This window comes from Schistocerca cancellata, chromosome 4 (genome assembly GCF_023864275.1).
Source record: "Schistocerca cancellata isolate TAMUIC-IGC-003103 chromosome 4, iqSchCanc2.1, whole genome shotgun sequence".
Taxonomy (NCBI): Eukaryota; Metazoa; Arthropoda; class Insecta; order Orthoptera; family Acrididae; genus Schistocerca; species Schistocerca cancellata.
Window position 1 is genome coordinate 660,997,731 of NC_064629.1, and position 288,358 is coordinate 661,286,088.

Sequence of the window (288,358 nt, forward strand, 5' to 3'; positions counted from 1 at the left end):
TTAGCACGACGTATCTAGGATTAGGGGAGCCGCGTCGGCTCCGGGGCGAATCCGCTGGGTGGGTTAACGACAAGGGCCGGTATGCCGACCAGCCTGGAAGTGAATTTTACATGGTTTCTCACATACGAAAAATTCAACAAAACGGGATTTTTACTATATTTTCGCCGTCACCACCGAGCCAAAACCCAGCCGAGGATTCCAAGAGGGCTATGCACGGCAAATAGCTGAAATTTTTAAGATATATTCCTAAGATACCGATTTCGAATAAATGAAACTTTTCTTGATACCTGTATACGTTTCCAAGATACAGAGTTTCGAAGTTACCCTACTTCTACACGTAAACTCCGGTATGAGGTGAAATCTGAATAATAAATAACGACAGCAGATTGCTCAAATCTTAACGGTATATTCTCTAAGCATATTATCTGTAACAGACATCTCCTTGTTTTCAAAAATTTTTATCCTTTATCGAGAAACACGCCCAAAAATTTGTTTTTTGAGTACCAAAATGCCGCCGCGCATTTCGAGGCGACAATGTACATCAAAGGGCTGCAATTTTTACGATTTATTTGTAAGATCCCGACCTAGAAAAACCTTGAAAATTTTCTTCGTATTTTTATCCGTTTCCGAGATACAGAAGTTCAAAGTTACCCTACTTATAAAGTGATGTAGACGGAGAAATATGCTGTAAAGTATCTGTGTTATCATCCAAGAACCCCATGTTGTAGTACTGAAGCATATGCAAAAATTGTTTGCAGGTAACGTCCGGTCCGAGGTGCAAAATTAGTTTTGCGTTATTTTAGTTTCGCATAAGTAAACTGTCTAAATTTTACTGAACAATAAGTTTCTATTCACATGAGTTACACGTCCCGTTGGAGCACGGAAAGGAATTGAACCAGCGGAAAAATTCTCCTATTAGAGCACAAAAAATGCGAATATGTTCCTATTTTTTAAAAGACTCTGCCTGAAAAGTGGGGTACCAACTGCTTAGTTCTACCTTTCCTAGTACCTTTAAAAATTATCCCAAAAATTTTGGCATGCGAACATATTCGCGCTTTTTTATGCTGAGAGAGAAGAAGATAGTGGCAGTGGGAAAGAGATGGAAATGTAATAAATATTGGAAGACAGCAGACAGTGATTGCCTTATAGAAAGAGTGAAGGAGACAATGGCAGTCTGAGACAAATAGGGGGACACAGTGACAGTGGACCATAGTTGACAACCGAGCGAGGTGGCGCAGTGGTTAGACACTGGACTCGCATTCGGGAGGACGACGGTTCAATCCCGCGTCCGGCCATCCTGATTTAGGTTTTCCGTGATTTCTCTAAATCGCTCCAGGCAAATGCCGGGATGGTTCCTTTCAAAGGGTACGGCCGACTTCCTTCCCTAACCCGATGAGACCGATGACCTCGCTGTCTGGTCTCCTTCCCCAAACCAACCAACCAACCATAGGTGACAGTAACAGAACAGTGCTAGGAAAAGAGTGAAGGAAGAGAAAGTGGAAGTGGATGAGAGCCAGTGATAGTGCTAGGAAAAGAGTGAAGGAGGAGAAAGTGGAAGTGGATGAGAGCCAGTGATAATGAGAGAGAATATATGACAATGGCAACGATGGACAAAGAGACAGTCACAGTGATAAGAGGCAGCAGCAGAAGGAAGGAAGGAATGAGATATTAGCAGTAAGAGAGAGCAAGAGGGAGACAATGACAGGGAGAGGAGACTGTGGTAGTAGAGGGGAACGAGGGGGACTATGGCTATGACAGAGGAGACAATGACAGAGAGACACAAGGGGATCATGGCAATGAGTTGGGCTAAATGAGTGAGTGAGAAATGACAAATAGGAGTCGATGGTTATGAGCGACTTATAGCGATGGGCTAATGGGTGTGAGTGAGTAACAGTTAGGGAAACTTTTGGGAGCTTAAGGTGAGTTGCATGCTAAAAAAACCGCTAGTATGTATGCACGACAAACTTTTTGGAAAATTTTTTAAAGGTGCTGACGAAGATACAATGAAGCAGCCGGTACTTCTCTTTTCAGTCAGAATCTTTTAAATAAGCAGGAACATATTCACATCTTTCGTGCTTCGATAGGGGCATTTTTCCGTTGGTATCTCTATTCAATTGTACACTACTGGCCATTAAAATTGCTACACCACGAAGATGACGTGCTACAGGCGCGAAATTTAACCGACAGGAAGAAAATGCTGTGATATGCAAATGATTAGCTTTTAAGAGCATTCACACAAGACTGGCGCCGGTGGCGCCACCTACAACGTGTTGACATAAGGAAAGTTTCCAACCGATTTCTCATATACAAACAGCAATTGATCGGCGTTGCCTGGTGAAACGTTGTGTGTGGCTTCGTGTAAGGAGGAGAAATGCGTACCATTACGTTTCCGACTTTGATAAAGGTCGGATTGTAGCCTATCGCGATTGCGGTTTACCGTATCGCGACATTGCTGCTCGCGTTGGTCGAGATCCAATGACTGTTCGCAGAATATGGAATTGGTGGGTTCAGGAGTGTAATACGGAACGCCGTTCTGGATCCCAACGGCCTCTTAACACTAGCAGTTGAGATGACAAGCATCTTATCCGCATGGCTGTAACGGATCGTGCAACCACGTCTCGATCGCTGAATCAACAGATGGGGACGTTTGCAAGATAACAACCATCTGCACGAACAGTTCGACGACGTTTGCAGCAGCATGGACTATCAGCTCGGAGACCATGGCTGCGGTTACCCTTGACGCTGCATCACAGACAGGAGCGCCTGCGATGGTGTACTCAACGACGAACTTGGGTGCACGATTGGCAAAACGTCATTTTTTCGGATGAATCCAGGTTCTGTTTACAGCATCATGATGGTCGCATCCGTGTTTGGCGACATCGCGGTGGACGCACATTGGAAGCGTGTATTCGTCATCGCCATACTGGTGTATCACCCGGCGTGACGATATGGGGTGCCATTGGTTACACGTCTCGGTCACCTCTTGTTCGCATTGACGGCACTTTGAACAGCGGACGTTACATTTCAGATGTGTCACGACCCGTGGCTCTACCCTTCATTCGATCCCTGCGAAACCCTAAATTTCAGCAGGATAATGCACGACCACATGTTGCAGGTCCTGTTCGGGCCTTTCTGGATACAGAAAATATTCGAATGCTGCCCTAGCCAGCACATTCTCCAGATCACTCACCAATTGAAAACGTCTGGTCAAAGGTGGCCTAGCAACTGGCTCGTCACAATACGCCAATCACTACTCTTGATGAACTGTGGTATCTTGTTGAAGCTTCACGGGCAGCTGTACCTGTACACGCCATCCAAGCTCCGTTTGACTCAATGCCCAGGCGTATCAAGGCCGTTATTACGGCCAGAGGTGGTTGTTCTGGGTACTGATTTCTCAGGATCTATGCACCCAAATTGCGTGAAAATGTAATCACATGTCAGTTCTAGTATAATATATTTGTCCAATGAATACCCGTTTATCATCTGCAATTGTCCTTGGTGTAGCAATTTTAATGGCCAGTAGTGTATATAAAGCGGCATATACGTATTGTTACAGGTAACTGGCCCACAACGGAAACAGGTGGGGCAATTGACTGAGTAGGGACAACATTAACGCTTTAAACATTTGTTTTAAAGTTTCAAGATCACACCAAACTTGGTCACCGAGAAGCCAACAACAGCACTTCATACAATTATCCAGTTCAATGTAAATACTTCCAATGGAATTATTTCCTTAAGGAAACCATTACCTTAAAAATCATATTACAGCCATACCAATATTAATAGTAAAATTTGCAATGTTACATATCAAAATTTAACGTTTTATGCAGTTCTTTTAATTATTATTCTTCCTTATAAATTTAAATTACCTTAATCTTACTTAGATCAGTAATCAACTGCCTCCTTTCCACATTTACTCACGAGGCAGAATAAGCGTAACTATATCAACTACCAATCTTTCAACTTACGAGAATATACAAGCGAATATACAATTTTTTTGTGATTTAGAGGAGGCTCAATGGTAACCGAAACATGTTAATTTTCTCTAATATTAGGTTTGATACAACTGGAAATGGAACAGTGCTTCCCTTTCAGTAACGTCTGGCTATGTCACGACCGCTGCCCCATCACACACCATGTCCAATAATGTACTCCATCCGTCTACTTCAATCCAAGACAATGTCAGCTCTTATACCTGAAACAGTTTAGTATCAGAGACCAGAAGTAATAACAATTTTTAGGAGGCAAATAACTTAAACTGTAGCCACTTGACAGTTCAGTCCCCGTCACTGGCCTTTAGCAGCGTGATCAATAAACAACTAGAAACAAATGAGTATGAACTAATTCTGTAATCAGTAAATACCGACAATTGATGAAGCTCTTAAAAACAGCACACTCAAGGAACTATCTAGTCTCTAAACCAAAGGCTGCATAATCCATAGAAGACAAGGCTTTAACCACAACGATGAGCAGTGTGATACCGACACTGCAAAAGTTAATGTTTGACGAAGATGATGAGCGTATAATGTTGGCGAATGACAATATCTTTCGTATACTTTCAATTAACCCAGCAGCTACAATAATACTTCATATATCGAGCCACTTGAGACACATTACATGGGACACTGTCGCTTACAGTCACCATACCTCTTACTTCCTTTGTGCGCGAAGCTAGCGGTTCTTGCCAACGTAGCTTCCATTAAGTAAGCACTGGCGCATTCGCTTGAAGCCCCGCTTTCCACACCAGCTCAAGTTCCTTCCGTCTCTGTGCGTCTGTCGTCTCTCTCCACAACCACCGATCTTCCTCCTTTCGAAGCCTACCTGTTCCTCAGATAAACCCTTTTCTTCTCAATGGTGTTCCACATGCATTGGCAGGGCAGTCCAGCCAACACAGATTGGATGGTACCAACCTAAATTATTGTGCCACACACAGCATAGTATGTATGTCTACGATCTCCTCCTAAACTCCTCGATGCATTTCAACAAAATTTGGCACACAAACAGAAAACTTTACGAGTATCAGCACTGTGGGGTACATATAACCTCTTAGATCCAATAGGAGCAGACATAAAGGAAAAAATTGCATGGTTTTCGGACCCTGCCCTATAGCCTTCCCAGCAAAACAGGCATATACTTTGGGAGTAGTATCAACCTGCCTTATTGACCTGATTTACAGGGCAACATTCACATCAGAAACAAGAAACAGTTTCCCACGTCCTATGTGTAGGCTGCCCTGTACGACAGACATGTTGTGATGGAGTAGTATTGGCTTACTTTATCAAAATTTTTCGCAGGGACTAGATGTCTAGAGGGGTATGGCCAGGTGAAGGTTGAAATTGATAGAAGAGGGGATGGAGAAAGAGGGGAGCAGGAGTAGATGGAAAGAAAGTGTGAAATTGGATGAAATGATCAGAGAGAGGGGGGCAGACGAGATGGACAGAGAGAGAGATAAGGAGAAAGAGTGAGGGCGAGAAGAAGATGTGTAGAGAGATGGGGTAGGAGGAGATGGTCACAGAGGGGGATGAGGGAAGAAACAAAGAGATGGGGAGAGGAGTTGATGGTCAGGGAGAGGGGAGGAGGTGTGTTGTGTGTGTAGAATCATTGCCTTTCAGGGGCTGCAGGTACAGATGGGCACAGCTGAGCAGAGAGAGGGGGGGGGGGTGGGAGAAAATGGACAGAGGAGGTGGAGGATGATTGTGAAGGAAGATGAGATGGACAGAGAGAGGGGACAGAGGAAATGGACCACTGAGAGGGGATAGAGGTGTAGATGCAGGAGGCAGGTGGAATATATAGAGGGTTAGTGAGCAGGTGGGAAGAAGGAGATTCATAGATAGCAGGAGAGGAGGGCATGGAGAGAGGGAGAGGGAGAGGGAAGAAGATTAGGTCAGAGAGAGGGGACGAAGGAGATGGAAAAAGAGAGGGGAAGGAGGAGATGCAGAGACAGAGAGAGTGGGAAGGATAAGATGAAGAGGTAGAGGTGGGCAACTGATGTGCAAAGAGAGGTGGAGGGAAGAAGAGATCGACAGAGAGAGAGGGAGGAGGAGATTTGTGCAATAAATGTGTCAAATACATACGTGAACACAGCCATGAGGAAAGGGCTAGTATATTACAAAAATTGCTCTATGTATGTACCATGTGGTACAGATAATCACAGAGCAGCGATACAACTGCTACTAGCACAGCCTGTGTTGGCTGTAATTATTGTATGGCAGTGAAACTTGGTAGATGTGCTAATGCTTTAATGCGGAATCGATTTACACTTTTAAAAAGATTGGTTCCATTTCTGACTTCCAGATTCAAATCTGGCACTGGGAATGCAAGGAATACATTTAGAAGTGTCTCTATATGTGCTGCTTTAGGAATAGGACAGTGGCAGAAAATGTTAAACGAGTGAAAAAGGCATAATGTTGACTTTATTATTAAAAGTCACTTACACAATTTGTTCAATATGAGCACCGGAGGCGTCGACGACATGCTGCATCCGTAAACCGACGTGATCAGCAGTAGCTCACAGCAGTTCTGGTGAAATCTGAGCAACGTGTTCCTGTGTACTTGTTTTCAGATGAGGTAGAGGCCAAACGTGTCCCTGGCAAACCCGTCTTTTTAGATATCCCCAGAGCTAAAAGTCATATGGATTCAGATCAGGTGATCTTGCACACCATGCAACTGCGAAACCTCTGGAGATAACACGTTTGTGAAAGATTGCGTTAATCAGATCCTTCACTGGGCGAGCGACATGAAATGCTGCCTCACCTTTCATGAAAATAGCGTTTTCCATCGCTCTTCCGAAACAGGAATCATATACTGTACTTTACAAGGAGGTCTCGATAGCGTGCAGACGTCAGGCTACAACTGACAGGCCCTCTGGGTGTATTCTCTTCAAAGAACATATCAAGTACAGAGGTGTTCGTGAATCCATATACATTATCACATACTGCGAGAGCAATAGCTTTTCATGCACAGCACACGGTTTAAGAGTACCCCAAATTCGGCAGTTCTGTGTATCCACTGCACACTATAGTGTAAAATGTGCCTCGTCACTCCAAAATGTTGCCCAGCCGCATGTCATCAACTTCGATCTGTACCAGAAACCGAAGAGCAAATTCAGAACGTTGCTGTGGATCATACGGTTTCAGTTGTTGTGCCGTCTGGATCTTGTACGGGTACCAGTGTTAAGGAGACCTCAAAACTTTCCGTACTGTTCACCATCATATGGACAATTCTTTTGGCACTGCACGAGAACTAGCACTACCTGCGCACATGCTGCATTGTCAGTTATAGCAACAGCAATCTCTTCAATAACTTCCACCCGCATGGAACACCTTCTTCTTCTTCCAGGTACCACACCAATCTCACCCGTGTTTTCGAATTTCATTATCATCTTCTTTAAATAATTTGATGACATCAGGATTCTCCACAGACCTTTCAGTCGGCGATATTCCCTCAATGCAGCAATTTAATTACTGCCGTTCACATAAAACAGTTTCACTAACAGTGTATGGTCTCTCTTTTCAGTAGTCATACTGTTCACTCACGTTATGGCTTGCCAAATGACTGTGTGGGTATCATATCCTCATACAAACAATGTACAGCGTCAGATATGCACCTGGTGGCCAAAACTGGAACTAATTTTTTTCCAGGGTAAATCGGTTCCACATCAACACATAGCATATCAAGTTTCGCTGCAATACGACAATTATAACGCACGCTGGACCTCCGTGAGTAACTGCACTTTAATTATAACCACCCAATATTGATATCTCCTCCTACATCACTGGATCTATTTCAACCAGACTTGGTAGGTCGGTATTACACTATCATATTTCTTTGTCAAAGCTGATACGTCAAATATTTATGTCAAAAAGATTTGACAGTGTAATAGGGAACTTTGTCAAATCTCGTCTTTTGTCAAAGAAAATGATCAAATCTAGAGCGCCGCAGTAGATTCGATCATAAAAGTCGTTCGTCTTCTGTTCACTGAAATGTGAAATGTAACCGCTTGGAGCGCTAGCATTACTACAGCTATTTGACATCTCTGTAGTGTGTCTGTAAACATGGTTTCAACGTTTGTGTGACTTCGACTCTTTTTAAAAACCAGTTTCTGCTGGGGTGGGGATGAAAAGGGATGGAATAAAAGCAGAACTGTGGGTTTCCTCCGTTCCTTGTGACCAGCAAATCTAGAAAAGGTAGTTTTTTATTCTTTTCTACTTCCATGGAAAATTTTATGTTGGCATGGAAGCAGAAAAGGACAAAAAACTAGATGTGCTGGTGACAAGGGATGGTGAAAATCTGGGATATAACGTGAGAGATACCTGCAGAAACTATCACATCACCACCCGAGCCAGAAAAGAGGCATGATTAATACGCTCCTAACGCGAGCAAGACGAATATGTGAGCCGCAGCTCCTCAGACGCCAAATGAAACACCTGCAAAGTGTTCTGAGGAGCAATGGGTACTCCACAAGTTGTATTAGAAGTATAACAGAGCCAAACACTCAGCGAAGTGACACATCAGCAAAAGAAATGTCGTGTGGTAGCGTTCTCGCTTCCCGCGCCCGGGTTCCCGGGTTAGATTCCCGGCGGGGTCAGGGATTTTCTCTGCCTCGTGATGACTGGGTGTAGTGTGATGTCCTTAGGTTAGTTAGGTTTAAGTAGTTCTAAGTTCTAGGGGACTGATGACCATAGATGTTAAGTCCCATAGTGCTCAGAGCCATTTTTTGAAAAGAAATGTCGAGTACGGCTTTTCTGCCATATATTCCCAGAATGACGGACAGAATCAGCATTATATTGCGGAAATACGGCGGAAAGACTATTTACAAACCGAAAAAGAAGATCAAAAGATCAAAGAATGTCTGAAATTGGCAAAGGGGAAAAGGGACCCACTCGCAATGTCGGCAATATACCGCATACCATCCACATAAGGAAAATTTTATGTTGGAATGACTGGACGATCAATCAAAACCAGGATCACAGAACATAAGCGACATTGCAGGTTGGTGCAGTTGAAGAAATCGGCCGTAGTAGGGCACGCGCCGTGTGAGACTGACCACGTAGTTTTATTTTATTTAATCGTAAGCCAGGTCCGGTCTTTCAATTTGACGCCACTTTGGCGACCTGTAGTCGATGAGGATGATTGGATGATGATCAAGAGAGCACAACATCCAGTCCCTTGGCGGAGAAAATTCCCCGACCCAGCCGGGAATCGAACCCGGGCCCACAGGATTGACAATCCGTCACGCTGACCAACTCTTTTTTCTTTTTTTTTTAAATCTCGTTTTGTTCGATATTATTCACTGCATTTGTTCGGGGCGGACGTCCCATGACACCCGATCAAGCTCACTGTTGATCCTTTCACTCAGTTTTTTATTACAGAGGGCAGGTAACCCTCTGACCGAACACGCTGAGCTACCGTGCCGGCATCATTCAGCTACTGGGGACGGACGACCATGTAGTAAAATTCGCCGACACGTAAGTTCTGGCTGTAGAGAAGAGCTATCACACCCGCTTGTTAAGAAAAGCTACAGAAATGCACAAACACGGGAATAGCTTCAACAAGAAAGAACAAAGCCTCAAGGTAAACGGAACCTGGCTTCCCGTGCTGCAGCGATCGACCGTCGCATGTAGCAAGAGAACCGCACCGGAAATGACTGCGGAGAAGCCCTTGGACGTTAGCGCTCAAGATACATACAGTATAGTTTGCAGCCGCGAGCTCGGCTCCAGTCCACCACCAGCAATGGAGGGTGAAACTTTGACAATGTCAGCAACTCGAGGTGGCGAAACGTCAGAAAAACCGTCAGACGAACGTCGGTTGAGGAACCCGAGACAGAAGGTAACAGGCCGTTTGTCACCACTACCTTCTCTGGTTTCGGTTCTTAAGGAAGAATGGGATGTTATTCCTCCACAGATATTCAGACACTCACTGATATCGTCATGAAAGCGAAGGGCACAGACACCAAACATTAATGTCCAATAATAGGTTTCCGGATAGTTTTGATTAATGTATAATATGACGGGCTTATTCCAGTAGTGATACAGGTCCCTTTTTGTTCATATTGAGGTACAGAGTCCTAAAGTTAAATGAGCGCTGAAAAATCTGCAATTGAGATACCAGAAATATTCAAGCATATGGCTTCTTGCTAGAGATGAACCTTTCTTTCTGTTTGTTTGGTTCATTAATTTCAGAAGCATTATAGACAGAAAAGTGGAGGTAATGGACTTGTACCACTATTGAAATAAGGCCTTCATATAAATGGATTCAAAATTCCCCTGTAGAAACATACTGGATGTAATTCTAAGATCCAAGTCAGTAAAGCATTCAAACTACATAAATGCACTTCAGTTTTTACAGCGGAGACATTGGTAATTTTAGAGGAACTCAAGTTTGTATCTTCAACTCTATTCTTAAAGATCGTGATCATGTCCGACTGCCAGAGTCTCCTTAAAAATATTCAACACTGGAGTTGGAAAAAAACAACCAACCGTTATATACTGGTTGTGGTCAAAAATGGCTCTAAGCACTATAGGACTTAACATCTGAGGTCATCAGTCCCCTAGACGTAGAACTACTTAAACCTAACTAACCTAAGGACATCACACACATCCATTCCCGAGGCAGGATTCGAACCTGCCACCGTAGCAGCAGCGCGGTTCCGGACTGAAGCGCCTAGAACCGCTCGGCCACAGCGGCCGGCAATACTGGTTCTGGTATTGGAATGTGCTTGCAGTAAACTGAGAGGGCAGACAATCCATTTGCTGTGGGCCAGTTCCCAAGCTAGTATACGCTGTAATAAGGAAGTCGACGCTTCAGTCGTGTGACTAGGGCCTCCAGTCGGGTAGACCGTTCGCCAGGTGCAGTCTTTCGATTTGACGCCACTTCGGCGACTTGCGCGTCGATGGGGATGAAATAATGATGATTCGGACAACACAACACCCAGTCCCTAAGCGGAGAAAAATCTCCGACCCAGCCGGGAATCGAACCCGGGCTCTTAGGATTAACATTCTATCGCGCTGACCACTCAGCTACCGGGGGCGGATGACGTTTCAGTGAAGCAAGCTATATTTATAAACATCGTTCTCTATTTGAAATTGTCATGTACAGACTACTTACGCGATCTCAAAATCCAGGGAGAACATGAATAACTAGATATGTAAAACATGTTCTAGCAAAAGAAAGGTTTATAGTATACGACATTAAAACCTTAAATTCCTACGTGGACGTGGCTAACGAGGACGTATTTGGAGCCATCGACTATTTCCACCATCATTCGTTCCCGTCTTACCCCGTCTATTTTCCTTTGCGTCTACAAAAAAATCAACAGTTAAGCTTCACTTGCAAGTGAGTGTTATTCTCAGTTACGGCTTCATCTAAACCACATCTTGTTTTCATATCCAAAATTTGGCTGTGAAAGATTGGAATTTTAGACGACATTGATGAATGTGGGATGCGACCTCCATAAGTCAGATTCTTTTATTTTGTTTAAAAAGGACTTTCGCCTTTGTAAAGTGATTGTTAATTTCCTTAACAGAATGGGGAAAAAGTGTCACAGTTAAGCGCCTGGCAGAGGGTTCATCGAACCATCCTGAAGCTATATCTTCACCGTTCCACTCTCGCAGTGCGCACGGGAAAAATGAACAGCTCAATCTTTCCGTGCGAGCTCTGATTTCTCATATTCATTTCTTCCTATATTTCTCCTAGATGTAGATCGCATGATCTATTTCCCTGACACGACCTCTTAGCAACAAATAATCCTGAGTTAATAACGAGCATCGAAACCGATTCAGGGATTTAGTGAACACAGGGTTGTCGTAGCGAGATTGAATATTGTAATCTCCAAATCCTCGAAAAATAGGCGAAAATATACCAATTCAAAGAAGCAGATAAAAATTCACTTGACGCCTTCCTGAGAGACAATCTCCACTTATTCCAAATTAATAATATACACTCCTGGAAATGGAAAAAAGAACACATTGACACCGGTGTGTCAGACCCACCATACTTGCTCCGGACACTGCGAGAGGGCTGTACAAGCAATGATCACACGCACGGCACAGCGGACACACCAGGAACCGCGGTGTTGGCCGTCGAATGGGGCTAGCTGCGCAGCATTTGTGCACCGCCGCCGTCAGTGTCAGCCAGTTTGCCGTGGCATACGGAGCTCCATCGCAGTCTTTAACACTAGTAGCATGCCGCGACAGCATGGACGTGAACCGTATGTGCAGTTGACGGACTTTGAGCGAGGGCGTATAGTGGGCATGCGGGAGGCCGGGTGGACGTACCGCCGAATTGCTCAACACGTGGGGCGTGAGGTCTCCACAGTACATCGATGTTGTCGCCACGTGCACGTCGACCTGGGACCGGACCGCAGCGACGCACGGATGCACGCCAAGACCGTAGGATCCTACGCAGTGCCGTAGGGGACCGCACCGCCACTTCCCAGCAAATTAGGGACACTGTTGCTCCTGGGGTATCGGCGAGGACCATTCGCAACCGTCTCCATGAAGCTGGGCTACGGTCCCGCACACCGTTAGGCCGTCTTCCGCTCACGCCCCAACATCGTGCAGCCCGCCTCCAGTGGTGTCGCGACAGGCGTGAATGGAGGGACGAATGGAGACGTGTCGTCTTCAGCGATGAGAGTCGCTTCTGCCTTGGTGCCAATGATGGTCGTATGCGTGTTTGGCGCCGTGCAGGTGAGCGCCACAATCAGGACTGCATACGACCGAGGCACACAGGGCCAACACCCGGCATCATGGTGTGGGGAGCGATCTCCTACACTGGCCGTACACCACTGGTGATCGTCGAGGGGACACTGAATAGTGCACGGTACATCCAAACCGTCATCGAACCCATCGTTCTACCATTCCTAGACCGGCAAGGGAACTTGCTGTTCCAACAGGACAATGCACGTCCGCATGTATCCCGTGCCACCCAACGTGCTCTAGAAGGTGTAAGTCAACTACCCTGGCCAGCAAGATCTCCGGATCTGTCCCCCATTGAGCATGTTTGGGACTGGATGAAGCGTCGTCTCACGCGGTCTGCACGTCCAGCACGAACGCTGGTCCAACTGAGGCGCCAGGTGGAAATGGCATGGCAAGCCGTTCCACAGGACTACATCCAGCATCTCTACGATCGTCTCCATGGGAGAATAGCAGCCTGCATTGCTGCGAAAGGTGGATATACACTGTACTAGTGCCGACATTGTGCATGCTCTGTTGCCTGTGTCTATGTGCCTGTGATTCTGTCAGTGTGATCATGTGATGTATCTGACCCCAGGAATGTGTCAATAAAGTTTCCCCTTCCTGGGACAATGAATTCACGGTGTTCTTATTTCAATTTCCAGGAGTGTATGTGTAGACCAGATGTGGCTTAAATTCAAAGAAATAATATCGGCAGCATTTGAGAGATCTATACCAAATAAATTAACAAACGACAGAGCTGATCCTCCTTGGTACACGAAACGGGTTAGAACACAGTTGCAGAGACAACGAAACAGACATGCTAAATTTAAACAGATGCAAAATCCCCAAGATTAGCGATCTTCTACAGAAGCTCGAAATATAGCGCGAACTTCAATGCGAGATGCTTATAACAGTTTCCACAACGAAACATTGTCTGCCAGAAAATCAAAGGAGATTCTGGTCGTATGTGAAGTATGTTAGCGGTAAGAAACAATCAATGCCTTCTCTGCGCGATAGCAATGGAGACACTATCGCAGACAGTGCTGCCAAAGCAGTGTTACTAAACACAGCCTTCTGAGATGCCTTCACAAAAGAAGACGAAGTAAATATTCCAGAATTCGAATAGAGAACAGCTGCCAACATGAGTAACGTAGACGTAAATATCCTCGGAGTAGTGAAACAACTTAAATCACTTAATAAAAGCAAGTCTTCTGGTCCAGACTGTATACCAATTAGGTTCCCTTCGGAGTATGCTGATGCGTTAGCTCCATACTTAATAATCATATACAACCGTTCGCTCGACGAAAGATCCATACCGAAAGACTGGAAAGTTACACAGGTCACACCAATATTCAAGAAAGAAATGTGTGTGTGAAATCTTATGGGATTTAAGGTCATCAGTCCCTAAGCTTACACACTACCTAACCTAAATTATCCTAAAGACAAACACACACACCCATGACCGAGGGAGAACTCGATCCTCCGCATGATCAGCCGCACTGTCCATGACTGCAGCGCCTTAGACCGACCGGCTAATCCCGCATTCAGGAAAGGTAGTAGCAGTAATCCACTAAATTACAGGCCCACATTGTTAACTTCGATATACAGCAGGATTTTGAAACATATATTGTGTTCTAACATTATGAATTACCTCGAAGAAAACGGTCTATTGACACACAGTCAACAAGAGTTTAGAAAACATCGTTCCTGTGAAACACAACTAGCTCTTTATTCACATGAAGTGTTGAGTGCTATTGACAAGGGATTTCAGATCGATTCCGTATTTCTGGATTTCCGGAAGGCTTTTGACACTGTACCACACAAGCGGTTCGTAGTGAAATTGCGTGCTTATGGAAGAATATCGTCTCAGTTATGTGACTGGATTTGTAATTTCCTGTCAGAGAGGTCACAGTTCGTACTAATTGACGGAAAGTCATCGAGTAAAACAGAAGTGATTTCTGGCGTTCCCCAAGGTAGTGTTATAGGCCCTTTGCTGTTCCTTATCTATACAAACGATTTGGGAGACAATCTGAGCAGCTGTCTGTGGTTGTTTGCAGACGACGCTGTCGTTTATCGACTAATAAAGTCATTAGAAGATCAGAACAAACTGCACAATGATTTAGAAAAGATATCTGAATGGTGCGAAAAGTGGCAGTTGACCTGAAATAACGAAAAGTGTGAGATCATCCACACGAGTGCTAAAAGGAACTTGTTAAACTTCGGTTACACGATAAATCAGTCTAATCTAAAAGCCGTAAATTCAACTAAATACGTAGGTATTACAATTACGAATAACTTAAATTTGAAGGAACACGCAGAAAATGTTGTGGGGAAGACTAACCAAAGACTGTGTTTTATTGGCAGGACACTTAGAAAATGTAACAAACCTACTAAGGAGACTGTCTACACTACGCTTGTCCATCCTCTTTTAGAATACTGCTTCACGGTGTGGGATTCTTCCAGATAGGACCGGCGGAGTACATCGAAAAAGTTCAAAGAAAGGCAGCACGTTTTGTATTATCGCGAAATATGGGAGAGAGTGTCACAGAAATGATACAGGATTTGGGCTGGAAGTCATTAAAAGAAAGGAGTTTTTCGTTGCTACGGAATCTTCTCACGAAATTCCAATCGCCAACTTTCTCCTCCGAATGCGAAAATATTTTGTTGACACCGACCTACATAGGGAGGAACGTTCACCACGATAAAATAAGGGAAATCAGAGCTCGTACGGAGAGATATACAGGGTATTACAAAAAGGTACGGCCAAACTTTCAGGAAACATTCCTCACACACAAAGAAAGAAAATATGTTATGTGGACATGTGTCCGGAAACGCTTACTTTCCATGTCAGAGCTCATTTTATTACTTCTCTTCAAATCACATTAATCATGGAATGGAAACGCACAGCAACAAAACGTACCAGCGTGACTTCAAACACTTTGTTACAGGAAATGTTCAAAATGTCTTCCGTTAGCGAGGATACATGCATCCACCCTCCGTAGCATGGAATCCCTGATGCGCTGATGCAGCCCTGGAGAATGGCGTATTCTATCACAGCCGTCCACAATACGACCACGAAGAGTCTCTACATTTGGTACCGGGGTTGCGTAGACAAGAGCTTTCAAATACCCCCATAAATGAAAGTCAAGAGGGTTGAGGTCAGGAGAGCGTGGAGGCCATGGAATTGGTCCACTTCTACCAATCCATCGGTCAGCAAATCTGTTGTTGAGAAGCGTACGAACACTTCGACTGAAATGTGCAGGGGCTCCATCGTGCATGAACCACATGTTGTGTCGTACTTGTAAAGGCACATGTTCTAGCAGCACAGGTAGAGTATCCCGTATGAAATCATGATAACGTGCTCCATTGAGCGTAGGTGGAAGAACATGGGGCCCAATCAAGACATCACCAACAATGCCTGCCCAAACGTTCACAGAAAATCTGTGTCGATGACGTGATTGCACAATTGCGTGCGGATTCTCGTCAGCCCACAAATGTTGATTGTGAAAATTTACGATTTGATCACGTTGGAATGAGGCCTCATCCGTAAAGAGAACATTTGCACTGAAATGAGGATTGACACATTTTTGGATGAACCATTCGCAGAAGTGTACCCGTGGAGGCCAATCAGCTGCTGATAGTGCCTGCAAACGCTGTACATGGTACGGAAACAACTGGTTCTCCCGTAGCACTCTCCATACAGTGACGTGGTCAACGTTACCTTGTACAGCAGCAACTTTTCTGATGCTGACATTAGGGTTATCGTCAGCTGCACGGAGAATTGCCTCGTCCATTGCAGGTGTCCTCGTCGTTCTAGGTCTTCCCCAGTCGCGAGTCATAGGGTGGAATGTTCCGTGCTCCCTAAGACGCCGATCAATTGCTTCGAACGTCTTCCTGTCGGGACACCTTCGTTCTGGAAATCTGTCTCGATACAAACGTACCGCGCCACGGCTATTGCCCCGTGCTAATCCATACATCAAATGGGCATCTGCCAACTCCGCATTTGTAAACACTGCACTGACTGCAAAACCACGTTCGTGATGAACACTAACCTGTTGATGCTACGTACTGATGTGCTTGATGCTAGTACTGTAGAGCAATGAGTCGCATGTCAACACAAGCACCGAAGTCAAAATTACCTTCCTTCAATTGGGCCAACTGGCGGTGAATCGAGGAAGAACAATACATACTGACGAAACTAAAACGAACTCTAACATGGAAATTAAGCGTTTCCGCACACATGTCCATATAACATCTTTTCTTTATTTGTGTGTGAGGAATGTTTCCTGAAAGTTTGGCCGTACCTTTTTGTAACACCCTGTCGATGTTCATTCTTTCCGCGCGCTATACGAGATTGGAATAATAGAGAATTGTGAAGGTGGTTCGATGAACCCTCTGCTAGGCACTTAAATGTGATTTGCAGAGTATCCTTGTAGATGTAGATCTAGCAAGTTGTAGCTTACGTTATTGTAATCATTACGAAGAGAGCATCAACCCTTTGACAAAATGGCGGCGCTGAGCAGGGAGGCGGACAGTGGGGTGCGCTGGGTGAGTGGCGCCGAGATACAAAAGGGGCGGCGGTTGCTGCGTGCGCGCAGTGGTGGCGGTCCGCGCGCTGCTGCCGGGTGAGTCGCACGCCGCAATTGAGCGCTTCCGTTAGCACGCGTCAAATCTGTTTCCCCCACGCTGGCCCGTCAGCGCGAGTGCGCTGCCAGTCGCACGGCGTCGCCCTGCTGCCCGCGGCCAGTAGCGAGTACCCCGCTGGACTCCTCCATGTCCGACGAACGCAGCGCGCCAGCCGAGCCCGGCCCGCGCCCGCCGCGCCACAAGAGCCCGGCGCGCCGGGCCTGCGGCGGAATGCTCTCGCACGCTTCCGGATACCACCAGGTTTGACTCCACTTCCGCGCATTTGCTGCAAACCTTAGGGCGGCCGCCGCGACACCGCCGTTCCTCCACGCGAGTCGTGCGTCAGTATTGCTGTACAGTGAAGATAGTGGCACAGCAATACGAAGAACGCGTTCGTGTGCAAATAACTATGTTATGGGCCGAGTATGCCTGTTTGTCCGTATTTACCGAGGATATCAGCTCCGCGAGAGCTCGTGGCGACGTCTATTGGCCGCTCTGTGGCGCCTACGTGCTAATATGACAGTTAAATTAGCCACACACACGCCAAGAATATTAAGTGACAACGGCAGAGGGAGAAATCCATTTATCACATTCTAGCTTAGACTCCGCTGCTTCGCTCGCGTAGACTGTGTGGTTTGGGCAGATATTTTTCGTTTTTCAATAATCGAATTTTTATGTTGCTCACAAATTGCAACACCTTCTAAAATTTCACTCCAATTAAGGCCGTAGAAGAATAGTCTTTGCCCAATTTACTTCTGACCAAAAAGCGATTATGGTAGCAGGAATTCAAGGTTTTCGTTAATCGTCACTTTTGCCTTCTTATGGCGATATTTCTATAGGAACTTTCATCTCCTAACAGGTATTTCTTTATATCTAACCGAGAACTGAAATACAAATTTTCATAGATTTAGTTCTATTAACTTTTAATGTAACGAAATATTTTCTTAAAAATGTTCACCCCTTATTTCATCTCCTTAGGGGCTGAATTTCCAAAAAACAGTGAGGCACGTATTTCATTTCTATTTATAACAGAGAGACTAACTACAATTTTTCATAGATTTAGGTTTGAAAGTGTTTTCATAATGAAATAATCTCATAAAAATTATCATCCCCTAGTTCACTCTATTAGGGCCTGAGTTTCCAAAAACAATGGAAAAATCATTTTTTATTTCTAACCGAAAAGTCAGATAACAGTTTTTCTAGGTGTAGCTTTAAAATGCTTAGTTGTTCTTTAATTGTGGTTTATTTAAAAAAATTACCCACTATTTTACACACTTAATGATTAAGGTTCCAATAATTCTGAAACACGTATTTCTTTATTTCTGAGCGAGAAATCAAATACCAATTTTCGTAGGTCTAGTTTAAAAATTGCCATAATAGCGACGTTTCTCAAAAAACAGTCATCCCCTATTTCTCCCTCTTAGGGGTGGAATTTCGAAAAATTCCTTCTTAAACGACGCCTTAGAGTACAAGATTAACACCCTCTCCAAATTTTAAGTTTCTGTCCTTAGTGGTTTGGGCTGGTCAGTCATGAGTCAGTCAGTCACGACATTTCCTTTATTATATACAGATTACGGGCGCCACCCTTTAAGGGGTTTTCACCGTACTGCCTAGTTTTCAGGGGGAAAATCAGCTGTTAGCAATTTTGAAATAAAAGTAACAGAACGTGTTAGGACTATGTGCAATATGATTGGGAAGCATTTTTTCTTTTTTCTTCTTTTTTTTTTTTGCACTGGAATGAATAAAGCAGATAAAACTGTGCGTATTGTAAAATGTTTGAAGTATACCTTGGAAGTAATTCTATTTCCTTAAAGCATGTTTTACACATTGCAAATGGGCACAGGAGATTTATTTACATATTTTGTTCTCCTACTGTGTATTACTAGAAACTTTCTCCACAATGCCATACTGCCGGCTAAGATTATTGCCTCTACATTAGTAACAAAGCTCTCTTAAAAACTACGTACACCCCTCAGTAAAACCAGTCGAACAAGCAGGATAACTCCTAAGAAAAATAACCTTCGTCTGAAACAAGTCTGAGTTAAGGCACAGTGTCTCTTTAGAGTACGTTTACCTAACGCGGTTTGCTGTGACGTTTTCATGCATGCTTTAAACTTAGAACACTAAAGGAGGGGAATCTTTACATTGGTACTAAACCAACCGTAAATTTTACTACTCCATATTTTATTGAAAGGGAGTCATAATTTATAGTTTACGCACTTGTTAGTTATAGCTCGAAGGTCTTCAGTGATATGTCACATGTAAAATAAGTACAAAATGTCTTGTTTTACGCCCTATACTGACAATACAAGACTGGCCGGAATTGCGAATTGGTACCATGCGCAATTTTACATTTTAAGAGGGTTTAGTAATCTAATGCTAATCTTGAAACCATTCAAATGCACCAGTGTGCTCAATCTTAGGTTTCCAGCTTCCACTACTAAGCTCAAAACAGGCTAGTCTTTCACAACAGGTGTTTCGCTACGTTTACTTTGTGCCATAATCCTATGGAGTGTATCGTGAAATTTTGTTCTGTTCCGTGTTTCTAAACAGTGCTTTGTTGCCCATATGTATGCAGCTAATAGAGTCAACTTTTAGTGTCTTGAATAGAGTTGTACTCTACCAAAACTACGGCTCCTTAGTTTTGTTGTAGTACACAAATGACGTAGTAAATGGTAGTATTATCGGTAGTAGTGGTAGGGAAAGAAACGTGTCAGAGAAGAAATGGCAACCGAAGGCTTCTCTTTATTTTTGTTTGTTTGTTTTGTACATAATTAGAACCGGACATCGTTCAGTGTCAGTCAATTGTGAATTTTATATCCATACAGAATATAAATAGTATTTTATAAGTAAAAACATTAGCTGTTCCCGTAACTTCTGCTCTTCTATGTAAACAAAACAATTACATTTGACGCAAGTACAGTTTACATGCACAAATACAAAAACAAATCTGTATGATTATTGGTGTTATTTTGTTCCCAATAGATCGTTCTTCAGCATGATCAAAGGCAAGAATTTTCTGTTGTAATTAATAGGTGCAAACGTTGTTTAGAAGTAACAGAAGCATGTTTTATATAAGCTCAACGAAGTATTGAAGCGATGCTTCATATTTTTTCGTTTGCATTTTTTAAAATGTTAACATTTACTGAGGAAATTGCGTTTTCTAGCGCTGTATATAAATCTATAATTATTTTATTTTTATTTTTACTACAATATCCCAATGTTTCACGCTGGGAATCAACAGTTTTCGAATAAAACCTGAATTAAACAACGAAAATTTCAATTTTGCTATAGATACTGTTTATTTATAAGTAACAGAGAGGAAGATAACTATGTAGAATAGAAATGTTTCGTAGGTGACACGATCCTTTATAGAACCACACTCAGTTTCTAGACGGTTCACATCTTCTGGTTTCTAGGGGACTATTGTAAGACACTGAAAGCATATCAAACAATGAAATCGAAATGAGATGAAGCACGATAGGTATGCAACACACTTAATGTACAGGTAACGCGGTTATGATCTTAACCAACCGAAGTTACTAGGAAAGCTACCGCAGTCTACGCCTACTTCCTTTTATAACTCTAATCTTGAGTAGTGTTGACTATGTTGCTCGGATATTGGTTCAAAATTAAGGTGCATAGCATCTATTAGTGCTTAAATTTGTGAAACAGAACTTTACTAGACTCTAGTTTCCACTTATGTGAAAGTAAGACATTATATTAAAAATATGTGATCGTACAATGCTAAATGGTTCAAATGGCTCTGAGCACTATGGGACTCAACTGCTGTGGTCATAAGTCCCCTAGAACTTAGAACTACTTAAACCTAACTAACCTAAGGACAGCACACAACACCCAGCCATCACGAGGCAGAGAAAATCCCTGACCCCGCTGGGAATCGAACCCGGGAACCCGGGCGTGGGAAGCGAGAACGCTACCGCACGACCACGAGATGCGGGCGTACTATGCTATCTAGGTATCACAGAGTTCATCACTGTTAAAGACGCCACCTTTTTTAATACATCTTTATAATCTGACATTCCTCAAGAATGAGCTTCAGTCAGTAAAACTTCGACGTAACTGTCTGATAATTACGCAAAAGACTGTGTTTTTTCCGAATAGAAAAAAGAATAAACAAAGAGAAATATCGCCGAAATGCTCTCAACAACTTCTCTCGTAAGACTTCCAGCTGTTGCTAGATTCTTATGTATTACCAGAATGTGCAATAAATCAACCCACATTATTATAAATATTAGCGTCCAGTATAATCGTTTCCTCTAAGAATATGCTAGATTTGGCGAATAAAATATAGAACTGTAAAGTAAATAATAGTCAGTGTGCTGAGATGGCGGAACAGATTCGTACATCTGTAATAATCCCGTGCACAACAGTTTTCAACGAAGTGTGTGCTACATGTTGCCTCTAAATAAATCTACAGTATGTAGATAGTAGTTAAGTACTGATAATAAATGTGCCCGTTTAGTGTACAACAGAATGTTTCTGATAAGTGGACTTTTTACTTACTTAGTTTCTACCTGTTTTATGCATATAGTCTTCTGTGTCTGTAGCTTCTAGGAGCAACACAGCTTTGAAGGAGTGCTATTCAACACCTTTTCAGTGGACAGAGGTTTCACTGCATTCTTATGTGTGTATACACCTAGGCTGACATCGTCTTGTCACATGTATGCGTGCACATTCGATAAAAACGCACAAAATTAATTTTCAGTTTCGAAAGGCAAGAAAAATCTGGACCATGGAATCAGCTGCCCCCATATACCTACTATAATTTATTGGTAAAGAAATGTTTCCGAAATTCTGGAGTCTGTATTTTAATATCTGTATCATTTACGAGCGAAATATTTGCATTACTGCAGTCCACCATTTAACTGTGAGCCCAATGAATTCTCCAAAACAGGCAAGTTTTCTGCTCCGGATAGTAACCGAAATACAAGAAACAGGACATCGCCAAATAACACCTTCGAATAAAAAGTGCATAACTGGGTTACATGTGGAGTTTTAGGCTTTGTACGGATACAACTGCAGCAGTATATTTCGAAATGGTAATGTTCTTGATGTCTGACTGTAAGAGAAAAAATGGCACCTATAAGCTTAGTTTCGAATTCAACACTTTCAGACGAGGGATGTATATCCTGGTGGTTAGTCGAAGTAGCTATTAGTCGTTCCCGTGTGCATTCTAGAGGTGGACTCGGCCGATAATTTGCACCGTTTTTAAGTAAGACTCTTCATCTTCCACGTATTTCTTGGAGATGGGATTTCAAACAAAGCAACGCAAAAAACGGATATAGGAACAATAAGTCTACACCGTTTTTGCCAATGTGAAAATTCTCTGTAGCTCTTATTCCAAGATCGGAAGAGAAATGAAGAGTTCTGTTGTGAACCACGAGCTACATTCTCCCATCATCACTTCACAATGGATTTCTTTTACATTTTATGGCCTGAGAAAATAAATCTTAGAAAATCTTTTCGTTCTACCAGCTGTTTCATCGTGTACGCATGAGTTCCCTGAAACAGACAGGAAAATCAGCTTCGAGAAAGAGGCTGACATCACTCATTACCCTCACAAGCTAGTCATAGGGAAAAAGTAGGATGATTATGTGCGAGCAGTGTTTAATAACAGTAAAAAGAATAAATTTTGTGAAAACTTGAATCCGTTTTTCCTTTCATATTTGAGTGATGGATAGCCCGCATAATAAATTAAGACTTCCTATTTACAGGTTGTTCCTCAACTTTGTTAAGTACATTAAAAATACTTGTGATTCAGTTATGTGAAATATACGACGAAATTCGGAGACAGTGACTGCGATTGAGTGGTTGGCAAGCAGTTAGAAAACAGTTTCACTTCCTCTCTCATGAGCACATAGTACTTACTTATTAACAAATTTAGAAGTTTACTTACTTCCGTCTAAAAGAGTTGTATTTTTTGCACACTTAATAGTTCTAGCAGCATCGTTTTAGCTTCATTCTAGTAAAAATTAAAGTTGTGAAGCAATTTTCTCCAAGCAGCACTCATGGTCTGTAGTCAATTCTCGGTGTATGAGCTACTCTAGTTATCCTTAGAGGTCGTTTCCTTGGAGTGTTAACCACATATCTTATCACCTGGCTTAACAGTAGAACATTGAAACTCATTCTGTTTTTTATAGGTAGAGTTATAAGATTATTAAACAAGAAAGGAATAAGCGGCTGAAATGAAAGAGTATATCAGGTACATTTAAGTTCTAGAGTCAAGATAGATATTGTTTAGCGATATTAGTATATCTCTAGCGTCAGTGTGCAGCCTAAAAACGAAAATTGTTCTGCATAATCGGAGTAGCGCTTGGGTCCATTTCAAAACCGCAAGCTGTGGTGAACAGGAGCTGAACCGACCTGGACGAATTGAATGTACTATATACGTTTTTAGGCGTTTGTCAGACAGAGCCTTGACTTTTATTCTATAGACTGTGTTTATTATCAGAATACTACAATTATCATCTCAGAAAATAAAATTTTCTCCTATCATTGGTAAATATTACAAAGTATTGTCTCCCTCTGATAGTAGTGAAAGGAAGACAATAGGAAATAAGGAGTGTGGATCAGAGAGATATACTCATAGAAAAACATATATGGTTCACTATTAACCATATAAGGAAGTATACTTTTAGTCCCAGGATAAAGTAAACGCAGTAGGAAATATTTGGTTACGTGTTATGAAAACGCGTTTACTGCAAAATGACTGCTGACAGCTCTTTCAAGATAAAGCTATTGCTCTTCTGATGAGGAGGCACTTCAGACTTCGATATTTCACTCGATGAGAACCTAATTACACATACATGTTTAGTTTTGGGAGCAGGTAAGATATTGAGCAAAGAAATGGTTATTGATGAGTAAAGGTTAAGGTATCTACCTTATTACATGGTGCATGAACTCCAGTTAATAACTGAGACCGATCTTTCTTACTTAAATTACTGAATTATTTACTAGTACAAAAAACAAGTAACGAGTTTCTTTGATACCTACAGCTGTTGTGGTATTCGGAATATGTTTCTCTGTATTAAGATTCTCAAAAATTTACAGTGCATTTCTGAAGACTATCGTGAAGCGAATTTTCTTTAAGTTCTTCTCTGACGTTAATAGATACACAAATGAGATGAATCCAACGAAGTAGCATAGAGGAAACTTGAAACTATGCTGGGTTCCTAGCGAGGACACTAAATGTTATTAGTCGGTAAAAACGCAAAAAACTCGTAAGTGACACTATATATTTCTAGTACAAGGAGAATAGAAATCTTAGATATTGTAACTGTGTTGCTTCACAAATACCGAATGACAGTACGGGAATGATTGCATTACACATTACTTTGTGTTAATCTAGTATGAGGTAGTCACGCACGTAAAATTGGGTAAAACAGAATAAAAAGTTTTCTAATAACATTACATGATCGTTAGATTGTTGCAGAAACAATTTCAGTGATTAAAATTACACATTGCTTCGTCCTTTCGTAGCTTCGTGATACTTGATACATAATTCATCCGCGAAGCATTCAATGATGATACTAATATAGCACCCCATTCTTGTATACCAACTTTTATTTATTTATATATTTTTTGTTTTTGGCCTATAGTCACTTTGTTCTGCTACCATTTTATTTATTTATACAGGTTCCCTTACCTCTATTGGTTCATTTAATTAAGATTTTAACTTTTTGTAGTATTTTATCAAATCTTGCTGTATTAAATTTGTCATCTTCAAACATATCCCGATTTTCGCAATTTCTCACCGTTTCAAACTTCCATCTTCCGAGCTTTATACAAACATACCTAAAGAACGAATCGTTCTTTCTTATTTCATTCGTTTTCTTCCTTTTTCTGAGGAACGCCCCAGACACATACACGATTTTTGCCCTCTCATTCCTTGAGAGATGGACTAGTGTAATGACACACGTTATAAATACAAAATTGGCGAGGGAAAACTTTTTCATGAAACATACATGAGTGTAGATTTCCAACATGCTGAAATTTGGGCACTAAGTTACTGTAGTAATAAAATAGATATTTTAACGTAGTACAAAAAGTACCACGTAAAATGTTATAAGTAGATTGAAGTGGGAAACCACAGAATAAAGAGAATCTCAACACACGAACGAATAGATTCTTGGTGAAGTGCGTATTAACTCGTTTATAATCACCCAATTTCAATAACAAAGGTTGCGTACAGGGCTGAAAGATAATACCAAATCTACGTATGCAGTGATAGAGGGAATGGCAAATATATGAATAAATTGATACACATAAAGACAAAGGCGAAGATAAGGACTTTAAACAATATTTCTTTCAGCTTTCCGAAGACTACTACTCGTACTTAAGTAGTTATTATCTAGTCCTTCAGGAGGTGTCAATGTACTCCGAGGCATCGACACCAAATAAACTTTCGCAGTTAATCTATCAGTACTTTATGCGATTCGTGTATACCGGATCAATCAACTCATCACAAATGGGATAACCTGAAAACAAACGTAACATAGGAATTACGACACTTTCAATAGTTTTTGGATAATATCAACTTATTACGGTGGCTTTTTGAATCAGTAAGATATTTAGCTTGTTCATGGCGTTCTTCCGTGCCTACACTCCGATTCTGTTACCAAATATATTTACTTCTGCTCCCATATCACTCTCATAATGTCAAAGTAAAGTGAGATAGTGTTTTCTCCACCAGGTTGTTCTTAAATGAGACACATAATGTGTACTGAAAAATAGTTCCAGGGACTTTTATAAACAGTAATACTATATATTTAGCGGCGAGACTTTCGTAAGAATAGTATCGCCTTAATTCCGACGTTACTCGTTTATGATCACTGAATCTTTGTTACAGTCTCAGAATGAATGAATAGACAACTGAAAATCCTCAAGCGTATTCGCAAGTCAAATTGATTTTCTCTTTCGACCCGACCTGGTATGATTCACATGTAATCAAAAATAGGCAAAGCAATATATTCTATATAGTAGATATACCAGCGTCATTCACGTTGTCTTGGATGGAAAACCATCCACAAAAAGGATCTCTACCAGGATCCGAGCTAGGGGTGAGAGGAGAGGTAATTTATATTAGTTTCGCGATAAATGGAGAAACAGTTTTTGATTTCGTGACAAAATATTCTGTTTATACTTGCTCCTAGTCAGTATTCATTACATATTCCACCTTTCTTCAAACTGATACAGAACTGATACGTCTCTCTGTTAGGCTAGTGAGTATTATACGTGTAAATTTGTTGAATGAACATTATATTTCTTCACTGTGGCTGTATCTTTGGTAAGACCTCTTCTTATTTATTGAACTAGTTTCAGCTTAAAAATTCAAGTTTGTGTATTTACCCAGTGCATGATAATGGCAACAATGATTCACAAATTATACTTTTCACGAATTTTTGACAGATAGTTGGTGCTTTTTAATCCGAAACTAGTTGTGTAGCTAAGAAGTGATCTTAACAAATATACAGTCTGATTGAAAAAAAAGCGCTATTATTCAAATAAAATTTAGGTTCAAACAAACAATAAGAAAGGAAACACTTATCGACGTTATTAAGTAAATGTTATAAGAGATGTGTTTTTCACATTTGCAAGTTGTGGTATTTTCGCACTCTGATAACAAATAAATTGAAATAACATTTCAGTCAATGCTTTTTTGGCGGAGTCTTTCTCAGTTATAAGCAATCGCAGAAGAGGAAAAAGGTAGATATTCAGAATTTGTCTCGATAAAATAATAAAAGTGAACAAAACTTTTGGAGACTATAAACAATGTTTAACGGTATTTTTTAGAATAATAAAAAAAGTTGCGACCAAAGGCCGTTTTACATTGTACAAGTTTATACATGAGGTCAGTTTGTCCTACACTGTGATTATGTCAAATTTCATTAAATACACATCTGGTGTTTAAAGTAAATATGATGAACGGAATTAAGTTTAGTATGATGATTTATTTCTCTGTCAGGCATATTTCCTTTAAAAACCTAATCATATGCACAGACAGTTTGTTCAAACCTCTGCCACTTTATTTCCCATAGTCTTTCGGACAATGCTAGTTACTGGGGTACAAAAATCAAACAATATAGGAATCATATGTTCTCAAATGAAAAGATATCAAGTAACGATACCACGATACACACACACACACACACACACACACACACACACACACACAATCTTTGTTACTTAGTTTTGATAATTTTGCTCTCCAATACAGTTGAATTGATATTTACTTTTCTGCCACACATGAAGTTCCAGGTTGGGGCTGAAATTTGTGATCTTCGAGCAGATAGGTTCTCAGATTTGTTTCTTGTACGTCACAAAATAATGAAGAAAAATGTCTTTTACTTGCTGAATGTAAACACACCAACAGAAACAGATTCTTAACATCACACTGTACGAAAGATGCGATTGGTTGACACTGCAAGTATCTCAAAAAATTGGGAATATCACAAAAGCGAATTTTAAATCGGATCAGACAGTTTCTGCTAGATTACTGACGACTCACCGATCCACACGATTTTGTAAAATATGGTTAAATATTCGACATTTTTCACTAATTACCCGAAATTTCACTCTTTATGAGTAGTAAATAGATACTTTAGAAGGACAGTGGAGAGTAATATTTCCTTTCTTTTAACACAAAGGGGCTGTGTTATATTTATTACTTCTTAATATTAAATTGAACATAGCTTGGCGTGAGGTCTACTCTAACTCAAGTTGCATAAAACCTCGACGTTTCACAGATTTTCGAGATGTGAGGTATACTTGTCATAATTTATTCAGTAATTGTCTTAACGTTCTTCACGTTTACATTACTTTTTTCAGCTTTGCTAATTTTCTAGAGATTGCTGTGTAGGGAGATTGTTGTTTCTGGAGGATAATGTACCTAGGAACACATGGTGTTTCGTGGTCAGTGATTAAATTTAGTGTTCATTTTTATAATCACATGAAGGGGTGTGCACTACAGACCGACATAAGCAGTTTCTGGCGTTTTCTGCTGTTTTTCTTCTTGTGAGACATGAGTTTGTGTTTTGTGCAGATTTTATAACATATAAAGAGTTCTGTATATTTAAGCACTGTACAATATATATATCTGTTTTGAGGATATTGTTAATTCTTCAGTTACATACCTTTATTGTGAGTAAAATTCTGTATATTTTTAAAAAGTGTGGACAGTTACGCTACACTTCCTCAATCTTGAAATGGTAGAAGGTCTTCTATCACGGAACTCGTGATATCTGCAAATGAACTGAGTTTCTTTAATGTCGTAACAGATTTCCCTGTCTTGAAAATGAAAAATTGTGTTAGCTGCCAGTAGCTTTTATCTCAATTTTTTTTAACTTGTTACTAGTTTTTGATAATACTCCTTAATTAAATTTCACTTACTAATTACTGGTGTATAGTAGAGAAATAATTTGTAAAGGCTCCAGAAGTTCCCAAACATGGATCACATCAGAGATCAGAGTACCATGTAAAAGAAAACAAGAAGTTTTGAGCTATCAAAAACAGGTAGCAGCCATGAATTTAATCACTACCTCAAAAAATACAAGTTAATTCTGAGTCATGTCATAAAGGAAGAAAAATTAAGAGAAAGCGACAAATTTATTATGGAGTCAACAAACAAAACTAGGACTATGTGGAATGCGGTACAGAGACTTACGGGGAAGGTGACAACACACAAAAATATTGCACTGACACAGGCTGGCAACGAGATCACTGATTCAAAATTAGTTGCTAACCACTACAATACTTGCTATATCATAATTGCTAGTGAGTTAGTGAAGGTACAAATGGGAAAAACATTAAACAAAATATTGGTGGAAATTTCTGAAATAGGTGTAAACAACACATCCATATTCCTTCGACAAGTCAGCGGGGAAGAACTGTTAGGCACCATTAAGTTATTAAAAAATAAATATTCATCCGAAGCTGATGATGTGCCAGACTATATTATAAAGATATCGGAGGAACAGATACTTACACCCTTGCTTGATATCTGTAATTCTTCACTGTCAAGTGGTATCTTCCCACATCTGCTAAAAACTACAAAAGTTATATCCATTTCCAAAAAGTGTGATCGGTGGCAGATGGTCAACTGTAGGTGTGTATCACTCCGGTCAGATTTTTCAAAAATCATTGAAAAATTAGTTCCGTCACAAGTAACCGACTTATCAACAAAAATAATAGTATCTCAGGATGTCAGCATGGCTTCAGGCCACAACGCAGTATGTAAACAGCCACTTTCGCCCTCATAAATCGTATTGTAAATGCCGTGCATAATCGCAGAAATGTTTGAGAGACTTTCCTAGATTTAACCAAAGCCTTTGATTTAGTAGCTCATGAAATTCTTCTAAGAAAGTCAGAGTGATATGGTGTAAAAGGGCTGCCGAGCGAATGGCTGAAATCCTGCTTAGAAAATCACTCTCAGATAACAGAGATCAAATATATGGAAGAAAATGAACTTCACGCCTATCACTCAAAACCTTCCATTAACCCATGGTGTACCACAAGGCTCAATTTGAGGTCTCTTTCTCTTCTTATTTCACATTATTTTCCACAGAAAACCAAAAAATTAATATTTTCACTGAAACAAAGTTTCTTGACATTTACTTACAAGACAATCGTAAATGGAATTCCTACATTACATCCTTAAATTCTAAGCTATCCAAAATGACCTATGCAATGAGAATTATATGGAACAACACAAGTGATGAAACTGTTAGTGTAGTGTATTATGCGCGCATACGTTCCCTGTTGAGATATGGCATCCTATTCCGGGGAAATTCCCCTTGCAGCATAACAACTGTCTGAAAACAAAAAAAGACTGTGAGGATAATGAAAAACGCAAACAGCGGAAAATCATGTAAACCATCCTTTATAGAACTTAAGATCCTATCTATACAATCGAGGGTGTCATGTATGTAAAAAGATGCATGATAAAAAAGGAAAACATGTTTATTGAAAATAAAACTGTACATGAATACCATACAAGATCAAGTAGCGATATACACAGAAATCATTGTTATACCACGCTGTGCAAGAAAGGTGTATATCACTCAGGATCACAATTGTTTAATAGTCTGCCAAGTCACTTAAAGGCAGTTAACAAAATACGTATCTTTAAATGTGTGTAAGTTTGTATCTTCTGGAAAACTGTTTTTATTCAGTATAACAGTATCTTTAAAACTGAATTTGTAAATACACTGCACATCTGACACCAAGAATCTTTCGCCTGGAAAATATGTACATACATGTAGTGTAAAATGAGAGTGTAAAAGTGCCAAATTGCATTAAGAGTATTGTATTGCAATGTATTATGCTGAACATATCGTACTTAACAAAAGAAAAATATGTGAAATGCTCATGTTAAGAATTTCTGTTATGAAATTTGTAACTCAATATCATCTAGTAAACTGTTTTTACTCAGTATCACAGTATCATGCAAACTAAATTTTGCAAATATACTGTACCTCTGACGCCAGGAAGCTCTCTTCTAGAAAATATGTATATACAAGTATTGTAAGAATAAGAGTGCAAAAGTGTCAAATTGCAGTAAGTGTTTTGTACCGTATTGCATTGTATTATATGTTAAACATATCCCACTTAACAAAAGGAAATTAAGTAAAATGCCCTTTAAAGAATTTTCTCTGTTGTCAAGTATGCTTGAGCAAACATTATAAAAATGACCCTAGCAAATAATATTCGACGTAATAATGTTTAAATTAATGAAAGTTTGTCCAAAATCTAGGACGTAAATAAAGTAAAAAATTAATAATATAAAACAGAGTATTAAAAACGGTATTGACAAGATTTTCTCGACTGCAGATCTTCCAAATTTGAATAGAATATCTATTCCTAGATACGAGCACTTGATCATGTTGTACCTTGGTAAAGAATTTCACATTTGGGCAAACCTAGCTTTTTTGTAGTAACTTCTGCAATTTAAAAAGGATTGCATCACACGTAAAGTCAATATAATCATTTAAAAATGGAATAAGAAAATATGTGAAACTTCTATTATATGGCTGGCTAGAGACGAAAATCTGAAGGGTGTTTCAAGGTAAAAAACTCGCCCCAATTAATTACCCCATCGCAAATATAATTTTCAGTGGTGTGGGATTCATATGATACGGAAGTTGGTGTAATAACCTTGTCATAAATTGTCGTGATCTGAGGAAAAGAATATCTGAATAACATATGCTATCAAATTCAGTTTGCATGGATGAGATAAAGTTAGCGTGAACAACAACACGTCCTTTGTACAGATACAATTACTAGTTTCATATTCTGTTTCTTGATATTTACAATTACTAACACTTCGTTAGTAAACAGTTATATTTGGAGACTCATCATCAATGAAGTTCGAGGTGGATGCAATGGGCCGTATGAATAAAGTGAAGCAAACGCTTTTCCTTCTAATTTCGAAGCATAAGCTTCTGAATTTATGAATAAAATGTGAAGCAAGAGCTCATGGGGACCAAACGGGGGAAGATTTTCCTTTGCCTTGAGCTCTGGTTTCGACATTAGATAAACTGAATGAATAAAGAAAGGCTCGGACTTGATTTGGATGCAATAGCATCATTCTAAAATTGAAGGCTACTCAGTACTTGACTGACGTTTGCAGAATGCAGATATGGCGCAACTGTTAGTAAGGGTACAGACCACGTCTATATTCACTAGGAGAGTATTATAAAACTCCATATCGTTTCAACGAAGGAAATGTCAAATAGATTGCGAATCATTTTCTGCCAGACACGGAAAGAAGAGGTGGAGCACTGTCGTCATAGCTGTGGATGAATATCTTCGTCCTTTATTGCAACTGGTCAAGGATTCCAGTCCGCCACAGCAAAAGAAATGGGGATTCATCAAACTACAGTGAGTAAAACACAGAGAATAGCTTCTAAGAGGATAAAGGAAAAACTGACTTGTGGATAAAATTTCTGTGATCAGCACATAGGGTGATTGTGGCAAAAAACGAGGTACTAGAAAAATTTGGAATTCCAAGTGATATAGGCATACTTGATTACGCCCGTGTGAATTCCGAAATCTATGCAGTATGGCGATGAATATATGAATGGCAATGTTTATGCTAGTACAAATGTGCAGGCTGCGTGCACTTAATGGGACAACTCACTGTCATTGAGGCTAGCTAGCCCCCGTCAGCACATGACATAGAATATGGAGAAGTTCAAGTGTAGGGAAGTGCTAATTGAATGTAAAAACACTGTTGTTTTGGGTGATGAAGGCTGATGATCGCCCTATCGCAGTCCCACAGAGGAGAGTCACAAATCATTCAACAAGCTTTTAAAAAATGATAAAGTCGAGACAGAGCGTTGTAAAAACAGCTGAAGAGGCGGTTTCCTATTTTGCAGTTTGTGTCTAGAGTTTCATTGTGAAATGTTCCAGTAATTATAATTTGCTGCTTTATACTGCATAACGATGCAAAATATCTACAGGATAAAGATTTTGAAGATACTGCAAAGGATTTTCACGACAATGGCGATAATGAAGAGGAGCCTGTAACTGAGAGGGATATTTTTATGATAGGACATGAAAAAAGACTAAAGACTGCAGCACTAATACCATGGTAATGCCGGATTTGGAATTATTTTATTTACGAAAACATACAAAACTGCTCATCCTCTACAACAAGCTATTTTTAACACAATGCTATTCTCATTTTCCTCCTCTTCAGCAATGTTTTCATAATTCATCTTTGCATTAAGGACATTCATTACCATAGCTTCTTTTGCTACTTGCATCCTTGTCAATTTCAGTTGCTCCAGTAGCACCAGCCTGTGCAATTCGGTCGTACCTTCGTCTCACCTGTTTCTGGCAGACACTTTACTTTCTTCAAGGATGGTGGCCTGTGATATGAACTTGCTGTAGACAAGGAAGTGATTCCTGTTTCCTTGTTTTTGCACCTGGAAGTTGTGACTTCTCTAATAATTCAGGACTCGATTCTGAAGCCGTGCTTAAAATCACTACTATACTTTCTGCACATACCGTTCTTTCATCTTTAACTGACGAGTCACATGTGCTCGCTTAGAACAAATAAAATGAAAGGACGTCTTACGGCCAACGAAACAGCGAAATCAGATTCGCACTCTTACTCAACAAAGGTTGCTGACAATGCAGACGAAGTAGATCGCCAGACGCTTATACTTTTGTGTTAGTAGTAAAAGGTAGGAGTAAAAAGGAAAGGTTATTCATACAGTCTGAAGCAAAAGCCTGGCTGGCTTCTGCTTGCAAGTAAATATTACCTTCATCTTCCAAGCTTGTACACCAGTTTCATTCATACAACCCAATGTTTCGAGCATTGCAGGTAGATCCCTGTCCAGACGGATATCCAGCAGCTTCCCGCCTACAAATTTCTCCACATCAAACCATTAACACATCTTGATTTACAGCTTCTAACAAGCAATTACAAAAAAAAGATTGTTTCAAATTTCATTTGACGTTCATGAGGCATCTTGGTGTCCTCGAATGCTAAACTGATTAGAAGATATTTTATGTATTAACAAAAATGTGTACTATTGTAAAATATAATGCATATTTTATGAATATAGTAGGAGATGTGATAAATAAGAGTGAGTTGACTAGAATGCAGAATGCAGTCTTACAAGTGTACTGCTCCTACTGTCTCATCGTAATATGGAATGTGATGCGTGTTACACAGGCAACAATAAGTGCTAATTACTTGATACAGAAGAGTTTGCAGTAGCAGTGTAGTCACATTTCATTAGGTAGCACACAGATGTGTAATATTTCCAAATAGGAGAGTTCATGTAGTTGTCTACACTTGCAACTGTTTGAAATGGCAATCGCCCATAGAATTCATTGAGAGTGAAACACAGGATTCATACAGAACAAATAATCAAAATAGTCTTTTGATGCAACTTCCATTATGTTATTGAGGTAAAAACTATTTACGATAATGTAATCTTTGTAATCCTCAAACCGCATTTCAGTGACATTTCCTTATGAGTCTAGCACATTGTATAAGGGATTAAACCACTTGGTCTATTCTACTAAAGAAAAATCTATGTCACGTGGTAGGAACGTATGTCCAGACGCAAGAAGCTTTATGTTGAGTTTCCTCAAACACGCAATCAGTCATATACGGCCACAGCACACGTCCCGTCAAATTTTTAAATTGCCCAATATGGAATCAATTAAACTACTACTTTCTTTTAAAGTCCTTTCAAGAATCAATTATATCGCTTTCAATACACAAGTGGTTATTTCGTCGATTCCTCTTGAAGTAACAGGCCGACCATTCGCAGATTATTGCACAGTTATTTGTTTGAATAGATATGCCATACTTTTTGGTCCATATTTGGCACTGTTAGAAAACAAAAAGGTTGCCAAGTGAGATACTGGTATTGCTGAAAATCCGTTGTTAGAACCAATGTGTCAAAAAGCCGATTCTTCGCTCAGTGAGTAGTTTTGCGCGGTGACTCATTGACATACTCGAAAGTGGCCCCCGTTTTGTTATTTTTGGTTCAGTATGTCGTGCTTAATCACACACTTTACGTGTTTCTATTGGCAGCAACTTGAATCGAACGTTAACCTCTCTACTTAAAATATCGTGAAAAATATATTCCTTCACAGTATTCTCAATTCTTGTCATGTGCATCTGTTCACATAATTCATACGTCTCCGCTGCCTAATGAACACTGGGTTCCTACGATATGTTTAGATTAAATCCCCTGTTGTAATGAGGCGTACGTCTAGAAAACTGTTCCATAATTTTGCCTCACAATTTTTTTTTGTATTGCTTTTCGGGTGTTGCTTGAGATCTATTTTCGCGCACGTCACGCGTACGTGTAGTTGGCAGTAAGATACTAAATCTGACGTAGACTTCTTCTTACATTTGTCCCTTAAAATGAGAAGAATTGTATAAAATGTCGGTAACAGTTAATTTTGGATGTTATAAAGATCTTAAAATTTAATCCTATGTGAGTTCTCTACGTTTGCTAGTGCTGCAGAAAATACACTCCCGTATAAAAGAAATTTGCAGCAGCTTTCCGGGCCCTTACGGAAGTAAGTAATAGTTTTTTTATTTTTGTATCTTTAGGCTGTACTCTATATTTCACGCAGGGTTTTTTACACTTACGGCTCCCAACAACGACATGTATGTACGAATTTTGAACGTGAAAGTTAGTTTCCTTTGTTTCTTTTGACAATATTTGATGAACACAGTTGTAGGCCTTGCGACATTCTTCCTTATGACTCAATTTCTCTATAGGTATCATTTTTCCGTACATGACGGTCATAAAAATTTTATTCCTTTCGTTTTATAAATTAAAAAGCTTGTTTCTTGTTTCTGTTAACACTGCCTTACAAAAAACGTGAAGTATCGAGAAGATATCGTCAGATGTCATCGTGACTGTGTACGCGAGCATGCCATCAGCGGGTATGTTAATGATAAGAGTTGCAATTTTCTGTGACTAGTAGAACAGCCACCAGAGTACATTTGTGGTGTTCGCGTTAGGTAATGGTAGCAGGCCTGGTGGCATGAACAGCATCAGATGTTGAGTAGTCCTGTGAAGGACACGGTGAAGCAACGTAGTCGTGTGAATTATCAGCACCTGACAGGGTTTGAAGGGAGCCTCGCTGTGGATCTGCATTTGGACAGCTGCTAGAATCGTGCAGTAACATGATTTATGGAGTATTTGGATGTAACACTGAACCAATGCTGGACCGCGTGGGAACGTGACGGCAGACATACTCGTCACCAAGTTTTGGTAAACCATGTGTGTCCACCACAAGCTACGATCGCCGTATTGTGCCTAAGCACATCGCAGCCTCTTCACGCTGCTCCTGCAATCCGAAAACAAGTAGTGGGCTCTCTGTAACAATCATCCCACATAAATGGTCGGAGGCTAGCAGCAGCCAGATTAGGGAACTGCCGTCCGACGCGTAGGCTGCCGTCAACACAACAGAACCGGCTGCGTTTGGAGTATAGCGGTTCTGCTATACCATGGATGGTCATCGTCGGCGAGTGAGCCGGCGACGTGGAGAGAGGTAACAATTTTCCAATATTTTGGAGGGGCACAACGGTTTTACTCCCAGTGCCATGGTGTGGAAAGCCATTGGTATGAATTCTTGTCATGGCTGGTAATGACAGAGAACTCTGGCTGCTCAGCGGTACGTCAAGGACCTCCTGCACCCTCTTGTGTTACCTCCCATGAACTGTACCGTGGTGCCATTTTGCTGCACGCCAGCAATCGGACATATATGAAACGAGTCTCTATGGACTATCTGCACGATGTTGCGGTACTCCTGTGACCAATGACAACCCCATATCTGTCTCCAATAGAACATGTGTGGAACCAGATCGGACGTAAGGTCCGTCCCAGGGACAGTATCCATGCTGTCAAGGACTAGTTACAACAATTGTGGGCCAGCTTGCCTCAGGAGACCGTTCAACGGCTTTACGTCACCATTCCCAACCTAATTAGTGCATGCATCAAGGCCAAAGGGGACAATTACAGGCAATGTATATTCCTTGCTGCTGGTCAGCAAAATTTTATTCCTTTCCGGTTTTATAAATCGAATCGCGTTTTTACTGTATCAGTCTTCATTTATTTATATTACAGACGCGTTTTGTCTTTTATATTAAGGCATCTTCAGTGGTTTTAATGTGAAATGATACAGTTTTATTTTCATATGCGATTTAGCCACGGAAAATGGCGACACCAACAAACTTGTTCTATTCTCCTGTTTGTTCTAGCCATAAAAATTCCATTTTCTCTTCATGTCCTTATTTGCATTACTCATTTCGTTACCACGAACCAAAGAAAATCTGTCACACTCCTGCCATTGCTGAAACAACAAACACTGGCTCTTCCCGTCGCAACAGTGCAAATACATTTTCTCGGTTTCGTCCCTTCTCCCAATTATGACCAGAATCAACCGAATCGCGCGCTTCAAAAAGAACATCGTCGGCACCTGTTGGAGACTGATTTATGCATGACATTCTGGAAACCGACCTCATATAATGTGAAGATCGGCTGAATGTTAACGTACTTTACTTATTTTCGATCATCGGCTCATATGTGACTTTTTTACACTGATACCCTCAGTTTCACGTACGAGTCCGCCGCTCGTGGTCTCGCGGTAGCGTTCTCGCTTCCCGAGCAGGGGGTCCCGGGTTCGATTCCCGGCGGGGTCAGGGATTTTCACCTGCCTCGAGATGACTGGGTGTTTGTGTTGTCCTCATCATTTCATCATCATCCAGGAAAGTGGCGAAATTGGACTGAGCAAAGATTGGGTAATTGTACGGGCGCTGATAACCACGCCGTTGAGCGCCCCACAAACCGAACATCACTCCCCTCTTTCACGTACGAAAGTGAAATTACTCAGGTTTGTGTCATGGTTGGTTATTCAGCCCATGTAACAAGCATGAGTCTGGCTTCGTAAACACCGTAGCACAAACAGTGCACTAATTAAAGGAGTTGATGACCTAAAATATGCCATGGATTATCGTGAGGTCACAATAATGATACTACTAGTCTTCAGAAACGCTTTTTATACCATCAGCTTTGACTTGCTGCTCAGAAAAAAGACAGCTTAATTTCTCAGATAGTATGCTGAGGTGGTTTGAAAGCTACTTAAAAACAGTCATCAATGTTTCGTCTGTAGGAATGAATACTCCTCTCTCAGGAATGCCACAAGGGTCACTTTTAGGACCACTTTTGTTTTTCTAGTATTTCAATGAAATTTCGTTGGTTTTGTTCCTCTTTAAATATGATTTCTATGCACAAAACCAAAACAAGGATAATGGAATGTAGTCGAAATAAGTCGGGTGATGGCAAGGGAATTAGATTAGGAAATGAGACACTTAAAGTAGTAAAGGAGTTTTGCTATTTGGGGAGCAAAATAACTGATGATGGTCGAAGTAGAGAGGATATAAAATGTAGACTGGCAATGGCAAGGAAAGCGTTTCTGAAGAAGAGAAATTTGTTAACATCGAGTACTGATTTAAGTGTCAGGAAGTCATTTCTGAAAGTATTTGTATGTTGTGTAGCCATGTATGGAAGTGAAACATGGACGGTAAACAGTTTGGACAAGAAGAGAATAGAAGCTTTCGAAATGTGGTGCTACAGAAGAATGCTGAAGATTAGATGGGTAGATCACATAACTAATGAGGAGGTATTGAATAGAATTGGGGAGAAGAGAAGTCTATGGCACAACTTGACTAGAAGAAGGGATCGGTTGGTGGGACATGTTCTGAGGCATCGAGGGATCACCAATTTAGTACTGGAGGGCAGCATGGAGGGTAAAAATCGTAGAGGGAGACCAAGAGATGAATACACTAAGCAGATTCAGAAGGATGTGGGCTGCAGCAGGTACTGGGAGATGAAGAGGCTTGCACAGGATAGGGTAGCATGTAGAGCTGCATCAAACCAGTCTCAGGACTGAAGACCACAACAACAACATGCCGACGTCCTCCAATTTTATCTGAATGCCAGACCTGCAGATATAAACACTGAAATTGTCCAGATGAATGATGATCTTCATTGGTAAAATGGACGAAAAACCTGGGATTTAACCAAATGCAAAAAAGTCTCAAGTAATCTTAGTATCCGATCAAAAATTAATAAAGTCAGATTTTTACGCACAGCTGTCTCCTATTCGACTTGACTGTATTCTCAGAAAACATTTAAGAACTTACGCGGGACTTGGGATGAGCATCTAAATTGGGAAGATAATACTATCGCCATGTGTCGGAAGACTTCCGCTTGCCTCTATGCTCTTAATACTTCCACGGGATATGAAATGCGAAGTCGTAATAGTAATAGTAGTAGTAGTAGTAGTAGTAGTAGTAGCAACAGTGAAAATCATAGTAGCTTTATTCTTGGTATTAAAATTTAGAACAACAAAAACAATGTACTTCATATATGCAGGCGTTTATATACTTACAGATCTAGTTCGTCAAGAATGGGACAGGTAGCTGGCCGTTGGCTTATAGTCGAAACCATCCCGTCTTTTACCTGAAGTATTTTAGGGAAAAAGCGGAGAACCTGAATCAGGATTGCTGGATGCAGATTGGTGCCTCCACCCTCCCGAATACAAGGCTGTTCTGTTGAAAACAGTGCTACCTTATTTGTTTCACCCATAGTGTACAATACTGTTCTACAAAGTTATTTAATAATGTAAAAGGCTAGTGCTACACTGTTCATTCATTTCTCACTCCCAGCCGCTGCACACATCACACACACTACACTCATTGTTTCACAACGTAACACTACACACACTATCTGTTGATGTCAAGACCATAACAACGATGCCTGGTTTCCATTTTGTGTACCGAAATTTTCCATTTGCTTGCTTGTAAATGTGAGTGAGCGACACTCTATAACAAGTGATATGTTGAGCTCAGAAAGAGGATGAGTTGTTAGCATTATACATCGCATAGCTTTGGAAGTAAGTTGTTCCAGAAAAGACGAGAAAACAGTGTGATGTACAATAATAAGCTTCATTATCGTTGTTAATTTTGTTGTGTGTGTTACATTTTTCACCAAGTCCCTACTGTGTGTTATCTAAGTAACCCTGCAGCGCATATTTAACTGCCTTTTTGAATACGTTTGATTTAAAAATCTTTTTAATCTTCTTGGTTAATTTATTATAAAGTTTTATTCTTGGCAGAAAATGCTGTGTGGGTTTTATGTTTATTCTTTCCTGGCAAATGTAAGTTAAGACTTCCTCTTGTTCCAAGCTCATGGACAGAGCTTTTGTGCAGTAATTATCAATTCTATCTTTGAGGAGTACAACTCACTGGTAAATGTACTCACATAGTGTCGTTAAAAATCTTTAATGTGTTAAACAGATCGTTACAATGACCTCAACTACTACTTTTAGTTATTAATCTTATTTTGTAGTTTGGAAACTGTGTTCATATTTTGTTCATTCGTTCCTTAGAAAAAAACTTCACAGGTAAGAACTGAATGTACTTATGAATAGTGTGTAAATAAAAGACTCTGGCTGTTACACACTGATGACAGGACTCTAAGGACACACAGGCTTATAATGTTCTGTTTGCAAGTATTTGTGCATTCACACCACTTCAACTGAGAATTAGTTCTGATTCCTAGAAATTTTGTGTTTGTTATGAATTTTATAGAGGTCTCATCTACTTTTAATTTAACAGTGTTAGTATCCTCCTTCAAAATCAAATTAATGATATTTGTTTTCCTTGTGTTCAGTGTCAGTTTATTGCATACTGAACAATTATAAACTTCTTTGGGGCATTCATTTGCTTTGCCTGCAAGGAGTTCTCATGTTTTCTCAATGACTATGACACTGCAGTCATCAGCGTAGAGAAATTTTTCTCTATGGCTAAAATGCTGGTAAAGTCATTGATGTATATCAGGAAAAGCATTTGTTCTAATATTCTGTCAAGAGGAACTCTTATATTAATGTATTTTTTCTTTTAAGTGGTTCACTAAATATTAAGCCTTATTAGAAATTTGTGTAACCTCAAGCCTTTGTTGCTTGTCTGCTAGATAAGGTCAGTATGAGCCATTAGTTATGCCTCTTATTGCTAATGATTCTGAATTACTTAGTAGAGTTTCATGGCTAACATTATCAAAAGCCTTAGAAAGATCTCAAAATATGCCTGTAGCACACTCATCTTTGCCAGGAGCATCAAGTACAACTTTTATGAATTCTACTATGGCTGATTCTATGTATCTACCACTTCAGAAATCACCCTGCAATTTATTTAATATATTGTATTTATTCAAGTAATTCATTAATCAGCAGAGAAATGGGCTGGTAATTTTCTTCGTCTTTTGCATTACCTTTCTTTAGCAGAGGTTTACCTGTTTTAAACACTCTGGAAATTTCCATGACGTGAATGAATAATTTATTATGTTTGTTAAGGAACCTTGTATTCTCTGTATGCACTGATTCAGCACACACATTGGTACTTCATCTCACTCTACTTACGTTTTATTATTTAGGTTTGGTACAGTTTTACTGAATTCACGTTCTGTGGTTGGTAATACTGGTAACATCATTGTTCTTAGTGCATAATTGTTTACTGATGCTATACTGGTTTTTCAGTTTTTTTTTTTTTTTTTGTAATTTACCTGCGATAATTGGAAAATCCTCATTCCAAAGTTTGCTAGGTGGTGTGGATAATGTATTACTTTATTCCCTTCCCTTTCGAGTATGTTATTATGTTTTGTTTGTCTCTCCCTGTTTCCCTTTTAATGATTTCCCACACTGCTTTGCTTTTATTCTCTGTACTGTATATGATTTTGTCATTAAATTACTTTTTTGCAGCAATCAGCATTTTCCTATTAAACTCTTTGTACCTATGATAGAAATTTTGAGAACTGTGGCTCATTGTGACTCTTCTTCTTGAAACTGAGACACTTAAGATTTTGGGAGGACTTAATGTCTGCTGCTACCCATTTGTTTCTGTAAGATATTGATATTGATGTGGCTACTTTTCGAAAATGTCTTTTCAAAGTTAAATTTAAATAACACTGAAAATTTAGAGACTTTCGAATTTACGTTAGTTTCTCTATATACTTCTTACCGGCTTTAGTTAGGTAGTTCTCTTGAAAAAATCTTGTATTTTGATTTCTGATAAATATATTTTGTAGGCCTGCAGTTTATGGATTTTTTCCACACCTGATTTTGCTGTTATTATTGGGCAGAAATGATCTGATAGTTCACGATCTTTTACAGCTACTTCACACTTTTCTCTGTCCATATACGTGGCCAGATGATCAGTTACTTATAACTGTCATTGTAGCAACCCTTGTTGCACTGTTGACCATTAGGGCATGCCAAAACTCTGAAGGACGTTTATGAGGTTGCTACCAGTTTCATTAGTGATATTTGTGTTTATGTTTACATCTCCATTTGAGATTTTACCTACAGTTTCTGATAATTTATTGAAAAAAGTGCCCACATTAACACTGGATTATCGATACACACACAAAATGATTAATTTCTTGGTGATCTGAAGCTCTGTTGATTCAACAGCTCATAGTTCAAAGAGTTTGTTTTCACTTACTGTACTAAGTTTATGTCTTGATTTACACTTTGTTCTTTCTTTGATATAGATGCATGGTCCTCCACGCTTAGGAAATGTCCCATATTAAGCGACTGCCAGTCCATATAATGATAACACCACATGTTGTATTTATATGTCTCTAGACCAGTGATCAGTGACACAAACTACTGCATTCCAAAGACTGGAGCTCAGCTTCAAATTGCTGCATAGTTTTAATAAAGGATTTTTAAATCTATGAAATGTTCCATGTTACTTTTTCGAGTAGTTTCTTTTTCCTTATAACTTGTAGTGTGTGTGTCAGTTGGTGCGTCAGAAACTTTGTTGTGAGTGATCCTTTCAGAATTTTTTAGAGCGGAACATGTCTGAATTTATCCTGAAAAAGAGCGACTTCTCTTACCCATGACAACAGATGTTTGACCATGCGTGCCTGAGACCTACCCCGTATACTTTTATGAATCACTTGTTTCGATCTTATCTTTCCAGCACTGTTATTTGAATGCCATGCCTACTGAAACCCCATCTATTGATATTCCCGACTGGAATCAGAGAATCAATCAATCTACCGAACCTCCACTACTGTGGTATGATTCAAGACGGCACGAGTAGTGAAAACACAAGACAGAAAGAGCTTACCATGAAAACTTGTGTACGTTACACCAGCAACATTCGTCGATATGGCCATTGTCAGTGCTTCCTATGCCCAGTTTGGGTGGTTGCGGTAAGACTGAGTTATGTGACTACCACATGCTATGTTTACTTCACCGGCTTCTCAGTGCACAAGCGCCCTAGTACCTCGCATCAGAGATTAAACACCTTTCGCGCCATCACAATCGAAACACGAGGTCTCACTTATCTAATACCCTAGGTGTGGCTAATCATAAACCAAACAATTTGTATACTACTTCGCTGTCGCTGCTGTCCTCCTCTGGAACAAGCTGCTCTGCACTATTCGCAGAATTCAATGTCCCGCTGCTTCTGAGAAGTTAAAGCGTTCATTTCTGTCACCCTAATAGCGCCCAGCGTTTCCCTAAAAATTAATGTATCTGTCCAACTTCCCCTCTGTCAAATACTAAAGCCAATGCTCGTATCTTCTCCCAGGTATGCTTCTTTCTCTTTTCATTTCTCTGTGAGTCACGCCACCTCCTCTTCCCTTTTATTGATGAACAGTGTGTTATGACATTGCTCTTTCCCTCCCGCCTCCAACCCTTTCTCCATGCCCTCTGCCGGTAATACTCCTAATTAAAAATCTGCCTTACCGTAATCTTTAATTATTGTTGTATTTATCATGTACGAATATATACTGTGTGTGTGTGTTTTATCCGTATTATTGTAATTTTTATTTTCTAAATGTAGTCTTACATGTTTACCATAAAATATGTACTATGGCTGATAATATGTAAGAGAGGGCCTGACGGTCCTAATCTTGCCAGGATAATAAATAAATAATTTCAAAGTGTTTTCCAGTACTTTTGTAGAGTGCGTACACAGGTATGAGAGAATGTTGCTGCCCTGCGGTCCACAGTCTGGATTCATGATCTGTAGCCAAAGACAGCTTGGCGTCTGTTGTAGTACACACAAGTATGCCGACGTGTGTGAGTTATGGTTCAACTGGTAACGTAATTCACTGTGAGAGCAAGCATCGGACACACTCATCTGGCTACCAATGAGCAAACATTGTTGTCATATGACGTGAAACGATTTAAGTATTACATATACTGGCAAAGGTTCTCACTCATTAATTGTCTGCGTGAAGCAGCAGCAATGTCAACAATAAAAAAAACAACCGATGGTGCTACCTCAGGCTTAATGAGTGTTTTTTTCGCTTATGAACGCTAGTGGACTATGCTTATAACCATTTATCTTTTGGCAAAATGATTGAAACTGCTTTTTAATCCATAACCTTGAAGACTCTCACATACAAACATCAAAAAAGTTTTGCATCACCTCGATTCCGAGAGTTCCTGAACCTGCACAGAAAATTGGAATAGAGACCAACATGAACATCATTTCCGCCCGTTTTATTGCTCATGAAAACCACACATTGCATTTTGTACCACCATACATGGAGACTCCCCCCCATGAACCATGGACCTTGCCGTTGGTGGGGAGGCTTGCGTGCCTCAGCGATACAGATAGCCGTACCGTAGGTACAACCACAACGGAGGGGTATCTGTTGAGAGGCCAGACAAACGTGTGGTTCCCGAAGAGGGGCAGCAGCCTTTTCAGTAGTTGCAAGGGCAACAGTCTGGATGATTGACTGATCTAGCCTTGTAACAATAACCAAAACGGCCTTGCTGTGCTGGTACTGCTAACGGCTGAAAGCAAGGGGAAACTACGGCCGTAATTTTTCCCGAGGGCATGCAGCTTTACTGTATGATTAAATGATGATGGCGTCCTCTTGGGTAAAATATTCCGGAGGTAAAATAGTCCCCCATTCGGATCTCCGGGCGGGGACTACTCAAGAGGATGTCATTATCAGGAGAAAGGAAACTGGCGTTCTACGGATCGGAGCGTGGAATGTCAGATCCCTTAATCGGGCAGGTAGGTTAGAAAATGTAAAAAGGGAAATGGATAGGTTAAAGTTAGATATAGTGGGAATTAGTGAAGTTCGGTGGCAGGAGGAACAAGACTTCTGGTCGGGTGACTACAGGGTTATAAACACAAAGTCAAATAGGGGTAATGCAGGAGTAGGTTTAATAATGAATAGGAAAATAGGAGTGCGGGTAAGCTTCTACAAACAGCATAGTGAACGCATTATTGTGGCCAAGATAGATACGAAGCCCACACCTACTACAGTAGTACAAGTTTATATGCCAACTAGCTCTGCAGATGACGAAGAAATTGAAGAAATGTATGATGAAATAAAAGAAATTATTCAGATAGTGAAGGGAGACGAAAATTTAATAGTCATGGGTGACTGGAATTCGAGTGTAGGAAAAGGGAGAGAAGGAAACGTAGTAGGTGAATATGGATTGGGGCTAAGAAATGAAAGAGGGAGCCGCCTGGTAGAATTTTGCACAGAGCACAACTTAATCATAGCTAACACTTGGTTTAAGAATCATGATAGAAGGTTGTATACATGGAAGAACCCTGGAGATGCTAAAAGGTATCAGATAGATTATATAATGGTAAGACAGAGATTTAGGAACAAGGTTTTAAATTGTAAGACATTTCCAGGGGCAGATGTGGACTCTGACCACAATCTATTGGTTATGACCTGTAGATTAAAACTGAAGAAACTGCAAAAAGGTGGGAATTTAAGGAGATGGGACCTGGATAAACTGAAAGAACCAGAGGTTGTACAGAGTTTCAGGGAGAGCATAAGGGAACAATTGACAGGAATGGGGGAAAGAAATACAGTAGAAGAAGAATGGGTAGCTTTGAGGGATGAAGTAGTGAAGGCAGCAGAGGATCAAGTAGGTAAAAAGACGAGGGCTAGTAGAAATCCTTGGGTAACAGAAGAAATATTGAATTTAATTGATGAAAGGAGAAAATATAAAAATGCAGTAAGTGAAGCAGGCAAAAAGGAATACAAACGTCTCAAAAATGAGATCGACAGGAAGTGCAAAATGGCTAAGCAGGGATGGCTAGAGGACAAATGTAAGGATGTAGAGGCTTATCTCACTAGGGGTAAGATAGATACTGCCTACAGGAAAATTAAAGAGACCTTTGGAGATAAGAGAACCACTTGTATGAACATCAAGAGCTCAGATGGAAACCCAGTTCTAAGCAAAGAAGGGAAAGCAGAAAGGTGGAAGGAGTATATAGAGGGTCTATACAAGGCCGATGAACTTGAGGACAATATTATGGAAATGGAAGAGGATGTAGATGAAGATGAAATGGGAGATACGATACTGCGTGAAGAGTTTGACAGAGCACTGAAAGACCTGAGTCGAAACAAGGCCCCCGGAGTAGACAACATTCCATTGGAACTACTGACGGTCTTGGGAGAGCCAGTCCTGACAAAACTCTACCATCTGGTGAGCAAGATGTATGAAACAGGCGAATACCGTCAGACTTCAAGAAGAATATAATAATTCCAATCCCAAAGAAAGCAGGTGTTGACAGATGTGAAAATTACCGAACAATCAGTTTAATAAGCCACAGCTGCAAAATACTAACACGAATTCTTTACAGACGAATGGAAAAACTGGTAGAAGCCGACCTCGGGGAAGATCAGTTTGGATTCCGTAGAAATACTGGAACACGTGAGGCAATACTGACCTTACGACTTATCTTAGGAGAAAGCTTAAGGAAAGGCAAACCTACGTTTCTAGCATTTGTAGACTTAGAGAAAGCTTTTGACAATGTTGACTGGAATACTCTCTTTCAAATTCTAAAGGTGGCAGGAGTAAAATACAGGGAGCGAAAGGTTATTTACAATTTGTACAGAAACCAGATGGCAGTAATAAGAGTCGAGGGACATGAAAGGGAAGCAGTGGTTAAGAAGGGAGTAAGACAGGGCTGTAGCCTCTCCCCGATGTTATTCAATCTGTATATTGAGCAAGCAGTAAAGGAAACAAAAGAAAACTTCGGAGTAGGTATTAAAATCCATGGAGAAGAAATAAAAACGTTGAGGTTCGCCGATGACATTGTAATTCTGTCAGAGACAGCAAAGGACTTGGAAGAGCAGTTGAACGGAATGGATGGTGTCTTGAAGGGAGGATATAAGATGAACATCAACAAAAGCAAAACGAGGATAATGGAATGTAGTCGAATTAAGTCGGGTGATGTTGAGGGTATTAGATTAGGAAATGAGACACTTAAAATAGTAAAGGAGTTTTGCTATTTGGGGAGCAAAATAACTGATGATGGTCGAAGTAGAGAGGATATAAAATGTAGACTGGCAATGGCAAGGAAAGCGTTCCTGAAGAAGAGAAATTTGTTAACATCGAGTATAGATTTAAGTATCAGGAAGTCATTTCTGAAAGTATTTGTATGGAGTGTAGCCATGTATGGAAGTGAAACATGGACGGTAAATAGTTTGGACAAGAAGAGAATAGAAGCTTTCGAAATGTGGTGCTACAGAAGAATGCTGAAGATTAGATGGGTAGATCACATAACTAATGAGGAAGTATTGAATAGGATTGGGGAGAAGAGAAGTTTGTGGCACAACTTGACCAGAAGAAGGGATCGGTTGGTAGGACATGTTCTGAGGCATCAAGGGATCACCAATTTAGTATTGGAGGGCAGCGTGGAGGGTAAAAATCGTAGGGGGAGACCAAGAGATGAATACACTAAGCAGATTCAGAAGGATGTAGGTTGCAGTAGGTACTGGGAGATGAAGAAGCTTGCACAGGATAGAGTAACATGGAGAGCTGCATCAAACCAGTCTCAGGACTGAAGACCATAACAACAACAACATGGAGACTTTCACAGGCGGTGGTCCAGATTGCTGTACACACTGGTACCTCTAATACCCAGTAGAGCGTCCTCTTACAGTGATACATGCCTGTATTCGTCTTAGCATACTATTCATAAGTTCATCAAGGCATTGTTGGTCCAGACTGCCCTCTCCTCAACGGTGATTTGGCGTAGATCCCTTAGAGTGGTTGGTGGGACACGTCGTCTATAAACAGCCCTTTTCAGTCTATCCCAGGAATGTTCGATAGGGCTTATGTCTGGAGAACATGCTGGCCACTCTAATCGCGCGATGTCGTTATCCTGAAGGAAGTCATTCACAAGATGTGCACGACGGGGACGCGAATTGTCGTCCATATAGGCGAATGCTTCGCCAATATGCTGCTGATATGGTTGCACTGTCGGTCGCAGGATGGCATTCACGTATCGTACAGCGGTTACGCGCCTTCCATGACCACCAGCGGCGTACGTCGACCCCACATAATGCCACCTCAAAACAGCAGGGAACCTCCACCTTGCTGCACTCGCTGGACAGTGTCTCTAAGGCGTTCAGCCTGACTGGGTTGCCTCCAAACACGTCTCCGACGATGGTCTGATTGAATTCATATGCGACACTCATCGGTGAAGAGAACATGATGCTAATCCTGAGCGGTCCATTCGGCATGTTGCTGGGCCCATCTGTACCGCGCTGTATGGTGTCGTGGTTGCGAAGGTGGACCTCGCCATGTACGTCGGGAGTGAAGTTGCGCATCATGCAGCCTATTGCACACAGTTTGAGTCGTAACACAACGTCCTGTGGCTGCACGAAAAGCATTATTCAACATGGTGGTGTTGCTGTCAGGGTTCCTCCGAACCATAATCCGTAGTTAGCGGTCATCCACTGCAGTAGTAGCCCTTGGGCGGCCTGAGTGAGGTATATCATCGACGACAGTTCCTGTCTCTCTGTATCTCCTTCATGTCCGAACAACATCGCTTGGTTCACTCCGAGACGCCTGGACACTTCCCTTGTTGAGAGCCCTTCCTGGTACAAAGTAACAATGCGGATGCGATCGAACCGCGATATTGACCGTCTAGGCATGGGTGAACTACAGACAACACGAGCCGTCTACTTTCTTCCTGGTGGAATGACTGGAACTGATCGGCTGTCGGACCCTCTCCATCTAATAGGCGCTGCTCATGCATGGTTGTTTACATTCTTGGGCGGTTTTAGTGACATCTCTGAACAGTCAAAGGGACTGTGTCTGTGATACAATATCCACGGTAAACGTCTATCTTCAGGAGTTCTGGGAACCAGGGTGATGCAAAACTTCTTTTGATGTGTGTAGTAAGCACAGCAGAAAATAGTTGGTCACCATCTGTAGACACCACGCTAATACCGTGTGACATCGCCTTAGACCTACAATTTTAAAAATGGTTGATAGCAGCAACCGTAAATAAACTGTCAATAAATGATGTACACATCTTTTAGGATTTATAATGGCCTCGATTGGGCAAGGAAGAGAGTACACAAGTTTCTTAAGTTATGCCAGATACACGTGAAGCCGTTCACTGATAATTAGATCCCGTAGAGCAACCAAATTATGGGGCCACTGATTGCTACGTTTCACCCGGTTCTTCAAATAGCCGCTGTCATTTTCTGTGGGGTCATGATTGTGTGATTTACCGGGCTAATCTAGGTGCGATAGGGTGCCTAAGTGTTCGACAGACCAGAAACATATGCATGCTGCCCCGTGACCACAACTGTTGTAATTTTGGCAGATGTGGATGTCCCCTGCATTCTCACCATGAAGACGTAAAAGAAAGTGCAATACTAGGTTCTCTGAGAATGTTAAGATAAACATCCAGGTTTATGGTAACTTGAATGGGTGGACATATGTCATGTCAAGAATAACATCCCAAAAATATCACAGAATCACGTCCAGCCAGCACAACGACGACACACCGACGGTTAAAAATCTCTTGGGCCATCGGTACACTCGTTGCCTTGCGTCATTTGAAAAGAGGAACAACTGCGACTCTCGGACTACATTACTAACCTCCAGCCACGTACTGTAAAGTTTTTGTCCCTTTTGGCCCCTTACGTGTCGCTGTGAGCAGCGGCCATTTGCAAAGTACCTGAATCCATTCGTCCATTAGATGCAGTTCCATTCGCAGTATTTGCTAGCAAATTCGTTCAGATGGTCCTGCATTCACCGAGACAGACTGTTCTTGACAAGGCGTGACAGTTGTCTCCAGTCCCTCTCAGTCAGAATTACTATACAACCGCTGTTCTTAGGCTGTGTCAAATGATTCAAATGGCTCTGAGCACTATGGGACTTAACTTCTGATGTCATCAGTCCCCTAGAACTTCGAACTACTTAAACCTAACCATAGTTTAAAAAGTAACCATTAAAACGTCTGAGACTCATAGTGCTACCGTTCTGTTAAAAGAAATAGTGTCATCTTCTATGGCTGCTCTGTAGTGTTCTGCATTGTTTCGATCTGGGTAGTGCCTGAGATATGGTCCTACGTGGTTCGCGACGTACGTCCCTAAGTTTCGACGTATACCCAGATGGGCCAGCGGTCGCCTTCGTGGGTTTCCGTCATTATTACTTGAACCCCTGGGCATATCTGTAGCTCGCAGTTAACTTTTTAAGACCAGTTCTGAACTGAGAGAGACAATGTTGATGTCTGAGATCGAAGCATTTAAAGGAAGTAAGAATTCTATCGTGGAAAATGTACACTGTCTCACTTGGTACCCTGTGGCTCCCCACACCAATGAGTCCGCAGCTCGTGGTCTTGCGGTAGCGTTCTCGCTTCCCGAGCCCGGGTTCCCGTGTTCCATTCCCGGCGGGGTCAGGGATTTTCTCTGCCTCATGATGACTGGGTGTTGTGTGATGTCCTTAGGTTCGTTAGGTTTAAGTAGTTGTAAGTTCAAGGGGACTGATGACCATAGATGTTACGTCCCATAGTGCTCAGTGCCATTTGAACCATTTGAACCCACACCAATGATGCGAGGAGTAACACTGCTAACCTCTCCAACACACTGGTAGAATGAGAAACGATGGTCGGTCATTCAAGGTAGCGCAGAACCGCAATTAGTTATTGAACGCAGTGTGACGCCATTCATCAGCAGTCTGTGATTTGATCATAAAATGTAGGCTTTCACGGCCGGTACTGTCTTCACTTAAAACTTTCTAGCTGATAGGCTGTGGTCGATGCGTAAAACTCTTTTACCTCGGAGAATGACTCACGCAATCGGAGACAAAACGTTACGGAAGAGTCTTATACATCAACTACGGCCTATCAGCCTGGAATTTTTAAGTGAAGTCTGTGCTTTGCTGTCACGGCACCACCCTAAACGCAGCCGTTTGCGTTGCGGTGTGAACAGCAGCCTACGCAGGGAAATGCAATTCCCAAGTCTGGCTACTTCTAGTCTCCGACTAATGATGCGGGATGACACATGACATCGCAGCGAGTCAATTACTTGTTCTCAATGTCAGGCGCAGATGTCAAGCGGTTGTAGTGTGCCTGGTGCCCGACACGACGATCTTCCCTTTTCGTGATCAGACTTGGTCGACCTGAACCTTGACGACGAATATCCCTACCCTTGTGTTCCTATGCTGTCCAACAATGGGCCACTGTCACATATGAATGCCTCACAAACATAGATATTGCACGGTCCGACCAGCCGGACAAATTGCATCGCACAATGAGGCTCTTTTCAGACTCTATCAAGTACTGATAACGCTGCTTCATACGAGTACGCGGCGTCTCCGCGTCCTTCACAGTGATCACTCAACAACTGATGCTGTTCACGTCCCTTATATACCCTACCAGGCCTGGTAACAACGCTAAGCACGAACAACACTACTAAACTCTTGTGGTAGTCCTACCTGCTACAAAGAATTGCAACAGCATTATTTACAGAACCACCGATGGTTTGTACGTGTACGAAGTTTCATTGACATCCAACCATGTCTTCTGATTACATTACGATTTTGTCAGGCACTGTATTTATGACATTCCTAGAATCAAACTGACTTCCTTTCAGTAAGCCGTCAAGTATTTTCTCTATTGTACTGAACACTGTTCTAGTCAGCAACTTAGAAACATAAGATCTCATACTGGTCGTCCGAGAGTACTGGCATACTCCGAGAAGCCAAAACATTATGACCACTGCCCACAGTGAGACTGAAATCATGCTGGTTAGGTTGCGGGCTCGTGGCACCGCAAGTGCAATACGTGGAAAAAGCGGACACCTATATCTTTCCGTACGATCTCTTATTTCCCTTATTTGATCATGGTGATCGTTTCTCCCTATGCTGGTCGGCGTCAACAAAATATTTTCGCATTCGGAGGAGAAAGTTCGTGATTAGAATTTCGTGAGAAGATTCCACCACAACGAAAAAGTCTTTGTTTTAATTATGTCCATTTCACATCCTGTACCATTTCAGTGACACTCTCTCCCCTATTTCGCGATAATAGAAAACGTGCTGCCATTCTTTGATCTTTTTCGATGTACTCCGTCAATCCTATCTGTTAAGAATCCCACACCACGCAGCAGTATTCTAAAAGACGACGGACAAGCATAGTCTAGGCAACTGCCTCAGATCTGTTATATTTTCTAAGTGTCCTGCCAATAAAACGCAGTCTTTGGTTAGACTTCCCCACAACATTTTCTATGAGTTCCTTCCAATTTAAGTTGTTCGTAATTGTAATTCCTATGTATTTAGTTTAATTTATGGCCTTTAGATTTGACTGATTTATCATGTGACCGAAGTTTAACGAATTCCTTTTAGCACTCATGTGGATGACCTCATTCGTTATTTAGGGTCACTTGTCAGTTTTCGCACACTACAGATATCTTTTCTAAATAGTTTTGCAGCTCGTTTTGATCTTTTGATGACTTTATTAATCGATAAACGTCAGCGTCACCTGCAAACAACCTAAGACGGCTGCTCAGATTGTCTCTCAAATCGTTTATATAGATAAGGAACAAAAAAGGGCCTATAACACTACCTTGGGGGATGCCAGAAATCACTTCTGTTTTACTCGATGATTTTCCGTCAGTTACTACGAACTGTGACCTCTCTGACAGGAAATCACAAATGCAGTCACATAACTGACACGATATTCCATAGCACGCAATTTCACTACAAGCCGCATTTGTGGTACAGTGTCAAAAGCCTTCCGGAAATCCAGAAATATGGAATCAATTTCAAATCCCTAGTCAATAGCACTCAACACTTCATGCGAGTGAAGAGCTAGTTGTGCTTCACAAGAACGATGTTTTCTAAATCCGCGTTGACTGTATGTCAATAAACCGTTTTCTTAGAGGTAATTCATAATGTTCGAACACGATACATGTTCCAAAATCCTGCTGCAAATCAACGTTAATTATATGGCCTGTAATTTATTGGATTACTCCTACTACCTTTCTTGGATATTGGTGTGACCTGTACAACTTTCCAGTATTTGGGTACGGATCTTTCGTCGAGCGAACGGTTGTATATGATTGTTAAGTATGGAGTTATTGCATGAGCATACTCTGAAAGAAACGTAATTGGTATACAGTCTGGACCAGAAGACTTACTTTTATTTAGTGGTTTAAGTTGCTTCACTACTCCGAGGATGTCTGCTTCTACGTTACTCATGTTGGCAGGTGTTCTTGATTCGAATTCTGGAATATTTACTTCGTCTTCTTTTGTGAAGGCGTTGAGGAAGACTGTGTTTAGTAACTCTACTTTGGCATCACTGTCTTCTGTGGTATCTCCATTGCTATCGCGTAGAGAAGGCAATGATTGTGTCTTGCCGCTAGCATACTTCACATATGAACAGAATGGCTTTTGATTTTCTGCAAGGTTTCGAGACGAAGTTTCGTTGTGGAAACTATTAGAAGCATCTCGCATTGAATGCCACGCTAAATTTCGAGCTACTGTAAAAGATCGCCAGTCTTGGAGATTAAGCTTCTTTTTAAGTTTGGCATGTATTTTTCCTAGTTTCTGCAATAGTGTTCTGACCAGTTTTCTGTACCAAGGAGCATCAGCTCCGTCTTTTGTTAATTTATTTGGTATAAATCTCTCAATTTCTGCCGATACTATTTCTCTGAATTCAAGTCACATCTGGTCTACACTTATATTGTTAATTTGGAAAGAGTGGAGATTGTCTCTCAGGAAGGCAAATGAATTTTTATTTGCTTTTTTGAATAGGTATATTTTTCGTTTATTTTTGAAGGGTTTGTGGGGTTCAAGTATTCAATCTCGCTACGACAACCCTGTGTTCACTAATCCCTGTATCGTTTTGATGCTCGTTATTAACTCAGGATAATTTGTTGCTAAGAGGTCAAGTTTGTTTTCACAACCGTGTACTATTCGCGTTGGCTCATGAACTAACTGCTCGAAATAATTCTCAGAGAATGCGTTTAGCAATATTTCGGATGATGATTTATGCGTACCTCTGGAATCAAACATGTATTTTCACCAACATATCGAGGGTAAATTAAAGTCGCCACCAATTATAACTGTATGAGTCGGATACGTGTTTGAAATCAAACTCAAGTTTTCTTTGAACCTTTGAGCAATTATATCATCTGAATTGGGAGGTCGGTAAAAGGATCCGATTATTACTTTATTCCGGTTGCCAACAATGACCTCTGCCCATACTAACTCACAGGAACTATCTATTTCAGTTTCGAAACAAGATAAAGTACTTTTAACAGCAACAAACATGTCATCGCCAACTGTGCTTAGCCTATCCTTTTGGAACACCGTTAGGTTCTTCGCAAAATTTCGGCTGAACTTATCTCCGGCTTTAGCCAACTTTCTCTGCCTGTAACGATTTGATCATCAGTGCTTTCTGTTAGCGCTAGGAGCTCTGGTACTTTCCCAACATAGCTACGACAATTTACAACTGTCGTACCGATGATTCCTGTATCTACATTCTTCCTGTGTTCTGCTTGCATCATTAGTGACTGAAGCCCTTTTTGTGTTTTCCCGAGAACTTCCAACCTAAAAAACCGCCCTGTCCACGCCACACAGCCCCTGCTAACCGTGTAGCCGCCTCCAGCGTGTAGTGGACTCCTGAGCTATTCAGCGGAAACCGAAATCCAACCACCCTATGGCGCAAGTCGAGGAATCTGCAGCTTACATGGTCGCAGAACCGTCTGAACCTTTGATTCAGACCCTCCATTCGGCTCGGTACCAGAAGTCCGCAATCGGTCCTGTCGACTATGCTGCAAATGGTCAGCTCTACTTTCATCTCGCAAGCAAGACTGGTATCCTTTACCACTTCTGTTAGCCGCTCAAAACCAGAGAGAATCTCTTCCGATGCAAAGTGACACACATCATTGGTACCAACGTGAGCCACAACCTGCAGCTGGCTGCACGCTATGCTCTTCATGGCATCCGGAAGGACATGTTCCACGTCTGGAATGACTCCACCCGGTATGCACGTGGAATACACATTGGCTCTCTTCCACTTCTTAGCAGCCATGTCCCTAAGGTTGGAGCTCCCAACTATCAATAATCCCACCCTCTGTGGTTGCCTGTATCTTGCGGGCTGAGAGGTTTCCTCTGAAACAGGGCAGGCGATGGCATCTGGATGAGCGACAGTGTCAGCCACAGACAGCACCTGGAACCTGTTCGTCAGACTAACCAGGGAGGCCTTACGTGCAACCCTGGGAAGTCTTTCGCCTCCTGCTACGCCCCAGGGTGACCTCCCACTCGACGCCAGGTGAGGGGGTCAACCTCAGTGCGAGCAGTAACTGACCTATCGGAGTACCCCCCCCCCCCCCCCTCATTCCCACCGTGTCTCCTCTATAGTGCTGTTTTAAGTGCGTGTTCAGTGTTGTGGGTCCCCTGTCAGTGCTGCAAAGGGACACCATTCGGTCGCTGGGTGTGTTTTTAAACTGTTGCGAACAGACACCAGACTGTCCTCGTGTTTTTTTAATTGTGCCTGTTTACTTACTATGTGTTTTAATCAGAATCACTGACCCTTTGTTTTTATATTCTCTTCGCAATTTTTCGCCTTATTCCAGTTTTAATCAGTCACCGTTTTATCGCCTGTTTTTATTTTTATGATATCTCCTAATTTTGTTTTTAGCTTTTCTGTAGGCTGCAGAGCGGCATATTACGCTGCTGCTAGCCCCCTCACCACCCTCTGCGAGAGGGGCGGGGGGGAGAAATCGAAATCCAATAAAGGAAAAAAAAGAGTCAGATATTGAATTATCACTGTGAAGGATACGGAGATGCCGCGTACTTCTGTGAGACAGCGTTAGTAGCACCTGAAAGATTTTGAAAACTGCCTCACTGAGAACCACCATTTGGCCAGCCGGCCGAATTGTACAATATCCAGATTTTTCTGGCATTTGGGTGTGACAGTGGCCCGATGTAGGACTGCATGGGAGCATGACGGCTGGAATACTCGTCGTCATGGTTCAGGTCGCCCACGTCTGGTCGCCTAAAGGGTGGATAGCCGCTGTTAATACCACAACACAGACGGCCGCGTTTGGAGTGGTATTGCGACTGGGAAGCACGGACTGCTGGTCAATGGCGTCGCATTGTGTTCAATGATGAATCGCGATTCTGCACTAGCCTTCATTGTCGGCAAGTATGGTGGCGACCTGTGGAGAGGTTACATTCTTACAACATTTTGGAGAGGCACAGCGCTGTTACTCCTGGCGTCATGGTGCAGGGAGCCATCTTGTATGGCTTCAGGTTGTGGCTGGTAGTGATTGAGGAAGTGTGAGCGTATTACCGCACGACGCAAACATCCTGCTTCGTTATGTGTTACCCCTCATGCTATAGTATTGCAGTGCCATTTTTCAACAGGACAATGCTCATCCTCGTCTGACATATTACTATATGAACAGCCTGCCTGAGGCACTCCTGTAGCCAACAATATCCCCATATCTGTCCCGGGCAGAAAGTGTGGAACGAGCTCGGAAGACAACAACGTCCCAGTGCCGGTACCCAGGATCACGGACCATTTCTGCTTACTGTATTCATCTCTTGGTCTCCCTCTACGATTTTTACTCTCCACGATTCCCTCCAGTACTAAACTTGTGATCTCTTAATGTCTCAGAATGTGTCCTACCATCCGATCCCTTCTTCTAGTTATTTATTTTCTCCTCAATTCTTTAAGTCCCTCCTCATCAGTTACGTGATCTATCCATCTAATCTTCAGCATTCTTCTATAGTACCACATTTCAATTCTCTTCTTGTCTAAAGTGTTTGTAGTCCACGTTTCACTTCCATACACAGCTACACTCCATAGAAATACTTTCAGAAAAGACTTCCTGACACTTAAATTTATATTCGATGCCAACAAACTACTCTTCTTCAGAAACGCTTTTCTTGTCATCGCCAGTGTATATTTTATATCCTCTCTACTTCGACCATCATCAGTTATTTTGCTACCTAAATCGCAAAACTAATCTACTAATTTAAGTGTCTCGTTTTCTAATCTAATTACCTCAGCATCACCAGATTTAATTCGGCTGCATTCCATTATCGCCGGCCGCGGTGGTCTCGCGGTTCTAGGCGCGCAGACCGGAACCGCGCGACTGCTACGGTCGCAGGTTCGAATCCTGCCTCGGGCATGGATGTGTGTGATGTCCTTAGGTTAGTTAGGTTTAAGTAGTTCTAAGTTCTAGGGGACTGATGACCACAGCTGTTAAGTCCCATAGTGCTCAGAGCCATTTGAACCATTCCAGCCGGCCGAAGTGGCCGTGCGGTTAAAGGCGCTGCAGTCTGGAACCGCAAGACCGCTACGGTCGCAGGTTCGAATCCTGCCTCGGGCATGGATGTTTGTGAAGTCCTTAGGTTAGTTAGGTTTAACTAGTTCTAAGTTCTAGGGGACTAATGACCTCAGCAGTTGAGTCCCATAGTACTCAGAGACATTTGAACCATTCCATTATCCTCGTTTTGCTTTTGTTGATGTTTATCTTATATCCTCCTTTCAAGACACTATCCGTTCCGTTCAACTGCTCTTCCAAGTCCTTTGCTGTCTCCGATAGTCATCGGCGAACCTCAAAGTTTTTATTTCTTCTCCCTGGACTTAAATTCCCACTTCAAATTTTTGTTTTATTTCCTTTACTGCTTGCTCAATATACAGGTTGAATAACATCGGGGACAAGCTAGAACCCTGTCTCACTCCTTTCTCAACCATTGCTTCCCTTTCGTGCCGCTTGACTCTTATAACTGCCCTCTAACTTCTGTACTTCTGTACAAATTGTAAATAGCCTTTCGCTCCCTGTATTGTACCACTGTCACATTTAGAATTTGAAAGAGAGTATTCCAGTCAACATCATCAAAAGCTTTCTCTATGTCTACAAATGCTATAAACGTAGGTTTGCCTTTTCTTAACCTGTCTTCTATGAGAAGTCTTGTATCAGTACTGCCTTGCGTGTTCCTACATTTCTCCGGAATCCAAACTGATCTTCCCCGAGGTCAGCTTCCATCAGTTTTTCCATTCGTCTGTAAAGAATTCATGTTGGTATTTTGCTACCATGACTTATTAAACTGATAGTTCGGCAATTTTCACACCTATCAGCACCTGCTCTTTTTTGAATTGGTATTTTTATATTCTTGAAGTCTGAGGGTATTTCACCTTTCTCATACATCTTGCTCACCAGATGGTAGAGTTTTGTCATGGCTGGCTCTCCCAAGGCCATTAGAAGTTCTAACGGAATGTTGTCTATTCTCGGAGCCTTGTTTCGACTTAGGTCTTTCAGTTCTCTGTCAAGTTCTTCACGCAGTATCATATCTCCCATCTCATCTTCATCGACGTTCTCTTCCATTTCCATAATATTGCCCTCAAGTACATCTCCCTTGTATAGACCCTCTGTATACTCCTTCCATCTTTCTGCTTTCCCTTCTTTGCTTATTTTAAATGTCCCCTTTTTCAATGAAAATGAAATGGTCACCCTATGCTAAGGTCATCAGTCCCTAAGCTTACACACTACTTAACCTAAATTGTCCTAAGGACAAGCACACACACCCATGCCCGAGGGAGGACTCGAACCTCCGCCGGGACCAGCCGCACAGTCCACGACTCCAGCTCTTAAGACCGCTCGGCTAATCCCGCGCGGCCATCTTTAGCATTACGACCCTAGTAAAAGCGCACAATATGTTTCAAATCCCATTTGTAATGGGAAAGTCTGTACACAGAGAGGCGACTTGTCTACAGGAACCATACGGATATGATATAAGTGTAAAATCCAGGTATACAAATGATTTTTAAGGCGAATATCGCTACTAATTAGTGAAAGAAAAAGCGCTTCTGATTAAAAGTAATGAAGATTTAGAAGAAATTTTAAACCCAATGAACAGGCTGCTTACAACATACGTTAGATCTAAGGTAGACAAACCAAAGATGACAGTGATTAACGGAAATGTTTAAATATCATCATTACGGAAGAAAAAGTGCAAGAAGTAAAAGAATTATATGTATGAAGGAAAATGGCACATAAGGGCTGAAGCAAGGAGATATCACAAGCAAACTGCCACAGGTGAAGGAAGCTTTATTGATCAATTGTTTTTTATTAGTATCATACATTGACACATATCAGAAAAAGGAGTTCTCGAAGGTTCACGTCTGGAGCGTAGCACTGTATGGAGAGGAAACATGACCCGAGGGAAAACTTGCGACCAGGAAACTCAAAACATGTACAATGCGTTACCACAAAAATATGTCCAGACTTCGATGAATAAGTACATTGCGGAGTAAAGGGATAATGAAACGCACGTGTTTGCTTCCATCGATGTGAACCTTCAGTAGGAAGCATACACGTTGTGAATAAATATTGCTCGAATAAAGGCGTGCCGGTTTCACGCAACTCAACGCTGGTGACAGTGGCAAACGCAACTACAGCTTACTGCTAAGTTGGAGGATACAGCGTTATGCGGCGTGAGAGTGGGCGGCAGCTGGCCGGAAGCGGGTGTTGTGTCTGCAGCACTCGCCCAATGCTCTTCACCATCCTGGCACTCGCTCCACAAACTCCTCGTTAGCACAGGAGCACTTGATCGTGCTGCCGTCGTTGTTGTTCTCGCCGCTTCAGTAACTATTTGTTTGCTCGCTTCGCCTGTATAGACGTAGAGCGCTTCGAGAAACTCCCTGCTGTGTTATTTTGTGGAATATTAAACTCAAATTTAACATGTAACATGTTTCCAGTGAGAAATATTTTCAGCGGCACCACTGCAACTGCGATGAAGCAGATAGAAACTCAGCCAGCAAGTGGATTTGCGCTTGAGAATGCATCACGTTTTAATTGGGCCAAATAGCATGGCAAAGATGAAATAATGTTGCAGTGTCTCAATTAGATTTATAAAGTAAAACTTACATAGGTATATAGTGGGTAGTCAAAGTACTCATTTCAACGAGAGAAGGAAATCATTTAAAATTACACGAACTCTTTTCGATCGCTGGTGAATTCTAGTGATGAGAACAACCTAGTGAAAACAATCGATTCAGTCAAATGTTGTAAAAAAAGCGAATCAGTCGGATGTGGTTTTATGTATCGGTTGAGTTATTCATTCATTTTTTGAATGAATCCAGTCTATGAGAGTAACCGGATGAAAACAGGCGATTCAATCGGTTGTAATTAGGATTATTATTCATTCATTTCTTCCTAGTGAGAGCAATTTGTGGGTCCAACCTAATGAAGATGATCGACGCGGTCTGGTGCCTTTCGCTCTGAGTGGAAACATTAAATCACTTTTCCATTGTTAAATCATTATTGTTGTCAGCAATCAGTTATCGCCTGTCGTTAGTAGTTACTGTCTTTTCCGTTGCGACATTAACTTTTTATTGAGTGCCAATAAGAAGCTTTTAGTTCGTTTTTAGGTGTTTCCTTAATAGTGAACTTAGTGTTTGGATCAGAATGACTAAACCTCAGTGGCGCGGGAATTGAAGAAATCAAATGGCTAGGTAAAAAGTGAACCTCAAGATAAGTTCAATGTGATATACAGTATCTGCAAGGATGACTCATATTATGAAACTACATTAATTAAAGAAACTCAAAATAAATTAATGAATGATGACAAATACACTCCTGGAAATGGAAAAAAGAACACATTGACACCGGTGTGTCAGACCCACCATACTTGCTCCGGACACTGCGAGAGGGCTGTACAAGCAATGATCACACGCACGGCACAGCGGACACACCAGGAACCGCGGTGTTGGCCGTCGAATGGCGCTAGCTGCGCAGCATTTGTGCACCGCCGCCGTCAGTGTCAGCCAGTTTGCCGTGGCATACGGAGCTCCATCGCAGTCTTTAACACTGGTAGCATGCCGCGACAGCGTGGACGTGAACCGTATGTGCAGTTGACGGACTTTGAGCGAGGGTGTATAGTGGGCATGCGGGAGGCCGGGTGGACGTACCGCCGAATTGCTCAACACGTGGGGCGTGAGGTCTCCACAGTACATCGATGTTGTCGCCAGTGGTCGGCGGAAGGTGCACGTGCCCGTCGACCTGGGACCGGACCGCAGCGACGCACGGATGCACGCCAAGACCGTAGGATCCTACGTAGTGCCGTAGGGGACCGCACCGCCACTTCCCAGCAAATTAGGGACACTGTTGCTCCTGGGGTATCGGCGAGGACCATTCGCAACCGTCTCCATGAAGCTGGGCTACGGTCCCGCACACCGTTAGGCCGTCTTCCGCTCACGCCCCAACATCGTGCAGCCCGCCTCCAGTGGTGTCGCGACAGGCGTGAATGGAGGGACGAATGGAGACGTGTCGTCTTCAGCGATGAGAGTCGCTTCTGCTTTGGTACCAATGATGGTCGTATGCGTGTTTGGCGCCGTGCAGGTGAGCGCCACAATCAGGACTGCATACGACCGAGGCACACAGGGCCAACACCCGGCATCATGGTGTGGGGAGCGATCTCCTACACTGGCCGTACACCACTGGTGATCGTCGAGGGGACACTGAATAGTGCACGGTACATCCAAACCATCATCGAACCCATCGTTCTACCATTCCTAGACCGGCAAGGGAACTTGCTGTTCCAATAGGACAATGCACGTCCGCATGTATCCCGTGCCACCCAACGTGCTCTTGAAGGTGTAAGTCAACTACCCTGGCCAGCAAGATCTCCGGATCTGTCCCCCATTGAACATGTTTGGGACTGGATGAAGCGTCGTCTCACGCGGTCTGCACGTCCAGCACGAACGCTGGTCCAACTGAGGCGCCAGGTGGAAATGGCATGGCAAGCCGTTCCACAGGACTACATCCAGCATCTCTACGATCGTCTCCATGGGAGAATAGCAGCCTGCATTGCTGCGAAAGGTGGATATATACTGTACTAGTGCCGACATTGTGCATGCTCTGTTGCCTGTGTCTATGTGCCTGTGGTTCTGTCAGTGTGATCATGTGATGTATCTGACCCCAGGAATGTGTCAATAAAGTTTCCCCTTCCTGGGACAATGAATTCACGGTGTTCTTATTTCAATTTCCAGGAGTGTATTTCTCGTGAAGAATCCTTCCCACGAATGACAGTGTAGTATCATCCAAAGATGGTGGCATCACACCAAAGTCGGTAATACACATCAATACCACAGACATTAGCGTTGTATCGCTGCAGTCTGCAAGGAAGAATGGAAAAGGCTAAAGTAAACACGCCCTCTTTTTCGGCACAGCATCCCCCTTGCACGGTGTTCAATATAGAGCGCTATGCTCTAGTTCGTGACCTTAGCTGAAGCAATAAAAATCGAGTAGGACTAAAGAGTTGTTCAAGTCTGAGATCGAAAAGTACTTTTGTAAATGTTGAAGGTGTACTTCAAGAGAAGAGTTTGCTAATCAATGCATCGAGTGATGCTTTAATAGTGATAGCTGTAATTTATCAAGTAATCTTGCGGTGAAGGATTGTATCAAGTTAAGTAAATCTTTTTATCATTCATGTACTAAAGTGAACTAATATTTCATATGTTGTAGTTCCAGTGAGGCATATCCCAGAAGAATGAATGTTCATACAGTTATGGCAGGACAATTATAGTTTCGTATAGTCATAACAGACAGTATGTGCTTAAAAAGTAAGTCAATAAGCCACCAAAAAATTAAAAAAATCTTATAGGCTTTCTATTCATTTCATCTCAGTATTTACCGAAATAGAATTACCTGCGATGAGTGCAAACCTACGGGAAAAGAGAGACAGAGCTCCAATAATTTTTTTTAAAAAGGTAAGTACCTCTTTTATTTAAACATAAATTTAAAATCTAGCAACAGTTATTAAACTTTCAAAACAAACCAAAAGCACATATTTAATGCGAAAAATTAGTATTTAAATAAATAAATACATAAAATTTAGAAAATATTTCATTTTTAGAAATATCCTTTTTATTCAACTCTCCTTGATATGAGATAAATTATTTGTCTCTAAAAATAGTTGGTAGCCAAAGTTATGATTCATGAATAAGCAAAAAAAGCAGAAAATGTATGTAAATGAAATCACTCAAATCGAGAAACTAAGTAAAACATTTATATAACTAACGTAACTGTGAGAGACTTGTATCAGTCGGTTGTCTCACATTAAGTGAAACCACACGAATCCAGAGAGAGTGAAAACATTCATACTTCGAGATGACAAAAAAAAGGCTCTTAGCACTATGGGACTTAACATCTGAGGTCATCAGTCCCCTAGAACTTAGAACAACTTAAATCTAACTAATCTAAGGACATCACACACATCCATACCCGAGGCAGGATTCGAACCTGCGACCGTAGCGGTCGCGCGGTTCCAGACAAGCGCCTAGAACCGCACGGCCACACGGGCCGGCTTCGAGGTGGCAAAATCATGGCATACCGATATGCACATAGATGGTGGTAGTACCGCATACACAAGCTATAAAAGGGCAGCTCGTTGTCGATTAATGTGAAAAGGTTTACGACTTGGTTATGGCAGCACGACAGGGATTAACAGACATGGAGCGCGGAATGGTAATTGGAGCTAGACACGTGGGACATTCTTTTTCGTAAATCTTTAGGCACTTCAATATTCTGCGATCAACAGCGTCAAGTGTGTGCCGAGAATACCAAATTTGAGGCATTAGCTCTCATCACGGACGAAGCAGTGGCCAACGAATACACAGAAAAAAGGATCCTTTATTGTATGATTATATGATAGCGGAACAAACACTGGTAGCAATTACTTCTGTAAAATATCTGGGAGTATGCGAACGGAACGATTTGAAGTGGAATGATCATACAAAATTAATTGTTGGTAAGGCGGGTGCCAGGTTAAGATTCATTGGGAGAGTCCATAGAAAATGTAGTGCATCAACAAAGTAGGTGGCTTACAAAACACCCGTTCGACATATACTTGAGTATTGCTCAACAGTGTGGGATCCGTACCAGGTCGGGTTGACAGAGGAGATAGAGGATCCAAAGAAGAGCGGCGCGTTTCGTCACAGGGTTATTTGGTAAGCGTGATGGCGTTACGGAGATGTTTAACAAACTCAAGTGGCAGACTCTGCAAGAGAGGCACTCTGCATCGCGGTGTAGCTTGCTGTCCAGGTTTCGAGAGGGTGCGTTTCTGGATGAGATATTGAATATATTACTTCCCCCTACTTATACATCCCGAGATCACGAATGTAAAATTAGAGAGATTGGAGCGCGCACGGAGGCTTTCCGGCAGTCGTTCTTCCAGCGGACCGTAAGCGACTGGAACAGGTAAGGGAGGTAATGACAGTGGCACGTAAAGTGCCTTCCCCACACACCGTTGGGTGGCTTGCGGAGTATAAATGTAGATGTAGTAGATGTAGACTTAACGACCGAGAGCAGCAAAGTTTTCTTAGAGTTGTCAATGATAACAGACTTGCAACACCACGTGAAATAACCGCAGATCTTAATGTTGGACGTACGATGAATGTATCCGTTAGGATAGTGCGGTGAAATTTGGCGTTAATGGGCTATGCGGCAGTCGACCGACCGAGTGCCTTTGCTAACAGCACGACATCGACTGCAGCGCCTCTTCTGGACTCGTAAACATCTCAGTTGGACCCTAGACGACTGGCAAAACGCGGTCTGGTCAGATGAGACCCGATTTCAGCCGATAAGAGCTAATGGTAGGGTTCGAATGCGGCGCAGATCCCACAAAACCATGGACCCAAGTTGTCAACAAGGCACTGTGCAAGCTGGTGGTGGCTCCACGAGAGTAGGGTCTGCGTTTATATGGAATGGACTGGATCCTGGTTATATTCGGCTACTTGGAGACCATTTGCGGTCATTCATGGACTTCATGTTCCCAAACAACAGTGGAATTTCTATGAATGACAATGCGCCATCTCACCGGGCCACAACTGTTCTCAATTGGCTTGAAGAACATTCTGGACAGTTCGATAGAATGATTTGGCCACCCAGATTGCCCGATACGAATCCCAGCGAACATTTATGGACATAATCGAGACGTCAGTTCGTGCACAAACTCCTGCACCGGCAACACATTCGTAGTTATGGACGGCTATAGAGACAGCATGGCCAATATTTCTGCAGGGGACTTCCAATGACTTATTGAGTCCATGCCACGAAGAGTTGATGTACTAAGGCGGGCAAAAACAGATCCGACACGACGTTGGGAGGTATCCCATGTGTTTTGTTACCTCGGCGTATAGATTACATGTCCGCATAGATTGGTTTCATTCGGAGGTTTCGTTCTTCTGAAAAAAACCGACTGAAAGAAAAAACAATCGACTCTCCATTCCGGTCGTCCCATCATTACCATCACTAGCGAATTCATTATTCAGCATTTTTTTTTTTAAATTACATCAGCCATGTTAAGTTAGTCACCTCCCATACTCGTGAAAGAGCAGTGGGTGAAATTTGGCAATTTCTTATCGTTGTTCTGCACAAGGTCCCATAGAAAATATTTGGTTTTGTCTTCCTCCGACCCATTATGGAAGTATACCTGTGTTATATCAATGTTGATGATGAGTGTCTGCAGCGTCCAAATGTAGCCTACATTTCTCATATGACCAAGGGGGTCGCTGAGCCTATGGTTCTCTAAGACCGATGGACTACCATCGACACGGTCCTATTGCCTCACGCCCTGGGATTCTGAATAGGGATTTGGCGTTTCATCTAGGACGATGGTGCAGTATGGTGGTAAAAGAATGTAAGTCGACAACTGTCTTCTCTTCTTGGCCACTTACTTTTAGTGAAAATTCCTTCCGCCACCAGGCTACCTTTGTGTGGAACACCACAGCAATAATATGCGCCAGTGACACCGCCTACCGCCTACGTAGACGAATAGTCCGTCCGCTACCCCAAAAACCATTTTACATTAATGTTTCCAATATCATGAAGTCTTAACAATAGTTATCGGGCCAGTTCCTTCTTTGCAGTTCACCATTTCGTTTAATTGCCTTATGAAGCAATGTTAATTATTAAAGAATGTTTGTCGAAACACTCGAAGATAGTGAAGACCTTTTGATAGAATTACTCTATCGTCTTCAATGGGACGATCAAGGTGCGTGACATACAATGGAGATATGTCATAATAGCATCACACAGACATGAGTCAATGCGTGATCTCATTACCTATGGCCCATTTTGGCGAATGTGTTATTGTAGAGAGTAGCGGAATTGCTCCTAGAATGAATGTAAGTAGAAGTCGTACGGCACTGATGGCTAGAAAGATGTCCAATGGTTTAGCTGCATAAAAGGAAAGATTTCAGTTCGTTTACAGCATTTGGAATCTTTCGTTCACAGAGGAAGAGAGTTATGTATTAAGTATATCTGGTGTCCCTCCTAAGAGTTTCTCTGACGTTAGGGTAGATATATGTGATCTCGATTTTGCAACGTGTAGCTGGAGCCACCCCAAACAAATACTACTTTTATATGCACATTCAATAGAGTGGTCCGAAATCAGTCTTGTGCGATACTCGTTTAATCGATATGCATTAACAGGAACAGAAAAACACGAATAATAACTACTACTCCAGCAGCAACTGAGCGTCGCTGTTGCAGGGCGGTGTAGGAAACCCAATGGCATCCAAAACAACTTCCGGTTGTCTCTGAATAGATAAATAAGGGTTCTGTATGGTTTTAAAGGGAATATTAACCCATTCCTCCTGCAAAATAGAGGCAAGTTCGGGTAACGATTATGGAGATGGATAGCAACACGCACCCTTCTCTCCAAAGTAGACCACAAAGGCTCAACACTATTGAGATCTGGTGCCTCTGGTGGCCAGGGGAGGTGCAACAATTCGTCCTTGCGCTCACGAAATCAGTCGTGGACGATGTGAGCTGTGTGAACAGGGGTCCTGTCGTCTTGGAACACAGCATTCCCATTGGGAAAAAACATTGTACCATGTAATAGACCTGATCAGTCAGTACAGTCACTTAATACTTGGAAGTAACGCTACCTTACGGAGAAATCAAGGGGTCCATGGAATGCCACGATATGGCTGCCCCAACCATCACCTAAACTCGGCAGGACGTTGGATACAGTTTAAAACAAGCCTCATCCGACCAAATGACATTCTTCCATTGCTCCACTGCAAATGTTTTATGGCTTCGGCACCACGTTTCCCTGTTACGGACATTTGCATAATTGATTAGTACTGTTGGAAGTCCAGCTCGCCCTGCTATTCTCTGCGTTACGAGCTCCCTTCGTGTACGTTTAATGCTGACAGGGTTCGCGAGAGCGACATTCAGTTCTACAGTGACTTATGCGGGGGCGACCTCTTATTTTTCGTCACAATTCTCTTCAATGACAGTCCTTCACCATCACTCAACACACACCTTCGTCCGCGTTGTGACTTAGTGGATGATGTTTTTTCACTTTCCCTATATGCGATACATATCTGGATATGGTGCCCCTTGAAACAACAAACACTGTGGTTACCTTGTTTACAGAGGCACCCACAATACGAGCATCAACACACCTAAGTTCGAATTCAGTTAGCTACGACATAATGCATTCGCAACTACACAGAACACTGTTCTGGCCAGGTCTGACACTTGAAACGTATTGAGAACATAGCACAGGTGTCGTTCGTGGTCAGACGAACCGCGCAACCTGCAGGCTTGGCTAGACTCTGTATTTTTGTTCAAGCATGCATTTATCGCGGTGTTTCCATATCTTTGTCGGACCCCTGTCTGTTCCAATGGATGGCTGTGTTGAATATGTATACAATGCAGTGCTTGAGCTGTTTATGAAGATCAAAGGAGAGAGACAATGAAACCTAGTGCTTGCGCAAAGCATGTTTATCTCGAATAGAACCAAGGTAACCACACAGCGTACATCCTCATCAGATAGACGGATATGCATCAATAGTTCTAGAGATAGCATGTCCATAACACTTTGCGGAGAACTTTGTGGTCTTAACCATATCAACGGAATGCCGACTCATGATCATAAATTGTTCACCACTACCCATACATCCATTCTCTGCCTAATCATGAAAATTTCTTCTACCACAAGTTAATGAACCTGTTATCGTCTAGTCGGCCAAGTGTTACACGAAAGAAAGTGGGACATTATGCGGCAAAAATTTATTTAATAGAATATTGTTTTCAAGTATTAGAACTATATATACTACCCACGGTTGTCTTTTACTCTTATACTCGGACTATGTTAAGTTGATACAGTGTGTATCTTAATTAAGACCTAAAACTGGCGTGGGTAAAAGTATACGATAGTAGAAGCAAAAATGTGCCAATGAACGAAGGCACTAAGCTAGGCGTTTGCGAGATAATTGCTAATGTGTGGTTCACCCATGGCCTTCCTTAACAACAAATGCAACACTTCACTTTGCAATTTATTGTACTTCCGTACCCATAAAGGACGTGTTCCACTTTTCGTCCTCGCATTTGGATGCAATACTTATTTTATCTCTGCAGGGAGTTACGAGTTATCTCGTAAAGCGTGACAATACTGTACAGTTCGCCGCTCCAGTTCTTATTCCCTATTGACGCAAGCGCTGTACATTTCACTCTTGAGATGACAACAGACGGAAAAATTATGAACTTTGGAGTCAGGTGATCTTGGATGCCAAGGTACAGGTCGTCGACCCATTCTTTTGGATGACATTAGCGCGTTAGACATAGTCGTGCATAAGCTGCAAAACGTGTCTTAGAGCCCGACATGCATCTACCACATACCGCACGCGCACGGAATGGATACAAACTGACCGCAGTCCGGTGAGGAATTAATAGAAAAGTTTACATTTCAAATATATTTAGAACTATGTAGGCCAGTCTTTCATACTGAAGTCAGTAGCGGCTCGCAATCCAATGTTCGCAATTATCTGACGTTGCGAACTCATGTCTATAGGAACGATTACGTTTCTACTATCGTATACTGCCATCCACTCCAGTTTTGATAGGAATGGAAATGAGCGTATGGCATCGTTGGACTGGAGGCTCCATCAGGGGAAGTTCGGCCACCAAGTGCCAGTCTTATTTCAGTCGACCCACATTGGGCGACTTGAGCTCCGGTGATGAGGATGAAATGATGATGAGGACAACTCAACCCCCAGTCCCCGAGCGAAGGAAATATCCAACCCCGCCGGGAACCGAACGCGGTCCCGCTTGTATGGGAGGCGAGCACGTTACCACCCAGCTAAGCAGGCGGAGTCAAATTTGGTAAATTCCAGGAATGACTGCAGACTCTATGTTGATCACACGACTCTGGTGGCGCCAGTTATGTATACTGTTTACAGCGCTCGTTAGAGTAACGACAAAAGACGAACATCTATTAAGCTACAGTTAATTACAAATGCAAGTAACTTCACTTATTTTACTCGTCATCCACGTCTTCTTCGTGTTGTATAAGCCGCCGGCAGCAATCACTTTTTCCCATAACTCTGGTACACTCTTGCTATGTCAGTCAGAAATATTGGGAGAGTATCAGGAGGGCCAATTTTCCCACGCACCCTCAAGTTGTGGAAATATAGGTATTGGAAGACGTAGAGTTCGCCACTATTTGCTGGAGGCCCCTCTATTTTTATTGATGATTTGAAAGATTTCCACAAGCGTTCTATGTTCTGTGTGTGGACAGATGGATCGCCCGATGACACAAATTCCGCAGAATGATGCACAAATTAAAGTTGAAATCGTTTTTTCTTTAAGGTGTTATATGACATAAAGCCATCTGTTATCACTTACGTGTCTGACATTATAAAGTGCTTTATCAGAGAGACTAAAGTTTTCTTCCCCTTGAATTTCTCGAACTATAAAGCACTTGTGGGATTCTCTTTCACATGTTCAATTTCATTTATTTTTCAATGGCCGTCCTCTCTGTATTTCCTAGTACCAAACGCGATTCGTCTTTTTCGACAACCTTTTTTTGTCCACTAGTTGTAACACCCTCGTTCATGATTATGACGTAACAGACTTCTCGGCAGAAACGTCGTAATCGCACACGGTGTTCATGGAAAATTGTGTTTCAGGAGCTGTCGCTTGTAGCGTATAGCCTCTTATCTAACAAGAAACTAAAATGACGATCTTCTCGATGGATAATTTGGAACTGGCAAACCATATATTCTTTCTTATAGATGTTCTCTTGTGACATGGTGAAGTATAATTGCAAATGAAAATAAGCACCCGCACCTTTGTTACCATGTATCACGGAGTTTAGTCCATGAAATTCTACACATTTCCTGCTATACTCGTTTTGAACCAGTCCTAGATCCCTTCAGTATTTCAAACAACTTTCCACACTACATAATGTAGGAATCTTATTTCGACATGTGAGATTTTCGGCACCCGAAAGTGAAACGCTTTCACTCATTGCTATTCGCAATCGAAAACGATACATTGTGTTCGTGTGGTCGATATACACTCCTGGAAATGGAAAAAAGAACACATTGACACCGGTGTGTCAGACCCACCATACTTGCTCCGGACACTGCGAGAGGGCTGTACAAGCAATGATCACACGCACGGCACAGCGGACACACCAGGAACCGCGGTGTTGGCCGTCGAATGGCGCTAGCTGCGCAGCATTTGTGCACCGCCGCCGTCAGTGTCAGCCAGTTTGCCGTGGCATACGGAGCTCCATCGCAGTCTTTAACACTGGTAGCATGCCGCGACAGCGTGGACGTGAACCGTATGTGCAGCTGACGGACTTTGAGCGAGGGCGTATAGTGGGCATGCGGGAGGCCGGGTGGACGTACCGCCGAATTGCTCAACACGTGGGGCGTGAGGTCTCCACAGTACATCGATGTTGTCGCCAGTGGTCGGCGGAAGGTGCACGTACCCGTCGACCTGGGACCGGACCGCAGCGACGCACGGATGCACGCCAAGACCGTAGGATCCTACGCAGTGCCGTAGGGGACCGCACCGCCACTTCCCAGCAAATTAGGGACACTGTTGCTCCTGGGGTATCGGCGAGGACCATTCGCAACCGTCTCCATGAAGCTGGGCTACGGTCCCGCTCACCGTTACGCCGTCTTCCGCTCGCGCCCCAACATCTTGCAGCCCGCCTCCAGTGGTGTCGCGACAGGCGTGAATGGAGGGACGAATGGAGACGTGTCGTCTTCAGCGATGAGAGTCGCTTCTGCCTTGGTGCCAATGATGGTCGTATGCGTGTTTGGCGCCGTGCAGGTGAGCGCCACAATCAGGACTGCATACGACCGAGGCACACAGGGCCAACACCCGACATCATGGTGTGGGGAGCGATCTCCTACACTTGTCGTACACCACTGGTGATCGTCGAGGGGACACTGAATAGTGCACGGTACATCCAAACCGTCATCGAACCCATCGTTCTACCATTCCTAGACCGGCAAGGGAACTTGCTGTTCCAACAGGACAATGCACGTCCGCATGTATCCCGTGCCACCCAACGTGCTCTAGAAGGTGTAAGTCAACTACCCTGGTCAGCAAGATCTCCGGATCTGTCCCCCATTGAGCATGTTTGGGACTGGATGAAGCGTCGTCTCACGCGGTCTGCACGTCCAGCACGAACGCTGGTCCAACTGAGGCGCCAGGTGGAAATGGCATGGCAAGCCGTTCCACAGGACTACATCCAGCATCTCTAGGATCGTCTCCATGGGAGAATAGCAGCCTGCATTGCTGCGAAAGGTGGATATACACTGTACTAGTGCCGACATTGTGCATGCTCTGTTGCCTGTGTCTATGTGCCTGTGGTTCTGTCAGTGTGATCATGTGATGTATCTGACCCCAGGAATGTGTCAATAAAGTTTCCCCTTCCTGGGACAATGAATTCACGGTGTTCTTATTTCAATTTCCAGGAGTGTATGTTGTTAGGAGCCCGCGTGGTCGATTGGCAATCATTCCTCGAAATTACCTTATTTTTCGATATGTATTATGTAGAAACTTTCTTGTCATTATAAATTAAAAATTCTTGTTAAGAGATGTTCACTTGGTATATGAAAAATTTGATATCTTGCTTTCTTCCAATAAAAATTAAATGTTTTTAAAATCTCAATCGTGCATGATAATTATTTATGAAATGAAATCTGCATGCATTAATCTTCGCACTCATAGACTAAATCACACATTTGACCACCTAAATGAAACGTATAATCAAAATAAAATAACACTCCAAAGAAATCGCCGCACGCGAAATGATCTCAGAGTAAAATTTTTGTATATAATGTTATTATGTTTCGTACAGAACGGAAAGAAAAATTATTCAAAATTCTGTTACAGTAGGCTGAGGAGATCAGTAGTAAACAATGACGTTAAATGGTTGCAGTAACAATTTATTCCGCCTCTCCTAGACAGGAATGTTACTGTATCTGACAACGCTCTATGTTAAACACTTCGGGAAAACACATCTCTTCTGCTCCAGGCACTTTACTATTACGAACGACCTACAGAAAGAGGACATATTGCTCTGCTATTGTGAATGGATATAACATGCATTAAACAACTCTTTATGTCGTTACCATAAACCATATTCACAGTTCTGGTTAAGTGAAGCAACGATGCTGGTAAGTGCAACGATGAAAGAATGTAAAAGTATTTCTCAAACATACCAAATAAACTGGTTCCATTAGAACTAATGGTGCGCTGCACTTACCTAGAACTGTGTATACGGTTTGCGATAACATTACTAACATATGTTTACTCAAACTGTATCCATGGACAATAATAGAGGAATGTGTCCTCATTTGTTTATTGCATTCTGTACGTCTTTCTAATAGCAGAAGGATGTCAGCGGAAGAGATGTGTGTCACAGTAGCGAAGATGAAAAAATGCTCACAGCTCTTAACGTATGCACCATGTTTACTGGTCATTTTTTTTTGTTTTGATCCATAATACCACTCTCAAAAACTGGAAAACTTTTTTAACTCTTTGTATATTGTTGTGGTTGAGAGTTCCCACCCCACTAATAGTAAGGAAGTTCTTCCAATACGGCAATAGAGTATACTGGTACAAACTGTCAAAACCACATTTTAGAGACTTAAGAACTCTGGCAAACATATTCATCAAACACATAGGAAACACAATCTTTGATACAGTCATCACAAAGAAAGGATACAAAATTGTTTACTGGTACAGATATGTGGACGACACAATCTTTATGGTAGATGAACCAACAAAGAAAATTGATAAACTCCATACAGAGATAAAAACATACATAAAAATATACATGACAATAAAGAGAGACAACAATAAACTCACATTTGACATCTTTAGCAAGCCAACAGCCACAGACATAATTATAAATGCTTCATCCAACAACTCGCAAAATCAAAAATTAGCAGCCCTACGAGACATGTTACACAGACTAAATAACATTCCACTCAACAAAGGAAACCGTGAAAAAGAATTACAAATAGTACAACTCATAGCCACAAACAATGGTTACAAAACCCATATAGTGCAAAAACTCAACCAAACAATTAAAACACAACTACAGAAAAATCAAAACAAGCAGAGAACACTAACACCAAAGTACCCCACAGGCACTACAGCACACATGGAAACACAAAACAATAACACTCATGAGACGAATAACAGAAAAAAATGGTACAGTCTTACATACAAACACAAAGCAACACACAAGATAGCAAATATACTAAAGAAACAGGAATTACACATAGCTTACAGAAAAAGAAACGGACTCCAATCACATTTACAAACAACAGACAAACCAGATAAATACCAAAGAGCAGGTATGTACCGCATAGAGTGCCAAGAATGTAAATCAGTATATCTGGAGATGAAATCAAAAACTTCAAAACTAGATATAAAGAATATATAAGAAGTTGGAAATATGAAAATAGCCATTCTATCTACTCCGAACACCCGATAAAACATGGACATGAACCGTCCAGCATGGAATGTGACATGACAGTTATCAGAGTGAATAATAACAACAAAAAGCTCCTAACATTGCAAGAAAACTTTCACGTACAAAGAGCCATTGCAGTGGAAAAGAAGGTACTCAACGACGAAATCCATATAAGCAATAACGCTCTGATCATGCTAGCCACCAAAACAATAACAAACCGAAATGTAACCAGGATAAATAATTAATGAATCTCCTTCCCCCTTTGCCTCTCTCTCTCTCTCCCATGTCCGCAGCTTGTAGTATAGTGGCTGGCGTTGCTGCCTCTGTACTCTGGATCACGGGGGCTCGGGTTCGATTCCTGGTCGGGTTGGGGATTTTCTCTGCCCGCGGATTGGGTGTTTGCGTTGCCCTAATCATTTCATTATCATCACCATGATCATTCGTGACAGTGACTGGATTGGACTGTGTAAAAAAAACGGACTGTGAAAAAATTGGGAATTTGAATAACCACTGATGACCACACAGTTGAGCGCCCCTCAAACCAAGCTTCATCATCATCATCACTCCCCCCCCCCTCACACACCCACATAAACACACCCACACACACCCACACACACACACACGTGTGTGTATTTCTTGTGTGATATATATATATATATATATATATATATATATATATATATATATATATATATGTATGTGTGTGTGTGTGTGTGTGTGTGTGTGTGTAAAGAATTACACACAAGAAATACACACACGCACGCACACACACACAACAAATGAAAAATATCAAACCACAACACAACACAAAGACAGACAAACACACAACAGTTGGCAACACTACACACATATGTTGATCACAAAAATGGAAAGTGCAAATGATATTTGCGATGTAACAAATATGGGCGAAAGAATGCCCTAAATCGGCCACCAGAAGTGTGGAAAGTAACGAATACATCTGCAGGGCCACACACATGAGTCAACAGCGCTGGAAATCGTAAGTAACACCGAACGAGAGGCTCACATCACGAACTTTGCGCTACAGAAGTTGATTTTAACCTAAAAGCAAGAGAAAGACACTACAAAATGTAATATAGCAGCATATCATATCTATCACATAATACGTTTATTATATGTATAAAAGGAAACATGTATTGCAGGTCATTGATGATGCTTCCAAAATAATAGAAGCGAAACGCGTATAGCAACTAAAGAAATTGTCTTCAGTTAGTTGCATAGACGGTACATACCTCCACGGACTTAAGAATTACTACGCAGTTTACGACTACGTACATTATTTTTGTTCTTACTACTTACGAACGTGTGGTTTGTACGCTTGCACTTATCTAGCGTCAATAATGTTTTGGAATGGAGAGCACCTGCAGCTCCTGTCCATCAGGACCGACGCCATTTCTGTCAACAAACAAACCAAGCTCCCTGCCCCAAACCAATGTTTGTTCAATGAGCAATACATATGAGGTGGCGTCCCAAGGTTCGTTGGTTGAAAGAAAATCCGGTGATCAGCATAGTCTGTGTATCTACAGCTGACAATCCAACCTCAATGGGCACAGTTCTCATATTTCTATCCGGAATAGATAATGTTAAACAATCCCACTAACAGAATGAAGACAATATCGCACAAGAATCATTTGGGGTGTGGGGTAAATCACATGACGAGTTTGTACCGAAAAAAATGGACATCGGATATTGTTAGTTAAGTCAGCACTCTGCACAAACTGAAGGCGTGAAACCATTAAAACACACGAATTGAGCTCACTATTTCTCTCATTCTCTGAGAGAGGGCCGTATAAAATAGGTCAGATCCTGAGCAAACAGAGTATTAGGCCAGTTATTCAATCGCTCTTGCCTGATGTGTTCCCACGTGCGCTTTCAATCATTGGAAAATGGTTCAAATGGCTCTGACAAAGGAACCTCCCCATCGCACCCCCCTCAGATTTAGTTATAAGTTGGCACAGTGGATAGGCCTTGAAAAACTGAACACAGATCAATCGAGAAAACAGGAAGAAGTTGTGTGGAAATAGGAAAAAAATAAGCAAAATATACAAACTGAGTAGTCCATGCGCAACATAGGCAACATCAAAGAAAATGTGAGCTCAGGAGCGCCGTGGTCACCTGGTTAGCGCGAACAGCTGGAGAACGAGAGGTTCGTGGTTCAAGTCTTCCCTTGAGTGAAAAGTTTAATTTTTTATATAATCTACTTCGCTTTCCAAAATTCCAGGACATACGCAGGATTTGACGGTCTATACACCGAAAAATTTGAAAACGTTAAAAACATTTGTTTTGACAGAGCACAGGGAAAACTGTGCGACTGTAAAACTGTTGCATTCATTTCTTGCAAAAAAATGGTTCCAATGGCTCTGAGCACTATGAGGTCATCAGTCCCCTAGAACTTAGAACTACTTAAACTTAAATAACCTAAGGACATCACACACATCCATGCCCGATGCAGGATTCGAACCTGAGACCGGAGCGGTCGCACGGTTCCAGACTGTAGCGCCTCGAACCGCTCGGCCACTCTGTCCAGCGATTTGTTGCAGTTTATGTGACAAACTCTTATGTTTTCATCACTTTTTTGGGAGTGATTATCACATCCACAAGAAAACCTAACTCGAGCAAGGTAGAAGAATCTTTTTACCCATTCGCCAAGTGTACAAGTTAGGTGGGTCGACAACATATTCCTGTCATGTGACGCACATGCCGTCACCAGTGTCGTAAGAATATATCAGACGTGTTTTCCTGTGGAGGAATCGGTTGACCTATGAACTTTCGATCAAATGTTTTCGGTTCCCATTGGAGAGGCACGTCTTTTTGTCTACTAATCGCACGGTTTTGCGGTGCGGTCGCAAAACACAGACACTAAACTCATTACAGTGAAAAGAGACGACAATGAACGAACGGAGAGATCATAACTTTATGAAAATAAAGAAAATAAACTTTCCACTTGAGGGAAGACTTGAACCAACGCCCTCTCGTTCCACAGCTGCTCACGCTAACCACGGGACCACGGCGCTCCTGAGCTCAGATTATCCTTGATGTTGCCTATGTTGCGCATGGACTACTCAGTTTGTATATTTTGCTTATTTTTTTCCTAGTTCCACACAACTTCTTCCTGTTTTCTCGATTGATCTGTGTTCAGTTTTTCAAGGCCTATCCACTGTGCCAACTTATAACTAAATCTGAGAGGGGTGCGATGGGGAGGTTCCCTTGTGAGTACTATGCGCCTTAACTTCTGAGGTCATCAGTCGCATAGAGCTTAGAACTAATTAAGCCTAACTAACCTAAGGATATCACACACATCCATGCCCGAGGCAGGATTCGAACCTGCGACCGTAGCGGTCGCTCGGTTCCAGACTGTAGCGCCTAGAACCGCACGGCCACTCCGGCCGGCTCAATCATTGGAACCTACACTGTCAAAACCTTATTTCCATCTTCAAGTGGGTGTACCTACCTAGGAACGCATTTCCGGCCGTATCTCCATATGTCCATTTTTGCTCCTTATCTAGTCAAGGATCGTTTCCTGCAGTTAGTCCCCATTTAGCAAAATCACCCTGTATAAGCGGATCACTTAATCTCTCTTTTACTATAGGTTGCCCCAAACATTTAGTGTCATTACTATACAGATGGTAAAAAACAATAAAATAAATATTTTGGATTCAGGGAACTATGATCGGAAATTAACATTTCAGGTATTACTGCCTCCTGAATAAGCAATGTGTGTGAGGCATGTGTTTGAAAACTGCTTATGGTTCATAAAAAACACCTGCCAGCCTCGTCGACGTTAGTGGTGCTATTTTCAAAAACAACACACAATCGTCGTCTTTTATGAGTCGATTGTGGAGTTTACCACTGCTTACACTTCATGACTGTCTGACGGAGACTGACTGGAGCATAACTCGTTACAGGAACTTGCAGACGTCCATTTAGTGTATGCTGCAACAGAATTTTAATACCTGTAAAGCCGAAAAAATGTACAGTGAACGCTTCGCAACAAGCATCATCCATGTCGCCAGGGATAGAAGATCACGAGACGCTCAGAGCTGACCAGTATTACCACTGAGGAATTGTTCACAAAGTAGAATTCGAGGAGATGTTGTTTGATCGTGAGGGAGAAGGTACGTCAATAAAAACCCGTTAACCTGGCTGTCAAACACACACTTCGAAGAATATAATGAAGCGACCTCTGGTGGCACAGTAGTTATGCCCTATCATATACAACACGTTCAAGCAATGGACTCAAATGGTTCTGAACCCACAGTTCAGATCTATCATTGATTATCTAGCACACTGCCGTAGTAGTCATGTGGAGTGATGAAAATCCATATGTTATATTAGGCTCATATCATCATTAACGTTTCTCTGTCAATTTGGTCAAGAGTAACTAACAGGACCTTATTTGCTGCAAACGACTTCGAATGGTACACGTTACCTGGTGTTCGTTTAAGGCGGGCTGCCGTAGTTTTTGGAGACTGAATCTCACTCTTTCTGATGTCCTGCTTGTAATGTCCAGAGAAACTGAGTAACGCCTTTAATACCTGGCAGTCTAGCTGATATATTAATTTTCGATTTCTTCCTTTGCTCTAATGATTCGTATTAAACCTAGGACCCTTCTTATCCTCCAACCACCCCCTCCCCCTTCCCGACCCATCCTTCATTTTTCTATCCGTACCATTTTTGGTTGGGACCATTGCGCTGCCCGACACTTTTGTAACACTTGGAAAAAAATAAAAAACGCTGTCGGTAAATGGACCAACAATTTAAATGTCTTGAAGAGCGATGTGAATCATTAGTTAAAACAGTGGACTTATATTCAGGAGGAGCGGGCTCCAGAACCCAATCTCTCGTCTCAGATGTGTTTTTTCCGCGTTATCACTAACTCACTTGAATCGTGTGTCGGTGACGTTTCTTCAGGATGTCTAAGGCTGATTACCTTCCAAATCCTTGTCAAATAGGAACTGTACCGTCTTTAATGACCTGGATGTCGACGGGGCGTTGAACTCAAACTTTCATTTCTTTAGTCCGCTCGTTTTTCTCTGTCTATTGCGACATATTTTCTACCTTAATTAATTTTAATGTATGAAAATTAAAATAAAATGGGCTAGGTTCGAATAGGATTCGCGCTCTGAGGGTGCCGTACAAACTTAATTATGTATACAGACATTTCATCCATCCCGGGAATCGAAAATCTCGACGATTTTTGCCTGTTATCGACACTGATACTGGTAAGATATCTGTCAGGGGAATCCCACAACTTTCGAGAATGTTTCAGTTTAAGTTTGAAGTCGGATAACAAATGACGAAAGTAACATTTTTTCGTGTGATATAATTATGAATTAGCAATTCTATGATTTTTTCCCTTTTCTTGTACTGTGAACCTTTCTTATTGCCAAATGTCAATATCATGATTCTAAGCCACGAGAAGCACCCTTTAGGTTTCGATGAGTCAGTTAGCGAATATCAAATTATGTGACATAAATGGCCGTACCTTTTGATTGCACTGATTTAGAAGCTTACATTTATTACACCGCTAAGCAAATATAGCCCTTAGTGCGTGCCCTAAATTTGAACCTGATATGTCTACTCGTTCTTGAGAAAAAGTGGTCTTAACAGACGGACAAACATACAGTCGGACGAAAATGACCAACAAGAATATTTTTTTCGTGTGATGTAGTTACAAATTATCACTTTCCGGATTTTTTTCCTTTACTTGCACTGAGAAATCTTACTTATTCCCAAATTTCATGATTCTAGGTCAACGAGAAGCACCCTATGTGCTTTGATGACTGAGTTAGAGAGTGTCAAAATATGTGTCATAAATGGGCGTACCTTTTGGTTGTGTTGACTTAGAAACTTGAATTTTTTTACACGGCCATGGGAATGTAAACCTTATCACTAAGGTGTATGTGGCACAATGGTCTGATGCAACGCTTTCGATTGACGCCACTTCAGCAACTTGCGTGCCCCTAATCTACCCCAGTTACCCAACCGGGAAAATGGGACACACACCGTTTAACATGGAATCCAAACCACGTGTCGTTCCCCCACACCGTTGCGAGGTGAATACTACATTAAAGGAAGATTTCCATGGTCCGACCGGGACTCGATACTACAACCTCTCACTTTCCAAGCATGCGTTTTACCGTTTTTTTCCAATTCAGGCTCTCTGTAGGTTCGAACACAGCACCTCTGCCGCCGGAAAACAGCATTTAACCGACTTTTTTCTTCTTTCTTTCAATCTGTATCGTCGCCGATTCTTCGTTAGTTGTTCTGTGCGAATGTCGAAAAGAGTGTTTCACATTCAATAGATGAAAACTTCACTCAATTTTTTTTTATTAAGAGAGTGCCCAGAAGTCCGCTGACCGAACACGCTGAGCTACCCTGCCGGCAATACGAGACCCCCAGGTCGGAAGCAGCTATGGTTATCATATAATACTGCACGTTTTAATTTTGGTCTGTGTGAATATTCCGAGTGACAAGAAAAATAATACAATCGTATGCAAAACTTTTCCAGGCGTCTTGTCACATGATTGCAGTTTATGACAGCATAACGCACAAGTCCAGGAACATGCTTCAAGTATGAATAGAAACTCGGAAGTCGACCAGTGTGTAAGTCCCGAACACAAGCACTGGAACAAATTAGAAAACGCGATCTTTATGGCAATCTTTGTGAAACGGTGGTCGATTCAAGTCCAAAAAAACGTGTGCGTCAATTTGCTTTAAGTATCTCACGCTACACTACAAATGTAGCTCCATACGCTTATGCATGTGTCTAACACTGTGTATTTGATTATATGAATAAGATTAACTGAACAGCTTACCTTCGCTTTAACTTTATGTTTCTGAACGTAGCTGCATTTGTGTGATTTAAAATATCTTGCGCAAACTGTATACTAACTTAAATTAGGCACTTTGTTTATGTATGTTAACGTATGTCAGACATAATAAACGTACGTATATTACGTTTCATACATATGTTTAAGAAGTTTTCATAGTTTGAGGCGTAGCACCATATACCGATCCTGCCTTGGAGGCGGTTAAGTGGGAGATGTGTCTCAGAGCTGCATAGTGACAGATGATGACGCGAGACTGGACGCGCACGTAAATAGAGGACAATATTGGATAGGGGAACTGTGATTTAGTTTCGAGAGTGCACTAGAGTGCACTAAAGTAATAGAATGTTTTTCATAAACTGTTCTAGTATTTTCATAAAGTGTTATTATTTCTTTTGTGTATGTAAAATGTTATAAATGTGTTTTAGCAGTATGAATGATGCGTGAGTGTGGTTTAAGGTTAATATGAAGATAATTGTTTAACGAGTTATGTAGTAGGATTTAGTGTGGGAACATTTGGAAGAAGTATGGATATGGACAAAGGGGATTTTTGTAGAATAGATTTGTAAAGTAAGTTTATGGTAAAGGGAAAGTTAATTCAGGTATAAATAACAATAGTAAATAACTTTATGCATAAGCAAAACTTCAGCATATTAGATAATTGCGTCGGTAGAAAGTGCACTCGTTAGGTTTACTATTTTGCGATTGGTCATTGATGAAAAGCGCGGGTTGATGCGGGAGAATGTTGTTTTGCTATTGGCTGTTGAGTAAACTGACCAATGGTAAAGCAATATTCTTCGCGCGCCTTTCTCTGCTGGTAATGAAGACTTGGAGTATTCTAGAGAAGAGTCGAAGCCTAGCCATGAAACAGTTCGGACGTGTGTAGTAGTAGTTCCGATGGAAACGATAAGTTGCCGGATCTAGCAGTGTTTCATACATCAAAAGTGTGGTAAAGTGACGGCATAATTATTCCGATGGGTGTGTAGAAATTTCGGAATTTTTAAGTGAATTTTGTGACGAGAAAAGACATATATTCCGCGTGGCGTATTGAGCAGGTCGGTGGCTAAAAACTGTGACTGCATGTGGTACCGACAGACTTAATATTTGGCGAGCATTATCAATCAAAAACAATCAGTATTTTTGTACCTATTACGTTTTCGGGAAATGCAACACCATAAACTTGCTAACGTGAGTGAAAGGGATTGTGAGTGAGTGTGTTAAGACTAGCACGGGATTGGCAGTGATACTTGTTCACCTAAGTTTCAGAATATATGAATTGAGCACAAAATTTCCAACCTTTCATTTATGTGAAAACTTTCTCCCGAAACGTAGATTAGTGACTTAAATTGCAGCCTGGTTCACGTCAAAGTACAGTAGGTTTCACTCGGCTTTCCTACTGATGATCTGCTGAGACAATGTTCACAGGCAGGTGCAGGTACGTCGTAAAGGGACGAAAAGAACCGCGCCGCCGCAAGTTCTGAAATGCTGTTTACCTTTTTTATAAGAATAAATGTTACTCTTCTTTAACAACCAAATTGCCGGCCGGAGTGGCCGAGCGGTTAAAGGCGCTACAGTCTGGAACCGCACGACCGCTACGGTCGCAGGTTCGAATCCTGCCTCGGGCATGGATGTGTGTGATGTCCTTAGGTTAGTTAGGTTTAAGTAGTTCTAAGTTCTAGGGGACTTATGACCACAGCAGTTGAGTCCCATAGTGCTCAGAGCCATTTGAACCATTTGAACAACCAAATTTTTATTATTTTTTTAACCAAACATGTGTCATCTAATTATTTTAGGCTCCTTAAATGACCTACAAGGAAATAAAAGAGATAATTACTTCCTTAACTATATATATTTTGAATTGAAATGTGCAGCGTTTCATAGCAGCACTGTCAGGTCACATTAATCTCTTCGTCTCTTTTTTTCTTTATTGTTATTGCATCCCCTCGCCCCGTATGGGCGTAGGGGTGGTGGCTGTCAGCGATACAATATGCCGCTCTTCATCCAAGAGCAGTTCAAAAATATAACAAGAACTAGAAAAAATTGTTTTTCTGTTTTAAATTAAAAATCAAACACTGACAATTACTTTGTTATTTTGTTTCATCCTTTGAATAAGACTCTTTTGTAACGTGTTTTATAAGATTTTAATTTTTGTTCTTCTTTTTTAAGATGAAACTTATAAAAATAGCGGTGAATTGGCTGGCTAGAAACCGAATGGTTGTAGGATCAAATCGCGTCTGTGTCAGTTTCCTCCACTCTGTCTTTTAACCTAGAATTCACCTTTCAATCATGTAGAGATTCGCCAGTAAAGAAACATGGCTCCGATTCCAAGTTGCACTGTAGCTCCGCTATTCCCTGTTGGATAACTGATTATGGATATGGAAGTCGCCTAAGGGACATCCAATTGATTGCAATTGTTTCGAAACAACTGTCAAGCGAGAAAACATGCGTTTCCATAACCTGTGCTTTTCAATTATACAAAGAAACTTTGGAAGCAGCGCAGCAAATGACTCAACTTTAGGGTTCCTGCTTTCCTTCAGTAAAACATACAGGAGAACATGGTTCTTTGCGTCGTGGGGGCGAAAGATATTATGTTAACAGAATCTTCCGTCGGTTCTTGATAGAACCACATTATAATAAATGAAAAGCACCAGTTTGATTTCGTTCTACAATATTACTTTTACTGTTAACCGAAAACCGGTTAACAATAAAAGTAATATTGTAGAACAAAAGCAAACTGGTGCTTTTAATTTATTATTGTGAAAGATATTGTTTGTTTGGGCACTTTCAAATTATGCAGAAGACTGATAAACGAATCTCCACTGGCGACGCATTTTGAAATGTGCCAACATTTTCAGACAGCCAGTTTCGCTTCCCTCACATTAGCAATCGCAAATCACACTCTTAATTCACTCAACTTTCAGGTGCTGTTATTCTAATAAATGTGAACAATAAAGAAAAGAGAACCATTTCATCATGTGATGTAAGAGTCACAATTTGAAATAATGAAATATTTTTAACCATTGGATTCCCTGCAATAGTTTGAGAGCAGTTCCATAACGAAGAAGCGTGCGAATACGGAATATGTGGTATTTAATTTTTTATGCGTCAAGTGAAACGTTTAACGAAAAACTGGTTCAGCAATGTTTCTTCGTTTATATGCAGTACGTTCTTTCAACGACGCAGGACATGGCTAAACTTTCAGCTTGCTGCTCTCCTTGAATCAAACGTAGATGTGGATACGATTCTTTGAGTAACACAGCGAAGAAGTCTGCCATAAAAAGTCCACAACAAAGAAATCCGAACAATGCGGCACAGTGTGCACTAAGATTCACAATACGTATGCTGTAACCCGACCTAAACATGTCCATCACGCGTGTTTTTTATTTTCTTTATTTGTGCACCTCAGCCGGCTTCCCGTACATACTGAATCACTCATACATTCATACACTCATGATTCGTATGCAATATTTACAAAGGTCGTAAATATATTACTTACATGACGATGTGCTCCCATCTTTGCCATGAGATGTCACTCCAAACGCCAATTCTACATTGAACACATAACATTAACGCCTGCAGACAACGTACCTGCCGTGTGCTGCTTACATCGCGGAAGTTATATAAAAGTGATGATATTCACTTACTTAACGTTGTTCTCTGAACAATTTTATTCGTGGCCCGCAAACAAAATGCGCTACGCCAGCCAAGTCTTCTTGTCGTAGACTCATAATGCTACCCGAATCCTGGTCGGGTCGCTAGTAATGTATACAGGGTGAACGTCAATAAAAGTGACAAACACCAGGGACGGATTCCTGACTGGAAATGGAGAAGAAAAGGTCCTATGAGCATATGTCCGGAAATGCATCGTTGGCACGGTAGACGGCGCTGACGAATGAAAGTTCCTCTGACCACGTGACTTGTGTTTCTACTGTGTTGCAGGCTGTGTGAATGACGCAGTGTACTGTAAGCAGCAGAATTGTCCGGCATTCATGTTAGGAACAAGCAGAGATAGTGTTTATGTACTGCCGCCGGCCGGTGTGGCCGTGCGGTTCTAGACGCTACAGTCTGGAACCGCGTGACCGCTACGGTCGCAGGTTCGAATCCTGCCTCGGACATGGATGTGTGTGATGTTCTTAGGTTAGTTAGGTTTAAGTAGTTCTAAGTTCTAGGGGACTGATGACCACATATGTTAAGTCCCATAGTGCTCAGAGCCATTTGAACCATTTATGTACTGCCAAGCAGATGGAAACAGTAATGAGGCATCACGGAAACAAGTACGCTCATCACAGACACCAACCATATAACACAACGTTTCAAGCCCATTTTAGGCGTATATCTCAAAGGACCCATGATCACGCGAACGCCCAAAAAGAACTTGAAATGTTGTGTGATGTGGTTGGTGTCCGTGAGGGTATTTGGTTTGGTATAGCCGTGCTGCCTCTTCACCGTTCACTTCTGCTTGGCCGTACACAAACACCATCTCGCCTTGTTCCGATATGAATACCGGATTATTCTGCTGCTTACAGTATGGTGCGTGGACCACACAGCCTGCAACACGCAAGGAAGACACGGTACGTGATAAGAGGGACTTTCATTCGTCAGCACCATATACCGTGGCAGCGATGCATTTCGGGACACATGTTCGTAGGATCTTTCTTTTTTTCATTTCCAGTCAGGAATCCGTCACTGGAGTTTGCGATTTTATAAATGTTCACCCTGTATATTATGGTAACCTAAAGGTGCTGCTACGAAACACCTCTTACCTCAAAATAAAACCTTCACAACTGAGGTTGAGTAGTCCTAACTGTCAACCGTGTAGTTCCGAAATGTTTGCAGTCTTATTAAGTGGAACCATTTACCACTTTAACGGCTGCTGATATGTATCGGGTTTCTAATCCAGCAGTGTCGTGCTATATGACACTTTGATTACGACTAGGTAACTCAAGCTGCAATAGAATACTGGTGCAGATTTGGTTGCATACCTTCTGAGCGTGGTGCTTGTGTTGCGTAGGCTGGTGTTCGTACGGCAAATAGGTCGCGGGGAGAGCGTGGCCGCGGCGGCGTGTTCCGACAATCTGGTGTCCAGAGGCAGTAATGCGCCGCTTCCTTCCCCAGCCGGGACCCACGCTGCCGCTCATTACAGACACATCCCTTGCCTGGTGCCCACGTCTGCTCCGGCCTGGCGAATCACCGACGTTTCTAACACAGTGATCCACCAGGTGATTTCAATTCTTAGTACACTGTCTCACAGAGAGAAAGGCAAACCCCACTGGTATTTACTACTTGAATTAATTCTCACTGTTTGTTGGACAGAAAACACATGTTGTTTTAATAGAACGGTATAATATAATTTACTGAAACTAGTGTCCTACGGCAGTTACAACCTTTCCCACTTTTTGGGTTACAAATTGATTCGGTAATTTAAAAAAAATCAGCTACCTTTGAGACGATCCACTCATGAAACCATTTTTCGAGATCGTTAAAAGATGTGAAAGGGCATGCGGTATGGACCACAACGAATGGTAATCGGAAGGAGCGATGTCTGTTAAATATGGCGGGTGAGGTAAGACATCCCATCGAAGTCCGTTCAAGCTTTCCTTCACTCGGTTCCACATTTGGTTTGGCACTGTCATGAAGCAGAATGCCTTTGTTCTGTCTCTCAGTATATTGCGAGTGTTTGTCTTTATGTGCACGATTCGGGTTGAGTACCTGTGATTTGTAGCGTTCAGCATTCGCCGTTTGACCCGGTTGCAGGAGCTCATGGTACACCACACCGTCTAGGATACATTTTGTCATTCACACAATCTTTGAATCGTCATAAACCAACATTTGCGCGTTGTTTCCGACAGAGAACGTTTTTCAAACGCTTCCACTACCAAACGATGACCTTCCGCAGCAGAATTCTTGATATTCAGACAGAAGATTAACACTTTCCTCAGCTGCTTTTTTGAAGGTACAAAACCAGATATGTTCAAGGCTTTAAATAGGTATGATCTTTTCATTCCACTCATAAGTCACACACACATTTGGAAGCCTAATGTTTCTGTTGTTAAACAGGTCCCGTGTCGCTTATCGCTATGCTGCACTAGCAAACATACTGCCCTCACTTACCTATCCTGCTCGTTGAGCTACTGATATATGACGTTAGTTTTAACCCATGATGTTGTGGTATGACGTCATAGTGCACAATTGGAGGTAGATCAGAACACTGGCAATATTTGTTTTGCGTCTGTGTTATATTTTGGAATTTGAGTTGTGGTGATAGACTGATCTTCAGCGGAGCCGGGAGTCTAGGTTATGTTGGAAGGAACAGTGTGCCTGTGAGTTGGCGAGGCCAACGAATATTATCTCATGAGCGTAACTGTAATTATTGTTATGGAGCGTATTTAACTCGTATTGGATTTCGATCAATGGTTAATGTTTGCATTTTGATTACGTCGTGGGCCGAAGCAAACGTAAATGGATAGGTTCAATATTCCACCTGTCCTGTACACGAGAGGTTATTTACACCTCTCAAAATATATAAGATATATAATACACTGAAGCTCCAAAGAAACTGGTATAGGCATGCATCTTCAAATACAGAGATGTGTAAACAGAATACAGCGCTGAGGCCGGCAAAGCCTGTATAAGACAAAAAGCGTCTGGCGAAGTTGTAAGATCGATTACTGCTGCTACAACGGCAGGTTATCTAGATTTAGGTGATTTTGAACTTGGTGCTATGGTCGGCGCACGAGCGATGGGACACAGCGATGAAATGGGGAGTTTCCTGTACGACCATTTCACGAATGTACTGTGAATATCAGGAATCCGGCAAAACATCAAATCTCCGAAATCGCTGCGGCCGGAGAAAGATCTTGCAAGAACGGGACCAACGATGACTGAAGAAAACCTTTCAGCGTGACAGAAGCGCAACCCTTCCCCAAACTGCTGCAGATTTCAATGCTGGATCATTAACAAGGGTCACCATGCGAACCATTCAACGAAACATCATCGATATGGGCTTTCGGAGCCGAAGGCCCACTCGTTTACCCTTGATGACTGCACAAAGCTTTTCGCCTCGCCTGGGCCGGTCAACACAGACATTGGACCGTTGGTGACTGGAAACATGTTGCCTGGTTGGATGAGTCTCGTTTCAAATTGTATCGACGGGATGGACGTGCAGGGGAATGGAGACAACCTCATGAATCCATAGACCCTGCATGTCAGCAGGGCACTATTCAAGCTGGTGGAGGCTCTGTAGTGATGTGGGGCGTGTGCAGACCCCTGATACGTCTAGATACGACTCTGACAGGTGACACGTACGTAAGCTCCTGTCTGATCACTTTCATCCATTCATGTCCATTGTGCATTCCGACGGAGTTGGGCAATTCCTGCAGGACAGTGCGACACCCCAAACGTCCAGAATTGCTGCAGAGTGGCTCCAGCAACACTCTTCTGAGTTTCAACACTTCCACTGGCTACCAAACTCCCCAGACATGAACATTATTGAGCATATCTGAGATCCTTTGCAACGTGCTGCTCAGAAGAGATTTCCTCCCTCTCGTACTCTTACGGATTTATGGACAGCCCTGCAGATTCATGGTGTCAGTTCCTTCCAGCACTACTTCAGACATTAGTCAAGTCAGTTCCACGCTGTGTTGCGGCACTTATGCGTGCTCCCGGGAGCCCTTCGGTGTATATATTTCCATTGATTTAGGAACCGGGAGATGAAATTGAAACAATAACTATTCGATCTGAAGTAGTGTGCAAGTATGTGTTCGACTGAAGTTTATCGAGAAGTGGAGGCTTCCAACGGATGCTGAAGATCAATCGTCGATGTATGGCGTAACTTGACATATAGTTAACAATAACATCAGACTAACTTGTCAAGGGCTAATAAGCAATAAGCGGGAAATCTCGGTTCGAGTTCTGGTCCAGCATAAATTTTCGTACGTCAAAATTGGGTAGAAGGTCTATACCTTAATACAGCTGATGTCAAGGAATCTGCGTCCAGCGAATTAATTTCAAAATATTTCGTACAACTGTAGATTGTGAACAATGTCTGTTCTTTCAGACATGCAAGTAACTAATTCTTGTGATGATGAAATTACAGACGTGTCGTAACTAAATAATTTTACAAACACTGTTTACTGCAACCTTAGTTCATTCTCAATTACATGTCAAATTTCTTAGTGGTCCTATTGAAACATCCCCTTGGAAAAATTATGAATGACTGTGGTGGTAAACTACGTTATTTGATTTTCAAACAGCTGAGCAAAACTGAACGTACTCAGACAGTTCTCTGTTTACTTATTCTGATCATCACTAAACTGACACACAATATTTTTTTAGTGCAACGCAATCTGACTTTCAATAATCCCTGCAAAAGAATGGCCCCGATTAACAATAGCCTATACCTTTCATGAATCACTTACCTCACAGAAATCTTCGTTACTCGAACTACTGCAATACAGCGAGCGCGAATACTGCCAGCTAAATAAAAGATTCTAACTACTGAAGGCACTAACTACTGATAGGCATAGTTAGCAAATGAAAGATTTTGATAGAGAACAAACAATGTATTTACCTTAATAATGTTCAAAAGTCATCACATATATATCTATAAATTCATGACATCCATCTTTACAAATTTCCTTTTTCTGGCGGACACACGCCCAGATCGTCCGCTTATAGTAACCTCTCAAGACACTGGCATCTCTCTCTCCACATCCACCACTGCTGGCGGCTCACCTCCAACTGCCCAACGCTACGGGCTGTTCACATCAAACTGCCCAACACTACTGGCAAATATTCCAACAATGAGTCCAACCAGCCACAGACTGTACGCATCACAGTGATTTTCATACAGAGCGCTACGTGGCGTTACCAATATAAAAACCTGAACAGCGTACTTACAATATATGTGCACCAACACTACTGTAAACAGTATAGGTTGGTGAATATCATTGCTGAATGTTATTATCTACTTGCATTCACCATTGCCAGTTCAAAATTAGCTATTGGGTTAAATGACAGTACTGAAAAACGTTTAAGTAGTTTCTCCTCATGGACGTCAGACGCTAGAAAAGCAAAGTCACAAACAGATCAGAGCACTAAAACACAGACACATATACAAAGAAAAATGCGCCTCATATTGTAAAGAAATAATACAGGTTTTGATGAACACATGTACTGGTTTTGTTATCCTTCGAAATGTATCACTGTTCACCGTTGCTTAAAAAGTCAGTTCACATAGGTACAGTATCCAATCAAAAGTATCGAGGCACTTATAAGAGGACATCAATATGGGGTGAGCCCACCGTTCGCCTTTACGACGGCCTGAGCTCTGCTAGGGACATTTTCAATGCGGTATCTGAGTCACTGTGGAGGTGTGGAAAGCCGTTCTTCCTCAAGAGCCGAAGTCAGAAAAGGTAGTGATGTGGACGGTGGGGTCTGGAACGAAGTCGACGTTCTGGTTCATCCCAATGGTGTTCCACTGAGTTGGGGTTCGAGACTCTGGGCAGAACGGTCCATTTCAGGAATGTTATTGTCATCAAACCATTACCTCATAGAATCTGCTTTATGACAGGTCGTATCGCCATCCTAATACAAAAAACCATCGTCTCCGAACTGCTCCTCTACTGCGCGCAGTACACAGTACGGTAAAATGTCTTCATATTCTTCCGCATTTAGCGTTTTCTGACGCGCAGTAAGGAAATTACACTCTAACTACAAAAGATACCCCCACACGACTTCCTCCATACTTGACTGTTGGTATTACACACGATGGCTGGTAACGTTCTCCTGATGTTCTGCAAGCCTAAACCCTTCCATCGGTTTGCCACAGGGTACTGAGTGATTCATCACTCCAAATCACTCCTTCTAGTAATCTGCTGTCCAGTGACGCTCTTTACTCCACCTCAAGCTCCCTTTAACACTGACTAAAAAAATGTGTGTCTTATCAGGAACTGCTAGACCATTGTATCCCCTTATTTTAAACTCCATCGCATAGTCATTTGGATAATTGGGCTGTTGGTAGCACTTTGGAACTCGCGAGTGATTCCTTCCGCTCGTTTCATGGGACTGTTTAAATGGTTCAAATGGCTCTGAGCACTATGGGACTTAACTTCCAAGGTCATCAGTCCCCTAGAACTTAGAACTACTTAAACCTAACTAACCTAAGGACATCACACACATCCATGCCCGAGTCAGGATTCTAACCTGCGACCGTAGCGGTCGGGCGGTTCCAGACTGTAGCGCCTAGAACCGCTCGGCCACCTCGACTGTTTAAAACCGCCATCCGGAATGATCGACGGTTGATGCCCGTCAGTACATGAGTCTGCCTGGTCTTGATTTAGCTCTGGTTATTCCTTCAGCCGAGCGGTCTCAGGCGCTGCAGTCGTGGACTGTGCGGCTGGTCCCGGCGGAGGTTCGAGTCCTCCCTCGGGCATGGGTGTGTGTGTTTGTCCTTAGAATAATTTAAGTAGTGTGTAAGCTTAGGGACTGATGACCTGGGCACGTGGCGACACCTACAACGTACTGACATGAGGAAAGTTTCCAACCGGTTTCTCATACACAAACAGCAGTTGACGGGCGTTGCCTGGTGAAACGTTGTTGTGATGCCTCGTGTAAGGAGGAGAAATGCGTACCAAAAATGTTCAAATGTGTGTGAAATCTTATGAGACTTAACTGCTAAGGTCATCAGTCCCTAAGCTTACACACTACTTAATGTAAATTATCCTAAGGACAAACACACACAGTCCCATAAGATTTCACACACATTTTGTATTCCTTCAGGCTTCCACTTGACAATCAAATCAACTGGGGCAGCGTAGGAAGGGCTGAAATGTCCCTGACTGATTTGTTATTCTAGCGACATCCAGTGACTAGTCCACGTTCAAAGTTATTGAGCTCTCTTGGCTGACCAATTCTGCTGTTACTACTCGGTTACTGACAACACAAAACTCTCCGCCTCCTTCTAAACTGACAGCTCAGGCCTCTCGTGATATCTTGTGGTCAATTCCTCATTGCATAGATGTATCCGTTTTCCTTTGATCAGATAGTGTGTATAACAGTTTCTCTCCTATACAAGCTGAAAATGCGATTTAGAGATTTGTTTACTGTCTAGCTGGCGTATTCTTTTATTTATTTTTATATACATTTGCATTCTGTTATAACTGGGCACGTGAATAAAAAATTAAATGTTCTTAAGTTTACTTCACACCCTTCTTAAATACCATGTTATTATAACACGATGTGCTAAGTTGAAGTTAATATTTGTTTTGGTATGTGTTCCACAAATATTCAGAGTATTTTTCTGAAAGTTTTATTGCTGCAGTGTTGTATTACGGTTGTGTATGTATGAAATTTCTCCCATATGTTACTCCGAGAGTAATGATTCCCGAAAATATTCATGTCTTTAATATTGGAGGCACTGCATTCTATGCTAGCTACACTACTGGCCATTAAAATTGCTACACCACGAAGATGACGTGCTACAGGCGCGAAATTTCCCCGACAGGAAGAAGATGCTGTGATATGCAAATGATTAGCTTTTCAGAGCATTTACACAAGGTTGGCGCCGGTGGCGACACCTACAACGTACTGACATGAGGAAAGTTTCCAACCGGTTTCTCATACACAAACAGCAGTTGACGAGCGTTGCCTGGTGAAACGTTGTGATGCCTGGTGTAAGGAGGAGAAATGCGTACCAAAAATGTTCAAATGTGTGTGAAATCTTATGAGACTTAACTGCTAAGGTCATCAGTCCCTAAGCTTACACACTACTTAACCTAAATTATCCTAAGGACAAACACACACACACATGAGCGGGGGAGGACTCGAACCTCCGCCGGGACCAGCCGCACAGTCCACGACTGCAGCGCCTGAGACCGCTCGGCTGAAGGAATAACCAGAGCTAAATCAAGACCAGGCAGACTCATGTACTGACGAGCATCAACCGTCGATCATTCCGGAGGGCGGTTTTAAGCAGTTGCCGGCCGAGTTGGCCGTGCTTACACAATACTTAATGTAAATTATCCTAAGGACAAACACACACACACACACACACACACACACACACACACATGCCCGAGGGAGGACTCGAACCTCCGCCGGGACCAGCCGCACAGTCCATGACTGCAGAGAAATGTGTACCATCACGTTTCCGACTTTGATAAAGGTCGGATTGTAGCCTATCGCGATTGCGGTTTATCGTATCGCGACATTGCTGCTCGCGTTGGTCGAGATCCAATGACTGTTACCAGAATATGGAATCGGTGAGTTCAGGAGGGTAATATGGAACGCCGTGCTGGATCCCAACGGCCTCGTATCACTAGCAGTCGAGATGACAGACATCTTATCCGCATGACTGTAACGGATCGTGCAGCCACGTCTCGATCCCCGAGTCAATAGATGGGGACGTTTGCAAGACAACAACCATCTGCACGAACAGTTCGACTACGTTTGCAGCAGCATGGACTATCAGCTCGGAGACCATGGCTGCGGTTACCCTTTACTCTGCAACACAGCCAGGAGCGCCTGCGATGGTGTACTCAACGACGAACCTGGGTGCACGAATGGATAAAACGTCATTTTTTCGGATGAATCCAGGTTCTGTTTACAGCATCATGATGGTCGCATCCGTGGTTGGTGACATCGCGGTGAACGCACATTGGAAGCGTGTATTCGTCATCGCCATACTGGCGTATCAACCGGCGTGATGGTATGGGATGCCATTGGTTACACGTCTCGGTCACCTCTTGTTCACATTGACGGCACTTTGAACAGTGGACGTTACATTTCAGATGTGTTACGACCCGTGGCTCTACCCTTCCTTCGATCCCTGCGAAACCCTACATTTCAGCAGGATAATGCACGACCGCATGCTGCAGGTCCTGTATTGGCCTTTCTGGATACAGAAAATGTTCGACTGCTGCCCTGGCCAGCACATTCTCCAGATCTCTCACCAACTGAAAACGTCTGGTCAATGGAGGCCGAGCAACTGGCTCGTCACAATACGCCAGTCACTACTCTTGATGAACTGTGGTATCGTGTTGAAGCTGCATGGGTAGCTGTACCTGTACACGCCATCCAAGCACTGTTTGACTCAATGCCCAGGCGTATCAAGGCCGTTATTACGGCCAGAGGTGGTTGTTCTGGTTACTGATTTCTCAGGAACTACGCACCCAAATTGCGTGAAAATGTAATCCCATGTCAGTTCTAGTATAATATATTTGTCCAATGAATACCCGTTTATCATCTGCATTTCTTCTTGGTGTAGCAATTTTAATGGCCAGTAGTGTATATCTGTCTTTGATGTAATTTGTTGGAGGAGGTGGGCTGGAACTAAGTCGTAGGCTTCCACTCATAAATATTTACAAACTTATTTACATAGTATCTGCAGAGTGGAGCAGTTTCCTAAAAATTTAAAAGTGCTATAATTTAGACTTACTTGTTTTGAATGAAAGAGAGGTCTGACGTAATTTAAGAAATAATACAATTTGGCTCAGTTTTTCAGATTTAGTGACAGTAATCATATTTAAATCGACAGGGAAATGAGCTACCATACTCAGGAGAGTCATATAATAACCTTCACAATTTTTTGTATTTCTGTCTTGAAGGGGTGAGCTCGTTTCTCTCTGAACGTGTCAACTGAAACGTGGTTCCTTTAAAATAATATATGTGGCTGTTTCAAATTATATTTTTTGATAAAATAAATTGATTGTTTTATTTCATAAGAAGGGAGACAGATAAGACAAAAAGAATTGTACCTGTCAGTTTTATCTCCGTAAGGCACAAGATTCTCTCTAATACGTTTCCTAACAACAGAGATTAAGCATTTGATTTTACTCAGGCAAAGATAAACGCCCTGAGAGTTGAATATACTGTAGCAGAAATCTATAATAAATTGAACAATAAGACAGAACTTCTCACAAGTAGCAAAACAAATTTAAAATCTAGACTAAAATCATTTCTACTCAGCAAAGCCTTCCATTCCATGTACGAATTTTTAATTAAAAATTGATAGTATGTGTGGCTAAAATGAAAAAGGAACAAACTAAATTTAAGTGTATCGCTTGGTACATAAGTCTATTTACATACTAATGTGTTCAATCTTATTAAACTAAAGACAGTATGCTATATAGTATTCTGTAGCTGACAGCACAAATAATGTAGGTGTAGCCTGAAAACTGTCGATAAAAATCGTGTAAATGATCTGTGGCACATGTAAGAAAAAGTATAGTAGAATTAATCATTTGCAAATCGTGAATGCTCCTCAGAACACCATCTTGAACGTTTCATGCAGTCACACCGAATGAGAACAAATGAAATGTGTTGCTGGTTTTGTCCACTTCTATGCTGAGCGATTCACAGATTTCGCAACTAATTCTCTTTACTCGTGTAGTCGACTTCACTAGGGAATTTATTTTCATACATGGAAATTAACATATTGAGATGAAAAATAGTTTCATTCTAGTAAAGAAAAGTAATTTCCAATGGTAATCTTGGCTAGGAGACCAGAAGGGATGATTCTAACGTGCTAATAAGAAATGAGTTCCTATTAGAGCGCAGTCTAGAGATTAGCAAGGAAATGTAATTGATTCAGGAAGATGGTGGCTTACGAATCTTTTTTTTTTTTTTGTCTAATGAGTATCACCCATCATTGTGGGATCCTTACTAGCTACTATTAATACAAAAGTTATTAAAAAAAGCAGAGTAGTTCGCCATGGGTTTGTTTACTAAATGGTAGAATGTTACACAGAAGATTCCAAGCCGATCTTCACATAATACAAGAGAAATGTTGTACGTAACCAACAACTTTACGTTTAAAATTCCGAGAGTGTGAAAAAAGAGTCAACCAACATGTTATTTCCTCCCAATAATTTCTCGTGAAGAGAACATGACGGTAAAATCAGAAAAATTGGAGCTCTTTGGGAGGCTTGTAGTCAGTCGCACCATTCTTGAAAGGACTAGGAGATGGGGAAAATGACAGAACTCTTTTTCTTCACTTTGCGTTATAGGCAAAATGCCCGTTTCGGTTTCATCCAGAGTAGCCCCCAGTAGCCCCCTTTTTTCCGAGATCTGTACCTTTGTATTAGCTAATATAGTCGTTTCTCCGGCTCCCAGTTACTATGATCTTTCCATATCTTCCTGTTCGCTTCTATTTTTGTTTCAATTTAAATAACATTTGGTTCTGTTCGTGTATCAGGATTACTGATCCTATTCAACCTACAGTATCCTTTTACTTTTCGTAGAAATCTAACTTTCACTATCTGAACAATGTTCATCTCCACCGTAAGTGGTCTCATGCCTTATTGCTATGTCACAATTGATACCGTCGTTATTCACACATTTTTCTCTCATATCTCTGCACGTTTCGTTATTCAGAGTTCTGCTGGTGGTCCCAATATACGTTCGAAGCGTTGTACCCTTATTTCTATACATCTGTGCTTGTCGTAACCTCAGAAGGAGTGTCCTAGATAACTGTCTTTGTTTTGCTGGGAGATTTACCGTGGCAGTAACGTCACTTTGGATTTTGCAACCGAAATTTCTGGGTCGTGTTCTTTTGTAAGCCCTCCTAATTAGTACACAACTGTTAAGGGTCGTCTTCTGTTTTTTGTATGCACTAGTGTGCGAAACGTAAGAACAAAAGTAACTTTCGTATCATGTATCATTGCCAAGTAGCATACGTCAATGAAACTTGGATCATACACAGAAAGATGTGCTACAGTATAGTACAGAAAGCACCTAAAAGAAATACTCAGAGAGACGAACAGAAATGACTCTTTTATCCAAAGACAATAATTACAATGAGGTCATCTCTGTTTATGATGGTCCCCTGAAAATTACAAAAGGCAGAACATCCACCTGTATTGCAACCGGTCGTCGGCCTCTTACCAGAGCGACGCTCAGTTATTCAGCTGGATTCGAACTTCTTCATCATTCTCCGCACAGCAGGTGGAGAAAGAGGACCCTTCCATTATCCTTTCAGCCGGCGATATTCTCGAAGTGCAGCTGCAGCGTTACTGTTGTTTTGATAACAGAGCTTCATCAAAACACCCTGCTCCTTTTGTCCAAGCTCAGGTTGACACGTCAACAAGGGTACTGCGACTGTTCAGGTGTGTGAGACTATGAATCACGATGACTAATCACAGCACCTGGTGGCCATAGTTGAAACTGGACGGTGGCGCTGTGACGCATGGGAATCATGCACCCCATACTCTGGACAATAATGCTACCAAGTTTAGTAATCGTACGGTAATCAGTTTCCGTGTTATAACATGTTAAATAGGGAAAGTTTAATTACACCCACCCGGTATATGATATTCACTCTGTATGTGCCTTTCTTTGATATTATGGTGCTTTAATTTTGACTCAATATGTATTTTATAAATTATCTGTACATATTGTAAGTACGCTGTTACAATCAGTGGCGTTAAAGCACTAATTGTGGTTCTAAATAAGAGGTACACGTCAATGGACATACCTGAGTTATATGATGAATATGCTGTAACAGTCGAGATAGGAGCATTTGGTAGAAAAATGGTGATATGTAGCATATACATGCAATATAAATAGGAGAACTAACCGTAATTAGGCAAAGAAAGGGCAGCGGTAGTACATGAAAATCCCACAACTCAGTTACGAGCGCAGAACGTAAACGATAAATTCATCTTATGGCTTAGAATGTGGTGTCCGTAATTCGATCCTCCAAGAATTTATGTAGGAATTACACATGATAGAGGAGAACAAAGTTGCTCAACTGAGTATCTATTCAAATTGTGCAGGCGGAGAGACCCATATAGACATCTCACTGGATCACAGAAACGCAGCTGCTAAGGAAAGAGGAAGAGTCTGTGAACTTCAGCAGTAAGCAGCTACCATTGTACCATGGGGCACAATGTAGTCTTCTGCATCTACGACAGATCTCGCGCCTTATATGCCGAAGAGAGTATCTGCACTGTGAAAATACTAGATATGAAAAAAGCTAACTGGGAGAAGCTGTTGTCCGGAATAGCTCCTGACAGCTTTGACGAGGCGAAAAAAGTGTTCATTTTAGGGCTTATTTCCTTACGGTATTATTTCAGATAGCAAAGAGAAAACATACACCGACTAGGAAAATTCAGAGTCTTCCGAAAACGCCCTGGAATCGAAAGCTTTCCCACTTGAGAGCTAATGAAAGTGCACCACGATATCTGTGGTCCATTCTGTAGTCCTCTGAAGGAGGAATTCAAGGTATCGACGGTTCTGTCTACTCTCCGACAAGAAGATGGGGCAATGACCAAAGACCGGAGAGACTAGATGGAGTATCTTCTCAGAAAGTTTCTTTCTGATGGCACCACGAAAGAGGACACGGAAGAACATGTGCGACTCAGACGGGATATGTGAGAAGAACGCAGGGAAAATTCTATCTATTTCCACAGGAGAATTTCATGTTTCATACCAGTGCGTTTAAAAAACCCAGATGGTATTCGTCTGGAGATTTTACAAATGATAGAGCCGGTAATTAAGCCCTTTTAAACACCCCTAACTAACGAGTCACTACAACTAGGATGGGTACCAGATATCTTGAGAAAACCTAGTGAACTTATCATTTAAGGCGTGTATGAACATCCAAGAGAACAGAAATGTACAGACCAATTTATTCGATGAATGCCATGGCTAAGGTCCAGGAGAGGCTACTGTGTACCCAGTTACTAACATACAAAGAGTGACTTAGTGTCAACACGGATTTCGAAAAGTTTAATTAATTGATGTGGCTATCAACTAGCCTTTAGAAACTGTAGATCAGACAACTCGGAAGTACGCAATGGCTATTAAGACAAACAGCGCAGGTGCCTTCAATAAACTATGGTGGACTGCTATGTGCGCGAGTCTCAAGGGCTTCCGGTCTCTATCTCACTCAACGATAGCTTGGAAGATTGTTGTAGAACTCTAATACCTGAAAAGCTTCCTGGACGGCATCAGGTAATAAAAAAATCTATAGTTGATGTCCTCAGAGAGTCAATATGCCAACTCGTAGGCTGTGACCTAGGGATAGAGCCTCTCTTGGAATTATTAGATGAAACGAATACAGCGGACGGAGCTGTTATTTATGTTGATGACACCCTCAATGTGGTATCCGTGGCCTCTAGAGCGAAGCTAGAGGAGAGAACGAATGAGCCAATCGTTCTCAGGCACCAATGGTGTCTGCCTGTATCTAGTTGTGCGTCTTGATGAGAAAAGAAATATTTCGACGCACATAGCTACAGTTTCGCAGAAGGTAGCGGTAGGTATGCACATGATAACCTGTACTGCAGATTACATAATATCCATGAACGCTGTGCTTATGTATGGTAAATCTATCATCAGTGCAGTAGTCCGTTTTGGAAAGAATATATGAGCACACTGAGTGGGACTAAAAAGCTAAGAGACATGCTGTGGCGAGTGCTACGGCGTTTACTCCTACAGCCCTCCAGAGTTCTCAGGACAACACTAGCTGAAGCCCAGTTTTTGATTCTTGGAGTATGTCGAGTCGATATAACAATGACATATGTGCCTACGTCGTACTGATTACAGCGACGAGACATATGCAGGGCCTATGAAGTTACAGGGTTTGGAATGACAGAAAAAGACAACCTAAAAATCTGGAAAATAAACGAGCGACAACATGAGGTCAACGTACTAAAGCGAGAAAAGTGTATAGTGTGTTTCTAGACACTACAACCCAAGTCAAGGTTTTATTTACGTCATCAGTGGACATGGTCCTTACCACCAATAGTTGTTAAAATTGTGAAATATTTGGTTGTAGACCGGTCGGAACTACCGAACATATTGTGTTAGTTTGTCCAATTATAGTAGAGTTTAGGCATCAAGTCCCTTCAGAAGATCTGTATAACTTTCTTTGTGAGCCGCAACATGTTGAAGCAACTGCACGCAAAGTTTCGAAAATAGAGCTCTGTAAGGTACTAGCGCTATCTCTTGCCGGAAATATATGGTAATTTATATTTAAATGTTATAAGTTTTTTTCACAGTACAAGTAGTGTGTAAATTTAGTATTCGTCTAGATCTATATCATACCCCGCAAGCCACCTTATGGTGGGTGGCGGTGAGTACTCTTGGTACCACTAACTGACTCAGAAGAGCCATTGTGTAGCTATTCTGGACGTGTGAGGTGTCGCTGCTGGAATTTCCCAAGTTCGTCGGAATGCACAATGGACATCAATGGATGAAGGTGATCAGACAGGATGCTTATGTACGTGTCACCTGTCAGAGGCGTACCTAGATGTATCAGGGGCCCCATATCACTCCAACTGCACATGCCTCCACCAGCTTGAACAGTCCCCTCCTGACATGCACGGTCCGTGGATTAGTGAGGATGTCTCCACATCCATACACGTACATCCACTCGATACAATTTGAAACGAGACTCGTCCGACCAGGCAACATGTTTCCAGTCATCAACAGTCCAACGTCCGTATTGACGGGCACAGGTGAGGCGTAAAGCTTTGTGTCGTGCAGTCATCAAGAGTACACGAGTAGGCTTTTTGCTCCGAAAGACCATATCGATGATGTATCGTTGAATAGTTCGCACACTGAAATTTTTTGATGGCCCAGAATTCAAATCTGCAGCAATTTGCGGAAGGGTTGCACTTCTGACACGTTAAACGATTCTCTTCAGTCGTCGTTGATCCTGTGCTTGCAGGATCCTTTTCCGGCCGCAACGATGTCGGAGATTTGAGGTTTTACTGGATTCTTGATATACACAGTACATTCGTAAAATGGTCGTATGGGAAAACTCCACTTCGTCGCTACCTCGGAGATGCTGTGTCCCTTGGCTCGCGTGCCTACTATTACACGACGTTCAAACTCACTTAAATCTTGATAATCTGCCGTTGTAGCAGCCGTAACCGACCTAACAACTGCTCCAGACAATTCTTGTGCAATATAGGCGTTGCCGACCGCAGCACCGTATTCTGCGTGTTTACATGTCCCTATATTTGAGCACCCATGCCTCTAACAGTTTTTTGGCGCTTCACTGTATACTGTATATGAAAAGGACAACGATGACGACGAAGAGGAAGAAGAAGAAGAAGAAGAAGAAAGTTCAAATTTTAAAGATCAGTTCGATGTTATAAAATAAGATTTTTTTAAATTCTGGCTTTGCAGTCTAATGATAAAAATGGTAAAAATATTTGTTTAAAAAATTGCTTAAAAATTAACGGCGTCTTATAGTCCGTAGCGTCTTATAGTCGGTAAAATACGATATGTGGGAGGAAGTAATACATTGGCCGCCTCTTCACAGAAAGTACTCTCCCGAAATTTCAACAGCAAATCTCGACCTGATAAACAACGGCTCTCTTGTAACGTCTGGTAATGGAGCTTGTTAAACACCTCCGAAACGCTCTCGCCCCGACTAAACGATCCCGTGACAGGAAGCGCCGCTCTTCGTTGGATCTTCTCTGTCCCTTCTATCAGTTCTAGCAGGTAAGGATCCCATAATGATGAATAATACTCAAGAATCGGTCGAACAAGTGCCTGATAATCCACTTCCTTCGGGGGTGAGTTACATTTCCTTAAGATTCTTCCTATGAATCTGAGTCTGTTCAACTGTTCAACTGTCTGTGAAATCTTATGGGACTTAACTGCTAAGGTCATCAGTACCTAAGCTTACACACTACTTAACCTAAATTATCCTAAGGACAAACACACACACACACCCATGCCCGAGGGAGGACTCGAACCTCCGCCGGAACCAGCCGCACAGTCCATGACTGCTGCGCCCCAGACCGCTCGGCTAATCCCGCGCGGCAATCTGAGTCTATCATCTGCTTTTCGTAGTATTTGTTTTATGTGGTCATTCAACATAAGGTCGTTCTGGATACTTACTCCTGGGTATTTTACGGTAGATACTGTTTCCAGCAGTTTCTCACCAAGTGTGTAGTTGTAAATTAGTGCTTTTCTTTTTCTATGTATGCGCAATATATTACATTTATTTACGTTCATGGTCTATTGCTCGAACCTGCATCTTTCATCAATCCTCTGCAGGTCATTCTGCAAATCGATACTGAATGGTTGCGTTGCTACTTTGTTATAGGCAAACGCATCACCTGTGAGCAGTCTTAGAGGATCCGACGCTTTCTATTAGACCATTTATATACACTGTAACAGTAACAGTCCTACCTCACTTCCCTTGGATACTCCGGAAATTGTCTTCACTTCTGTCGATTTTTTTCCGTTAAGAGCGAGGTATTTCATTCTATCTGCAAGGAAGTCTTGAATCCAGTCGCAAATCTGATCCGGTAACTGATATGCTCGTATTCTTCATTAACCATCAGTGCGGGACAGTGTTAAATGCCTTCCTGAAGTCAAGGAACGTGACATTAACCTGAGCGCCGTTGTCTACAGCGGTCTGTATCTCATGAAGGAACGGCCAGGCTCCAGCTCTCGGCTGATATACGAGTACAATTGCGGAGCGGCAAGTTACGTGTTTACTTTTTTCTGTGTTTTTTTGTATTGTATTTATAAATTTCGTGAGTGTTTTTTTCTCTCTAAGATGTTTAATCCCGCGTTTTTGTAAGTGATGATGATGATGTTTGGTTTGTGGGGCGCTCAACTGCGTGGTTATCAGCGCCCGTACAATTATCCAATCTTTGCTCAGTCCAATTTCGCCACTTTCCTGGATGATGATGAAATGATGAGGACAACACAAACACCCAGTCATCTCGAGGCAGGTGAAAATCCCTGACCCCGCCGGGAATCGAACCCGGGACCCCGTGCTCGGGAAACGAGAACGCTACCGCGAGACCACGAGCGGCGGACGTTTTTGTAAGTGTAAATTCATTCAGTCTGTAGCGCAGAAGTTGCTCACTGAACAGCCAACAACATAGCTCATTAACGCGTTAGCGTCCATTTGTGACAAATCAGGAGGGTAGCAAGTTGCATACCTAGAATTCTGTCTGTTTTTATAGTTATTTCTTCAGTTAGCCTTGCTAGGATGGCTAGGATGTGTGCGTGCTGTGTGCGGACGCAGGAGGAGCTGGGCGCAGTCCGCGAACAGCTGAATGCGCTTTTGGCTACGGTCAGTCACCTTCAGGCTGCTGCCTCGGGGTGTAGCGGTGGTGGAGAATCTGTCACGTCGCTTGGGACACCTCAATTGGCGCTTGTTTTGCCCACGGGCTCTAATTCTGAGACACCTGCTAGGGCAGCCGACGCGGTGGATCTGCCCTCACAGAAGCGAGAGTGGCATGTGGTAACGCGTTCGCGTCGCTCGAGGCGAAGGACCAGTGTGGGGACTGGCCGCCTGGCTTCGACCAAGGACCCTGTTAGTAGACAGGTGACCGCTCCTTCAGCAGGGTCCGAGCAGGCACGCGGGCGGAGAGATTTACTAGTTATTGGGAGCTCCAATATTAGGCCCGCTACAGAGCCCCTTAGGCAGGTAGCGTTCAGGGCTGGAAAGAAAGCCAATGTGCACTCGATATGTCTGCTGGGGGGCCTCATCCGAGATGTGGAGGCGGCCTTGCCTGTGGCTATCGAGCGCGCAGGGTGCAGTCCTCTGCAAGTTGTGGCTCATGTCGCCATCAACGACGCCTGTCGCATGGGTTCTGAGGCGATCCTCAGTTCGTACAGGCGGCTGGCGGAGGTGGAGAAGACTGCTGGTCTCGCGCGCGGGTTGCAAGCAGAGCTTGCAATTTGCTGAATCGTTCTCAGAGTTGATCTGGCTCCTCTGGAATGGAGCCGAGTGCAGGGTCTCGACCAAAGGCTCCGTCGGCTCTGTGACGGTCTTGGCTTCAGATTTCTACACTTTCATTATCGTGTGGGGATTTGTAGGACTTCCCTTGATAGGTCAGGGGTGCACTACACAAAGGAAGCAGCTACTCGAGTAGCAGAGTATTTGTGGACTGCGCAATAGGGTTTTTTAGGCTAGGCAGTTCTTTGAGGTTCTCCGATGAATACTTGCCAGTCGATATGCAGCTAGGGAAGTCAAAAAACGTTCAAAATAAAGACACTTCGATTGTCATAATTTTATCAGTGAACTGTCGAAGTATTCGTAATAAAGTTCCAGGATTTAGTGCCCTCCAGGGAAGTCCTCGTGTTCAAATTATTCTTGGGACTGAGGGGTGGTTGAAACCCGGAGTGGAAAGCTCTAAGATATTTTGCGAGACGTGGAACGTATGTCGGAAAGACAGATTAGAAGGCATAGGAGGGGGAGTGTTCATTGCAGTTAACAAAAATATTGTCTCTAGTGAGGTAGAAGTTGAGTGCGACAGTGAAGTCACACTAAGTGAAACCAAGTTCATTGTTGGATGTTTTTACCGGCCACCGGATTCTGCTGTGACGGTCCTAGAGTCAATCAAACAAAGTCTACGGTCAATAGCGCGTAAATACCCAGATAATGCAATACTAATTGGAGGCGACTTCAACTTACCGAGTTGGATGTCTATGAATTCATTGCGGGGGGTACATACAAGAAGTCATGCGAAATACTTTTGAACACGTTTCCTGAAAACCGTTTTGAGCAGCTAACTCGGAAAGCCACGCGCAATAGAAGTATCTTAAACTCCGTAGCTACAAATAGGCAGGACCTTATCGACAATGTCAGTATAGAAAAGGGGATTATCGATCATGATGTCACTATAACAACTATGATCACGAAAGTTAATAAATCACTCAAGAAGGCTAGAAGAGTGTTTCTTTTAGATAGGGCAGATAAACAGCTATTAGCATCTCACTTAGGCAGCGAATTGGCATCACCTGGTTCCAGTACGATTGATGTTGAAGAATTCATGGCAATGTTTAAGCAGATTATAAATCGTGGTCTGGAGAATTATGTGCCTATTAAGTGGATAAAGGATGGAAAAGACAGAACTTGCTTTAATAACGAAATCCGTAAGATGCTGAGGAAGCAAAGGCTGCTGCACTCTCGGTTCAAAAGGGAGCGCACAAATGACGACAAGCGAAGGTTAGTTGAGATTCGTATGTCTGTGAAAAGATCTATGCACGAAGCATACAACAACCACCATCGTCATACCTTAGCAAAAGATCTGGCAGAGAACCCGGTGACATTCTGGTCTAGCGTAAAACCGCTAAGCTGGTCTAAGGCAGCCATTCAGTCCCTTGCTGACGAGTTGAAGATAACGAAATAAAAGCCGAAATTTTGAATTTCACGTTCAAGAAATCATTCACGCAGGGGAATCGAACAAGCATACGGTCATTTGACCATCGAACAGACGCCCGTATGGACGACGTAGTAATAAGCATCCCTGGTGTAGAGAAACATTTGAAAGATTTGAAAGCAAATATATCAACAGGTCCGGATGGAATCCCAATTCGATTTTACAAAGAGTACTCTATGGCGTTGGACCCGTACCTGACTTGCGTTTATTGCGAATCTCCCGCTCAACGCAAAGTCTCAAGCGACTCGAAAAAGGCGCAGGTGTCTGCAATATATAAGAAGGGTAAAAGAACAGACCTACAAAATTACATTTCAGTATACCTAACTTCTGTTTGCTGCAGAATCCTTGTACATATTCTCCGTTCGAATATAATAAACTTTCTTGAGACTGAGAAGCTTGTATCCACGAATCAGTATGGTTATAGAAACCATCGCTCCTGCGAAACTCAGCTTTCCAATTTCTCACATGATGTACTGGGAATTATGGGTGAATGGTAACAGGCAAATTCCATATTTCTAGATTGCCGGAAAGCATTTGACACGGTGCCCCATTGCAGGCTGTTAACGAAGGTACGAGCATATGAAATAAGTTCACAAATACCTTCTTAAATAATAGAACCTAATATGCTGTCCTCGACGGCGAGTGTTCATCGGAGACAAGGGTATCGACAGGAGTGCCCCTGAGAAATGTGACAGGATCACTGTTGTTCTCTTTATACATAACTGATTTAGCGACAGTGTGGGCAGCAATCTTTGGTTGTTTGCTTATGATACCGTGGTGTACGGTGAGGTGCCGAAGTTGAGTGACTGTAGGAAGATACAAGACGACTTAGACATAATTTTCAGTCAGTGCGATGAATGGCAGCTAGCTCTAAATGTGAGAAATGTATGTTCATGCGTATGATTAGAAAGAACAAACCCGTAATATTTGGATACAGTGTTACTAGTGTCCTACTTGACACAATCAAGTCTTTTAAATATCTGGGCGTGACGTTGCAAAGTGACATGAGATAAAACGAGATTGTGAGAACTGTGGTAGGGATGGCGAATGGTCGACTTCAGTTTATTGGGAGAATTTTAGGAAAGAGTAAAGGAGACCGCATATAGGACGCGGTGTGATCTATTCTTCAGTACTGCTCGTATGTTTGGGATCTGTTCCAAGTCTGATTGAAGGAAGAAATCGAAGCAATTCAGAGGCGTGCTGCTAGCTTTGTTACCGGTAGGTTTGAACAATAAGTAAGTATTACGGATATGCTTGGGGAATTCGATTGGGAATCCCTAGATGGAAGGCGATGTTCTATTCAAGAAACACTATTGACAAAATTTAGAGAACCGGCATTTGAAGCTGCACATAACGATTCTGCTGCCGTCAACATACACTGCGTGAAAGGACCACAAAAATAAGAAACGGAAAATTACGGCTCATACGCAGGCATATATACTACTGACCATTAAAATTACTACACCAAAAAGAAATGCAGATGATAAACGGGTATTCACTGGACAAATATATTACACTAGAACTGACATGTGATAACATTTTCACGCTATTTGGGTTCATAGACCCTGAGAAAACAGTACCCAGAACAACCACCTCTGACCGTAATAACGGCCTTGATACGCATGGGCATTGAGTCAAACAGACCTTGGATGGTATGTACATGTACAGCTGCCCATGCAGCTTCAACACGATACCACAGTTCATCAAGAGTAGTGACTGGCGTATTGAGACAAGCCAGTTGCTCGGCCACCATTGACCATACGTTTTCAATTGGTGAGAGACCTGGAGAATGTGCTGGCCAGGGCAGCAGTCGAACATTTTTTGTATCCAGAAAGGCCAGTACAGGACCTGCAACATGCGGTCGTGCATTATCCTGCTGAAATGTTGGGTTTCACAGGGATCGAATGAAGGGTAGAGTAACGGGTCGTAACACATCTGAAATGTAACGTCCACTGTTCAAAGTGCCGTCAATGCGAACAAGAGGTGACCGAGACGTGTAACCAATGGTACCCCATACCATCACGCCAGGTGATATGCCAGTATGGCGATGACGAATACACGCTTCCAATGTGCGTTCACCGCGATGTCGCCAAACACGGATGCGACCATCATGATGCTGTAAACAGAACGTGGATTCATCCAAAAAAATGACGTTTTGTCATTCGTGCACACAGGTTCGTCGTTGAGTACACCATCGCAGGCGCTCCTGTCTGTTATGCAGCGTCGAGGGTAACTGCAGCCATGGTCTCCGAGCTGATAGTCCATGCTGCTGCAAACGTCGTCGAACTGTTCGTGCAGATGGCTGTTGTCTTGCAAACGTCCCCATCTGTTGACTCAGGGATCGAGACGTGGCTGCACGATCCGTTACAGCGATGCGGATAAGATGCCTGTCATCTCGACTGCTATTGATACGAGGCCGTTGGCATCCAGCACGGCGTTCCGTATTACCCTCCTGAACCCACCTATTCCATATTCTGCTAACAGTCGTTGGATCTCGACCAACGCGAGCAGCAATGTCGCGATACGATAAACCGCGATCGCGATAGGCTGCAATCCGACCTTTATCAAAGTCGGACACGTGATGGTACGCATTTCTCTTCCTTAGACGAGGCATCACAACAACGATTCACCAGGCAACGCCGGTCAACTGCTGTTTGTGTATGAGAAATCGGTTGGAAACTTTCCTCATGTCAGCACGTTGTAGGAGTCGCCACCGGCGCCAACCTTGTGTGAATGCTCTGAAAAGCTAAGCATTTGCATTTCACAGCATCTTCTTCCTGTCGGTTAAATTTCGCGTCTGTATTACGTCATCTTCGTGTTGTAGCAATTTTAATGGCCAGTAGTGTAGACAGTTATTATTCCTTCGCTCTATATGCGAGTGGAAGTGGAAAGCTAATGACTAGTAGTGATACTGCGTACCCTCCGCCACCGTACGGTGTCTTCCGGAGTATCTATGTAGATGTAGATGCAGATGTAGAGCGAGCTAGGTTTCGCAAGAACTCTGTTTACTGAGTCCACAATGATTTTCATGTAAGAGATTTTCGTTCTCCAAAAACGTATTAAAATTAGAGTAGCGTCATACTTAGATTGATTCTACTAATAACGAGCTACTAATCACGACAAGGGCACTGGCGTGACTTGCAGGACTGCCATGAAACTTTGAACATGTGTAGAACAGAAATGAAAGTGTACTACACGGATGAGGTTTAGATTCCTTTCTTTAAATGGTGGTTGATTTATACCAGTTAAATTTATCGTGCACATTATGTTACGTTAAATACGTTCCGTAGCTTCAAGTAATTTTATGACAGTAAACTGAACGATAACCGAATTTTATAAGGTGTCACTTGCGCTCTAAGCCATTTGCAATAGAGTGTCAAGATAACATATATTGATGAAGCAGCAATAAATAAATAAAAAAATTAAAATACAATATTTATTCGCTTTTTAATCGTGACATTATAATGAAAACATCACTAGTGTTAATTTTTTCTATTTCGTCTGTATGTAGGGTCACTGATAATTGCCATCGGCGCTGAAATCAGCTTGTCGTAGTAGATGTAGAGACTTTTATCTAGTAAACAGCCCCTAACTGAAACGAAAATGACGTTTCTTAATAATCGGACACTGCAGTCTCTGATGACTTGAGGGACAGTTTCAAGCTTTCTGTTGATTTACCTGAAAAAACAGTGACCAGCCACTTTTTTGTATAGCTTTATTTTATCCAAGGAAGCGTTTCGGTCTTTCATCCATCTTCAACTTGCGTAAAAAAAATTAGATCTTCATTAGTATAACGTTTTCTTGACTGCGCTTTCAATAATTCGGTTCGCTTCTGTTCTGTAATTTGTGGCTCCTGTCCCACCTTTATGCCTAAACACAAACACTTTATGTCTACAAATGCAGTGATTCATTTTCATAGTCGATTACATGGCGAATGCTGCGCTTCATCAGTGAATTTTTGCAATGGATGTAAAGGTAAAAAAGGAAACACAAATTAAAGAACAAAAGGCAGCCGCAGCATTCGAAGTGCAGTCAAAGAAACGTTGTACTGATGAAAACATAAATTTTATTATGCAAGTTGCGTATGGGTGAAAGCCAAAATCGCGTCCTTACCTTAAATACAGTTGTACAAGACTGTGACTGGTTGCTGTATTTCTTAAAATAATTCAGTCCACAGCCACGGAACTTAACAGCCATTAATATGTAAGAATTAATATTTTCTTCTGCTTATTTTCCTGTACTCTAAGAACAAATTAGGATCAAACGCACCCTGCTCATGAGATGATGTATTCTGTCAATGGCGTCCTCTTCCGAGACGATAATTTTGCTATTCACGCTGCCACGTATATTCAGGAACTGTCTGTAAACATGTCGATCTTCCAAGACAATGATTTCGCTAGTCACACTCCCATGTATATTCAGAAACAGTCTGGAAAACGTATAGCTGAACTGCATAAGTAGGCGTCGCGAGCGTCTTAGCATCCTTCGAGGCCCCCGCTGTGCAGGCAACCTGCGCAACACACCTGTTGCAGTTCGTCAACGTTGATCTCCAGCGGCAGAATTCTTCAGAACTCTTGGTGTTCGAAGTTCATATTCTGCGGCTTTTCCTTCGTGTCATAATCTATTATTTTTTACTTTCTTATGTCTAATATGTGGGTTCGCTGCACTTGGATACCTCTAAAACTTCGCTCCCAGCTTCAGGCAGTGTTGGCTTCGGTCACACAGTCTGAGGCTGTTGCCAATGGGCATCACTGTGGGGGTCCGGATGGGGGTTTGTCGGGGACGGCCAGCTCGTCCCACGCATCTCCCGATCGGACTACGACTGTGGCTGCCCGGGATACTGCCCACATTGAGGCTGATCCCTCACCTGTGGTAGAGTGGGAGGTCGTCTCGAGGTGTGGCAGGGGGCGAAAGACATTCCGGAGGGCTGAACGGAAGGCCTCTCCAGTTTGTCTGACGAACCGGTTTCAGGCTCTGTCTCCGGCTGATGATGATCTTCGGCCGGACATGGCTGCTTGTCCTGTTCCAGAGGTTGCCCCTCAGTCTGCAAGATCCGGGCGGTCGCAGAGGGTGGGCTTACTGGTAGTTGGGAGCTCCAACGTCAGGCGCGTAATGGGGCACCTCAGGGATATGGCAGCAAGAGAGGGGAAGAAAACCAATGTGCACTCCTTGTGCATACCGGGGGGAGTCATTCCAGATGTGGAAAGGGTGCTTCCGGATGCCATGAAGGGTACAGGATGCACCCAGCTGCAGGTGGTCGCTCATGTCGGCACCAATGATGTGTGTTGCTATGGATCGGAGGAAATCCTCTTTGGCTTCCGGCGGCTATCTGATTTGGTGAAGACTGCCAGTCTCGCTAGCGGGATGAAAGCAGAGCTCACCATCTGCAGCATCGTCGACAGGACTGACTGCGGACCTTTGGTACAGAGCCGAGTGGAGGGTCTGAATCAGAGGCTGAGACGGTTCTGCGACCGTGTGGGCTGCAGATTCCTCGACTTGCGCCATCGGGTGGTGGAGTTTCGGGTTCCGCTGGATGGGTCAGGAGTCCACTACACGCAGCAAGCGGCTACACGGGTAGCAGGGGTTGTGTGGCGTGGACTAGGCGGTTTTTTAGGTTAGATGGCTTCGGGCAAGTACAGAAACGGCAGCAGCCTCAAATGGTACGGGGCAAAGTCAGGACATGCGGGGGCCAAGCACCAATCGGTATTGTAATTGTAAACTGTCGAAGCTGCATTGGTAAAGTGCCGGAACTTCAAGCGCTGATAGAAAGCACCGAAGCTGAAATCGTTATAGGTACAGAAAGCTGGCTGAAACCAGAGATAAATTCTGCCGAAATTTTTACAAAGGCACAGACGGTGTTTAGAAAGGATAGATTGCATGCAACCGGTGGTGGCGTGTTTGTCGCTGTTAGTAGTAGTTTATCCTGTAGTGAAGTAGAAGTGGATAGTTCCTGTGAATTATTATGGGTGGAGGTTACACTCAACAACCGAGCTAGGTTAATAGTTGGCTCCTTTCACCGACCTCCCGACTCAGCAGCATTAGTGGCAGAACAACTGAGAGAAAATTTGGAATACATTTCACATAAATTTTCTCAGCATGTTATAGTATTAGGTGGAGATTTCAATTTACCAGATATAGACTGGGACACTCAGATGTTTAGGACGGGTGGTAGGGACAGAGCATCGAGTGACATATTACTGAGTGCACTATCCGAAAATTACCTCGAGCAATTAAACAGAGAACCGACTCGTGGAGATAACATCTTGGACCTACTGATAACAAACAGACCCGAACTTTTCGACTCTGTAAGTGCAGAACAGGGAATCAGTGATCATAAGGCGGTTGCAGCATCCCTGAATATGGAAGTTAATAGGAGTATAAAAAAAGGGAGGAAAGTTTATCTGTTTAGCAAGAGTAATAGAAGGCAGATTTCAGACTACCTAACAGATCAAAACGAAAATTTCTGTTCCGACACTGACAATGTTGAGTGTTTATGGAAAAAGTTCAAGGCAATCGTAAAATGCGTTTTAGACAGGTACGTACCGAGTAAAACTGTGAGGGACGGGAAAAACCCACCTTAGTTCAACAACAAAGTTAGGAAACTACTGCGAAAGCAAAGAGAGCTTCACTCCAAGTGTAAACGCAGCCAAAACCTCTCAAACAGAAGCTAAACGATGTCAAAGTCAGCGTAAGGAGGGCTATGCGTGAAGCGTTCAGTGAATTCGAAATTAAAATTCTATGTACCGACTTGACAGAAAATCCTAGGAAGTTCTGGTCTTACGTTAAGCCAGTAAGTGGCTCGAAACAGCATATCCAGACACTCCGAGATGATGATGGCATTGAAACAGAGAATGACACGCGTAAAGCTGAAATACTAAACACCTTTTTCCAAAGCTGTTTCACAGAGGAAGACCGCACTGCAGTTCCTTCTCTAAATCCTGACCTAGTAGATAGTGTCGGAAGTTCCATGCGGCTTTTCGCGGATGATACTGTAGTATACAGAGAAGTTGCAGCATTAGAAAATTGTAGCGAAATGCAGGAAGATCTGCAGCGGATAGGCACTTGGTGCAGGGAGTGGCAACTGACCCTTAACATAGACAAATGTAATGTATTGCGAATACATAGAAAGAAGGATCCTTTATTGTATGATTATATGATAGCGGAGCAAACACTGGTAGCAGTTACTTCTGTAAAATATCTGGGAGTATGCGTGCGGAACGATTTGAAGTGGAATGATCATATTAAATTAATTGCTGGTAAGGCGGGTGCCAGGTTGAGATTCATTGGGAGAGTCCTTAGAAAATGTAGTCCATCAACAAAGGAGGTGGCTTACAAAACACTCGTTCGACCTATACTTGAGTATTGCTCATCATTGTGGGATCCGTACCAGATCGGGTAGACGGAGGAGATAGAGAAGATCCAAAGAAGAGCGGCGCGTTTCGTCACAGGGTTATTTGGTAACCGTGGTAGCGTTACGGAGATGTTTAGCAAACTCAAGTGGCAGACTCTGCAAGAGAGCCGCTCTGTATCGCGGTGTAGCTTGCTCGCCAGGCTTCAAGAGGGTGTGTTTCTGGATGAGGTATCGAATATATTGCTTCCCCCTACTTATACCTCCCGAGGAGATCACGAATGTAAAATTAGAGAGATTCGAGCGCGCACGGATGCTTTCAGACAGTCGTTCTTCTCGCGAACCATACGCGACTGGAATAGAAAAGGGAGGTAATGACAGTGGCACGTAAAGTGCCCTCCGCCACACACCGTTGGGTGGCTTACGGAGTATAAATGTAGATGTAGATATAGACAACTGACTTGGCGCGTTAAATGGCTCAATTATTTAGCAGACCTATGCAAGCTCAGTCTAGAATTTTTCTGCCAAGTGGCCGGATCATTGTGTTTTTCGAACTCTCCTATAGATCCGTGAAGTCTCTTGCAAGACCGCTCGAAGGTATATGTCGACGATATGTTACACCCTAATCTTTCTTCGTTCGGCGGTGTTCGTGACGCTCATCGATATTGAAAGTCTGCTCTACCAGTCTATGAGCTGCTCTGTCCAGTGTCCGCGATGAATCTTGAACTACTCTTTAAGGATATTTGCTTCAGCCTTAATGTACTGCAGAAACCTGCTCGAGTAAATCTTCCTTAATACATTTGAGAGGCCCGATAGCATGCCGATGGGCCAGTAGCTACCTGCCAAGCAACGACTTTTACCGCCCTAGCGAATGGCCAATATCCCAACTTATTTCCATACCACTGACTAGTGAGTAGAATCGTAGACCTTGCGGAAATCGTTTGTAACTAGCTGCTTTAGAAGATGGTTCATGATACCACCTGTCTGCTAGTTATTTTGTAACAAAGACGATCGTGAATTATTCTGCTGTGACAGATTTCATCTTGGTCTCAGAACTATCTCGTCAGTCGGTTGATATTGTAATTAAGAAGCGGCATGTAGTATGAAGATGTAAGCGAGACCTTCTGCTATGTACAATACAACCGCGTTGACGTGGCAGTCATGTTTTCTGTTGCTGAATAAGTACATGTTTCCTTGATGATTATTCACCTCTGCAACCTGTGCGATGGTGATTCATTGGGATGTAGCTGTGTCGAATCATTCAATACCAAGCCCCTCTGCAGTGCCTCATGGACTGGGAGCATTTTACACTGTTGATGGTAATTCGTCCGCCGGATGGGGAGGCTGAGCTCGGCTGCCTCCAATTACCTCTATATTACGTACATTGCCACGCATCTGCTGGGTGAATAGTATTTGACTACGCAAGGGACTAGTCTGCTCCATTGTAAGGCTACAGTTGGCACCATTTTAGTATTCACGTCTATATGAACAGAACTGCATCTCTCTAACTAGCAAAGAACGTGCCACTTACTGCATAGAGTTCAGCGTTGACTGACATTCAGCAGAGACTTTTCTGCTCTATAATTTCACTCAGTTTTCGAAGGAACAGTATTATCCTGGACGTGTAAAGTGAGAATAATTCTTATTCCATTTATACTGGAGGCGTCGTAGTTCTGAGTCCATGCTAAATTATGTCTAAATTAGTTCAAATATAGGAGGAAGGCAATAAGACGCCACCTCAATTAAGGACTCTGCCTAGTGAAACACTGCGGTATTCAAATAGCTCTTTGGGATGAGGAGAGACTTACTTTAGTCTACAATGACACAACGTGGATATTAAATTGACACAGTAAATATCACTGAACGAATACGGTAACTGAAATGGATGATGATGTGGAAACGCTCATCTAGTTATTCTGATTTAAGTTTTCGGTAATTTTTCTAAGTCACTTCGGCCAATCACCGTCATGTTTCTTCAACAAAGTTAAAAACTATTTCTTCTCCCTCTTTATTGCATGTGATGTAGTGCACTGTGGCGTACGTCCAAAATGTTAAACGTTGTTGTTGTTGCTGTTGTTGTTGTTGTGTTATTCAGTCCGAAGTCTGAAAACTAGTTTGATGCAACTCTACACGCTAGTTTATCCTGCGGAATCTTCTTCATTTTTGCATAACTTATACAATCTACACATAATTAACCCTCCTTATTACAGTCAAGCTTTCCCTATACAACTTTTACCTCATACACTTCCCTCCATTACGAAACCGACAATTCCTTGTTGCCTCAGGATGCGTCCTATTAAGTGATACCTTCTTCTAGTCAAGTTGTGCCACACCTTTCTTTTCTTCCCATATAGATTCAATGTCTCTTCGTTAATTATCCACTCTACCCATCTAATCTTCATTATCCTTCTGTCGCACCTCTTTCAAAAACTTCTATTCTATTCTTATCCGAACTGTCTATATTTCTCGTTTCACATCCAGAAAAGGCTCCACTCCATTCTTAAAACTTAGATCTATGTTTGATGATAAATAGTTTATCTTCTTTGGAAACGCTTTTCCTGTTGTTACCAGTCTGTATTTCATACGACGAGAAGGAAAAATAACAGGAAAACGTGGGCAGAGGATACAGAATGGAAGGGGATGCCGCCTGGTTACGTTTTGAACAGAGCACAATTTAATCATTCCTAAGACATGGGTTGGAAACCGTGAAAGAAGGCTGTATACAAGGAAGAGACCTGGAGACATCAGAAGGCTTCAGATGGATTACAATCCTTTCCTCTGCAGCTTCCCCTGACTACATGTATGTCACATATAGCGTGCACATCTCTTGGTCCATCTCCTCTTTTTCCATCTCTACTGATCATCTCTTCACCTTCCCATCTGGCCATCCCCGCCACCTCCCTCTCAGTCCATCTTCTCTTCCCTTCTCTCTTTCTGCCCATCTCCTCCACTCCTTCTCTCCCTGCACATCTCCTCCTCCCCCTCTTCTCTGTACATACACTCCTACAGCCTCTCTCCATACACACCTATCTCCCTGTCCATCCTCTTCTCTCTCATTTCTCTCTCCATCTCCTACTCTATCCATCTCAGTCTTCCCACAGGCATGCCCATCCCCATGTGTAGCCCCTGAAAAGAGGTTGATAAGAAAGGCTGGTACTACTCCCATAACATGCCTCTTGTGCAGCACTTGAAACCCTTTTTTTCATGATGTGTGGGTTGCCAAGCAAAGTAGGCTGATAAAGGAAGTTGATACTACTCCATCATAACATGCCTGTTGCGCTAGGCAGCCTACATGTTAGGGTTTGGAAAACGTTTCTTACACCTGACATGTAGACTGTCCTGAAAAGCAAGTCAACAAAGCAAGTCGCAAGTCGATACTATTACCAAACAACATACCTGTTGTGCAGGGTAGTCTACACAGCAGGGGTTAAGAAACATACAAACACACATGTCTGTATCTCCGTAAATATTAGAGTTAGAGTATTACAACTCCCAATGTGTATGTTGGTCCTCTTCGGGCAAGGAGATTGTGTGGCAGATTTGGCCCACTCTACTTCAGGGACCTGGGCGTAGTTCTTTTGAAACAAGATTTTAAACTGCAAAACAGTTCCATGTGCAGATGTGGACTCTAACTATAATTTATTGGTTTCGAAATGCAGATCTAAACTAAAGAAATTGTAAAAAGGTAGGAAATTAAGGAGATGAGCCTTGACCGATTGAAATAACCACTGACTGTAGAGAGCCTCAAAGGGAGAATCATGCAATTATTGGCTCAAAGAGGGGAAAGGAATACAATAGATGACGATCAAGTACCTTTAAGAGATGAAATAATGAAGGAAACTGAGAATCAAATAGGAGTAAAATGAGGTTCAGTAAAAATACTTGGGTAACACACGAGATATTTAATGTAATTGATGTACAACGAAAGTGTAAAAATGGAACAATGAAGCAGTCAAAAAAGAATACAGACATATAAAACATGAAACTGACAGAAATTTCAAAATTCCAATGCAGGGATGGCTGGAGGAGAAATGCAATGCTCGAGAGGAATGCATGACTAGGAGGAGGTCGATGTCAGCTTTAAGAAAATTAAAGAAGCCTTTGGAGGAAGGAGAAATACCGTTATAAATATAAAGAGCTTAGACTGCAAGCCTGTACTAAGCAAAGAAGGGAGACTGAGAGATGGAAAGAATATATAGAAGGGCAATACAAGGGAAACAGACTTGAAGACAATATTATAGAAAGGGAACAAAAAGTACTTAAACATGGCACTGTAATTCTGTCAGAGACCAGAAAATGATTTGAAAAAGAACTCAATGAAAAAAGATATTATACATGAACATCAGCAAAAGCAAAACAAGGGTAATGCATTGCAGTCTAACGAAATCAGGAGATGCTGGGGTAATTAGATTAGGAAATTAGACACTAGAAGTAGTAGTATATGGGTACCGTTATTTCGGCAGTAAAATACGCGGACTTTGCTGAAGCAGAAAGGATAAAATATGCAAACTGGCAAAACAAAGTAAAGTATTTCTGAAAGAAAGAAAATTGTTAACATCGAATATACACTACTGGCCACTAAAATTGCTACACCACGAAGAACACGTGCTACAGACGCAAAATTTAACCGACATGAAGCAGATGCTGTGATATGCAAATGATTAGCTTTCCAGAGCATTCACACAAGGCTGGCGCCGGTGGCGACACCTAGAACGTACTGACATGAGGAAAGTTTCCAGCCGGTTTCTCACACACAAACAGCAGTTGACCGGCGTTGCCAGGTGAAAAGTTGTTGTGGTGCCACGTCTAAGGAGGAGAAATGCGTACCATCACGTTTCCGACTTTGATAAAGGTCAGATTGTAGCCTATCGCGATTGCGGTTTATCGTATCGCGACTTTGCTGCTCGCGTTGGTCGAGATCCAACGACTGTTACCAGGTTTCAGGAGCGTAATACGGAACGCCGTGCTGGATCCCAACGGCCTCGTACCAATAGCAGTCGACATGACAGGCATCTTATCCGCATCGCTGTAACGGATCGTGCAGCCATGTCTGGATCCCTGAGTCAACGGATGGGGACGTTTGCACGAACAGTTCGACGACGTTTGCAGCAGCATGGACTATCAGCTCAGAGTCCATGACTGCGGCTACCCTTGACGCTGCATCACAGACAGGAGCGCTTGCGATGGTGTACTCAACGACGAACCTAAGTACACGAATGGCAAAACGTCATTTTTTCTGATGAATCCAGGTTCTGTTTACAGCATCATGATGGTCGCATCCGTGTTTGGCGACATCGCGGTGAACGCACATTGGAAACATGTATTCGTCATCGCCACACTGGCGTATCACCTGGCGTGTGGGGTGCCATTGGTTACACGTCTCGGTCACCTCTTGTTAGCACTGACCGCACTTTGAACAGTGGACGTTACATTTCAGATGTGTTAAGACCCGTGGCTCTACCCCTCATTCCATCCCTGCGAAACCCTAAATTTCAGCAGGATAATGCACGACCGCATGTTGCAGGTCCTGTACGGGTCTGTCTGGATACAGAAAATGTTCGACTCCTGCCCTGGCCAGCACATTCACCAGATCTCTCACCAATTGAAAACGTCTGGTCAATGGTGGCCGAGCAACTGGCTCGCCACAATACGCCAGTCACCACTCTTGATGAACTGTGGTATCGTGTTGAAGCTGCATGGGCAGCTCTACCTGTACACGCCATCCAAGGTCTGTTTGACTCAATGCCCAGGCGTACCAAGGCCGTTATTACGGCCAGAGGTGGTTGTTTTGGGTACTGATTTCTCAGGATCTATGCACCCAAATAGCGGGAAAATGTAATCACATGTCAGTTCTAGTATAATATATTTGTCCAATGAATACCCGTTTATCATCTGCATTTCTTCTTGGTGAATTAATTTGAATGGCCAGTAGTGTAAATTTAAATGTTAGGAAGTGTTTTCTGTAGGTCGACAATAAGCAGTTAAGACCAGAACTGAAGCTTTTAAAATGTGGTACTACAGGAGAATACTAAAAATTAGACGAGCAGATCGGATAACAAATGATGAGGAACTGAATCACTTTAGGGAAAAAAGAAACATATGACCCAACTTGACTAACAGAAGGTTCAGATGGTTCAAATGACTCTAAGCACTATGGGACTTAACATCTGAGGTCATCAGTCCCCTAGACTTAGAACTACTTAAACCTAACTAACCTAAGGACATCACACACATCCATGGCCGAGGCAGGATTCGAACCTGCGACCTTAGTGGTCGCGCGGTTCCAGACTGTAGCGCCTAGAACCGCTCGGCCACCCCGGCCGGCGTCTAACCTATGGACATCACACACATCCATGCCCGAGGCAGGATTCGAACCGGCAACCGTAGCAGCAGCGCGGCTCCGGACTGAAGCGCCTAGAACCGCTCGGTCACAACGGCCGGCTAATAGAAGGGATCGATTGATAAGAGACACCCTAAAACATCAAGGAATCGTTAATTTGGTACTGGAGGGAAAAGTGTGAGGAGGGTGGAGGTAAGGGCGCTTAAAATTGTGGAGGGAAACCAAGACATGACTAGCGACTACAGCAGGCATGTTCAAATTGAAGTTGACTACAGTAGTTTTTCAGAAATGAACAGACTGTCATAGGATAGACCATCGTGGAGAGCTGAATCAAACCATATGAAACGTAAGTTCCGCCCAGCGTATAAATGTTCAACCAACGTAGGGGAGCACAACCAGGTGACGTCCTCGACAACCATCGATATTACGACAGATCTTTTTCAAGGCAGAAATCCAATCGCAACCGAGGGTTTAAACTTCCCTGTAAAGTGCTACGTCGTGTTCACCTGTCGAAATATTGACAGTTATCGAAGACGTCACCCGTCTGCATTCCCTTAAGTTGTTTGTGCATCAAACGAGTTTCCGTCCTGACGAACCATCAACCAAATCTAGAGTAGTCATTCTGGTATTCGTCTGAATATATAATTCTAGGTAATACTACATTTCGATCTGCAAACCCTCGCTTTAATTTGCCTGCCCTCAGAGTCAGAGGCATTTAATTATGATGATTAATGATATAATAGTAAACTTATTATTAAACTGAATGTAGTAACTGTATTTTGTGGACCGTACCAGATGTACTCATGGCGTCTCTGCTACGCGAGAGATTTTACAGGGCCCTGCCATTGTGTGACAACGCAGCCTCAATGCTATGTAACCTGGACCTATATTATATGCAACGTCTGTTATATAGACTGTTGTTGTTGTTGTGGTCTTCAGTCCTGAGACTGGTTTGATGCAGCTCTCCATGCTACTCTATCCTGTGCAATCTTCTTCATCTCCCAGTACCTACTGCAACCTACATCCTTCTGAATCTGCTTAGTGTATTCATCTCTTGGTCTCCCCCTACGATTTTTACCCTCCACGCTGCCCTCCAATACTAAATTGGTGATCCCTTGATGCCTCAGAACATGTCCTACCAACCGATCCCTTCTTCTGGTCAAGTTGTGCCACAAACTTCTCTTCTCCCCAATCCTATTCAGTACTTCCTCATTAGTTATGTGATCTACCCATCTAATCTTCAGCATTCTTCTGTAGCACCACATTTCGAAAGCTTCTATTCTCTTCTTGTCCAAACTATTTACCGTCCATGTTTCACTTCGTACAAGGCTACACTCCATACAAATACTTTCAGAAATGACTTCCTGACACTTAAATCTATACTCGATGTTAACAAATTTCTCTTCTTCAGAAACGCTTTCCTTGCCATTGCCGGTCTACATTTTGTATCCTCTCTACTTCGACCATCATCAGTTATTTTGCTCCACAAATAGCAAAACTCCTTTACTACTTTAAGTGTCTCATTTCCTAATCTAATACCCTCAACATCACCCGACTTAATTCGACTACATTCCATTATCCTCGTTTTGCTTTTGTTGATGTTCATCTTATATCCTCCCTTCAAGACACCATCCATTCCATTCAACTGCTCTTCCAAGTCCTTTGCTGTCTCTGACAGAATTACAATGTCATCGGCGAACCTCAAAGTTTTTATTTCTTCTCCATGGATTTTAATTCCTACTCCGAATTTTTCTTTTGTTTCCTTTACTGCTTGCTTAATATACAGATTGAATAACATCGGGGAGAGGCTACAACCCTGTCTTACTCCCTTCCCAACCACTGCTTCCCTTTCATGTCCCTCGACTCTTATAACTGCCATCTGGTTTCTGTACAAATTGTAAATAGTCTTTCGCTCCCTGTATTTTACCCCTGCCACCTTCAGAATTTGAAAGAGAGTATTCCAGTCAACATCGTCAAATGCTTTCTCTAAGTCTACAAATGCCAGAAACGTAGGTTTGCCTTTCCTTAATCTAGCTTCTAAGATAAGTCGTAAGGTCAGTATTGCCTCAACGTGTTCCAATATTTCTACGGAATCCAAACTGATCTTCCCCGAGGTCGGCTTCTACTAGTTTTTCCATGCGTCTGTAAAGAATTCGTGTTAGTATTTTGCAGCTGTGGCTTATTAAACTGATTGTTCGGTAATTTTCACATCTGTCAACACCTGCTTTCTTTGGGATTGGAATTATTATATTCTTCTTGAAGTCTGAGGGTATTTCGCCTGTTTCATACATCTTGCTCACCAGATGGTAGAGTTTTGTCAGGACTGGCTCTCCCAAGGCCGTCAGTAGTTCCAAGACTGTTATGTATACTGCCCGCATCTCGTGGTCGTGCGGTAGCGTTCTCGCTTCCCACGCCCGGGTTCCCGGGTTCGATTCCCGGCGGGGTCAGGGATTTTCTCTGCCTCGTGATGGCTGGGTGTTGTGTGCTGTCCTTAGGTTAGTTAGGTTTAAGTAGTTCTAAGTTCTAGGGGACTGATGACCGTAGCAGTTAAGTCCCATAGTGCTCAGAGCCATTTTTTTTTGTTATGTATACTAATCAGCGAGAACGTTATGACCACCGACATACTATCGATATAAGCCCATCCAGGCGATAGCAGCGTCATCTGGCGAGGAATGACTGCTAGTTAGACACACACACGATGCATGCAGTACCAGTGAGCGTGCTATCCGTGTGTAGAATGGGGATGGCACGCGATCTATCTGAGTTTGACCGTGGCAGATTGTGATGGTACGGAGGCTCGGCACGAGCATTTCGGAACCTGCACGACTTGTCGGGTGTTCAATGAGTGCTCTGGTGAGTGTTTCCAACACGTGGCGAAACCAAGATGAAACCACATTCAGACGTCGTGGGTTTGGGCGCCTACCCCTCATTAGAGATATCGGACGTCGTAGTCTGGGCAGACTGGTAAAACAGGACAATTGGCCTCCGCAGCCGACGACCAATACACATACCTACGTTAAAACCACGACATCGGTAACTTCAACTGAAGTAGGTACGTGACCATCGGCACTGGACGTTAGCGCAAGGGCAGAGCAGTGCATGGTCTGATGAATATTAACAACTTCTTCATCATGGCGATGGGAGGGCGCGAATCCGTATACTTCCGGGGGAACAGCTCGTTGACACCTGTACAGCGGGACGAAGACAAGTTGGTGGCGGCTCCATTATGCTCTGGGGAGCATTCACGTGGGCGTCCGTGCGTCCAGCGGAGCTCGTGCAAGGCAACATGACGGCAAAGGAGTATCACACACTTGTTGCAGACCACGTACACCCCTTCGTGACGATCGCGTTTCCCAACTGTAGTGGCATTCTTCAAAAATACAATGCGCCGTGACGCAAGACCAGGAGTGTGATGGAGTGGTTCGAGGAACACAGTGACGAGTTCGAATTGATGTGCTGGCCCCCCAACTCACCAGATGTGAACCTGATCGAACATATCTGAGATGTGATTGGACATTTTGTCAGAGATCATGGGCCCCTCCCCGGAATTTACGGAAATCACATGACTTGTGTATGCAGATGTGGTGCTAACTCCCTCCGGCGACCTCCCAAGGTGTCATTGCTTCCAGGCCACAACGCTTCGCCGCTGTTATCCGCGCCAAAGGTGAACATACCGGCTATTAGGTAGGTGGTCATAATGTTCTGTCTGATCAGTGTATTATTAATCAAATGTCTTCGTTGGTACCGGAGGAATTTATAACTCAATTACATGAAATATCCCATTAGTGATGTCAGTGCTTGGATCGCTGTGAGAGCACAGCTGCTGCAGTTCATTTAAGTTCCCTTTGGTTAATTCTAAACAGTTCACAAAATTTATAACAGGGAGAAGTTCCCTGACTCTAGGCAGTCACTTTGTCGCGCGATGGCTGTTTAAAAAACCTATCATCTGAAGACGCATCTCTATTGATGCAAAACCGGTAGTGACTTTTCAGTAACAGTATTTTAACGATCACTGCGGAAGAATTTACTTGTCATGTGCAACAGTAAGTGATTAAGACTGCTGAATGCTGGCGTACACATAGTAGAGCTGATCCCTCTCTCGAGTGAACTTATAGAGCAAAATGGTGTGGTGTTAAAGCACTGGATTCCCATTCTGTAGAACAGTGGTCAAATCCCAGTCAGACCTTCCGAATTCAGGTTTTCGATGATCACCCTAAACGACTAGAGGCAAATGCCAGTGTGCTCCTTAGAAAGATCACGCTCGACTACATTCGCCATCCGTAACCAATCCGATCTATACTGAAGTGACAAAAATCATTGGATATCTCGTTTTATCTTGTCTTACTTCCTTTTTCCCGGCGTAGAGAAGTTGTTCGACGTGGTGTAGTCTCAAAAAGTCGTTGGAAGTCCTCTGCAGAAATATTGAGCCATGCTATCTCTACAGCCATGCATATTTGTAAAAGTTTTGTCCGTGTAGGACGTTGTGCACGTACTGAGCTCTCGATTATGTCCCACAAATGTTCTATTGGATTCATGTTGGGCAATCTGGGTGGACAAATCATTCTCTCGAATTGTCCATAATGTTCTGCCATGGCGCATTATCACCCATAAAAATTCCGTCGTTATTTGGGAGCATGAAGTACTTGAATAGCGGCAAATGGTCTCTAGGTAGCCGAACATAACGATTTACAGAAAATGATCGGTTCAGTTAAACTAGAGGACTGAGTCCATCCCATGTAAACACAGCCCACACCATTATCGAGCCACCACCAGCTTGCACAGTGCCTTGTTAACTACTTGGCTCCATGCCTTCGTGGGGTCTGCGCCACATTCAGCCCTGTCATCAGCTCTTACCAACGGAAATCGGGACTCACTTAACCAGGCCACAGTTTTTCAGTTTTCTAGTGTCCAACCGATATGGTTACGTACCCAGCAGAGGCGCTGCAGGCGATGCCGTGTTGTTAGCAAGGGCCCTCGCGTCGGTCCTTAACACGAAATTTCGCAGACTCTCCTAACGAATACGTTCGTCGTACGTTCCACATTGATACCTGCGGTTATTTCACGCACTGACAAATCTATGTAAACGCCGTTGCGCTCGGTCGTTAAGGCCGTCGGCCACTGCGTTGTCCGTGGGGAGAGGTAATGCCTGAAAGTTGGTATTCTCTGCGCACTCTTGGCGCTGAGGACCTCGAGAGACTGAAATCCGTAAAGATTTCCAAAATAGAATATCGTATGCGTGTAGCTCTAACTACCATTGCGCGTTCAAAGTCTGTAAATTCCCGTCGTGCGGCCTTAATCAGCGGGAAATCTTTTCACATTAATCACCTGAGTACAAATGACAGCTTCGCCAATGCACCACCCGTTTATACCTTGTGTGGGCGATGCTTCTGCCATTTGTATATGTGCATATTGCTATTCCATGATTTTTGTAACCTCAGTGTGTGCTCCGCCTCTGACGATTTCATTGTCGACGGAACATTATTGTTTTGCACATTATTCTCCGGTCTGTTACTTAAAAATAAACAGTATTATAGCAAAACTGAAATTATCTATGTTTAAGTGAGATTTTATTCGAAAATTGTTGATATTTAGCGTGAAAAAGAGGGCTGCTGTAGTAAAAATGATAAAACAATACAGATTTACCATATAGCGCTAGAAAACGTAACTGCCGCAAAAAATGGTAAACTTAAAAAAGTACAAATGAAATACCACTTCAATCTTTCGCCGATCTTATATGAAGCATGCTTCTGGTGTTGCTAAACAACTTACGGACTTATCAATAATAAGAGGAAACACTTGCCTTTGATCATGATGATAAACGTTCTGCTGAGTATAAAATGTAAACAATAATTATATTTATATTTATTTTTTATGTTTGTGCTTGTAAACTGTACTTGCATCAGAAGTAATTGTTTTTGTTACATAAGAGATCAGAAGTTACGTGGTCAACTAATTTTTATTTCGTTGTTATTTGACATTGTCAGATGGGAACATATGCGACCTGTTGTGTTAAAATATGTGGATAAAAAATCATAGGCCAAGATCGATAAAAAAAGGAATTGTAGCGATATCGTCCTGAGATTTTTATCCACATATTTTAATTTTTATTACTTATAAAATGCAATTTATATTTTTTAAGGTTATGAAATACACAATGGACTAATGCCGAACGATGTGCGGTTCTATTTATGCGCAAAACAAACAAACAAAGAACAAAGAGAAGTGATTTGCTCCCACTTTCTCTCTCACACATTCATTTATGTTTCTTTCCCTCACAATGCTACCAGTACTGCCGGTAAAGCTACCATTTACTACGTCATTTATGTGCTGTACTGAAACCACAGAACGGTAGTTTTAGTGGAGCGCTACTCTATATGTACCTAATTTATGATATGAAATTCATTGTAGCCACATGTATCCTTCTTGATCCTGCAGTTTTTACAGTTCTATAGCTACAGTGTTACTACAGTTGGTTCAGCATCAAAAGAAACGGAGCAAAGTTCATGCCAGTGTCAAATGCATATTTTTCAGGTTGCTCTTTATTCAATGAGAAGATGACACTGCGTGCTTCTCTACTGTTATGTAGGCACTGGTAGAGTATACCAATAGTATATTACTGAACTTTCGTAGTATTTGTGGTTTTCCTTAGTTCTCTAGAAGATGTAAATGTACCGCGTGTTGTGTGTTACAGCATCAGTCGGACATGGAGACAAAGGTGACACTGTTCAACACCGCAATTACTCACTGATTATCTAAGCATTTCAGATCTCTAGATAGTTGAAGATTCCTTTTTTGTCTCAACCCTAGCCGTTCGGTAGCAGTACTTGATCCTTTTTCTCGACTGTGTGCCACGTTATTCACTTCGCGATATTGTTTATAGATTCATCTGTGGGGTTCCTCCTTAGTGAGCATTCGTACAGCTGAGCACTCGCTTTATTTTGAAGAAATTTAGCGAAACTACTGAGAATTTAACTATTTGCAAGTATGCTGAGGTTCAGGCCATATTCTATTTGACTACTTTTCTATAGCTACAGTGTTACTACAGTTCGTTCAGCATCAAAAGAAACGGAGCAAAGTTCATGCCAGTGTCAAATGCACATTGTTCAGGTTGCTCTTTATTCAGTGAGAAGATGACACTGCGTGCTTCTGTACTGTTATGTAGGCACTGGAAGAGTACACCAATCGTATATTACTGAACTTTCGTAGTATTTGTGGTTTCCCTTAGGTCTCTAGAAGATGTAAATGTACCGGGTTTGTGTGTTACAGCATCAGTCTGGCATGGAGACAAACGTGACACTGTGGCAGTTCCTGCTGGAGTTGCTCATTAGCAACCAGTACACGAGCATCATAGCGTGGACTAATAACGACGGAGAATTCAAGCTGGTCAACGCGGAGGAGGTGGCGAGACTATGGGGACTGCGCAAGAACAAGACCAACATGAACTACGACAAGCTGAGCCGCGCTCTGCGCTACTATTACGACAAGAACATCATCAAGAAGGTGCTCGGCCAGAAGTTCGTCTACAGGTACGCACAGTATTCAGATACCTCAACGAGACAGAACATAGGTCCTCGATATACGACGACACAAACTAGTGAAAAATCTAGTAGATGCTTTGAGGCCAAACTTCTGTTTCTTCTTGGTACAAATATGGTATCTGGATGTACATTGTCCAGTCATATTAATACACAGTCCAGTCACATTAATGTGACCTCTTGTCAGAAGTCTGAATAATCACCATTGGCAGCGCGAGACGTGCAGGAAGTGAGTCAGTGAGGTTCCGGATAGTACTGCCAGGCATGCAGAGCCATAACGACTCCATTTCCCTGGCCAGCTGCGCAATGTTTCTCGGTTGAGGATCAATGGCGCGAACAGAGTGATCGACGTGGTCCCACAGAATCTCGATTGTGTTTAAATCCGAAGAGCTTTGTGGCTGGGGGTGAACGGTAAACTTATTCTAGTGCTCGTCCAACCACGTACATATACTAGCTGTGTAACACGTTGCATTGTCCTGCTGTAGATGCCATTGTGCCAAGGAAAAACAAACTGCATGTAGGGGTGGACAGGGTCCTCAAGGATAGATTCATACTTGTGTTGATTCATTATGCCTTCCATAAGGACGAGATCGCTAAGGGAATGTACGAAAACATTCCCCGGACCGTAACGCTCCCGCTTCTGGCCTCGACGCTTTGAACGATTGTTGCAGGGTGTTAGCTTTCAGACGTTTCACTCCGTATATGCCAACGATCATCTGTCCAATGGAACATAAAACAGGATTCATCTGAAAAGTTGCGGTATTGGCGTGCAAATTTCAACCTTCATCGCTGATGAACTAGTCAGCATGGGTGCATGAACTCACCTGCTGTGAGGGCCATACGTAGCAACGTTCGCTGAACAGTCGTTGAGAAGACACTGTAGTAGCCCCTTAGTTTAACAGTCGGTTGCTCGAAAGTTGTAAGTCTATCAACCCGTGCACATGTCTGCAACCATTGTTCATCTTTGTCATCTACGGCCCGTGCTGCACCATAGTTGCCTCGGCGCCTATTTTGGATGGCTCCATTTTGCTTCGTGCCAACGGCCTTGCCGCAGTGGTAAGACCGGTTCCCCTCATATCACCGAAGTTAAGCGCTGTAGGGATGGGCTAGCACTTGGATGGGTGACCGTCCGGTCTGCCGAGCGCTGTTGGCAAGCGGGCTACACTCAGCCCTTGTGAGGCAACCTGAGGAGGTACTTGAGTAGAAGTAGCGGCTCCGGTCGCGAAAACTGACAACGGCCAGGAGAGCGGTGTGCTGACCACATGCCCCTTCGTATCCGCATCCAGTGAAGCCCCTGGGCTGAGAGAATGACACGGCGGCCGGTCGGTTCCGTTGGGCCTTGCAAGACCTGTTCGGACGGAGTTTAGTTTAGTTTAGTTTAGTTTGCTACGTGCGGTATACTTTAACGACGGAGGCACGCTAACAGTTTACAATTTAGCCGTTTCGGAAATGTTTCCACCCTTGGCTTGAAAGCCAATGGCTATGACTCTTTGGAGGTCAGAAAAATCGATCCATTTCCGCATTGCGACAACGACTGCACTGTTTTCTGCTTCCCCCGACACACTTTACATACTCTCCACTGCTCGTGCTGCCATCTATCTTCGATGAGTTGTTATTGCGTATTGACATCGAACGTAGGTGGTGGTCACGTTAAGGTGACTGGACTGTGTGGCTACTTCTATTTGTAAGAAAAAAAATTAGAAAAAAATTGTTGCTAGCCTCGCTGATACTAATGTTCTGCCTTCCACTTATTGTCAAATCATAGATTCCAGTTTTTTCCCAGTGTAAAGAATAATGACAGTGAAAAAGCAGTTCCAGCTGCCTGAGTGATTTACTTATGTTCCGGTTTCAATTAACATAGAATCATCCTTAAGTGTTCACCGTGGAATATTGTACATACATTAGAAACACTGCGTTGAAATTAGCAATCGTCTTTAACTAAAAATGCAAGTAGGGAAATCAACAACCATTGAGACAAAAGTGTGATACGTACGTAAGTAAAAGTTTTCAACGCAGCTTTTATTTGTAATACTACACTGAAATTAATAAATGTGTTTACGGTACCAGTGACTACTAGTTACGTAGTTAACCAGCAGGTACGAACTGTAATCGATGTTTGCCCTTACAGACATAGATTTGTCACAACATTATGACCACCTGCATAATAGTGCACTGGTCCACTTTTGGAAAGCGTTACAGCAGACAGTCTGTATGGCATGGATTCGAAAACTCGTTGGTGGGTCTCCGGATGTAGGTGGCACCAGATATCTATGCAAAGATCACGCAATTCCCGTGTATTATGTGCCGATGGATTGTGGGCGCGGAGCTGCAGGCGATAGCGTCCCAGGTCCGGTTCAGATCAGGCGGATTTGGTTGCCAAGATATCACTGTGAGTTCACTATTATCCTCCCCAAACGACTGTAGCATGATTCTAGTCTTGTGGTACGGACAGTTGTCCTGATGGAGGATGCCTTCGCTGTCGGGTAGACACTAAGCATGAAGGGATGCAGGTGATCCGCAACAGTGTCCACATAGTTATCAGGTCTCATCGTGCCTTCATTTACTATTATAGGTCCCATGAAAGGCTAAGTTAATGGCACCCATAGCATAACACTAAAGCTACCGGCTTGCGTCCTTGGCGCGGTTCATTTTTCGAGCAGATTTTCGCCTGCATGACGGCAAATCAAGACTCGACCATCGACCTACTGTAACTCGAAATGTGATTCTTCCGACTCGATGACACTTTTCCATTGATTCTCGGTCCAGTTTCGTTGATCCCGTGCCCACTGCAATCGTGATTGACGACATGGTTGGTTCAACATAGAGTCCCATGTTCAACAACTGCGCTGAACTGTGTGCTCTTAAATATTTGTACGTACACCAGCATTTTACTCTGTTAGGAAAACTGCCACAGATTACCACCTATTCTGCTTTAAACTGTGGGCAAGCCTCGGACCTCTACATTCTACTAATCGATGTGGTGTAGTGATTAGCACACTGGAACTGGATTCCCATTCGGGAAGACGACGACATAGACCCGTTTGCCGCCATCCAGATTTAGGTTTTCCGTGATTCCCCTAAATCGCTCAAACGTTGGGATTGTTCTTTCGAAATGGCACGGTCGCTTACGTTCTCCATCATTCCCCAATCCGAGCTTGCGCTCCGTCTCTAATGACCTCGATGTGGACGGGGCGTTAAACAATGATCTCCAACTCCTCCTCCTCTTCCACATTCTGTGATGAGCCGAGAACGTCCAACACCTTGTCGTCTACTCATGGTTTCACCGCCCTTGAACCACTTCCCATAGACGCACACGACAGAAGTACGCAGACAACCGGTCAGTCTCACCGTTTCCGATATGCTCGTTCCTAAGCATCGTTCCATAACAATCTTCACTTTGTCAAACTCGTTTATAATTAGTCGATTTCCCTATTTGCAGCCGATATGGTGGTTACAATGATTCCACATCTTCGCTTATAGGCGGCGTGTCAGAGCTCCACCGCCAACTTTCAAAGGCTATTCAGAGATACCTTCTGAGCATTTTCGTGTGAGGGACGCACGGTCTCTGGCGGCTCGCTACAGAGTTATTGCATTTCGTTTGGTTTCTTTCCCCAGTTAGCTTTGCATCTGTATTGCACTGAAAATAGGGCCAACACTTCAAATATCAAGGATATTATTTCACTTAGACAGTGAACTGCCATCACATAGTTACAGAAAGATGCATGTAGAGGAATTATGGGCGAAGTTCAAGCAGATTGTAAATAGTGGTATGGAGAGTTATGTGCCTAATAGGAGGATAAAGGATGGAAAAGACCCAACATGGTTCAGTAATGAAATCTGGATGATACTGCGGAAGCAGAGGCTGTTGCACTCTCGGTTCAAAAGGGAACACACAAATGACGACAAGCAAAGCTTAGTAGAGATTCGGGCGTCTGTGAAAAGATCTACGCACGAAGCTTACAACAGTTACCACCGTCACACCTTAGCAAAAGATCTGGCAGAGAACCCGAGCCGCGCGGGATTAGCCGAGCGGTCTCGGGCGCTGCAGTCATGGACTGTGGGGCTGGTCCCGGCGGAGGTTCGAGTCCTCCCTCGGGCGTGGTTGTGTGTGTTTGTCCTTATGATAATTTAGGTTAAGTAGTGTGTAAGCTTAGGGACTGATTGTAGTGGACTGACCCGACAGCCAATCCACTATGACTTGTAGCCGAATAGCACGCGTTAAGCTCACGCAGACTGGCGTGAGGTCTGGAACAATTAAAGGAGTTGAGAATAATAAATAAACTACGTAGTTGATGTAATACTTAACTTTAATCCATAATTGGTGTACATCGGTCTGATGGTTCATGCTTCATTAGATACATAGCAAAGGATAAATGGCGCCTTGCTAGGTCGTAGCAAATGACGTAGCTGAAGGCTATGCTAACTATCGTCTCGGCAAATGAGAGCGTATTTGTCAGTGTAGCATCGCTAGGAAAGTCGTCTGTACAACTGGGGCGAGTGCTAGGACGTCTCTCTAGACCTGCCGTGTGGCGGCGCTCGGTCTGCAATCACTGACAGTGGCGACACGCGGGTCCGACGTATACTAGCGGACCGCGGCCGATTTAAAGGCTACCACCTAGCAAGTGTGGTGTCTGGCGGTGACACCACACTGATGACCTTAGCAGTTAAGTCCCATAAGATTTCACACACATTTGAACGTTTTTGAGAGACCCGAGAAAATTCTGGTCTTGTGTAAAATCGCTAACCGGGTCTAAGGCTTCCATTCAGTCCCTTGCTGACGAGTCTTTTATGGCAGTTGAAGGTATCGAAATGAAAGCCGAAATTTTAAATTTCATGCTCAAGAAATCATTTTCACAGGAAAATCGAACAAGCATACGGTCATTTGACTCCAACTCCCGTATGGACGACATAATAAAAAGCATCCCTGGTGTAGAGAAACAACTGAATGATTTGAAAGCAAATAAATCACCAGGTCCGGATGGAATCCCAATTCGATTTTACAAAGAGTACTTTATGGCGTTGGCCCCTTACCTGATTTGCATTTATTGCGAATCTCCCGCTCAACGCAAAGTCTAAAGCGACTTGAAAAAAGCGCAGGTGACTGCAATATATATGAAGGGTAAAAGAACAGACCTGCAAAATTACGTTTCAGTATCCCTAACTTATGTTTGCTGTAGAGTCCTTGAACATATTCTCTGTTCGAATATAATAAACTTTCTTGAGACTGAGAAGCTTGTGTCCACGAATCAGTTTGGTTATAGAAACCATCGTTCCTGCGAAACTCAGATTTCTCTTTTCTCACATGAAGTACTGCGAGCTATGGGTAAAGGGCAACATGAAAATTCCATATTTCTAGATTTCCGTAAAGCATTTGACTCGGTGCCCCATTGCAGGCTGCTAACGAAGGTACGAGCATATGGAATAAGTTCACAGATATGTGAGTGGCTCGAAGACTTCCTAAGTAATAGAACCCAGTACGTTGTCCTCGACGGCAAGTGTTCATCGGAGACAAGGGTATTTTCAGGAGTGCCCCAGGGAAGAGTGGTAGGACCGCTGTTTTTCTATATATACATAAATGATTTGGTGGACAAGGAGAGCAGCAATCTTCGGTTGTTTGCTGATGATGCCGTGGTGTACGGTAAAGTGCCGAAGTTGAGTGACTGTAGGAAGATACAAGACGACTTAGACAAAATTTTCAGTCTATGTGGTGAACGGCAGCTAGCCCTAAATGTGGAGAAATGTGAGTTAATGCGTATGAGTAGGGAGATGAAACCTTTAAGTTCGGATACAGTATTACTAGTGTCCTACTTGACACAGTCAAGTTCTTTACATATCTGGGCGCAACTCTGCAAAGCGATATGAGATGGCACGAGCATGTGAGAACTACGGTAGCAAAGGCGGATAGTCGACTTCGATTTATTGGTAGAATTTTAGGTAAGAGTGGTTCGCCTGTAAAGAAAACCGCATATAGGAAGCTGGTGCGACCTATTCTTGAGTACTGCTCGGATGTTTGGGATCCGTACCAGGTCGGATTAAAGGAAGACATCGAAGCAATTCAGAGGCGGACTGCTAGATTTATTACCGGTAGGTTTGAACTTCATGTAAGTGTTACGGATATGGGAATCCTTGGAGGGAAAGCAATGTTCTTTTCGAGAAACACTGTTGAGAAAATGTAGAGAACCGGCATTTGAAGCTGACTGCCGATCGATTCTACTGCCTCCAACATACATCGCGCGTAAGGACCACAAAGCTAAGATACGAAAAATTAGGGCTCATTCCCTCGGTCCGTTTGCGAGTGGAACAGGAAAGGAAATGACTAATATTGGTACACGGTATGCTTCGCCACGCACCGTACGGTGGCCTTTGGAATGTGTATGTAGATGAAGATGCAGATATGTGCTGTATGTTTTGTTTTCATGTGCTCAAGGTATGTGATGTTGACAACAGTAATGCCGTCTTTAAGTCATTGCACTCAAGTTTGCATTCAGTACTGCTCGGTTCTGTGTAGGGCTTTGTTGTTTTCCGACAGTGTTTATTTCTCGTTAACAATGATACACAGCAGTAGTATGGATATGTTTACTGATGTAGAATTGGTCGATGTGCACCTCGTGTGTAGTCTAACGGAAAGCAAAGGAAAAGCGGAACAACGATGCTGATTTGAGCTGTCCGCGTAGCGACGCCAACCACGTCAGCTGTACATAGTTGCCTGCGTAGAACCAAATCCTGTATTTCGTGTAGTTTGTTTTGGCAATTAAATATTACAGGCTTTTACGCTGTTGCGAAGGTGTTTTCTCAGAATCAAAGATAACAGGGGTAGCGAACTGAATAACTTAATTATTACTCTGTATCGATACCAAAATACTCAGAAGGTACCATGAACAGCCTCTGAAAGTTTTTTGATGGACTTCTGGTTCACAGTCCACATTTGCCTTATCGTGTCACGTGTCCGCAACGCCACCAGGCGGCATTTAATCTCGTGGTGGGCAGTGGTCGTAATGTTTTGGGTATCAGTGTATGTATTACATTACGCTCTTAAGAGATGTTAGCATTCTATTTCTTTCTCTTTCCTTGCATTAATAGTTAACCTAGATTGTAAATTTGACTCTCCCTGTTCCAACATAGCTACAATACTCTTCGTTGAATACGTGAAGATGATTATACCCGGAGTTCAAAAAGTCGGTATAAATTTGAAAACTTAATAAACCACGGAATAATGTAGATAGAGAGGTAAAAATTGACGCACATGCTTGGAATGACACGGGGCTTTATTAGATCCACCCCATATAGCTAGACGCGTGAAAGATCTCTTGCGCGCGTCGTTTGGTGATGATCGTGAGCTCAGCCGCTACTTTCGTCATGCTTGGCCTCCCAGGTCCCCAGACCTCAGTCCATGCGATTATTGGCTTTGGGGTTACCTGAAGTTGCAAGTGTATCGTGATCGACCGACATCTCTAAGGCTGCTGAAAGACAACATCCGACGCCAATGCCACACCATAACTCCGGACATGCTTTACAGTGCTGTTCACAACACTATTCCTCGACTACAGCTATTGTTGAGGAATGATGGAGGACATATTGAGCATTTCCTACATCATCTTTGCTTTGTCTTACTTTGTTATGCTAATTATTGCTATTCTGATCAGATGAAGCGCCATCTGTCGGACATTTTTTGAACTTTTGTATTTTTTTGGTTCTAATAAAACCCCATGTAATTCCAAGCATGTGTGTCAATTTGTACCTCTCTATCTACATTATTCCGTGATTTATTCAGTTTTCAAATTTATACTGACTTTTTGATCACCCGGTATATTATTACTAGCTGGTTATAATTAAGGTGCAGCTACTCACGGAGGTTCAGTGCCGTTTGTAATTATCGTATGGCGGCGAAAATCGGTGAATATGATTATGCGTTAATACGGAACCGATTTACGCTGGAAAAAATTAGTTCCAATTTTGGCAACCAGATGCAAATCTGGTGCTGTACAGCATCTCGTCGACGTCTCCGGTGCTCATATTGAAGAAATTGTTTAAGTGGCGGTTAATAATAAAACAAACAGGATGTTTTTCCCACTTGTTTCACCTTTCCTCGCCATGTCCCAATCCTAATCCATTACATACGGAAACATTTCTATAGGTCTCTCTTGCATTCAAAAAATGGCTCTGAGCACTACGGGACTTAACATCTGAGGTCATCAGTCCCCTAGACGTAGAACTACTTAAACCTAATTAACCTAAGGACATCACACACATCCATGCCCGAGGCAGGATTCGAACCTGCGACCGTAGCAGCAGCGCGTTTCAGGACTGAAGCGCCTAGAACCGCTCGGCCACAACGGCATTCACAGCGCAAAATCTGCACCTGGTAGCCACAATAGGAACTAACTTTTTTCTAGCGTAAATCGGTTGTGCCTTAATGCATTAGAATATCTACCAAGTTTCGGTGCCATACGATAATTACAGTTTACGCTGGACCTCTGTGAGCACCTGCACTTTTATTATAACCATCCGGTAGAAGCCAATGATGATAATAAATTACTTCTGCAACTTGAGCTGCTTGTTCATTACTTTACGTTTCAACAGTTGCGGAAAGCCGAACCGCCACGTTGAAATAATGGGGAAAACAAATAAAGAACAACAACCAACAATTGAGTGCCTTTAATTTCGTAAAATTCATTCGCCTTTTGTGCTCCACGTAAAACTTTTTCGTTCTTGTAAGCCAATAGGACGCGTCATGCGCCGCGCTGTTATAAGGGGCAGCCAAATGAAAACGAGACAGATGCAAAAATGTAAGTAAACTGTTAATTATTTCAAAAGTAATCGCCGTAACTGCTAACTTATTTATCACACTGTGAGACGAGTCTGTCAGTGCCTTCATAGAATAATACTTGCAGTTGCCTACGGAATCGTGATTGTACCCAGACGTGCATCTGTTCGTTTGAAGCAAATCAACGGCCTTGAATGTCTTTCTTCAGGGCTCCAAAAATAAAAATATGGAAACCGCATGGGGAGAGGTAGGGATTATATGGAGGATGGTGGTGGATGATCCATGCTATCAAGGTTGTTTCGTTTACACTGTAGAAGTTTCGCTGGGAGGCCCTTACGCATCCTACATAAATCCCCGCATTCGATTTGCATATTGTTGGAGTCCTGTAGAAAGACATTTGTGATCATCGATTTGCTTCGGACAAAGAGATGCACACCTGGTTACAATCATGGTTCCGTAAGCAGTTGCAAACATTTTTCTAGGAAGGCTTGACCATTTTGTCTGACAGTGGGATAAACTTATTAACAGTTATGACAGTTACAATTTAAATAATAAATAGTTTAGTTCCTTTTTTGCCATCTGTCTCGTTTTCATTTGACTGCCCCTTATATATTCTCCAATGTGACATACTCATACGTCAGCAAAACAAAAGGATGAAACGCATACTATAACATAAATAAAATCAGATAACAGATATGATAGATTCTGCCAAACATGCCCGCCTCTGTACGCGAGATCGGTAACGCACGCTTCTGAAGTGGTGTAATACTCGGAAATATTCACTTCCAGTTTAGAGGGTGGAAGAAAACTTGCCAGTATTTGACCTGCAGAGGGAGGATAAGTGGGGTATATAGCTGCTGATCACCAGGCTGTATCAGTGTCCCAGGTTAAAGACCAAATCGCGTCACATTATCTCACTGGACGAGGATGTGTGAGACAGTCAATGATGATCCCTTCGTCAGATGGGACGTTAAGCCCGGCAACCTACTTAGGCAGCGGTTACAGTGGTACCGAGGTAGGGGGATGCCGCCGCCGACCGACATCGGCTGAAGACAGGCGATATTTACAAATCAGTACACCAGTGCGTGTGCTGGCTCAATGCAACCGATTTTAACCCCCAAACGCACAGACTTCGGACGATGTCGGCGGGATTAAAATCAGCCACCACACGCAAAACATGGATTGTGAGAACAATATAAGTTTAGTACAAGCAAGAAAGAGTTTATCTCGTCTTGAGGACGAGAAATTTATATAACAGAGATATCTCTCGGGATACATGGTGTGAGATCGACGCTTTATTGGAAAAAAATGGTTCAAATGACTCTAAGCACTATGGGACTCAACATCTGAGGTCATCAGTCCCTTGACTTAGAACTACTAAAACCTAACTAACCTAAGGACATCACACACATCCATGCCTGAGGCAGGATTCGAACCTGCGACCGTAGCAGCAGCACGGTTCCGAACTGAAGCGCCACAGTGGCCGGCGCTTTATTGGAAACCACAAGTTTCTAAGAACTTAAAAATTTAATAATAATTAACTGAACGTTACCTTATATAGCATTTCTCATGCTCTGTTACTCTCTACCCAAAAATGGTTCAAATGTTTCTGAGCACTATGCGACTTAACGTCTGAGGTCATCAGTCGCCAAGAACTTAGAACTAATTAAACCTAACTAACCTAAGGACATCACACACATCCATGCCCGAGGCAGGATTCGAACCTGCGACCGTAGCGGCCGCTCGGCTCATGACTGTAGCGCGCCCAGAACCGCACGGTGACTCCGGCCGGCTTACTCTCTACCCGTTTGAGCCTCATATCCATACGTAATGCATCGTGTCATCTGCAGCAAAGGCACAATCTGCATCTGAAATGTTCAGTCCAGTTTATAACGTCAATAAAGGCTATCTTCAAATGGGCAATATGGAGTATGTCAATATTGATGCTTAAATTTACAGCAGTGGATCTTCTTCGGGCTGTGGTAGGTGGGCAGCAAGCTGTCTAAAAATGCTGCTTGCTGGTGTTTCTATACCAGGAACAAGGAAGATTAAAGTTTAACGTCCCGCCGACAAGGAGGAGGAGGAGAGGAGGAGATTAGTGTTTAACGTCCCATCGACAACTAGGTCATTAGAGACGGAGCACAAGCTCGGGTTAGGGTAGGATGGGGAAGGAAATCGGCCGTGCCCTTTCAAAGGAACCATCCCGGCATTTGCCTGAAGTGATATAGGGAAATCACGGAAAACCTAAATCAGGATGGCCGGACGCGGGATTGAACCGTCGTCCTTCCGAATGCGAGTCCAGTGTGCTAACTACTCGCTCGGTTTCTGTGCCAGGAAAGCGTTTGAAAATGTGAAGTTTGTGCTGCTGACACTTTTCTGCGCTGCAGGTGTTCATAGTGTCTTATTCTAAAATTTATACATGTCTGTCACACATATACTCAATGACAGTCAATGTTCGTTATCTGACATATGCATGTTTTGCTGAATTTATTTGGAGCAATGAAGGGTGTTTGCGAACTTGCTTTTCAGTATCACTACGAAACATCTCGGGTACGTAATGGTTGTTCCAGTAACTGAGGAAAGAGTGTATGGAAGACGCCACGTTCTTCTTGAAAAAGATATAGCTTATTCACATGCACTGACCGTCGTTTTAATAGCAAAAGCCGCTGTGCAAGACTCGTCTCTAAGCACAGAAGTGTCGTGACATCCACCCCACCGAAAACTGACGGAGGAGGTCGGACTCACTGTGACCGGCTGATGTGATCGGGCAACTTCTGGCGATGACGTCTGTCGACCATTATCAGTGCCACCGTAACAACATTCTTAGAGTATACTACGTGCCGAATTTAACCGTTTTCGTTCTCTCTGAACGTCTATGACAATGGAAAAAATGACACTAAACTACACAAGCACGCAACAAAGTCAGCTACCCTAGACGTACACACAACGCACACTTCATAAGGGGAACGTGCCACAGTAGCATAAGGAGACAAAGGACAAAGCCATTCCTAATAGGGGACTGCACAACCCCTCTTGGGTCTCCCACTCAGCAATACCATACAAACTTACCTTTTAGGCGAAATATTCTTATTCCGCACAGTAAGAGCGTCGTACACAGAGCACAGTGCCATAAAAGGTTTTCGAGCTTGATATCGATTTCGTACTTCACGCAAATTTCAACAAAACAAGCATCCCTTATATTCTAGTGGCACTGGAAGCGTGAACTTGTTGCACGCCTTGTTATTGGAGTTGCAGTGTAAGAATGTCAAAAGGAGATAGGCTAGCAGATAACCTCATAAATAGGGAAATTAGGTACCAATCTAAGATAGCACAGATCCCAGCCCTCACCAATGTGGGCAGTTGTCGACATTAAAAGAAATGGGCCAATCTGTTCCGAATCTGTTGGCGACTAACATTTGGGGCCGTAGTACTCAGATGGTGCTCCAATATTTAGTATGACTGACTCTGAAATCTGTGCCGCGATAAATCATAGTGGTAAAAACATGTACCTTTGTAATGTTTATTTATTACGTGGATCATAAAAAATTGAAATATATAACGTCCATTGCGTCAGTTAAATACTGTACTTCGGAGTGCGGACTTGTGAACTTGTGAAATTTCCGAGTATTCTGCAGTGAAGACGTAGTATGCGTTTAGAAGTGAAAATCTCGCGAGTATGTTGTCGTTCATAACTAATTACGTGCAGTAAGAATCTATTGTTTCCCTGTTATTCAACTTATATTTTATTTAATTGCTGGACCATCGACACCAATAAGTGTTTTTCAGAAATATACAACATTCTCAAAAGTACTTGTACTATCGTACTCATCATTTAATGTCATTAAGATAGTTCCTGCAGATTTTATTTATTGCAATCTTTTATTTGTAAATTTCTACGTTACACATTCGCGATTGCTGAGTGATAGGAACCTTCGACCATTCGATTCATGTGTATATTCACATTGTATACTGTAGACTCTGCAGTATTTGGCTTGTAATGCGGGAACTACGTATCCCAGCCCTAGACAACGAAACCAGCCAAAACTTTTAATATTTCAACTTTGAGTCTGAGGGTACGTAGATTAGGGCCTTCACACCAACATCATTTCATTCTTTATTGTTTGAAAGCCCGCAGAATTCATCGTTGAAGCAATATCTTGATGGATATGCATCAGCGCCAGTCCGTTTAAACGATCTTGTGCCGACCTGTTGCAAAGATATGTTTTCAGATGGTGAAAGGTCGAGAAAAATCTCTCTGCGGTTGTTACATAAAATGTGCACATCAACTGACACAAGACTCCAATAATTGGCAGCGCCGGTGCTGTTTTGTAGGCTTGTACTGGGAGCTTTTTCATATTTTCATCCACTTGTTGCCAGATTAGTAGCTCTACCTTCAAAGCTACAAAACAAGTGCGATCGTCTTTATAGGGTTCAGCACTTCGCAAAACATGCTCTACATCTTTATCATTAACGTTTTGCGACAGCAATTTTTGTAGATGGCCGATTCTTTGCAGCTGAGTTGTATGGAGTCTTAAGGACATTTAATGTAGCAGATGATGGAGGAAACGTATGAACACTGACGGACGGTAATACTCTTCTACAAACTATGTACGAAAATTTTGTCTGTTGGTCTGTCAAAGCGTAGCTGTACACTGCTAAGTAAATAGAATTCCACCTGTAAGTATTTCCGAAAGTTCTCCATCGATTAGTAATAGTGTCTTTTTATGTATTTATATACACAAAAAGCTTTTACTCGCGACTTCGTGCGCGTATCTGTAGTATTGTTAGAGTGAGTAAGTATCAGAGAAGCAAAGCTCACGATTGAGCTGTCCCCTCTGCTGCCCCATGGTACGAAGTCAGGTATTATACGTTTAACGCCTTGTTATGCCTATGGCATCACAGCTTCGACACGAATGCATCGATTACAATTCAGATCTTTTATTTATTTGAAGGCTAGTTTAATCAGAATTGCCGTGACATATTTCTGATGAAAGTTTGTTCAGTCGTTTAAAGGTAATCTGCTATATAAAATAAAGAGTTTAACAGGAGCAACACGCTGCCTAATCAATATGTCATACTAAAATATAAATCTCAAAAAATCTATAAAAAATTCCGCAAGAACATATGTTTAAGTTTGATGGTTCACCATCGATAATAATTGTTTGTGATGTCCTTCGGATTCGCTGCGCCACGTGCAATCAAAAGACAAAAGTAATGATTATGGGTGAACCGTAAAAGATAAGTATATGCCCTCGTGGACTTTTGTGCTGATCTATTTGAGATCTACAGTTTCGTTCTTTCCAGTTTGACGTAGCTCTTATCACGTGTGCAACGTATTGTAAATGAATGCATTGGCAACAAACGTTTTGCTGCCTTGATTCACTATTGTCGACTACTATCACCTCTCCCTACTGATTTAACTTTTTTAAGTAGCCTATGCTCTTCCTCAGGATTCAAGCTATCTTCATAACAAACATCATCAAATTCGATTCGGTGGCTCTGTAGTGAAACGGTGACAGACAGACAGAGCTACAGTCACATTTGTAATATTTGTACCTTAAGGATTACTCACTGTGCCTTTCAACAAGAAGTGAAGCCGCGAATACAATTTGTATACATAGATAAATAGACACTATTACTAATAGATAGAGAACTTTCGGAAATACTTACAGGTGGCACTCTGTTTACGTAGCAAAGCACAAATATGCTTTCAAGAGACCAAATTTTCAGACAGTTTCTGGAAGAGTATTACCGTCTGTCAGTGTTAATACATTTTCTCGATCATTTGTTACATGAAATGTCATTAAGACTCCATACAATTCAGCTACAAAGAATCGACCATCTACAAAAATTGCTATCATAAAACGTTAATGATAAAGATAATACAGCATGTTTTGCAAAACGCTGAACCAAACAAAGACGATCTCACTTGTTTGTAGCTTTGAAAGGAGAGCTACTTATCTGGCAACAAATGGATGAAAATATGAAAAAATCCACAGGAGAGGCCTGTAAAAGAGCAACGGCGCTGCCAATTATTGGAGTCTTGTGTCAGTTGTTGTGCACATTAGCCAGCAAGAGGCCTTTGGCAAAAAGGTCAAGGCACATAGACCAACAAATGTACCGACTTTAAGAAGCCTGAGGATGATGACAAATCGAAAGGCTTAGCTTAAAATACAGCTATTTATAGTAACTGATGGCAGTACTATTTTTTAGTAACTAGGTAAAGAATGCAGAGAGATCAAGTACTTATCGAAAATACCTGGATGTGTTAGCCAGAACGCAGCCCTAGAAATCTACAATTTTTTTGCAAAGTAAAAGATTTAACTTTACTTACACGGCGAGTAAAACCCACACAATAGCTCACTTATCTGCTATGCAATCACGAAAAGACAAACGACGTAATGTTTTATTGTACTTTTATCGGTTATTCTGACAAAAAAAGAAACAAGAAGCAATAAAATGAAGGCATAACACAACAAGACATTCTTACGTTTAGATAATTACAGGCTTTCTGCGCATTTTAAACTCACGATTTACGTGCTGCTCGTAAGTAAAAATTGTGTTTATACCGAGTTTCTCCTCTCTCTCTATCGCTCTCTCTCTCACCCTCGCCGACTGTCTGGAGGGACGGGGGATCTCTAAGATGTCCAGAATACATGGGCTCTAAAGTGCATACCTTAATAGCTATGAGCACTTGTTCAGTAGACGCTGATGCTGAGAAAAAGTTTAAAGAAACAAAACAGCTAATTTCATCAGTCTGCTATTCACACCCCAGGACAGAAGCAGTGGGCCCAATTCTAAATGTTTTCGTATCGTGTATCTCGGGAGGAACATGGAAACCAGCCCGGTATTCACCTAGAGGGATGTCGGAAACTACCTATAAACCACATCCAGGCTGGTCAGTACACCGACCCTTCGTCGTTTATCCGCCAGGCGGATTTGATCCAGGGCCAGCATACCTCCCCGTCTCGGAAGCGGTCGCGTTAACACGCGTGGTTACCCGGGCGGGTCTATTCAGTAGAAGAGATGTGTTTCACAGTAGCGAAGATGAATACGTGTTCAGCTTCTTACAGTTCCCGAGTTATGCACTCTAGAGCCCATGTTTACTGGACTATTTTTTCTTTTTTTGGTCCATACTATCACCTCTCAAAACGTGGAAAGCAGAGAGCTTGCTGTAGACGAGATTTGTTTCACAGTATCGAAGATGGAGAAGTATTCATATCTATTAGAGCCCGTTTTTATTAAGACTTTCACCTTCTAGCATCTTGTACCTTCAAGTGGATGCTTTTATGATTAATTATGATACACTATGTATTTTAAGAAGTACAACAAATTAAAAAGAATCTACACTGATCAGCCAGAATATTATGACCACCTACCTAATAGCTGGTATGTCCACCTCTGGCAAGGATAACAGCGGCGACGCGTCGTGACATGGAAGAAATCAGGCCTTGGTAGGTCGCTGGAGGGAGCTGGCACACCTGTACACACAAGTCACCTAATTCCCCCTTTACCGAGCGAGGTGGCGCAGTGGTTAGCACACTGGACTCGCATTCGGGAGGACGACGGTTCAATCCCGTCTCCGGCCATCCTGATTTAGGTTTTCCGTGATTTCCCTAAATCGTTTCAGGCAAATGCCGGGATGGATCCTTTGAAAGGGCACGGCCGATTTCCTTCCCAATCCTTCCCTAACCCGAGCTTGCGCTCCGTCTCTAATGACCTCGTTGTCGACGGGACGTTAAACACTAACCACCACCACCTAATTCCCGTAAATTCCGCGGAGGGACCTATGAGCTCTGACGTCACGTTCAGTCACATCCCAGATGTATTCGATCGGGTTCAGATCTGACGAGTTGGGGGGCCAGCACATCAACTGGAATTCACCACTGTGTTCCTCGAACCACTCCATCACAATCCTGGCCTTGTGACATGGAGCATTATCTTGCTGAAAAATGTCACTGCCGTCGGGAAACATGATCGTTATGAACGGGTGTACGCGGCCTGTAACCAGCGTACGATACATCTTGAGTGTCATAGTGCCTTTCACGAGCTCCATTGGACTCATGGATGCGCACGTGAATGCTCCCCAGAGCATAATTGAGCTGGTGCCACCAACTCTCTGTCCCGCAGTACAGGTGTCAAGGAGCTGTTTCCCTGGAAGATGATGGATTCGCGCCCTCCCATCGGCATGATGAAGTTGTCGGGATTCATCAGACCATACAACACTCTGCCACTGCGCCAACGTCCACAGCCGATGGCCATGTGTCCATTTCAGTCGTAGTTGCCGATGTCGTGGTGTTAGCGTTGGACATGCATGTGTCTGCTGCGCAGACCAATCGTTAGGAATGTTCGGTGAACTGTGTGTTCAGACATCATTAAAGTCTGATTAGTTCCGCCACAGTTCACCGCCTGTCCTGTATTACCAGTCTGGCCAATCTACTACGTCCGATATCTGTGATGAAGGGTGGTCGCCCAACCCCATGACGTCTGTACGTGGTTTTATCTTCGTTTCGCCACGTGTTGTAGACACTCACCACAGCACTCCTCGAACACCCGACAAGTCGTGCAGTTTCCGAAATGCTCGTACCGAGCCTCCAGGCCATCACTATTTGCCCTCGGTCAAACTCAGATAGATTGCACGCCTTCCCCATTCTACCCGCGGACAGCACGCTTACATGCACCGTGCGTGTGTTTGACTAGCAGTCATTCCTCGTCAGGTGAGGACGAGTTTATATCGATAGTAGGTCGGTGGTAATAATGTCCTGGCTTATGACGTCTGGGAAAACTATCGCAAATAAAATGCCATCTTAAAATAGTTGCTGAGCCAACAGAAAAGATCTTAAGCGTAATGACCTCCGATTTGAAATGTCTGATACCCATAAATTCTTTCTGGTTCATGCGTTATTTTTCGAAACCCAGTACCCATTACTGCATGGTTACAGTACTTCCATAACATTTTGTATTCTTTTCCAGCTTACGCCACATGTCGTACGCAGTTCTCATTGAAGGCTTGCTTAAGTCTACCGTACAAATAACGACAAGCGCGCTACATAAACAAGAATAAACGTGACTCTTCTAACATAAGAACAGATTTGGTAGCTTCCTCCATCGGCTACATCACGCGTATCATGGCCTGCTGGAAATGAAGAGTTTGTGCTTAGAAACGGTTATATGAGTCCGATATGATATTGCAGTGGCTGTGTTGTTCAGAAGTATGGCGCATCTTACTTGTGAACAACACTGGCACTGTAATATCATATTCACCCGCTGACACCGGGAAAGCGGCTTTTAAGTAAAATGTCTCCCCTGTATGGGAACATATATTATGAATGTACGAGTTCAGGTTGTAGACACATCCACATCTACATCTACATCATACTCCGCAAGACATCTAATGGTGTGTGGCGGAGGGTACTTTCGGTACCAATGTCTGACCCCTCCAACCCTGTTCCACCTGTGAATAGTGCGTGGGAAGAATGATTGTCGGTAAGCCTCTGAATTGGCTCTAATTTCTCGAATTTTCTCCTCGTGGTCAATACGCGAGATGTATGTGGGGGGAAGTAATACACTCCTGGAAATTGAAATAAGAACACCGTGAATTCATTGTCCCAGGAAGGGAAACTTTATTGACACATTCCTGGGGTCAGATACATCACATGATCACACTGACAGAACCACAGGCACATAGACACAGGCAACAGAGCATGCACAATGTCGGCACTAGTACAGTGTATATCCACCTTTCGCAGCAATGCAGGCTGCTATTCTCCCATGGAGACGATCGTAGAGATGCTGGATGTAGTCCTGTGGAACGGCTTGCCATGCCATTTCCACCTGGCGCCTCAGTTGGACCAGCGTTCGTGCTGGACGTGCAGACCGAGTGAGACGACGCTTCATCCAGTCCCAAACATGCTCAATGGGGGACAGATCCGGAGATCTTGCTGGCCAGGGTAGTTGACTTACACCTTCTAGAGCACGTTGGGTGGCACGGGATACATGCGGACGTGCATTGTCCTGTTGGAACATCACGTTCCCTTGCCGGTCTAGGAATGGTAGAACGTGGGTTCGATGACGGTTTGGATGTACCGTGCACTATTCAGTGTCCCCTCGACGATCACCAGTGGTGTACGGCCAGTGTAGGAGATCGCTCCCCACACCATGATGCCGGGTGTTGGCCCTGTGTGCCTCGGTCGTATGCAGTCCTGATTGTGGCGCTCACCTGCACGGCGCCAAACACGCATACGACCATCATTGGCACCAAGACAGAAGCGACTCTCAACGCTGAAGACAACACGTCTCCATTCGTCCCTCCATTCACGCCTGTCGCGACACCACTGGAGGCGGGCTGCACGATGTTGGGGCGTGAGCGGAAGACGGCCTAACGGTGTGCGGGACCGTAGCCCAGCTTCATGGAGACGGTTGCGAATGGTCCTCGCCGATACCCCAGGAGCAACAGTGTTCCTAATTTGCTGGGAAGTGGCGGTGCGGTCCCCTACGGCACTGCGTAGGATCCTACGGTCTTGGCGTGCATCCGTACGTCGCTGCGGTCAGGTCCCAGGTCGACGGGCACGTGCACCTTCCGCCGACCACTGGCGACAACATCGATGTACTGTGGAGACCTCACGCCCCACGTGTTGAGTAATTCGGCGGTACGTCCACCCAGCCTCCCGCATGCCCACTATACGCCCTCGCTCAAAGTCCGTCAACTGCACATACGGTTCACGTCCACGCTGTCGCGGCATGCTACCAGTGTTAAAGACTGCGATGGAGCTCCGTATGCCACGGCAAACTGGCTGACACTGACGGCGGCGGTGCACAAATGCTGCGCAGCTAGCGCCATTCGACGGCCAACATCGCGGTTCCTGGTGTGACCGCTGTGCCGTGCGTGTGATCATTGTTTGTACAGCCCTCTCGCAGTGTCCGGAGCAAGTATGGTGGGTCTGACACACCGGTGTCAATGTGTTCTTTTTTCCATTTCCAGGAGTGTATGTTGTTCGACTCCTGAAAAGTGCTGTTCCGAAATTTCAATAGTAAATCTCTCTGTGACGCACAACGCTTCTCTTGTAACGTCTGCCAGTGGAGTATGTTTAGCATCTCCGTAACGCTCTCTCGCTAGGTAAACGATCCCGTGATGAATTGCGTCGCTCTTCGTTGGATCTTCTCTATGCCATCCATCAGTCCTACCTGATAGGGATCCCACATAGATGAACAATACTCAAGAATCGGGCGAACAAGCGCCTTATAAGCCACTTCTTTCGTGGATGAGTTACATTTCCTTAAGATTCTTCCGATGAATCTGAGTCTGGTATCTGCTTTTCCCACTATCGCTTTTATGTGGTCATTCCACTCAAGGTCGCTCTGGATAGTTACGCCTAGATATTTTACGGCAGACGCTGTTTGTCATCAATAGTGTAGCTGTACAGTAGCGGATTTATTTTACTATGTATGCCCAATATGTTACATTTATTTACGTTCAGGATCAAATGCCAGATCCTGCACCAATCATAAATTCTCTGCAGGTCGTTCTGCAAATTCTCACTTTCTTCTGGTGTTGCTACTTTGGTGTAGACAACCGCATCGTCTGAGAATAGCCATAAAAAGCGTCCGACGCTTTCTACTAGATCATTTATATATTTTGTAAACAGCAACGGTCCTATCACACTTCACTGTGGTACTGCGGACATTACCTTTATATCTGTCGATTTTGTTCTGTTAAGAGCGACGCGTTGAGTTCTGTCTGCAAGAAAGTTTTGAATCCAATTACAAGTCTGCTCCGATACTCTATAAGCTCTTATTTTTTTCATTGAACAGCAATGCGGAAGGGTGTCAAATGCCTCACTGAAATGTAGAAACACGGCATCAACCTGAGCGCCGTTTTCCACTGCGCTGTGGATCTCATGGAGGAACAGAGCGCGCTGTCTTTCGCAGGATCTCTGTTTGCGGAATCCATGTTGATTTTTATAGAGGAGATGTTCATTTTCCAAAAACATCATAATTCTCGAGCATAAAACATGTTCTATAATTCTACAACAGATTGGTGTGTGGGTCTGTCTTACGGCCTTTCTTAAAAACGGGAATGACCTGCGCATTTTTCCAGTCGTTAGCTACCTTTCGTTGCTCAAGCGATCTACGATAAATTACTGCTAGAAGGAGAACAAGTTCTTTCGCATAATCTTTATAGAATCTTATAGGTATGTCATCTGATCCTGACGCATTTCCATTACTAAACGATTGCAGCTGCTTTTCAATTCCGCGATCGGTTATCTCAATACCTGCCGTGTCGACGGTCGCACGACGATTGAAAGAAGGGGCAGTTCTACGATCTTCCGCGGTGAAACAACTTCGAAAGACCGAATTCAGTATTTCGGCACTCTGTTATATTCCGCTTCGGTGCCGGTGGGGTCGCTGAGAGAATGAATAGATGATTTTGACCCAACTACTGATTTTACATATGACCAAAATCTCTTATGGTTTTTACTCAGGTCTGTTTACAACGTCTTACATTCAAAATCATTGAACGCTTCTCTCATTGCTCTCCTTACGCTCATTTTCACTTCGTTCGGCTTTTGTTTCTCAGCTAGGTTTTTACTTCTCTTGAATCTGAGATGAAGTGCTCTTTTTCAACGTAGCGCTTTTCTAACGAGGCTATTAAACCACGGTGGATCGTTTCCATCCCTTAAAACCTTACTCGAAACGTACTTGTCTAGGACATATTGAACGATGCCTTTGAATTTTTTCCATTTGTCCTCCACATCTTCGTCCTCAGCTGACTGCTGAGATATTCTGAAATTTGTATCCTGTCACCCTTGCTGAGCAAATATATCTTCCTACCTTCCTTACCATTCCTTGTAGGTCGTGTCGTCATAGATGCTGTCACTGCCTTATGATTAATGATACCTTCCTTACGTTAACTAATTCGATAAATTCATATCTGTTCGTTGCCAGGAGGTCTGAGACGTTACCATCACGAGTTGGTTATCTAACTATCTGCTCAAGGTAATTTTCGGACAATACATCCAGAACAATGCCACACGAATCCCTGTCTCTGACACTAGTTTTGATGGCATAACACTCCCAATCTATACCTGGTAATTTGAAGTCACCTCCTATTACAACGGCATGATCAGGAAAATTACTAATTATATTCTGCAAGTCCTGTCTGAAGCGCTCTACAACTACAAATCCTGACCCAAGTGGTCTATAAAAGCATCCGATCACCATTTTTGACCGTTCTTTGACACTCAGTTTCTCCCAAATTAATTCACATTCGGAATCCGTGATAACCTCGCTAGATTTTATCGAGTTTTTTACTGCGGTAAGCACGCCGCCACCATTGGCGGCTAACCTATCCTTACGATAAACATTCCAGTCTGAACTTAGGATTTCGTTGTCATTGACGTCTTGTTTCAACCAGCTTTCTGTTTCCAATACTGTCTGTGCATTATAACCTTCAGTAAGCGATACTAACTCTGGAACCTTTCCTTGACTGCTCCTGCAGTTTACTAAAATCATATTAATCTTCATGTTAATCTTTTCTATCTCTGATCTGCGAGAACCAAAATTCTCTGAGGTCACTGTGGCTGATTTAACAGGCAAATCGTCTTTGATCGCAAGGGAGCGTTTCTCTAAGCTAAAAAAAAAAAATAAAATAAAATAAAATCAGGTGCACGTCACAAGTACCTCCAGGCAAACAGACCGATGCACACTGGAATTCTTTCCCGCCTTGCCTGCTATCTCCCTGAGGGGCTCCATCACCCATCTAACATTGGAGCTCCCAATGACAGGCATACCCACCCTCTGTACTTGTCCGGACTGGGCAGGAAAATCGACAGCTGGCCCAAAAGCAGAGGCATCCCGTGCTGGCTCAGACTTACCGTCAACACTGTGTAGCACCTCGTAAGTGTTCGTAAAACGTAGGGAGCCAGCCGAACGGCCTGCTCCCTCTTTCATCTTCCGCCCAGTAACCCGCGAACCCACCACTGTCTGTCACCCACTCTGGATTGAGGACGGACCGGTCAGATGTTGCGTATCAGAAGCCGTAGCGACGTCCTGGTCACCAGGGTTTCCAGCGCACCAAAGGTGTCGCAGGCCTCGTCATTGGTGCCCCGACGTCACCACAACTTTGAGCATTAGCTAGAAGCTTGTCGACGGTAGCCAACGCAGCTTCTAGCTGTTTACGGAATGCAGCTAACTCTCCCATATGGCTGACGACATTCGAAAGTTTGGGTCTGGCCGTGAGCCATGCTCGGATAGCCTAATGGTATGCCGCCAAGGTAGGTGAGCGTGTTTGGTCACAGGGCTGGCTGCCCTCTGTAATAAAAAAAAAGGTGAGTGAAATGTTCAACGATCAACCTAGAACAGGCGTCGTATGACGTTCGCCCGGACCAATAGCAGAGAAAGGTAAGGTGACATCTCGCGATAAGCGGGAAATCCGGGTTCAAGTCCCGGTGTGGAACAACTTTTCATTGTCGTCATTCTTTTATACAGCTGATGGTTGTCCATATTCGCAAACCAGTATTCCGAATACTTTACGTTATATGAGTTTGTCGAGTTACTTAGTTAGCTGAGTAGATACGTGCTGAGTGACCGAACGTTGTGACCTTTTTTCTATGAAAGGAAGGAGCATCGAAGGATATGTGGACACTCGATGCAATACGAATGGTATATAAAACTAGCCAGGACTATAGAGAAATTATTCAGAGCACTTCGTCTACTAAGATGCGTCACAGAAGGCTTTCCATTATGACAGACATTTGCTCAGTTGCGGACAGATCTAGTGATCGTGTTGGGTTACGCACATAGCATGCGCACGGCCATTACCTGGCTGTATAGCACATCTCCCTGGTGTAGGAATGTCGACTACACTGACTTGTTTATATTCTGTATGCATCTCGTATTGTTCAGTAAATGATCACCAAAAATACCAATTACGGTATTTGTACGCTATGGCTCATGATACAACCAGGTCTGTAGTATTTTCTGTTTGTAGTTTGAGTGTATTTACATTTTGCGGCCTGCACTGCGGCTGTAGCGGTTATAAGCTAAGTACTGACAAACGTATTTGTGCTCTGTAATACAGTTAGCCGGCCGCGGTGGCCGTGCGGTTCTGGCGCTGCAGTCCGGAATCGCGGGACTGCTACGGTCGCAGGTTCGAATCCTGCCTCGGGCATGAGTGTGTGTGATGTCCTTAGGTTAGTTAGGTTTAAGTAGTTCTAAGTTCTAGGGGACTTATGACCTAAGATGTTGAGTCCCATAGTGCTCAGAGCCATTTGAACCATTTTTTTGTAATACAGTTATTAAATTTAATAGATTTCAGCGGTGTTGCGTGCCGTTTGTGACGAAATAACGACTTAATAAACTTTTGTAATCGTCCGCTCGCTGTGTTTTATAGAGTTTTCAGTGTGTTGAAGTCGTTTAGTAAATTTCGTGCTTTAGTTTTCAACTGACGTTTATTATTCTTTCTAGTGAAATATTTCAGTAAAATTTTCATTTAGTGTTTTAACTTCGCTTAGTGTTACAGTGATCGTTTTAATTTTTTGGTTTTAGCTAATAATTTTGTGAAGTTTTGCTGGTATTGGTATCGGCTGTGTTGTAGTAGTATTAACACAAGTAGCTGCTTTCTTAGTAGGCAGAGAATTTCGAGACCATTATTGTTAGTTCTTAAATAGTTCTACTGGTGTAACTGAACTTTGGTAATGTAGACGTATAGTTTTTTTTCAGTAACTGTAAAATTTTACCATGAGTGAAAAGTGTGGGCTCTGTCGTAGGTTTGTGAGTAGTGGATTACGGTGTGGGATTTGTTCAAAGTATTTTCATTGGGGGGAATGCAGTGGGGAAGCCAGTGGTCATTTTAGGGAGATCCTCTCCTGGGAATGTAGAATCTGTAGTAGAAACAAGTTAATAGAGGAGCAGGAGCGTAAGATCTGTGCCCTTCAGGTGCACCTACAATGCGCAAAGGAGGAACTAGATAGGTTGAGGAGGGTGAAGGGTGGTGGGGAATGGGAACTGACAGTTGGCAAGAAGGTAGCTAGGAAGAGGAGGTATTCAGACAGTTTTACTTTGCATACATGCAATAGATACGACCAACTGTCAGAGATGAGTGGAGAGGAGCCTCGTGTAGCCGTAGATGTAGGTAACTTGCAGCAGTCCTCAGCAATTAGGAGGCCTAGGTTAGTAGCAAAGTCTAGCAGAACGAAGTTTATGCTGCTAGGTAGTTCCCACGGTAGAGGTGTGGGCCAGCAGTTGCAGGAAGTGTTGGGGAGTGAGTACCAGGTCACCAGCACTGTGAAGGCTAGTGCAGGGTTGGCTCAGGTGACTGAAAGCATAGGGGAGTTATGTAAGAATTTTACGAAAGAGGATCAGGTAGTGATAGTGGGTGAAGCAGGGAACAGTCTCGATAGGGTCGGGGAATATGATGTCAGTGGTGACTTGGTTAAGATAGCTATTCAAACTGGTGGCACTAATGTGCATTTCGTGCAACTGTTTCAGCGTCATGATCGGCCTCACCTTAATGCGGCTGTTAGGCGCGTTAATGTGGGGCTGGGGAGGGCACTGATGGCGGAGGGCATGGATCACATCTCAGTGGTGCCAGCTGGGTCTATCAGTAGATGGTGTTTCACTAGGCGTGGTCTGCACCTCAATAGGTATGGGAAGGGGAGGCTGGCTAAGCTTATAGGTGACAGTGTAGTGGGTGGTGGGTATCACTCATGGAAAAATTCCTGTAGTAGTTGGTGTTAGAGCTGCACCTTTTTTAGACTGAAGTCAGCTGAAAGGTATACCTGCTTAATGGAAGTGCCTCTAACTAAGGGCTCACCTCCAGGGTATGTAATGTTTACAAGTAGAGAAGGAATTAGCATATTTCATCAAAATATAAGAGGTATTAGAGATAAAGTTAGTGAACTGCTAATAGATGTTAACTCTGAAATTATTGGTATATCAGAGCACCACTTAAATAATTTGATAATTCAGAGTCTTCCTTTACCAGGCTACAGGTTAGCTGGCTGTTTCTCAAGGAGTTCCTTGCGGGGTGGGGGAGTGGCTCTGTACGTAAAAAACAGTATTTCATTTGAGTCCATAGACGTATCACGACACTGCACTGAACAGATATTTGAAAGTTGTGCAGCATTAGTTGAATTTAGTGAAACTAAACTTCTAATTGCTGTTGTTTATAGGTCCCCTAACTCCGACTTCAGAGCATTTTTGCTTAAGCTAGAGAGGGTTCTTGACTCACTTTGTAGGAAGTACCAGACAGTAGTTATATGTGGTGACTTCAATATTAATTTTGTACATGATTGTGCAAGAAAAAGGATGTTGGTAGATCTCCTAAAATCATATGATCTGATGCAAACTGTGTTTTTTTTCAACTAGGGTACAGGGGAACAGTAGCACAGTCATAGACAATATTTTTATTCATTCTTCTTTACTAGATGGGCATTCTGTTAGTAAAAGGGTGAATGACCTTTCAGACCATGATGCACAAATTTTAACACGAAAAGGTTTTTGTACTCAGACCAATGTCGTATTTAATTACAAACTACGTAGGCAAGTTAATCCAACAGCAATAGAGAGTTTTTCAAAACTTGCCAAGGAACAAGAGTGGCAAGATGTTTATAGTGCCGATAATATAGATGATAAATACAATGCTTTCCATAACACATTTCTCACGCTCTTTGAGAGTTGCTTTCCATTAGAACATTCTAAACGGGGTACTAGCAGTAATGGACAGCCCGGTTGGCTGACTAGTGGGATAAGGATATCATGTAGAGCAAAGCGGGAATTATATAAAAATGTTAGAAGTAGTCACAATCAAGCTACAGTAGCCCATTACAAACAGTATTGTAAGGTGCTTAAAAATGTTATTAGCAAGGCAAAAAGTATGTTGTATGCAAATAGAATAGCTAATTCATAGGATAAAATTAAGGCCATATGGTCAGTTGTGAAGGAAGTGTCTGGTCAGCAGCACAAGGTTGATGATATAAACTCAGTTCGCAGTAACAATATTTCTGTTACTGATAAATCAGATATATGTACAGTATTTAACAACCATTTTCTGAGGATTGCTGCTGAATTAAATAAAAATTTAGCTTCTACAGGAAATCATATAAATATCTTAGCAAATGCCTTTCCGGATTGACGTCTGAAATACTCCTCTGTGATACAGACAAGAGGGATATTGAGTCACTAATTAAATCACTGAAGACTAAGGACTCTCATGGTTATGATGGAGTGTCTAGAAGAATATTAAAGTACTGTGCTGCACATATTAGCCCTGTATTAGCCATATTTGTAATTTTTCCTTTAGGAATGGTCAGTTTCCTGAGCGATTAAAGTACTCAGTAGTAAAGCCGCTTTATAAAAAGGGAGAAAGGGATAATGTAGATAATTTTAGACCTATTTCTATGCCATCAGTGTTTGCAAAAGTTATCGAAAAAGCTGTGTATGTAAGGTTAATTGATCATTTTATATCACACGATTTGCTATCAAATGTACAGTTCGGCTTTAGAAGTCGTTTGACAACTGAAAATGCTACATTCTCTTTTCTCTGTGAGGTACTGGATGGGCTAAACAAAAAGTTTCGAACGCTTGGCGTATTTTTTGATTTAACAAAGGCATTTGACTGTGTTGATCTCACAATATTGCTCCAGAAGTTGGATCATTCCGGAATAAGGGGAGTAGTTCACAATTGGTTCATCTCTTACTTTAGCAACAGGCAGCAAAAGGTCATTATTCACAATGTTGATAACGGCTGTGATGTGGTATCTGACTGGGGTACTGTCAAGTGGGGGGGTGCCCCGGGGCTCAGTGTTGGGGCCGCTCCTGTTCCTTATTTATATAAATGATATGCCCTATAGTATTATGGGTAACTCTAAAATATTTCTGTTTGCTGATGACACTTAGCTTGGTAGTAAAGGATGTTGTGTGCAACATTGACTCGGTTTCAAGTAGTGCAGTACATGACCTCAGTTCATGGCTTGTAGAAAATAAACTAACGTTAAATCACAGTAAGATTCAGTTTTTACAGTTTCTAACACGCAATTCAACAAAACCTGACGTTTTAATCTCACAGAACGGGCATATGATTAGTGAAACTGAACAGTTCAAATTCCTAGGTGTTCATATAGATAGTAAGCTGTCGTGGAAAGCCCACGTTCAGGATCTTGTTCAAAGACTTAATACTGCCATTTTCACTATTCGAACGGTGTTGAAAGTGAGTGATACTTCGACACGTAAATTAGTCTACTTTGCTTATTTTCATTCACTTATGTCGTATGGTATTATGTTTTGGGGTAACTCTTCCCATTCTAGAAGGATATTTTTGGCTCAGAAACGGGCGGTTCGGGCAATAAGTGGTGTGAGTTCACGAACCTCTTGTCGACCTCTGTTCACGAGTCTGGGTATTTTGACATTGGCCTCTCAATATGTATATTCCTTATTGTCGTTTCTTGTTACCAATATTAGTTTATTTCCAACAATAAGCAGCTTTCACTCGGTTAATACTCGGCAGAAATCAAACGTGCATTTGGATCGGACTTCCTTAACTCTTGTGCAAAAAGGTGTGCAGTATACTGCTGCATCCATTTTCAATAAGCTGCCACTCGAATTCAAAAATCTTAGCAGTAATCCATGTGGTTTCAAATCGAAACTGAAGAGTTTCCCCATGGGTCACTCCTTCTATTCTATCGAGGAGTTCCTTGAAAAATTAAGCTGATTCTCATTGTATTGCTGATTTGCTTGAACATATGGACAGATTTTCTTTCAGGTTCATGAACATTTATTTTTATCTGTTATTACTTTTATGTTGTAAGTTCATGTACTGACACGTTCCATGACCTTGGATATTTGCTCCTCAATTTGGTCCTACGGAACTTGACATGTAAAAAAAAATTTAAAAAAAAACACTGAAAGGTGGCTGCGCTGAGACGAAATCAGAATGGAAACCTGACTAGCGATACCTGTTCTCACAGTGAGCTTCAGGCAAGAAGTTCCTGATAGTCCTACGTAATACTCTGAGATCTACATCAGTCCTTAATTGCCTTGCTAGTAGCATGATGTGACCGAGAGAATCTGTACCCTTGCGCTGTCTGGGATCAGGTCGATGAGTATACATACCTTCCTACAGTGCTGACTGATCCAGCACGACGCTCGAAACAAACAGGCCAATCTTTCGGTAAGTCAAGTACATTTATTTTTTTGCTCATTGCTTTCAAGCATAGTACCTTGTTCTTCTACCGTTCACACCACGGCATTCTGAATCATAGCCTCAGGCGTCCTCGGCCAGTGCCCCACAATATCGTGCTTCTATGTCACATCTCTAGTGGTGTTCATTTCTCATTTTCTGCGAGTGTACGTCACAAGAAGCAGGACAGCGACGTTTTACTGCACACTGTAGAAGCTGGAGGTTAGCCCGCTACATAAAGCAGGACAGGTCACAAGATATGCACAAAATATTAACAGTGTGGTACCACAGCGGGAAGGCGCAATTGTAACCGAGCACGACTACAACGCACATTATTGTAGTTGAGTCGTAGATATTTACTGATTATATACATGTAATTATCTAGGCATATGAACATGGCAATCTTCTTATGAATGTCTTCTGCGTGTGCTAAAAAATTCATATTTGTAATATTTCGCTGTAAATGGTCATATACCCGATATTACTCCGTCAACAAAATAAAACAAAATAAAAATACACTCATTTGGGCATACTGCATCTATGTATGCAGTATATAACAACTACATATTTTCAATACTTGTGAGCCGCAGAGCACTACATGTACAGGACGGGCAAAATAAAACTGGCCCAGAAAATGTTCGTACACTTGAAGATAGGCAACCCAGCTTACGAATATGTGAACACCACATACTGAAACACCGAAATTCGAGTACGGAAAGTGGAAGCACGTGCAATGTTTCATGCGAACCAACATAGATAACTGTTCACTGGCGTCCTGAATCAGTAACACTTGTACAGATTTTTTTATAGAAAATGTTACTGATTCTTCATTGGAAAGAATATATATATACACAAAAGTCAATTCTGTGACAAAAATAAAACCTCAAAAACCGAATAAAATCTTTTACGTGTATGTGTACAAGTGTAAAAATTTGTAACACAGACCTTGGTGTGAAAGTTTTTTGCTCGTTAAAAAAGACATTAGAGAGACATATATTACTCAAACTTCCTTTTGCAGTCGGGGCTAAAATGTATTATCTGTTTCAGATTTGTATCTTTTCCTGAAATTGTGAAGATGGAGAACAAGATACCGTTCCGAGTAAAAATGGAAAGCCTCCAGAAGACACCTCTGTTTACTGGAAGTTTCTACTACGGAGCCGCTGGCTTTAGTGCATTTACAGGCAATCCAGCAGTCGCCAGTAAGTTGAGTACTTACACGTAATGCACGCTGTACTGCAAGTAATTGTAATATCATAGAAAAAAAGTGATCACAAACAGTTAACCGCTCCTCTTTGCAGGCAAAAATAAAATCAATACAAATATAGTAAAGAATATGCTAGACAAGTCAACTCAACGGAAAATATATCAGTGTTTACCAAAATGTACTCATTGCATACAAGAAACTCTTGAAAGAAACACTTCATGGACGAAACCTATCGTTGTCAAATAAGTTTTATACGTATTTTATTCTTATGTCTGCAAAACATGAAAACTAAGGGATGTAGTTATAGTATATCCCGTTCGAGTAAAAGTAGAGAATGTGTGTAAATTGTAGTAAATATTTTAGACTAATTTCTGCAGGCCGGAATGGCCGAGCGGTTCTAGGCGCTACAGTCTGGAACCGCGCGACCGCTACGGTCGCAGGTTCGAATCCTACCTCGGGCATGGATGTGTGTGATGTCCTTAGGTTAGTTAGGTTTAAGTAGTTCTAAGTTCTAGGGGACTGATGACCACAGCAGTTAAGTCCCATAGTGCTCAGAGCCATTTGAACCATTAGACTAATTTCTGGGAGTAGCACTGGACAAAGATGAAAGTTTCCCCGTTCTGCAACATACGTTTTTGTCCCTCTGACACTTTCACGATTATCACTCAGTTTCTAATACGAGTGCTAGCAACAGGATAATGAATACGGTTTTCTTTAGCGGAGGCTATGAATTAAAAGATTTCTATTTCGGTTTATTATGATATTTTAAATATTTTTGCTCCAATACTTTCTACTAGTTGTTTACACAGCGTGACACATGCTATCTTATAGAATGTAAAAGTAAGATCGATATTATTCTTCAGAACAAATGCACGAAGACGCGAAAATTAGAGTGAGCATAAGTAATTATACAAGGCTTCATAATAAGATTCAATAGTCAGTTTTTTTCGCTTTCCCGATTTCAACAAGTTATTTACCACGGTCAGAAGCCTACAAGATTAGGAGTATTATAAATAATCAGACCTTTGCACACATTTATACAGAGCATAAAAAGTGTGTATTGGTTTAGCAGACGTCGATATATCTTCCACAGGAGCATGACGCCATATCATACCCAAAACTGAACATACTGTCTGTGATTATTGTAAACACAGATTGAGAAGCTGGTAATTTGCAGCAAATGAATCACATCAAGCTGTTGTGTAAGCAGCAGGGAACATATATAAAAGCATATAAAAAGTATAGCAGAGGTATACAAGGAAGCTATATATAATAAATTTAGAAAACACGGCACATATCTCTAATATCTAAAAGGAATGGGCTAATTTTTACATTTTAAAAGAGATGCCATGTTTTTCAAATGTATTACACATGACTTCGTTACACACTTTAGTTATACTTTTTATATGGTTTTATATGTGTTCCTCGCTGCCACAACAGCTTGACATGTACACAGACGTGATTCATTTAGTGTAAATTATCAATCTGTCAATCTGTATTTAAAGTAATCAAGTACAATATGTACAGTTTCGGTCACGTCATGGAATTATGCTTCTGGGAAAAAGATATTGACATCTGCTAAACAAATACTAAATAAGTTTCTGCAACATGCTTCTTACACTTTGCACAAATGTATAACCAAGGTCTATTGATTTACAGTATTCCTAATTTTGTAGGATTTTTAAGATGACAAATTAATTTCTTGAAAACTGGAAAGCGAAATATAAATATCTGTGTAACTGACTACTGAATTTTATTCTGAAATATAGGATATACGGAAATTCCCGTTACAAAGTTCTAAGACTTTTAGAGTGGAGTGAGTACGTAATATTTTGAATAGGAATCCACGTCCGGGAAAGTACCGTTTCCATTCTACGGCTGTTTCAGTACAGTTGTTTAACTCATCCACTTCTGCTCGAGGAAATACATTAGGCGTGACGGAGTACAATTATTAAGTAACAATTCGAAAGGATCCATTTATCACTTTAGCATATTTGTTTGTGATAACACTTAAAACATTATGTTTTTACTTCATTCCAGAAAAAAAAAATAATTCAACGTACTATACGTATAGAACAGTACTGATGCATTACAACAGTAGCTCGATGTTGCGACCACCAACGTTTTCAGACATTGTACCTACGAAGCATGTGCTGACACACACTCACTATCCCACCTGTTGTCTCTAGTGCAGCGGCCAGAACTCGTGCCAGCAGATCTTCCTCTGTCTCTAAAGAAGTCTCGTAAATTAAACTTTGCATGCGACATGCGACCCCACAAAAAGTAATCCGGCGATCGCACTACCCTATTGCATACCAGGTCTCTTTCCCGCAACAGTAGTGGGCGCGTTACACAAACTAACTAAGTAACAGGGGTTCCTATTCAAAACACAGGGTGTTTTTTTTTTTAAAAAAAAAGCTTGTTCATACGACCTACATACTTAGTCAGGGTGTCATCTTGAAGGAAAATTGAAGGTTTGACTGTTTGGTAAGACTTCTAGGATATCCGAAATGTCTGCTTTCCATGTAAGTGAATGCGCCGAGATGCGCCAATTGCATGACCCCAACCACCTACCTCTTAACTTTTTCTTTCGAGGAATCGTCAAGAACACCTTGGTTGTTCCACCATTACTAGCTTCTCTGTCAGAGCGCAGTACAAGAATCAACCTCGCAACTAAACAAGTCACGCCTGAGATGCTGCAGTGAGTTTGACAAGAAATCGACTTCAGATGAGATGAGTGTCAATCAATGGAAGTCACTTTCAAACTGTTTAGGTATTTGGTAAAAAAGTTGATGTATTTTGCTATAAAATGACACCAAAACTATGTTTGTAGGTGAAGTGAATACATCACTATGAGTTTTCAGAGTTGTAAAGTCATTTTCGATACACCCTATATTGTGTACTCGCTCCTCTCTAAAAGTTAGCAACGGGAATTTCCGAACACCCTGTATGTACTACAGTTACTCAAAAAATAAGAGCTATGAATAAAATAATAACTATGCAGGCTATTTCAAAAAGATTCATTCGAATTTGCAAGACGATATGTTCTACATGAATGAAGACAGAAATTTTGGGGCGAATTTCAGCTTACGCACAGCAACTAAGAATTTACTTTGGTACCAGTTATAAGTTGCGTGTTCGTGTGGTTGCTGGTATGAGCCTCGGCGTTGTAGTGAGCTCACTCGTTCGCTCGCCCATTCAAAAAAAAAATGGCTCTGAGCACTATGGGGCTTAACATCCATGGTCATCAGTCCCCTAGAACTTAGAACTACTTAAACCTAACTAACCCAAGGACATCACACAACCCCCAGTCATCACGAGGCAGAGAAAATCCCTGACCCCGCCGGGAATCGAACCCGGGAACCCGAGCGCGGGAAGCGAGAATGCTACCGAACGACCACGCGCTGCGGACTCGCGCAGTTATTATCCAATTTACTTCGAGTCGAGATGGTGATAACACTACAACAACAAAAGGTGCTTTGCGTTCTCCGTTTCGACAAATGAAAGTCAGTCACAACTGTGCGACGTAAATACAGTGAAGGGAGGAAGGAAGGGAGGAAGACTATGAACGTCGGCACACGGACCGTGCTGTCGAACGTTAACGTTGAGCGTGCCAAGTTCAACGTGCTGCTGAACGCTCAGGAACGATGCGACTTGTGCGTACGGTACGTGGGGCCCAACGTCGTATACGCGATCGCAACGCACTCCAGCGGCAGTTTGAGGGATGTTTCTAGTTCGTTTACTCAACGGGCGCGCGTAAAACTCCCACGTTAGGTCTATTAAAACGCACATTTCTTCCATCGTCCACGGAAAAGAAAGTATCATGTTCAATCATTAAGGACACAGGCTTACAAAAGTTCCATTACAAACAGTGCGGTACAAATTTGGAATACTTCTCCGCATAAGATAAACATTATTTCATCATTCCCACATTTTGGTAAAACCCCAAGGTCAGTCTTACTTGATCACTGTTCCTACCCAGTAGCAGAATCTTTGCAACATGTGAATTACGAGGCGTAAAAGAAAAACGAGCAAAATGTATTTATACAAGTAGCGCAAGCTGTCCTGTAATTAAGCCAATCGAACAGTGTCACCCCTCAAAAAAAAATGTGAACTTATATTTACATAACATCAAATATTATAGCATATACTTATATTAAACTAACAATAAAGTATCAGAACTAAATAAAAACGCGAATGTTAGGGAAAAAAATTTGGATGGGTAAAGATGCGAACCACCGCTTCAGCATTCACTCATTATCGCGCAGATACGCTACGCATTACGCTAAACCAACAAGAGTCTGCTACTCATAAAAAGTATTGTGTTACCTCTTGCTAAAAACGTTAATCGTAGATAATTATGTTACTAAGGGGAGCCGGAGGTGGTCAAATCCAAAAAATTACGATTTTTTTTTTTTGCTACCGAAAATTAATTGGAACATTCCTCTTTAATGTAAACTTTGAATTATTGTTCTACTCGCCCTAGAAATGGAGTTATTACCATTTTCCCCCACGCCTGCAGAGGAAATGGGCGGCCGCTGAATGCATCTAACACCCTCTCGTGACTTCCTGGCGAACTACTTGGTTTTTTTTTTCTTTATTGTGATTTCATTCCCCTGCCCCATATGGGCAGGGGAGGGCTGTCAGCAGCACAATCCGCCGCTCTTCAGCCGAGTGACACGACGACTAAAACAAGAATAAAATAATACATACATAAGGAGATAAAAAAGGGGAACATAAAACAGAGTAAGGGGAGAAAATCGAGGTAAAAATACACTGACATGTAGACATTCATTGGGGACAGTTAAAAAAGTTCTTAAAACACAGAGAAGACACTGAATGCGCACGCACAGGTTAAAAGTTGGCCACAGTATTAAAAACACTCCGAAACAACACACTTAAAACCCACTTGGAGCACACATGACGAAGAATAAAACTACCAGGTGGGACCTGCCGAGGGAAAGGTCAGAGAGGATGGAAAAGGAGGGGCAGCTGGGGAAGCGGCGGGATGAAGAGAGGAGGGGCAACCATGGGTTCACGAAGAGGCAGGAGACACGTGGGGCGGGAGAGGAAAAGGGAAGACAGGGCAGGAGGGAGCGCAGAGACACTGAAAGAAGGCACAAGAGATGGAGGGGGAGTAGGAGGGGAAATCCGCTCAGAAGGAGGGAGGGGGAGGAGAGGGAGCCCTGAGGAGGAGGCAGGAAGAGGGGGTTAGAGTTGGTAGGAAGGGTAGATGTCAGGGCGAAGCTCATCATCCGGGAGGGGTAGACGGTGGAAGTTGTGTTGGGAAAGGAGATGGAGGGTGTGGAGATGTAGAGAGGGAGGGACACAACGGTAAAGGCGCGGCAACTGGTTGGGAGTGGAGAGGAAGGGAGACACCAGGGGGTGAGGGGGATCAAGGCGGCGGACAATATATAGTGTGCGGATGTGTTCAAGGAAAAGGAGAAGAACTGCTTGGGATTTTCTCGGCCTTTTATGCATACAGCGCCTTATGTTACGCATACAGCGAGTGTGCAAGGGTTGGCTACATTGTTTTCTGTGACAAATGAAGCGCTAAGAGCGCGGAACATCGCCTCTTTGCTGTTTACCGTTTCGGCTTCGAAGGCTCAAACAAACTTTGGGTTCAAGTAAGCTCAATGATGGAAAGACAATAGGAGGGAGAGGCAGGCTTACTGATGAGGTGATTGAACGTCTACAGAGATACTATGGGTATGCTATAAGGCAAAATACTAGTAATGTTAGTGACATGCGAAAAGCAGTGTGGGTATTGTTCCTTCATACTGCCTCTTCCAATGAATACCCTCAACACAGCCTGAGCCCAAAAGATTCCTGGTGCAAATATAATGCAAAAAAGGACTATGATCACAAACATGGTTTGCCAGCAGCTGTGATAAATGCAATAAAACCAATTTTTCATGACTTAGCACAGCCAGAATTGTTACACAAATGTCTGCACGGAAAGACGCAGAATCCTAATGAGAGCGTAAACAATTTGATTTGGAAAGTGATTCCTAAAAGGGTGTATGTAAGCATAAAAACACTGCACTTTGGCATTTATGATGTAATAGCAACCTATAACTAAGGGAACAGTGTGAAGTGTGAAGTTCTGAAGGCATTAGGATTTACAGCTGGGGTGAACACTGTACGAGCTCTAAGTAATATTGACAGAGAAAGAATAAGAGGAGCAGAAAGAAGAGAAAGGCATATGAAGTATGATGGAACAACAGGCCAGAAAAGAAGACAGAAGAGGAAGCTTTTGGAGGATGAAGAAGAAGACCCTGATAATCCATCCTGTAGTGCAGGAATGTATTGAGAAACTTTGATAGCCATTTCCTGTAAATTAGAATTTTTCGAATATAAGGAACATTTTCTCAAAATCCACTCAAGCTAGAGAGATGAAATTTTTATACAGCACTCCTAGTGGTCAAACTTACATTGTAACACAGCCATTTGGCAATATGTTCAGTAGTTTCATTTCAGTTTAATTATAAAGCAATTATTTGTAAAAAAATTTGGGTCATTAATAAAAAAAATAATTGGAAGGAAACTAGAAAAGATACTCCAAAATCCCGCTGTCATAACTGCATTACTAAACCACTCTATATGTAAAAAAAATTCAAATTTTTCTATTTGGTAGTTTATTCATAAATGTTCCTCAAACTTAGTGATTTCAACATGGGCAGCATAGGCACCTCCGGTTCCCCTTAATTGAAATTTAATTATAACAAATTGTACGATGAACAATGCGTTTTGGGTGGATCTTCAGTGCGTCGCTGCCTTCAAATAGCCTACTTTCATAATACGCTCGTTACAATAATTCTTTTGCCATTAATATGATATTTCTCATTATTTTATTGGAACGAATCACACAACTAACAACGGGTTTTGCAGTGATTCTCAATTTGCTGGTGCTCAGAAACGGCATATATACATATAGGCTTGAAATGAATGCCAATATGGCCCCTCACAACTCTGTACTGAAGGGAGACGGCGTGCGTGAGACGTAGTTGGCGATGTGCCATCTCATTGGTCAACGCTCAGACTCATGGTCAGAATATCTGACATGCCAGATATTGCTCTGCACGTTCGGAAAGACTCCCGAGCGTGCTATTCCACGCTATGACGTCAGAAACTCGGCACGCTCAACGCTCAAAGTTCGGATGCACGCTCCGTGTGCCGACGGCTTAAGGCTTTAATGTCCCGTCGACAACGGAATCATTAGAGACGGAGCTCAAGCTCGGTTAGCTTCAACTTTATGGCTTTATCGCTTTAAGGAAATCGGCCGTGTCTTTTCAAAGAAACTATCCCGGGGCTGGTCCTGGCGGAGGTTCGAGTCCTCCCTCGGGCATAGGTGTGTGTGTTGTCCTCAGGGTAATTTAGGTTAAGTAATGTGTAAGCTTAGGGACTGATGACCTTAGTAGTTAAATCCCATAAGATTTCACACATTTGAACAAACTATCCCGGCATTTGCCTCGAGTGATTAAGGGAAATCACGAAAAACCTAAATCAGGACACGGATTTGAACCGTCACCCTCCCGAATGCGAGTCCAGTGCGCTAAGCATTGCACAGCCTCGCTCAGTTGCAGTAACTTCAGGCATGCTCGCGAAAGTATGGAAGAAGTCAGACTATTGTGTTGATGTTTGTCTTGTGCCTTGCGTAGTAAAATATTCAAATGTGTGTGAGTTCGTAAGGGACCAAACTGCTAAGGCCGTCGGTCCCTAGACTTACACACTACTTAAACTAACTTAAACTAACATATACTAAGAACAGCACACACACCCATGCCCGAGGGAGGACTCGAACCTCCGGCGGGAGGGACTTGCGTAGTACATATTGAGCCGATGCGAAAGGTGATTTTGGAACTTTGATTCTAAACGTGATTATAAATACTGCCCCAGGGTTGTAAGTGCATGTGTGTAAGAGACAAACCCTTGTAAAATAGAATGGTTTATTAGAAAATAAAAATTTTGTAGTCCTTTGTGCAAGTTAAAATTTATCCCAAGGTTCTACCTTCATTCATACAGAAGATGTAGTCTTTTGAAATACGATGAACCTCTTTCTGACATCCTTTATTACTTTTGATGTGTGCTAAAGGAGAAAAGTAAGGACTAAGGAAACACTGAAAACGTTAGTTTAGTAAAGCAGTTTGTTCAGAATGGAGCTCCTGGGATTGTTCACTTCTCACAACTGTTGCAAGTTCGGAGACAGTGCAGCAGTATGGCATGAACGTTTTCCAGTCCGAATATCTGTCATTTATGCATGGCTTACCTAACACCATTATTTATCAACATACAACGAGATGACAGAAGTCATGGGGCAGCGATGTGGGCATATGCAGATGGTGGTAGTATCGCGTACACAAGGTATAAAAGAGCAGTGAGTTGGCGGAGCTGCCATCTGCACTCAGGTGAGTCATGTAAAAAGGTGTCCGACGTGATTATGGCTGCGCGACAGGAATTAACAGACTTTGAACGCTGGTAGTTGAAGCTAGACGCATGGGACATTCCATTTCGAAAATCGTTAATGAATTCAATATTCCGAGATCCACAGTGTTAAGGGTGTGCCAAGAAAACCAAATTTCAAGCATTACCACTTACCACGGACAATGCAGTGGCCGACGGTCTTCTCATAGCGACCGAGAGCAGCGGCGTTTCCGTAGAGTTGTCAATGCTGACAGACAAACGAAACTGCACGAAATAACCGCAAACAATAATCCGGAACGTACGACTAACTTATCAGTTAGGGCAGTGAGGCGAGATTTCGCGTTAATGGGTTATGACAGCAGCCGACCGACGTGAGTGCCTTTGCTAACAGCACTATATCACCCGTGGCACCTTCCTGGGCTCGAGATCACATCGGTTGGACCCCTAGACGACTAGGAAACCGTGGCCTGGCCAGATGAGTCCCGATTTCAGTTGGTACGAGCTGATGGTAGGGTTCGAGTCTGTCGCAGACCCCACAAAACCATGGACCCAAGTTGCCAACGGGGCACTGTGCAAGCTGATAGTGGCTCAATAATAATATGGACTGCATTTACATGGTATGGACTGGGTCCTCTGATCCAACTGAACCGATCATTGACCATTCATGGACTTTATGTTCCCAAACAACGATGGAATTTTTATGCGTGGTAATGCGCCATGTCATCATGCCACAATTGTTCGTCATTGATCGAAGAACATTTTGGACTATTCGATAGAATGCTTTGGCCATTCAGATTGCCCGACATGAATCCCACCGAACATTTATGGAACATAATCGAGAGAGCAGTTCGTGCACAAGATCCTATATGGGCAACACTTTCGCATTTATGGACGGCTATAAAGGCAGAATTGCTCAATATTTCTGCAATGGACTTCCGACGACTTGTTGCGTCCATGCCACGTCGAGTTGCTGAATACGCAGGCCAGGAGGAGGTCCTACACGCTGTTAGGAGGTATCTCATGACTTTTGTCACGTCAATTGAAAGCACTTGCCAATACAATGTTCTGCACCCAGAATGCTTCACCTGTGAAGTTCTTAATAAACCTATTTGAGAAGTACTGTTGCGACTTTAGCCTCTAGTTCAAACACTAGAAGACCAATGGACAAGATACGTGAAAATTATGGAATGTATTTTAGAATACAATTTGGAACTTACTTTATGAAATACAACATTGTATTGCCACTATGGCACTGAGACAGCTACAGAACTCTTGCTTTGCTCTGTCTGTATCGCCGGCCGAAGTGGCCAAGCGGCTCTAGGCGGTTCAGTCTGGAACCGCGCGACCGCTAAACTTCATGGAGACCTCCTAGGAACATACCCACGACCTCTTTGATTCCATGCCACGACGTTCAGAGGTTCTAGCTCCAACACATCGGGCTTCACATTACACAGAATTCTCAGAGTCAAAAATCATGTAAAGTTCTGTGATTGGAATCTTTCGTGTAATTCCATTTACCCAGTCTGTGGCGTAAAGCTCGTTTCAGTCAAGTCACATGTGTATTTGTCGGTGCTGCAGAGAAAACATTAGCGAACGTTAGGTGTATTTATACCTATAAAGCTCCGAACATTATTTTACAACCTCAAGTAAAGCAGTAAAAGTGCATTAAAACTCATGAAAGTTCATGTAAGATGCTGAGAGCTCTGTTGCTTCAAAGGCATTTACTGTCTCCAGAAGGCCGCAGAAGACGTAATTGAGTAGGTAAATGTTCGAATGAGTTTCCAAAAACCTATTGTGCATGCGCTTATTTTGGAGCTTTTGGTGAAGAATTCCTCGCTGAGTAACGCTGACATACACTCCTGGAAATTGAAATAAGAACACCGTGAATTCATTGTCCCAGGAAGGGGAAACTTTATTGACACATTCCTGGGGTCAGATACATCACATGATCACACTGACAGAACCACAGGCACATAGACACAGGCAACAGAGCATGCACAATGTCGGCACTAGTACAGTGTATATCCACCTTTCGCAGCAATGCACGCTGCTATTCTCCCATGGAGACGATCGTAGAGATGCTGGATGTAGTCCTGTGGAACGGCTTGCCATGCCATTTCCACCTGGCGCCTCAGTTGGACCAGCGTTCGTGCTGGACGTACAGACCGCGTGAGACGACGCTTCATCCAGTCCCAAACATGCTCAATGGGGGACAGATCCGGAGATCTTGCTGGCCAGGGTAGTTTACTTACACCTTCTAGAGCACGTTGGGTGGCACGGGATACATGCGGACGTGCATTGTCCTGTTGGAACAGCAAGTTCCCTTGCTGGTCTAGGAATGGTAGAACGATGGGTTCGATGACGGTTTGGATGTACCGTGCACTATTCAGTGTCCGCTCGACGATCACCAGTGGTGTACGGCCAGTGTAGGAGATCGCTCCCCACACCATGATGCCGGGTGTTGGCCCTGTGTGCTTCGGTCGTATGCAGTCCTGATTGTGGCGCTCACCTGCACGGCGCCAAACACGCATACGACCATAATTGGCACCAAGGCAGAAGCGACTCTCATCGCTGAAGACGACACGTCTCCATTCGTCCCTCCATTCACGCCTGTCGCGACACCACTGGAGGCGGGCTGCACGATGTTGGGGTGTGAGCGGAAGACGGCCTAACGGTGTGCGGGACCGTAGCCCAGCTTCATGGAGACGGTTGCGAATGGTCCTCGCCGATACCCCAGGAGCAACAGTGTCCCTAATTTGCTGGGAAGTGGCGGTGCTGTCCCCTACGGCACTGCGTAGGATCCTACGGTCTTGGCGTGCATCCGTGCGTCGCTGCGGTCCGGTCCCAGGTCGACGGGCACGTGCACCTTCCGCCGACCACTGGCGACAACATCGATGTACTGTGGAGACCTCACGCACCACGTGTTGAGCAATTCGGCGGTACGTCCACCCGGCCTCCCGCATGCCCACTATACGCCCTCGCTCAAAGTCCGTCAACTGCACATACGGTTCACGTCCACGCTGTCGCGGCATGCTACCAGTGTTAAAGACTGCGATGGAGCTCCGTATGCCACGGCAAACTGGCTGACACTGACGGCGGCGGTGCACAAATGCTGCGCAGCTAGCGCCATTCGACGGCCAACACCGCGGTTCCTGGTGTGTCCGCTGTGCCGTGCGTGTGATCATTGCTTGTACAGCCCTCTCGCAGTGTCCGGAGCAAGTATGGTGGGTCTGACACACCGGTGTCAATGTGTTCTTTTTTCCATTTCCAGGAGTGTAGTTTCCCAAGAAGATATCACCAGGTGAAAACAAAAATATCTTTTATGTGCTGACTCTATAACCCGCACCATTACGTGGATAGCGTTGGCGTATATGTCATGGCTACAGGGAAGATCGACAAGTATGCTTCAGTGTCTGCCATGTAAAGGTGGACGGTAGAAGTGCCATCATTCGCTGTGTTTTATTATTGTTCCATATCAAGTCCACACTGAGGTTGTGAAATACAGAATAGCTGCTCAGATATGATAAGAATTGCAGAACGAATTGGCAGATACTACCACCATTATACATAAGTAGAGTAGTAAAACAACGGAAAATTCAAATTAAAATGTCTGGGCCGAGTTTCAGTAACTGTACGACTCTATATCTATGCGGCTATATTTCCTCGCACGGAAGTAGATTCTGTGTTCTGTGTCTCTATTGAACTATCAGATAGTTGAATTATAAACAGTTCACAAGAGTGTTCAGCATTTCTTTTCTAGCAAATGAAGATGACATCTTGTCTTAGCAAGAACTCATCACGTTTTTTAAGTGATGGACAGCCACAAGGATACGTAGCTGCTCAAAGCCACCCGCAAATCCTTGATATGATTGACGCAGTGGTTTAAATGATTGATGTCGGGTCACACTCGACACGAAATGTTTGTCGAAGCGAACAGGTACAGATCGAGGCCCCCATTTGGTAACTATAGGCGAAGGATTGCTAGGTCCCAACGTCGCCTGTCTGAATGACCACGGCGATATACCACTCATCTTGTTCTTTTATATCACGTATACAGTCCCCAAATTCGGATACTGCCAACAGTTGCATCTGTACACCGTAAATAAGAAAAGTTCATTGCATCATTTTCTTCTCTACGTCTTGAAGCCTGCCATCGACGTACAATGGCACGTACTGTAATTCACCCGCCCAAATGGTTTCGGTTGGAATGTCCAGCGCCTCTATCCTCCCTCCCACACTAATCGCCTTGACGTGTATGTCGAGTAGGACGCATCTTCTCAGGGCCACTGTGACGAGGAGATTCTCGATGCAACGACTGCACACGGTGGACACTTCACACACGAGCTTTTTGGGATCATTTCGTTAAAATCTCGTATGCCTGTTTCACTGTGCGTGACGACCACTTAAAGACTTTATGACGTCATGGTTACTTGCCACAGCGAACTGCTACGTTCGATGAGGCAACGCTGCCAGTTTCCACGTCTGATTCAGTTAACCATCAATATATTCTCTTCTAGTGTATGTCGATGCCTATAATCTCTTTACAGGCTACTTATTCTAATATTGTCGATGGTTTTCATTCATACATGGAACGCCGCCACTGTACCAGAGATTATAGTGGAGCAAGTGTGTGATACAGACAGAATATGGCAACCCAGAGGTCGGCAAACTCTTTAGTCAACAGAGCCAAATATCAAAAGGACAACAATTGAAATTTCCTTTAAGAGTCAAATTTTTGAAACTTAAACTATGTGGATAGGTACCTTGTTGTTAATTTAATTAGGTATTCCTAAGTTGGCCTTTACTGAGAATGTTCTCTGTCTGATTGAGATGCGTTCGTTGACGTCTAGCCCTTCCAACTCTCCCATTCACACTCGCCTTGTATGGTCCACTTATTTCGTCCGTCTCCTTTGTTTCGTCATCTCCTATGTCCAAACCACATCAACATACCTTTCTCAATACTCGACACTACATGTTTTTTTCGCTCCAAAACGCTCACGAAAATTAACTTAATAAACTTCACTTAAAGATCTAAGTCTTGGTTGAAGTAAGGGTATGTTGATTAAAACTGGATATCGTCCTTAATAATGATATTATTTATTGATAAATTAAATTTTAAGGTATCCATAAAATTAAACAATGACGATGTCTGAAACATTTTTGTGAACAATGGCCTTGTATCTCCTGGGAAAGTTATGGTAAGTCAACTTCGTATACTTTTTTTTCTATTTTATTTTAAGTGCGATTCCAGGTTCTCATCAATAAGACGACTTCACATTTTTCTCTTGATAAGATTCATGCTTGAAAACTATTTTTCGCATGAATATGTAGACCCAAATAAGGAAAGAACAGAGAACATCATTTTTCTCAGACGATTATAATATAATGTATGAGGAATACTATCTCAAGTATTAAAAATCGATATATCTTCCTTCTCCAGGTCTTTCAAAGCAGACCACGTACGCTGTGAACTAAGGCCATATTTACTTTACTCTAATATTTCTATATCAGCATTAAGATGTTTAAATTTCGAGCTTCACAATTCTTTGTTTTTTATATCGATCAATTACATTTCAAAGTTGCGGTGTCATTATTAAAGGGAGAAAAATTTAATTCTGTTACAACAGCATTAAGAATTTCTTTTTAACTCGTTGTTTCTGAATTCCTGAAAACTATTGATAAAAGCTTCTCACATAATTAAAAATGTTGTATTGAAACAACAAATATTAATTTTCTTGGCTTTGTTTGAACGGGCTTCGAAAGTTGATCAAAGTTTCTATTTCAAAACCTTGAATAAAAAGAGATAAAATGTTTTCGAATGAAATAACTTTTTCTAACATCGAAAAAAATTGTGTTTGCCTTCCCCAGTAGTTCACGACTGAGCAGATTTTGATGAGACGTAACGTCTTCCATGAAATAAAATGTTTGGATCCAGTGATTGTTCGTTAGTTCTGGATACTGAACATACTTTCATCTTTCTTAACAAGAAAGCTAAACGTTTCATAATGTTTTCTCTAGACAACCAATCTATCTTTTTATGCAGCAGAAGAGCTGTGTATTCATTCGCCATTTCATTTAAAAAAATTTTTAAATTGTTGATGATTAAGAGCTTTAGTTGCAGTCTAATGAAGTTGATAATCTTAATCACCAATTTCATAACTTTGCTAATTTCTTCAGAAATGTCTGTACACAATGCACTTCTTGGTGAATGATTCAATGGTAGGTAACTATCTTGTGATTATTTTTTTCTTTCAATAAGCAACAAATCTTTTTCTTGCGCTGGCCATCCTTTTCACCCCGTCTGTTGAAAATGAGACAATTTTATCGAGTGGAAAATGATGTTTTCCATATACTCCACTACAGCATTTGCTGTATCCTCCCCACGTGTTTGACGTTGAGTGGGTATAATCCCAAACGTTCTTGTTTAGAACCTATCGATTAAATAAATCGTGCAAAAAGTGAAACTTGCGCTGTATCATTTGTACCACAAGACTCGTCAACTGCTATTGATAAAGCTGAAACCAGTTTCAGATCTTCGACTTTCTGATTGGTTATATTCGAAGACATTTTACCTGTTCTAACTTTCTCTGTTTATGCACACAGTGGTAAATCTCTAATGTCTTTGGAAGAGCCACACTCAACAGGCCAAACAGTCGCATGTAGCTCGCGAGCCGCAGTTTGCCGAGCACTGATCTAGCTGTTATAGTATACACCCGAGCCCTGTCAAAACCATTCTAATGGAAACCGAAATTATGCCGAATGATTTTCATATGATTCGACGTAGGTTAGTACTCTACTACAATCAAATTCAAACGTCTGTCTGCATACAGCAACGTCATAAAGTTTCTTAAATGTTAAAAAAACCTCTGCACTTATCATTTCACCCTACAGATCGGCGTGTATTATTTTCTAGAAAATTATATCTGTACTAATACTGAAACTGCCAAAAAGTCGTGCCTGTTTGCCTGTTTGAAATTACTTGACGAATTTTCATGGTGTTTCTTCAAGTAACTTGAGCGTAGCTTGGAGAAACGTATGGGCTTTATTTCATCAAAATCTGATCACAAAAAAATTCTGGTGTCTGTTCTTTTGGATATGTCAGAAAGAACGGATATATTTTGATCCCAAAGCCATTATGAATCAAGACACAAAGAACTGACTGGCATAAGCTGCTAGTGGGCATTGATTTAAATCAATGGAGAAAGTTGAAAACTTGTCCTGGACCAGGACTCGAACCTGGGCCTCCTGCGTGCTAGGTAGATCTGCTGACCACTGCACCATTGATTCAACGTAATGAATACAATGCTTATACAATCCTCATAGTGTTTAATCTATACCTCCATACCAATACACTACTGGCCATTGAAATTGCTACACCAAGAAGAAATGCAGATGATAAACGAGTATTCATTGGACAAATATATTATACTAGAACTGACATGTGATTACATTTTCACGCAATTTGGGCAGGCCGGAGTGGCCGTGCGGTGCTAGGCGCTACAGTCTGGAACTGAGCGACCGCTACGGTCGCAGGTTCGAATCCCGCCTCGGGCATGGATGTGTGTGATGTCCTTAGGTTAGTAAGGTTTAATTAGTTCTAAGTTCTAGGCAACTGATGACGTCAGAAGTTAAGTCGCATAGTGCTCAGAGCCATTTTTGAACCATGCAATTTGGGTGCATACATCCTGAGATATCAGTACCCAGAACAACCACCTCTGGCCGTAACGGCCTTGATACGCCTGGGCATTGAGTCAGACAGAGCTTGGATGGCGTGTACAGGTACAGCTGCCCATGCAGCTTCAACACGATACCACAGTTCATCAAGAGTAGTGACTGGCGTATTGTGACGGGCCAGTTGGTCGGCCACCATTGACCAGACGTTTTCAGTTGGTGAGAGATCTGGAGAATGTGTTGGTCAGGGCAGCAGTCGAACATTTTCTGTATCCAGAAAGGCCCGTACAGGACCTGCAGCATGCGGTCGTGCATTATCCTGCTGAAATGTAGGGTTTCGCAGGGATCGAATGAAGGGTAGAGCCACAGGTCGTAACACATCTGAAATGTAACGTCCACTGTTCAAAGTGCCGTCAATGCGAACAAGAGGTGACCGAGACGTGTAACCAATGGCACTCCATACCATCTCGCCGGTCGATACGCCAGTATGGCGATGACGAATACACGCTTCCAATGTGCGTTCACCGCGATGTCGCCAAACACGGATTGGACGATCATAATGCTGTAAACAGAACCTGGATTCATCCGAAAAATGACGTTTTGCCATTCGTGCACCCAGGTTCGTCTGTGAGTACACCATCACAGGCGCTCCTGTCTGTGACGCAGCGTCAAGGGTAACCGCAGCCATGGTCTCCGAGCTGATAGTGCATGCTGCTGCAAACGTCGTCGAACTGTTCGTGCAGATGGTTGTTGTCTTGCCAACGTCCCAATCTGTTGACTCAGGAATCGAGACGTGGCTGCACGATCCGTTACAGCCATGCGGATAAGATGCCTGTCATCTCGACTGCTAGTAATGCGATGCCGTTGAGATCCAGCACGGCGTTCCGTATTACCCTCCTGAAACCATCGATTCCATATTCTGCTAACAGTCAGCCATTGGATCTCGACCAACGCGAGCTGCAATGTCTCGATACGATAAACCGCAATCGCGATAACCTTTATCAAAGTCTGAAACGTGATGGAACGCATTTCTCCTCCTTAGACGAGGCATCACAACAACGTTTCATCAGTCAATGCCGGTCAACTACTGTTTGTGTATGAGAAATCGGTTGGAAACTTTCCTCATGTCAGCACGTTGTAGGTGTCGCCACCGGCGCCAACGTTGTGTGTATGGTCTGGAAAGCTAATCATTTGCATGTCACAGCATCTTCTTCCTGTCGGTTAAATTTCGCGTCTGTAGCACGTCATCTTCGTGGTGTAGCAATTTTAATGGCCAGTAGTGTATTACTAAATGCAAAGTAATTGGTATACCACATTGTTTTTTCACAACTAAGCTGCTGAACTGATTTCGATGAAATTTGTTACGGAGGCAGTTTGAACCCTGAGGAATAACATAGGGTCCTTAGAAAGTAAAAAAAGAAGAAAAAAACATTCGAACCCTAAGAGTGTGAAGTAGGAGATTGAACATCTTTTTTTATATCACTGAACATCAACTATTTCAAAAAATTATTAAATTTGTTGCATAATGTCCACGTTGTATGATGCATAGTTACTTCAGTAGCGCAATGGACAGATGCGCGCTCCTGCCCACGCCCCTCCGTATGCACCACTCGGCAGTGACGCTACGCATTTCGCCGCATCGTGCATGGCAGCCGTGGAGCGGCATGGCACGGGGATGGGGACACATCGATAGCTTTGCTTAACAAAACAGACAGAAACGAGAGTGTAGCTAACACTATTGCACATACAACAGCTTGCTTACTCACTATCACCCATCATAACAAAAGCACTAATAAATGAGCACAGCTGCAGGTAACAGCTAGTAATAAATATGACCGCCTTTTATCTGCAATTATACATAGGGTCCAAGAGTAATAACACACTAAACTTATAGGTATACACATGCGAAAAATTAAAAACAGACACTCTGAATCCATAACCCCCCTTAAATGAATTTTTTTCACATATCATACAGGCTATAAACGGTATGTTATCATAATCGCTGAGTAATTCACCAATGGACAGATTGTCTTGGACAACAATTTCAAGAGCTTCTATAGTCTCTTCTAGCCATATATACTGATGTATGAAGGCGATCATGTCATCTGGGATTAAAACGTTCCACACTACTTCCAACTTTTGTCGTAACCGGTCACTAACTGTTGCTGGTAAAACAGTTCAGACCACGTGTCGTCCCATTACTTCTCGCCCACAAGTGCTTATTGGGCAACAGATCTGGTGAACGTCACGGCCTAGAAAATTAAGGACAATTTTGGACTGTTTGTTGGATTATTTTCTAAGCAAGAGCACGGCCTTTATCGAGTCGTTGTATAGATGTCAACAAAATGTGTTACATGACATTCTGAATGTGTCTTACAATGTTCGGTGCTGCCACAAGCAATATATCAGAGGTTTACTGTCATTGAGGACCATTATTCACCACAACCGTTTTACTCGTTGTTGGTTCCTTGTGTTGAGCCTAATAGGTGATGTGGCTGCGTGCGATCAGCGATGGCTACTGGTCCGCTAAGGCAGTCAAGGCATTGGTCAGTATACTACTGACGTCCCAAACCAGGTCGACGAGCATACGCAGTTTCTTTCAGAGCAACAGTGGCAGTATTTGTACTCACCGACCATCCACATCGTGTATTGGGCAATTCTTCGGAAGGACTGTCTAGTGCCGCCATCCCCCCCCCCCCCCCCTCCCCTCGCACCCTTGTATCAACAGATCACTCTTACAGAAAGTCAATTACTAAAACTTCCTAGCAGATTAAAACTGTGTGCCCGACCGAGACTCGAACTCGGGACCTTTGCCTTTCGCCGGCAAGTGTTCTACCAACTGAGCAACCCAAGCACGACTCACAACCCGTCCTCACAGCTTCAGTTCTGCCAGTTCTGCAGGGTTCGCGGAAGGGCTTCTGTGAAGTTCGGAAGGTAAGAGGCGAGGTACTGGCAGAACTGAAGCTGTGAGGAGGGGTCGTGAGTCATGCTTGGGTAGCTCAGTTGGTAGAGCACTTGCCGGCGAAAGGCAAAGGTCCCGAGTTCGAGTCTCGGTCCGACACGCAGTTTTAATCTGCCAGGAAGTTTTATATCAGCGCGCACTCCGCTGCAGAGTGAAAATATCACTCTGGAAACATCCCTCAGGCTGTGGCTAAGCCATGTCTCCGCAATATCCTTTCTTCCGGGAGTGCTAGTTCCGCAAGTTTCTCGGAAGAGCTTCTGTGAAGTATGGAAGGTAGGAGGCGAGGTACTGGCAGAACTGAAGCTGTGAGAACGGGTCGTGAGTCGCGCTTGGGTAGCTCAGTTGGCAGCCGGCACGGTAGCTCAGCGTGGTCGGTCAGAGGGTTAGCTGCCCTCTGCAATAAAAAACTGAGTTTATGGATCAACGACGAACTGAAGCGGGTGTCTTGCGACGTCCGCCCCTACCAGATACAACGAACAAAAACGAACAAAATGAGATTAGAAGAAAAAAAAAACAAACAAACAAAGTTGGTAGAGCCCTTGCCGGTGAAACGCAAAGCTCCCGAGTTCGAGTCTCGGTCCGGCACACAGTTTTAATCTGCCAGGAAGTTTCATATCAGCGCACACTCCACCGCTGAGTAAAGATCTCATTCTGAAGTCAATTACTGTTGTTATGAGTCCAGCATTTCCATGTTCAATAAGAGAATCATACTCCGTCGAATGCATGGCGCTATGAATTACTATCTTCACTGACCTTCCCAAATGCTGCATGCAAATTTTATCTTTCTTTGTTGGATCTTTAGAAATGTTAATTTTCACTTTACCGTATATCAAAAAGCAAGATTAGGGTTCAATGTCTCGTCTACGACAGGATTATGAGAGACGGAACGCAAGCTCTGATTGGGGACGATATCGACCGTGTCCTTTTTAAAGGAACTGTTCTGGCATTTGCCTTAAATGGTCTATGGAAGCCACGGAAAACCTAAATACAGATGGCTGACCAGGAATTTGGTGTGAGTCCAGTGTTCTAACAATCGCCACCTCGTTCGGATACAGTATTTGAGTACTTCTTTATAAAAGTTCTGTGGCTTCACAGAAGCCATTTAGTGATACATCGAGAGGATATCTCAACGAAGGATTTTCACGACCCTACTAAAGTTGAACACGTTTGTCGACACTGTTTCCGACGTGCTTTGGGTGTCCCGTTACTGTCTATACGTGCGAAAGTTGTATGAGGCAAATCTTTAGCTCTGCTTCTAACTTAAACAGACACAGAAAAAACCGCAAAAATGTTGATATAAATAAGCTTAAAGTGAAGTTAAAAATTCCAAATCTCCAACACCTTGCATTCTTTAGGTTTACCCAGGGGTCGCTTCCAAGTCGCTACGCAGCCTTCTAATGAAGAGATAGAAGTTGATTATTGCGTGAGTGGTGAGTTTATTTCGTAGCCGCACTCCTCGGTAATAAGGCAGTGGACTCTCAGCTGGCTTGTTACGCTTCGTTTGGGCTGGCGCCATTATGGCGAGCTGTGTGCTAGCTTCCAAGTTAGCTGGCAGCCACGAGTCGTGTCGGGCCTCCTTAATGATGAGGCAGTAATACATCCGGGCCAGGAGAGCTCCTTTACTAGCAACAGCTTTGAAGTGTGTTCCCACAGATATCTACACCTGAAGAATTTTATTTTTACCAACGACAATGAATTCATCATTTTAGGCGCTGGAGCTGTCACTCTGACAGCTTTCTTTTAGCGGTATAAAATGTGCACCTAGCACAGCGTTAAGAACGGAACTCAACTTTACGAGACAGTTAGTTGATCCAGACTGATGACAATCTTTGGTATGGCACACCAGGCAAACTTAACGTGGTTCCTAGATGGTTTACCTCACCCTTTTAGGTGAATACTAGGCTTTCTCCCAGTCGTCATCAGATACGCAACACACAAACATGAAAACTGTTGTCTTTGGTCCAGGCTGTAACATGGGTTTTTCACTGTTCCGCCTGGGATTTTTTCTCCTCTCGTAGCTTCTCTATAACTCTTCAATAAAGCTCAGTTTTATACCATTAAATTTGATGTGGATAGCTAGCAAACTTCAATGCTATTTTTACAGTTGTAAAAGGCAGACTGAAGTGTAACGTCCCGCCGCGTTCACCTCGTTAGAGACGGACTGAAGAAGAATGACAAAAGAATACTGCCTTATCTTTCCCAGAGGAACTACCCCGTCAATCGCCTTCATCGATTTAATCCACCCAAGGAAGATTTATGAGTGGATAATCGGAACACGAATCCATTGATTTAACCATTGGGCTCCTTGTTTGATTCTTAATAGCCAACAGCCATACATTATGACGATTCCAAACTACCAATGTCGCTCACTGTAATTTTATGGTTCAAATGGCTCTGAGCACTATGGGACTTAACTTCTCAGGTCATCAGTCCCCTAGAACTTAGAACTACTTAAACCTAACTAACCTAAGGACGTCACACACATCCATGCCCGAGGCAGGATTCGAACCTGCGACCGTAGCGGTCGCGCGGTTCCAGACTGTAGCGCCTAGAACCGCTCGGCCACCCCGGGCTGCTGTAATTTTATGTTCTGCGGTATGATAATATTTCCTCCAAAGTCTTCTTCGTTTCAAGCATTCTTTGCTCATTAGTCTGTAGCTTTATACTGTTTCTTAACTGAAAACTGATAAATATCTTCGAATGTATGAATATTTGTTGTGATAAGCAAAGCAAAGTTCCATTCATACTAAATACACTGATTTAAACATGTTTGTTACTACAATATACGAACATTTTGCCCTCATGGCACCCAAAATGAGAATATACGTGCAGCTTGCTACCTGCATCCACCACATGGCATCACGTCCGCCTACAACAGAAGGTACATACACTAGCCTCGTACGATTTACAATATGTTTGTGAATTAGTTGGTGGCACATTACTTATTTATATTTAAACAGAGACTGTGGCTCGCATTGTCACAATAGCCCCCAAAACACTTTGATATGTGTCAAATAAGGAACGTTCTTTTTTTTTTTTTTAAAAAAAAAGTGGTGTCTACAAGATGGCTCAAAATGTGAATTAAAAATTTTCTCAACTATACAAGGGATACAAATGGAACCTCATATAATAATTTGACGAAGAAATTTATCTACTAATACAGCAAAGCAAAAAGCTGAGTTAAACGATGTGATTTTAATCTATATCATTTGCAATTCAATAGTTAAAGTTGTCAGCCCGTCTGGTTAACGTCAGTTGGTGAACAACAGTTAAATTTTTTCGACTTTTATTAGTTATGCTATTCAAAAAAGAAAACTGGCACATAAAATCAGTTTATATGAAAAAGTATATATGTTTCTAGAGCATACCACTTTTTTCTCTGCACATTTGCATTTATGTAACTACAGTACTTGCTTGGCGACATTACACACCAGTACCCCATACCAGTAAATCTGACAAAAACATTAGAACCGCATATCTTGAGATGTGATGCAATAGAGCTTTATTTTTTACTAGTGCAAACGTTCTACCACAGTTTTAAAATGCTCAGAAAGCCGTTAAAATAACGTTTTAAGACGTCTAAATTTTTTAAAAAAAAACCTCTCCCATAATGTCACTGTACGGAAACTCTCTTTCTACAGATCAAGTGCTGTATATCTATAACTGTGAGCAGTAATTAACGTGTCGTTGTCTTGCAATAATGCTAACATCGTCTGCAAAAAGGAACACCTGAAGAGGTCAGTGGTAGAAAGTGATAACCCACAAGAGCGCATTTTGGGACAATGTATGTTACATGTTTGTTTAAATTCTAAGATAAAAATATAGAGACAATAAAAGAGTACAGTTCATACAGAATACCGTGCATTCGAACATTAAATATGGAACTACTCGCTAAGCATGTGGTGCATTCGAAAATACACTCAAAAAAAAGAAAACCGCGAAAGAAATATCCGAATGGGACGGAAATCGGTAGATGTTATGTGTATGTACAGACAAACAAATGATTATAGTTTCATAAAACTTGGATATCTCATTCAAGAGAAGGAGCTTCAGAAACTGGGAAAGTTAATAACACGTTGGTCCACCGCTGGCCCTTATGGTAAAAGTTATTAGGCTTGGTATTGATTTACAGAGCTGTTGGATGACGTCCCGAAGGATATCGCGCCAAATCCTGTCCAACTGCCGAATACATCGTCAAAATCCTGATGTGGTTGGAGAGTCCTGCTCATAATGTTCTAAACGTTCTCAATTGGGAAGAGAACCGGCGACTTTGCTAATTAAGATAGGGTTTGACAAGCAGCAAGACAAGGAGTAGAGCCGGCCGAGGTGGTCGAGCGGTTCTAGGCGCTAAAGTCTGGAACCGCGCGACCGCTACGGTCGCAGGTTCGAATCCTGCCTCGGGCATGGGTGTGTGTGATGTCCTTAGGTTAATTAGGTTTAAGTAATTCTAAGTTCTAGGGGACTGATGACCTTAGAAGTTAAGCCCCGTAGTGCTCAGAGCCATTTGAACCATTTGAACAAGGAGTAGAAATCTCGCCGTGTGCAGAAGAGCATTACCTTGCTGAAAGCCCAGGATGGCTTGTTATGAAGGGCAACAAAACGGGCTGTAGAATATCGCCGACGTGCAGCTGTGCTGTAAGAGTGCCGAGGATGATAAACAAAGGGATCCTGCTATGAAAAGAAATGACACGCCAGACCATAACTCCGGGTTAGCGGGCCGTATGGTAAACGACAGTCAGGTTGGAAATCCACCTCTGTGTGGGGCATCTCCAGACACAGAATCCCACTGAGCGGAATAGAATCATTTCCAGTGCTCCCTCATCGAATTAGGTGAGGACGGATCTGGTGGCGCCTCAGAGAGCAGTAGGATACCAACTTGAATGTTGCCCACCATACGGCCCGACAACCTGGAGTGGCAGTCTGGGCTGCCATTTCTTTTCATAGCAGAAACCCTTTGGTTGTCATCCGCGGCATTCTTACAGCACAGCGGTACGTCGACGATATTCTAGCCCCGTTTTGTTGTCCTTCATGGTAAGCCATCCTGGTCTTGTATTTCAACAAGATAATGCCCGTTCGCACATGGCAGGAGTTTCTACTGCTTGTAGGGACCTCGGCCAGGAAGGTGGCTGAATCTCTCCGCAACTGAGAACGTTTGGAGCATTATGGGCAGGAGCCTCAAACCAGCTCGGGATTTTGACGATGGAACGCGCCAATTGGACAGAATTTGGCACGATATCTCTCCGGAGGACATCCTACAACTCTATCAATCAACGCCAAGCCGAAGAATGCTTGGATAAGGACTACAGGTGGACCAACACACTACTGAGTTTCTCAATTTGTGAAGCTCTTTCTCTTGAATAAATCGGCGATTTCTTTTAAATTGTAATTATTTGTTTGCCTGCACATTTACATAACATCTACCGATTTCCGTCCCAATCGTATAATTCCCTCGTGGTGCGTCCCCTTTTTTTCTTAGAGTGTACAACAGGCAATGAGAACACTCTCACACTTAATTTAGAGTTAACACTTCTTCCGCCAACCCCTTCAACTGGGCCCCCTTACACAAATAAAATGAGGTCATTCCGCCGGCCGCTGTATCACAATTTAACATTTTATGCAATTCTTTTAATTATTATTCTTCCTTAGACATTTAAATTACCATAATCTTACTTAAATTAGTAATCAACTGCCTCCTTTCCACATTTACTCACAAGTCAGAATAAGCGTAACTATATCAACTACCAATTTTTCAACTTACGAGAATATACAAGCGAATATACAATTTTTTTGTGACTTAGAGGAGGCTCAATGGTAACCGAAACATCTTAATTTTCCCTAACATTAGTTTTGATACAATTGGAAATGGAACAGTGCTTCCTTTTCAATAACGTATGGCTGTGTCACGACTGCTGCACCATCATACACCGTGTCCAATGATATGCTCCATCCGTCTACTTCAGTCCACATAAATACAAGACAATGTCAGCTCTTACGCCTGAAACAGTTTAGTATCAGAGACAAGAAATAATAACAATTTTTAGGAGGCAAATAGCGTAAACTGCAGCCACTTGACAGCTCAGTCCCCGTCACTGGCCTTTACGAGCGTGATCAATAAACAACTAGACACAAATGAGTATGAACTAATTCTGTAATTAATGAAAACCCACAATTGACGAAGCTCTTCAGAACAACGCACTCAAGCAACTATCTAGTCTCTAAATCAAAGGTTGTACAGTCCATATGGCCGAGCGGTTCTAGGCGCTTCAGTCCGGAACCGCCCTGCTGTACGGTCGCAGGTTCGAATCCTGCCCCGGGCATGGATGCGTGTGATGTCCTTAGGTTAGTTAGGTTTAACTAGTTCTAAGTTCTAGGGGACTGATGACCTCAGATGTTAAGTCCCATAGTGCTTAGAGCCATTTGAACCATTTTTCGAGGTCATTCCGATAGGGTAAGAACAATAATGGGCCCAGATTCGAACGCTGGGGAAAGTCCATTGTGATTTCTCAGTTCGTAATCGACTGGAGTGGTGACACGAAGGTGGTGTGTTGCAGCCATGGCCCCGTTTGCGTTCGCTCCGCCGCTGTTCGAGATGTGGAAGAAGCTGCCGGTGGACGAGCGCGGCAAGCGGCCGCAGCGGTCGCAGCGCGCGGCGCTGGTGGAGCGTCCGCTGGCGACGCCGCTGCTGCCTCTGCGGCTGTGGAGTGGCGTGGGCGTGGGGCTGCCCTACACGCCCCTGCTGCCCTGCCCAGTGCCGCCGCCGCCCTCGCGCTCCACCAAGACCCCGCCGCCCATCTCCGTAATACAGTGACCGTTCCTTCCCTGATCCGACCCCACTCATACTGTCTAGTCCTGTAAACAAGCTCGCTATAAGCGGCCATGTATTTATAGCTCAGATTCGTTGCGATGTTACTACTTAGTTTATATACCTACCGTCGTGTCTGTTGCGTTAGCGTAATGTAGATATGTGTATGTAATTACAGTAAACAACGCGTTGTTATGTATTGTTGCAAAAAATTGTACCTAACTTGAAAATAAAAATATTCGTGTGGTATTTTATGCAGTTGTGTGTTTTACAAAAAATTAGACCCGTTTTTTCCTTTGGTAGAGAGTACTCGACACCCGTGATTAGACATAATATAATTTATCTGATCAAAAGTATCCGATCACTTATTAGTGGCCGGCCGCGGTGGCCAAATGGTTCCAGGCGCTTCAGTCCGGAACCGCGCGACTGCTACGGTCGCAGGTTCGAAAATTGGTTCAAATGGCTCTGAGCACTACGGGACTTAACATCTGAGGTCAACATTCCCCTAGAACTTAGAACTACTTTAACCTAACTAACCTAAGGACATCACACACCCATGTCCGAGGCAGGATTCGAACCTGCGACCGTAGCGGTCGCGCGGTTCCAGACTGTAGCGCCTAGAACCGCTCGGCCACCACGGCCGACTCGCAGGTTCGAATCCTGCCTCGGGCATGGATGTGTGTGATGTCCTTAGGTTAGTTAGATTTAACTAGTTCTAAGTACTAGGGGACTGATGACCTCAGATGTTAAGTCCCACAGTGCTCAGAGTCATTTGAACCCAACTTATTAGTGGTCATTAATATGCGATGTACCTTCACTTCGCCTATATGATAGCTTGAACTCTGTTGGAGACACATTCAGTCTGGTGTCTCAATGTCTGTGAAAGAATGGTAACCCATACCTCACGAGCCGAAGCCAGAAAAGGGAGTCATGTTGCACTAGTGTCTAGAGCGAAGTCAACCTTCTGACTCATCCCAATGGTGTTCCACTGGGTTCAGTCTGGGACTCTGGTCAGGCTAGTCCATTACATCTAGATCTACATCAACATTTATACTCCGCAAGCCACCCAGCGGTGTGTGGCGGAGGGCACTTTACGTGCCACTATCATTACCTCCCTTTCCTGTTCCAGTCCCGTATGTTTCACGGAAAGAACGACTGCCGAAAAGCCTCCGTGCGCGCTCGAATCTCTCTAATTTTACATTCGTGATCTCCTCGGGAGGTATAAGTAGGGGGAAGCAATATATTCGATGCCTCATCCAGAAACGCACCCTCTCGAAACCTGGACAGCAAGCTACACCGCGATGCAGAGCGCCTCTCTTGCAGAGTCTGCCACTTGAGTTTGCTAAACATCTCCGTAACGCTATCACGCTTACCAAATAACCCTGTGACGAAACGCGCCGCTCTTCTTTGGATCTTCTCTATCTCCTCCGTCAACCCGACCTGGTACGGATTCCACACTGATGATGAATACTCAAGCATAGGTCGAACGAGTGTTTTGTAAGCCACCTCCTTTGTTGATGGACTACATTTTCTAAGGACTCTCCCAATGAATCTCAGCCTGGCACCCGCCTTACCAACAGTTAATTTTATATGATCATTCCACTTCAAATCGTTCCGTACGCATACTCCCAGATATTTTGCAGAAGTAACTGCTACCAGTGTTTGTTCCGCTATCATATAATCATACAATAAAGGATCCTTCTTTCTATGTATTCGCAATACGTTACACTTGTCTATGTTAAGGGTCAGTTGCCACTCCCTGCACAAAGTGCCTATCCGCTGCAGATCTTCCTGCATTTCGCTGCAATTTTCTAATGCAGCAACTTCTCTATATACTACAGCATCATCCGCGAAAAGCCGCATGAAACTTCCGACACTATCTACTAGGTCATTTATATATATTGCGAAAATCACTGGTCCCATAACACTCCCCTGTGGCACGCCAGAGGTTACTTTGACGTCTGTAGACGTCTCTCCATTGAGAACAACATGCTGTGTTCTGTTTGCTAAAACAGGAATGTTATTGTCCACAAATCATTGCCTTACAGATGCTCCTTTATGACAGAGTGCATAGTCATACTGATACAATCTATCGTTGTCTCCGAACTGGTCCTCTACTGTACACAACACGTAATGTTGCACAATATGTTCATATTCTTCCTTTTTTTTCTTTATAATACAGTTGGGGGATAACACCCTAACCTCGAAAATCACCTCCATACAGTAACACCACCTCCTCTGTACCGCACTGTTGGCACTAAACATGACATGAGGTAATGTTTGCCATGTATTCGCCAAACCCAAACTCTTCCATAGCACTCCCACAGGGTATAGCGCGATTCGTCGCTCCAAACCACTCTTTTCCAGCCATCCATTACCCAGTGTCATCGCTCTGTACACCATCTCAAACATTATCATTGATTACAAAAATTTTCAGCTTATGAGGAACTGCTCGACCACTGAACCCCATCGTACCTCCCTTCACACACTGCCCGTGCTAGCTGGAACACACGTGTGCTCCCTTTCGCTGATCTCACTCGATAATTTACAACCACACTCCTCAATTCTAGATGGTCCCTGTCCCTCACTGACAACGGCCTTGCCGCAGTGGTTACACCGGTTCCCGTGAGATCACCGAAGTTAAGCGCTGTCGGGCGTGGTCGGCACTTGGATGGGTCACCATCCAGGCCGCCATGCGCTGTTGCCATTTTTTCGGGGTGCACTCAGCTTCGTGATGCTAATTGAGGAGCTACTCGACCGAATAGTAGCGGCTTCTGACCCCACACCCCTCCTACCCGCATCCTCCCCTGAGGATGACACGGCGGTCCGATGGTGCCGGTAGTACACTCGTGGCCTGAAGACGGAGTGCTTTCAGTGCTTTCCCTGTCCCTCAGTAGGCTGCCTGAGGTCTGCCTGGGCTTGGTTTTTCTGCGGTTGTTCCTTCGCGCTCCCACTTCACACTCTCATTGCCAACAGTCAGCTTGGGAAGCCTTAAAAGGATTGAAATGTCCCTGATGGATCCGTTACTCAGGCAATATTCAATAATTAGTCCACATTCGAAATCACTGAGGTCTCTCGAGCGACCCATTCTGCTGTTAGTGTCTCTCTATCCGCAGCACAGTACTCCTCGCCCCCAGTTACACTGGCGGCTCTGCTTCTCGTGACATCTAGTGGTCAATTCCGCATTATATATGGATATCCGGATACTTTTGATCAGATGGTGTTCTACTTTTTCCACAGAGCCTCAAGGATGTAAAATACACTCCTGGAAATGGAAAAAAGAACACATTGACACCGGTGTGTCAGACCCACTATACTTGCTCCGGACACTGCGAGAGGGCTGTACAAGCAATGATCACACGCACGGCACAGCGGACACACCAGGAACCGCGGTGTTGGCCGTCGAATGGCGCTAGCTGCGCAGCATTTGTGCACCGCCGTCGTCAGTGTCAGCCAGTTTGCCGTGGCATACGGAGCTCCATCGCAGTCTTTAACACTGGTAGCATGCCGCGACAGCGTGGACGTGAACCGTATGTGCAGTTGACGGACTTTGAGCGAGGGCGTATAGTGGGCATGCGGGAGGCCGGGTGGACGTACCGCCGAATTGCTCAACACGTGGGGCGTGAGGTCTCCACAATACATCGATGTTGTCGCCAGTGGTCGGCGGAAGGTGCACGTGCCCGTCGACCTGGGACCGGACCGCAGCGACGCACGGATGCACGCCAAGACCGTAGGATCCTACGCAGTGCCGTAGGGGACCGCACCGCCACTTCTCAGCAAATTAGGGACACTGTTGCTCCTGGGGTATCGGCGAGGACCATTCGCAACCGTCTCCATGAAGCTGGGCTACGGTCCCGCACACCGTTAGGCCGTCTTCCGCTCACGCCCCAACATCGTGCAGCCCGCCTCCAGTGGTGTCGCGACAGGCGTGAATGGAGGGACGAATGGAGACGTGTCGTCTTCAGCGATGAGAGTCGCTTCTGTCTTGGTGCCAATGATGGTCGTATGCGTGTTTGGCGCCGTGCAGGTGAGCGCCACAATCAGGACTGCATACGACCGAGGCACACAGGGCCAACACCCGGCATCATGGTGTGGGGAGCGATCTCCTACACTGGCCGTACACCACTGGTGATCGTCGAGGGGACACTGAATAGTGCACGGTACATCCAAACCGTCATCGAACCCATCGTTCTACCATTCCTAGACCGGCAAGGGAACGTGCTGTTCCAACAGGACAATGCACGTCCGCATGTATCCCGTGCCACCCAACGTGCTCTAGAAGGTGTAAGTCAACTACCCTGGCCAGCAAGATCTCCGGATCTGTCCCCCATTGAGCATGTTTGGGACTGGATGAAGCGTCGTCTCACGCGGTCTGCACGTCCAGCACGAACGCTGGTCCAACTGAGGTGCCAGGTGGAAATGGCATGGCAAGCCGTTCCACAGGACTACATCCAGCATCTCTAGGATCGTCTCCATGGGAGAATAGCAGCCTGCATTGCTGCGAAAGGTGGATATACACTGTACTAGTGCCGACATTGTGCATGCTCTGTTGCCTGTGTCTATGTGCCTGTGGTTCTGTCAGTGTGATCATGTGATGTATCTGACCCCAGGAATGTGTCAATAAAGTTTCCCCTTCCTGGGACAATGAATTCACGGTGTTCTTATTTCAATTTCCAGGAGTGTATCTCAAACATCAAGAACACATAACACGTATTTACAGGTACTGAGTGAAATGGTTCACATGGATTGCAATAAGTCGCCAGCATTTTTTTTTACACTTACTAACAAACTTATCTCAAAACTTGTAAATGTACTACACAATGAAATGCGTCCTAATACTTAGGATATGGTAGCCATGCATCATCAAACAGAAAATCAGTTTATAAGACTTATTTATGTTGATCACATACTGCACTGAGTATATGTGGACGTCAATTTTATGTAATTTGATATTATTAATAATAAATACAGCAATCAGATTTGCGAAGAAATTGCTCACTGGAGTAGAAGGAGTTGGTCAACAAAAATCATTTAGGTCCTTCTCAAATTAAACTTTATTAGTGAGGTAACTGTAACCCTTTTGGCTTGTGACTCGATAAGGCCTAATGGCTATTTCTTGGTAACAGCAGGACAGAAAACAAGGGGATTAGTTAATGGTACCCCTGGCTTGCGATGTGTGATGTGGATGTAACTATGACGGGAATCCGATAGATGGCAGCTCCGGGCGCTATGTCAACTACATCTGCATTTCACGCAGTTTGCAGAGAGCAGTCATGTCACAGGTGAGGTTTTGTTGTTTGACATCCAAGCGCTAATATTTCATACAGGTAAGTTTCTTGTTTTACTCATTCATTAAACTTTTTTTCTAGAAACATGATACTATGTCAGTTACTTCATGCAACTGTCCTGTTTTAAATCATGTAATCACTTTTACCACATTTCGTAGCTACGTGTGTGAACTGCTTTCCTTGCATCTCGGATCCGACATGTTCTGGTAGATCATACTGAGTCTACGCATTACTGAAAGGAGATCATTTTGAGCTCACACTTTTCGTTTATGTTCTGTAATTATGACTTTTAACCGCGATAAGGTACGTGGTCAATGAAGCCAGGATGACCTAAAAAAGACATCACTACGAAAGAAATGTCAGACTATAAAGCAGAAAAAGAGTTTGGTATTCCACGAAACACTCTCAATCGGTATGTCACATTCGGATGTAAAATCAAAGCAAAGTTAAATCGAAAATTTACTTGGTCTGAAGAACGACTTGCTGAACTCTGTTCTCGAATAGTATGGTTGATAGAGCCCGCCTGGTTAGCCGTGCGTTCTAGCGCACGTCTTTCCGGATTGGGAAGGAGCGCCTGGTCCCCGGCACGAATCAGCCCGGCGGACTTGTGTGGAGGTCCGGTGAGCCGGCCAGTCTGTGGGTGGTTTTTAGGCGGTTTTCCATCTGCCTCGGCAAATGTCGGCTCGTTCCCCTTATTCCGCCTCAGCTACACTATGCCGGCGATTGCTGCACAAACAAGTTCTCCACGTACGCGTACACCACCATTACTCTACCACACAAACATAGGGGTTACACTCGTCCGGTGTGAGACGTTCCCTGGGAGGGGGGGGGGGGGGGGGGATCCACCGGGGGCCGAACCATACAATAACCCTCAAAGAGTGGTTCGGTGTGGAGCGGCGGAGGGGTGAAGCGGACTGCGGTAGTCGTGATGGGGTTGTGGACCACTGCGGCTGCGGTGGGGACGGAGCCTCTCCGTCGTTTCTAGGCCCCGGTTAACATACAATACAATACAAGGTTGATAGAAGTGGGCTATCCACTAACAACTAAAATTCTAATACTACGTATATGCAGATACTGAATGAAAGGCAACATTACTCACCAATTTCCTGGTACTAAGCATATTGCAAAACGCAAATAGGCAAGCAAAGTTTTAAACGATAGCCCTACAATGTCTCTCAGAAAATCTCAAAATCATAATCCGGCTGGCACACAGAACTTAAAAAAAGTAGTTGTTCAAGGCCATTTTCAAAAAGTTTAAACTCTTTTTTAGGAACTAGACATCTTTTGGAAATCCTGACAGACTTTTCAACATGGATGAGAAAGGTTGCGGCTGAATTTAGATAAAGAACCACGAATACTCGCAAAGAAAGGCACACACAGACACATAACTGGCGATGAATGTGGTAAAAATGTAACAGTTGTCTCTTGTGTGAGCGCAATAGAAGCAGTTGTTCCTCCAATGCTTCAATGATCTTATTCAAACGAAAACGCTTGGAAGCGGAGTTTGATGACGATACTACCTGCAGGCTCTGTTTGCTGCATGACAGAAAAGGGGATCAATGATATAACGAGTTTTATTGAGTGGTTACATCATTTTGGTCATCATAAACATTCTGGTCGATATTTACTGATTACTGATGGAACCAAAAGTCAGGTGATGTAACAGTGGACACTGTAGACCCGTACGCCATAGTTTTATACTGCCCCCTTTCCAATGCTACTCATGAGCTGCAGCCGCTAGATAAGTTAGTATTTCGTTCATTCGAACAGCACTGGGATCAAGAAGTAATGATGTACTGGTGTAATCATCGTGAGAGAACTTTAATTAAGCAAAGCTTTGGAAAAATCTTTCCAAAGTTTGGGTTAAGCTGTATGACGATGTTTAATATCGCATCTGGTTATAAAGATACAGTATTGTATTCGTATGATCCTAATGCGATCGCAACACCAAGAAGTAGTTTAGCGACATAAAGTTGATTGGCATGTTTCTACATCTGAAAGATGTCTACTGAAATTTCGCGAAATCGCGTAAGAGTGGCACTAGTAGCATCACTAAAAGGATGCAAATCATGTTTGCTTTAAATAAACGCTGCAACGGTCGTGAGCGTTAGTTACCTCTGAGACTGGACGTGATGAACTGATGTTAATCAAGAATGCCTTTAAGGCGACAAAGACGCCATTATCAACACCTCACTGAGTATGAACGAGCCGACCGGTGTGGCCGAGCGGTTCTAGGCGCTACAGTCTGGAACCGCGTGACCGCCACGGTCGCAGGTTCGAATCTTGCCTCGGGCATGAATGTGTGTGATGTCCTTAGGTTAGTTAGGTTTAAGTAGTTCTAAGTTCTAGGGAACTGATGACCTCAGAAGTTAAGTCCCATAGTGCTCAGAGCCATTTGAACCAATTTTGAGTATGGACGAGGTCGTGTAATAGGGCTAGGAGAAGCTGGCAGTTCATTCTGCGATATTGCAGAAAGACTTGACAGGAATTCAGCCAATGTACAGCGGTGATCACGGGAATGTACGGTCGCAAGAAGATCGGTCTCCAGACAGCCACGCGGCACTACCGAGAAAGGAAGTCCATAGTGTTCGGCGTATGTCTCTGGCGCATCGTACTGCATCTATAGCAACTATATGAGCAGCAGTTGGCATCACAGTGACATAATGAGCTGTACAAATCGGTTACTTCAAGGACAGCTCCAAGCCAGACGCCCTGCACTGACCTCAAACCACCGCCATTTACGTCTTCATTGGTGACAAGCGAGAGTTCATTGGAGGGCCTGATGAACGCTGATTATGTGTCAGTGATGACTACGTGTTGGTTAGAAGGAGGCCAGTTAAGGACTTGCAGCCATCCTGTCTGCATGCTAGACACACTGGACCTACACCTGACCGAGCGAGGTGGCGCAGTGGTTAGACACTGGACTCGCATTCGGGAGGACGACGGTTCAATCCCGCGTCCGGCCATCCTGATTTAGGTTTTCCGTGATTTCCCTAAATCACTCCAGGCAAATGCCGGGATGGTTCCTCTGAAAGGGCACGGCCGACTTCCTTCCCCATCCTTCCCTAATTCGATGAGACCGATGACCACGCTGTCTGGTCTCCTTCTCAACCAACCAACCAACCTACACCTGAAGGCAGGTGGAATTTCGTACGACAGCAGGAGCACTCTCGTGGTTATCCCACGCACCCTGACTGCAAACTTGAACGTCCGTCTGGTGAGTCGACCTGTTACGCTGTCATATATGAACAGCATTCCATGGGGTGTTTTCCAACAGGATAACGGTCGCCCACATGCTGCTGTTGTAACCCAACATGCTCTATAGAGTGTGGACATGTTGGCTTGGCCTGCTCTATCACCAGATCTGTCTATCGAGCACATATGGGACATCAGCAGATGACAACTCCAGCGTCACCCACAACCAGCATTAACCGTCCCTGTATTGACCGACCAAGTACGACAGGCATGGAGCTCCATCCCACAAACTGACATCTGGCACCTGCACAACACAATGCATGCACGTTTGCATCCTTGTATTCAACAGGTCGGGACTCTGGGCAGGCCAGTCCATTTCAGGAATGTTATTGTACACCAGAGTATTGCCTCGCACATTCTGCCTGATGTCAAGGTGCACTGTCATGCTAATAGAAACAGTCATAATCTCCGAACTGTTCCTCTACTGTACACAGGATACAATGCTGTAATATGTGCCCATCTCCTTCCACACTCAACATTTCTTAAGCACAGTAAGGTGACCACGAAAACACCTCTATAACGTAACACCACCTCCTCCATCCTTCATTGTTGGCACTACCAAAGATAGCAGGTAACATTCTCCAGGCATTCACCAAACCTAAACCCTACCATCGGATTCCCACAGGGTATGGCATGATTCGTCATTCCAAATCACTCTATCCAGTCATCCACTGTCTTGTGGCGTCACTCTGTAGTCTACCTCAAGCATCGCTTAGCATTGATTACAGATATATGCTGCGCTTAGCATTGATTACAGATATATGCTGCTTACGGGAAGCCACTCGACCATTTGTACCCCTTTTTAACTCCCTAGGTACAGTCACTGTGCTAGCTGGTAGCACTTTGTGACTCACGAGTGATTCCTTCGACTGATTTCCTGAGGTTTACAACCACACTCCGCAATGCTCGACGATTCCTATCCGTCAGTACACGAGGACTGCCTGGTCTTGGTTTACCTGTGGTTGTTCCTTCGCTTTTACATTTCACAATAACACCACCAACAATCAGCTTGGTATGCTTTATCAGGGTTGAAATGTCCCTGTTGGTTTTTTTACTCAGGTGACACCCAGTGACTATAGTTGGAGTCATGAACGATGGCGGTCGAGATCAGGCTTTTTCTAAGCATCTACGCCACGTACTCCCCGACAACCAATGGGCGTTCAGTAGTGTTCTCAGCGCAAACAAGCGAGAGACAAAATTTGCTGTAAACACACTTTCGTCAAACGCAACACACGTGTGTGCGCTTACCGCAACCGTCGCTTGGAACCAACGACAATGCAGTCCCCACCAGTGTCTCGAACTGCGCGTACCGCAGTTTATCGTGGATCGGACTATAGTCCCCGTTAGAATTCACTGAGTGCTCCTGGTGGACCATATCTACTGTTACTGCTTCTATACTGACAACGCAATACTTCCCGCCTCCCCTCCTTTTATACTAGTGGGTCTGCCTCTCGTGCAAGTAGTGGTCAGTTCCACATTATATAGGGATGTCCGGATATTTTTGATCAGATAGCGTACGCTACTCCCATTAATGAAGTTGTAATCCCAAGAATTTAACACTTTCAACCTCCTCTATCTGCTTGTCGTCATATTTTGGACATATATTGGAAGGAAAGTTCTTACAAGTTATGAACTGCAAATAGTATTTCTGCCTGACCTTGAATCTCCGTCGTAAAATATTGGCAGGTTTCTTGGGAATGATCTCACCTCCAACAATGGTAAGCAGTTTAGTTTTGATAGCGATACATGGTACACCAGACACTACATCAGTCGCCCGCAGAAAACATCGCGCTAATACCGTATAACATCGCCTTTTGTCTTGATAATGGTCCCAGTTTGGCAAGGAAGGGAATCCGTAAGTTCCTTCATGTTTGTCATATCCATCTGTAGACACTCACTACTGATTAGATCTTGTAGTCCTACCAAATTGGAGGGTATTTATTGCTACGTTTCACCCGCTGTTCCAAATAGTTCCTCTCCATATGATTAATATCAAGTGTTTTAGTGGGCCGGTCGAGATACAATAGGGTGCCTGAGTGTTTGTCAAACTAGGAACATATGCTTGCACCTGTGTGAACGCTGCTGTTGTCATCTTGTTCTAGTCCACAGCATACTCATCATGAAGATGCAGAAGAAAGGAGAACATTCGGTCACGAAAAATGTCGAAGTAAATATCTTGGTTCAAGCTCACGGTAACCCGACTGAGTTGGCGGTACGAAAAAACACCAACGGAACGTCACAGAACCCCCTCTGGCCTTAATTACACCTTTACCACACTGTGGCTTAAACGCCTCATTAATCCGTCAGTGCGTTCGACGTCTCACATCATTTGAAAAGAGGCAAAACCGCGGTTCGTTGGACCACAATACTCGCTTCTAATCAGCTACTGTCAAGTTTCTGTGTTGTTTGGCCCACATAAGATGGGTAGCGGTGAGCAAAGACCTTTTGCGAGTTACTCGACTCCAGGCGTCCATTGCATGCTGTCCCCTGCACAATGATCTGCCGGAAACTGGATGAGATGGACCTGCATTTACTGACAACAGTAATTCCTGTTGACTTTGGAGAAGAAGAACCACTTAGCCGAGATCGCTATAAAATCTTTAGCCAAGATAGCTATAAAGAAACTTTATTGAAGATAACCAGTTTCGATAAAGCTATAATACCATCTTCAGATCTTTATAACGATTATTAAAAAAAATTTGTGCCATCCACTCACAAAATCTTTCCATTGAAGTTCCAGTTACATAAAACACGAAAGGAGTGATGCGTTGGCAAGTCAAAATTAAAATTACTACGTACATCACAATTCTCCAAAACATCGTTTCCATAACACATCATGCCTACCAGGGCGCCACAAGGCTGACTCGGTCTTTGATTTTGACGCGCCAACGCGTTGCTCATTTCATGTTTGATGTACCTGGAAATTCAGTGGAACGATTTTGTGTGTAGAGGGCACAAGATGTTTGCAATAACCTTTATGAAGATCTGAAGATGGTAACTTAGTTTTACGGAAACCGGTTATCTACAAGGTGTACAACTTTGCTTCCGCCGTTTTTCCCCAACATTTGAGGCTTAAATGACACATATATCATTCAAAGTATTTTCCATCGCTGGGCACTACTTTCTCCCATCTTTCGGGCAGTGTACGAATCCCACGTCGAAAAAAATTGTTCATCTTTTGAAGCGATCCACGAATCGATTCAATTTGTGACTTCTTCATGAGATCGGAAGTATTGATCAGCCAGTCCATGTGCAATTGATCTAAACAGGTGATAGTCAGAGGGAGCAATGTCTGGAGAATACGGCGGGTGGGGTAGGAATTCCCATTTTAACGTTTCCAAGTACATTTTGACCTCTTTCGCAACGTGGGGTCGAGCGTTGTCGTGCTGAAAAATCACTTTATCGTGCCTCTCGCTGTACTGCGGCCGTTTGTCTTTTAATGCTCTGCTCAAACGCATTATCTGCGTTCGATAACGAGCACCTGTGGTTGTTTCACTTGGTTTTAACACCTCACAGTACATGACGCCGTGCTGGTCCCACCAAATGCAGCGCATGATCTTGGAGCCATGAATATTCGGTTTGGCCGTCGACGTGGAAGCATGGCCGGGATATTCCCATGATTTTTTGCGTTTAGGGTTATCGTAATGAACCCATTTTTCGTCCTCGGTCACAATGCGATGCAGAAATCCCTTCCGAGAGGCAACTCTGAAGCAACTGTCAACTGTTCACAAACACACAAACGCCGTTCAACGTCTCTTGGTTTCAGCTCAGTCTGGACCCAAGTTCCTTGTTTCTGAATCATTCCCATAGCCTTGAGACGTTTTGAAATGGCTTGCTGTCTCACTCCCACTAATCGTGCCAATTCTTCTTGAGTTTGACGCGTGTCTTCACTCAGCAATACCTCCAATTCTGCATCTTCGAAAACATTCTCTGTTCCATCACTGCGCCGGTCTACGACATTAAAATCACCGTTCTTGAAATGTTGAAACCACTCACAATACGTTCTTTCACTAATAGCGTCCTTACCATACGTACCTGAGAGCATTCGATAAGACTCAGCCACCGTTTTCTTCATATTGAAACAAAACAGTAACACCTCCCGCAAATGACGAGAATTAGGCTCGTAAACTGACATTTTCTATCAAGAACAACTTTATGCTGCAGACACTAATCGACTAATGTTTGAATGAGGTTATGTTGACCGAGGTCCAAGCTAATTGCTTGACGCGTGCGATCTGTTTCTTTCGACCGCAACTTACCGTTGTCGCCACCTATCGGCAAACGGCGGAAGCAAAGTTGTACATCTTTTACAATAAAGTTTTATACAGTGATCTCGGATAAGAAGTTCTTCTTCTCCTAAGTAATCATTACAGAACGCTCCTACGAACTCAGCATGGGTAATTCCTGTCGGGTTTGAATGAGATTGTTATTTACAAGCGCAGCACTCCTCTCCAGTCCCTGTCGGTTAGAATTCCTTTACTCCCACTGCTCTTTCGCCATGTCACATGGCTACGGTTGGTACACCATTCCGTGTAGACACGATGTACTGATTGAGTAGAACCTACTGGCACATCCACGCTACTTCACTGCCATGGCAATACGTCGGCGGTGGAAGGTCACATGACTGCCTGCTACCACTTCTACACCACATGTGTCACGCCAGAGTTAACAGTGCACCCATTTAAGGAGGTAATTAATATTTGTCGAGTGAACTTATGGGCTTGTATGGCATAACACGTGTGGGAGCGAGATACAAGTCAAATCCAGACGCCGGAATACAGAATGCTGGCCTGGTCTACAGGATAATCAGGGTGTAGTTTTCGGGCAGTCTCTCACGTCAGTTTACGGCAATGCGACACATAAATAGTATATACAGGATGTTTCACTATGGCGCAAGCGCGTGACCGCAATTCGCACGGGATGCGCGGCTGCTAGTTCCCTCGGCAGCTGCCGCGTGATGGCTTGCGCGTGTGCCCCGGGTGAGTATAAACGAGGACTCTGTGTGGCTGAATTAAATTTACCTTTATTTACAGTAGGTGCCACAGCAACAACAGCTTGACACATTCTGAACACACTGTCAGTGTCTTGTCGAATTTCGGCTGTGACAGTTCTTTCAGTCACAAGCCGAATACAGTCTTACAGCCCCTAGAGTATGTGGGGACTGTTTTCGTACACCTAATCTTTGAGTATCCACCAAAGATAAAAAACATATTCACTTAGATCTAGGGCACGAGTATGCCAGTCAGTCATCAAAAACACCTCATATTACTGTCATAAACGTCTTTGCACTTCCATTGTTCTACATGAAATAGCTGAAGAACTTTTAGTTAGTACCCAGTTCTGTGAAATATATTTACAATACATCGTTCATATATCTTTCAGGGGTTGTGGCTTGGTGGGAAAGGATAGTTCCAGAAATTCTTTTTTCACTAATTGCACACCACACTTCTCTTTTAACATCATGTGAAGGCTCCTGATATAACTGATGAGGATCTGCAGAAACTTCAACGTCGTCTGTTCTTCGAGTTCATGTACTCCAATTAATGTAGCCATCCTTCATCAGAAAAAAACCGTTTCAGGATCAAGCTCTCCATCGCGCACCGAATGCAACAGCTATTTGCGATACTGCCATTAACCAACTGTATCTTAATTAGCCAGCCGATGCACTACCGCTATTTCGTAAGGTCTCAGTTAGAGTTGAAGCAAATCTCTTTAAACAGATGTTACTGAAACTCCGGTCTGAGTTAATGTTACAGAATATATCGGCTCAACCACTTGTTTATAGTGTAAAACACTAAGATTGACGCGTTTCGGAAGTCAAGCTTCCATCATCAGAATAATAAAAAAAGTAAAAGAACATAGCGATGCTTTCCGGCTTAATAATTTCGAAAAGTCAGCTGTAGCCACGCATATTTGGGAAACGGGACACTCCATGTTGGGAATAGATCAGGATCTCGTTATTTTACATAGACAAAACAAAGGCAAAAAGCTGGATCTACTAGAAGAGCTGGAAATTACGATACATAGCGTGGATAATCAGAACACACTGAATGAACAGCTAACTGGTGATACAAATAACTTTTCAAACATTTCACTGGTTTCTTTTAGTAACAACATTTTTAGCAATTGGCAGGATACCATCATTTCATGAGGTCCTTGGAACATGTATACGTTATCTGTTTATATAGACATCTCTGACTTCCTTGTTTACTTGCGCGTGAGCTCACTAGCGTTTCAGTGTCGTGTTTGGCTACGTGGTGTGTGGTATCAACGAAGACGCACGGGCGGTTTACGACGATAGAGGAGAGAGCCATGTGGTTAGCTGTTGAACACCATAGACGACACCATTTTAGAGTTTCTTATACTTTGACGACTACGTGGAGATGCACCTTGGAAGACACGGCTGCAACAACGGAAGTAGCCACGATGTTTTAATTTTATCATCAATTTTATTGTGCCTGGTGCATGTTCTATTTTAGCGAGTTTTAACACGTTCTTTTACTTTTTTTTATTATTCTGATGATGGAAGCTTGACTTCCGAAACGCGTCAATCTTAGTGTTTTACACTATAAACATGTGGTTGAGCCGATATATTCTTTAACATTGATATTCACAACCACGACCTCTCATCCAGTATGGATAAAATCAAAGTCCGGTCTGAGTCTCTAAATAGTGCAAGAATCTTCTCTGACTTCATCCAAGGTTGCTCGTAACTCCTTTAGTTTATTCCCAGATAAAATATTTTATTTTCTAAAGCTATGCTTTTCAAACACGAACCTAGCTTCTCGAAATCGTCGAATCAATGGGACTACGCGTACAGTTGTTGAACCAGGGTACGGGTGGATGGTCATGACACCCCGAAAAGCAAAAGCATTTTACTAACCATTGACGTAAACGGTTTGTTATGATTATATTAAAATGTTTTATTTATTTCACTGTTATTATTATTAAAATCCTAGGCATATACGGCACATTTAATGTGGAGATGTCGGTGAATTATATTTGTGACGTGGGGAGGGGGGGGAGACAGTGAAAAACCGTGAAAATCACAGAAACGAACTCTGGATCCTCGCCAGCGCATGCAATGAAAAACTTTAGTATGAAAGTAACACAAGGAACACTCGTTAATCCATGGTGTGTACCATACTGAATGGAAACTACAGTCAACAAAAAAGGAAAATAAATGTACACTCGATCACACAGTACATGAGGCCCAGAACACAATTTTAACAAATACACCACCCTGCTACATTGTCCGTTATTGAAGCCTGACTATGGGGATGTTGGTTCCCACGCAATGCAAATTGTGTAACACTATATATGAAAACACACTGAGTTTTGTGCATTAAAGTGACATCGTGACGCCCGCAAGGGCATCCAGCCACAGAAAAATGGCCAAGTTCACAGTGAGCAGAGATTCATTAGATGTGAGCTCTGTGTACAATAACAACTTGCAGTAACCGGACTGCAGTGTGCCCTGACCGCATGGTTTAGTGTCCCGTTGTGAACGGTTGGAGCGTTCTGTTCTCCCACATTATCTTCGTCCAATTTTCGACCAGATTTTCAGAACAGCTTAAACCAAAATATCTACTGATGCAGCTTTCCCAAGTATCAAGGGTACAATAACTTAGAAATAATTTAGATGTTGCTGGGACAATTATTCGCGCTTTAATGTAATACAGTCTTCAGCACGAAGCATGATTTGTTTACCACCTGGTTTATTACGTGTGGTCCTATTGATGGTGAGTGGTATTGTAAATGGTGGAGATTGGCGGATACTTGCAATGTTAATTAAACATATGAAAATGGCCCTGTTTGTCTGACATAATTAAATCGTTATCCTCCAAAATAATGATCAAGGAATTCGTTACCTACGAAAGTTCAACAGAAATTGTTTCATACATTAAAATGCATGATAAATGGTCTGAAAAGCTTTGGCAATGATAAACTAATACCTTGGCAAGTCTGGACTTGGGACCTTGGATACGAGGCCTGTTCAAAAAACTTTATCCACAAATTGTTTCTCGGCTTACCTTTTACAGATTGTGCATGGTCTCCTTCGAAATACTCTCCTACACAATTGATACACCGCTCCCAACGGCGTTTCCACTTCTGGAAGCAGTCGTGGTACACCTCTTGTTGGATCGTGCGAAGCACCGTCTGCGAATTTTCTTTTATCTCATCTATCGATGCAAGTCTTCGTCCTTTCAACGGGGTTTTCACTTTTGGAAATAAAAGAAAGGCCACAGGAGCCATCTCGTTGTCATTTGGGTGATCCAAAAGCTCTTCACAGATTGCGAGGCGAAGATCTTTCTGGTCTTGACTCATGAGCCGTCGGACGAACTTGGCGGCAACACGATGCATTCCAAGATTCTGTGTCAGGATTTCATGACACGATCCAACTGAAATGTTAAACTCTTCTGCGATCTCTCGGACAGTCAGTCTTCGATTTGCGCGCTCAATTTCGTTGACGTTCTGGCATTAGCGTCGTCAGTAGATGGCGAAGGGCGTCCTGAACGAGGCTCATCTTTAACTTCCGTCTGGCCATTTTTAAACCGTATGAACCATTGGTAAGACACAGTACGGCTTAAGCACTCATCGCCGTAGGCTTCCTGCATCATTTGGTCTCTCTTTGTAAAGGTTTTCTTCCACGCGAAGTTTAATGCAGTCGCGTTGCTCCTCTAACTCTGCCATCTCGAAATTCGCGAACTGTGCGACACGACATTGTAATCGATACAGCACTGAAAAATAGCTAACAGATATATAACAATAAAACTCCCAGCAGTTACACATTAAATACAGGTGTGTGTATGGGTGACAATCGCACTTCGCTCCCACACACCATTGGCGAGAAATTACGAATGTTTCGCAATTTTTGAACAGACCTGGTATGATTCTAATGAATGCAAATCAGGATAAAGAATATATATTGGTAGAATCATATCGTGATTGCTGAAGGGTTAACGTTTAGCGCTACAGAAAGGTATGTGTTTACATGTATGTCTGAAGCTGAAAGCATATTGAACCCTTAGCTGCAGGGAAGTCTTCAGAATCAAGCAAATTACTGAATCTCGGTAAAATGAATCGACTTTTCCTACAATTCGTCTCGCTGTTGCAAATAGATCTCACCGTATTAATCTGCAGGTGGAGGCTGAAGTGACTGCAAAATCAGTCACTGGTTTTGTTCCAACAGCTTGTATCTGTGTCTACGTCCAAATCAGCCAAAAAAGTGTCTAAATGGCCTGCTCATCAAATCTGCTTGAGGAGGAGCCTGGCTGGGGAGACGCTTCTTCCAGAGATCGTCCTGTGATTGCTCTTGGTTGCAGAGACACCTGGCTGTAGAGAGAATAGCTTTCTGCCGTCTGCTTTCTACACGAGAGACCCGTGTCGTCATGTAATTTGGTTGGCTGGGCGATAAATATTCTGAGTGACGACCAGTGCAAAGTTGTCTTAAAGTATGCTGGCCTCCTTCTCTAAACCCCATTTCAGGCGGTTAATCAGTTATTAACTTCTTGCCCCTTGGCACTGCAAAACTGTGTGCTACTCCCTTCCTTCTCTGTGACCAATGAGGATGGACCTCTGTAAACACAACTGTGTCTCCTTCTCATACTTCTATATTATTTATGCTACCCAGTCATAGTAGTTTTCATATTGTGTTAAGCACGTTGTCTTACGGCACCAGAAATCGTTGATGTCCCACAAGGCGTCCTAAATTCCCTGTTCCCCACTCCACTGTCAGATGTTACCTATAATGGTCTGTGTGTTTCAATGAAGTCCTGCTTTCTACCATTCTGTCAACAGTGGTGTTGTCCAGGGATGGTGCCATAAACGGCACGCAGCCCCTATCACATATAGCTCATTAAAAACAGGACACTGTTGTCCTGGTACAACTAGAAATACAATCTGTTCTATGATTTTACCATCTGGAAACCAGAGCAGCCCCTCAAAGCAGGGCCAGCCTGATCACCTGAGGAGGACCACTGCCCTTGAGCTTGTGACCTTCCTGTGAACTCCCGTATATATCCACAATCATCAGGTTTTTACTCTACTTTCAGTATTAGTGTGTCTGGGACAGACATGGTGCAGAATAAATCATCTATTTTGAAATGATACATATATTTATTAAATTCTTGGTGTGGGAGAAATTTTTAATAACTCTGGAATCTTCATTCAGTTACACCCTGGATTTTAGACAATGATATTTCATTCTGAGAGCTCTTCTTAAACTTTGATCAAGTTATTCTCACAGTGTCCACTGTCCCAGAAGTGTAAGATCTGTGATGTCAGAGGTAAAATGTTTGTGGAGTCAGAAGTGGGATTCCAGTGGCAGAATGATGCATTGAGAGAATCCGTGAACTGTGTGCAAGATGAGGCTGCTTGAGCAGTTACCTGGGCTGGCCCAGTTTGGCAATCAGTTCGATATTTTGGAAGAAGTTAAAATGCACCGCACTTCTTGCTCAACTTGTTGCTCCCGTCATATTATAGTGAGACCTGAGTAGATCATGAGAGCTCAAGTCATAACTGTGTACATGGTGAACATAGCTACTGGCGTGAGTAGTGCCTTCGGAGTGGCGATTCTGAGGTATTAACCATTTAAGATTCCAGAAAATGCGCCCATATCTTTTGAAACTAATTTTTATTTCTAACACATCACGCATATCACAAGTCAAATATGTCCAAATTGTTCTCAGCTATTTTACCTACGTCCACATTTATACTCTGCAAATGACAGTGAAATATATGGCAGAGGGTGCTTCCCACCGTACCACTTATTGTAGAGTGTGTTTAATCAGTTTTCGAGGCATAGGTATAATAATTAGTCTACTCAAGCGCCTCTGAGTGTGTTGTAATTAATAGAACCTATACTCTTATCTTTGCAGTCCCCACAGGGGCCATACTTAAGGGGGTTGTAGTGTATTCCCAGATTCTTCATTTGAAACTGGTTCTTGAAATTTCCGCAGGATAGCTGGCATCTGTTTTGAAGTTGCTGCCAGCTCAGGATTTTCAGCGTGTTGGTGTCATTCATCCATGGGTCAAACAAACCTGTTGATTGCTTCTGCTGCCCTTCTTTGAATACGTTCAGAATCTCCTGTAACCCTTGTGTGGTATGGCCCATACACTTGAACAGTGTTCTAAGATGGGTTGCAAAAGTTTTTTGTAATCTGTCTCCTTTGTAGATACATCACATTACCCATTATATTACGAATGAACAGAAGTGTACTACCTGTTTTTTTTTTTTTTTTTTTCACACCTACACTGAGCTTTTGTGAACATTCTGTTTAATATCCCTACAAACTGTTACTCAGGTATTTGTGTGATTTGATTGATCCCAGTTATGGCTCACTGATAGTGTAGTCACAGTGTACCATAAAATAGGGTGAAATAATCCGGTTTGCAAATCAAAAACATATTAACACATAATTTTTTTTAAATCTATTTATGCCAAAGGCTGATTGGTTCTGTGTCAGGAGTATCTGTCCATATAATCCTTTTTAATTTACTTATTTTCTCTGCCTTTTTTTTTAACCCTTGTATCATTCACCTCAGATAAGGGGGTGAAGTGATACAACATATGAAATGGCTGCTGTATCATGTTCTAACAGTGTTGGGGAGAACTGACACACACAATGTTTTTAAAAAACTATTTATTCACAAAAAATTAGAAAACAATTTTTGGAAATTGAAGGTGACCATAGCGAAAAGTCACTGGCTTTGGAAGACATGCGATAACTTCATAAGGGTATACAATACTTGACTCCTTGATTTCTGGCCATACAATAGTCTCTCTATGGCATCTGTACTGTTTTATAAAACTTACTTATATAACCCTGTTACTACTGCTGATGGTTTCTGACACACTTGAGACTTTCGAACAATATAACTTGTTATATGGTCTTTTAGTTTTACAAGCAAAAAGTTTCCTACACTGAGGGTCATGTAACAACTCCTGTGGTTGGCTCAGCTACTCCAGTTTCTTTCTCACTTCTTCTGAGGCAGCCATATGGTATTCCATATCTTCGTTATTGCTCTCATGAGACGACACCAACTCTTCTTCTTATTCTGGTTCATCTTCTCCAACGTTCTTGACATTTCATTCTCGTTCAACATGGAGCTTTTCTGTCCACCTGCTTCTTTGTCTTGGCTTTTCTTTTGCATGTTGTAGCTCCTGAAGCAGACCTTTTATAGATTCATCCATGTTTTCTTCAATACCAACAGGATTTGCATCCACTCCTTTGTTATGCAGCAGGTTCAGTATTTCCTGGTGATCTAATTGAACAATGCCCATTTTTCTAAAACCATTCCTAATGTTTTCTTCACAACTTCCACTCACCTCTTCAATGAGTTTCTTCAACATAGGCGGAAAATGTATCTTAGTCGGAGAGCCTTGGTTATCCTGACTTCTCCACATTTCGAGGAGTGACCTCCACTTACTTTTCAAAGGCTTAAAAAGGCCACATCTAGATGCTGGCCAGATGAGTTGAGTCTTTAGGGGGGCATCGTAAATGTGATCCATTATTCCCACAAGATGTCAAAACAGCTTGAGAAAAATGACTTGGCAAATTGTCACAAATGAGAACTCTTGGCTGGGGCTGTTTCTGCAGGTAGGACAAAGCTATTGTGAAATACCAGTCATCAAAATGGTTTTGGTCAAAGCAGTCACTCTTTGTACATTCATAACATGTGCCCGTAGGGCCTCCAATGTGCCATGAGTCATGCAAATTTTCAGATTTGTAAACAACATAAACTGGTAGCAGTTTACCATCACTACTGCAAGCAAACATCAAGCTTATTACTAATTTTGCAAAGTTATATACTTTTCCAGGGTGCTTTTGATCCATTCTACAAATAATTTTTTTGCTTCGCAGGTCATCTGTCACATTTGTCTCATCATAGTTTACAATAATGCAAGACTCTACTCCACTAAGTGTTCCTTCAAGATTGTTAAAATAATCATTTATTGTTTGTGCAGAAATGCCCGTTCTGGCCCTTTTGATTTTTTGGCTCGTTCTTGAGCCAAGCTGCTCTATGTATCTCATCAGAAAGGAAATAACCCAGTCTTCACTTGGTAGATTATTTTTGAACTGCATACAGTCCTGCCTTGCTTGCCCAAATATCCTTTAACAACAACATGCAGATCCATGTATGTTAATGGAAAACCCCATTCTCCAAGAAGAATGACTTTATCTGAAAATGAAAAATGTTTAAATAACATGGTATGTTTGTCTTAATAGATAATTTAATTATAGTATAGTACACATGGCCTAGATGGGTTCTACCTAAACATGGTATCTACAATGCTGATACTGGTGGTGGTGCTGTAATTATCTATGATATCTGTTTAATAACTTAGAATGAAGCCAATACTGTACTGTACTTTGGAGCAGCAAATTAATAGGAACTACCTTCCAAAACACTCTTACACAGAACTCAGTTGTCTGTCCACCGTGAGACTTTGGTGGATATTTTTGCATTTTCAATTTGTCTTCATCTTGTCTATGTGATACTTTTCTGAAGCAGCAAGCAAAGTTAATTTTCTGCTTTTTACTTCATTCACAGCTCTATCTAAATCATCAGCATTGTACTGATCAAAGGTTTTGTGCTGGAGGGGGGGGGGGGGGGGGGCTTGTAAAACCTAGGTATGCTTTTCTAGCAAAAAAATGAAGAAATTGAATTCTGTAGAATTTAGTTACAATGGGGTGAAGTGATACATGTACTGCTTCACCCTGGGTAAGACGATTTTTTTAAAATATTTATTTTTGAAGAAACCCTTTTTAAATGTGTAATAATAATAGCAAGTTATTGATATTAGGTATATTCACTACCTTTTACAGGAAATTCAGCTGTATTCAAATGTAGGATATGTCTTAGTTGAGTAAAGTTTTCAGTACCTTAAAAAAGCACATCACCACCTATCAAAGTAAAAAATACAACTGAGCAGCAAAATTGGCAGGAAAAAACAGTTGACTGTCACAGGCTTTAGAACAGACCAAATGGTCAGAGAAACATCATTTTTGCCAACATTTACTTTGAGTTGCTAATACAGAGACATATTATAACAAACATTGTATTTTGTCTCAGTCCACTCCATTGTGTCACTTCACTCCAGATTAAGGCTGCTTTGTCATATTTCTGAACATTTGAAGATAGATACCAATATTTGCACCACTTTGAAATCATATCAAGAGCTGACTGAATATTTGTACTGAATTTTTCAGGTAGTACTTTATTATCATCAACTGTAAAATGTCTGAGACTACTATTGATATAGACTGAATGTCATCAATTTACAACAAGAACAGCAAGAGACACAAATACTTACCTGGAACTCACCTGTCACTACTTCATTTGTTGATGGTGCACCGTACATGGTAACATGCTGAAGCCTCTCTACCAAGAAATCAGAAATACAGTCACAAATTTGGCTTGATACCCCATGCAATTGTACTTTTGACAGCCAGTGTAAGTGTGGCATCAAGACACCTTTTACCAGATGAACTGCAATACAGAGGCATTGGTGGTGTGCAGCCCTGGCATTAAAGTTCCTTGTGGGACAATATTTTTCACTTGCTCTACACATGTACCCCTAAAATGCTATGTAATATTGATACTGCAAATGATTGTAGTGGTATACGTTTTACATTCATTAGTACTTTTAGTCCTTTCAAGTTCTAACTTGTAGACTAATATTTCATTCAAGTATCACTAGTGTGAGCTGCATTGTGCATATGGTCCAGTATTGATACCACCAAATTAGAAAAATAGAATCATTCCTGCCATGTGTGGAGAGATGCATCTGCTATCCAGGAGAACACATGATATCTTCCAACTCTTGACTGTCTCACAAGGGAACCTCCCCATCGCACCCCCCTCAGATTTAGTTAAAAGTTGGCACAGTGGATAGGCGTTGGAAAAACTGAACACAGATCAATCGAGAAAACAGGAAGAAGTTGTGTGGAACTATGAAAAAAATTAGTAAAATATACAAACTGAGTAGTCCATGCGAAGATAGGCAACATCAAGGACACTCGGAGTCAAGGAGCGCCGTGGTTCCGTGGTTAGCATGAGCAGCTGCGGAATGAGAGGTCCTAGGTTCAAGTCTTCCCTCGAGTGAAAAGTTTAAGTTTCTATTTTCAGTTTATGTGACAAACTCTTATGTTTTCATCACTTTTTTGGGAGTGATTATCACATCCACAAGAAAACCTAAATTGGGCAAGGTAGAAGAATCTTTTTACCCATTCGCTAAGTGTCCAAGTTAGGTGGGTAGACAACATATACCTGTCATGATACGAACATGCCATCACCAGTGTCATATAGAATATATCGTATGTGTTTTCCTGTGGAGGAATCGGTTGACCAATAACCTTGCGATCAAATGTTTTCAGTTCCCATTGGAGAGGCACGTCCTTTCTTCTACTAATCGCGTGGTTTTGCAGTGCGGTCGCAAAACACAGACACTAAACTTATTACAGTGAACAAAGACGTCAATGAACAAACGGACAGATCATAACTTTGCGAAAATAAAGTAAAATTTTCAGTCGAGGGAAGACTTGAACCAAGGACCTCTCCTTCCGCAGCTACTCTCGCTAACCACGGGACCAAAGCGCTCATGAGCTCACAGTTAAGTTGATGTTGCCTATCTTGCACATGGACTACTCAGTTTGTATATTTTACTAATTTTTTTCATAGTTCCACACAACTTCTTCCTGTTTTTTCGATTGATCTGTGTTCAGTTTATCAAGGCCTATCCACTGTGCCAACTTATAACTAAATCTGAGGGGGGTGCAATGGGGAGGTTCCCTTGTCAGTATCAACCCACACTTTTTCTATGGTGCTTCAGGTCAGACACTTTTGACAGCCAATCAAGGATTCCAGCCCCAACCTGCAAAGACATACCTCAGCATGTGTATGGGTAAGCCATCTTGCAGTAATTAGATGACCTACCAGCTGTCATAATCTCACAATGAGTAAGATTACCTGCTTTGTGGCCAAAACATACTAATAAGCATTGAGTGTACTATCAATATGAAGAGCTATATGATCTCCCTTGGATGATAAGACTTTGTACCAGACTAGTAATGAATTTCTCATGAGTAGAGCTTGTCTGAAGTATATTAATGTCAGAAATAAAGTGAAGTCAGTGACAGCCAAATATGTGAAGGCAGTTGTAGCTTAAAAGTGAAATTTGTGTTAATTTCAATAACAAAGTGTATCTCAACTGGCCTGTAAGTAATGACACTAGGTAAAGTGTTGTCAATTGTGCAGTTTAACTTCATTTATAGACATATATAAGATAATATGCTTCATGTTAATGAAGATGTTCGAAAGACACACAGTAATAAATTAGTACATCTATGTTTGAAAAGCAGTCAACATACAGTAGTGAAAGGGAATGGGAATATAAACATTGTACTTTTAATTTTCTGGAGGCCTTTATCTTAACAGATGTAGAGTTCACACCAGTGGAAATGTAAGCCTTTAACAAAATGTTAAAATTTAACTTAGCACCTAACTGTCTGAGCAGCATTGTAAATAAGCTCATAGCTAGTACAAAGACAGCTATAGTCAAACAAAATGGGACAGTGAGCAATATATTGTAACACCAATAATGGTAGATAGGCAGACAGTGTCTGATGAAAATAACAGTATTTTAATCCACTCTTAGAGCACAACCTAAGATACACAAAGAAAATAACTTTCTCTCTCCAAATGTAACCTTCATTGAAGGAATGGCTTACCTGCTGAGGAAGATACTGAATTCTTTAATTAGAGAATTTTGAGAATTATAAAGGAGTCATACAATCAGGAGGCCCTTGGATGTGCTCAATGAAATTAAAGGTATGTGTATCCTGAATGATGGTGAGCTTGTTTCATTTGGCATTGTGAAGTTGCATAATACTGTAATTGCATTTGAAAGAATTAAGATTTAGTAAGATAATTTCTTGAAGTATGATAAAATTTGTGAAACTGAAAGAGATGAAATCATAGAATTACTGCCACTGATATTATATTGTGATTTTCAAAGTGATGTATTCATAGAATTATGGCATTGTGATACATGGTTGTATACATAAATACTGGTGGACATATTGGGAACTACACTGAAAATGACTTTTTTCAGAAGTATTAAAAAACTGTGAATAAAATTCTATGTTATAAATGTAGTAAGTCTGCTCATTCAACTACATAGATTTTATTAAGCACAACTGATTTACTATAATGATGGAAAAAAACTGCAACACCAAGAACGACTTGGGCAACATAAACAAAAGTTGGTAGGCATGTTTCTACATCTGAAAAATGGTCTTTATTAAAATTTTGTGCTATTCGTGTAAGAGAGGTGGTAGTAGAGCAGTTATAAGGATGCAAATCAGGTTTTCTTTAAATACATTCTGTAATGCTCATCAGTGTTAGTTATCTTTGAGATTTGATGTGCTGATTGATGTTAGTCAAGAATGCCTTTAAGGTGACAGACACCATTATCAACACCTCACTGGGTTTGAATGAGGTCGTGTAATAGGGCTAGGAGAAGCTGGAAGTTCATTCTGCAATACTACAGAAAGACTTGCCAGGAAAGTAGCCACTGTACATCATTGCTGGCAGTGGTGCTCATGGGAACATATGGTCACAAGATGATCAGGCTCAGGAAAGCCATAGTTGGCACCACAGTGACACAGTGAACTGTTACAGATTGGTTAAGGACAGCTCCAAGCATGACACCATGTAGTGTGCATTTTAATGACCCCCAAACCACCACCATTTGCCACTTCAGTGGTGTCAGGCATGATCTCGTTAGAGGACAGGATGGACGTCTGTTGTATTTTCTGATAAAAGCTGGTTCTGCACCAGTGGCAGTGATTGCCATGTGTTGGTTAGAAGGAAGCCAGTTGAGAACTGGAACCAGCCTGTCATAGTGCTACACAGACTGGACCTATATCTGGAGTTATGGTCTGGGGTGTGATTTTGAATGACAGCAAATTTGTACGTCAATCTGTTGATTAAATCTGTTGTGCTGCCAGTCATGAACAGTGTTCCAGGGGGTTTTTTCCAATGGGGTAACACTCAGCCACATGTCACTGTTGTAACCCAACAAGCTCTACAGTGTGCTGACATGTGGCCTGGGCCTGCTCTGTCTCCAATGAAGCACATATGGGGCATCACCAGATGACAACTCCAGCATCATCCACAACCAGCATTAAACCATCCCTGTATTGACCAACCAAGTACAACAGGTTTGGAGCTTCATCACTCAAACTAACATATGACACCTGTACAACACAATGCATGCACATTTGCATGCTTGTATTAAACATTTTGGTGGGTATGCTGGTTATTATTGTACAAGCATTTCACACTTGCAGTGGCCTATCTTGTGCTTACATTAACCTGTGACCTTGCAATGTTAATCACTTAAATATGATACCTTAACAAATATATTCCTAAAATTTCATTATTCTACATCATTTATTTATTTATTTGTTTTTCATCAGTGTATCAAATCACAGAAAGTAATCTTCTAGAAATACACTAAACAAATTACTTCTGGAAGTTGTATACTCCATAGGCAATACAGTACTCTGAGCATTTGTTGAGTAACACACACACCCATGTTGAAGAATGTTGTTTGTAGGATTGACTGAGAAAGACTAAGATAGGAACCATGCTCTCAGTGCACCCATATGCAATCAGTTTATTTTCTGAAAACACAATGGTCAGTTGAAAAGTTGTTAGGCAAACAGGCAAATCTATGCACTAGCCAAACATCATTGGTAGGTAACAAAAAAGTCCAAATCACAGTCCAGGGAAAAACCACCTAGTGGAGGGTAGTTGTCAATAGATACACCAGTGTGTGCTGTAAACATTGGCTGGATAAAAAGAAAGTGTATGGTGGTGTACTGTGCCCTTAAACTTTCTGCAGGTTTTTGCTATCTTACCTGGTGCCAACAGACATTTTCTTCAGTACTGCACCTAGAAATGTCACGAGACATATGCACAATTATAGCAAGTCATCCATTGATACAGCCAGTGGGATTACTAGATCACTCCCCCCTTGAATTGATCCATAGGGCCCAAAACCATACTGGGTAGTGTGGGAGCAGACAAGATGGGCATGGCACAGCCCACTACAAAGGCTGCGGTGTTGTTTTGGATACTATTGGTGATAAAGGAGCCACTCCAGGTTTGGCAGCAGAGTGGCAGGATGTAATGGTGGTTGTTTGGACTCATGGTTTGCTGCTGGTCATATAGAAGTCTGTGGGTCTGACATCAGACCCAACACCAACTAGACGGCCTCCTGCATAATTTCCAGTTCCAGATACATGGAAGTTATCAGTAGTAGTTAAAAAAACTTCGATGCAAAGTGCACACCTCCTTCAATGTCATTCTGGAATCGGACCCCACATCTGCTGTTGTTTGTCCTTGTGATGAGAGAGGCAGGCTGCCCCCACCAGTGTGGCAGATGTGGAGGCAGAGGCAAAGCTTGCTCTGGATGGCTGGTTCTGGTGTGGAAAGGATGATTTGAGGTCTGTCGGGCCCAACCGGCACCTCGCTGGGTGGTGATGGAGCCACATATAAAGCCTTGTGTATATACAAACAAACATGCATGCTCAGACAGGCACACCCACAACAGATCTAATGAGAAATAAGAGCATCCATACAAGAGTTCCACCAAGATTTGATCATGGATCCATGTCATCTTATAAAAGGATCAAAAGGAAAGCAGTGCAGAATTGATAGACCTGCATGTTAATACTTTTTCCATCTGCATTTTAAACCTTCGCATTAAATGTTTGGCCAAGCAATTAGAGGCAGCATCAAATGGAGGAACATAACATGGTGCAAAAGCTTTGAAAACCAATGGAAGCAAACTGTGGTCCATTACCAGTGAAATGAAATGAAATGTCGTGTGACGAGGGCCTCCCGTCGGGTAGACCGTTCGCCTGGTGCAAGTCTTTCGATTTGACGCCACTTCGGCAACTTGTGCGTCAATGGGGATGAAATGGTGATTAGGACAACACAACACCCAGTCCCTGAGCGGAGAAAATCTCCGACCCAGCCGGGAATCGAACCCGGGCCCTTTGGATTGACAGTCTGTCGCGCTGACCACTCAGCTACCGGGGGCGGACTCCTTTACCAGTGACCAGAGCTCATTGGGCTCTATCAACAGGGAAAAAAATGGCCATGGCCTTAGTGATATTGTCCATCATGGTCTGTTGCATTTTTATGATGTATGGCATATAACAATATGCTTCCATAAAAAGTCAAACATATGGCCCCATGGAACAGACATACAAAGTCTGTATGAATCCAGTTCCACAATGCTGGACATACTCTCATACAGCACAAGGGCACCCAAATCATAGTTCTTAGAGGGGTTGGAGGGACTGTACCTGCAGGTATGGAGTATTTTTAATATTTTGGAAGATGAAAGGTTATTTGTAAGCAGCTATAAAAAATTCAAGTTCTGATCCAGTTAAAAACCTGCATAATAGTGAATTTTAAATCTTTTTTTTAAAAGAAAACCACCTGGCTACGCTATATTTTTTCACTTTCACTGCCCCTGGGTATGGACACCCTCAATATGGCAAGAGGTGAAAACATGTAATGCATCTAGGAGCACTGCTGAACATGATCATTTTGGTGGTGCAGGTGTTATGTTGGTGGGAGGCATGATGTTGCATGGGCATACTGATTTCAAAATCTTTGAACATTGTACACTTACCAGCCAGCATTATTGTGACACTGTAAATCTCCCTCTAGTGCCTCATTTGGCCATGACTTTATTTTCATGGACAGACAACCATATTGAACAGCGCAGATGGAGGAGTTCTGAGAATGAGTGGGTATTCAATTAATGGACTGGCCTACCCATTCCCGTGGCTTAAATCCCACCAAGCTCATGTATGATGTGTTGGGAAGAAGTACTCCAGCATATTCACATGAACCATTGGCCATCCAGCAGTTCTCAACAGCATTTGAGGAGGAATGGAATGCCCTACCACAAGAACTCCCTACCAACCTTGTGGCCAGCATGGGAACACATTTCAGAGCATGCATTACCATCTGGGGTGATCACATATCTATTATGAACCATCTCTCACCTTTTGAAATGTCCAGGGGACCCATCATAAATTGTGGTGTCTTCAGTTTAATTATTGTCTTTGAATAAAAGTTTCATTTCTGTTTATTTCATTACCTATTTCTATCAGCTATGTTCTTTAAAATGCTATAACAATTTTTCCTTATATATGGTCCAAGTTTTCAGGAGCTAAGCCATTTGGCAGTGACACATAATTCAAAAGTTACTTTTATCCTTAAGTTTTGTACACCAGTGTACCCATAAATAAATTCGTAGTAAGTCTCCAAATCTCTCCTTTAATCAGAGACAAGAGTTCCAGAGTGGATAATACTTAACAAAAATGTAATTTTCAACAATGTTATACTTACAATTGCAAACCTGAAACCAAAAAAGGAATCATTTATACAAATATTTGTCTATCTAATTTCTTAGTAGAAAAAATTGATATTGATCTCAAAATTCAATGTTACACACAATATTTCTCGTATATTATCCCATCTGAACAGTGTTGTTTCATGTGCAATAATTGATACATTTCTTACAAAAAATCATTACCACCACACTCATAACATTCAATGAAACAAGATGCAAAATGACTCAATTAACTATTTACTAATCAAAACTGCATATAAAATACCAAAATATACTTGCCAAATTAATAAAAATATAAAGGATCTAGAATAATATCACATTAATCAACATTTTTCCCTCAAAATATGTTACTGGACAGAAATATTTCACAAAAATATTATTTTTCATTTATATGAAAACAATAAAATGTTTTTACATCTAACAACATCATTCTAAACATGATGCTCTTTGTGGTTGGCCAAAGATTTTAGCAGACTCAGAAGATGATCTCTTATAAAAAATACACAACTTATGACAGTAGCACAGGAATACAACTTGAACATTCCTACAACAAAGACCAAAATTGGAGTGATCCAATCTGGGCCTGTACAATTATCAACAACAGAACAATAGAGCAGGTCAATATACGACACTGCGCTGTGATGTTAGCTATACATCACATAATTATGTCACTATAAAGCTAAAAAAGTTTCAAAGTTTGTGTGGCCCAGTCAACTGGAATTTTCAGGTTAGCAGACAGGAGACACTTGTATTGTTCTACAAAGTAATGGCATTCCCAGTATTGTTTTGTAGAAGTCAATGCTGAATGGACACTAATGCAACTAAACACCAGAAGGATGGAAAGGGCAGAAATGAGATTCCTTACAAACACAATGCGCAGCAAAAGAAGTGAAGACATCAGGAGTGAACTGAAGACATTTAACCTCAATGAGGAAATAATAAAATGTGGAAGGAAATGGAAGGAGCCAGAATACTAAAGATGGTACTCAACTACAAGCTGAAACATCTAAGAAGCATTGTTGAATAACCAAAGAAGAGATGACTAGTCCAATACTTTTGGGGATGGAACAAACCAAGAATATTACCATTCTTGATAATGATGGTGCTTTGTGTCTCTTCTGTCATGTGCAGAGTTCATAGCTGTCAAGCACGACATTCAGTCTAGTTTGAAAATACCACGACATTCCAGACACACATTTTACTTGGTCATGCTGTATGAGAATTAAATCTTTTGCAGAATGTGTCCATCATTATTAATTTGCTTATTGCAAAACTTGCCTTCAAATTCTGTAGTTGAGTGACAGTGATGATAGTAATGCATTAGTTACATTTGACTACAAAATCTGAAAACTGACATGATTACATGAAATGTATTCACAGTTGCAAATAGAAGCAAAAATCAACAGTATAAGGAAATGATGGCAATGTAAATTTGTGACAGACAGACTCAAACCCAGATTTCCTGTTTCACACAAGTGGTCGTCTTAATCATTTTGGCTATCTGTGCATGACTCATGACCAGACCCAAACTTCCATATGTCATCATTCCTGTGTCACAACCTGTAGTTGTGTACACATTATGTAATTCTCATACAGGGAAGGACGTTTAAATTGAAAGTCATTGCCCGGTATCAGCAGATAAATTAATATTGCAGTGCCTATGTTGTTAAGAAGAATTGTGCCATGTGCCTTCAGACATGCACGCAAGTCCAAAGAAACAGGTATTGCAGTGACCACAGCAGTTATGTAATTGACAGTTGCGAATAAGAATAGTCATCAGTGACTTTCAATTAAAATGTTCTCCCCTTGCTGCAGGTATTATGTAATGTGTATGTGTGTACAGGTTGTGACAGAGGAATAATGACATGGAAATTTGGGTCTGGCTGTAAGTCATACAGGGATAGCAAAAGGAGTTAAGGCAACCACTTGCCTAAAGCAGGAAATCTGGGTTCGAAATACTGGTCCAGCACAAATTTTCATTGTAGTCATTCCCTTATACAGCTGATGCTTGTTCTTATTCACAAGTGTGAGTACATTTCATATGTTTCATAACTGCTGTAGTTGCTGTAGTACCTGTTCCCTTTGACACACATGAATGTCCAAAGAAACATTGGGTCATTCTTCTTAACAGCACAGGCACTTCAATATCAGACATGATTATATCAAAATTTATAACTTTAAATGTTACCTGTAAAATGAAAAAGAAGCAATGATGGCTTCCATGCAGCATGCCATGCAATGCTAAGTCTGAAAATGGCACCAGACAGGATTTATTATGAACAAGTCAAAAAAACATTCTGAAATGTGCCTGCATCCCAGAAAATGTGACTGCAGTTCACCAGAAAATGTTTCAGAGGCCTACCAAATCAACCTGATACCTGCTGCAAGAGATTGACACATCATGTATATCATGTGGAGGATTACTCCACCTGGACCTGCACATGCATCCCTACCGAGTGTCTGTTGTTATGTATTAAAACCCGCAGATGCTTCTCAGTGCCTCCAGCTTTGTGAGCGGCTGTTCACTGAGGTAACAGTGAATGGCTTGGACTTGAATCTGTTAACGCCTGATGAAGCCTGGTTTCACCTAAGTGGTTATGTCAACTCACAGAATTGCAGGTTCTGGGCAGCAGAGAATCCACATAACTTCCATGAAACACCATTGCATGATCAGAAGGTTGGCGTTTGTTGTGCAGTGTCTGCACATTGTGTCATTGGTCACATCTCCTATCATCAGATGCCGACTTGAGCATGTTACATTGCCAACATTTTAAAACCATTTGTGGCAGCATCAACAGAGGAGGAAGAGACCTACAATTACTTTCAACAGGATGGAGTAACTGCCCACACAGCTGGCCAAAGGCTGGCCGTTGTGGCCAGGCCGTTCTAGGCGCTTCAGTCTGGAACTGCGCTGCTGCTACGGTCGCAGGTTCGAATCCTGCCTCAGGCATGGATGTGTTAGGTTTAAGTAGTTCTAAGTTCTAGGGGACTGATAATCTCAGATGTTAAGTCTCAGAGTGCTCAGAGCCATTTGAACAGCTGGCCGAAACTTGGAGCACATTTACACAATATTCATGCCTGACAGAGGTATTAGCAGAGGTCAGTTTGGTCGCAGCTCTAGCTACTCATCCAGGTCACCTGATCTGTCAGTGTGTGATAACTTTGTGTGGAGAGCCCTCAAGTATAAGGTTTATCGCAACAGCCCTCATAGTCTTACAGACGCTTGTAGTCTTCAAGAACTGCAGCAGGACATTTAGAGTGAGACTGCACCAATTACACTAGTCCAGCTTTGATCCGCCTACAGCAACTTGTTGACCAGGATCAAAAAGTGCCAAGAGGTGAATGGTGGTCACTTTCAACATCTGCCACAGTCAGGTTAGTACTGTATTTCCTTTCATCTGCTGTGTTTCTTTGTGCCCTGGAACTATGTTCTCTGAGTCACTTTTATTTGCCTCACCCTGACTATTGTGATGAGAACATATGGCTATAGGTACAAGCATATGAATACATGAAGCTACCTTTGATATGCAGTGATGAGTGGCATAGCAAACATAACTGGTACCTGAGCCATGACGCTTTACTGGCACCCCTTGCCCCACCACCGATTAGCAATCGGGGTACAACATGTTATTAGACTCCCTCCTCCTCCTCCTCCTCCTCCTCCTCCTCCTCCTCCTCCTCCTCCTCGACACCTGGGGTATGAAATGCACTTTCTTGGTACCCCCCTCTTTCCAGTACCAGAAACACATATAGTAATATAATATATAGAATTTACTCTAATAATAGCATATTTTCCAGAAAATTTTGTTTGTCTTGGAGATCATATGGCACCCTTCTGCAAGTGGCACCTGGGGCATGATAGAGCACCTTGTCACTCTCCCCCCCCCCCCCCCCTCTCCTACTACACCACTGGGTAACTTGTTTCCTTGTTATTTGAGGTTATTCTCAGTTTGAGTTTTCTTCATCACATTTATTTACTGTTGTGCTTATACGCACTATGTATTATGTGGTTGTTATATTATAGGTTCACTTATTGGTTAACATGCCATAATTGAACTAACAATGAGTATTACTTTTGAAGTGTACTTATTATTAGGATGTGTTCATATGCATTGTAAGTAATCACGTAGATACCTCAATATATTTCTGTGATGATATTTCTTCCAGATCAGTTGTATGGGCTTTCTCTCTTTTGACTTCTGTCACATTTAAAAAGTTGTCATAATGTTATAGATGCCCTTATCAACTTTATTTCAACTGAATAACTTTAATGAAAATGATGCTGCTTTTACTGAATTTATCAAGGCTGTTGCACCTGACAAGATTAAATCAATCCATATAAACTATTACCACACATCACACTAAAATAATACTGTAATCTGTATAGTATGATTCCCATCCAGGAGGTAGGCCTTGGTGATGACGTGGACTGATGTGGATGCAGCATACCTTGTCAGGTGCATTGTAGGGAATCATGAAGCCATTACACTGTGCTGCATTTTTCAGTCAGGATGGTTCTGTGGTCTCGCGGTAGCATTCTCGCTTCCCGAGCACGGGGTCCCGGGTTCGATTCCCGGTGGGGTCAGGGATTTTCACCTACCTCGAGATGACTGGGTGTTTGTGTTGTCCTCATCATTTCATCATCATCCAGGAAAGTGGCGAAATTGGACTGAGCAAAGATTGGATAATTGTACGGGCGCTGATAACCACGCAGTTGAGCGCCCCACAAAACCAAAACATCATAGGATGGTTCTGTAAGCTTCTAAAAAGCTACAGAGGGCATCATGTGCTGTGTTTGCTACCATTTCCATGAAGAGCTGTGTTTTTGATAAACAGATAAAGTGTTCTGCATTATTGTTGGAGGCCAGGTGAAAAGGTGCAGTAAGGAGATTTTGCATCCATTATGGCTGTAAAACAGTTCAGATTCATAGGAGGTAAATATTGTCCCATTATCAGAAACTGAGGTGTGTTGGATGCATTAAATAGCAATTTCTTATTCCATGGCCATGATAGTGGTGGCAGTAGTGCTCTGAGGCTTGTAGAACACAAAAGGTAAATGATAAATCAGTCTTCACCAACCTCATGGAGTCCAAAAATGGGAAAGCAAAATCTAAGTGGATTCTCAGGATTCACTATGGAATGAGGTGACTGACTGACTAACTAACTGAATGAATTAATGATCTCTCTCTCTCTCTCTCTCTCTCTCTCTCTCTCTCTCTCTCTCTCTCTCTCTCTCTCTCTCTCTATCTATCTATCTATCTATCTATCTGCTGGCCACACCATGGAGATGGCATGAAACAAATGTCAAAATGAAGATACTCCATGCTTGAATATGCAGATCATTAGCATTTCAGAAGAATGACCAAAGTAGGTAGGAATAATACCATCCAAATTCTGTACATACCAAAAGATTATGTTGTGGATTTCATTTGTACATTGGTTATTTATAAATAAAAGATCATGATATGTCTCATGTAAGAAGCAGAAATCTACCAGCACATGATAGACTTTAGAATTTGACAGTGGCAGGATAATGGCCTACTCATACTGTAGTTTTTATTCCATGATCTTTCTGCTCAAATTGGCCATGATCACATGAGTGATGCAAATATGGAATTGATGGGTTCAGAAGGACCATACTCAAAGCCATGCAGGGTATCAATGGCCCCACATGACTAACATCAGACAGGACATATATAGTCTTCCTTGGCCATGCAGGATTGTGCAATAATATTATGTACTTTTATTTGGGAAATAGGCTTGTTTGTAGCAAAATAAAGGTCCACATGGACAGTGTGATGGCATCTGGTGCATGACAGACTGTCAGCACAGCAACCATTGTTGTGAGTTTCCTTGATGTGGTAACAGAGAGAAGCATGCAAACATTAGTGCGCCCAGTGACAACACCAACACAGGGTATGGGAGTGGCACTACATTATTTTTTCAGATGAGATCTCATTCTGCTTGTGAACTACCAATGTATCTATGTGTGAAGGCTCCAAGGATAATGAATATTACCACATTGCCACATACATTACCATTATACACTGAGGAGAAAAAAGTCACTGGATATCTCCTAATATCATATAGGACCCCCTTTTACCCAGTTTACTGCAGCAGCTTATTCTGGCTTGGACTCAGCAAGTTGCTGGAAGTCCCCTGCAGAAATATTGAGCCATGCTGGCTCTATAGCTGTCCTTCATTGTGAAAGTGTTGCTGGCGCAGGATTTCATGTGTGAACTGACCTCTTGATTATGTCCTATAAATGTTCGATGGGCTTCATGTTGCATGATCTGAGTGGTCAAATCATTCATTCAAATTGTCCAGGATGCTCTTCAAATCAATTGCAAACAACTGTGGCCCAGTGACATGGCACATTGTCATCCACATTTGTTTTCTTTTTTATACAGCTCACGTCATTATGGAGCCACCACTAGCTTGCACATTGCCTTGCTGACGACTTGGGTCCATGGCTTTGTGGGGTCTGCAGCACACTCAATCCCTACCATCAGCTCTTACCAATTGAAATCAGGAATCATCTGACCAGGGTTTTGCAGTCATCTAGGGTCCAATCAATTGGGTCACGAGCCCAGGAGACGTGCTGTTAACAAAGGCACTCATGTCGGTCAGCTGCTGTTGTAGCCCATTAATGCCAAATTTTGCTGCACTGTCCTAATGGTTATGTTTGTCGTACATCCCACTTTGATTTCTGTTGTTATTTCATGCAGTGTTGCTTGTCTGTTAGCACTGACAACTCTACGTAAATGCTGTTGCTCTTATTAAGTGAAGGCTGTCAGCCAATGCTGAAATTTGGTGTTTTCAGCACATTCTTACCACCATGGATCTCAGATTCCTCAAAGATTTCTGAAATGGGATGTATCATGTGGCTAATTTCAACTACCATTCTGTGTTCAAAATCTGTTAATTCCCATTTTGTGGCTATAATTGCATTGGAAACCTTTTCACATGAATCTCCTGAGTACAAATGACAACTCCACCAATGCAGTGCCATTTTATAGCTTGTGTACAGCTGCATTTTTCCAGGCAATTAGCAATTAGCCATTTTGCTTTTACACAAAGAATACTTCTGCCAACAGATGTGACCAGTGCTGCACAATAACAATACTGCAGCACTACCATAGTTCTTAACAACATAGACACCACAGTACCATATTTATCTGTTTATACCAGGCAGCGACTTTCAATTAAAACTGTAAACTCACCACTCTCTCCTCCCCTCCCCCATATTGGAATTACATGATGTTTAAAAGTACAAATTGTGATGCATGAATGATGACATATGGAACCAAATCAGTTAAGGTGCCACTAACAAAAAGTGGGAAATCTGGGTTCATGTTCCAATCTGGCACAAATTTTCATTGGGGTCATTCCATTATAAGTTGCAAATACATTTTATGTTCTGTACAATAAATTTACTCTCCCACGCATAAAAAATTCCAACAGCAATAACAGTATTAGTGGTAGAGAAGGTAGAAGCTATCATCAGTGGTGACCTAAAAGGCAGAGGAATAAAAAAGCTGTACTTGCAGTTAGGGAAGTCTTAGAAAGCAGAATGCATTACTGTGAAAATGCATGTGTTATTTGTACTGACCTACAAAAAAACCTCTGTACCTAAATCTGTACTCTGCTAGCCACCTTATGGTAAGTATCAGAGAGTATCTCTGGAATCTCACTGATTTTTCACTTCCCTGTTCCATCCATGAGTGGTGTGTGTGTGCATAACATCTGTCAATTAACATCTGTATAATCTCTAATTTCTCTGATTTTCTCATCATGGCTATTTAGGGATATGTTTGTGGCAGAATTTCAACAGTAAATTTCTCTGTGACCCACAGTGATTTCCTTGTATCCTGGCATCTTTTCCTGCAATCATTGTTTTGTGATCATTCCACTTCAGGTCACTGAAGACAGCTGCTCATAGGCATCATATGTTCGTATATGCTTACAGTGATTTATCACCAGTAATGTGATCAAACAGTACAGGATCTCTTTGCCTATTTATGTACAGTACATTACATTTATTTATGTTCATGGTCAACTGAGTCCCCATGCCAATTATTAAACATCCACAAGTCTTCTGGCATTTCTCTACAGCCTTCTTCCATTGCAACATTCATATAGACAACAGCATCGTCTGCAAACGGTCTCCAAGATATAATGACAATATCCACTAGATCATTTTTGTACAATATGAACAGTGTACAGCCTTATAACACTCTTTTGGGGTATTCCTGAAGTTAGCTCTACACCTGTCAATTTTGTCCATGAATAACAATGTTTTACGTTTTACATTCCGTGTGCTAGGAAGCAGTCAGTCCAGTCACAGTTCTTGTTTTATACCTTGTAAGCTCATGTTTTTGTTCTCTAAATGGTAGTGCAGAACTGCATCAATTGTCTTCAGGAAGAAAAGAAACATGGTATGAACTTGGGTGCCTTTGACCACAGCATACTGGATTTCAAGCATGAACAGAGTGTGTTGTGTTTTACAAGATCTCATTTATAATAATAATAATATAATAATAATAATAATAATAATAATAATCCTTACAACATAAACTTGTAAAACAACACGTTCCCACATACAAGTATGCACCACAAAATGTACTGGAGAATGACGAATACAAATTATACTGGAACAGAATCATTATAACAGATAAAACACCACCACATAACAAACCTGACATCATACTCACCAATAAAAAGAAGAAAGTAACACAACTAATCGAAATATCCATACCCAATACAACAAATATACAAAAGAAAACAGGAGAAAAAATTGAAAAATACATACAACTGGCTGAGGAAGTCAAGGACATGTGGCATCAGGATAAAGTTGACATTATACCAATTATACTATCAACTACAGGAGTCATACCTCACAATATCCACCAGTACATCAATGCAATACAACTACATCCAAACATATATATACAACTACAAAAATCTGTAATTATTGATACATGTTCAATGACCCGAAAGTTCCTAAATGCATTATAACATATACCGTACAGTTAAAAGGAAGTCACGCTTGATCAAGGTCCGCGTCACTGTCCATTTTTGACCAGACATAACGTCTAAGAAAAAAGAAGGAAAAAAATATATAATAATAATAATAATAATAATAATAATAATAATAATAATAATAATAATAATAATAAAATAATAATAATAATAATAATAATAATAATAATAATAATAATAATAATAATAATAATAATACTGAAAACAGAATTGACAGCAAGAAACAAGACAAAAGCTATAAATACTTATGGTATACCAGTATTGACCTACTCATTTGGAGTAGTGAAATGGAGTGACACAGACCTAGAAGCACTCAATACACTTACACGATCACAATGCCACAAATATAGAATACATCACATACATTCAGCAACAGAAAGATTCACATTAAGCAGAAAGGAAGGTGGAAGGGGATTTATAGATATAAAAAACCTACATTATGGACAGGTAGACAATTTAAGAAAGTTCTTTCTAGAACGAGCAGAAACTAGCAAAATACACAAAGCAATCACTCATATAAATACATCAGCTACACCATTGCAATTTCATAACCACTTCTACAACCCTTTAGATCACATAACATCAACAGATACAAAGAAAGTAAATTGGAAAAAGAAAACACTACATGGCAAGCACCCGTATCATCTGACACAGCCACACATCGATCAAGACGCATCCAACACATGGCTAAGGAAAGGCAATATATACAGTGAGACGGAAGGATTCATGATCGCAATACAGGATCAAACAATAAACACCAGATATTACAGCAAGCATATTATTAAAGATCCCAATACCACAACAGATAAATGCAGACTTTGCAAACAACAAATAGAAACAGTAGATCACATCACAAGCGGGTGTACAATACTAGCAAATACAGAATACCCCAGAAGACATGACAATGTAGCAAAAATAATACATCAACAACTTGCCATAAAACATAAACTAATAAAACAACACGTTCCCACATACAAGTACACACCACAAAATGTACTGGAGAATGATGAATACAAATTATACTGGAACAGAACGATTATAACAGATAAAACAACACCACATAACAAACCTGACATCATACTCACCAATAAAAAGAAGAAATTAACACAACTAATTGAAATATCCATACCCAACACAACAAATATACAGAAGAAAACAGGGGAAAAAATTGAAAAATACATCCAACTGGCTGAGGAAGTCAAGGACATGTGGCATCAGGATAAAGTCGACATTATCCCAATTATACTATCAACTACAGGAGTCATACCTCACAATATTCACCAGTACATCAATGCAATACAGCTACATCCAAACATATATATACAATTACAAAAATCTGTAATTATTGATACATGTTCAATTACCCGAAAGTTCCTAAATGCAATATAACATATACCATACAGTTACAAGGAAGTCACGCTTGACCGAGGTCCGCGTCACGTTCCATTTTTAACCAGACTTAAGTCTGAGGGAAAAAAAGTCAATAATAATAATAATAATAATAATGGACTCAAACATCCCAGAGCAAACCAACAAAGACCAACACGCATCAATTAAACAGTCAGAGGAAGACGAAATCTTAAGACAGCCACCACAACAAGCACAAATAGAACACGAAGAGACACATGTGTTAGATATAGAGGAGAAATTTCAGCTGACATATATAGAATACAAAGGCACAAATACAGACATTAGACCATTCTTGCATAGACCGCCAAATAACCCACAAGTCGAAAAAACAATAAAAACTATCAACACAATCATACACAACAAAATAAATGAAAACACAACTATGGAAGAGTTACAACTACTGGTTTATATAGGAGCACTCACTACACTAAATATACACACTAGGCAGAGATCAGAACAAGCCAACACACAGAAGAAATGCACAAATCCAGCATGGCAACCCAGGTTACAGATCAGAATAGAAAAACTGAGAAAAGACATCGGACAGCTAACACAATTTATAAGAAATGAAATATCAGACAAAAAACGAAAAAGGTTAGGTAAAATCTCACAACAAGAAGCAATAGAGCAATTAGATGAAAAAAAGCAGAAATTGCAAGCATTGGCCAAACGACTTAGAAGATACAAAAAAAGTGAAAATAGAAGGAAACAAAACCAAACATTCAACACAAACCAAAAGAGATTTTACCAAACAATGGATAACACACACATTAAAATAGACAATCCAACAAACATAACAGACATGGAACACTTCTGGAGCAGCATATGGTCAAACCCGGTACAACATAACAGGCATGCACGGTGGATACAAGCAGAAACAGACACATACAAGATGATACCACAAATGCCTGAAGTGATAATTTTGCAACATGAAGTCACCCGAGCAATTAATTCTACACACAATTGGAAAGCCCCTGGAAATGATAAAATAGCAAATTACTGGCTAAAGAAGTTCACCTCAACACATTCACATCTAACTAAATTATTTAACAGTTACATTGCAGACCCATACACATTCCCTGATACACTTGCACATGGAATAACCTATCTGAAACCTAAAGATCAAGCAGACACAGCAAACCCAGCTAAATATCGCCCCATAACATGCCTACCAACAATATACAAAATATTAACTTCAGTCATCACACAGAAATTAATGACACATACAACACAGAACAAAATTATAAATGAAGAACAAAAAGGCTGCTGCAAAGGAGCACGAGGATGTAAAGAGCAACTGATAATAGATACGGAGGTGACATATCAAGCTAAAACTAAACAAAGGTCCCTACACTACGCCTACATTGATTACCAAAAAGCCTTTGATAGTGTACCCCACTCATGGTTACTGCAGATTTTGGAAATATACAAAGTAGATCCTAAATTGATACAGTTTCTAAACACAGTAATGAAAAACTGGAAAACCACACTTAATATCCAAACAAATTCAGATAACATCACATCACAGCCAATACAGATTAAGCGTGGAATATACCAAGGAGACTCATTAAGTCCTTTCTGGTTCTGTCTTGCTCTGAACCCACTATCCAACATGCTAAATAATACAAATTATGGATACAATATTACTGGAACATACCAACACAAAATCACACATTTTCTATGCATGGATGATCTAAAACTACTGGCAGCAACAAATCAACAACTCAACCAATTACTAAAGATAACAGAAGTATTCAGCAATGATATAAATATGGCTTTAGGAACAGACAAATGTAAGAAAAATAGCATAGTCAAGGGCAAACACACTGAACAAGAAGATTACATATTGGATAACCACAGCGACTGCATAGAAGCGATGGAAAAAACAGATGCCTATAAATACCTAGGATACAGACAAAAAATAGGAATAGATAATACAAATATTAAAGAAGAACTAAAAGAAAAATATAGGCAAAGACTAACAAAAATACTGAAAACTGAATTGACAGCAAGAAACAAGACAAAAGCTATAAATACTTATGGTATACCAGTATTGACCTACTCATTTGGAGTAGTGAAATGGAGTGACACAGACCTAGAAGCACTCAATACACTTACACGATCACAATGCCACAAATATAGAATACATCACATACATTCAGCAACAGAAAGATTCACATTAAGCAGAAAGGAAGGTGGAAGGGGATTTATAGATATAAAAAACCTACATTATGGACAGGTAGACAATTTAAGAAAATTCTTTCTAGAACGAGCAGAAACTAGCAAAATACACAAAGCAATCACTCATATAAATACATCAGCTACACCATTGCAATTTCATAACCACTTCTACAACCCTTTAGATCACATAACATCAACAGATACAAAGAAAGTAAATTGGAAAAAGAAAACACTACATGGCAAGCACCCGTATCATCTAACACAGCCACACATCGATCAAGACGCATCCAACACATGGCTAAGAAAAGGCAATATATACAGTGAGACGGAAGGATTCATGATTGCAATACAGGATCAAACAATAAACACCAGATATTACAGCAAGCATATTATTAAAGATCCCAACACCACAACAGATAAATGCAGACTTTGCAAACAACAAATAGAAACAGTAGATCACATCACAAGCGGATGTACAATACTAGCAAATACAGAATACCTCAGAAGACATGACAATGTAGCAAAAATAATACATCAACAACTTGCCATAAAACATAAACTAATAAAACAACACATTCCCACATACAAGTACACACCACAAAATGTACTGGAGAATGATGAATACAAATTATACTGGAACAGAACAATTATAGCAGATAAATCACCACCACATAACAAACCTGACATCATACTCACCACTAAAAAGAAGGAATTAACACAACTAATTGAAATATCCATACCCAACACAACAAATATACAGAAGAAAACAGGAGAAAAAATTGAAAAATACATCCAACTGGCTGAGGAAGTGAAGGGCATGTGGCATCAGGATAAAGTTGACATTATACTGATTATACCATCAACTACAGGAGTCATACCGCACAATATCCACCAGTACATCAACGCAATACAGCTACATCCAAATGTATATATACAACTACAGAAATCCATAATTATTGATACGTGTTCAATCACCCGAAAGTTCCTAAATGACCGAGGTCCGCGTCACGTTCCATTTTTAACCAGACTGAGAAAAAAAAGTCAAAAGATAATAATAATAATAATAATAATAATAATAATAATAATAATACTCTCACAACAAGAAGTGATAGAGCAATTAGATGAAAAGAAGCAGAAATTACAAGCATTGGCCAAACGACTTAGAAGATACAAAAAAAGTGAAAATAGAAGGAAACAAAACCAAACATTCAACACACACCAAAAGAAATTTTACCAGACAATAGATAACACACACGTTAAAATAGACAATCCACCAAACATAAGACATGGAACACTTCTGGAGCAACATATGGTGAAACCCGGTACAACATAAGACATGCATGGGGGATACAAGCAGAAACAGATACATACAAGATGATACCACAAATGCCTGAAGTGATAATTTTGCAACATGAAGTCACCCGTGCAATTAATTCTACACACAATTGGAAAGCCCCTGGAAAAGATAAAATAGCAAATTTCAGGCTAAAGTAGTTCACCTCAACACATTCACATCTAACTAAATTTTTTAACAGTTACATTGTGGACCCGTACACATTCCCTGATACACTTACACATGGAATAACTTATCTGAAACCTAAAGATCAAGCAGACACAGCAAACCCAGCAAAATATCACCCCATAACATGCCTACCAACAATATACAAAATATTAACTTCAGTCATTACACAGAAATTAATGACACATACAACACAGAACAAAATTATAAATGAAGAACAAAAAGGCTGCTGCAAAGGAGCATGAGGATGTAAAGAGCAACTGATAATAGATGCAGAGGTGACATACCAAGCTAAAACTAAACAAAGGTCACTACACTACGCATACATAGATTACGAAAAAGCTTTTGATAGTGTACCCCACTCATGGTTACTACAAATATTGGAAATATACAAAGTAGATCCTAAATTGATATAGTTCCTAAACATAGTAATGAAAAATTGGAAAACCATACTTAATATCCAAGCAAATTCAAATAATATCACATCACAGCCAGTGCAGATTAAGTGTGGAATATACCAAGGAGACTCATTAAGTCCTTTCTGGTTCTGCCTTGCTCTGAACACACTGTCCAACATGCTAAATAATACAGGGCTATTACAAATGATTGAAGCCATTTCATAAATTCACTGTAGCTCCATTCATTGACATATGGTCATGACACACTACAGATACGTAGAAAAACTCATAAAGTTTTGTTCGGCTGAAGCCGCACTTCAGGTTTCTGCCGCCAAAGCGCTAGAGAGCGCAGTGAGACAAAATGGCGACAGGAGCCGAGAAAGCATATGTCGTGCTTGAAATGCACTCACATAACATCAACAGATACAAAGAAAGTAAATTGGAAAAAGAAAACACTACACAGCAAGCACCCGTATCATCTAACACAGCCACACATAGATCAAGACGCATCCAACACATGGCTAAGAAAAGGCAATATATACAGTGAGATGGAAGGATTCATGATTGCAATACAGGATCAAACAATAAACACCAGATATTACAGCAAGCACATTATTAAAGCTCCCAATACCACAACAGATAAATGCAGACTTTGCAAACAACAAATAGAAACAGTAGATCACATCACAAGCGGATGTACAATACTAGCAAATACAGAATACCCCAGAAGACATGACAATGTAGCAAAAATAATACATCAACAACTTACCATACAACATAAACTAATAAAACAACACATTCCCACATACAAGTATGCACCACAAAATGTACTGGAGAATGATGAATACAAATTATACTGGAACAGAACCATTACAACAGATAAAACACCACCACGTAACAAACCTGACATCATATTCACCAATAAAAAGGAGAAATTAACACAACTAATTGAAATATCCATACCCAATACAACAAATATACAGAAGAAAACAGGAGAAAAAATTGAAAAATACATCCAACTGGCTGAGGAAGTCAAGGACATGTGGCATCAGGATAAAGTTGACATTATACCAATTATGCTATAAACTACAGGAGTCATACCACATAATATCCACCAGTACATCAACGCAATACAGCTACATCCAAACGTATATATACAACTACAGAAATCTGTAATTATTGATACATGTTCAATTACCCGAAAGTTCCTAAATGCAGTGTAACATATACTGTACAGTTAAAAGGAAGTCACGCTTGATCAAGGTCCGCGTCACTTTCCATTTTTAACCAGACATAACATCTGAGAAAGTAAAGAAATAATAATAATAGCTTTATTAAACATCGAATGGTACACTGCACATGTACAAAGAAACAGTAATGATTAAAGTTATTTGTACAATACACAAGACACATTCTTCAGAATATGTCATTAATTTACAACAAAATTACAATAAGATGTTTACTGATTTCTATTCACATAATTTCACAAAGCATTTGTTGTTCTTCATATAAGTATGGTATTCTTCTAACGTGTAGAAAGGGTGTTTTACTAAAAATTTCTTCAGTTTAATTGTAGGAAGAGCCATGACTGCACTAGGCAGTGCATTAGCTAATTTTGTGCCTGTGTACTGAGGCCCCTTTTCGTAAAGTGCTGTTCTGTGGCTGCCAATGTAAAATCTTTCTTTATTTCTAGTGTTGTACTGGTGGAAATCTGAATAAGTGTTTGGGTGCAGTCTTTTCACAAGCAATATAGCTTTTAGAATGTATCTGTTTATAACAGTTAACACCTCTGTTTTTGGAAACAAGTTGCGACAAGATTCCCTATATTTTGCTCCACGGATTATTCTCGCACTCCTTTTTTGAAGACTGAGTAGCTTATCTAGATTAGCTTTGGTTGTTGCCCCCCAAATTTAAATACAGTTGTTCAAGTGAGAGGAGGAAAGAGCATGGTATGCAGTCTTTGAGACTATGGTGTCTCTACAGAACTTGCTGATAGTACTGATTGCAAATATATTTTTTGACAACTTAGTTGCTAGAGAGTCAATATGTGTGTCCCATTTCAGGTTGCTTTGGATTGTTAAGCCAAGGAATTTTACACTAGACTCTTTCTTTACTAATTTGTTGTCCATGTATAATTTAATTTCATTATTCAAACTACTTTTGTTAAACTCCATCAAACATGTTTTATTGATGGTTACATTTAAGTGGATTTCATTAAAAAACTGAACAATTTCTTTTGTCACATTATTACACTCAGCCTCTAGTTCATTACATGATTCCTTTTTACATACAATGGACGTGTCAATGCATACAGAACAAGTTTGGAATTTATAGCATAGTATTTAATATCATTTACATAGATCAAGAACAGAAGGGGGCCCAACACCGAGCCCTGGGGCACGCCATATTTTATGCAAGTGATCTCTGATTTGTAGACACCACTCTCCATTTTAAGTAGAACAAACTGTTTTCTATTGCTCATATAACACTTCATTAGGTCGTAAGCAGCGCCTCTAATGCCCATGTTCCATAGCTTGTCTAATAGGATGTCAACGTTCACACAATCAAAGGCTTTTTCCAGGTCTAGGCATACACCTGCCACATGTTTCTTGCTTTTGATACCCCCTAACACCTCTTCAATTAGTTGAGCAGCTGCAGTGCTAGTTGATTTACCTTTTAGGAATCCATTTTGATTTTCGAACATCAGGTTATGTTTAAGAATGTTTATAATCCTGTTGTATATAACTTTCTCAACTATTTTGTAAAAGACAGGAAGGATTGAGACTGGTCTGTAGTTTTCTATTTTGTTGTCACCTTTCTTAAAAATGGGTGTTACCTGTGCTATTTTTAGTCTGTCTGGAAAGGTGCCTGATTCTATTATATTGTTGACTGCTGCAGACAGAGGTACAGACATTTTGGCCACAGGCTTTTAAAACATTAGTATGTAGGCCATCATGCCCAGCTGAATTGGAGGGTTTTAGAGAGCTAATCATGCTCATTATTTCTGCACAGATTGTGGGGACTAGATATATACTATGGTCACATGTATTACCTTTAAAACTGTAGTGCATGTTTTTATGTTTGTCTTTTATGGCTTCCCCTACAGAAGAAAAATATTCATTAAAAATATTTGCAATTTCCAATTGGTCTTTTATGAGCATGTCATTGTGGTTAATAGTAAAGTCCATACAGGATTTGTCATTGCAGGTTCTAAAACTGTTTGTGACTGCCCAGATGCCAGCAGTTATGTTGTGTGTGTTTTGAAGCTTATTTGCAACATAGTTGCTCCTGGTCTGTGTGAGTAAGTCCTTATAGTGTGCTTGATATATTTTGAAGGCCTCCTTTAGCTCAGGAATCTCTCTATCATTCAGCATTGCACTGTGGAGTAGTTTTAATTTTTCCCTTGCTTCAGTGACATTACTATTTACCCAAATATTTTTGTTTATATTTTTTGTTTGTTTCATTTTTGTGATTACAACTGGGCATGTGGTATCAAAGCAGTAATAGAAGTCGGCAGCAAAGCTATCATATGAAAAGCTATTATTTTCAAACCATTTTATTTGTGCTAGCATGCACTTTGGTCTGTTTATGTTGTCATTATAAATTATTCTTTTCGTCACCCCCCTACGGGTTCGGGGGTTAGAATAGGCCCGCTGTATTCCTGCCTGTCGTAAGAGGCGACTAAAAGGAGTCTCACATGTTTCGGCCTTATGTGATGGTCCCCTCTCGGGTTTGACCTCCATCTTTCTAAATTATTCCGAAGAGCGAGCCAATTGGGGAAGGGCGCCTTACATGGTGCACTGTATCCGTCGTGCAATTAGACCTTTAGCCGTCTTTCTCGTCGTTGCAATGATGTCCCGCTCGTTTTTGATCTCTTGGGCGATTACCACACTGCACTCTGCAGTGTTTCTTTTAACTGCGACGACGACCTTGGCCATTTTTGCACCTAAGATCCAGCACGGTAGCCAGTCCGTTGTGGTGGGGCCGCCATGTACCCTCTTGGTTGTAGCCCCCTGACAACACAGGGATCGCTCTACTGATGCCTGCGCCGTTAACTCCCCACGTATGCCAAGGAGTAGATGACCATCTCCCTGGGGCATCAGGACTCCCGGCAATGGACATCCTGCCAGGTGGCTATTGCTGCGGCTGGGTGGCGCCCGTGGGGAGGGCCCTTGGTCGGAGTAGGTGGCATCAGGGCGGATGACCCGCAATGAAGCGTGGTACATCATCTCTCGCTGGTGGGCCACCACCAGCAGTCTCTAAGCGATCGAGGTCTAACCTCAACGGCAGGAAATACGATCCACGATCATTTCCCTCCCTGGCCACTCCATGGGAGGAACGTATGGCAAAAGAGGGCAGTGGAGACTATTCACCCCGGTTCCTTGTGTGTACGCGAGTTGATGGGGAATCGTTTATGTCAACCAAGCCCCAGTTTTTTGTGGAGCATTTAGAGGACAAGTTCGGGGAGGTGGAGGGCTTGTCCAAGATGCGCTCTGGTTCTGTGCTCATCAAAACGGCATCCTCTGCACAGTCACGGAGGTTGCTCAGTTGTGACAAGTTGGGGGATGTTTCAGTTAACATCACGCCGCATAAGAGTCTCAACATGGTCCAGGGTATTATATTCCACAGGGATCTTCTTCTGCAGTCCGACGATGAATTATGCGCCAACCTCGAACGACGAGGTGTTCACTTCGTCCGGCGCGTCCATCGGGGTCCGAGGGATAATCAGGTAGCCACCGGTGCCTTCATCTTGGCCTTTGAGGGTGATGTCTTACCCGAAAAGGTTAAGGTGATGGTTTACCGTTGTGATGTAAAGCCATATGTCCCTCCTCCGATGCGGTGTTTTAAATGCTGGAAGTTCGGGCACATGTCATCTCGCTGTACTTCCAGCATCACGTGTCGGGATTGTGGACGTCCTTCGCATCCTGATACTCCATGTGCCCCGCCTCCTATCTGTTAACTGCGGAGAACAACATTCCCCCTGCTCGCCGGACTGTAGGATCTTCCAGAAAGAAAGGAAGATAATGGAATATAAGACCCTGGACCGCCTGTCCTACACCGAGGCAAGGCGGAAATTTGAGCGGCTACATCCTGTGCCAATGCCAACTAGTTATGCCGCTGCTGCAACACCAGTTCGATCTCAGCTCGGTCAGCATTCACCGGCCCCCTTGGTTGTGGGGGGCACTTCACTCCCTGTTGCTCCTGCTCCATCTACTTCAGGAGCAACACCACCCCAACCATCGGGGACATCTGTTCCCCCTTCACAGCCGGAGAAGCGTGAGCCTTCTTTGGCTCCTCTCGCCCGGAAGGGGTCCCTTGGGGCCCTCCCATCCCAGGCTTTGCCCAGTGCCAAAGCGGACACCCACAAGTTTGTCAAACAACCACCGGTCGCTGGTCGTAGGGCGTCACGGTCGTCTTCAGTCCCAGAGACTGACCCAGTGAGGCCCTCCCAGCCAGAACCACCTAAGGCTCAGCGCGCAAAGCAGTTGAAGAAAAAGGCTCCCAAGCATCCTGAAATTGCGGTGGCACCTGTCCCACCGCAACCTTCTCCCTCTGCGTCCGAAGATGAGGTGGAGATCCTGGCGTCCGCTGAGGACATGGATCTCGCCAGTCCCTCGGATACAATAGATAGCTGTTGTCCAGGTGGTGACTCAGTAGCAGCAGGGGCCCCGGAGGCATAATCTGCCTCCCCAGTCCCTTCACGCCTTTCCCATCCATGGCTAATACCATCCTCCAGTGGAACTGCAGCGGTTTCTTCCACCATCTAGCTGAGCTCCGCCAACTTCTCAGCCGTAATCCTTTCCTTTGCATTGCTCTGCAGGAAACTTGGTTTCCAGCAATGCGAACCCCCGCCCTCCGTGGCTATCGGGGTTATTTTAAGAACCGGGCAGCTTATTCACGGGTGTCTGGTGGCGTCTGCATATATGTCCTTAACTCTCTTCACAGCGAGTTTGTACCTCTACACACAGCTTTAGAGGCTGTCGCTGTTCGGGTGTGGACGCCACAGGCTATTACCGTCTGCAGTATTTACTTTCCACCTGATGGTGCTGTCGCGCAGCATGTCCTGGCTGCTCTGATAGCCCAACTGCCGCCACCTTTTTTGCTGCTGGGCGATTTCAATGCCCACAACCCTCTATGGGGTGGGACTGTCTCCGATGTTCGCGGTCGGGCCGTGGAGCATGTGTTGGCTCAGCTCGACCTTAGCCTCTTGAACACCGGTGCTCCCACGCATTTCAGTGTGGCCCATGGCTCGTTCTCGGCCATCGATCTCTCTATTTGCAGCCCTGGCCTTGTCCCATCCCTCCACTGGAGAGTGCATCCTGACCTGTGTGGTAGTGACCATTTTCCCATCTATTTGTCACTGCCCCAGTGTCATTCTTCTGGGCGCCTGCCCCGCTGGGCTCTCCACAGGGCTGACTGGCCGGCTTTTACTTCCGCTGCAACCATTGAGTCTCCCCCGCAGGGTGACATTGACGAGGTGGTCCGTGTTTTAACCACGTCCATCATTTCAGCGGCCGAGGCTTCCATCCCCTGTTCTTCTGGCCTCCCTCGGCGGAAGGCTGTCCCCTGGTGGTCGCCGGAGATTGCTGAGGCTATTCGCGACCGTAGGCGGGCTCTCCAGCGTCATAGGCGGCACCCGTCTCTGGAGACCCTCATCGCCTTTAAGAGGCTCCATGCCTTCGCCCGCCGTCTTATTGCACGGCGTAAGCAGGAGTGCTGGGAGCGGTATGTTTCCTCCTTGGGCTCCCGTGTTTCCCCCTCGCTCGTGTGGTCCCGGATACGGCGGATTTATGGACACCAGACCCCTACGGGTGTCCCTGGGATCTCTTTGGACGGCGCTGTGTGCACGGACGCTGCCGCCATTGCTGAACACCTTGCTGCGCACTTAGCTACAAGCTCTGCGACTGCAACTTATCCCCCCGCCTTTCGCTCTCTCAAGGAGCGGGCCGAGCAGACGCCATTATCGTTCCACACGCGTCGTTCTGAAACCTACAATGCTCCTTTCAGCGAGAGGGAATTCCTCGCTGCCCTCGCCGATTGCCCTGATACAGCACCAGGACCGGACTGCATCCACGCACAGATGCTGAAGCATCTCTCCAGGGACTGCCAGAGACACATTCTCGCGATATTTAATCGCATTTGGAGCGAAGGCGTGTTCCCGTCGCAATGGCGAGAGGGTGTTATTGTCCCCATCTTGAAGCTCGGTGCGGACCCACTGGCGGTGGACAGCTATCGTCCCATTACCCTCACCAACGTTTTGTGCAAACTGCTCGAACGCATGGTGGGGCGGCGTTTGTGTTGGGTCCTTGAGTCGCGCGGTCTCCTCGCTCCATCCCAGGGTGGCTTCCGCCGGGGCCGGTCTGCAGTGGACAATTTGGTACGGCTGGAATCTGCTGTCCGTACGGCCTTTGCCCGACGTCAGCATCTCGTTGCCGTGTTTTTCGATCTGCCGAAGGCGTATGACACCACATGGAGGCATCACATCCTCGCCACATTGCATGAGTGGGGTCTTCGTGGTCGGCTCCCGGCTTTTCTTCAAAGCTTTTTATTGCGCCGCTCTTTCCGGGTGCAAGTCGGTGCCACCTCTAGTTCCTCTTACATACAGGAAAATGGGGTCCCGCAGGGCTTGGTGTTGAGTGTCTCCTTATTTTTAGTGGCCATTAATGGTCTGGCTGCAGCAGTGGGGTCGTCGGTGTCTCCTTCTTTGTATGCCGACGACTTCTGCGTCTCATTTAGCTCCACGACTACGGGAGTCGCCGAACGCAGGCTGCAAGTCGCCGTTCGCAAGGCAGCATCATGGGCTCTGACTCACGGTTTTCAGTTCTCTGCACCCAAGACTAGAGTTATGCACTTCTGCAGGCGTCGGACGGTCCACCCTCATCCTGAACTTTACCTCGACGGCCACCTGCTTGAAGTGGTGGACACTTGCCGCTTCTTGGGACTCGTGTTTGATGTCCGACTCACATGGGTTCCTCATGTTACTCAGCTGAAGCAAAAATGCTGGCGGCACCTCAACGCCCTTCGCTGCCTTAGCCACACGTCTTGGGGTGCAGATCGCTGCACGCTGCTGCGGTTGTACAGGGCCCTTGTGCAGTCCCGGCTTGATTATGGGAGCCTGGCCTATGGGTCTGCGTCCCCCTCAGTGTTGAAGTTGTTAGACCCCATACACCACTGTGGGGTTCGGCTTGCAACTGGCGCTTTTCGCACCAGCCCTGTGGATAGTCTACTGTTGGAGGCCGGGGTTCCCCCGCTGCAGATTCACCGCCATCGTCTGCTCGCCGACTATGCTGTCCACGTACATTGCTCGCCAGGCCATCCCAATCGTCGCCTGCTTTTCCCTGCCATGGTCCTCCATCTGCCCGAACGGCGACCTAGGTCTGGGCTTTCCGTCACTGTCCGTGTCCAGTCCCTGCTGTCCGAACTGGGGTCCTTCCCTCTTCTGCCTCCCTTCCGGGTCCGTGCACCTACGCCTCCCTGGTGTTTGTCCCGGCCGTCCGTCCGTCTGGATTTGGCACAGGGACCTAAGGACTCGGTTCCGCCTGTGGCCCTCCGTCGCCGTTTTCTTGTGCTCCTCGAATCATTTCCAGGCTGTGAGCCTGTCTACACTGATGGTTCCCTGGTTGATGGTCGCACTGCCTACGCTTTCGCTCACGCTGCCCATGTTGAGCAATGCTCCTTGCCGGTTGGCTGCAGTATTTTTACTGCAGAGCTGGTGGCCATCTTGCGCGCTCTTGCGCATATGCGTTCCTGCTCAGGTGCGTCCGTCGTCATCTGCAGTGACTCCCTGAGCAGCCTCCAGGCCATCGACCGCTGCTATCCCTCTTCTCCTCTGGTGTCCTCTATTCGGGAGTCTGTTTCCACCATTACCCACTCTGGTCGTTCGGTGGTTTTTGTTTGGACACCAGGTCACGTTGGCATCCCGGGGAACGAACGTGTTGACAGGCTGGCCAAAGGGGCGATAGACGCCCCAGCTTTGGAGATCGGCCTTACGGCTCGCGACCAGCAGCTGGTGTTGCGCCGTAAGGTGCTTGGGATGTGGGCTGCTGAGTGGCTTGGCATGACAGCCCCGAATAAACTGCGGGCTGTCAAGGAGACGACCGCTGTGTGGCGTTCCTCCCTGCGGGCTTCTCGCAGGGACTCGGTGGTCCTGTGTCGGCTGCGCATCGGCCATACGTACCTGACGCATGGCCATCTCTTGCATCAGGGGGATCCCCCCCTGTGTCAGTGTGGGTCCCGGCTGACGGTCGGCCACATTTTGCTGGAGTGTCCTCGACTGCGCACACTCCGGCAATCTTTTAATCTCCCGGGCACTTTGGCTTTGGTTTTATCCGACGATGCCTCCATGGCTGATGACGTTTTAAATTTTATCCGTGGTAGTCCGTTTTATGGTTCGATTTAGGGAGGTCCTGCACCTTTCCCTTTCTGTGTCTTTTGTCCTTGTGTCTGTTGCTGTTCTGGTGTGCCGTGAGATGGTTGACTCTTTCCCTTTTTTGTAGTCGTGGTCAGTTAACCAGTCTCCGGCTGTCTTCCTTTCTTCTGTTTCTTTCTGTCTGGTGTTCCTCTGTCCTGTTCTTGTCTGTAATGTTTGTTGCTCCATTTGTGTTCTTTTAGCGCCTGGGGGGACGTCTCCTCCCCCTTTGGTTTTTTACCTGCTCCGTAGATTTTCGGCTCGCCTGATTTTGGAATGGGGGACTGATGACCTTCGCTGTTTGGTCCCCCTTAAACATCCCAACAACAACCACCACCACCTCTTTTCGTTACAAACTGTTGCTTTGTGGTGACAGTGGGGGCCTCATGGAGTTCCAATTTAAGCTGTACTGCATGGTGATCTGAGATGGCTAGTTTTAAAACCGATGCACTGTGGGATAGGTGGGTCATGTTTGATATTATGTTGTCAAGACATGTTTTACTATTGCCAATTTCTCTAGTGGGTTCCCGAAAGAGTGGGGTCAGGTTAAATTCATCACACAGACGATTTAACTTTTTGGTGCTGACATCATTTGTTAATAAATCTATATTTATATCCCCTGTAACTATAATATTTACATGACCATTTGGCCCAGAAAATGTCTATATATACAAGCAAGTCTGAAAGATTTACAAAAAAGGTATCTGTATTTGCTGCAGGTGGCCTGTAAACACCGATTATTGTTATGTTATCTCTACCCCATTTTAGGTTTATTGCAGCAAATTCTGAGAATCCTTCCAAGCAGAAGGCACTCGCATCAATAACATTAAAATTACTTTCATTTACAGTGAAAATTGCTACAACTCCCCCAGTCTTGTCTTTTCTACTGAAGGCTGTGCAGAATTTCATACACAGTGGTTGACTAATGCTAATCAGAGCTTCATTGTACCAATAGCCTCTATGTTCATTTTAAAAGAGGAGATTTTCAGTTTCCAAATGTCTCATAATGTGTGTGCATAAAATACATTCCACAATTCTACAACAGATTGACATCAGTGATATAGGGTCATAATTATGTGTATCTGTTCAACAATCCTTCTCAAAAATGGGGATGACCTGTGTTTTTCAATTTTTTCATATCCTTCATTACTCCAGTGACTTACAACAAACTTCCACTAGAAGCAGAGTAATTTCTTTTGCATATTCTCTGTATAATCTCATAGGTATCTTATTTGATCTAGATCTTTTTCTGTTGTTGAGTGATTTTAGCTTATTTTATGTTCTGTGATTACTTACCTCAAAATGTGCAGTTTTGATGTTCATATAACAACTCAGAGCAGGAACCATATTGTGATCACCTGCCAGGAAATAATTTCAGTGTTTTGGTCTTCTATCATCTTCTGTTTTGGAGCCAGTGTGGTCACTGATCAAGTGAACAGAAGATTTTGATCTGGTTAATGACTTTATATATGGCTAATACATCTTAGGATTTTTAGTATGATCAACTTGCAAAATTTTGCTTTGAGTTAATTGAACATTTCTCCCATTGCTGTCCCCAGTCATTTTGGCTATTCACCTTTGTTTATCAAACATATTTTAATTTTCCTTGAATCTGTGATGAAGCTCTGTTTGCTTTTGTAGAAACTTTCTAACATGTTTATGAACAATGATGGGTCTTTCCCATCGCCCCCAACCATGCTTGGCACATACTTTTCAAAGATGTATTGTACAATACTTTCGACTTTTATTCATCTGTCCTCCACATGTTTCCCCTTAGAGCTGAATTTTGTATGTTACCTTATCAGACACTCTGCAAATTTGTTTCTTGCTAAGCAAAAATATTTTTCTCCCTTTCTCAATACTTTTTTGTAATGTCACAATAGCCTTACCATCACTGATGCACTCCTCTGCTTTCACAGATTCAAAAAATTTGGGTCTCTAAATTACTAAGAGGTCTAATACATTGTCCTCACAAGTCAGGTATCTAAATATCTGCTTGAAGTTATTTTCAGAAAAGCATCTGGATACCAAGTTTGACCCAATTTTGATGCTTATCTTCACCCAGATTGTTTCACATACAGTCTCTTTGATATCCTCACTAAATATTATGGAGTATTTTTAATGCGATAAATATGCTGCCACCATTTACATTTGGCCCATTTTTGTTGTACTGTGTATATTCTATACTGAATTTAACATTTTGCTGCTGTTCTTTTCTGGCTTTAACCAGCATTCTGTTGACAACATGGGCATCCACAGAAATTTTTCCAGGGATGCAGGCAAAACCCTAAAATTGCCATTTATTAGTTTGGCACATAAGTTCATAGTGTTTTTGTTTTGCAGGTTGGCATTTTCGTTGCTTTGGGTTTATGTATCAATCATCATTTTTTATTGTAGTTCACTGTTTGCTATATGATTTTTAAATAATGTCATGTTGCCATTTGGAGATAGTGAGTGTAGCTATGGATACTAGAAAATGGAGTGTCAAGTGGAGAAATTAGAACATTTCTGACATATTCTTCTGTTTGAGTCCAATATAGGAGTGACAGCAGCAGAGGCAGCCAGAAACATTTTGCCTTGTGTGGGGATAATGGTCAAATGTGATCATTCCCCTATCAAGTGACATTTTCATGCAATAGGGAAGGTTTAAAAATCATGTGTATGGGTACTGCATGCTCTAAGTCAAAATAACAAAAATTAGTGGGCAGTTATACAGGGTGTTACAAAAAGGTACGGCCAAACTTTCAGGAAACATTCCTCACGCACAAATAAAGAAAAGATGTTATTTGGACATGTGTCCGGAAATGCTTAATTTCCATGTTAGAGCTCATTTTAGTTTCGTCAGTATGTACTGTACTTCCTCGATTCACCACCAGATCGCCCAATTGAAGGAAGGTAATGTTGACTTCGGTGCTTGTGTTGACATGGAACTCATTGCTCTACAGTACTAGCATGAAGCACATCAGTACGTAGCATCAAAAGGTTAGTGTTCATCACGAACGTGGTTTTGCAGTCAGTGCAATGTTTACAAATTCGGAGTTGGCAGATGCCCATTTGATGTATGGATTAGCACAGGGAAATAGCCGTGGCGTGGTACATTTGTATTGAGACAGATTTCCAGAACGAAGGTGTCCCGACAGGAAGACGTTCGAAGCAAATGATCAGCGTCTTAGGGAGCACGGAACCTTCCAGCCTATGGCTCGCAACTGGGGAAGACCTAGAATGACAAGGACACCTGCAATGGACGAGGCAATTCTTTGTGTAGTTGATGATAACCCTAATGTCAGCATCAGAGCAGTTGCTGCTGTACAAGGTAAAGTTGACGACGTCACTGTATGGAGAGCGCTACAGGAGAACCAGTTGTTTCCGTAACATGTACAGTGTGTGCAGGCACTGTCAGCAGCTGATTGGACTCCACAGGTACACTTATGCGAATGGTTCATCCACAAATGTGTCAATCCTCATTTCAGTGCACATGTTCTCTTTATAGATGAGGCTTCATTCCAACGTGATCAAATTGTAAATTTTCACAATCAACATGTGTGGGCTGACGAGAATCCGCATGCAATTGTGCAATCACGTCATCAACACAGATTTTCTGTGAACGTTTGGGCAGGTATTGTTGGTGATGTCTTGATTGAGCCCCATGTTCTTCCACCTACGCTCAATGGATCATGTTATGATTTCATACAGGACACTCTACCTGTGCTGCTAGAACATGGTTCATGCATGATGGAGCTCCTGTGCATTTCAGTCAAAGTTTCGTACGCTTCTCAACAACAGATTCGGTGACCGATGGATTGGTAGAGGCGGACCAATTCCATGGCCTCCACGCTCTCCTGACCTCAACCCTCTTGACTTTCATTTATGGGGGCATTTGAAAGCTCTTGTCTATGCAACCCAGGTACCAAATGTAGAGACTCTTCGTGCTCATTGTGGATGGCTGTGATACAATACGCCATTCTCCAGGGCTGCATCAGCGCATCAGGGATTCCATGCGACGGAGGGTGGATGCATGTATCCTCGCTAACGGAGGACATTTTGAACATTTCCTGTAACAGTGTTTGAAGTCATGCTGGTACGTTCTGTTGCTGTGTGTTTCCATTCCATGATTAGTGTGATTTGAAGAGAAGTAATAAAATGAGCTCTAACATGGAAAGTAGACACATGTCCACATAACATATTTTCTTTCTTTGTGTGTGAGGAATGTTTCCTGAAAGTTTGGCCGTACCTTTTTGTAACACTCTGTACATGCACCTCTGCTTACACGTCATCAATTGGTTCACAAATGACACTGACCACTTCTATCCTGTGTTATTTACTGGTGATGAAAAATGGTGTCTTTAGGCTAACACAAGGAAAATAAAGGAATAGATGAGCCCAAAAAAAACAGCAACACCCCACACAAACACCTGTGCACATCCACAAAAGATAATGTTATGCATTTGGTGGAACAGCAATGGTGTTGTGTACTATGAATAGCTTCCCCATGGTGTAACCATCACTGCTGACATTTATTGTCAACTACAGATGCACCCACATTCTGGTAGACTGACAAAGAACACTACACAGGAATTCGGTTGGGAAGCCATTCCACACCCACCTAATTCTCTTGATCTTATGCCCTCAGATTTTCATCTTTTCCAGTCTCTACCAAACAACCTGCAAGGAACTTCCTTCCTGGATGAGAATGTGTTCCAAACATGGTTCAATGAGTTCTTTGCCTCAAAACCATGTGTTGTATATAGTTTCAGAACTGAAAAGTTACCCCAGTGGTGGTAAACTGTTGTAAATAGTGTATGAAAATATATTATTGATGACTAATGTCTCTGTTATGTTCATTATATGTATCTGTTGTGGTTATTAAACTTATCAAACCATGCTACAAACTTATGCACCAACCTAATATTATTGCATCTCAGGGAAGCAACAGTTACTCACTCGATATTTTTTTAGGTAGATTACATTGACACTTGGAAGGTAAGTATGATTTCATGCTTATCTTCATATTAGACATTTTCGTCATCCTAGGCCGAATCAAGGATATTGGAAGTGAATGTTTTTACTAAAGAGAGAGGGCTGCTGCAGAACTCTACAGAGAGAGTAAACCTGACTGGTCTGCCACCTTCTCATGCTAGAAGTATACATCCTTGTCCCTCAAAGTCCAAATTATTTGGAAATGGGTTCAGCTTATGACTTGTAAAAAATGTTTACTATTTAAAACATCAGTTGCTGACTCACACCTGGCCAAGCCAGCTCTGAAAAATGTGAATGATCATTGCTACTGACTTCCTGACTTAAGCCTGCTGATGTCCACAGGATTAGCCTTATTTTTAGTCTGAATGTCCACACCTGGAAATAGTGTTATCTCGTTGTTAAATAAACATAATACACTAAACTAACTCAACAAGCATCCTTATGGTGGTAACACTACCTACCAGCACTAACAAAGGGTAAAATGTACTCTTGAATGTCTTCTCGTGATGGAGATAACAAAGATGCTGTGAAAGCAATCAATAATGCATAGCGCACAGTGCTACATGCGGTGTTCTGTGTAACCAAGCAGTGTTCCAGGAAACACTGTGTTTAGCTATTGTTGATGACCATGACAGGAAATTTGACTCTCCTATGGTTGGAGTATGCTTTGTGGCCAAATTGACAACAATACTTTCAGGAAGTCAATAAAGGAAGATGGCATGGCACACATGAGCACCTCTTTTTGCCCTCCATTTGATCCACAGCACAGCATCATGCTCATTATCATGAAAGATAGTGACTCACAAATAAATGAAGCCCTTGTTTCAAAATCAAGTATCTGGTGTTACACTTGTCTCACTGTGATCAATAACATAATGCTACAATTGAAAAGTGTAGCAGGATCACATGAAATCACTTCTAGAAATGTATGAGAATTCTGTAATGAATAAAAACTCTGTATTCCAGTTGATTATGGGACAGGGGTCTGGCATGTACCCAGTCTTGGCCCCCTTGCCCCCCCCCCCCCCCACCCGCCACCCCTCGCCCCTCTCTCTCTCTCTCTTCATGGAGGCCTATCATTGACATTACCATATTTTAATATAGTTCTGGTATTTTACCATGGACAGCATTTTACAATGTGGCATGGAGCAGCTTATGCATAAGACATTGGACAAATCAGTTCATAAGTATATAGGTGGAAGTGATTTAAGATTACAATAACATATTTCATAAATTAAGTACTTACGTAGCACATGTTATAAATTTAAATATTATTCCATCAAGTAAAAAACAGTGGTGCTGTAGGTATGACATTCTACATCTACATGATTACTCTGCAATTCACATTTAAGTGCTTGGCAGAGGGTTCATCGAACCACAAACATACTCACTCTCTACCATTCCACTCCCGAACAGCGCGCAGGAAAAACGAACACCTAAATCTTTCTGTTCGAGCTCTGATTTCTCTTATTTTATTTTGATGATCATTCCTACCTGTGTAGGTTGGGCTCAACAAAATATTTTCGCATTCTGAAGAGAAAGTTGGTGACTGAAATTTCGTAAATAGATCTCGCTGCGACGAAAAACGTCTTTGCTTTAATGACTTCCAACCCAACTCGCGTATCATATCTGCCACACTCTCTCCCCTATTACATGATAATACAAAATGAGCTGCCCTTTTTTTGCACCCTTTCGATGTCCGCCGTCAATCCCACCTGGTAAGGATCCCACGCGCAGCAATATTCTAACAGAGGACGAACGAGTGTAGTGTAAGCTGTCTCTTTAGTGGACTTGTTGCATCTTCTAAGTGTCCTGCCAATGAAACGCAACCTATGGATCACCTTCCCCACAATATTATCTATGTGGTCTTTCCAACTGAAGTTGTTCGTAATTTTAACACCCAGGTACTTAGTTGAATTGACAGCCTTGAGAATTGTACTATTTATCGAGTAATCAAATTCCAATGGATTTCTTTTGGAAAATGTGGATCACCTCGCACTTTCCATTATTTAGCGTCAACTGCCACCTGCCACACCATGCAGCAATCTTTTCTAAATCGCTTTGCAACTGATACTGGTCTTTGGATGACCTTACTAGACGGTAAATTACAGCATCATCTGCGAACAACCTAAGAGAACTGCTCAGATTGTCACCCAGGTCATTTATATAGATCAGGAACAGCAGAGGTCCCAGGATGCTTCCCTGGGGAACACCTGATATCACTTCAGTTTTACTCGATGATTTGCTGTCTATTACTACGAACTGCGACCTTCCTGACAGGAAATCGTGAATCCAGTCGCACAACTGAGACGATACCCCATAGGCCTGCAGCTTGATTATAAGTCGCTTGTGAGGAATGGTGTCAAAAGCTTTCCAGAAATCTAGAAATATGGAATCAACTTGAGATCCCCTGTCGATAGCGGCCATTACTTCGTGCGAATAAAGAGCTAGCTGCGTTGCACAAGAACGATGTTTTCTGAAACCATGCTGATTACGTATCGATAGATCGTTCCCTTCAAGGTGATTCATAATGATTGAATACAGTATATGCTCCAAAACCCTACTGCAAACAGACATCAATGATATAGGTCTGTAGTTTGATGGATTACTCCTACTACCCTTCTTAAACACTGGTGCGACCTGCGCAATTTTCCAATCTGTAGGTACAGATCTATCGGTGAGCGAGCGGTTGTATATGATTGCTAAGTAGGGAGCTATTGTATCAGCGTAATCTGAAAGGAACCTAATTGGTATACAATCTGGACCTGAAGACTTGACCATATCAAGCGATTTGAGTTGCTTCGCAACCCCTAAGGTATCTACTTCTAAGAAACTCGTGCTAGCAGCTGAGTTTTCAAATGTTTTGACCTCAGTAATTGCTTATATGTTGTCAGGAAGTTCATTATGAAGTTTAAGTCCCACGTAGAAAGCACTATTTTGGCAGAGGGATTTGCTGATTTGTGTCACATGTAAGTTTGTTTTGTCTGCTAAAATTATCATCTATATCACAGTGTTTTTCAGTCTGCAATCCTTAACTATTATAGTTGTCTTAAAGAATATAATGGTTTCCACAATGTAGATACATGGTAAAGGAGAAATACCAGAGATCTTAGAGGTTTACACAAGTCTCTAGATTTACACCCAAACATGATTTAATAGCTCTTTTTTGCAGTTAGAATGTGCTGATAGCTGCTTTAGAGTTTCCAAGAAAGTGAATCCATATTTAAAACAAGAATAAATGTAAGCATCATATTCATTTATTTCTGTTTTCTGACAGCAGCAGGATTTCAGTGAGCGACGGAGGTAGCCTGTCCTCTTGAATTTTGCAACAAGATATTCAATGTGTTTATTCCATATTATATTGCTTTGCAGGCTAAGAGTTTGATTTCTGTATGGTTACCAACTGTTTCATTATTGATAGAGAAAGTTGGGATAGACATATCCTTGTTTTGAGCTTTGAAAAGTTTTGGTGCATTAGTTTTTTACTATTTATTACAAGCTGATTATTCTGTGCCATGCTGCTAAGTTGTTTTGTGACAGTACTTACTGATTGCTGTAATTCTCCCTTACTTTTCCCTTTTAGTAGAATTGAGGTGTCATCTGCATATATGATGGTTTTATGCACATCCACATTTAAGCTTAGATCATTAATGTACAGAGGGAACAGAAGGGGTACCATTACTGATCCTTTGGGTACACAATATTTTATTGGTTTATGGTCTGACAAGTGTTCAGAGATAGTTTTTAGGTTGACAATATTTTTCAATCTTTGACAACAGAATCTTGTGATTCAAGATGTCAAATACTTTCAGTATATCAATAAATACTCCTGTTGAATCCTGTTTCATGTCTGTTAGGCTTAGCATCCTGCTGATGCACTCATAAATGCCAGTTGTTATTTCTGAACCCATGTTGTTGATTTCATAGGATATTGTTTTTATTTACAAATTCCATAAGTTTGTACCACATGATGTATTTGTTACTATATCAGCATTGTTTTATTTTATTTTTGAAATGCAAGAGAACATTGTCATAGGTCTGTAGTTACTTACATTATCTCTCTCACCTTTTTTTATGTTCTGGAATAACCTTAGATGTTTTCAGTACATCGGGGAAAGTCCAGCCTGAAGAGAGCAGTCACCTAAGTATTTCAATTATCTTTGAATCACTCTTCTTTAAAATTATTGCAGGGACATCATCAATACATGCACAGTTGGAGTTTTTAGTCCTCTTTATGCTTTTGCTACTTCGTCTTGTGAGAAGGGCCCTCTACATGCATTTACTTTATATTAATTGGCTAGGGTATCCTTATTTAAGTTTGATTTTGTCATATAATCCATAACACCTGGGAAAAGTTGATAAATGTGTTGGCTTCTTTTAAGGGTTTTGTTACTTTGCTATTTTCTTGTGATAGTGTTACATTTCTGCATGATGCTCTGTTTACACCAGATTCTCTTTTTATAGCACTTCATGTGTCCTTTCTTTTATTAGATGAATTATAAATTATTGATCATTGTGCATTATTTTTGCTGCTCTTGTTACTTTGCTTAGTATTTTGGAGTATCTTTTATATTTCAAAATTTTATTTCTGTGGGTGTTAATTGCCTCTACATGTTTCAAGAAAGCCAACATGGTTCAAGTATGCTGTATTCTTTCCATTATCTGTGCAATTTGCCAATTTTATTACCCACACATTTGGCCAATTTCAACCATGACTCATCTTCAAGCACTTGTAATACACTCAGAAATGGTGACATTGGTTTGTACAGCAATTGTCTATAAGCTCTTACATATACATATCCTTTATAACCCAAGTTACTTACTTACATTAAGCTCCCAGCTTCATTTCACACTGTAATACATGGCTGGTACATGTGGACAGGTTGTTGTTGTTGTTGTTGTTGTTGTTGTTGTTGTTGTCTTCAGTCCAGAGACTGTTTTGATGCAGCTCTCCATGCTACTCTATCATGTGCAAGCTTCATCTCTCAGTACCTACTGCAATCTACATCCTTCTGAATCTGCTTAATGTATTCATCTCTTGGTCTCACTCTATGATTTTTACCCTCCACACTGCCCTCCAATACTAAATTGGTGATCCCTTGATGCCTCAGAACATGTCCTACCAGCCGATCCCTTCTTCTAGTCAAGTTGTGCCACAAATTTCTCTTCTCCCCAATTCTAGTCAATACCTCCTCATTAGTTATTTGATCTACCCATCTAATCTTCAGCATTCTCCTGTAACACCACATTTCAAAAGCTTCTATTCTCTTCTTGTCCAAACTATTTATCGTCCATGTTTCACTCCTATACATGGCTACACACCATACAAATACTTTCAGAAACGACTTCCTAACACTTAAATCTATACTCAATGGTAACAAATTTCTCTTCTTCAGAAACGCTTTCCTTGCCATTGCCAGTCTACATTTTATATCCTCTCTTCTTCAACAATCGTCAGTTATTTTGCTCCCCAAATAGCAAAACTCCTTTACTACTTTAAGTGTCTCATTTCCTAATCTGATTCCCTCAGCATCACCTGATTTAATTTGATTACATTCCATCATCCTCGTTTTGCTTTTGTTGATGTTCATCTTATATCCTCCTTTCAAGACACTGTCCATTCCATTCAACTGCTCTTCCAGGTCCTTTGCTGTCTGACAGAATTACAATGTCATCAGCGAGCCTTAAACTTTTTATTTCTTCTCCATGGATTTTAATACCTACTCCGAAATTTTCTTTTTGTTTCCTTTACTGCTTGCTCAATATACAGATTGAATAACATTGGGGATAGGCTACAACCCTTTCTCACTCCCTTCCCAACCACTGCTTCTCTTTCATGTCCCTCGACTCTTATAACTGCCACCTGGTTTCTGTACAAAATGTTAATAGCCTTTCGCTCCCTGTATTTTACCCCTGCCACCTTCAGAATTTGAAAGAGAGTATTCCAGTTAACATTGTCAAAAGCTTTCTCTAAGTCTACAAATGCTAGAAACGTAGGTTTGCCTTTCCTTAATCTATCTGTAAGATAAGTTGTAGGGTCAGTATTGCCTCACGTGTTCCAATATTTTTACGGAATCCAAACTTATCTTTCCCGAGGTTGGCTTCTGCCAGTTTTTCCATTCATCTGTAAAGCATTCACATTAGTATTTTGCAGCTGTGCCTTATTAAACTGATAGTTTGGTAATTTTCACATCTGTCAACACCTGCTTTCTTTGGGATTGGAATTATTGTATTCTTCTTGAAGTCTGAGGGTATTTCACCTGTTTCATACACCTTGCTCACCAGATGGTAGAGTTTTATCAGCACTGGCTCTCCCAAGGCTGTCAGTAGTTCTAATGGAATGTTGTCTACTCCCGGGGCCTTGTTTCAACTTAGGTCTTTCAGTGCTCTGTCAAACTCTTCACGCAGTATCATATCTCCCATTTCATCTTCATCTACATCCTCTTCAATTTCCATAATATTTACCTCAAGTACATCGCCCTTGTATAGACCCTCTACATACTCCTTCCACCTATCTGCTTTCCCTTCTTTGCTTAGAACTGGGTTTCCATCTGAGCTCTTGATATTCATACAAGTGGTTCTCTTTTCTCCAAAGGTCTCTTTAATTTTCCTGTAGGCAGTATCTATCTTACCCCTAGTGAGATAAGCCTCTACATCCTTACATTTGTCCTCTAGCCATCCCTGCATGGACAGGTATGTATCATATTTCTGCAGGACAAAAGCAATACAATAATGTACATGGTTATTAACATTATATGACACAAACAGAAAGCTGCCATATCACAGTATAGGTACAGGTGTAACAGTACAACTTAAGATGCTTAGAATTCTATATGTGGATGGTCAATAACATTAAGTAACTTACTGGTGCAATGTTCACTGAGACATTATGTTCATTGTTCTGGCATGTTATCTTTTAAAATGTATTGGATTGAAACTCATACATCAGATGTCATGCCACATGTAATTTAAAAAATTAAGCCCACAGTCCAATCTTTGAAAGATTATGTTGGGCCTTTTAGTGAGGTGTATCAGTCAGTCTATAAAATAAAACAATGCTGATATAGTAAAACATACAACATGTGGTACATTAGAACCAATTACAAATTATATACACTGTTCCAGGGTAACAAGTGCTGGCAAGATGATGATGAAGGGAAGAGCAAATAGGGTTGTGAGATGATGTCAGCCAATAGAACGCTGACTAGGATGATGCCACAACTGGAACGGCATCTATACAAAGAGAATATAAGTGCTGTGTCACTTAGCTGTGGCTGCAGTTGAATACAAGTCTTCATACAAACACTGTAACAGTGACTTATGAACTGAACTGTTTTCATTGCATTGAAATTGTATATACTGAAGGACATTGATTATCCGCATGTTACCATTTGCTTGCAACACACCTTTGTGAATACACAAAGTTCAGTATTGTCAATTTAACTTACTGTAATAAATTTAATTAACATGATTTGCTTGAATTGTTGTCTAGCGATTAGAGAAAACAGCTTCCTTCGCACCCTACATTAGACGAGTGGGCAGAATACTAAATTGGCAATGAGTTATAAGAAGAACTCAGTGCCTGGCAGCCATGGAATTTTCTTTTGTGTTTTGCTGGCGCCTTAATTCTCACTTGTCTTTTCTTTGCAGAGGTGTTTACTTGCTTTAACAGTCTCTCATCATGTTTTTGCTAATCAGTGTTTTCAGGTGGGTGTTGCAGAAATTTTCTTTGCTTTTGTACTTATTTCTCTTGCTTGCCTTGTGTGTTTCTTGCATTTGTCTCTTCCAACATGCCCATCCCACCTATCCCACCTGCTGCTCAGACTCCACAGATTCCAGTGTTACATGCAGCACAGATAATGCAGGTGTTTCAGTTTCAGAGCCAGCAAATATCCTCGCTGCTAAACACGGTACAGTAGCTCCTGGCAAAACGAACTACTAATGCAGCACAAATAACACCTACTGCTGCTGCTCCTGGTGCTGCCTTTTTATCAGTTTCACGAACAAGAAGAGGAATGGCTCAAGTGGTTGTAACAGTCTGAAGCCCACATAATCACTCAAAACATACCAGGTACTGTGAAACTACACAATTTTTTGGCTACAGTAGGAAGTGCTGTGTTCCACCTCCTACAGAAGTTATTTCCTAATGCCACTCCAAGTGAACTTCTGTATGATGGTTGTAGATTCACTATCTAACTATTATAACCAACAAGTGAATGTGGTAGCAGCTAGGTATCAATTCTTTAATTGCCAAAAATGGTCAGAACAAACTTATTGCAAGTGGGTAACAGATTTGCAGGGTATGACAAGGAACTGCAAATTCAAATGTGCTTGTGGTGCTTTATATTCAGATGTTATGTTCTGTGATGTGATCGTGTACAATGTAACTGATGTCACTCAGAGAACAGATTTTGAAACAGCCTGATCCATCATTTCAGCAAGTAGTGCTAATACTAGATCAGCATGATTCAGGTGCCCTGCCGGCCAATAAATTTGAGCAGTCAACAATTTGTTGGGTTGACTCCCTTGTTTGTGACCAGCCCATTTGGCAGTGGCAGCTTGCACTCACCATGCTACATAAATATCTGTCTGTGTCGCGTAAGCAGCTCAATAAACAGGCAGCTGCACAGGTGAACAGAATTAAGTCATGCCCTTGGTGTTATTTATGGTGCAAATGCCAAGACTGGCCCCTCCAGACAAGCACAGTGTTATACTTGTGGCAAGAAAGGACATGTACAATCTGTATGTTTGCAATGGATCAAACATATGAATTTGGCCCACTCACAAAAATTTAGTCACAAGGCCCACATCATTAATGCAGTATATTTAAAGCCTGCAACAGGTATTACCAAAACTATCAAGCAAGCAGTTTCTTCAGTGATATGTCAGTCCAACAAACTTTTTGTTCACTTGCTTCTTTGTGTGAAATTTCAGATGGACATGGGAGACTCTGTTACATTGCTGAATCATCACACATACGAAATGCTAGGCTTCCCGTGCTTGTGTAAAGCTATCAGGCATGTGACGGCTTATAATGGACATGACATTCCCATTCTCGGAAAATGTACTTTGCCTGCCATGTATTGCTCGCATACATGAACCTTGTGACTTTTACAGTACTCCAATCATGCAATTGTGAGAACATATTTTGTCTTGATTCATTTGATTTGTTTGGCTTTAACATTCAGGACAATGTGTTGTCTCTGTCTGCATTCCACGCAAAAGACAGTGTAGCTAGCTTGCTGAAAGAATTCCCGGAACTCTCTTCTGAAGGTTTAGGCAAGGCTAACAATATTGTTGCACATATTACTCTGAAAGACAATGCTCAGCCAAAATTTTTCCAGGCCAGAACTGTTCCCATTGCATTATGGGACAAAGTCATTGCTGAATTGCAAGATAGCGGAGCTATTGCACCCATACGAGCTAGTCAGTGGGCAAGTCCACTGGTTTAGCTTCCCAAACCTTCAGGTCACATTAACCTCTGTGTTGACTTTGTCTACGGTCAACCCACAACTCACAAACTGTGATTGATGCTTATCCATTGCCACGCCCAGAGGATCTCATGGAGAGATTAGGCACAGGTTGCTGCTTTTCAAAAATTGATTTGGGCAATGTGTATCTTCAAATACCGCTCAATGAAGAATCTCAAAATGTGTGTAGTGAATACTCATTTGGACTTGTTTAAATATTTGTGTTTGCCTTTTGTCAGTGCTTCCACACCCACCATTTTTCAATGGTATTTGTAACAGCTGACTGCTCAAGTGTCAAACTGTTCAATCTATTTGGACAATATTGTTGTAGCAGGTCATACACCTGAGGATCATACTGCAGATTTGTGTGCTTTATTTCATGCATTATCTGATGCAGGACTGAAGTGTAGAATGGACAAGTGTGATTTTTTAAAACCCGAGTTGCAGTATTTTGGTCATGTCATAAACAGTCAAAGTGTACATCCTCTTCAGTCACATTTGTTAGCCATTCAAGATTTGCCAGTTCCTCACAGTGTCACAGAATTGCAATCAGTCTTAGGGAAAATGAACTATTATATTCGGTTCGTACCAAACACTGCACAAATTGCAGCTCCATTGCATCACTTGTGTCACAAGAATGTCCCCTTTGTTTGGACAGATGAATGCCAAGTAGCTTTTCAAAAACTTAAAGATGCTTTGCTCAACCAATGCTTAGTTCACTTTGATGCCGACAAACCAGTTGCATTGCAACTTGGCACTCCCTCTTACGGAATCGGTGCAGTGCTTTTGCACAGAAATGGTGATCAGGGCAGGCCTATTGCTTTCACATCAAAAGTGTTGTCCAAAGCTCAGTGTAACTATTCACAAACTGAGAAAGAGGCTTTGGCTATTGTGTATGGTGTCACCAAATTCCACCACTTTTTGTGTGGCAGAAAATTCTACTTAGTAACGGGTCACAAGCCATTGCAGTCCTTGTTTCATCTTGCCGGTTTCTGCACAAACTGCCCAAAAATTGCGAAGATGGGCTTTCTTGTTGTCTCCATACAAGTACCAGATTGTGTATTGTCCGACAGCTCAAAATGGTAATGCAGATGCACTTTAACATCTTTGGATTGGTCCTGATATAGACTTTGATGCTTCAGCTGCATCTTGTTGTCACATCAATGCTCAGGATTCTGAACTGCTTCAATCTTTTCTGCTGAACTATAGGAAAATTGCACAGACCATGGAAGCTGATTCAGATTTGAACATCTTGGCATTGTTCCTTGCATGGCATGAAGAACTCTGTAGTGTGCTGATGCTTTGCACTTCCGCATAGCCTTGCTATGTGGAAGTGATTCTTGTTCAGAATGACAGTGAACAGTAATGTGTGTTGATCCCTAAAGCTTTGCACAAAGAAGTATTGCAATTACTTCACCAAGGACACTGGGGGATTGTTCATATGAAGCAGTTAGCATGTCAACACTGTACTTGACAGGATATGGACACCCAAATAGAACAGATGACGTCACAGAGTCATGCATATGCAGAAAATCAGTCCACTCCACCACAAAAATTCTCTGCTTGGCCTAAGTCGCAATGTGTGCACATAGGGTTTGCGAACCTTTTTGGAACACTCGTTGGTTGATTGTGGTTGACTCATATAGCAAGTTTCCTTTTGCTGTGCCAATGAACTCGACAACATCATGTACCACAATTCAAGTGTTGTCCTCTATTTTTTGCCTCGAAGGTTTACCTGAAGTCATAGTGTCAGACAGTGGCCCTAAGTTCACGTCAAAGGAATATTAAACAAAAAAAAAAATCCACCAAGCACCAACACCACATGGCAACACACTGCCATCGGGTTGGTTGCCAGTTCACTCCCTGTGACTACATGACATCCCAGCTCTGTCATCTGCAACCTGCAGAGGGCCTTCATGTACACCAGACAACAGTACAGAGGGTGTGTAAGTCAGCAAGAGAGGTTGCTCATAGCACAAACCATTTTCTGCATCTGCCAATGTCACGGGCAGCCAATCAGGAAGGAGTGTACCTCTGCCATGTGGGTATTTAGCACCACATTTGAAATGTTCATGGCAGTTACAATTGGCCAGTCAAGTGAGCAAGTCTGCTCCAGATCCAGCATCGCTGACTGCTGTTGCTGCCAAGAGGCCTCGGAACTGGCTCACAGGCCTGTTAGTGTACTGTCAGACTCATTTGGCCAGACACTAGAAATTGTGAACTTGTGCAGACTGCAACTTAAGTGTTAATCTGTTCCAATGTGCTCCACTCAAGGAGAGTAAGGACTTAACATTTGATAAGCAAATAGGAGAGAACGAACTCTGACTATGAAAGCCTTCCTTTTGTTGTTCCAAATACTTGCATTTGGTTTGACCTTATTTCCCTGTTAGGAGAGATTTAAAAAGTTGGTTACTTGTTCCATTCGACAGTCAACAAAGACCATTAGTGTTGAATTCATTGTGTTCTTAAATATAGAGGATGAACTACGTGCTCGTGTGCTCTCATAGAAGTGTTCAAAGTTCAGGAGACTTCAGGTGCCTTATGCAAGAAACATTGTCTCTCAAAGGTCTGTGCAAGCACTGAGCTTTACTCATTCCCTTGTGACAATTGTGTACCATGAATACCTCAGCTCAGGAAAAACCACCACTTTCACCAGAGTCAACTTCTGTGAATATCAATGTGCTGATAACAGGGTGCACTGTTGACTGTTGTGGACTATAAGGGTGGACAGAAAACCCACTGCATAGGAGGTCTCTCACCAGTACAATGTGGCTCAACAGAAACAGTTAGTACTTACACAGCCTAGAACTGCTGACATGTTATGGGTTATAGAAGCCACTGACCCACACATGCACATCTGTTTCTCACGTGCCAGAGAGAGAGAGAGAGAGAGAGAGAGAGAGAGAGAGAGAGAGAGAGAGAGAGAGAGAGAGAGAGAGAGAGATAGATATTGGCTTATGTTTAGGAATACTATCACCAAACACTTAAAGTACCAAGGAAGGTCACCTGGACTGATGAGCCATGGCACTCATTGGTGCACACTGATGGCAGGGTATGGGAACATTGTAAAGTGCATGAGGTAAAGTGTCCTGCTTGCCAGCAGAATGCCACACAGTGACATGGTGGAGGTATTCTCATATGAATTTATATGGTGTGAAATGGGAGTACTGACAAATTTACCATCATCCATCACTTTCACATGATACAAGAATCTACTGCCAATAATACACATCTGTCAATTCACTTACAGCAACCTACAGGAAACTGGACACTAAGCTTAATAAGTCTTTACTACATCATTTCAAAATTGCTTCACGTCACCTGAATTCAGTCCCATCAGAGACATCCAGGATGCTATCAAGTGAGATGTGTATACCTTGGACTCATCTATCACCAGTCTTCATTAATTTTGGGCAGTGGATGAGTAATCTGAGATCAGGATGACTCTCCAATACTTTTATCGTTTCATGGAATCCATATCATGACATGTCATCACTGCCATTAGGGTTGCTGGGTAGGAGTCTGTAATTCAGTTGCTCATGAGTGTACATGGATCAACAGTTTGGTGAATGAAATTATTTTATTTTCACCAGAACAACTGTCCCATGCAGTCAACATCACACATGTACCAGTGGGAGTTGTAGCTGGCTTCAATTTCCATCAGTAACTGATGCTGACATCAAAACATGCAGCCAGAACATCATGATTGTAAGTGTAATAGTTCTGCCAGCCACTGCTTCTGCAATACTGTTCCTAACTGTCATATTTAAATATCATTCAGTGATGAGCTAGAAAATGCAGATAATTAAATAAATAAACAAATAAATAAATAAATAAATAAATAAATAAATAAATAAATAAATAAATAAATAAATAAATAAATAAATAAATAAATAAATAAATAAATAAATAAATAAATAAATAAATAAATAAATAAATAAATAAATAAATAAATAAATAAATAAATAAATAAATAAATAAATAAATAAATAAATAAATAAATAAATAAATAAATAAATAAATAAATAAATAAATAAATAAATAAATAAATAAATAAATAAATAAATAAATAAATAAATAAATAAAATAATAAAATAAAATTAAAATTAATAAAAATAACAGGCAGTGGTACAAGATCTGTAGTAATTATGTGCACAGGCACTATTACAGACTCTGTGTTGCTTAGGGAGGAGGAGGAGGAGGAGATTAGTGTTTAACGTCCCGTCGACAACGAGGTCATTAGAGACGGAGCGCAAGCTCGGGTGAGGGAAGGATGGGGAAGGAAATCGGCCGTGCCCTTTCAAAGGAACCATCCCGGCATTTGCCTGAAGCGATTTAGGGAAATCACGGAAAACCTAAATCAGGATGGCCGGAGACGGGATTGAACCGTCGTCCTCCCGAATGCGAGTCCAGTGTGCTAACCACTGCGCCACCTCGCTCGGTGTTGCTTAGGGAGCAACTATCCTGGTAACTATATAAAAAATCAATTGTGCTAAAAACTAGAAGCAAATTGTAATGACTGTTACTGCAAATTGCCAAAAATGTGGCTCATTGCTGGAAAACTCTGAATTATTATCAAGCAAAAATCTTTGTGGAAATTTTTGCACATACAACTCTGGAGATGTGTATGTATGTTGCAATTCCTTGAAAATTGTGTCTGCTGAAGAGGTAGTTCACATTTACACAGTTCTATAGTTGGAATACATCACAAAGTCAGAGCTTGAAACATTAATTCAATAATTTGATAAAATCAGATCTAAAACAGTCATTTTTAATTCAAAAAGATGGTAATGAAATACATTAAATGAGCTGTGTTCATTGAACTGAAAGCTTTATGAACACTGGAGACACAGACACTGTTTCAAAAACGAATTCTCACTGAGGAGTATGTGTTACAATCCAGCTTCAAGAATCAATTAGTTTGTTGCTGTGAAGGACTTAATAATGTCTCATTCAATAAGTACAGGTAAGAATGAAACATAACCAGGGCAAAAACAGCAGTCAGATGTTTTTGTCACCCACCTCTGTCACATATAGCATTGCAAAACTATCACAGGCTACCGTAAACTATCATAAGGAACTGTAGACTTTGGTAGTTTTTCTAGTAGTTTTCGTCAGTTAAGATCATACCCACATTACCTGTACATTAGGTGTGTTGCATATCTGTCAGGCTTTACCTCATATCGACTGCTTTGTTTACATATGCGATCAGTGTCTTACTAGATTCCCCTAGGAATGGGAAGTGGTGAATGGTCTAAAAACTGAGTAAGGATATACAGAGCACTGCATAACCTACAGAACATTTTTGTTATACGCTGTTATCCTCCTGTCTCTTACTTAAGAATAAACAGTGTTTATAGCAAAATTGAAATTGCCAATGTTTAATTCAGGTTTCATTCAAAAATTTTTGACTTGTAATGTGAAACAGAGGAATGTTCTAGTAAAAATAAAAAAAAACAGAAGCAATACAAATTTATCACTTAGCAGTAGAAAATGTAATTTCCTCAAAATATTAACTAAAATAAATTAAGTAAATAAATAAAATTAAAATAAAACAAAAAATAAAAAGCCTCAAAACAAAAATATATCAGACCTCACTTCAGTATGCCGTCAAGCTTATATAAAATATGTTTCCATTATAGGTAAGAAGCTTTCAAACTTATCAGTAATAACAGGAAACTCTTGCCGATGACGACGACGATGACGACAAATGTTCCATTGAGTATAAAATAAAAAAATAATTATACAGATTTTTTATGTTTGTGCAGTTAAAGTGTACTTGCATTGAAAAAAATTGCTTTAGTTACTTAAAAGTGCAGAAGTTATCTGCTCAACTAATTTTTATTGCTTATAAAATGCAATTAATATCTTGTAAGGATATAAAATACACAATGGACTAACACTGAATGAAGTGTGGTTCTAATTAAGTGCACAACAAACAACAAAACAAACACAAAAACAAAGAGATGTCTTTGGCTCCCTGTTACTCTCTTACACATTCATTTGTGTTTCTTTCTCTACCAATGCTACCTTTAATCCTACCATTTACTGTGTTATTTATGTACTGTACCAAAATTACCAAACCATAGTTTTGGTAGCTTATAACTCTAGCCAAATATCATTGTGGTTGAATGCTTCAGAGAAATTTTAACACATTTCATGTATAAATTGCCTGATGAAGCCAATGTGATAGGAGATCTCAAACTGGCAGTTATAGTGTTACACATGTAAAATTGAAGGCAAGGATCAAGAGTACAGCAGCAATATACTAAATGCACTTTTCCAAAAAATATCTTTGGCAGTTGGTTACACATCCCACTCATGGTGGAAAAGTTTGCAATATACAAGCCCATAATTTGCAATTCAATGAATACAGATATAGGACTCAGGTACTAAAAGATTTTTACATTATCATTATCATTGATCACTAGCATTGATCGAAAACTCATGAGAGGTAGGAAGAACTTGGTTTTATCAAGGATGACAAGAAAATGATTTGAAAATAGCCTGAGCAACCAATACCAAATATTAAACTGTCCTAAGGCACAAGTACAGAAATATTGTAGGACATGCAGTGGATATATTTATACCTGTAAGGTAGTGAGGAATAGAAAGTATCTGCAATGATTCAATAACAGTACTGGAAAGTTACTTAAACAAAAAAAGGAAAAAAAAGTGTTGCACATCAGATTCAATTGAAACCAAATCCTTGTTAACAAAACCTAAATTAGATAAATACACACCTAAGGCAGTAAATCAAAGTTGCCTACTCATATGCTCGTTGATAATGATTGTACCAAAGCAGAAGATGGTAAATCAAGGCTGAATACTAAACCCTGTCTTCAATTGCTTTACTAAAGAAGATCACAACATAGTTCCTACTTTTGATGATAGCACAGATGTAAAAATGGCAAATATACGCTGATCAGCCAGAATATTATGACTATCGACCTATTACCGATATAAACCTGTCTAGGCAATAGCAGCATCACATAGCAAGAAATGTCTGCTAGTCAGACACGTGCTATTGTGCATGTAGTATCAGTGAGCGTGCTGCCCATATGTAGAATGGGGAAGACAGACAATTTATCTGAACTTGGCTGATGCCAGATTGTGATGGCCCAGAGGCTTGGCGTGAGCATTTTGGAAACTGCATGATTTGTCAGGTGTTTGAAGAGTGCTGTGGCTAGTGTATTCAATGCATGGTGAAACTGAGATGCAACCAGACATCATGAGGTTTGGCGGCCACCCCTCGTTACAGATGTTGGACATTGTAGGCTGGGCAGACTGGTAAAATGGGATAGATGGTGAACTGTGGCAGAACTAACATCAAACTTTAATTCTGGACAAACTACAAGTGTGTCTGAACACGCAGTGCACCACATATTCCTAATGATGGTCCTCCACAGCCAAAGAGGTATGCAAGTTCCAATGTTAACACCATGACATTCACAGCTACAACTAAATGGGCATGTGACCATTGGCACTGGATGTTGGCACAGTGGCAGAACAATGTATGGTCTGATGAATCTCGATATCTTCTTCATCATGCCAATGGGAGTGTGTGAATCAGTCATCTTCCAGGGGAACAGCTCCTTGAAACCTATTCTGTGGGATGGAGACAAGTTGATGGCAGCTCCGTTTGCACAAGGGAACATTCACATTGGCATCAATCGGTCCAGTGGAGCTCGTGCAAGGCACCATGATGGCCGAGGAGTATTGTACACTGGTTGCAGACCACATACACCCCTTCATGATGATCATGTTTCTTGATGGCAGTGGCATTATTCAACAAGATAATGCACCATGTCACAAGACCAGGAGTGTGATGGAGTGGACTGAGGAACACAGTGGCAAGTTCAAATTGATGTGTGCTGACCCCCTGATTGAACACATCTGGGATATGATTGAAAATTGTGTCAGAGTTCATGACCCCCCCCCCCCCCTCCCCATAATTTACAGGAATTAGATGACTTGTGCACAGATGTGGTACCAACCTCATCCAGTGACCTACCAAGGCCTCATTGGTTCCTTACCATGATGTTTTGCCCTTTCTATCCATGCCAAATGTGGACATATCAGCTATTAAGTAAATGGTCATAACATTCTAGCTGATACGTGTAGAAATAAGTGGGTGCAGAACTGAAAAATGACTTACTAAGTCTGGTAGGGGACAGACCACTGGATTTGAGGGCATATGAATTAAATTTTACATTGAATTTTCAGAAGAACTGATCCCTCTTTTAACAACAGTTTATAGAAGCTCACTAAAAAAAATAGATGAATGGAGTGAGACACATGCTGTTTCATTCCTTAAGAAGGTTCTTAGTATAGATCCTCAGAACTACAGACCTGTTTCATTGAAACCAATTTGCTGCAAATTGTGGAACAAATATTATGTTAACACAGTTATTTTGATACTGAAGAACTCCACTGTAGGAACCAATATAGTCTCTGCAAATCCTGATCATGAAAAACTCAGCTTTTTCTGTTCATTTATGAGATACAGGAGGCTGTACATAATAGAACACAGGTTGGTGTCATATACCTTGAGTCCCAGCATGCCCTATTTTTCAATTGGCTCCCGACACAAAATTAAATTAAATAAATTTATTTCCTTCTCAAAAATTAGTTGTATGTCAAGTTAAGCTCAAAAAAATTACAACGTCAAATCAAAAAACTTCCGCATATGAGTGCATGTGGTGACATGAAGTATGTCTAGCTGTACTCAGTTTCCATCCAGGTCCACTACGCCATGTCTGGGAGGGGGGGATGGTACTTCCTTAATCTGGGTATGCAGGTCTTGTATGTCCTGCACTGCAGTTACGAACACCTTGTCCTTCACATAGCCCCTGATGAAAAAATCCAATGGTGTAATGTCGGGAGAACATGATGACCAATACACAGGTCCATACATCCAATACAGCATGAAAGTGATTGATTCTGAGTTTTCCATACATACAATGACCAATGAGGTGGAGAACCATCTTGTTGAAACCAAGGTTTAGTTGCAGGTTTTCAACCTGGGGAAAAACAAACATCGCCAACATATTTAAGTACGTTATTCTTGTGACAATTTCCTCAGCAAGGAAGAATGACCAATAATCTTGTCACATATGAGGTCATACCACTGATACTGTTTGGAATCTGTGACCTCCAGATGTGAATGTTATGCTTATTTGCTGATCCAGAGAGATGGAATGTGACCTCATCAGAAGACATTTCACGTGACAATAAATGGGATTCCGGTTGTTCAAGTTAACCATATCACATGCAAATCCATATCTCCATTGCTTGTCATCAGGCTTTGTGGTCTGCAGAATCTAAACCTTGTACAAATAGAGATATCACTTTTTGAGGGCCTTATGAATCATTGCACGTGGCATATGACGTTCCTGTGGGGCCTGATGAATTGATTTGTGTGGACTTGTTGGAATGCTTGGCAGACATTCTCACCTTGTTCTTCAGAGACATGCCAACCCCCTGAATGCCACTTCAGAATTCTGTCAGTGTCCAAAAAATACCTATGCAGTGCTTTTATGCTCTTGGTCTCTGGTGCTACTTTCCTGTAAACAGAATGAAACTGCATTTGCACCACAAAAATTGATTAAAAGTCTGTGTACCAAATAACAGTTTGTGTCTTCTCCTGAGCATACACCATTTTCACTTGGATGGGTGACAATGAATCAATGAAGATGTCAGATTTTGACAAAATTTAGAGGCAACTTTAGGTCCTTCTGCTCCTTCTGCAATCAATGGACAAGTTAGAATTGAAACAAACACAAATTTACTATTTTTAAATCACATCAGAAAATGGCATTTTGGTATCGATACACTGTATATTAATGACCTGACAGACAATATTTTCAGCTCATTGAGACTGTTAATAGATAATGCAGTTGTGTTCAGGAAGGTCATATAATTTTAAAATTTGCAGGAAGATTTGAAGGTGATCGGAATTTGAAACAAAGACTGGAAACTAACCCTCATGATGAACGAATGTAATGAAAAAAAGTGTGAAAATAGTCAGGCACACAATGTAGCTGCATGATCAGTAATGCTATTGGAATAAGTCATAACTGTCAAGTATCTAGGAGAATGGAGTGATTTAAAAGGGAACAACCACATCAATTTAACTGCAAAGAAAGTAAGTTTTAAACTGAGATTTAGCAAAAGAATCCTAAAGATGTGTGATTAACCCATGAAAGAAGTCACCATAAAATCCTCATTCTGAAGTCTTGTTTAGCTTCCTGGATCCCTAATCAAGTAGGATTAAAAATGTATATCGAGAAGATTCAAAGAAGACCTGTACCTTTTATCTCAAGTGTGTTTGATCAGAATAAATCACAGAAGCTCAACAAACACCAGCAAGAGACAGTACATGATGGGTGTTGTGCTTTGAGTAGAGTCTTACTCTCAAAACTCTGAATCCTCTATTCCAACAAAGATCAAGAAATATAAAATGTCGTCCAACTTGTATCTCATATAATTGGTCCAGGCTTACTACACTACTCTTCCAGCATGTCTTCACCCTGCAGGTTGCTTACTCACTGCCCACAGGCAACTCTCCTCCGGAGACTATTTACTGACACCACATGAGCACTACATGTTATAGACATAATACTGTATACAAACACTCTGTTGATACACAGTCTGTTACAGGTGCCACCAATGGGCACCAGCCATGCTTCAAAGCAGGGCATGCATCAGGAAACCTGTGGTGCTCATATTGAGGAAACAAGTACCATCCATAAGTAATGTGGTCGTGGATGTATTTCCTCCTGCTTCCTTCATTCATCATAAGACTAAACCTGGTTTAAAGAAACACAAGTGCAATGATTGGTCAGTAGCCATAACTCTCGTATACTGGTGTCATTGTGCTCTTGGAAGTACGTCCAAATTATGTATTAGATATCTTATTACTGTGTCATTGTAAATGAAACTTCAAGACAAAACTTTAAGACATTCTGATTTATTAACAGCTGTCAATATTCTTAATCATACTTTAGCTACATTATTTTTATTTCAAAAATCATGTACCGTTACAGTTTCCATTAACACTACTTGTGCTCTGTCTGTCTGTGAAAATGGATGACACTGCTTCCAGCTTTGTAGTGAAACATGTGCATGGAACACTCTTAATGGCATGAAACAAACTGTTCTTAATGTTTTACACAAGCTTAGAGAGAAAAACCAGCTGTGACATCTTTTCAAGAAATAGTATGTAATAGTCAATCGTAACCAAATTATATGTACGGCATAATGGGTAGCATCGTAGAACAGACAAGAGTTAATTTGAAGCAGCAGTTAGTCTTGCTGTGGCCCATAATATTTATTTATTTATTTTCAGTTTGAATACCTAGATCATTTAAATATGAAATTCATCAAAGATATGTTAATTAACTCATATTTAACCATAATTTTTCAAGAAAAATGTAGTCTTCTAGTTTCTAATTACACACTGAATACAAAATTCTGGTTCTCATTGCAAATATAAATGATTAAGTATCGATATTTTATAATAGATTGGTAAAGGTCGCTGAAGTTAAAAAATTACACAATCTTTTTTGGATAAAAATGAAAAATCAAATACTCTTCATTTGAATATGCCTATTAATTTGTAGGACAGCTGTGGTCTCACAAGAACCATAGTTATAAGCATTGTAGAAACATGGAAAACAATAATTTTCACAGTGTCGAGCACACTGTATGGATGGTGCATTTTTACAGTTATCATACCACTTCTATATGAACCAAATAGAACTGATCTAGAAACAAGTTAAGAGATTTGTCATGAGAATTAAAAAGATATTTAAGCTGCCAAATGTACTGGAACTAATGCGTAAAGCTTCGCGACATGTCACTGCCAAATGTTAGCAAAATGTAGAACAGAACATCGTGAAAGAGGAGGAGGAGGACATGTGGATTTTTTGGTGGCTTGAGATTCAGCTGCTGATTGCTTCATTATCAGTGTAGCAGTACTGAAATGTATTCCTCAGAGTCTGATATGGAAGGAGTTCAGAAATTACCAGACCATTGACTAAAATACCTTCTGTGGCTTCAATATTGAACTATATGGGAAATCAGCAATGCAGAAAAATTACCCTTGTTAATGCCAGAAATTTTCATCACTCTTGTTTTTAATTACAATACTATGTTAGCTAAGACTGAGGGCATGTCATGTTTTCTGTCAGGTCATCTATGAAGCATATTGCCCGAGTTATGCCACATATAATTTCCTTCTGTTTAAAAATTAAATGACATTGAAAGCTATATTGTTCTCTGCTCAATTCTTTTTAAGTCTTTAATGGAACTGTTCACATCATTGCAGAGCTGGCCACAGTGGCCATGCGGTTCTAGGGGCTCCAGTCCGGAGCCACGCTGCTGCTTCGGTCGCAGGTTCGAATCCTGCCTCAGGCATGGATGTGTGTGATGTCCTTAGGTTAGTTAGGTTTAAGTAGTTCTAAGTTCTAAGGGACTGATGACCACAGCAGTTGAGTCCCATAGTGCTCAGAGCCTTATCATTGCAGATTAGTCTGATCACTTTCCAGTGCTATCAAAGTTAAATGTTCTGGTAAAGCTGTTGCCCTGTATCATTGCTGAGTTGATGTACAAATAACGCACAGCATAAAATGTACGCTTGTTATCATACTTGACTGTACTCAAGTACCCCCTGCGGGTTCGGGGGTTAGAATAGGCCCGCGGTATTCCTGCCTGTCGTAAGAGGCGACTAAAAGGAGTCTCACATGTTTTGGCCTTATGTGATGGTCCCCTCTCGGGTTTGACCTCCATCTTTCTAAATTATTCCGAAGAGCGAGCCAATTGGGGAAGGGCGCCTTACATGGTGCACTGTATCCGTCGTGCAATTAGACCTTTAGCCGTCTTTCTCGTCGTTGCAATGGTGTCCCGCTCGTTTTCGATCTCTTGGGCGATTACCACACTGCACTCTGCAGTGTTTCTTTTAACTGCGACGACGACCTTGGCCATTTTGCACCTAAGATCCAGCACGGTAGCCAGTCCGTTGTGGTGGGGCCGCCATGTACCCTCTTGGTTGTAGCCCCCTGACAACACAGGGATCGCTCTACTGATGCCTGCGCCGTTAACTCCCCACGTATGCCAAGGAGTAGATGCCCATCGCCCCGGGGCATCGGGACTCCCGGCAATGGCCATCCTGCCAGGTGGCCTTTGCTGTGGCTGGGTGGCGCCCGTGGGGAGGGCCCTTGGTCGGAGTAGGTGGCATCAGGGCGGATGACCCGCAATGAAGCGTGGTACATCATCTCTCGCTGGTGGGCCACCACCAGCAGTCTCTAAGTGATCGAGGTCTAACCTCAACGGCAGGAAATATGATCCACGATCATTTCCCTCCCTGGCCACTCCATGGGAGGAACGTATGGCAAAAGAAGGCAGTGGAGACTATTCACCCCGGTTCCTTGTGTGTACGCGAGTTGATGGGGAATCGTTTATGTCAACCAAGCCCCAGTTTTTTGTGGAGCATTTAGAGGACAAGTTCGGGGAGGTGGAGGGCTTGTCCAAGATGCGCTCTGGTTCTGTGCTCATCAAAACGGCATCCTCTGCCCAGTCACGGAGGTTGCTCAATTGTGACAAGTTGGGGGATGTTTCAGTTAACATCACGCTGCATAAGAGTCTCAACATGGTCCAGGGTATTATATTCCACAGGGATCTTCTTCTGCAGTCCGACGATGAATTATGCGCCAACCTCGAACGACGAGGTGTTCACTTCGTCCGGCGCGTCCATCGGGGTCCGAGGGATAATCAGGTAGCCACCGGTGCCTTCATCTTGGCCTTTGAGGGTGATGTCTTACCCGAAAAGGTTAAGGTGATGGTTTACCGTTGTGATGTGAAGCCATATATCCCTCCTCCAATGCGGTGTTTTAAATGCTGGAAGTTCGGGCACATGTCATCTCGCTGTACTTCCAACATCACGTGTCGGGATTGTGGACGTCCTTCGCATCCTGATACTCCATGTGCCCCGCCTCCTATCTGTGTTAACTGCGGAGAACACCATTCCCCCTGCTCGCCGGACTGTAGGATCTTCCAGAAAGAAAGGAGGATAATGGAATATAAGACCCTGGACCGCCTGTCCTACACCGAGGCAAGGCGGAAATATGAGCGGCTCAATCCTGTGCCAATGCCAACTAGTTACGCCGCTGCTGCAACACCAGTTCGATCTCAGCTTGGTCAGCATTCACCGGCCCCCTTGGTTGTGGGGGGCACTTCACTCCCTGTTGCTCCTGCTCCATCTACTTCAGGAGCAACACCACCCCAACCACCGGGGACATCTGTTCCCCCTTCACAGCCGGAGAAGCGTGAGCCTTCTTCGGCTCCTCTCGCCCAGAAGGGGTCCCTTGGGGCCCTCCCATCCCAGGCTTTGCCCAGTGCCAAAGCGGACACCCGCAAGTTTGTCAAACAACCACCGGTCACTGGTCGTAGGGCGTCACGGTCGTCTTCAGTCCCAGAGACTGACCCAGTGAGGCCCTCCCAGCCAGAACCACCTAAGGCTCAGCGCGCAAAGCAGTCGAAGAAAAAGGCTCCCAAGCATCCTGAAATTGCGGTGGCACCTGTCCCACCGCAACCTTCTCCCTCTGCGTCCGAAGATGAGGTGGAGATCCTGGCGTCCGCTGAGGACATGGATCTCGCCAGTCCCTCGGATGCAATAGATAGCTGTTGTCCAGGTGGTGACTCAGTAGCAGCAGGGGCCCCGGAGGCATAATCTGCCTCCCCAGTCCCTTCACGCCTTTCCCATCCATGGCTAATACCATCCTCCAGTGGAACTGCAGCGGTTTCTTCCACCATCTAGCTGAGCTCCGCCAACTTCTCAGCCGTAATCCTTTCCTTTGCATTGCTCTGCAGGAAACTTGGTTTCCAGCAATGCGAACCCCCGCCCTCCATGGCTATCGGGGTTATTTTAAGAACCGAGCAGCTTATGAAAGGGTGTCTGGTGGCGTCTGCATCTATGTCCTTAACTCTCTTCGCAGCGAGTTTGTACCTCTACAAACAGCTTTAGAGGCTGTCGCTGTTCGGGTGTGGATGCCACAGGCTATCACCGTCTGCAGTATTTACCTTCCACCTGATGGTGTTGTCGCACAGCATGTCCTGGCTGCTCTGATAGCCCAACTGCCGCCACCTTTTTTGCTGCTGGGCGATTTCAATGCCCACAACCCTCTATGGGGTGGGACTGTCTCCGATGTTCGCGGTCGGGCCGTGGAGCATGTGTAGGCTCAGCTCGACCTTAGCCTCTTGAACACCGGTGCTCCCACGCATTTCAGTGTGGCCCATGGCTCGTTCTCGGCCATCGATCTCTCTATTTGCAGCCCTGGCCTTGTCCCATCCCTCCACTGGAGAGTGCACCCTGACCTGTGTGGTAGTGACCATTTTCCCATCTATTTGTCACTGCCCCAGTGTCATTCTTCTGGGCGCTTGCCCCGCTGGGCTCTCCACGGGGCTGACTGGCCAGCTTTTACTTCCGCTGCAACCATTGAGTCTTCCCCACAGGGTGACATTGACGAGGTGGTTCGTGTTTTAACCACGTCCATCATTTCAGCGGCCGAGGCTTCCATCCCCCGTTCTTCTGGCCTCCCTCGGAGGAAGGCTGTCCCCTGGTGGTCGCCGGAGATTGCTGAGGCTATTCGCGACCGTAGGCGGGCTCTCCAGCGTCATAGGCGGCACCCGTCTCTGGAGACCCTCATCGCCTTTAAGAGGCTCCGTGCCTTCGCCCGCCGTCTTATTGCACGGCGTAAGCAGGAGTGCTGGGAGCGGTATGTTTCCTCCTTGGGCTCCCGTGTTTCCCCCTCACTCGTGTGGTCCCGGATACGGCGGATTTATGGACACCAGACCCCTACGGGTGTCCCTGGGATCTCTTTGGACGGCGCTGTGTGCATGGACGCTGCCGCCATTGCTGAACGCCTTGCTGCGCACTTCGCTACGAGCTCTGCGACTGCAACTTATCCCCCCGCCTTTCGCTCTCTCAAGGAGCGGGCCGAGCAGACGCCATTATCGTTCCACACGCGTCGTTCTGAAACTTACAATGCTCCTTTCAGCGAGAGGGAATTCCTCGCTGCCCTCGCCGATTGCCCTGATACAGCACCAGGACCGGACTGCATCCACGCACAGATGCTGAAGCATCTCTCCAGGGACTGCCAGAGACACATTCTCGCGATATTTAATCGCATTTGGAGCGAAGGCGTGTTCCCGTCACAATAGCGAGAGGGTGTTATTGTCCCCATCTTGAAGCCCGGTGCGGACCCACTGGCGGTGGACAGCTATCGTCCCATTACCCTCACCAACGTTTTGTGCAAATTGCTCGAACGCATGGTGGGGCGGCGTTTGTGTTGGGTCCTTGAGTCGCGCGGTCTCCTCGCTCCATCCCAGGGTGGCTTCTGTCGGGGCCGGTCTGCAGTGGACAATTTGGTGCGGCTGGAATCTGCTGTCCGTATGGCCTTTGCCCGACGTCAGCATCTCGTTGCTGTGTTTTTCGATCTGCGGAAGGCGTATGACACCACATGGAGGCATCACATCCTCGCCACATTGCATGAGTGGGGTCTTCGTGGTCGGCTCCCGGCTTTTCTTCAAAGCTTTTTATTGCGCCGCTCTTTCCGGGTGCAAGTCGGTGCCACCTCTAGTTCCTCTTACATACAGGAAAATGGGGTCCCGCAGGGCTCGGTGTTGAGCGTCTCCTTATTTTTAGTGGCCATTAATGGTCTGGCTGCAGCAGTGGGGTCGTCGGTGTCTCCTTCTTTGTATGCCGATGACTTCTGCATCTCATTTAGCTCCACGACTACGGGAGTCGCCGAACGCAGGCTGCAAGTCGCCGTTCGCAAGGCAGCATCATGGGCTCTGACTCACGGTTTTCAGTTCTCTGCACCCAAGACTAGAGTTATGCACTTCTGCAGGCGTCGGACGGTCCACCCTCATCCTGAACTTTACCTCGACGGCCACCTGCGTGAAGTGGTGGACACTTGCCGCTTCTTGGGACTCGTGTTTGATGCCCGACTCACATGGGTTCCTCATGTTACTCAGCTGAAGCAAAAATGCTGGCGGCACCTCAACGCCCTCCGCTGCCTTAGCCACACGTCTTGGGGTGCAGATCGCTGCACGCTGCTGCAGTTGCACAGGGCCCTTGTGCAGTCCCGGCTTGATTATGGGAGCCTGGCCTATGGGTCTGCGTCCCCCTCAGTGTTGAAGTTGTTAGACCCCATACACCACTGTGGGGTTAGGCTTGCCACTGGCGCTTTTCGCACCAGCCCCGTGGATAGTCTACTGGTGGAGGCCGGGGCAGTCTCCTTCCCCTTGGGGTTTTATCTGCTCTGCGACTTTGTCTCGCTTGTTTTTGGATTGGGGGACTGATGACCTTCGCTGTTTAGTCCCCCTTAAACATCCCGACAACCACCACCACTGTACTCAAGACAAGTTAGCTTCCGCTCTGCATGAAATGAAATCCAATGAGGTTCCAGCAAACGTGGAAGAATACATAGTGTAATGTTTACATGAGGTTTATTCTTATGATGAACGGGGTATAGATACTTAAGGCCAAGCACAGCCTCCAGCAACAGCATTCAACTGCTCAGAATGAAGCTTCCCTTGGAATTGACATTACACCAGTAAACTTTGTTTCCATTATTTTCAAGTTATCGTGAACAATCTTTCAGTTATTAGAACTAAACTTGCCTGTGAATCTGCATCATGAATGAAGTGTTCTTTACTTCAACCTAGGAATCACCATCCACTGCTGTGTGGAACACCCACTGCAGGTCTTAACTGTAATGACAAAGACAGACTCTTGGTATAAGACTTGTGATTAGCAATAAGGACATTTTTTCTGCTATGCTCTCATCTCATTATGGGAGACATTGCTTTACTGTTTGTGTGTGCAATGATTTTTCATGCCTTGTGTCCATTTGGCATTTTTGTATACTTGAATACCATGTGTTGTTTAGTATGTCTTACCCACTGCCTATTCGCCCCCACTGCCAGCCATGCCCAATGGTTCTCTGGCCGTTGCAGCCATGTCAGCCCCTCTTCTAAGGTTTGAGTCCATTCTTCAGTCATTGTTATCCTGACTGACCACCACACATGCTCCATTTGGCCATGTCAGCCACCATCATGCCACTTCACACTTCTGCAACAAAGGTGCAGCCATGGCCAGCCTCCTTCACATGGGTGGTGCGCCGTGTCTTCTGGCACAGTTGTCACTTCTTACATTCTCTCCCCCTATGCCCAATGCTGAATCCACAATGATGATGCCATGACTGGGTCTCTGCACATAGCACTCTAGCTTGACTGCCGCCTGGCTACTGCCCTTTACCGCCCATGCCCAATGCAGCTTGTTTGCCACACCTTTTCCTTGCTCCAGCAATGCCTGGTCTCCATTTCCAGGGTGATACTGCATCTTCACTGCTGCCGGGCATGCAGTCTGTTGCCCAAATGTCACTCCTGTTTCCTTTATAGCTGAATCCAATGCTGTCCTCAAATGGTGAAGTGCGATGCTGCCCATCAACACGTACCACTGCTTCTGGCTGGCACAGGCATGGTTGACCTCCTTTTCTCAAGAACAACACAGCACTATGTGCCTCAGCTTTTCAGCAATGCACACCATTCTCAATGAGGTAGATTATTTCTGTGCATTTAAGCATCCTGTGGCAGTGACTTTTCTTCCATTCCTGGGCTCCTTCCAGCCAGCTTCTTTTTGTACTTTCATGCACCCTGTTATGATCCTCCTGCCACCTTCTGGTCTCCTCCTGTTCAGTTGTTCCTGTGCTCCATCACATGCTGTGGTGACGGTTTTGTTTCCACTTGGACCTCCCTTTGGAAACATGCCCATTGTGGTGATGACCTCCCTGTCAGCCCTTGCCTCCCTCCAGCCAGCTTCTTCCTGTGCCACTGAGCACTCCATATTCAGTGATGACCTTTCCACCACTCTGGTTTCTCCTCTCATTTTGCCATTTCTGTGTCATTCATTTTCATAGCATCTCTCCACTCTCAGGCTGTATCCTGACCCAGACTAATTCACTCCTAACATGCACCAATCCACCTCTAATATACACCATTATGCTCTTTGTGGACATCACTGCACTTCTGCTGTGCCTTCTGGACCCCTCATACTTCCTCTACTCTCTCTCTCTCTCTCTCTCTCTCTCTCTCTCTCTCTCTCTCTCTCTCTCTCAGCTGGTGGCCACTGCCCACAACTTTCGTCAGTGCCTGCTGACTACTTCTGTCATCAGCATCACCATACTCCTGGCACCCATATTGGTTGAGCCCAGCCTCCCAATGCTATCAGTGCCTGCCAGTGCCATGTCTGTTGTCGGCAGTTTCACTCATATGGTGTCCCCATTGGCTGAGTCCAGTTTCCCAGTGCTCCTAGCACCCTGAGCCACTGTAACCCCTTTTGCCATTGGCTTCTTCACTCATCACAGCATAGAACACCCAATCACCAGTCCTGTCTCTGGATCATTGGTCAGCTCATGACAGTTTGCAGTCCATGCCATCACTAATGTCTTGCATTTTCTTTTTGCAGTGCTGCCTGGTTCACCCACACCCTTAGTAACAACTACTTCAGAACCTTTGGTACTGGGCTCCTGGGACTGGATTGCAGCAGTTATGAGCTCCTCACCCTTCTCGACCACCTCCATCACCCAGAAGAAGCACTGCTCTTCTCGATGTATGTTGACACTGCTCTCCCTCACTGGCTTTGCTGTCTCCCCTCATGGGAGAAGGGATGCAGGATCTGCATTCTTCATCAGCATGGTTTCATTATCTCCTTCTTAAGGGGAAAGGGGTGCAGCATATGAACAGCAGGCTGACCACATTATGCTTCCAACGCAATGTCTTCATTCTGCAGGTTGCTTGCCCACAGCCCACAGGCATCTTTCCTCCAGAGACTATGACTAATACTACATTACATGTTACAGACACAGTACTGTACACAAATAATCTGTTGATACACTGTCTATTATAGGTGCCACCCCAGGGCACCAGACATGCTTCTGAGCAGTGCATGCATCAGGAAACTGGAAGCACTGCTATTGAGGAAGCTAATACCTTCAGCACACCACATGGTCACAGATGTATTTCCACCTACTGAATACTTAATGCCAAGCACAGTCTATATCAACAGCAAACAACTGCTCACTCAGTTCTGGGCCAGGAGCCAGTTACAGTCATAGCTCATCAATTGGAACTTGCCGAGACCAGCTGAGACACTCCACTTTACAGTGTACTGTCTTTGCACTGCTTCACAGTACTCCACACAGTGCAATCCCTGTGGATATTGCTACTACAAGCACTCGTGATAAGGTTTCCCTTGGAACTGGTATTACACAATTGAATTTTGTTTCTATTATTTTCAAGTGATCACAAATGATCTTTCAGTTACTAGATGTGAACTTATCTGTGAACTTGTGGCAGAATAAAAAGTTCATTACTTCAACCTGGGAATCACCATGCTCTACAGCATGAAATACCCACTACAGGTCTATTTTTTTATTTATTTATTTTTTTTAATTCCATGTGATCTGATGGTACACAGTGTGTTGCAGATGTCGGAAAATATCATTTAACATTGTTAACATATATTAATGTAAGCCTATAGCATCGTAATGTATTATATTGCTCAATGTTTTCAATTTAACACAAACAGCAAGATTACTGTTCTAAGTATTCATTTACAGAGTAAAAACAGTGACACAACAAATATGACTTCATGGCTTTGCTAAATTTTATGTTGTCTTCGATGGACTTAATACTGGTGGGAAGATTGTTGAACAGTTGAAGGCCCATGTGGAAAACTCCCTTTTTACACAGTTGAGTGTTTGTACGTATAACATGCAGGTTTGCATTTTTCCTGGTGTTGTGTTCATGTATTTCATTATTTTTTATGACTCTGGGATCAGTTGGCACTGTGTGTTTTCTGAAGAATTTTAGGGTCTCAAGAATGTAGAGGCAAGGCAGTGTAAGGATTTCCAACTTTCTGAAGATGGGTTTGCAGGAGTCTCTGGGTTTGCTCCCAGTAATAATCCTCATTGCTCTTTTCTGGATTCTGAATGTGCTCAGAGCAGTTGGAGCATTTCCCCAGAATATTACAACATACTTTAGGTGGGCTTGTATGTAAGCGTAGTATGCACTGGTTAATGTTTTCAGGCTAGCACATGTTTTCAATACACTCAACGCATAACAGCCAGTACAAATCCTGGCATTTACCTTTCCTGTATGTGTATTCCATTTCAGGTTGTCTTGAACCCACAGACCTAGGAATTTGAAAACAGTGTCGGTATCTATTGACTGGTTATTTATAGTGACAGATGGCTGAGAGGAATTTGCATTTTGTGTTGTGTGGAAGTTCATGGAAGCTGTCTTTTTGGTGTTGATAGTTAATCTGTTGATTTTTGCCCAGTTGCTGAGTAGATCAGTAGCAAAGTCCACAGCTTTTTGCACAGCCTCTGTATTCTCTCCTTTGAGGAGTACAGTTGTGTCATCAGCAAATATTATTGTTTTGTGTGCATCAACATTCAGGCTCAAGTCATTAATATACAGGAGGAAAAGTAGGGGTCCCAATACTGAGCCCTGTGGAACACCTTGCTACACAGTTTTATTACTTGATAGTATTTTGGTTATTGAGTTGCTTTGCCTATTAGTATATTTCATGCTGACTCTCTGCATCCGATTGGTTAGGAATGTAGCAATCCAGTTGTTTGCAATTCCTCTGATACCGTAGTGTTCTAATTTTTCCAGTAATATTTTGTGGTCAACAGTGTCAAAAGCCTTTGACAGATCTAGAAATATGCCTGTTATGGGTTGTTTTCTATCTAACAGTTCTAAAAGCGTATTTATGCAATCATATACTGCAGTTGCAGTAGATTTGTTGCTTCTGAACCCATGTTGAGCTAAACGTAGTAAATCTTTTTTTTCAATGAAGTCCACCATTTTTTTTGGACATTATTTTGCCAAAAACTTTAGAAAAGCAGGATGAGATTGAGATAGGGCTGTAGTTATTCATATCTTTATTATCACCTTTTTTGAAGACAGGAATTACTTTAGAAAGTTTCAGAGCTTCAGGGAAGATACCTGCCTGGAAAGAACAGTCACAGAGGTGAGTTAATGGTTCAGCAATTGTGTGTTCACAATTTTTGATTACAGCTGCTGGGATACCATCAATTCCAGCTGAATATGAATTTTTTAGCTCTCTGAGGGCTTTTGCAACATCATTTTCAGTGACTTTGGTAATGAAAATTGACTTTGCACATGTGTAATATTTTTGGTTTGCTGGATGGTAATTTGTGTTAGAATTAGTTTGGACCAGTTTTTCAGCTATGCTTGTAAAGAAATTGTTGAATGAATTCACCACAACTTCGGGATTAGATATAGATTCATTGTGGAGTTTGATTTCTATGTTTGTGTGTGAAGCTTTCATTTCCCCTCTTTCCCTTTTTATGATATTCCACATTGCTTTTACTTTATTGCTGGCTTTGTCAATGTACTCATCATTCTGCATCCTTTTTGCTTGTCTTATCACTCTTCTTAGGATACATGTGTAGTTTTTATAGTATTCTGTTAGTTGGGGGGAGTCACTACTTTGTTTACATAACATGTGGAGTATTCTTTTATGTCTGCAAGAGATTTTTATAGCTGGTGTAATCCAACTCTTGTTTCTATTATTATTATTATCTTCTTTCCTTTCTCAGACCTTAGGTCTGATTAAAAATGGAAAGTGACGCGGACCTTGATCAAGCGTGACTTCCTTTTAACTGTACGGTATATGTTATATTGCATTTAGGAACTTTCGGGTGATTGAACACGTATCAATAATTATGGATTTCTGTAGTTGTATATATACGTTTGGATGTAGCTGTATTGCATTGATGTACTGGTGGATATTGTGCGGTATGACTCCTGTAGTTGATGGTATAATCAGTATAATGTCAACTTTATCCTGATGCCACATGCCCTTCACTTCCTCAGCCAGTTGGATGTATTTTTCAATTTTTTCTCCTGTTTTCTTCTGTATATTTGTTGTGTTGGGTATGGATATTTCAATTAGTTGTGTTAATTTCTTCTTTTTATTGGTGAGTATGATGTCAGGTTTGTTATGTGGTGTTGTTTTATCTGTTATAATCGTTCTGTTCCAGTATAATTTGTATTCATCATTCTCCAGTACATTTTGTGGTGTGTACTTGTATGTGGGGACGTGTTGTTTTATTAGTTTATGTTTTATGGTAAGTTGTTGATGTATTATTTTTGCTACATTGTCATGTCTTCTGGGGTATTCTGTATTTGCTAGTATTGTACATCCGCTTGTGATGTGATCTACTGTTTCTATTTGTTGTTTGTAAAGTCTGCATTTATCTGTTATGGTATTGGGATCTTTAATAATATGCTTGCTGTAATATCTGGTGTTTATTGTTTGATCCTGTATTGCAGTCATGAATCCTTCCGTCTCACTGTATATATTGCCTTTTCTTAGCCATGTGTTGGATGCGTCTTGATCGATGTGTGGCTGTGTTAGATGATACGGGTGCTTGCCATGTAGTGTTTTCTTTTTCCAATTTACTTTCTTTGTATCTGTTGATGTTATGTGATCTAAAGGGTTGTAGAAGTGGTTATGAAATTGCAGTGGTGTAGCCGATGTATTTGTATGAGTATTGCTTTGTGTATTTTGCTAGTTTCTGCTCGTTCTAGAAAGAATTTTCTTAAATTGTCTACCTGTCCATAATGTAGGTTTTTTATGTCAATAAATCCCCTTCGTCTTTCCTTTCTGCTTAATGTGAATCTTTCTGTTGCTGAATGTATGTGATGTATTCTATATTTGTGGCATTGTGATCGTGTAAGTGTATTGAGTGCTTCTAGGTCTGTGTCACTCCATTTCACTACTCCAAATGAGTAGGTCAATACTGGTATAGCATAAGTATTTATAGCTTTTGTCTTGTTTCTTGCTGTCAATTCTGTTTTCAGTATTTTTGTTAGTCTTTGTCTATATTTTTCTTTTAGTTCTTCTTTAATATTTGTATTATCTATTCCTATTTTTTGTCTGTATCCTAGATATTTATAGGCATCTGTTTTTTCCATCACTTCTATGCAGTCGCTGTGGTTATCCAATATGTAATCTTCTTGTTTAGTGTGTTTTCCCTTGACTATGCTATTTTTCTTACATTTGTCTGTTCCAAAAGCCATATTTATATCATTGCTGAATACTTGTTGTTGTTGTTATTGTTGTTGTTGTTGTTGTTGTTGTTGTTGTTGTTGTTATTGTTGTTATTGTTGTTATTGTTGTTATTATTTATTCTTACTGGTTTTTGCGGAAAGGCCTCTTCAAAGTGGCGGATCATTTTTTCAAGAAATATGTTGAATTTCATGTTGACATCATTGGCTGTGTACATCTCTGTCCACTTTTCTTTACTAAGGAGGGCATTTAGCTTGTTAAAGTTCTCTTGGGTGAAAAACCTTCGTAAAGTTTTAGGTGGGACTTGGTTTGAGGTATCTTTGCTAACATCGACCTTTAGAATGACAGCTTGGTGGTCGCTGAATCCTGCATTGTATACTTCTAGAGTTGGGTTAAGTTTATTTCTATTTGCAAAAATTTGATCTAGAGCTGTCTTGGATGTGGGTGTTATTCTAGTGGGCTCGTTTACAAGGCCATGCAGATTATAAGTTTTTGCAACGTTAATCAATGTTTCCCTGTTTCTGTTGTGGGTGAGAAAGTCTATATTAAAGTCACCACGTATAATCACATCCTGTTTCCTCTGACTTATTTTGGATAGAAACAAGTCCATTTGTAACAGAAAATCATTAATACTACTGGAGCGGGGACGGTAGATTGTAGCTACAATTAGATTTAGACCTGTAAGCTTTATGGCTGCACATTCAAAGATCTTATCTGTTCCTATTTCCTTTAGGGTAGGAAGTGGGCTATATTCGATGTGTTGTTTGATGAAGATGGCAACCTCACCATGTCCATCATTTGATCTGGAGTAGTGTTCACGCAATTTGAAGTTGGGTAGTGAGATTAGCGTAACCACATCAGTGCAGAGCCAGTGCTCTGCTAGGCATACTACTGAGATATCGCTGAGTTCACTGGTCAGCAAAATGCTTAAGTCATCAGTTTTGTTGCTCAAGGATTGGACATTGTGATAATAGATTTTCAGGTCTGAGTGGGGTTTACTCAGGGAGCTCGAAGTCGTATTTACTGTGTCACTGATCTTTAGTTTAAATTGCACTGTATTCCAGGTATGTTGACTTCTGAGCAGTTGTGCTGGTTCTGTTGGTCGTCCTTGGCAGCCATCTCATCTTCCAGGTGGGCCTGAAAAGTATCCACATGCACTTCACACTGTTGAGGCATCACATTGATGTTTTGGAGGGATGTCTCAATAATGTTCACCATCACATTATTGATCCTTTCAGGTTCCTGACCTCTTTGAGGGGTCATGAGGTTTGTGTTTCGTCTCTGTGACTTCGTGACCCATTTGTCTAGTGTAGTTTGCACAGTATGGCCACTATTACTCTTTTTATTTCCCATCTTGTTGGTCTTTATCCAATTGCTTATTAGCATCTGTTTATGGTTTCTGACTTTTGGTTTCTTATTGTCCCCCATAGTTGTCAGGAAGGCCAGCCTATTGCAGATAATCTCCTTGCCACATTTGTTTAGGTGTAAGCCGTGTGTTGTGAAGTGGTTTCTGGCTAGTCTCTCTATTTCAAAGTTCACAGCAATTCTTTTTTTGTACGCGTGTTTAGCTAAATTCAGAGCCTGTATCAGGTGGAGGTTTGCAGTATTAATTTTACTATTTAAATTTTGAACATCATATCTCCTGGGTATAGGATGGATAATGATATTCATTTTGTAACTTAGTGCGAGTATTGGTTCCAATGGTTCTACCACATGCTTCAACATTAGATCGAGAGGTTTGTCTATGTTGTTAGAACCCCCTATTACAATCAAAGTATCACGTGTACCGAAGCTTCTTGTCAAATATTCTGCATTTTTTATCATCACAGTAACGATGAGTACAAGCTCTTATCATCAAACTGACAATGAGCATATGGGACATATTTTCTGCATTGCTCTCACCATGTTATGGGAGACATTGCTTTATTGTTCAGGTTGGATACTTTGTGTGTACAATGATTTTCACACTATGCATGCATTTGGCACTTTTGTGACTACCATGTGTTGTTTACTATGACTCGTCCTCTGCATGTCCCCTCCACCTCCAGCAGTAGCCGATGCTGATCTGTCCATTGCAGCCATGATTGGTCCTTCTCCCAAGGTTGGTGTCATCTGGACATCCATTGGTGATGGGGTTTGATTCCACCAACTGTAGCTCTTGGAGTCATCAGCTGCTGTTGTCCTATCTTGCTGCCATGCCTCCTCAATTCACCCATGCCCACCACTACCCTGCCACTTTGCGCCTTTGTTGCAAGGGTGCAGCCATGGTTGGCCTCCTTCATGTGGATGGTGCACCATGTCTTCTGGCACAGAGATCACTACATACATTCTCTCCCACTGTGTCTGACACAGCATTTACAATGATGCCACATTGCCAACTCTCTGCACACAGCCCCTGACTCCACTGCTGCTAAGCTGCTGCCATTTACTGACCACACCCGATGCTGCTCATTTTCCATGCCTTCACCTTCATGCAGTCACGGCTGGCCTCCCTTTCCCAGGTAACATTACATCTTCACTGCAGTTGGCAGTCTACAGTCTGAGTCTTGTCCTCCATTTACACTGCAGCTGAACCCGATGGTCATCATTGAGCCAACTCTGTCCATCAGCACACACCTGCTTCCATCAGCATAACCATTATTGACCTCCTTCTCTCATGAACATAACAGTACTATGTGCTTCAGCTTCTCGATAACACATATCATTCTCTGTGATGTAGATTCTTCTATGATGTTATGCACCCTGTGGCAATGATCCTTCTGCTACATCTGGCCTTCCTCCAACCTGTTTCTTTTCATTCTCTTATGCACACTGTGACAATGTTCTTCCCACTCCCCACTGGTCTCTCTCCATTCAGTTGTTCACATGCCCCAGTGCACACTGTGGTGATGGCCTTACCACCATGCCAGGTCTTCCTCTGCCCCGCGTTTTTTCTTTTTTTTCTGGACTCCTGTGCATATCATGGTGATGACCTTCCTGTCACCTCCTGGGCTCTCTTAAGCCACTTCTTTCCATGCAGTTGTGCACTGCAGTTGTGCACTGCTGACCTTTTTGTCACTCTGGTTTCTATTCTCATTTTGCCATTTCTGTTCCATTTTCATGGCATCTCTCTGCCCTCCAGGCTACATATTAATGTGCACAAACAAGCTACCAACACATGTCAATGTGTACCATTATGTTCCCTCACATGCACCACTGCACTTCTACTGTGCCTTTCGTACCCATCATGTTTCCCCTACTTTCTCTCAGTTATTGACCACTGCCCGCAGGTTTTTTCGGTGCCTGCCAGTACTACTTCTGTTGTTGGCACCACCACAGTCCTGGTACCTACATTGCCCCAGCCAAGTCTCCCAATGCCTCCAGCACCCACTGGCACTGTTGTTGTTATGGTGCCCAAATTGGTTGAGCCCAGTCTCCTGATGCCCTGAATGTACCATCCCTTTGGCCACTGACATTGTCACACCTGGAGCATGACAGCACCTGATATTTTGGCCTGCCTCCATGCGCCACTGGTGGATCACAAAAGTTTGCAGGCCATGACACCACTAACTCTCCTGCATTTTCTCTTTTCAGTACTGCACAGTTCATCCACACCTTTGGTAGCAACCACTTCATAACATCAGTTTCAGGGCTCCAGGGACTGGATCACAGCCACCCTGCAATCCCTGCCCTCTTGGACCATCCCCTTTACCCAGGGGGAGCACTGCTCCTGCTCTTCCTTGCTGGCTTCACCATCTCCCATCCCACGAGAAGGTGAGCAGTATTCACAGTCTTCAAGATGGCTTCATCATCTCTTGGAGAAGAAGTGTAGTATATTAGCAGTAATGCTTCCAGTACAATATCTTTGCCCTACCAGTTGCTTACCCATGACCCACAGGTGACTCTCCTCCAGCGACTATTTACTAGTACTATAGGAGGGGGGGGGGGGGGGGGGGCGGCATCACACATTATGGACACAATACTGTATACAAACAGTCTGTTGATACACAGTCTGTTATAGGCACCAGCAGTGAGCACCAATCACACTTCCCAGCAGTGCGCGAAGCAGGAAATAGGTGGCACTACTATCAAGGAAACAAGCACCATCCTAATGTCATATGATTGTAGAGATACTTCCACCTGTTGCATACTTAAGGCCAAGCACAGCTTCCAGCAACAGTATTCAACTGATCACTCAATTATAGGCGAGGAGCTGGCTACACTCATAGCTCATAAATTGGAACTTGCTGAGACCAGTCAGGATGCTGTGCTCTACACTGCACGATATCTTTACTGCTTCATGGCACTCCAAATGGCATGGCTCCCACAGATGCCACACCTACAGTCACTTGGAATGAGGCTTCCCTTGGAATTGAGATTATGCCAGTGAACTTTGTTTTTGTTATTATCAAGTGATCATGAACAATCCTTCATTATTAGAACTAAACTTACCTGTGAACTTATGCCATGAATACAGTGTTCTTTACTTTAATCTGGGAATCTCATTTACTGCAGTGTGCATCATCTAGTTATGATGAAAACACTCTCATTATGAAAATCATGAAGGAAAATTAGAGAAATTTGAGCACATATGGAGTGATACAAACAATGTTTATGCCCGATATTAAAATGTAAACTTTCACGGCCGAAAATATCATGTCCATTATAATTATCCAGGCTGTTATGCCGTGGTCGGTTGATGAATTCTGTGGTGATTCCCAACGTTTCATCTCAGACTGCGGGAGACATCTTGAAGGGGGTCCGTAGCTTGATGGAAGGTCCAACACGCACACTGGCTCGCTCAGTAGCGAGCCAGTGTGTGTGTGTTGGACCTTCCATCAAGCTACGGACCCCCTTCAAGATGTCTCCCGCAGTCGGAGATGAAACGTTGGGAATCACCACAGAATTCATCAACCGACCACGGCATAACAGCCCGGATAATTATAATCGACATAATGTTTATGCCCGCACACCATGAAAAAATGGAATGGGAAAAGACAAAATGGAATGGCATCAGAAGGGGGAGAGGGATGGTTTTGGTAAAACATGTAATACCTAGTGTGGTTTGTGCAGTACAGATGTAGACAAAGAATTTCTCATTACTTGCTTTTACTTTCCAAATGCCAAAGAAACTCTCCCGTAAACCTCACAACAATAGCATCATTGGAGAAACAAAAAAAGGAGGTGAGTGCCTGTGATAGCTTATATATGGCACATTGGTTCTTGACAGAATGAATCATTCCTTCTGAAATTTAGTTTATCCTCCAGTGAAACATTCAGCTCAATTAAAACTATATTTGGCTGAGTCATAAACATGCACTCATGCAATTAGTGTGAGAGGGAAAGTGGGAGTGAGATGCGGGTGGATTTAAATTACAAGCTGGGTCATGAGACACAACAGAATAGCTGATCATGTGTCCCCACGTACATTTACATCTACGTACATACTCCACAAGCTGCCTGATAGTGCATGGCGGATGGTACCCTGTACCACAACTAGTCACCTCCTTTTCTGTTCCGCTCACAATGAGTGAGGGAAAAATGAATGGCTATATGCATCCATATGAGCCTAATTTCTCTTGCCTTCATTGCCCTTATGCAAAATGTATGTTGGTGGCAGTATAATTGTTCTGCAGCCATTTTCAAATGGCATTTCTCTAATTTTTTTCAATAGTGCTCCTCAAAAATGCCAGTGACCTTCCCACAGTGGTAACACCAGTTCCTCTCAGGTCGCCCAAGATAAGTGCTGTCATGCTTGACAATTTCTCAGATGGGTCACTGCCTGGGTGTGCTGAGTGCTGTTGGCAAGCAGGATGCACTCAGCCCTTGTGAGGCCAATTGAAGAGCTACTTGATTAGGAGTAGTGGTGCGAATCAGGAAAACTGGAAAACTGACAATGGCCAGGAGAGTGGTGTGCTGACCACATGTCCTTCTGTAGTCACATCTGGTGACACCTAACAGCTGAATGGCCTGTTGGTACCATTGGGCCTTCATGGCCTGTTTGAATGGTTTTTGTTCCTCAAAAACAACATTGGCTTCCCCCCAACAACTCCCATTTGACTTCCCGAAGCATGTCCACACTCCTTGCACGTTGTTCAAACTTACCAGAAACAAATATAGCAGCCCACCTCTGAATTACTTTGATATTGTCCTTTTTATGACCTGATACAGATCCCAAGCACTTAAGCAGTACTCAAGAATGGGTTGCACTAGTATCCAGTAAGTGGTCTCCTTTACAGATGAACCACACTTTCCTAAAATTCTCCCAATAAACCAAAGTTAACCATTTGCCTTCTCTATCAGTCCTTATATGCTCATTCCATTTAATATCACTTTGCAACATTAGGCTTAGATGTTAATCAATGCGACTGTTAACCGGTGCACTACTAATGCTGTATTCAAACATTATGGGTTGTTTTTCCTACACATCTATATTAACCTACATTTTTCTACATTTAGAGCTGGCTGTCATTCATCGCAGAAGCTAGATATTTTGTCTTAGTCATCTTGTACCCTCCTACAGTCACGCAACAATGACAATTTCTGCAGACTGCTGCTAATTCCATCTGCCAGATCATTCATGTACACCTAAAATAATAATGATCCTATCACACTTTCTTGGGGCATTCCTGGTGATACCCTTGTCTCTGATTAACACTCACAATTGAGGGCAACATACTAAGTTCCATCTGCTCATACTTTCATTAACAGCCTGCAGTGGGGCACTGTGTCAAATGCCTGTCAGAAATCTGGGAATATGGAATCAGCCTGCTGTCCTTCATCCATAGTTCACAGAATATCATCTGTGAAAAGGGCAAGCTGAGTTTTGCATAGGTGATACTTTCTAAAACATGATGATTCATGGACAGAAGCTTCTGCCTCAAGGAAATTTATTGTATTCAAACTGAGAATACACTCCTGGAAATGGAAAAAAGAACACATTGACACCGGTGTGTCAGTCCCACCATACTTGCTCCGGACACTGCAAGAGGGCTGTACAAGCAATGATCACACGCACGGCACAGCGGACACACCAGGAACCGCGGTGTTGGCCATCGAATGGCGCTAGCTGCGCAGCATTTGTGCACCGCCGCCGTCAGTGTCAGCCAGTTTGCTGTGGCATACGGAGCTCCATCGCAGTCTTTAACACTGGTAGCATGCCGCGACAGCGTGGACGTGAACCGTATGTGCAGTTGATGGACTTTGAGTGAGGGCGTATAGTGGGCATGTGGGAGGCCGGGTGGACGTACCGCCGAATTGCTCAACACGTGGGGCGTGAGGTCTCCACAGTACATCGATGTTGTCGCCAGTGGTCGGCGGAAGGTGCACATGTCCGTCGACCTGGGACCGGACCGCAGCGATGCACGGATGCACGCCAAGACCGTAGGATCCTACGCAGTGCCGTAGGGGACCGCACCGCCACTTCCCAGCAAATTAGGGACACTGTTGTTCCTGGGGTATCGGCGAGGACCATTCGCAACCGTCTCCATGAAGCTGGGCTACGGTCCCGCACACCGTTAGGCCGTCTTCCGCTCACGCCCCAACATCGTGCAGCCCGCCTCCAGTGGTGTCGCGACGGCGTGAATGGAGGGACGAATGGAGACGTGTCGTCTTCAGCGATGAGAGTCGCTTCTGCCTTGGTGCCAATGATGGTCGTATGCGTGTTTGGCGCCGTGCAGGTGAGCGCCACAATCAGGACTGCATACGACCGAGGCACACAGGGCCAACACCCGGCATCATGGTGTGGGGAGCGATCTCCTACACTGGCCGTACACCACTGGTGATCGTCGAGGGGACACTGAATAGTGCACGGTACATCCAAACCGTCATCGAACCCATCGTTCTACCATTCCTAGACCAGCAAGGGAACTTGCTGTTCCAACAGGACAATGCACGTCTGCATGTATCCCGTGCCACCCAACGTGCTCTAGAAGGTGTAAGTCAACTACCCTGGCCAGCAAGATCTCCGGATCTGTCCCCCATTGAGCATGTTTGGGACTGGATGAAGCGTCGTCTCACGCGGTCTGCACGTCCAGCACGAACGCTGGTCCAACTGAGGTGCCAGGTGGAAATGGCATGGCAAGCCGTTCCACAGGACTACATCCAGCATCTCTACGATCGTCTCCATGGGAGAATAGCAGCCTGCATTGCTGCGAAAGGTGGATATACACTGTACTAGTGCCGACATTGTGCATGCTCTGTTGCCTGTGTCTATGTGCCTGTGGTTCTGTCAGTGTGATCATGTGATGTATCTGACCCCAGGAATGTGTCAATAAAGTTTCCCCTTCCTGGGACAATGAATTCACGGTGTTCTTATTTCAATTTCCGGGAGTGTATGTTTAAGAACTCTGAGCAAAATGATCTTAAGGGTATTGGTCTATAATTTTGTGGATCATTTCTTTTACCCTTCTTGTATACAGAAGTCACCTGAACTTTTTACAATTGCTTGGAACTTTGTGCTGGATGAGAGATTCATAATAAATGCAAGCTACATGAGGAGCTAATGCAATAGACTAATGTTTGTAAAACCAAACTGGGATTCCATCCAGACCTGATGAGTTATTTGCTTTCAACTCTTTCAGTTGTTTCTCTATGAGAAGGAAGCTTATTACTGTCTCCTCCAGTCAAGAGTCTGCGTGATTGTCAAATGAAATTACATTTTTACAATTCTCCTGCCTGAACAGTTTCTTAAATGTGAAATTTAGGAACCTGGCTTTCCTTTTGCTGTCTTCTAGTGGTACATCAGACTGGTCAACAAGTGACTGGATAGATGCCTTAGACCAACTTAGGAATTTTACTCAGGATCATAATTTGCTTGGATTCTCAGCAAAATCTTGTGCTAAGATATGATGACGGTAGTTGTTGTATGCTTTGTGCATTGATCATTGTACAGCTGCATGAATTTCTACTAACTTTTCCCAGCCATCATTTGTGCATTCTCTTTTGAACCAGGAGTCTTCATTCCTCAGCATTTTCCAAATTTTGTTGTTGAACTACTGTGGGCCTTTTCTGTCCTTAACCCAATTACTCAGCATATACTTCTCCAGAGCATAATTTACAATCTGTTTGGACTTTGGTCACAATTCCTCTACATCTACCATACTGGAACTAAGCACTGTCAATTCATTATCTAAGAGGGATGCTAATGACTGCTTGTCTGATCTCTCTAACAGAAATACTCTCCTAGGCTCCTTGATTGATTTATTATCTATAGTAATCATAGTCACTATGATGATGTCAGTCACTAATACCTCTCTCTGTAGTGACACTGTTGATCAAGTCAGGCCTGTTTGTAACTACAAGATCAACAATACTTCCACTGTGTGTGGACTAGCTGCTCAAGGCAGTTTTCAGAAAACATGTTCAAAAGTACATCATAAGAATGTCTGTCTGTACCTCCAGCAATGAACTGATAAATGTGCCCATCTATTCTCAGTAGGCTGAAGTGGCATCCAAATAATACTGAAAGATCTTGTTGTTTCTGTGCTACTGACTGTAGACTTTCTTTGAATGACTCTAACACTGTCACAGTGGTATCAGGTGGCCAGTGGAAACATCCAACAATTAATTTGATTTCACCTACACCTGTTAGATGCAATCAGATATCCTCACTGTCACACGAAATTCAACCTCAGCAGAGACAATATTTTTGTCAGCTGCAATGAACACTCCCCCTAATGTGGCATTTAATCTGTCTTTTCAATTTAAATTCAAAGAATTGCTAAGTATATATCAGAGCTTTCTACTTTGGGTCTCAGTCAGCTCTCAGCCCTAAGAATAACTTGAGTGCAAGGAATTTCCTGAGGGCAGTAAATTTTGAGAGTTCGTTAAGAATACTTCTATACAGAACTGGTAAAGGTTTAACCATGGAGCAGATTTGATTGGATATGGAGATCCTTAAGTGGTAAGACACAGAATCTTTATTTACAAAATTTATTTACATAGCAAATAATTACAACACAAGTTTTGCATACATTGTTGCTTGGGCAGATACATTGCTTCATAACAAAATTAATCACTATACAATTGTAAAACAACAAATAATTTTAAAAACACTGTGGACTTCCACCCAAACAGTTATACACAGATAGCAGACCTCTGTCCATTAAAATAACTAAACATAAACAGAGTTTTAACCAACTTAAGATTTAACCAACCAAACATACAAAACACCTGAGCCTTAGGCCACATACATAATTTTATGAAAGATTTACAGGCTTCTGCCCTTAGAGTAACTGATAATTGGATCTATAATTAACATTACTTTTGCATGGGCTCAGACCCACTTTAATATGAGCAAAATTATTTTAAAAGGCTGATGGATTTCTGCCCCTTCAAGAAATAGAGAATTTGTTCTATAATTTGTTAGTTTTGCATGAGCTGTAGATCAGCCAATAACCTTAACCAGAACATGCTATCACAGAGTATGAAGTTTGTTCCTCAAACCAGCACATACTCAATTTCACTGGGCTAACATTAATATTTTCAGGCTGCTATTGGTCCCAACCGCCACTGAGTCCCCATGCTGCACTAAATAATCTTTAGAGTACTCAATAGTGAGCGGGTTTTTAAAACAAACAAAGAAGCACAATCAGTTTACAAATTAAGACAGACACATGAGTTTCAAACAACTTCTCAAAATAGGCATAAGCTGGTAATGTGGAAAAGGTCTTGAAGTAAGACAATTACAGAAATATCCCTTCTCTTTCTGACACCCAGGAAACACACTGGATAAGAGTTTTACACAATTTCACTGAGCTGTGGGGAAAATATATTCCTAGGTGGAATTCAGTGACTGCTCACCACTGATTAAACAGCAGGACAAAATGGACAAGAACTTAGAGCACAGCTTTGGAAAAACATGGTATCAGCATCTACATCTACATCTACATTTATACTCCGCAAGCCAGCCAACAGTATGTGGCGGAGGGTACTTTACGTGCCACTGTCATTACCTCCCTTTCCTGTTCCAGTCGCGTATGGTTCGCGGGAAGAACGACTGTCTGAAAGCCTCTGTGTGTGCTCTAATCTCTCTAATTTTACATTAGTGATCTCCTCGGGAGGTATAAGTAGGGGGAAGCAATATATTCGATACCTCATCCAGAAACGCACCCTCTCGAAACCTGGTGAGCAAGCTACACCGCGATGCAGAGCGCCTCTCTTGCAGTCTGCCACTTGAGTTTGTTAAACATCTCCGTAACGCTATCACGGTTACCAAATAACCCTGTGACAAAATGCGCCGCTCTTCTTTGGATCTTCTCTATCTCCTCTGTCAACCCGATCTGGTATGGATCCCACACTGATGCGCAATACTCAAGTATAGGTCGAACGAGTGTTTTGTAAGCCACCTCCTTTGTTGATGGACTACATTTTCTAAGGACTCCCAATGAATCTCAACCTGATACCCGCCTTACCAACAATTAATTTTATAGGATCATTCCACTTCAAATCGTTCTGCACGCATACTCCCAGATATTTTACAGAAGTAACTGCTACCAGTGTTTGTTCTGCTATCATATAATCATACAATAAAGGATCCTTCTTTCTATGTATGCAATACATTACATTTGTCTATGTTAAGGGTCAGTTGCCACTCCCTGCACCAAGTGCCTATCCGCTGCAGATCTTCCTGCATTTCGCTACAATTTTCTAATGCTGCAACTTCTCTGTATATTACAGCATCATCCGCGAAAAGCCGCATGGAACTTCCGACACTATCTACTAGGTCATTTATATATATTGTGAAAAGCAATGGTCCCACAACACTCCCTTGTGGCACGCCAGAGGTTACTTTAACGTCTGTAGACATCTCTCCATTGATAACAACATGCTGTGTTCTGTTTGCTAAAAACTCTTCAATCCAGCCACACAGCTGGTCTGATATTCCGTAGGCTCTTACTTTGTTTATCAGGCGACAGTGCGGAACTGTATCGAACGCCTTCCGGAAGTCAAGAAAAATAGCATCTACCTGGGAGCCTGTATCTAATATTTTCTGGGTCTCATGAACAAATAAAGCGAGTTGGGTCTCACACGATCGCTGTTTCCGGAATCCATGTTGATTCCTACAGAGTAGATTCTGGGTTTCCAGAAACGACATGATACGCGAGCAAAAAACATGTTCTAAAATTCTACAACAGATCGAAGTCAGCCTATAGTTTTGCGCATCTACTCGACGACCCTTCTTGAAAACTGGAACTACCTGTGCTCTTTTCCAATCATTTGGAACCTTCTGTTCCTCTAGAGACTTGCGGTACACGGCTGTTAGAAGGGGGGCAAGTTCTTTCGCGTACTCTATGTAGAATCGAATTGGTATCCCGTCAGTTCCAGTGGACTTTCCTCTGTTGAGTGATTCCAGTTGCTTTTCTATTCCTTGGACACTTATTTCGATATCAGCCATTTTTTCGTTTGTGTGAGGATTTAGAGAAGGAACTGCAGTGCGGTCTTCCTCTGTGAAACAGCTTTGGAAAAAGGTGTTTAGTATTTCAGCTTTACGCGTGTCATCCTCTGTTTCAATGCCTTCATCATCCCGGATTGTCTGGATATGCTGTTTCGATCCACTTACTGATTTAACGTAAGACCAGAACTTCCTAGGATTTTCTGTCAAGTCGGTACATAGAATTTTACTTTAGAATTCACTGAACGCTTCACGCATAGCCCTCCTTACGCTAACTTTGACATCGTTTAGCTTCTGTTTGTCTGAGAGGTTTTGGCTGCGTTTAAACTTTGAGTAAAGCTCTCTTTGCTTTCGCAGTAGTTTCCTAACTTTGTTGTTGTACCACGGTGGGTTTTTCCCGTCCCTCACAGTTTTACTCGGCACGTACCTGTCTAAAACGCATTTTACGATTGCTTTGAACTTTTTCCATAAACACTCAACATTGTCAGTGTCGGAACAGAAATTTTCATTTTGATATGTTAGGTAGTCTGAAATCTGCCTTCTATTACTCTTGCTAAACAGATAAACCTTCCTCCCTTTTTTTATATTCCTATTTACTTCCATATTCAGGGATGCTGCAACGCCCTTATGATCACTGATTCCCTGTTCTGCGCTTACAGAGTCGAAAAGTTTGGGTCTGTTTGTTATCAGTAGGTCCAAGATGTTATCTCCATGAGTTGGTTCTCTGTTTAATTGCTTGAGGTAATTTTCGGATAGTGCACTCAGAATAATGTCACTCGATGCTCTGTCCCTACCACCCGTCCTAAACATCTGAGTGTCCCAGGCTATATCCGGTAAATTGAAATCTCCACCTAAGACTATAACATGCTGAGAAAATTTATGTGAAATGTATTCCAAATTTTCTCTCAGTTGTTCTGCCACTAATGCTGCTGAGTCGGGAGGTCGGTAAAAGGAGCCAATTATTAACCTAGCTCAGTTGTTGAGTGTAATCTCCACACATAATAATTCACAGGAACTATCCACTTCTACTTCACTACAGGATAAACTACTACTAACAGCGACGAACACTCCACCACTGGTTGCATGCAATCTATCCTTTCTAAACACCGTCTGTACCTTTGTAAAAATTTCGGCAGAATTTATCTCTGGCTTCAGCCAGCTTTCTGTACCTATAACGATTTCAGCTTCGGTGCTTTCTATCAGCGCTTGAAGTTCTGGTACTTTACCAATGCAGCTTCGACAGTTTACAATTACAATACCGATTGCTGCTTGGTCCCCGCATG

The 288,358-nt window shown here is 42.5% G+C and overlaps 1 protein-coding gene and 1 pseudogene across 1 annotated transcript; both read left to right on the plus strand.

Annotated features, from left to right (window-relative positions):
- Nucleotides 1–17,406: 17,406 nt before the first annotated feature.
- On the plus strand, nucleotides 17,407–182,385 carry LOC126183836 (ETS-related transcription factor Elf-1-like). The gene is made up of 4 exons (XM_049926097.1): nucleotides 17,407–17,561; nucleotides 125,865–126,124; nucleotides 156,121–156,272; nucleotides 181,886–182,385. The coding sequence occupies exons 1-4, from the start codon at nucleotides 17,448–17,450 to the stop codon at nucleotides 182,140–182,142; spliced, it is 783 nt and encodes a 260-aa protein (XP_049782054.1). The 5' UTR covers nucleotides 17,407–17,447; the 3' UTR covers nucleotides 182,143–182,385.
- A 2,340-nt stretch (nucleotides 182,386–184,725) lies between these two features.
- Nucleotides 184,726–184,843, plus strand: LOC126186057 (5S ribosomal RNA; annotated as a pseudogene).
- The last annotated feature ends 103,515 nt before the right edge of the window (nucleotides 184,844–288,358 follow it).

Bases quoted from the DNA above. Each gene is read 5' to 3' on its own strand.
- LOC126183836 (XM_049926097.1), top strand. From the start codon at position 17,448: ATGTCCGACGAACGCAGCGCGCCAGCCGAGCCCGGCCCGCGCCCGCCG. The intron at 126,125-156,120 runs GTACGCACAGTA...TATCTGTTTCAG, and splicing joins GGCCAGAAGTTCGTCTACAG to ATTTGTATCTTTTCCTGAAA. The intron at 156,273-181,885 runs GTAAGTTGAGTA...GGTGTGTTGCAG, and splicing joins AGGCAATCCAGCAGTCGCCA to CCATGGCCCCGTTTGCGTTC.